Below are 288,358 nucleotides of genomic sequence, written 5' to 3' on the forward strand. Positions count from 1 at the left end.
ATACAAGCAGGGAGTTGGACAGGCTGCAAACACAGTCGGGGAAACCAGGGCTGAACACAGACTAAAGGCAGAAGGGCTAGCAGCCCACGCAGAAGGGCAACCAGCCCACAGGTACTGGGGACAGAAGAGCACCAGCCCACACAGAAGGACAAGCAGCCCACAGGTACTAAACAGAAGAGCAAGCCCACACAGAAGGGCAAGCAGCCCACAGGTACTAAACAGAAGGGCAAGCCCACACAGAAGAGCAAGCAGCCCACAGGTCCTAAACAGAAGAGCAAGAAGACCACACAGAAGGGCAAGCAGCCCACAGGTCCTAAACAGAAGAGCAAGCAGCCCATAGGTACAAAACAGAAGAACAAGAAGCCCACACAGAAGACAGGCTTAGAAGCATGTCTGGGCATGACAACAGACAATGACACCATGCGAAGGCCCTGACTGCAAGCACAGGCCCTCCTTATAAAGGAACTCACTGATGAGTCACCACCAGCAGGACAGAAGCAGGAAGTTCCTTGCCTCCAAACAGAGGCTTGACACACAGAGGAAGTGAGCCCACAGGAAGGACAAGCAGGAGCCGTCTTGGATACTGGCATAGAGGAGGTGGCAGCCATCTTGGAAGAGGCATAGCCCACACAGGTGAGGTCCAGTAAGGCAATCAGCACACAGAGCCAAAGAGAAACTAAGACAGAGACAGACACAGAGACAAGCAGAAGCCAGCACAGCCACTGACTCCCAGAAACAGGGTAAGTATGAGGGTGGTCACGGCCACAGATGTGACAGGGCTAATCTTGAATTACTTCAGGAGGGAGGAAGGATTGCAATTGGGGGTTGTGAAGGGGGTTCAGAGGTGGTCAACAAACCTGCTTTAACTTATGCAGGTTGCCCGGTTATCTAAGAGGGTTCTAGCATTGAATATTTCTGGCACCAGCATAACCAGCACCAACTCTGTACTGCCTTTGACCAGCCCACTTTGAAAATGGCAGGGCAGATTTAATATTCAGTGGCATTGCTGGTTAATTGCTGCTGAATATCATAGGCTGGGTGGCAGCAAGCAACTTAACTGGGAAGGAGCCTCATTTTGAATATCGGGCAGTATGTTCATATCTTGCTACTGTGGCAATATTATTCTATGTTTTCACAGAGTACCTAAAGTTTACACAGGACTATACAATGCTGAACTATGCTGAACAATGCTGAACAATGCTGAACTATATATAGTAAGGCAACTTACCAAGGAGACTTCATCTCTAGAGAGCTAGACTTAAACATATTGCTTCAATTCAGTGCTTGAGAGCAATCGTATTTCTGTAGTGTTGGAAACAGATGCAAAATCTAAAATATAGAAATGTAACAATCTTGGATTGGAAAGAAAGAAAAACAGATTATGCTACATTGCATCCTACATTAAAGAGAACTGATACTGCTGCCTGGAATCAAGTGGTCACCAGACACCATCTGCTAAAGTTGGTCCATTCAGTGTCAGGATGGTGCAAGAGTAACGGCTGATCTACCAAACACTAACCATCATTAACACACACTCAATTGACATTTTCATGCCACATTTAAAAAAATAATATCTTTATTTTAATCTTATAATGTCATAGACTCACCATTCAAACAGCAACTGAGCCACACTGAAACTGCAATGTATAGATCAGTACCTGTGTTTTACACTGATTCACATATGTAACATCTCTGATACTGTCACATTTGGAATTGAATAGAGTATTTACTATGGAGCTCTTGTGGTTAATGTCCCTCTCTAGGTTGTCACTGTTCCTTTGTTCATTATGTTCAATTATGAACAATTTATGTTGCTATTTTACAACATGAATATTCATTTGATGGTATATAAATTTATATTGTGCAGTGGAAATTGGTTCTTAGGCCACTGCACTAACCATTAGGCTATTCCTCTACTCCTGGTGCCTGGACATGGCCTGACATTGAATATCAGAGTTGAATTCTGCCTGTGGTAGTCAGCATTTAAAAATATACTAACCCCATCTGACTGAATATTTAGCGCATCCTCGTGCGGGTTTTTCCCACATGCTAAGGCCATTTTTACTGCAGCAGTAAAATGGCCAATTTTCAATTTTTTTTGTATTAATGGTCATGTGTGAATGTCACCATTAGCACGTGGCCATTAAAAACAATTGATAAGGGCTAATGTGCTAATCCTGCTCGAATCAATTAGTGTGTGATATTGTAGATGCGCTAATGGGCCCTTTTACTAAGGCATTCCAAAATGTGGCCTGTGCTGGTGTAGGCACATGTTTTGGACACATGCAGGTCACTTTTTCAGTGCACCTGGAAAAAAAGTCATTTTTTTTGGTGGGCCGAAAATGGAAGTAAAGCAAAATTAAAACCAATGTGCATCTATTTTTGGCCCGAGACCTTACCGCCACCCATTGACTTAGCTGTAAAGTTTCACACACTAACCAGGCGGTAAGCGGCCAGTGCATGTAGACTGCCAATTACTGCCGAGTAAGTGCCATGCGGTAGAAAATACAAAATATTTTCTACCGTGTGTTTTGGGTGCGCATCAAAAATGGAATTACCGCCAGGGGCACACAATAGCTAGGCTGTAGTTCCAATTTGGCACACATTGGGTGTGCATAGCTTAGTAAATGAGCCCCTGATTAGCACAGACACCCCCCTCTCTGCCCCCATATACGCCTCCTTAACCAAATGTTAACAAATATTTTTTAGAGTGCCGATAGTGTGTACAGATTGGGAACTTACTGCAGGACACCTGAGCATATCCCATGGTAACCCCTTTAAGCTACAGTAAGCATGCATTAGTGCTTAATACATCTTAGCAAAAGGACCCCTAAGCCAAAACTTAAACCACTTTAGCAAAAGGGTCCCCAAGAGTGATAAGTTTGTGACCTGTGATGACTTTTTAGTTTTGCTCATTGTACGTATGTTCATATTAGTTGAAAGATTTATTTCTGGTCTTTTTCTCTGTGAAGTAATAGTGGTTTTTCTTTCAGCCTAACCATCTGTGAGTTCTATAAAAATGAATTCTGTCTTAAATTAAATGGAGAGTCAATGGAGCAGTCACCACTTGTATGTACATTGAGGGGCCCTTTTACTAAAGGCAGTGGCGTAGCTACTATGGGGCCACGGGGGCCTAGGTCCCCGTAGATTTGGCCCTGGACCCCCCTGCCAATGACCCTCTCAACCCCCCCTCCCGCCGCCAACCCGTCGTCAACCCGCCGTCTGCTACCTTTGCTGGCGGAGGACCCCAACCCCCACCAGCCGAAGCCTTCTTCCTTCGTTTTGTTTCTGAGTTCTGTCATCCTGCACGTTGTACGTGCAGGACGTCAGACTCACAGAAACAGAATGAAGCCCTGCAGATCGCAAGGCTCAGAAACAAAACGAAGGAAGGAGACTTCGGCTGGCGGGGGTTGGGGTCCCCTGCCAGCAAAGGTATCAGACGGCGACAGCGGGTTGACGGCAGGTTGGCGACGGGAGGGGGGATTGAGATGGTCTTCAGCGGGGGGGGGGGGCAAAGTTGTTGGTGGCGGTGCTGGCGGCGGGGGGGGGGGGGGGGGGCGGTGGCACCGGGAAGGGCTAAAATGTGCCCCTCACCTCGGGCTCTGGACCTCCCTCCTGCCGAAGTCTGGCTACGCCCCTGACTAAAGGGTTGGCGCGTGGCAATATGCTTGCCATGTGCCAATCCGGAACTACCACCGGGCTACTGCAGGAGCCCAATGGTAGTTCCCACCCCCAGCAAATGCCATTTCCTGCACTGCAAACATATTTTCTAGTTTTGTAGCATCGGTGCTTACCTGGCGGTAATCAAGCAGCGCCATGCACTGCCCAGTTACCGCCAGGTTAGCATGGGAGTGCTTACTGCCACCTCAATGGGTTGTGGTAAGTGATCCCCCCCCCCCCCCGAAATGGCCACATGGCAAATGGTTCACTTACCGCGTGGTCATTTCTTTTTGAGAAAAAAGACAGCCTTTTACCCACTGCGGGAAAAGGGGATCTCAGTGTATGTCAAAAACATGCACTGACGCTAGTCAGGCCTCCTTTTACCACATCTTAGTAAAAGAACCCCTCAATGATGTTTCTTAAACAATTAGAGCTAGATTTAGTAAATGGCACTCAAATATGGGTGCTGAATAAAATCCGAGCCCTGTACTAGACTACAGAGGGTGCTCTGGGATGAGCGTTCTTTATAAGATAGTGTTGAGTGCTGAATTCTGTGCCAAACTTTGGCTATGAGGACTTATGTGAAATGAAACCAGGCGTAAATCCTGGCACACAAGTTGGGTGCGCATCTGTGGTATTCTATAATACTGCGTGCGATTTTCTGCAATGTGCATGACTCGCTCAAGCCCCTGCCATAGGAACACTCCTTTTGCAATTGTACGCAGATATACTTAGATGCTATCCTATAACTGGGTGCTTAAGTGTATTTCCACACCATTCTGCTGCTTTGGCCCTATTTCAGACCTTGCAGCCATTGAAGCTTGCTTCCTTGCCAAAATGTGGGCACAGAATTAGCACCTAATTTAGGCATCATTTCTAGAATCCCCCAGATAATACCACTGAGTATACTCAGATAGGGATCCTTTTACTAAGCTGTGGTAAAAGGAGGCCTGTGTTAGCATTTCGGATTTCGTGAGGGGGGGCACTTACCACCACCCATTGAGGTGATGAAAAGGGCTCCCACGCTAACCTGGCAGTAACTAGGCAGTGTACAGTGCTGCCTGATTACCGCTGGGTAAGCACCAGTGCTACAAATTGAAAATATTTTTGTAGTGCCGGAAATGACACGTGATGGGGGATGGGAACTAGTGCCAGGCTCCTGCAGTAGTCCGGCAGTACTTCTGGATTGGCGAGCAACAACCCTATTGCTGTGCGCCAACCCTTTAGTTAAAGGACCCCATAGTTAAGTGCCAGGACCAGTGCTTAACTTGAAACATTTGTCATGCCAACTGAAAACCAGGCCCATCCTTCATAACAGTGGCTAAGAAATACTTAGTAATGCTTTGATGATATACTTGTAAATATGTTTGCTTGTATTTTCTTGATCAACTATTTTGTTTCTTTGAAATTTACTAAGTAATATACAAAAAGACAAAATGAAAACCAAGCCCTTAGAGAATAGTAATAGAAATCCAAACCGTTAGCAAATGTATTTGTCTGCTTTGTAGCCAGAAAGATTTCATCCTCAGTCCTTGTTCACTCTCTCATGTAATTATTCAAAGAACATAGTTAAAATAAGTCTAATTTATTCCTTTATCTTTTCTTTGAGGTAACTACAGATGGAAATGGAAAGTAATATAATTGTGTTATTTCAGACAGTAAAACAAATCATCTTCCATAGAAGAGTAATCAAGCGATTTGAATTTTTCATGGTGGCCTGAACACCTGCTTTTTCATTTTCTCTAGGACATTATGGGATTCCCTTGATGATTTAGGCTAGAAGACAAAATGCAGAAACAAAAGGTTTAAAACGCAGTGTCAAATTCACGAATGTGTAATGTTGCTGCTCAGAGTATGCACAGAGAAATAATTCATAAATCACTGGCAGCCGTCTGCTTTACTGCCCTTCTGGCATCGTCTCCATTGCTGTCTTCTAACAGCGGTCTGCTGTGGTCTAGCTACACTGAGGTGTCAACAAATCTACAGCTACATTACACTAAGCATTATTTCTATTAAATGGGACAAATCTATTCTTATTTCCATAGAAAGCTATAGAACTCGGCAACTATGCATGGAAATCCACTACCTAGGCTTGTTTAAACAGTTAGGAAGCCAGACAGATTGATTGAAAGTACTAAAAACAGCAGGGATTGAAGATCTTGATAAGAATGAGTACAATTCACAGTGAGGGAGTGACTGCCTGACTTCAAGATGTTCTTAGGTCACCACCGATGAGGTTATTACAGAGGACCATTCTTTTGCTGGGCACCTTCTTCTAGATGTCCTGAGCTGAGCGGTAGAAACATATCTATAGAGCAATCTAGGAGATGAACATGTGGCTGCACAGATGGTGTCATCAAGAGCATGTTGGCTTCCTGTTCCATGGCATGCTTTTCCATGGGCAGCTGAGCAGAGATGGTTGCCATCTATCAAAGAAGGAAGAAGTGTCTTCAGCAGCAAACTGGCTAACCTACTGAAGAGGACTTTAAACTGGAATCTTTAGGTCAGGGTGATCAAAGCCCCCAGGTAAGTGCAAGCACTCAGACAAGTGAAACATTAAATACTATACAAATAGGGAAAAGGGGCAATGTCTGGAAAGCAGTATTTACTAATGCCCAACATATGGGAAATAAGGTTTTAGACCTTGAGGCTGTAATGGAAGAGGCTGATTTGGATTTAGTGGCGATCACAGAGACATGATTCAAAGAGAACCATGGCTGGGATATAGGTATACACAGCTATAATTTGTTCAGGAACAACAGGGTAGGGAGGGGGAGGGGCATTATATATTAAAGATAATATTAATGCAGCACAATTGCAGGACCTGCAGGGTAAGGAAGAGGCACTGTGGGTCAATCTAGAAAAAGGGCATGGCAAATGTATTTATATTGGTGTGATATACAGGCCTCCTTCACAGACAGAAGAAATGAACAGAGATTTAATTGAAGACATTCAAAATATAGTTGTGAAAGGGGAAGTACTACTAATAGGTGATTTTAATATGCCAGATGTTGATTATGGCCTCCCAATTGTGGGGTCTTTTAGAAGCAGGGAGATCCTGGTCTCTTTACAGGGGGAACTATTCCAGCAGTTAGTAATGGAACCCATACGGGATGAGGCCATACTGGACTTAGTGCTTACTAATGGGGAGAATGTTTCTGATGTAGGTGATCATCTGGCATCCAGTGATCACCAGATAGTGTGGTTTAATATTAAGATAGGTGTGGAGAGGTTCATTCAAAAACAAAAGTTCTAGACTTCAAAAAAAATTAACTTTGTTCAGATGGGGGATTACCTCAAGAAATTGTCTGGATGGGAACATCTGGAAGAAGTTGGAAAGCAGTGGGCAAAACTGAAAGAAGCTATTGTAAGGGCAACAAACCTTTTTTATTTTTTTTTTATGGAAAGTAAATAACAGTAACAGTAGCTGAAAAGATAACAAAAAAAAAAATCCTACAAGAGACCACAGAAAGAGGAAGGCAGTCAACAATATCTGGAAAAGCTATGAGAAACTGGATGAGTAGTCAGGAAAGCAAAAATTCACATGGAAGAAAAAATAGCCAATAGGGTAAAATGGGGGGGACAAGACATTTTTTTAGATATGTTAGTGATAGGAGGAAGTGCAAGAGTGGCATTCTAAGACTCAAAGGTGAAGGGGAGGAATATGTAGAAGCTGATAAAGATAAGGCAGAATTGCTTAACAAAAATGTCTCTTCTCTGTTCACAGCTGGAGGGCTGGGAGCAGGACTGCAGAAGACAAACACAAATAAGAATGAAGGGGTAGTAGCCCCTGAACAATTTTCAGAGGACTATGTTCATGAGGAGCTGACAAACCTAAAGGTGGACAAAGCAATGAGGCTGGATGGTATACATCCGGAGGTACTGAAGAAACTTAGGGAAGTTCTAGCAGCTTCCCTAGAGTCGGGAGTGGTCCTGGAGGACTGGATAAGAGCAGATGTGTTCCCACTCCACAAAAGTGGAAGTAAGGAAGAGGTTGGGAACTACAGGCTGGTAAGTCTGACTTCTATGGTAAGTAAATTAATGAAAACACTTTTGGAACAAAGAATAGTAAAGTTTTTGGACTCTAATGAATTACAGAACCTGAGGCAATATGGTTTCACTAGAGGCAGGTCTTGTCAGACAAATCTGATGAATTCCTTTGACTGAGTGGCCAGAGAGTTAGATTGAGGGACTGTGCTAGATGTAGTGTATTTAGATTTCAGCAAAGCCTTTGACACGGTTTCACTAATAAATAAATTGAGAGCCCTCTGTATGGGCCTTAAAGTGACTGGCTGAGTAAGGAACTGATTGAGTGGAAGAAGACAGAGGGTAGTGGTAAATGGAGCTCATTTTGAGGAAAAAGATGTTAGAAGTGGTGTGCCACAAGGTTCGAATCTTAGGTTCTTTCTTTTTAACATTTTTGAAGCGATATTGCCTCTATGGATGATACCAAAATCTACAATAGGGTAGACACCCCTGATGGTGTGGATAACATGAAGAAGGAGTTAGCGAAGCTACAGGAATGGTCTGAAATTTGACAGCTAATATTTAACATTAGAAAATGCAGGGTCATGCCTTTGGGCTGCAAAAACCAAAGGGAACAGTATAGTTTAGGGGGTGAAGAACGTTTGTGCACAAAAAAGAGGAGCAGGACTTGGGTGTGATCATATGTGATGATCTTAAGGTACCCAAACTGGTAGAAAAGATGACGGTGAAAGCTAGAAGGATGCTTGGGTGGATAGGGAGAGGAATAGCCAGTGGGAAAAAGGAGGTGATGATGTGCCTGTATAAGACTCTGGTGAGACCTCATTTAGAATATTGTGTACAATTCTGAAGATTGCACATTCAAAAAGATATGAACAGGATGGAGTTAGTCCAGAGGGCAGCTACTAAAATGGTCAGTGTTCTTTATCCTAAAGTATATGGGGACAGACTGAAAGATCTTAATATATGGAAGAAAGGCAGGAGAGGGGAAATATGATAGAGACATTTAAGTACTCATGCAGGATAAATGCAAAGGAGGTGAATCTCTTGCAATTGAAAGGAAGATCTGGAAAAAGAGGGTATAGAATGATGGTGAAATAGGATAGACTCAGAGTAACCTAAGGAAATACAGTGGGGGAAATAAGTATTTGATCCCTTGCTGATTTTGTAAGTTTGCCCACTGACAAAGACATGAGCAGCCCATAATTGAAGGGTAGGTTATTGGTAACAGTGAGAGATAGCACATCACAAATTAAATCCGGAAAATCACATTGTGGAAAGTATATGAATTTATTTGCATTCTGCAGAGGGAAATAAGTATTTAATCCCTCTGGCAAACAAGACCTAATACTTGGTGGCAAAACCCTTGTTGGCAAGCACAGCGGTCAGACGTCTTCTGTAGTTGATGATGAGGTTTGCACACATGTCAGGAGGAATTTTGGTCCACTCCTCTTTGCAGATCATCTCTAAATCATTAAGAGTTCTGGGCTGTCGCTTGGCAACTCGCAGCTTCAGCTCCCTCCATAAGTTTTCAATGGGATTAAGGTCTGGTGACTGGCTGGGCCACTCCATGACCCTAATGTGCTTCTTCCTGAGCCACTCCTTTGTTGCCTTGGCTGTATGTTTTGGGTCATTGTCGTGCTGGAAGACCCAGCCACGACCCATTTTTAAGGCCCTGGCGGAGGGAAGGAGGTTGTCACTCAGAATTGTACGGTACATGGCCCCATCCATTCTCCCATTGATGCGGTGAAGTAGTCCTGTGCCCTTAGCAGAGAAACACCCCCAAAACATAACATTTCCACCTCCATGCTTGACAGTGGGGACGGTGTTCTTTGGGTCATAGGCAGCATTTCTCTTCCTCCAAACACGGCGAGTTGAGTTCATGCCAAAGAGCTCAATTTTTGTCTCATCTGACCACAGCACCTTCTCCCAATCACTCTCGGCATCATCCAGGTGTTCACTGGCAAACTTCAGACGGGCCGTCACATGTGCCTTCCGGAGCAGGGGGACCTTGCGGGCACTGCAGGATTGCAATCCGTTATGTCGTAATGTGTTACCAATGGTTTTCGTGGTGACAGTGGTCCCAGCTGCCTTGAGATCATTGACAAGTTCCCCCCTTGTAGTTGTAGGCTGATTTCTAACCTTCCTCATGATCAAGGATACCCCATGAGGTGAGATTTTGCGTGGAGCCCCAGATCTTTGTCGATTGACAGTCATTTTGTACTTCTTCCATTTTCTTACTATGGCACCAACAGTTGTCTCCTTCTCGCCCAGCGTCTTACTGATGGTTTTGTAGCCCATTCCAGCCTTGTGCAGGTGTATGATCTTGTCCCTGACATCCTTAGACAGCTCCTTGCTCTTGGCCATTTTGTAGAGGTTAGAGTCTGACTGATTCACTGAGTCTGTGGACAGGTGTCTTTCATACAGGTGACCATTGCCGACAGCTGTCTGTCATGCAGGTAACAAGTTGATTTGGAGCATCTACCTGGTCTGTAGGGGCCAGATCTCTTACTGGTTGGTGGGGGATCAAATACTTATTTCCCTCTGCAGAATGCAAATAAATTCATATACTTTCCACAATGTGATTTTCCGGATTTAATTTGTGATGTGCTATCTCTCACTGTTACCAATAACCTACCCTTCAATTATGGGCTGCTCACGTCTTTGTCAGTGGGCAAACTTACAAAATCAGCAAGGGATCAAATACTTATTTCCCCCACTGTACATCTTCATGGAAAAGGTGTGAATTCATAGAAAGTCTAATGAATGAACTCCCAAGCTGATCTGGATCAAGTTCCTATAGTAGCATGAACCAGTGGCGTAGCTACGTGGGGCCAGGGCCCCCGTAGATTTGGCCCTGAACCCCCCCCTGCCGATGACCCGCCTGAGCCCCCCCTCCCGCCGCCAACCCGCCGTCGTCGTCACCTGCCTTTGCTGGCGGGGGACCCCAACCCCTGCCGGCCAAGGTCCTCTTCTGCTTGCAAAAGGCTTCCTTCTGTTTCTGACATCCTTCACGTACAACAGAAGGAAGCCTTTTATGAGCAGAAGAGGACCTCGGCCGGCGGGGGTTGGGGTCCCCCGCTAGCAAAGGTAGGCGACGGCGGGTTGGCAGCGGGAGGGGGGGTTGAGAGGGTAGGCGGCAGGGGGGGCAAAGTCAGCAGGGGCGGGGTGGGTGGGTGTCGGCAATGGCGGGGGGGTGTCGGTGGTGCCAGGGGGGGCTAAAATGTGCCCCCTCACCTCGGGCTCTGGACTCCCTCCTGCCGAAGTCTGGCTACGCCCCTGGCATGAACAATGGTGTGGGTGCAGATCCGCAATAGACACAGCTATTCAGAGAGGTGAAAGTAAAGCAAAATGGTTTATTTATATTTAAAAGAATGTTCTGTTCACCGGCGTGAATAAAATTAAGAATAAAAGTCTCTTGGACTGCAATTATAATCTTCCTGCAGCTCTGTGTCTGACAGGGCCCCACAGTCTTAGTGTGTACTGATTTTTGTTTTCAAGATTATCCAAAACCAGACCTGGTTCTGATCTCGCCTTCAGGATTAGGATTTTACAAACTTTCAAGGTAAAACTTGGCCTACCTGAATTAAGCTTCTGCTGTTTACACAGATGAGGTGAAGGCATATGCCGGAAGTCTGTTCTTGTCTTCCCTGAGTCTCCTCTCTGGCCTCACTGTGCTCAACTTTTATCTGCCTAACTGAACCACGCCCTCCATGCTCTACCTCAACTGAACCACACCCCTTTCTGCAGGATTTTATGTGGCTCTGTGAGGGAGCATTGTTAAATGGAATCAGTAACTTCTTGAACATTCCACCACAGACCCCATTAGCATCTTGCCCTGTAAGGGAGAGGAAGGGATAGTAGATGGCATGGATGGGCAGACTAGATAGGCCAAATAGTCTTTATCTGCCTTCATTCTCTATGTTTCTATGTAATAGAACTCATAAATATTGAAACCCTTCTGTACAAAATAGTATTATTCACATAACTCCCAAATTTAATACAGAATTACGGAGCACAATAACCATATGTTTTTACTTGGTTAAACATGTGTTTAACCAAGATACACACAATTTAATGTTGCCTTATGTTAGCTAGTGAAAAGGGGACAGGGTCAGAGGCGTAGCTAGGTGGGTCACCAGAGGAGCAGACGCTCCTCCAAAAAGGACTTCCAATGGTGCCAATGCCTATTTTGGATGGAATCTGTTGCATTTAAAATACATGCCGGTGCCATCAACAGTCCGCTTTCCGCTTCCCCCACACCCTCAACCTGGCTGTGCTTCTGGACAGGGTTATAATAGATTGTGGTGCAAGTGAGAAGTATATGGCTAAAAAAGAACCCACAATTTCCTTGCCATTCCTTATTTTCAAAGGGAAATTCCACAGGGATTTTCTTGTGAAAATCAACTTGCCCTGCTGATAACAAGGTTTTCAGTAAAATCACTTCCCTGCTCTTCATATCACAGAAAAGATTATATTCACTCTAAAAACTGATTTTTTTTTTAATTGTATCTCGCAAGACATTGTAGTAATAGCAAATAATTAAAGGTAGTTTTACGTGAAAAAGAAAGGAGAAAGCTGTATGCAAAACTTAATTTACTGCTTCATTGCTGGGGAACTGGGCCCATGGAAACCTTTTTTCATATCTTTTATTCTTTTTTATTTCTACATCAATTTCTTCTTGCCGTACAACCAAGCTGCAGCCAATTGAAGCAGAATGATTACATCTGCATTAGAAGTACCTTGCATTACTTTAGTAATTGAAAGAGAAAATTAAGAAAGTGCAGTTTACCCTAACTGCTGTACTGGCGAATGCATATGAAGAATTAATGATCAAATAATTGCTACTGAGAGCAATTTGCTGATACAAATTTGCTTTGCTTTCACCTAATTAACTAAATACCTTTTTAAGAAAAAAAAAACAATTTGCCATTTTTTGGCAAAGTAGGGAAAGAGGTGTGCTGTTACTTTCATGAGTAACCAGGCATGATTTCCCCCACACCTTTTCTGTTAGCCTCTGAAGATCTATATGGTTTTTTTTTAATATGGGAAATGGAAATGGGACTTGATATACTGCCTTTCTGTGGTATTTTGCAACTACATTCAAAGTGGTTTTCATATATAAGGTACTTATTTTGTACCGGGGAAAATGGATGGTTAAGTGACTTGCCCAGAGTCACAAGGAGCTGCAGTGGGAATTGAACTCAGCTCTCCAGGATCAAAGTCTGCTGCACTAACCACTAGGTTACACCTCCACTCAAATATAAAGATTACCATGTAATCAGAAATAACACAGAGAGAACATGAGCAACGGATTCATCCTGGGGGTGAGCTGAATATTCTAGGAATGAATCTTTAAATGGCTTTCACTGGACTCTACTTTTTGCAAAATAGAAACAAGAACTACAGAAACATAGAAACATGAAGGCAGATAAAGGCCAAATGGTCTATCCAGTCTTCCTATCCACACCATCCACTATATCTTTCTCTCGCTAAGAGATCCCACTTGCATGTCCCATGCTTGCTTGAATTTAGATACATCTTTGTCTCTACCGCCAGAAGGCCGTTCCACGTATCCACCACACTTTATATAAAATAATATTTCCTTAGATTACTCCTGAGCCTACAACCTTATAATTTCATCCTATAACTTCTCATTCTGGAGGGTTTTTTTTTTCAATTGAAATAGACGTCTCCTGTGCATTAATGCCACAGAGATATATGAGCACAAAGAGCAAAGACTTATGAGCAGCAGTGAATAATTATATTTAAGGATGTGCTTATAGATAAGGGTCATGGAGAATTCTAGAACTGGGGCCTGTCCTGAGAATGCATGATAGGAGTCTATTCTATAATGGCACCTAGGCTATCAGGTTCCGTTATAGAACACGAATGTAACCTAGTATCGGTACGCCTAACATTTACACACCCATAGTTACACCAGCCATGTTGTCAGTTGGGTTTAATGGAAGAGGGTAAAAGTTGGTGGGGGATGCTGGGCTTGATGGACCTTTGGTTTGTCCCAGAATGCAATACTTATGTACATAATGTACGAGTTGTTGCATCGAAACGTGAACAAATTATTTGATTACTTTGTATCAAAACATGTCATTTTGGCACTTTTGTAATGCAGTTAAGGAAGTAATGAAGGGGCCTTTTTACTTAGCTGTGTCAAGGTCTAGCATGCACATAGGGGTCCTTTTACTAAGTTGTGGTAAAAGGGGACCTACACTATCATTAGCGCATGTTTTTGATGCATGCTGAGGCCCCCTTTTACAGCAGCGGGTAGAAGGCCTTCTGTTTGCTGGAAAAGAAATTGCCATCCAGTAAATGAACCACTTGCTGTGCGGCCATTTCGGAGGGGGGGGGGGAAAGCACTTACTTCCACCCACTGAGGTGGCAATAAAGGCTCCTGTGCTAACCCAGTGGTGACCGTGCAGCGCGTAGTGCTGCCTGATTACCACCAGGTAAGAATTCGCGCTATGAAAATAGAAAATAGTGCGTGCTGGGGGTGGCAACTACCACCAGGCTCCTGCAGTAGTTCCAGATTAGCATGCAGCAAGCCTGTTGCTGCGCGTCAACCCTTTAGTGAAAGGACCCCTCGTTGTGGCTTAAAATGGCTTACTGTGGGATGCGCTCAGTCAGCCTATGGTAAGTTGCAAATCAGCACATGCTAACCACATGCAAAAAAAATATTTTTCAATTTTTGTTGGAGGGGCGTCTGTGGAGGACAGAAAGTGGGCTTTTCTGCATTAATCAGCACGGCTATATTATCATGTACGAACTGGTTAGCGCTGGATTTCTGCATGAGCAGTTACCACCTACAAAATAGGTGTCAGTAAGGACTCACAGGGTAATTTTATTTAATCGCTGTGCACTAATGTGAACATTAGCATATGGCCATTTTTTTTTTTGCTGAGCTAGAAATGGCCCTAGTACACAGGAAAAACCCATGCAAGGGTGCTCTAAAGCCACTTTTTACTGCAGCATAGTAAAAGGACCACTAAATGTTGTAGACAGAATGAGAAACAAATGGGGGTAGACTCTTAAAATTCTACAGATGCAAAGATAACCTCCAACTACCATGACAAAGGCAAGGAGGAACAAAAGTCCCAGATATCCTTTGGTACCAATTGTCTTATGGTATCTCACAGACCCTATGTAAAAGTCGTTCTTTCAAGCAATGGGAGAAAGGAGGGTTAATATTCTTTGATGGAGAGTATGGATATAGAATTTATATGTGTATATATATTTTTTTTTTCCCCAGAAGTAGTCTAGTGGTTAGAGCAGCAGGCTAAGAATCAGGGAAGCCAGGTTCAAATCCTACTGCTGCTCCTTGTGATCCTGGGCAAGTCACTTATCCTTTCATTTCCTCAGGTGCAAACTTAGGGGTCTTTTTACAAAAGGGTTGTAGGGGTAGTGTTGATTTGGCACACAGTGATTTGGCCCTACCACCGGGCTCCCAGGGAAGGCTGGCAGTAGTTCTGACTCCCACTATGCGCCAATTCCAGTGCTAGTAAATTTTTTAAAATTTCTAGCACCGGGGGTGTGCCCGGCAGTAATCAGGCAGTGCCATGTGTTGCCTGGTTACCGCCATTGCCCCTACCACCTCCTAAATGGGAGGTGGCAAGAGCTCCCCCAGGAAATTGCTGCAAGGAGGGGCAATGGTGTTTAACTTACCACTTGGCCATTTCTTCCCTTAAAAGAAAAAAATATTTTAACGGCAGCGTTAAAAGGGGCCCTTGGCACACAGCAAACCCACACATTAACTCCACCGCAGAGCCCCTTTTACCACGGTTTGGTCAAAGGACCCCTTAGATTGTAAACCCTCTGGGGACAAAGAAATACCTATTGTACTTGAATGTAACTGAATTTCTGAGAAAGGTGTGACCTAAATCTAAAGTCTGATGACACTATCATGAATGAAAATGAATGTGTTCTCAGAGCACAAGCTCACAAATAAAAATAAAAATCCTTACCTTCTGCTTTCAGATTTTGAAGGTATTTTGGCACTTTTCCAATGCTCTTTATGAAAAAGAAAATGCCATTATTATAGTGTGTGAGAGAGAGAATTGGGCATTCCTCTTAATTTCGAGGTGCCTCACATGTCCATAATGCTTTTGGGGTGATGAATATCACATAGCAAAGTGCTGGAAGAAATATATATTTGCAAATATCAGGAACAGCATATTTGAGTCTGATGCACTTAAGTGTGGACACTTACTGCAATCATAACTTTATAAGTTAAAACATGCAGAAACCAGAGCATTCTGGGCAGAATTTTGTGTACTAACGCTCATAAAGTCACATTTGCAAATATTTCCACAAACATTTTCCTTTGTATATAGTCTGCTAGTAGCAGACGTTTATTTCAATTCAGAATTAAAGGGCTGCTTTGATGAAGGATCGTAGAAAACAGCTTGTTCATGTTCAGTTCAGCAAAACCTGGTACTCAAAACCATCTTGGCAGGCTGGTTTTCACAAACAAAAAAAATCTCTCTAGATAGATAGATAGATAGATAGATAGATAGATAGATAGATAGATATAACTAAGGGGATGGAACTTCTCCTGTATAAGGAAAGGCTAAAAAGGTTAAGGCTCTTCAGCTTGGAAAAGAGATGGCTGAGGGGGGATATGATTGAGGACTACAAAATTCTGAATGGTATGGAGCAGGTGGAGGTGAATCAATTTTTCACTCATTCAAAAAGTACAACGACCAGGGGACACTCATTGCATGGGAAATACTTTTAAAACAAACAGAAAGAAATATTTTCTTTTTCATTCAATGAATTGCAAAGTGCTGGAACTGGTTGCCAGAGGATGTAGTAACGGTGGTTAGCATATCTGGGTTTAAAACAGGTTTGGGCAAGTTCCTGGAGGAAAATTTCATAGTCTGTTATTGAGATAGACATGGGGAAAACACTGCTTGCCCCGGGACTGGTAGCATGGAATGTTGCTATTTGGGTTTCTGCCAGGTACTTGTGATCTGGATTGGCCACTGCTAGAAGCAGGATACTGGGCTAGATGGACCATTATGGTTATTTTTATGTTCTTGTGTAGGTACTAAAATGTACTACCACATTAGCACAGAGAGAAGCTGGTGTAGTTATCTTTTCTCCTGGTTCCCATTGCAAAAATGTGTGTGAAATATTAATGTTTAACTCATTTGCATATATAAAGCTAGGACAACACTAGGAAGTTAACATCATCCTGAACAATTAGAATTGTATGTCAAGCTCCATCTCTGGCCATTCTCAAATCTAGGCTAAAAGCCTATTCATTGTGGATATCCTGAAAATCTGACTGGCTTGGTGCCTCCTGGACCAGGTTTGCGAACAACTGATATATAATAGATGTGTTTTTAGCACCTTATGAAACTTCTAATGGCATGAATTCCAGTATTGCATGAATTGATTCATTCTTCTCATTTTTTAGAGTGGGGAAATTGCAGTAAACTGTGGACTCTTAACCTGGGTGCTACTATGCTGTCGTGGTTGCTTTAAACATTCATTCCTTAATGCAGAGTCCTCTAAGGATTATACAGCAGTAAATATAAATAAATGTAAAGAAAGCAAATATTAGCATCTAACAAAGAAAGGAAAAATATTTCATATGATCCTCTTCATCATGAGGTGGAAATGAATCTTCCAGCTGTTGACATCAAATCTGTCCCCATCATCGCACAGCTAGTTGGGTTTCCAGCATATCTACAATGAAAATGCGTAAGGTACATTTGCGTACACTGGATAGTCCATTTTTGACATTTCTTTGCTTGTCCTCCACAGCTGGCTGCCCCCCAAAAATAATTATGCACTAAAATTTGCTGAAGATGTCATGTTTAACTTGAACTATTTAAAGGTTGTGTCTGCTTCTGTTTGCCTACAGTTTCATGGGATTGTACAGTTTGAACAGGGATGCCTACATTTTTACACAACTGTAGCTTTCCGTTCTTGTTTCTGAATTTTCTTGGCAAATCTTTGAGCCTTAATTTGAGCCAAACAATAACACATTAGTTAGAGACACAAGCCAAGCCCCCAAAAGACTCATTAAGAAAGAAAAAAAATCAAACAAGAAACAGAGCTTCTAGCTTTAAATGCCTACTAAATTCATTTGCAAAACAAAAATCTTTCATTCCAGCTTACATAGAAATGTGGAACTCAGTTAATAACATTATGGACAGCTACATCAAACATTTATATAATATGTAATCTTTGCACTTAATATTTTAGATGTCATTAGAGTCCCTGGATAGCCATGGTTTCCTCATTTTCCAAGATTTCACAATGATTTTTGCTGTATATACCAGGCCATCTTTTACCCTAATTTTTTTCTTTCTTTTTGTTGACTGGGAAAGCCAGTAAGATAAATGCCTCATTATTAATTATACCCCAAGTCACAGGGAAGTGAACAGATTTGCCCAAAGTTATACAGAGAGCAACAGATGATTGTCTTGAACTCATGTCTTGGGATTTCACAAGAAAAATGTACTGTTCACTAGATCACTCTTTCTTCTTGACATCTCTATAGAAAAGAAAAATGCCTTCAATTCTTTTTCTTGTTTCTCTCACTGTAATATGTGCTCGGCAGTAGTTGCTGCGTCTGAGTATGTTTTTTGTTTTCATTTTTCGGCCTTTCTCCTCATGATCCACTTTGACCTCTTTCATTTGCAAGGCATCCTGCTGTGGAGGACACGCAAAAGAAATGTCAAAAATTTGTAAAAGGACATGTTGTTTTGTTCTGCATCAAGGAACACAAGTGGCATTCAGAAGGATCTTGATTCTCTCTACTTAAGTGGGGATTTCAAATAGACTGCATAGGTGTACAGTTTGGAGTAATTTTGGACTGAGAATGCAAAAAGCACCTATTTGCAGTGTATTTTATAGACACATACGTGCCTATGTACCTTTATAAAATACGAGTACAAATCCTGCCAAAACCATGTGTAGCTTTACCAGCTTATATTTTGTACTGGTTTGAGACCAATTTATAAAATATGTGCATCCTGCTGACACTCTACCCCAGAACATGCTTACACTGGAAGCACATTCTTTTACATGTGGAAAACATTTATCAGAGGCATAATGAGGTAACTTATATCACTGGGCGCCTCTATTTAGGCATCCCTCAGGACACCTGGTAGGAGTCTATTCTATAAGGGTACTAAGAGGCCCTTTTACTAAGTTGTGGTAAAAGGGGCTCTGCGCTAGCAGTGACAGCCATTTTTGCCATGTGCCAGGGCCCCTTTTACCACAGAGGGTAAAAAGCCCCAAAACAGAAATAGGTGTGCGGTAGGTTCACAATTGTCAGACTAGGACCACCTCGAGAGACAAAGCTGGACCCGAGGAAACAATCTTCAGGGCCCCACCGCTTCTCCACCACTACTGCCCACCACTGCCACTGCTCCTCCCCTGCTGTTCCCTCCCACAGCAGTGAAAGAGAGTGAGTACTCTGTTGGCTATAGGTCTTTGTTCCTGCCATGTCACGCCTCCTGTGAAGTAACTTCCTGTTTCCTCATAGGCAGGACGCCACTACTGTATTTGTAAGCCACATTGAGCCTGCAAAGAGTGGGAAAATGTGGGATATAAATGCAGAAAATAAATAAATAGGCAGGACACGGAATGAAGATGGGCCTGTGGCCGGCAGAGCACCGGCACCGGGCCTCCTTGTCCCCTGCTTCCCTTCTTGGTGGCCCTGGCCACATGCCTATTTTGGAGGAAGCTCTTACTGCCACACATTGAGGTGGCAGTAAGGGCTCATGCACTAACCTGGCAGTACCCCTCTGCAGAAATATTTTTCCAATATTTCCGCTAGTCCAAAAATGCTGCGCACTGGGGGTGGAACTACCGCCGGTGCCCACATTGGGCTAGTGATAGTTCCAGATTGCCACATGGCTAGCACATTGACACACAGCAACCCTTTAGTAAAAGGGCCCCTAAGGTTCTGATGTTCCATTATGGAATGCTAGCATAACCCAGTATTGGCATACCTAAAATGTAGGCACTTACACTTATACTGTCGTAGAGCTGGCATAAGTATGGGTGCATACATGAGGTAAAGATGTTCTTAACTTACTCTATTCTGTAAGTTAAGCACTTTAACGGGAACCCTACCCATGCCCAGCCCATGCATACCCCTTCCCCATGCAAATTCTCTAATACTGCGTGCATCCTTAGTGAATGTGCTGAAACTGCCATGGTCATGCCTACTTTTCACTTGTACGCTAAAAAATGTACACAAGCATCTTTATAGAACTGCACCTAGCAAGATGGACGCATAAATCCAAATTGTTGCCTGTATCACCAATAATTTGATTGTTAGCACACAATTATTGGCGCTAATAGGCTTGTTACTCAATTAAATTACTCGCACAACTTGGGCACACACCCAAACTTGCATGTGCAATTTTCAGCATGCAAGAAAGTTGTGTATTTAGTGTAGTCTGTTTTAAATATTTACGTGTGTAATGGCTGCCTAAATGTTGATGCCCAGTTCATAGTATTGCCCTTCACATATGCATATATTGACATATAAATGTAAAAATGACATCATATAATTACCATTTTATAAACATTTTCAAAAAGAAAAAAAAAACAGATGTATTTTGTCTTTTACAATTAGGAAGCTTATTAGAATCATGAACGTATCTTGAGTCTGCTATTTGTGTAGGTAATGAGAATGCATCCATTTTATAAAAGTAATTTAGTCACCTCTATAATATAACCTTTCTGACCTCCCCCCCCCCCCCCCACACCCAATATTCTGCTGCTCACAGGCAGGAGTAACTCTGTGAATGCAAGTGCTGCTAAGAATCAATGTGTATTTTCTAAGTGATGATCCTCTTCCTACTTCCCCTATACCACCTTTCTTGGATTATAATCAAAGCAGTTTTACATATTATATACAGGTACTTATTATGTACCTGGGGTAATGGAGGGTTAAGTGACTTGCTACTCCTTCCCTTCTGTAAAAGAATACAGGCATCTACTTTCCTTTATTGAAAAGTAATCTTAACGGGTTTATTTGAGCTTCATATTTAGGCGTTAGAGCTAGTATAAGTGTTAGCAGCAAAGTCATTGGTTCTCAACCTTTCTTCTGTTGTGACACACCTGACAGACATTCATATATGTGACACACTGAACACTAAAATTCACAGCTGAACAAAGCACGCCTAAATATTTCATTGTTTAACTGTAAGTTTAGAATGAATTTACCTATCCCACATCGAAAAGCTGTATGCATCAGTCCCAGATTTTCCTTGACAAACAACAAAACATATTCAAACTCTAGTATCACCTCAGTAACAGCAACACAAAATTCCTCCACTGCCAGATACTGTGAAGCAACACAAAAACCTGAAAATATGCTTCTCAGAAACTAGGTAGCAAACAGAAAATGTGAACAGCAGATCTGCAACATTTTCAGTTCGACTATTGGGCACCTTCAAACATGCCGTAGTCACACCACTTCTCAAAAAAACATCACTAGACCCTACCTGTCCTTCCAACTACCACCCCATCTCCCTCCTACCCTTCCTCTCCAAGATACTTGAACGCACCGTTCACAGCCGCTGCCTTCATTTTCTCTCCTCTCATGCCATCCTTGATCCGCTTCAATCCGGTTTTCGCCCTCTACACTCGCCAGAAACAGCACTCACTAAAGTCTGTAATGACCTGTTCCTTGCCAAATCCAAAGGTCACTACTTCATCCTCATCCTCCTCGACCTATCTGCCGCTTTTGACACTGTCAATCATAATTTACTTCTTGCTACACTATCCTCATTTGAGTTCCAGGGCTCTGTCCTCTCCTGGTTCTTCTCTTATCTCTCCCACCGTACTTTTAGAGTACATTCTCATGGATCTTCCTCCACCCCCATCCCGCTCTCTGTTGGAGTTCCTCAGGGATCTATCCTTGGACCCCTTCTTTTTTCAATCTACACCTCTTCCCTGGGCTCGCTGATCTCATCTCATGGTTTCCAATATCATCTTTATGCCGACGACACCCAGCTTTACCTCTCCACACCAGACATCACTGCGGAAACTCAGGCCAAAGTATCGGCCTGCTTATCCGACATCACCGCCTGGATGTCCAACCGCCACCTGAAACTGAACATGGCCAAAACCGAGCTCATTGTCTTTCCACCTAAACCCACTTCTCCTCTCCCTCCACTCTCTATGTCAGTCGGCAACACCCTCATCCTCCCTGTCTGATCTGCCCGCAACCTTGGAGTCATCTTTGACTCCTCCCTCTCCTTCTCTGCCCATATCCAGCAGACAGCCAAAACCTGTTGCTTCTTTCTCTATAACATCAGCAAAATTCGCCCCTTCCTCTCCGAGCACACCACCCGAACTCTCATCCACTCTCTCATCACTTTTCGCCTTTACTACTGCAACCTACTCCTCACTGGCCTCCCTCTTAACCATCTATCCCCCCTTCAATCCATTCAGAACTCTGCTGCCCGTCTTATCTTCCGCCTAGACCGATATGCTCATATCACCCCTCTCCTCAAGTTACTTCACTGGCTTCCGATCAGGTACCGCATACAATTCAAGCTTCTCCTACTAACCTACAAATGCACTCAATCTGCAGCCCTCCATTACCTCTCTACCCTCATCTCCCCTACGCTCCTACCCATAACCTCCGCTCACAGGACAAATTCCTCCTCTCCTTCTCCACCACTGCCAACTCCAGGCTCCGCCCTTTCTGCCTCGCCTCACCCTATGCTTGGAATAAACTCCCTGAGCCCATACGCCAAGCCCCCTCCCTGCCCATCTTCAAATCCTTGCTTAAAGCCCACCTCTTCAATGTTGCTTTTGGCACCTAACCATGGACCTCTATCCAGGAAATCCAGATTGCCCCAATTTGATTGACTGCATTTTTGTCCTTTTAGATTGTAAGTTCCTTTGAACAGGGACTGTCCTTCTTTGTTAAATTGTACAGCGCTGCGTAACCCTGGCAGTGCTTTAGAAATGTTAAATAGTAGTAGTAGTGGGGAAGCAGAAATAGGGATTAGAGGGATTTCAAGAACCTGAGGATCAAGATTGCTGGTCTTCCCAGCTTGCAGGCACCGATGGTTGTAAAGGAAACACTGACTTGCTGTCGACACCAAATCACACCAGTGTGTCCCGACACACTGGTTGAGAACCACTGAGCTAAGTGCTATAGATATGTGCATAGCATATAGCAATTCTACAAAGTCGTGTGCATAAGTTTGAGCTCCCCTCATATGCACCCTTGGAAATATGTGCCATTATTCAAAGCATTAATGCATATAATCAAGTTTGGAAATGTTAGCATCTATAGAATCCCTCTCATACCATTTAAAATATGTGCTACGTTGTATGTGTTCCTACCAGAGCAATTTTATACATACCTACCTGAGCACAGAAAGTTCAAGTTATTTGTTGTTTCACGTGGATGGGCATTTTCGATATGGAGTCCAACTTTGCAAAAAATGTCTAAAATCCGAATAGGAATGAAGGTCATTTTTGAAAAAGAACAATGTCTTTCTTTTGTTTTCAAAAATACGGTTTCTAACAAGGTTTTGTGCTTTGGACATTTTGTTTTTTGGTCCACTTTCGAAAAAAAAGAACGTCAAAGTGAAAAATGTAGAAAATCAAGCCATTGGGATATAGGAGGGGCCAGCATTTTTAGCAAACATCCCAAAAGACAAATGGGGCACCTTAAGGGGCACCGCAGTGGACTTCAAAAATATGCTTCCAGGTACACATCTCACTGTTGCTCCTTTGTCTTGTCTGCTGAGCCCCCCAAAACCCACTGCCCATAACTGTACACCACTACGATAGCCCTTATGGATAAAGGGGGCACCTATATGTGGGTGAAGTGGTTTTCTGGTGAGTTTTGGAGGGCTCATAATTTCCACCACATATGTGACAGGTAGAGGGAGATAGGGACCTAAGTCCCCCATGCAATGATGCACTGCACTGACAACTGCACTACTTCAGGGACCTACATGCTGCTCTAATAAACCTGCGTCTAACATCTGAGGCTGTCATAGAGACTGGAAAGTCATATTTTTATTCACATTTTTTGGGGGTGGGAGGGAGTCAGTGACCTCTGGGGGTACTGGGGAGTCACCCTTGATTCCAGTGGTCATCTGATCATTTAGGGCACACTTTTTTGCCTTATTCATTATAAATACAGGTCTAGCTCAAAACATGTTAGTTTTAGTCCTGAATGGTTTTGTTTTGTTCCATTATGGCTGAAAAACGTCCAAGTCTTAGGAATGCCCAGATCCCACCCTTAACATGCCCCCAACATACCCCCTTGTGTTTTGATTGCACTTCTGACAGACTTCTTAGAAAAACGTCTAAAAATTGGGTTTGAAAAAATCAATTTGGACACTTTTGTGAGAAAAACATCCAAATGCTGCTTTATGACACTTTTTAGACATGTTTCTCTTTTAAAAATGAACCTAATAGTAAAGTACAATGTAACATCAATAATAAACTTATAAATGTAACCAATATACCTAGGGGGGGAAGGGAGTAAAATATCACACATACGATTGGAAACCAAGTGCACATATGCTGCTTTTCTTCCTGGCCTATTCTAAAAACACACCAACATAACTGGTTCTTTTTTTCTGCAGCCTAAAGTAGATGTCTTATGTAAGACGCCCATATTTTGTAATTCATTTGAGGGCAGTTTTCTGTCAGCGCAATTTAACCTGTAAAATGCCTGTGTAAAAGTGTCCATTATTGCTGGCCTGGTGGATCATTGGCCATGCTGAGCGCTGCCATATACAGTAGCATTAGAGGGTTTGATTCCAGAGCATAGGTTCTGCACCTTGGGCTGGCCAGGACTGCAGAGAAGCATGGTTATTGTGCAATGATGACCAGGCTCAGGATGCAAGTATGCCAGATTCCAAAAAGAATTGGTTCAATTAGACTCAGGTGGAACAAAAAAGGGGTGAAAATATTAGGAAAAAAAACCCTGGGTAGATGCAGATGAATGGTCATGATCCCATTTTCTTAATAAAAGGCAGCTGATATTTGGGTAGAATGAATGGAGGTAAAGCAGGTGCACAAAAAATGATCTGTTTTCCTCCACTCTAGACTACATCAAAGACCTTTCCCTATAACAGTGGCAAATAAATTCAGCAGTAGGCAGGAGTAAATAGTCAGAGGACAGATCCATCAGTTGCCCAGTATCTTCAGTTTCCTGCTGGATCAAAATTCATCTAATATATAAAGCTCAGAAATAAATCAATATTGTACCAAAACTGTCTGAAAGCAATACCATATATTTAATTTATCAAAAAGCATGAATGTCTGGATTACAAATACAATGTTGGTTTAATTCATCTGGTTAAAATAATTACTTCAGCGTCTGTACATTAAAAATATATCTTCTTTGTTTCTCAACCTATGGGATGGTATTGGACTGAGGAACTTGGGAAATACAGATTAAGATTGTGGGGGATTCTCTTTTTGTTCATGTGCATCTTTTTGATTCTGTATCCACTGCAACTATGGACAGAGAAAGGCACTACAGTATACTTTCCTCTGAGCAGACTTTACAAGAAGATTTTTTTTCTTTAATATATAAAACTATATTTTGAAAACTTTTCACTTTAGACTGAACATTGAAGACATTTACCATACATTCACCCCTGCAAATTCTATGCTTTTCCTATCCATAGGTCACCTACTATCCTCTTTGGACTATATGAAGAAACATTGATCATAATGAGTATTGATAAGAAGATAGGGCTGCTGGAACATCCATGAAATTATAAAGTTATGAATAACAGATAGGCATGTTCACACTCCTTCTCCACCATGCTGTGTGACTTTAAGCCACTTAACTTCTCTCTATGTCAAAGTTTAAATTATGAGATCTCTGTGGAAAGGAACATTGTTATTATGAAATGTATTTTTTTACCTACTGGTAAGTTATCAACGTATCTGAGCATCGGTTATTTTCTAATGAGCAGAATTTTTTTGCATAATCCATTTTACTATGCACATGTATTGTATCTGCATTATCATAGGAAAATCTAAAAATATTAAATTGTGACCTACTGATAGAAGTATAGGAAACCAAAGCCATCATAGAATATGGAAATGCTTGGACTAGATACAGAGTATGGTTGTTAAGAGTTTGTGAGAGATAACAGGTAAAAGAAAAAAAACAGCAAAGGAAGATGCTTGGAGGAATTGTGGAGAATGGTGATGGGAACAGGATGGGGTGATCATGCAGGACCAATAGAATGGAAGCTTATTTTGGTTCAAGCAATGGTAACTTGTGTGTTCATCCGCCAGAGAGAGAGAGAGAGACTCTCGAATATCTGAGCAATATGGATGGGCCAAATGGTCGTATTTAATGTCATTTAGGGGGCCTTTTACTAAAGTGTGACAAGCCCACTGCTGGGCTACCTCTGGAGCCCACGGTAGTGCCTGCCTCCACCGTGCACCATTTCTATTGCATTGCAACATTTGGGGAGGGGGGGGTCTAATGCTGGGGACTTACCAGGCAGTAATCGGGCAGTGCCACACGCTGCCCGGTTGCTGCTGGGTTAGAACGGGAGCCCTTACTGCCTCCTAAATAGGTGACAGTAAGGGCTCCCCTGGGAAATAGATTTGTGGCAAGTGGTTAACGTACTGTGCAGCCATTTTTTTAAAGGCCGTTTATCCACTGCTGAGAAGGGGGGCCTCAGTGTGCGGCAAACCTGTACGCTGATGCCTCCGCAGGGGTTCTTTTACTGAAGCTTGGTAAAAGGACCCCTTAGGTATGAAGTTACTAAACTGTGGTAAAGTAAGGCATTTTACTACAGCTTAGTTTACCCAGTGCATTTTTTCTAGCAAAAAAGGTGACGGTACTCAAACACTAGGATACCCTTCAGGGGTGGGGTGATCACTGAGGGACTCATCCCACAATAGCCAGACCCCCTGCAACCACACAGAATCTATGGGAAGGCAGAACTGGTGTGTAGAGCCCTGAGCTCTTTCATTAAAACTTGGGGTCCATGGGTCAATTTTAGCAGACAATGGAAAAAGTGCCTGTACTCAGTACCCCCTCAAAAAAAGCCCTGAGTTTACCACAGGAGTCATTAGCCTGTGGTAACTCAATACTATAGGTTAGTGGCTCCTGTGGTAAATAAATAACACAACTTGTGATCCTCTTTCACAGCTGCTTTATTCTGCTCCCCAGGAGAATGGGCAATGGCAGCTTGATCCCTAGTGGTAGTATCATGAGACAAATGCTAGCTGCTACTGGTGACATTTTGAACCTAGTGCCGGCAGGGGAAGGAGCAACTCGGAATCATTCTTGCCCTGGACCAGCTACACTACCCAAGATTGAGGTAGGCCCAGGGCGTATATGGGATGGGAGGAGGTCTTTGGGAAATCCAGAGAGACCTGGGGGTGGAATACAGGTATGTAACATGAGAATGATCTTGGTAGTACAATTATTACCACTAGAGACAGCTGCATTGTAAGAGGGCTTTTTCTCATTTGAGAAATTATTATCACAAAATTCCACTGCACTGGTGGATTAGGAGGGCTACTCCATATTTTTACCGTCTGTAGTATCTACTCATGGTAGTGTGGGAACTTTGAATTAAAAATGTAGATCTCATACTAATTTTTGAGTAGTCTACAGCTAGACTTACATATATTAGAGGCATGCACAGAATTCTTTCCTTTTCATCTGCCATTTCTTCTTCTTTTCTTCTTTTTGTTTCATTTCTTTAATGTCTTTTTTAAATCCAGAGGACATTTTTGAAAAAAAAAAACTTAAATCATGTTGTCCGGGCCCTCCGTCTTCTCCCCATCATAACAAGAACAAAACAAAAACCTCCCAGGTCCTCTTCCCATCCCTTTCAGTCCTCCAATCCTCAGCTTCTTATCCCATCTCTGGAGATCACTCAAACCCTAACACAATAGAATATGGCGCCAGCCAACCCAGGGACAGCACCATTTTGAACTTCACCATACAACAAAATGGTGCTCATGATCAATGAGACTAGAGTCGGTTTATTAGATGGCAAAAATTCGAAATGATGCTGAATGAACAAGCCTGAAATGTTTGGGGATTGCTTGTTCTCCATGAAGAGTATTCACAAGGCCCCACTGTAAGAAGTTCGAAGTGGCTGGGGATAGGATGCATGATTTTTTAAATGATTGTTATTTTGACATGGAAGAATGCAATCCCTTCAAAAAGAAAAATGAAAGATATTTTGTTAGTTCTACATTTGCTTCGTTTTATAAACAACAGTGAATAAAACAGAAATTTTGTTGAAGTGTCCTGTTCTATTTCAGACAAAGGTATATCACTGCTATAATATATACAGGCAAAAGAGCTGCCGAAGCAATTAATGTAGAGAACCATAGCAATCAATTTGAAGCAACTATAGCCTGTCTAGCTTCTTTAATTTCCTTAAGTGCTCAGCAAGCATGGACGCCCATGCAGTTTTTGGGGATGTGCACAGTACAGGGTTCCAAGTGATACCACAAATCTTTAACCCTTTCAAATATTTCTGAGGGAAAAAACCCCCTTTGGACTAGTTTGAAGAGGCTGCACATCATACGTAGCATTGCAGATGTTATTCAAGAATACTTAGGGGCCTTTTTTACTAAACTGCGGTACAAGGGGCCCTGCATTAGCGGCAGTGGGAATTTTTGCCATGCGCCAGGGCCCCTATTACAGCAGTGTGTGAAAAGCCAAAACAGAAATGGCCGTGTGGTAAATTTGCAACTGCTGCACGGTCATTTCAGGGGGAGCACTTACCACCACCCATTGAGGTGGCGGTAAAGGTTTCTACGCAACCCGGCAGTAACCGGGCAGCATGCGGCACTGCCTGATTACTATCAGATAACGCCTGTGCTAGAGCATCAGACCTAATTTTCTGTAGCGCTGAAAATGGTGTGCACTGGGGGCAGAACTACCGTCGGTGCCTGTGCTAGGACTGCAGTAGTTCCGGCTTAGCAGGCAACAAGCCTGTTGCCACGCGTCAACCCTTTAGTAAAAGGGCCCCTTAAGGGGAAAGGTATCAATGTGAGCTACCTTTAAGATGGGTTATAAGTCACGCTACTTTAGTTCAGGTCCCATTTTATGCAATGAGACCATGTGCTAATTTAGTATGACTTCTGGTAAAATAACCCGTCTTAACAGTTGCCTGCGCTGATATCTTCTCCCCTTAGACTCAATAAAATTGAAATATTCTCTAAGCATCTGTGATGACAGTAGTCAGTGACTCAATTAACTTTCCCCTTGCATGCCTCTCCCTCCCCCTCCCCCCACACTCTGAATCAATGAATGTTTCTGTCACATGAGGGTGGGAACATCACTTTACCTTTTTTGCTGAGAACATTTGATGCAGTATAGATTGTGTTAATGATGCTACTCATTGGATTGGTATCATTTTTGTGGAATTAAAAATTTCTAGTGCATACTGTACCAACCTGACATATTTCTCACTCCTTTTCTTTCATTATAACTCAGCAGGGGCCTGTACCTTCAGTGTACTCTGTTTGGAGATTTTAATTGTCTTTTTGCTTAATATCCCAATGAAAGGAGCTTAAAAGGAATAAAAACAAAAACAGTGTTCTAGGCAAACTTTAGGGTCAGTCTCTAAAATCTAATTTCCTACAGTGAAACTGGTCTTCTAAAATCCTGTCTGGTATGTTTCTTTTCCTCACCTTGGGCTCTTCTCCAATAGTTTCAAACACATTTTTGCCACAATTAGTAACTAGTGATCCCATCTTGTATTTTTCATTTGCTCCCAACACTCATGACATATAGAATCACTTTTTTTGTACCTTACTTGATCATAGCGCAACAGGACAATTCAGTTGATTGATAATCTCAGTGAGATCACAGTACACGGTGATGTCAGAAAGATGTGCAGCACTTGGTTACTGACTGTAGACCTTAGATCACACAATTTGAAATGTGAGAACATGCAACGCAAATCACCTTTCTTTTAAGAACAAAAAGAATAATTGAAAACTCAGATTAAATCATGATATCATTGAGCAGTCATACCCATATGCAAATTCCTGTTCCAAAGGTAGAAACTGGGCACCATGAAATGCTCATACAATGCCTCGACACTGCATGTTCTCCGTATATGTGTAACACAGAGGTACACTATCAGACTCATTTTCGAAAGAGATGGACGTCCAAAAAGTGACAAAAATCGGCACTTGGACTTCCATCTCTCAGAGACATCCAAATCGGTATAATCGAAACCCGATTTTGGACGTCTCTATCGGACGTCCGTCATGAGGATTTCTAAATCTCGAGGGGGTAAATCGGAGGTGTGGTGGAGGTGGGACTTGGGCATTCCTAAGACTTGGACGTCTTTGAGCCATAATGGAAAAAAGCAAAGATGACCAGGACTAAAACTTGGGATGTTTTCACCCAGACCTGTTTTTATTACGAATAAGGCACAAAAAGGTGTCCAAAATGACCAGATGACCACTGGAGGGAATCAGGGATGAATTCCCGTTACTCCTCTAGTGATCACTAACCCCCTACCATCTTCAAAAAACATCATTAAAAATATTACTTGCCAGCCTCAGATGTCATACTCTGGTCCATGACAGTGTATGCAGGTCCCTGGAGTAGTTTTGTAGTAGGTGCAGTGCACTTCAGACAGGTGGACCCAGGCCCATACACCCCCTACCTGTTACATTTGTGGAGGAAACAGCGAGCCCTCCAAAACCCACCAGAAACCCTCTGTATCCACATATATTAGTGCCCTCCTTCATCCGTAAGCGCTATGGTAGTGGTGTGCAGTTGGGGGTAGTGGGTTTTGGGGGGAAGGGTTGGGGGGCTCAGCACACAAGGTAAGGGAGCAGTGTACCTGGGAGCATTTTATGAAGTCCACTGCAGTGCCCCCTAGGGTGTCCAACTGATGTCCTGGCATGCCAGGGGGACCAGAGAACTACAAATGCTGGCTCCTCCCATGTCCAAATGGCTTGCATTTGGACGTTTTAGACTTGGATATCTTTGGTTTCGAAAATTGCCGAAAATCAAAGACATCCAAATCCAAGGACGTCTATGGTATTTTCGAAACCAAAGATGGATGTCCATCTTTTTTTGAAAATGACCTTCTCCCCACCTCTGAATTTGGACGTTTTACAAAGACGTCCAAATTCCAACTTAGACGTTTCTTTCGAAAATGCCCCTCCACATATATCGCCTACATTCATGCACCTGCACATTTCTGTAGCAATGCAATGATGTCTAGTGTCATCTACATAGAACAAAGCAACAGCATTGCCCACATCCTCAAAAATGTTTAGTCCTGTTGCATTCCACAAACATTTGTGCTGATTCTTGTAAGCACCAGGATTGAGTGTTGCTGGTTTACTGATCCACAAGTAAGAGATTAAAGTACAATATGAAAATCTTCTACATTCTCCTGACACCACTGGAACTTTCCTTTAGCATGAACTGGGAAAAATAACAATGGTGGAAATTCTATGAATGGCACTTAAAAATGGGCACTGGGAAAGTTCAGCTCTATTTTATAGAATAGTGCTTAATGCTGGTTTCCACATTCTAGGTGCTAGACTTATGCCTGCTGAAACTTGCCATAATTCTTGGTGCCCAAATTGGGCATGGAGACCCATTATTCTATAACACTGCATGCAACTTTTTGGAATGCCCATGACCCCCCAGTCCCCTTCTATGGCCACACCCCTTGTGGGTTGACCAGCATTATAGAATAGCATACAGCTAGATATGTATGCAAATCTTAATTGGTGTCAATTAACATCAATGATGGTTTGCTACCATCCAGTTACTGATGGATAACAGCACGTTAACCAATTAAGTTGTGCGCACATCTCGGCAGTGCATCCAGATTTGAGTGCCACATGTTGAATCTGTGGGAATATGTATATTTATTTGCTTTCTGTTGTCACCCAGACTATTGGAATACACTGTTGCACCATGCCTAAAATAGGTTTCTTACATTAATTATGTATGCATGACATGCTGTATGTATGAGCTAGGTTGTCACAGCAAGTTTGTTTTCTCAATTATACAAACACACTCAGAGGAAGGAGCATAAAAGTAGTTTGTTTGGCTTTTGCTTCAAAGTTTTAAAAGTGCTTCACAGTTGTTTTCAGTTCTAACTATGTGAGATGAACTTTCTTTTTACACTTCAGTGCTTTTAACCTTGTTATCTGTTGAACCAGATGTGATGATGTTTGCAATTTTCCACCAGCTGGGTAAGCCTTTGACCCTTTTCATTTTAAGCTGTTTTTTTTAACTGTTACCTTGCTTTTATTTATGTATAGTTTTTAGTTATCCTATTTTTTCATATGGTCATTTATACAGTTAAGGGGTCATCTCCAAATGAGATATGGTTTTAATATCTTATGTACCGTAAGTCTCTCAGTTTTTTTATTTGATTTTACATTTATTTATATAAGTGTTTTAGTTTGATTTTTTTTAGTAACTTAGCCCCTGATGCAGCCATTTCAAGACGAAACATGGCCATGTCGGGCACAGATATGTAAATCTCTGGGAGCCATTGGATTTTAAATAAAGACTGTTTATCTTCTTATTATGTCTGCCTCTTGCTTTTATTCTCCAAGTTGGATTTGGTGGAACATTTTCCTTGTTGTTTTCTCACCACTGCAGTTTTTAGACATCATGAACTCCTCATTAAACAGGAAAGAAAGGAACGCCTCATAGCTGGGATGGCAGGCTGAGAACCAGTTCACCTTCCATTGCTTCAGGTAAACTTAAAATATAGGACAATTTGAAATTGTCTATTTACCCCAAATATAACTTGCTTTGAGCTCAGATTTAGAAAAAGATGAGTAATCTAATTTAAAAAAATCCACTCCAAGATAAGCATTACTCATCACTAACCTTATACTGCAGAACAGAAAATATTAGCGTTAAAGATAATTTGCATTTTCACAGGTGCAGGCAGTATTAGCATAATGATAAATCAGTTTGACAGGGAAACTATTAGCAGTTGAAGAAAGATGAAGCAATATAAGCTGTCCAACTAACATCATGCTCACTAATTCTGGGAGAGGAGGCAACTCAACCATTATGAAAAAGCAACATCTACTAGCCTGGATATACTGGGTTCTAGAGAGACCCGTTGTCCAACAGTCCATGGTTTTGCTGTAAAGAGTTGACTATAAGTAGATGAGAAAAGAGAGTTACAAATTGGGCAGAGGGGGAGGTATAGCTGCTACTGAAGTCTCATCTCCAAATCTCCAGTGATGATCTGTTCTGAATGACCTGGAATTCTACAGAGCAAGTGGAAGCTGACAGGCAGAAAAATAAAATTATTCATGCAAAATATGATTCCATATACAAAATATACATTTTATGATAAGCAATGTGTTTAGAACTCAGTGTTGTTTTCAAAATATTCTATTGCTTATAGGACAGGTTGGACATCTCTAAAAATGTCCAATTCAGTACTCAGGAAGTTATTACATATTGATGTAAATATTCAGAATGATTTATACAGCAAACTTCAAAGTAAACTGCAAAAATCACTGCAATAGAAATTTGAGAGCTGGCAGAAGGTACTTTGTAATTGGACAACTTCTTATCCACTTAAGTTTGAGAGGACCAAGAGGGGATGCAAATAATACAAATATTCAATGCTAGCTGGTTAACATAATCTAGATAAGAAAGACGACATACATTGATGTCAACGTATCTAACAACACATCTGGTTAGGATTGGGCCTGCATATTCAGAGGCCCAACTTAATCAGCTACATTGGCTGAAAAACAATTAGAATGAGCAGCTAGCTATAAATAGATTTCTCATCCCTGGATATTGGCCTCATTGTTTTTCATACAGACATTCTTACATATTATATTTATGTATGAGGCTAAAGATATTTTAGATAGGAGCATGACGAAGGATGGAAGATATACTGAATATTCAATGTAGATTTTTATTTTAAATTATTTGCAAATCTACTGCAATTACAGAATATATTTCTGCCTCTAATTAGAAATTAATAGGGATTTTACTCTCCATAGCCTTTAAACTTGTCCTTAAGGATCACTTCTTCCTAGAGACACGTGGTGACATATAATATGTTTGGTTTAAAAATATGAAGCTCTTGAAATCATGCAACATAACTGACTTAGAAAATTTCAGGAAATCTGGAAACTTGCTGGGTCATTATAAATCCTAGGTGCTGAAATTTCACCCTTTTGGTTGTACCACTGTGTAAACTCAGTCATAAAATATAGCTGTAATATCCTTCCTCATGAATTAGAGGGATATTTATTAAACCTTCCATCCTGGTTAACACACTTCTCCCACAATTTCCTCTGATCAAACAAGACATCCCTTCAATTTTCATCCTGATCAACCACCTTTTAGTTACCACCAATTAGCAAGTCCCCCTTCAAGTACTCCCCAGACCAACAGACCATCATCCCTCTCATCCCTGATCCTTTCTTGCACCTCCCAATGCTATCCCTGATTGTCTAATGTACATTGAAATGGTGTTCCCTCTGCTCTACCTCATTACTGCTTGGTTGCAAAATGACAGCTTTGACGCCTAGCGTCAAATTAATGTGTACAGGACTCCTTCCTGTACACATTAATTGATTTGATTTGCTTACTTTTTGTCTATTAGATTGTAAGCTCTTTGAGCAGGGACTGTCTTTCTTCTATGTTTGTGCAGCATTGCGTACGCCTTGTAGCGCTACAGAAATGCTAAATAGTAGTAGTAGTAGTAGCAGTAGTACTTCAAGACTACCACTAGAGGTCGAATCTACCATTTTGCACCCTAGCACAGATGGGGAATGAGTGCAGGAGAATCACTCATGCCCCATACACTAAACTATCAGAGATAGCTTTGTAAGTGCAAGGAGGGATCAAGGGATGAAGGGGAGAGCGGTGTATTCTCTGCTCACATTCAGCAGATTGCCAAAACCTGTCGTTGCTTTCTGTATAAGTCAGCAAATCTGTCCCTTCAACTTTGAGCACTCTACCAGAACCTTTATCCACACTCTTACCACCTCTCGTCTTGATTATTGGTAACCTGCTTCTCACCGGCCTCCCTCTTAGCCATCTCTCTCCTCTTCGATCAGTCCAAAAACTCTGCTGTGCGACTCATTTTCCGCCAAAGTCGCTATGCTCACATTAGCCCTCTCCTTAAATCACTTCACTGCTCATTATCCGTTTCCACATTCAATTCAAACTTCTCTTACTGACCTATAAGTGCATTCACTCTGCCGCTCCCTAGTACCTCTCCACTCTTGTCTCTCCCTACGCCCCCCCCCCCCTCTGGTACTCCGTTCTGTAGATAAATCTCTCTTATCTGTCCCCTTCTACTCTACTCCTAATTCCAGACTCCGTTTCTTTTGTCTTGCTGCACCACACGCCTGGAATAGACTTCCCAAGCCTGTACGTCTAGCCCTGTCTTTGGCCGTCTTCAAGTCCAAACTTAAAGCCCATCGCTTTACCACTGCTTTTGACTCCTAACCACTACTCACTTGCCTTGTCCTTTATTCTCACCTCTTTATTCCCTTACCCTTAATTCTGTCTGTTTAACTGTCTTATCTAGATTGTAAGCTCTTTGACCAGGGACTGTCTTTTTGTATATGGTGTACAGCGCTGCGTATGCCTTGTAGCGCTATAGAAATGATAAGTAGTAGTAGTAGTATTGATAGCTTTGAAGAGGATGTTGGTATGTTGGTCTTGGGGGAACTTGAAGGGGGAGTTGATGATTGCATGAATTGACAGGGAATTGAAGGGAGGCTTGCTGATTGGAGGAGAAGTGAAGGATGGTTTGCAGATCAGAGGGATTTACTGACATTTGCTGGGCATCACACATTATCTGCAGGTACCATGAGTGCACCCACACTATCTGCTGATGCATATAATGGAACCAGTTTGGTAAGCATCTTCCTGTGTGGTAAATACAAGGCAGATTCTTGCCAAATCCCTTACATTTACTGTACACAGCCTTCGCACTTACCACACCTTAAGTAAAGATTCCCCTTCATGTTATGTTCACTCACTTTAAACTTTGGATAAAAGTTCTTGTGACTTTAATAAAAATACCGAACAATATACATTTTCCTCAGGCTCTGCCTTTAAAGTTAATGCAGGAATCTCAGTAAGACCAGTATTGGTATGATTGCTGTGTAAATATGATAATCATGGCTTTTCCCTTTGGATCAGATATAAAAGCATTTCTACCATAACAAGGTTTTAAGGTAGATTTTTTTCAACGACAACAACAACAAATAGGCCCACCTTTCAGACAACCATAAGTTCTTTCAGAGTATAATACAGTTCTTGCACACTAGGGATGTGCATGGGCAAAAATATTTTGTACATTTTCAGACATTTTTGAATTAATCTTAATTTTTTTCAGTTTATTTCACATATTTGTCTTAATAAAAAGATTTTTAAGGCATGTTAGAGCATTTTAACACGTGCTTTAATTTATGGATCCCTATGCATATAATTGATTTGGATATTAGGCACACACTAATATATTAAAGGTACCCAATAAACCAACTGCATGGTAAGAAATGCGCATCCCTATTGAGCACCATTCCTATTTACCATTTCTTTATATTTAAAAATGCATAGTTTTTATCCCTGTACTGGCAAGTTAGATACAAAGCTTTAATAAGGAAGGCTAAAAGAAAATTGAAAAGAAGCATGTCACAGAAGCAAAATCTTTTTCCGGTACATTAGAAAGCCTGTGAGAGAGTCAGTTGGACTGTTAGAACATTAAGGAGTAAAAGGGTCACTTAGAGAAAACATGGCCAGGGCAGAGAGACAAGGGGCTCCTTTTACCAAGCTGTGGTAAAAGGGAACCTATGGTGGCATTGGCATATGGATTTGCCATGCGCCGAGGCCACTTTTACCACAGTAGGTAAGAGGCAGAAAAAAGGAAATGGCTGCATGGTAGATGCACACTTTGCTATACAGCCATTTCCTGGGGTGCCCATGCCCTTATCACCTCCTAATTAGGATGCGGTAAGGGCTCCCACGCTATCCCGGTGGTAATTGGGCTACGCATGGCGAAGCCTGATTATCACCAGGTAAGCCCCCAGTGCTAAAAATAAAAACGTTCCCATTGCACCGGAAATGGTGTGCAGTAGCCAACTCCCACGGTAGTCTGGAGGTAGTGCCAGATTGGCATATGCCAATGCCATGGTAGCTCTACAGTGGCATTTTAAAAGGGCCCCTACATGAATTCTTTACTTCAGTCTTTACTGAGAAGGATGGAAAGGAGCTGTCTGTGACAGAAATACTAGTTAAAGGTAATGATACAGAGGAACTGAAAAAAAAATCTTGGTGAACCTGGAGGATGTAAGATAAACTGTCAAGTTAAAGAGCAGTAATTGCACATCCACTGTTGCTATGGTAGTTTCCACTGAGCACAAGCTATGAATGACTTTTGGTGGTTGCCAGGAGTATGCTTGTTTCATGACTGGCCTTAGGTGGGGTTCCCAGTGCCACCTGCAGCCAACCCAGGGAAATAGAGGGTTAAGTGACATGCTCAAGGCCACAAGGAGCTGCTGTGGGATTTGAACCTTTGCCTGATGGTTCCCAAATATGGCTACTCCTTTACTTCATCTCTACTATTAATAATATGTAAACTGTCATTTTAAAATTGTCCATAGTATTTAAAGATTGAAAAGTAGCCAATGTATTACCAATTCTTAAAAAGGGTTCCAGGAGTGATCAAGAAAACTAAAGACTGGTAAGCCTGACATCAGTGCCGGGCAAAATTGTAGAAAATGTTATAAAGAAGAAAATAACTGAACATACAGACAAATATGGTTTAATGGGACAGAGCTGGTATGGATTTAACCAAAGGAAGTCTTGCCACACTAGTTTGCTACATGTTTTCATGGTGCAAATAAACATGTAGATAAAGGTGAGACAGTTGATTTATTATATCTAGATTTTTAGAAAGCTTTTGACCAAGTTCCTCATGAGAGACTCCTTGGAAAAAATTTTAAAAAGCCATGGGGTAAGAAGCAATATTCTGCTGTAGATTGAGAACTGGCTAAAAAAATAGAAAACAGAGAGTAGGTTTAAATGGCCAATTCTCTAAAAGAATATGGTATATAGTAGAGTGCCACAGGGGATCTGCACTGGGATTGTTAGCTGAAAGTTGGAATGATGAACGAGGTGATCAAATTTGCAGATGTTTCATTGTAGGCAACACACTGAAATCTTCTGCTCCATGTGTGGCAGCAGCCAAAAAAGCAAATGGAAAGCTAGGAATTATTAGGGAAGGGATGGAAAATAAAGCAGATAATATCATAATGCCTCTGTCTTGCTCCATAGTGCGACCATACCTTGAGCACTATGTGAAATTCTGGTTGCTGCATCTAAAAAAAAAAGATATAGCAGAATGAGAAAAGATGCAAGAAGGGTAACCAAAATGATTGGGGGATGGATGATTGTCATGAAAAAAAAAGGTTGCGGCTGTTCAGCTTGAGTAACAGCTGGCTGATGGGGGATATGATAGAGGTCTACAGAATCATGAGTTGTAAACGTGAACTGATTGTTTACTCTTTCAAAAAGTAAGTCTTAAGGACACGCCAATAAGTTATATAATACATTTTTAACACAAATAGGTGAAAATACTTTTTTTCTCTCATTGCAAAACTGAGCTCTAGAACTTATTGCCAGAGGATGTGGTAAAATCATTTAGCACAGTTGGGTTTAGAAACGTTTGGTTAAATGCCTGGAGGTAAAGTCCATAACCGTCATTAAGGTAGACCCTATGGAAAGCCACTGCTTCTCCCTGTGAGCTGGTAGCATGGAATCTTGCTACTCTTTGGGGTTCTATATGGAATCTTGCTACTCTTGGGGTTCTACATGGAATCTTGCCACTTTTTGGGATCCTGCCAGGTACTTATGACCTAGTCTGGTCACTGTTGGAAGCAGGATGCTGAACTAGGTGAAGCTTTGGTCTGATCCAGAGGGGCAATTCTTATGCTCTTAAGGGAAACTTAACTTATATGATAGAGTTGTTCTTTTTTTGTTGACTTTTTTTTTATCCTTGACATTTTCAATGAAGAAGTAAAAAATCAGAATCTGTTTTGCAATTCACAGGGGTCCTTTTACAAAGCTGTGGTAAAAAGTGGCCTGCGGTAGTATGGGCGCATCTTTTAGGTGCGCGCTGGGTCATTTTGTACCGTGGCTGGTAAAAATGATATTTTTTAATGGGCTGGGAAATGGGCCTACGCTAATATTAAAACTAGCATGCCCCTATTTATGGCCTGAGCCCTTACAGTCACCCATTGACCTAGCAGTAAGGGCTCACACCCTACCATGTGCTAACCATGCAGCACACACCAATGTGGGCATGCTGCCGGTTAGGAATGCCCCCCATGGAGGAAATTAGAACATTATTTTCTACCATGGAATTTGGTGTGCACCAAAATTGAAATTATCGCTGGGTGCACACACTAACCCGGCGGTACTGCCAATTGGGCGAGTGGCACCTGTGCATTAACCCTCCCGTGCCTTTGTAAAATCACCCCATAATGAGCCAACTAATCAATGAGAAATGTAAAACAAGAACATTTCTCCATATTGACTATGGAGACAAAAGTACTTACTAAGGAAACTTTTTCATTTTGTTTAATTTTTAATATCATTTCTTTTTTAAAATTTTGTTTTCTTTTAACAAGCCTCTTTTATTATCAGTGTGTGTATTCTGCTTAGTGTATGCTATTCCATGTGGAGGGGCATTTTCGATATGACATCTAAGTCGGACTTTGGATGTTTTCGGCTAAAAATCTAAAATCTGAATATCAAGTGTAACCATTTTGAAAAAAGGAAAATGTCTATTTTTTTCTTTTGAAAATACCATTTGTAACATTTTTTTGTTACATTGTACCCTGTGCTTTCCCACTCATGGCAGGTTCAATGCAGCTTACATGGGGCAATGGAGGGTTAAGTGACTTGCCCAGAGTCACAAGGAGCTGCTTGTGCTGGGAATCAAACTCAGTTCCTCAATTCCCCAGGACCAAAGTCCACCACCCTAACCACTAGGCCACTCCTCCACTCAATGTTTTGTGCTCTGTGTGTTTATCTTTTCAGGCTATTAAAAAAACTGCATACATGAAAAACATGGAAAATCAAGCCATTGGGTTGTAGAAGGGTCCAGAATTCTTACCAGGAGAGCAATGGGGCTCCCTAGGAGGCACTGCTGTGGACTTCATATAAATACTCCCAGATACACATCTCACCATTGCTCCCTTGTCAGCTGAGCCCTCCAAAACCCACTACCCTCAATTGTACACCATTACAATACTCCTTATAGGTGAAGGGGGCACCTATATGTGGGTACAGGGGGTTTCAGGTGACTTTTGGAGGGTTCACAGTTTCCACCACAAGTATAACATGTAGGGTGAGATAGGAGTCACCAGTCTACAGTGCACTGCACCCACCATTACATTATTCTGGGGACCTGCTTGCTGTTTTAAAGGTCTGGCTATAACACCTGTGGCTGTCAGAAGTTGGTGAACACTATTTTTATTCACATTTTTTGGTGGTGGGAGGGGGGTCAGTGATCACTGGGGGGGCTAAGGGGGGCCATCCCTGATTCCCTCCAGTGGTCATCTGGTCATTTAGGGTACCTTTTTGTGCCTTATTCATTCTGAAAACAGGTGTAGATCAAACTGTTGAAGTTTTCATCCTAGACGTTTTCGTTTTGTTCCATTATGACTGTAAAACTACCAAGTGTTAGGCACGTCCTAAGCCTGCCCTAATACCACCTTCAAAATAGCCCCTACACACCCTCTTGTGATTTGGGTGCACTGCAGACAAAATGCATAGATAGATGTCTGCAAAACAGGTTTTGAAAATACCAATTTGGATGTCTTGAGAAGAAATCCGTCCGAATGACGCATCATGACACTTTTTGGACGTTTTTCTCTTTTGAATATGAGCCCCTTAGTGCATTTTTGATAAAATGTCCAAGTCCTATTTTGGATGTTTTGCTAGAAGAGTCTAAAAACTGAGTGGTGAACATAGCCATTTTGGACCTGAAAAAGGTCTAACTCTTTGGCTCAAAAATTAGCTTTTACCTAGATGTTTTCTGACGGATTCTATATATCGCACCTAGCATTCTGTACTGAAATCTAAGTGTATTCCATAACAATGCATGGATTAACAAGCCAATCAGTGTTTTTAACAGCACTTAACAAGCAAGCAAATATTGAGCACTGATTGGCAATAATTAGAATTTATGCGCATAACTTGCTAAGTGTATTCTGTAATGACGTGCACCTATATTCTAAAGCACACAGTTCAAAAGGGGCATGGCCATGGGCGGAGAAATGGGTGTTTCATAAGCATTCCCAAATTTACGCATGTTGTTACAGAATATGGCCCTGTCTGCGTAAATCTATGTGTGGGAATTTACACCACATTTTCCATGGTGTAAATGGAGGCACATAGTTTTAGGTGCTAGAATATCAACTAAGCATATTCTATATACCATCTAGGCAGAAATGTTTTCTGCGTAGATTTTTAATAAAATCTGGCCATTTGTGCTCACTGTGTTTTCTTTTGGGACCATCTTGGAAAATAAAGGGGCTCATTTTCAAAAGAGAAAAACATCCAAAAGCGGCACAAAGAGGCAGATTGATGTGGGGTTTTTTTTTTTTTTTGCAAAAACGTCCAAATCACTATTTTTGAAACCCATTTTAAAACAATTCTCTATGCAGTTGTTTTCAGTCCATCCAACTCACAAGGGGGCAAGTTGGGGGACAGTTGGGGGTGGGATTTGAGTGTTCTGAAAACGTGAGCGTTTTTTCTGTCATAATGGAACAAAGTAAAAATGTCCAGGGCTAAAAATTAGTCTCTTTGGTCTAGACCTTTTTCAATCACGACTAAGTCACAAAAAGGTGCTCTAAATGGCCAAATGCCAAATGAATGTTCATTCTGTTTCTGTGAGTCTGACGTCCTGCACGTACAACGTGCAGCGACGTCAGACTCAGAAGAAACTTTCGGCGCCAGCTTTGCAGACTGCAGTGGAAGAAATGAAAGAACCCCGGCTTGGCTGGCGAGGGTTAGGGGTCCCCCGCCAGCTGAAGGAATTCTTTTAAAGGCAGCCGGCAGCGGCAGGAGGAAGCGGACCTCGGCTGGCGGGGGTTGGGGTCCCCCGCCAGCAAAGGTAGGCGATGGCAACGGCGGGGGGGGGGGGGGGGGGGGGGGGGGGGGTTGGCAATGGCAGCGGCGGGGGGAGGGGGGAGGCAATGGTAGTGGCGACGGTGGGGGGGCTATAATGTGCCCCCTCACTCTGGCCCTGGCCCCCCCCTACCGCCGCAGTTCAGATACACCCCTGTTTTCTAGTGTGAAAAATGGCCATGTTTGTTACTGGATTTTTGGATGTTTTCCACAAAATGTCCAACATTGGATTTAGAAGTCATATCAAAAATGCCCCTCAAAATATCCAAGAGAAAAATGCTCAAAAATCAGCCTTTGGAATGTGTGGGTGACATCATTCTTAGTAGACTGGCCACACAGACATTCCAGCAGAGTAGTGGGGCAACGTAAGGGGCATTTCAGTGGACTTCAGATAAATGGTCCCAGGTATACATCTCACCATAACCCTTTTATATTGTATGGTGACCACTCCAGGAGCAGAAAAATGCCTACTTTACCTCACTGAACACAACTAAAATAGCTCTCAAGCTTGCAGACATCACGTATATGTAGGTACAGTAGATAATTAATGTATTTTGGAAGGCTCACATGTTCCACCACAAGTGTACCAGTTGGAATGGGATATGGGTTGGGGTCCCCTTCTCTACAGTCCACTTCACTGACCACTAGGCTATTCCTGAGATCTGCTTGCTGCTCTAATAGGAATGGTCATCATATGTGAAGCTGTCATAGAGCCTGGTATGTACTGTCACTGTCACATTTTAGGGAGTTGGTCAGAGACCAGTGGTCATTTGGGGCACCTTTTGTTTACTTAGTCATGACTGAAACAGGTCTAGCCAAAAAACATCTTAATTTTGGCCCCAGACATTTTCATTTTGTTCCATTATTGCAGAAAAATGTCTATCTTTTGGAGCAGTCCGGGTCCTGCCCATATCCTGCCCAAAACACAACCCTATCATGACCCCTTGAAAGTTGGATGAACTGTGGAGCAAAACGTCTAAAATTAAGGTGTTGAAAATTGCAACTTGGACATTTTTGAGAGAAAAACATTCTTCAGATTTTGTTTGTTTTTAAAACGAGTCCTATAGTGTGTGCTATTGACAACAACAAAAAATTCTGTCCGAACAATACTCGGCGCTATTTAAGCAGTCAGGAACGGCCCATGGCCAGCTACATAGCATTTAGCTGGTTAAGTGATATATTGAGCACAAGATATTCGATTATCTCCATTGAATTTGGCATTTAGTGCATAGTGGCTAACCAGCTATATCGCGTGATATAACCAACTTGCTGTGAATATTCAGCGCATCACCAACTAAGTTTGGTGGCCAAATTGGCCACCCAAATAGCAGGCCTATCTTTGGATAACAGGCCTATCTTTGGCCGCTATAACCCTAACCAGCCAGCTCTGAATATTGACTGGCCAAAAAAAAAAAAGGATATTCAGTGTCAGTCACTGGAAACGGCCCGATATTGAATATCTGCGCTGATGGGATTTAGCTGGCCTGCCTCCCGCAGGCTGAATATTGGTCGTGGATTTTTTTTCTAGTATTCTCTTTTGAAAATAACATCAACTGACATAGGACATATTGTTGACATTTTTATGTAACTTAATTGCACATCCCTAGTATTTGCAATCCTACCTATGAAATTCATATAGCTAAGTTAAAATCAACAAAAACCTATATTTTGCCTTTGGCTAGTTATCTCCTCAATATCCAAATAATGACTTGTAATTTTTAATCTGTGAGCCCTGTTTACTAAGGCGTGCTAGCGTTTTAGTGTACATTAAACACTAAAGACACCCATAGGAATATGTGGGTGTCTTTAGCGTTTAGCGTGCACTAAAAATGCTAGAATGCCCTTAGCACAGCTTAGTAAATAGGGCCCTAAATATTTACCTTTAAAGTTCTCAACTCAGTAAAGACTGAATAAAGATTTTCTGTTATGGCTGCTTTTTGAAAATATGTTTGACAAATCTGCAAAGAATGGTTTGCATGAAAATGGCCTTTGCCTTATTATAGCAGCAAGCGTGTTTTTTTAAAATTCTCAAACCTTTTAAAAGCCCCCTCCCTCATACTAAAAACAAGTTATACCCATGTACAGAAAAGCCAACAATATTTTATTTATAGTGTTTTTAACTACAAATTCTGTTTCTAGAATTCTTTAAAAGATCATGGGTTTATAGATGCGTACATGTAAATTTATTTCTTATTTTTCCCATATAATGGTCTTCCTGGTAAATACAGAGTAGGTCGGTACATGAAAATAAAATATCTGTATTTTTTATTTTATTCCTCTTATAAATCTACTGCTAGAACTGCATTTCTTGGTGGACCATTGTTTTAAATGTATGAGAAGGGGGGATGGGAGAGAGGGAGGGAAAGGAAGGAAGGAAAGCAAAAGAAGACAAAAATGACTAGATTGCACCACTAGAATTCACCATAAAAATCCCAAAGTGGAACAGATTCTTACAAAATTTCATAGACCAGTTCTTTATAGGGATTCAAAACTTTTTATGAAAAATATGTCAAAATGGGGTTGGATCAGTGAAGGAAGAGAAGGAAGTGCAGCAAAAACAGGAGCTGAGGAATACATATAATTTTCATTCTTTTAGATCACAATAGAATTTTTAATAAATAAATTTCTTTCTTTTCTTTTGATTTTTTTATGTAAAGACACTTTTTTGAAACAGTAGATTTAGCCCAGTCACTTCTGTCATTTTATAAACTGCTTTTTTTATTATGTAATTTTGTAATTTTATTTTTTTAGATTTGAGTCTCTTGTACGTTATCTTTAGAGTTCGCACGAATAAGTAACGGTTCATGCACTGAACTGTGTATTGAATTTATTGTGTTAACTGTTGTTGTGTGGTTGAAAGGAGACTTATAAGAGTTATAGTGATTTAAATGTTCATGCTCTATAGCAGGCATGGGCAAATGACTCTCTATTGGTGTATCTCCTGTAAGTTCATCATCCACATTAATGATCTCAACAGTCCTTGTGGGCGCGTGATGGTTTTTCCGATGATGCTGTTTTCTCATCTTGTAGAAAATGACTAGCATCACAGCTGCCATGAGAGTAATGGCCACAAAACAACCAATGATTATTTTAGTGGTCTTCATAACCTCGTCTATTCCAGGGATCCTATTGCTTGGGTCTGTAATTGGAATGGTGAAAGGTTTTTCTGTTGACTTTGTGCTCTGTGGCGTGAGAAAGGTTGTGGCATTGGTTGTTACCCAGTCTGTGACCGGTGTAGGTCCCACATTGTTTTCTGTGGTCCGTGCCTCATCCTGAGAAGGTTCTGTTGTCTCCACAGTTACCGTAGAAAAGTATGTATAACCGTTATCTGTTGCGGTCACATTTAGAGTGGCTGATGCTGTAGTATTACCTGCAGAGTTACTCACCATGCATGTGTACAAACCTGTGTCTCGCACAGTTACATTTGTAAAATTTAATGTGCCATCATTGAGCACAGAAATTCGAACTTTATTTGCCCCATGCGTCATAATTGTTCCATTAGGGGTAATCCAACTTACAGAGGTCAATGATGTTGATGCTCGACATTTTAGTTCTGCTGCCATGCCCTCTGTGACATTGAGGTCTGCTGGGGGCTCCAAAATCACTGGGGCATAGCAGGTAAAATAATTCTGATCTAGCTCTGCAATATGCCTTCCTTTTAAATTTTGAGGTGTACTACAACGGGCACAGCATGTACTGCCTGTCGTTACTATTTCCTTCAGCCACCAACTGAGCCAAAGAATGTCACAATTGCAGTTCCAAGGGTTGTGATGTAACTGAATCCTTTGTAAATTATGAAGAGGTGTAAAAAGGTCATGAGGCAGTAATGTTAGATTGTTATGTGCCAAGTTAAGCTCTACCAATGATTGAAGGTCATCAAAAGCATTCCTTTCAATGATTTGAATTTGGGAATGCATCATCCACAATTTTTGAAGGTGAGTTAATCCTTGGAAAGAGCCTGGCCTGAGTACAGACAAATGATTTCCAGAAAGGTCCAACTCATCAAGTTTGACAAGTGGTGTGAGGTTTGGGATTTCCCGGAGATTACATGTTCCAAGGTTCAAATATCGTAAATTTGATAGGCCTTCAAAAGCACCTTCTGAGATGTATGATAGTCTTTTCATTTCTCCCAAATCCAATCTCCGCAAAGAAGGGATACGATTAAAAGCATAAGAAGGAATGCTCTCAATAGGGTTATTTCTCAACCAAAGTTCTTTTAATTTTGACAGATATTCAAAAGCCCCATTTGGGATGGTGGTTAGACGATTGTCAAAGAGTTCTAGGGTATTGAGGTTGGCCAGACCATTGAAGGCCCCAATTTCAATTGTCCTTATATGGTTTCTGCTTAGTTGTAAAATCTCCAAGTGCCTTAAGTGTTTAAAACTGTCCACTTTAATTATTTGGATCTGGTTCTCATGGAGATTCAAGAGCCGGGTGTTGGTGGAGATGCCGTCTGGGACTTCTCGCAGATTCCTCCGGGTACAAACCACTTTGCTGAACTGATTGCTACAAGAGCAGACGGAAGGGCAAGTCTGAGCCCTGACTAGACCAGCCACTACTAGAAGCTGAAGAGCCAACAATACGACAAGTAATGGGTCAAATAGGGCCCTGTTAAACCTAGGACCTATCATCATCTGCTGTGGATGTAATGTCATCTTGTTCAACATTCATAATTTATCTGGTGGTGGTCCTTCAGGAGTTCCAGTAGTCTGAAAAAGATTTTAAAAAGAATGCTTTTAGCTTGTGTCCATAATTGTTTTTATTGTGCAATGTATATGTTAAGTGCAGTACTTAGATTCTACCAAACATAATACATAAACCAAAGCCAACAATCTTCAAATCTATTTCAACTAAATCTTTAACTATTATATACAAGATAAATATATAGGATAAATAAAAACATTCACTCTGTAAGGGCAGTTGATCAATAAAATGGTACCTACAGCAAAGGTTGCATTCAGTATTCTCTTCCCTTTGGACTTGAATACTCAGAAATTCAAAGCGTGACTTAAAGAGTGGCCTGACTTCTCCCTCCCCCCTCCTCCCCCAAATATTGACATCTATAGTGGTCACCTTTCTGGTACACATCTGACATCTATGACTATGGAATTGTTTTACTAAGCTACGTTAGGCAGCTAACGCAGGGTTTTCTGCATGGTAGACAGTAGAGCATGCCTATGCCATGTCTCTCGCACTAAAAACAGCAGCGGATGGTAAAACTCCTGAGTTAGCCCCTAATAAGGGAATGGGTAGGAGGTGGGCATGACATGAGCGGGCAGAAGTATGACTGAATGTGACAATCAGTGTATGGGTTGACATTGTATTCTGGCTATCATGACTGTTGATAGCGTGGCTGAACTTACGGCCACCTAAAAGATGGTAGTAAGTTCAGCCTATTTGCAGTCCAGTAGCTCAGCTATCAAATATCAAGCACCTGACTGGAACATCCCATGGCTTCCTGATTTTCCTCTCCCCTAAGGTCAGATTCCCTTAGATGTTAGATTCCCCCCCCCCGACTCCAAACCCCAAACACAACACCCCCTACCCTCTCATTCCAAACCCATGATCCCCCAGAGACAAACCTTGTCCCTGATGCATAAACCCCATATGAAACAATGACACTTTAAGAGTAGCACTGTGAGACTACCACTAGGGGTCACTGGAATCATTTTGATTCCTGGACGAATCCACGTAGCAGTAGAGGGGACTACTGCTGCATGGCACCAACTTGAACACCAGTGTTGCCCTCCACCCAGTAGATCCAATGGTGGTTGGGGAGGTGGGGAAAGGGTAGGGCTCAGGGGGGGTGGGGTTCATGGGTTGGGTGGCAAGGTATATATGCTGAGGAGGTGTTTGGAGTCAGAGGTCAGGGTGTTGTGTCTAGTGGGAGTTAGGGTCTGGATTCAGGGGGATCATGCTTTAGAATCAGGTGGATCTAACATCAGGGGGATCTGACCTTGGAGTGGGAGGGGTTGAATTTGGGGGACATGGTGAGTGGGAGGAAGTGTTGATTGAGGACACTTGAATGGCAGTAAAAGGTGGCACAGATAGCTGTACTGCATTTTAACGCGCTTCTACCATGTAACATGGTGGCCATGTGTTAACTGTATGCCCTGTCTGCACATGCCCCCTGCATTTACCATACAGGCTTTGCACTTACCATATGTTAATTTTTGCATTACACATGTGGTAAGGGCAAAAACTACTACAATTTAGTATAAAGGACCCATATGTGTGTTTTTTGTAGGCCAACATCTGAAACCTTGTAGTTATAAACACTATGTGATCTGAGTCTTTCCACACACCATCTTATTCATTGCCAAAGATAGCAGCATAAGCATGCACATTTCTGCATCTATGCAACATATCCGGGAAATTCCTTGTTACACCCTAAAATCTCTCTCACAGCTTCCAGCCTTTCACTGCTGATTCATTTCTACTACTTTATAACCCTCAACCCTGGGTTCCTTTCCAATATGTTACTCACTGCAAGGTCTTTCTGCTGTAGAGATTAATGAAATTTTCTATAAATCAGCCATAAGTGAAGCATTATAAATTTCAGCAAGCTCAAAACACATTTATAACCCAGAGCGTCCAGATGCATAATACATGGATTCGGCTGAACAAAGTATCAGCACAGGTTTTTCACTTCAAGCACCAAACTGTTTCATTTTATAGCAAAGCGAAAACTTACAAATATATACGTATAATGTTTATATGCCACTATCTAGGCCAGTGGTGGAAAATCCTGACCCTAAGAGGGAGAATAGTGACTGATGAAAGGTTTAGCTTTCTGAATTGTAGCAGAACTCTCTCTTTGCTTTATGAGTCCGTTTTACAAAACAGAAAAATGAAGTTCATGTCATCACATTGATCATTGTTTCTGTATGTGAACTGGGCAATCTTTCATTGCTCAATGACTATATAGTAGTACATTCTATTTTTCTTGTTCAGTTATATGATGTTTGTACTACCAACCTGGAGCTGACATAAAAGGGGCATTTGTCTCTTTGCTATATTTGGCATACCAGAGAAGACCATTAACCTGAAAATTCTATATAGTACAAATAGAGTTGTGTGCACAAATCCGGGCATATTCTGATTTGTGTGTGCAACTCAATTGGTTAATAAGCCAATCAGCACCGGCAATTCAATTTTAACAAGCAATTATTGGCACTAATTAACATTTACATGCACTACTCGCTAAGCATATTCTAAAAAATAGTCTGCAAAAATTCTACCGTGTGGATCTCAAAAGTGGGTGTGGCCATGGGACAAACATGGGTGGGTTGTGGGCATTCCTAAAATTTACATGCAGTGTTATAGAATAACCTGTTCCCTGCCTAAAGTTAGGTGTGGGCAGTTACACCAGCTTTTCACTGGTGTAAATGGCTGTGCCTAAATTTTAGTCACATGGATAGTGGAGGAGTGGCCTAGTGGTTAGAGCACCGGTCTTACAATCCAGAGGTGGGCAGTTCAAATCCCACTGCTGCTCCTTGTGATCTTGGGCAAGTCACTTAACCCTCCATTTCCTCAGGTACAAACTTATATTGTGAGCCCTCCTGGGACAGAGAAATATCCAGTGTACCCGAATGTAACTCACCTTGAGCTACTACTGAAAAAGGTGTGAGCAAAATCTAAATAAATAAATATATCCTATAAGCTGTACCTAACTTTAGGCACAGTTTATAGAACATGCGTAGGCACGTTTTCCATCTGCGCCAATTTTTTCAGCATCAAATATAGAATCTGGCCCTAAGAGGAGAACTGTGTAAGTGGGCATCTCCTTTTATGCACCCCAATGCTACACAGTGATCTGGGCAGTTGGATTCCATTACGGAATACAAGCATAACCTAGCATCTGCACACATAGGGCCTGGCATACAGCCGGTGATGATCAGTGTTTTGCTGATCGCTGCCAGCATTATACCTGGAAATTCAATGCTGAACTGTGCAATGGAGGGACATGCTTTCGGGGCCCCCTTTAGAAAGTGGCGGTAAGCCCAATGAGGGCTTACTACTTGCAAAAATGGAAGTACCGCTGGGCTACCACAGCAGTCCGGCAGTACTTCCCACCCTCAGCGCGCTGTCATATCCGGCACTACAAAAGTATATTTATTTTTGTAGGACTGGTGTGTACCTGACAGCAATTGTGCAGTGCTGCACGCTGCCCTGTTACCACTGAAATAGCATGGGAGCCTTTACCGCCACATCAATGGGTGGCTGTAAGGGCCCCCCCCCCAAATGGCCATGCAGCAAGTGCTTTACTTGCCGCAAGGCCATTTCCTGTAGAAAAGTAAGACCTACCTTTTACCTGCTGTGGTAAAAGGGGGCCTTGGTGCGCGTCAAAAACAAGCACAAACACCAGCACAGGCTCCTTTTTGCCACAGCTTGGTAAAAGGGGCCCCCATTTCTGTAGGGAGAGAGTTCTTCTAAATCATGACAAAACCCTGATTCTATAAGCATTCCATTCTTGCCCCTCTTTCTCACCTGTGCACATGCACCAAGCTGTGAGTAGCTTACGGGGCTGCCACAAACAAATTCTCAATATTACATGACTCCCAGTCAGGATTTCGATCTAACCACAGTACTGAAACACCCAAATATAGACTGGGTAAATGTAACATCGGGACACGCTACAGAGATACAATTCCTTGATGAAATCAAAGACAGTTTTGTGGAGCATCTGGTGTAGGAGCCGACGAGAGAAGGAAAAATTCTAGACTTGGTCCTTAGAGGAGCGCATGATCTGGTGAGGGATGTTATGGTACTGGGGCCGCTTGATAACAGTGACCATAATATGATCAGTTTTGATATTGACCTTGAAGTAACTGTACACAGAAAGTCAAATACATTAGCGTTTAACTTTAAAAAAGGAGACTATGATAAAATGAGAAGAACGGTAAAAAAAAAAACTTAGGGGGGCAACTGAGAGAGTAAAAACTGTACAACAGGTGTGGACGCTGTTCAAAAATACCATCCTGGAGGCCCAGGCCATACATATTCCGCGAATTAGAAAAGAAAGACGGAACTCCAAAAGACAGCCGGCCTGGTTGAAAAGTGAGGTGAAGGAAGCTATTAGGGCTAAAAGAAATGCCTTCAGAAAATGGAAGAAGGAACCGTCTGGAAATAACAAGAAGCAGCATAAGGAGTGTCAAAGCAAATGCAAGGCGCAGATAAAGAAGGCCAAGAGGGATTACGAAAAAAAGATAGCATTAGAGGCAAAAAAACATAGTAAAAACATTTTTCGGTACATTAAAAGCAGGAGGCCGGCAAAAGAATCGGTTGGGCCGCTGAATGACCGAGGGGTAAAAGGGGCGATCAAGGAAGACAAAGATGTAGCGGAGAGACTGAATTAATTCTTTGCTTCGGTCTTCACCGAGGAAGATTTGGGTGGGATACCGGTGTCGGAAATGGTATTTCAAGCGGACGAGTCGGAGAAACTTACTGACTTCACGGTAAACCTGGAGGTCGTAATGGGGCAGTTCGGCAAACTGAAGAGTAGCAAATCTCCTGGACCGGATGGTATTCATCCTAGAGTACTGATAGAACTGAAAAATGAGCTTCCGGAGCTACTGCTAGTGATATGCAACTTATCCTTAAAATCGAGCGTGGTACCGGAAGATTGGAGGGTGGCCAATGTAACGCCCATTTTAAAAAAAGGCTCCAGGGGAGATCCGGGAAATTATAGATCGGTGAGTCTGACATCGGTGCCGGGGAAAATGGTAGAGGCTATTATTAAAAACAAAATTACAGAGCACATCCGAGGACATGGATTACTGAGACCGAGTCAGCACGGCTTTTGTGTGGGGAAATCTTGCCTGACCAATTTACTTCAATTCTTTGAAGGAGTAAACAAACATGTGGACAAAGGGGAGCCGGTTGATATTGTGTATCTGGATTTTCAAAAGGCGTTTGACAAGGTACCTCATGAAAAGCTACAGAGGAAATTGGAGGGTCATGGGATAGGAGGAAATGTCCTATTGTGGATTAAAAACTGGTTGAAGGATAGGAAACAGAGAGTGGGGTTAAATGGGCAGTATTCACAATGGAGAAGGGTAGTTAGTGGGGTTCCTCAGGGGTCTGTGCTAGGACCGCTGCTTTTTAATATATTTATAAATGATTTAGAGATGGGAGTAACTAGCGAGGTAATTAAATTTGCTGATGACACAAAGTTATTCAAAGTCGTTAACTCGTGACAGGATTGTGAAAAATTACAAGAGGACCTTACGAGACTGGGAGACTGGGCAGCTAAATGGCAGATGACGTTTAATGTGAGCAAGTGCAAGGTGATGCATGTGGGAAAAAAGAACCCGAATTATAGCTACGTCATGCAAGGTTCCACGTTAGGAGTTACGGACCAAGAAAGGGATCTGGGTGTCGTCGTCGATAACACACTGAAACCTTCTGCTCAGTGTGCTGCTGCGGCTAGGAAAGCGAATAGAATGTTGGGTATTATTAGGAAAGGTATGGAAAACAGATGTGAGGATGTTATAATGCCGTTGTATCGCTCCATGGTGTGACCACACCTTGAGTATTGTGTTCAATTCTGGTCGCCGCATCTCAAGAAAGATATAGTAGAATTGGAAAAGGTGCAGCGAAGGGCGACTAAAATGATAGCGGGGATGGGACGACTTCCCTATGAAGAAAGACTAAGGAGGCTAGGGCTATTCAGCTTGGAGAAGAGACGGCTGAGGGGAGACATGATAGAGGTATATAAAATAATGAGTGGAGTGGAACAGGTGGATGTGAAGCGTCTGTTCACGCTTTCCAAAAATACTAGGACTAGGGGGCATGCGATTAAACTACAGTGTAGTAAATTTAAAACAAATCGGAGAAACTTTTTCTTCACCCAACGTGTAATTAAACTCTGGAATTCATTGCCGGAAAATGTGGTGAGGCGGTTAGCTTAGCAGAGTTTAAAAAGGGGTTGGACGGTTTCCTAAAGGACAAGTCCATAAACCGCTACTAAACGGACTTGGAAAAATCCAAAATCCCAGGAATAACATGTGTCACGTGACACATGTATAGAATGTTTGTACATTTGGGAAGCTTGCCAGGTGCCCTTGGCCTGGATTGGCCGCTGTCGTGGAAAAGATGCTGGGCTCGATGGACCCTTGGTCTTTTCCCAGTATGGCATTACTTATGTACTTATGTACTAGTTACTCTAATGACTAAATTCAAACAAATGATTGCAACTGGCAAGAACATACTACTTCTACAATTTGACATGTCTAGCGCCTTCGACATAGTTGATCATGGAATACTACTACATATCCTCGAGTACTTCGGAATTGGAGGCAGTGTTCTCAATTGGTTTAAGGGGTTCCTAACCACACGATCATACCAAGTGACATCTAATTCGACTACATCAGCCACATGGATACCTGAATGTGGAGTTCCACCGGGATCCCCCCTCTCACCGACTCTATTCAACTTAATGAAGATACCCTTGGCCAAACTACTATCAAAACAAAACCTCAACCCATACATATATGCAGATGACGTAACGGTCTACATTCCATTTAAACAAGATCTAACGGAAATTTCCAATGACATCAACCAAAGTCTACATATCATGTATACATGGGTGGATGCATTTAAGCTGAAACTCAATGCAGAAAAAACCCAATGCCTAGTACTCACCTCTCAACATAACACGAACAAATTCACCATCATTAACACACCAAAATTGAATCTCCCAATCTCGGACACCCTAAAAATCCTTGGAGTTACCATTGATCGACATCTAACACTTGAGAATCATGCGAAAAACACAACCAAGAAGATGTTCCACTCAATGTGGAAACTAAAAGGAGTAAGGCCTTTCTTCCCAAGGACCGTCTTCTGTAACCTGGTACAATCAATGGTACTCAGTCATCTAGACTACTGCAACGCACTCTACGCTGGCTGCAAAGAGCAAATAATCAAGAAACTTCAGACAGCCCAGAACACTGCAGCTAGACTCATATTCGGTAAAACAAAATATGAAAGTGCTAAGCCGTTACGAGAAAAGCTACACTGGCTCCCACTTAAAGAACACATCACGTTCAAAATATGCTCCCTAGTTCACAAAATCATTCACAGAGATGCCCCAGCCCACATGTCAGACCTAATAGACTTACCACCCAGGAATTCTAAAAAATCATCCCGCACATTCCTTAATCTTCACTTCCCCAACTGTAAAGGTCTAAAATACAAACTAATGCATGTGTCAACCTTTTCATACCTGAGCACACAATTCTGGAACGCGCTGCCGCGCAACTTAAAAACAATTCATGAAGTGGAGGAGTGACCTAGTGATTAAGGTGGTGGACTTTGGTCCTAGGGAACTGAGGAACTGAGTTAAATTCCCACTTCAGGCACAGGCAGCTCCTTGTGACTCTGGGCAAGTCACTTAACCCTCCATTGCCCCATGTAAGCCGCATTGAGCCTGCCATGAGTGGGAAAGCGCGGGGTATACATGTAACAAAAAAAAATTAACTAACTACCGCAAACTACTGAAGACCCATCTCTTTAACAAGGTTTACCACAAAGATCAACAAATGTGAATTCCTCCATATACATCCAGAATTGCCTTATAAGATCTGCTTGTTATACTACTATCATGTTTTATCATTATAATGTTAACCAAGATCCTTCTGTAATACTAAATGTCTATTTTCTTATATATTTCCACTATTCATGATGTATTGTAAGCCACATTGAGCCTGCAAAGAGGTGGGAAAATGTGGGATACAAATGCAATAAATATATAAATGATGGTTTCCATGGCAGGCCCCAAGCAGGGGAAGGTTGCCAGAGCCACCCAAGGCAACGGAGGGTTCAGTACCTTGCCCACTTTAACGTAGGGTTAAGCAGCTTGCCTACTTTGGGGCTCTATTACCAAGCTGTGGTGAAAAGGGTCCTACGGTCGCAGCAGCATCCGTTTTTGCCACACGCTGTATTCCTTTTTACTACAGTGGGTAAAAGGGCTACAAAAACATGGCCATGTGGTAAAATTTCTCTTACTGTGTGGCCATGTGGGAGAAGCACTTACCGTCACCCACTGAGGTGACGATAAGGGCTTCCGCACTAACCAGGCAGCGTGTGGCACTGCCCAATTACTGTCGGGCAACCCCTGCACTAGAAAATCAGGTCTGATTTTCTGTAGCGCAGGAGATGGCTCGAGCTGGAACTGGAAATACTGCCGGCACCCATGTTGGGCCAGCGGTAGCTCCAGATTAGCATGTGGTAAACCCGGGTTGGGCTTACCGTCGCTTTGTAAAAGGACCCCACTTTGAGACCTGAATCTGGGCTCTCAAGTTCCCAAACCACCTCTCTAACCAAGAGGTTACTCCGCTGCCCTCCCTTCTTTTTCATAAGGGGATTTTAGCTTTTTGAAATGGTTTTCATCACTTGCTTTCCAACATGAGGTAGGAGTGGAGAGCTATCCATCTTCTTTACTCTGCAAAAAGGATGCCATCATCTCTCTGCTATTTCTTTCTGAAACACAAAACAAGGCGTTTGCTCATCGGCAATCTTTGTGTGGGGCCTATACACATGTGACTTACTGAAGTGTAGCCAAGTACAGTGAAGCTGTTTTCTCAACGAAAGGCAATAATTTTATTGTTTTACTGTAGGTCTATAATAAGCAAAAATGTATTTCTAGCAAAGTTACCATTAATTAAAGTGCAATTGAAGACTGAAAGTAGCAATTAATTTACAGAATTTCTTAACAGAAAACTAATAAAAAATGATCAAAATACCTTGCAATTAGAGGGGTTTTTGTATTAAATGAAATATATTAAGTCTGCTGTGTTAGTTCAATTGTATTTTTTCTTAACCAAATTGCTTTGTAATATGTTATTTGAAAAAAAAAAAAATCTCTAAATAGCAGGATACTAGCAAAAAGGTGGCACTCTTGGGAACAGCATCTCCCCTTTCCTTCCTCAACTCCGTTCCCCAAGTTTACCTTCCTTCATCATGTTTCAAAACCTAGCGGCAGCAGGTGCCATTCTCATACACTGCCCTACCACTGGCACCCGCCTCTTCTTTTTACTGTAGCCGCCTCTCTGAAGTAACTTCCTGTTTCCTCAGAGGCGGCCGCAGTAGAGAAGAGGCCAGCGCCAGTGACAGGGCAGAGTACTGGAATCGCTGCCGCTGCCGGCTTTTGGAGCATGAAGAAAGAAGGTAAACTCTGGTAATGGGATGGAGGAAGGAAAGGGAGATACCAGAACTTGGCCCGGGGGGGGGGGGGGGGGTGGCCACATCTCAGCCTGGGGGAGTTGCATCTTACCCCTGCCTCAGGTGGCATCTTTCCTTGGGCTGCCCCTGGCTGTGGGACACCTTTCCCCAATATCTACGTCTTGAGCAATCCTTTCAGAATTTTAAGTCCCAGTTAAAAGCGTATTATTTCACCCTGGCTTTTCCTTCTGTAGACTCCTGACTTGGGGCCTTCATCCTGTGCCCCTGACCCTGCCATGCAAATAGACAATACCAAGCTTCTTGTTCTTTCCTTCTCTTGTTTTTCCCTCTCTTTCTGAACAATATAATCTTTCCTTTCCTTGCTTCCCTTTTCCGTTCTATTTTGTGCAGTGCATTTTTTCTGGCAAAAAAGGTGCCGGTACTCAAATGCTAGGCCACCCTTTAGGGGTGGGGTGATCACTGAGGGACCCACCCCACAATAGCCAGACCCCCTGCAACCAGTCCCAGAATCTATGACAAGACAGAATTGGTGTGTAGAGCCTGAGCTCTTTCATTAAAACTTGGGGTCCACGGGTCAATTTTAGCAGACAACGGAAAAGGTGCTGGTACTCAGTACCCCCAAGTACCCCCTCAAAAAAAGCCCTGATTTTGTGTCGCCCCCTTTTTCCTTCCTTAATTATTTTCTATATTGTAAACCGTTAGATTTCTCTTTTGAAAATTTTGCATTATATCAAATAAATTGATCTTGAACTTCCTGCAGCTTAGTAATATGAATGTTTTTCCACCTGCAGTTTTTACGCCAATTTTCATAGAGAACAAATATGCACCTAGAATTTATTCAGATATTTTCCAGGTAAAATTGCATCCATATTTTTAGAAATATAAAAATACTCATTTACGCATGATTCCTGACTCAACCTCACTTGCAATTATAATTGTGATACTGCCAGAATATTTTTACCCATAGAGTAGGACAATTTCAAAAACTCATTTCCACTCTTATATCCCAGCTTTGTGCACAGAGATGTCTTTGAAAATTACCCTCTGATTTACCTGATTTCAGCCACTTGCGCTTAAACTTCAGTTTTTTTTGGAGAGACCTTTCTAACCATGTGGCTTATATTGTCATCATGCACAGTGCTTTACACATTTTCTACTTGTAAACCTTGTACCAAAAGGTCTCAGGCAGCTTATCTCGTCATACAATGAAGAATTGCTATATCCATTTTACAATGGACCAAACATTGTTTTGCTTGAAATCAACCTGTTCCTTGCAGGTTGAAACTAAATACAAAATAAAAGGCAATTGCTCAAATCTGAGGTAAATAGTGGAATACAAGTCATGTTGTTGATGTTAATATTAATCTAATAAACTTTAAACCTGAATGTTCCTAATGAGCTGAAATACGTTTTAATAGATTAAAGTCCATAGGGATATCAGAGTAAAAAATGTTTCATGTTCATTTTGAATGATTTTTCCCCTCATTTATTTTTTGTTTCACACATTCATGGTTTCTGTGTCCTAGAAATGTTATACATGCAAATCAGTTGTATGCATGTTAATTCACAGTTATTCATGTATACAGATTTGTAGGTACCTATCACAGCTGGATCAACAACCATGAAGAACATCAGGGACCCTGGCCTGGAGGTTCAATTTCTACTATAATAACCCCCTTTCCTCTCAGGTTGAGTCCTCAAGTACTCAGAGGCTGCCAAAACTTGGAGCACATGCCCAAGGTGTTCCTCATATAGGTAGAGCAACCCCCAGTCTTGCAGAACTAGCTGAGCACTTGTGTTGGGGACCTGTTTTTTGAATGGAATACTTTTTCTCCATTAGGAGTTTTTTACTTCCAGTTCGTTTTTTCCCGGTCTAATTGGCTGATAATGTTATTGGAGACTCCTGTAAAGGGCTGAAAGAGTTTTTCTAGTTATTATTCCCAAAGCTTTGAGGCCAGATGTTTTGTAGATAAGTATATTATGTCTACAAAACCACAAAACTTACCTAGAGCCTTGAATAAACTGATTACTTGTCTAACATCAATTCAAGAATGGTCTAAACACAGCTAACTTGCCTGAACCCAAGTAAAACTGAGCTTCTCTGGGTCCCTAATATAAGTGGATACATACCTGACATCAAAATCTCTTTTGAGAAGTACGAACTCCCCTTCAAATCACTTTGAAATACAGTTAGATTCAACACTTAATCTGAGTTCCCCAAAACTTCATTGGCTACCAGTACAATGCAGGGCTAAATTTAAAACCCTGTGTCTGATCTTCAAGGTCCTTAAAGGAAATGGCCCCGAGTACCTGAAGAATAAGATGATCGTGTACACACCTCCAAGGACACTAAGGTTCTCTCAAGGACTGTCACTAACCACATGCTCTCCAAAAGGCATTACATGATGTGATACCCGTAAGCAAGCCTTCTCCAGAGTGGCCCCCACACTCTGGAATGCACAAGACTATCTCTACTTCAGGAAGCAGGTGAAAGCTTGGCTCTTCAACCAGGCCTTTAATGGAAGAAGTAACTAAATTCTTAGTCTCACGCACACAAGGAGTGACACGGGTTGCACATACTGCAGAAGGCCATGTTTATCCACTCCTACTCTAGCTGAGATAATATTTAACCATCTCTCTGACCTCATGTGCAACTTTCTTTAAATTAGTCACCTTACTTTCTAACTCCTCTTACCTATCTATATGTTCCATCTTTGCTTATACCCTAAGCTGTCAATTAAAATGTTCTATTATATATTGTGTTGACATTGTAAGTAGTATACTATGCCATACTTTGTACTGTTATTTGAATATTTTTACTGATGTAATTGTCTATTGCTCATGTTTGATTTATTCTTACTGTACACCACCTTGAATGAATTCCTTCAAAAAGGTGGTAAATAAATCCCAATAAATAAATAATAATGCATAGAATTTACAGACTTTCTTTTGACAACAGGCAAGAATGTGGTCAGGAAACAGGCAAAGGCCAGGGCTGACTGAACAATTTCATATGAAGAATGAAGGTAAGAGTTGGACACCAAAGATCAGCAGAAGACATACACACTCAGGAGCTGACAAGTGACACCTATCTGAGGGTGAGGTAGAATAGGAGCTCCAGGATTTAAACATGTAAAGGGAGCCAATCAGAGAAGAGGCATTCTTAATAACCAATCAACCCCTAATGCATTCTCACAGGCCAATCAGGCTATGACTAAGGTCACCGATCACTTACTATGCGAGGGCAGCTTCCTCAGTGCTAAGCATGTGACACTCCCCAAACAAACTAAATGCATGCTTATGATTGAATATCCCTAGAACTCACAAGTGCAATCAGAATTCCTGTCAAACCACATATATTTTATGGGAATTCCTTGCACCTAATAAATGAGCCTTTGAGAAATGAAACCATTATCTCAATATCTGTCACTGAAGTTTATATAAAGGAGTACAGTAAAATCCTGATGTAGCTGGCTAGCTCAGTAAAAGGGGACTACTGCATTGGCTATGTTCTATCTTTAAAATACAGTCAGTGGTTAAGGTTATAACTAATATTGTAGAATTACTGAATAAAGATCATCAGCCATTGCCTTTCGTTTCATAGCTTCAGTCATTTGCATTCTGATCCATGAAACCAGGGTTCTTTCACAAGCAGATTCCCTATAGAACTGGAGTCATAAGACAAAGGTAGTTCACATGGAGGGGCATTTTCGATATAGCGTCTAAATCCGACTTTGGACATTTTGCAGAAAACATCCAAAAATCCACTCATGAACATGGTCATTATCAAATCAGAAAAACATCTATCCTTTTGTTTCAAAAATGGCCATTTGCTAGACGTTGTTTTGCTCAGTATGTCTTTATTTTATGACCATGTTTGAAAAATAAAAATCCAAGTAATAAACACACAAAATCAAGCCAGCCTTCCTAGTAGACTGGCCACAAGGACATCCTAGCAGAGCAGTGAGCCACCCTAGGAAGCACTGCTGTGGACTTCAAGTAAAGGTCTGAAGTACACATCTCACTGTAACCCTCTTACATTGTATGGTGAGCCCTCCAAAGCAGGGGGGACAAAATTCCCCGTGGGGGGGGGGGGGGGGCGGAGCCACCGCTGCAGTCCGGCCCGCCCACCCTCCATCGCTCCCTGGCATTGAATTTAAGCACATCACCTTTGAAGGTGCAGCAAGCAGCGGCAGACCACTCCTTCCTTCCATGCCCCGCCCTTGTCTGATGTAATTTCCGCAAGGGCAGGACACAGAAGGAAGGAGTGGTCTGCCGCTGCTTGCTGCGCTTTCGAAGGTGAGCCGCTTAAGGTCAGTGCAGAGGGCCCGGGGGGGGGGGGGGGAGAGAGGGCCCGGTGGCGGGTGGAGGGGGGGCCCAGCGACGGCCTTGTCCCGGGCCTGGCCCAGTCTCTCTGTGGCCCTGCTCCAAAGCCCACCAAAAACCCACTGTACCCAAATATACACCACTACAGTAGCCCTTATGTCTGCAGGTGCTACCTATGTGGATGCAGTGGGTTTTTGGAAGATTTTGGAGAGCTCATACTTTCCATCACAAGTGTACCAGTTAGAGTGGGATATGGGCCTGGGTCCCCCTCTCTACAGTGTACTGCACTGACCACTAGGCTACTCCAGGGACCTGCTTGCTGATCTAATAGGACTGGCCATAACATCTGAAGCTCTCATACAGCCTAGTATGTACTGTTTCTTTGACATCTTTGGAGGGTGGAATGGGGTCAGTGACCACTGTGGGGTTATGCCTTTATTCCTCCAGTGGTCAATCTGGTCAGTTAGGGTACCTTTTTCTGACTAAGTCATGATAGAAACAGGTCTAGACCAAAACGTCTAAATTGTAGCCCTGGATGCTTTTCTTTTTGTTCCATTATGGCAGAAAAAATGTTCATGTTTTGGGAACACCCAAATCCTGCCCCCACCTCACCCCAGACATGCCCCCTTTTGATTTGGACACTCTGCAGATGAACTGCAAAGAAAAATGTTTTAAATTAACCCTTTAGTGTCCAATGTTCTCATAATAAGCCATATGGGAACAGATTAATGGGAACATAGGACACTAACCTGCTTATTTTCGAAGGAGATCGCCGGCCATCTTCCGACACAAATCGGGAGATGGCCGGCCATCTCCTAAACCCGGCCAAATCGGTATAATCAAAAGCAGATTTTGGCCGGCTCCAACTGCTTTCCGTCACAGAGCTGGCGAACGTTCAAGGGGGCATGTCGGCACTGAATGGAAGGTGGGACGGGGGCGTGGTTAAGACTTGGCCGGCTTCGGCCGATAATGGAAAAAAGAAGGCCGGCTCTGACGAGCATTTGGCCGGCTTCACTTAGTCCATTTATTTTTAGGACCAAGCCTCACAAAAGTGCCCCAATTGACCAGATGACCACCGGAGGGAATCGGGGATGACCTCCCCTTACTCCCCCAGTGGTCACCAAACCCCTCCCACCCAAACAAAACAAAACAAAACATTTTTTTGCCAGCTTCTATGCCAGCCTGAAATGTCATACCCAGCTCCCTGACAACAGTATGCAGGTCCATGGAGCAGTATTTAGTGGGTGCAGTGCACTTCAGGCAGGTGGACCCAGGCCCATCCCCCCCTACCTGTTACACTTGTGGTGGTAAATGTTGAGCCCTCCAAACCCCCCCCCCAAAACCCACTGTACCCACATGTAGGTGCCCCCCTTCATCTCTAAGGCTATGGTAGTGGTGTACAGTTGTGGGGAGTGGGTTTTGGGGGGATTTGGGGGCTCAACACACAAGGTAAGGTAGGTATGCACCTGGGAGCAATTTTTGAAGTCCACTGCAGTGCCCCCTAGGGTGCCCGGTTGGTGTCCTGGCATGTCAGGGGGACCAGTGCACTACAAATGCTGGCTCCTCCCACGACCAAAGGTCTTGCATTTGGCCGGGTTTGAGATGGCCGGGCCCGGTTTCCATTAAGGCCGAAAACCGAAGCCTGCCATCTCTAAATCCGGCAATATCTAAATCCGGCGATCTCAACATTTGACCTAAATGTTGAGATTTGGTCGGCCCCGACTGTATTATCGAAAGAAAAGATGGCCGGCCATCTTTTTCGATAATATGATTGGCTCCGCCCCTTTAAGGAGCCGGCCCCGGAGATGGCCGGCCCCATTCGATTATGCACCTCTAAAGGGTTTTAACATGTGTTTTGAAAATAGTGCCTTGGACATATTTATTTATAACATTTATATCCCACATTATCTCAAATAGGATTCAAGTACAATGTGGCTCACAATATAATAAAAGTAGAAGTGACAAGGCACTCTGATTAGATAGGAGAAAGTAGATATATATTGTTGCAAATAAAACACCCAAGTGTCATTTTATGTTGCTTTTTGGATGTTTTTCTGTTTCAAAAATGAGTCCCTAAGTATCTTTACCATGTAGAAAAGAAATATTAGTCAAACGCTGTAGTTATAACTAATTTTTAAAAAGCCATACAAATTCATAATGATCTTACTGACAAAGAAGTCAGCAGAAATTTATTTAGAAAATGTCCTGGGATTAGTTTAACAAACCTTGGCGGTGTTGCTGCTATTCAGCTATTGCACAATATGCTAGTACACATAGTTCTATTCAAGGACGCAGAAAGCACAGCACCTGATTAACATCATTAATGGGTGACACTGTAGAAAGTGGTGTGAGGTAGTTTTCCTGCCTGAATATGTGAATTTTTAAGTGACTTCATATTATGCATGTCAGTCCATTCTGTTCTGAGATGTTGGCATCCTCTCTCTCTCTCTCTCTTTTTGCTATTGGTTCACAAAGAAAATAATACATTTTATCTATTCATAAAGACCTTCTCCTTTCAGGGAAGCCTGAAAACTATTGTCAATGCTGTTTCATATCCCAGATTATCAGAACTTTAAAGGAGTGAATTTCTTTTTGGCTCGTTCATTTGCCAGCTTGATATAATTATCCTGTTTTAAACACAAGCTCATTAGAACACACATATTGTTAACATGCCTGAGGAGGACAGTACTTAACAAATCCATTAATGGGGGAATTTACTAAGGCGCAGTAAATATTTGCTTTTTACGACATCTTGATGCCCCATGGGATTCAGCAACCTGCGGGATCCCAGTACTGCAGATTGCTGAATCCAGGGTCAAGAGAATAAAGCTGCTTGTGAGCCATCTTACAAGCAGCATTATTCCTATGGTCTGGGAGCATTGGGCCATGTAAAGCCGCAGCCTGATGCTCCCATCCTGCATGTCTGGGCCCCCTTGAGTTAACCACCTGGACATGAGGTCCCCCAAAGGCACCACATAATGCCTATCTTACTGGTCACTGGTGGTCGAGGAGCCTGGGGAGACTTGAGGGGGTTGTCCAGGGGCTCTTCAGGCAGGAGGAATGCCTAATAGTTCCTGCTCACTCCGAGTGCCATCCTCCAAATGGCGCAACTACCGCTAGGGGTCATATTTCTTGCCTGAAGAGCTCCGAGACCCCCAGACCACCCCCCTCTGGACTCCCCAGACCTCCCCCTGAACCACCAATAACGAGTAAGGTAGACACTATGGGGGGTATGGGTGCCTTGGGGGGGGGATACCTCACTTCGTGGGGGGGGGGGGGGGTAATTCAAGGGTGGACCCAGAGCTGCAGACTGGGAGCATCAGGTTGCAGCTTTGAATCTAGGCCTCAAGTGGAATTTGAATCTGGGTCCCCTGGTTTACAGTCCACTGCACTGAACACTGGTCTACCCTTCAGACCTGTTTGCTGCTGTTTTCCAAATGCCCAAAATACCTGATGTTGTCAGGGAGCCAGTTTTCCTTTCTGCTGTTACTTTCAGAGGTGAGGGAGGGGGCAGTAACCACTGGGGGATTAAGGAGGGGTCAAGCATTAATCCCTCAAGTGGTCAACTACTCAATTAGAGCACCTTTTTTTACCCTGGACATGATTGAAACAGGTCTAACTTAGGACGCCCTTCTTTCTTCCCATTTGATTATCGCTGTTGGGCCTTACCTAGTCTCGTCCTAAGCATGCCCACAACATGCCTCCTTGCTATTTGGATGAACTGCAGTGTAGGGTGTCCAAATTCTGCCTTTTGAAAATCACAATTTGGACAATTTTAGCAGATGGACCTTTTTAGTCATTTTGAGACATTACATTACATTACATTGAATTTCTAGACTGCCTAACCCATAAATTCTAGGCTGTTTATAATGAAGTAAAAGAGTAATGAACCAAGACACACCTCAGGAATTACAATTATATCATCTAATTAGAAAAGCTAACAATTTTTTTAAAAAGAATAGTCTTCACATATTTCCAAAAATTATCAACGCTATTAAGAAGTCTGAGAGATCATCAACAGCTTAAATAAGCCAAATATTTTTATCCCCTTAGGAAAGGGAATTGCAGAGGGAGAAGACCAATATGATCTTCTATTTCTTCTAAAATCTTTAAACTTCACACTACTAAACAGCTTGAAATGTCTCCAATTAAAATTTTAAACAATATGCATACATATTTAAATACAATCCTGTCTTCACCAGTGCAATTGTAAATAGAACTGACTAATAAGATCATACTTACGCAGAGAACAAATTAATGTAAGAACTGAATTTTGTACAGGTTGCAATCTTTGCAGATGACACCTGGGAACACCCAGCAACAGAAGATTACAATAATTTTTTTATTATATTTGTACCCCATGTTTTCCCACTCATGGCAGGCTCAATGTGGTTTACATGGGGCAATGGAGGATTAAGTGATTTGTCCATGGTCACAAGGAGCTGCCTGAGCCTGACGTGGGATTTGAACTCAATTCCTCAGGACCAAAATCCACCACCCTAACCACTAGGCCACTCCTCCACTATCCTAAATTGGGAGATCTCAAAGAATTTTTGAATTCATCTCAGTTTCCTTAGTATACAAAAGGAACTGTTTAACAAAGATGAAATGTGAGTATCCAGTATTGAAGTCTGATCAATATGGACACCTAATAATTTAATATCCTTTTGCAGAGGTTCAAAGAACTACCCACCACCATATGGGTCTCCGGGGGGATCAGATTTATAATCCAATAGTAAGAATTTGGTTTTCTCATCATCCAAGATCTAATAATCTCTAAACAATTATTAACCAGTAGTGAAACGTGTTGTAAAGAAAAATAAACTGGTATTAAAACAGCATCCATCTGCTTCAAAACTGGGCAACACAGTAAGCATTAGCCCATAATCCTTTTGAATATTGATCCCATAAGGGACACAATTTAGTTGGCCTTCAACAAATGAAATTAGCTGCACAAATTTATCTAGCTAAATTTCTGGATTATTCAGTTCAAAAAGGTTTGCGCTAAATATCCAATCTAAAGATAGCCAAAGATGAGCACATTGACATTAGGGCTGCTATTGGGCAGAGTAGAATTTGGCATCCATTTTATTCTTATTGTACACCCCCCCCATTTTTGATCCAATAGGCTTCTTCTGGGGTCAGGGACCTCTTCCCACTACCTCTATGCAAAGGTTCTAGGGGCAGAATCAGGGTTGTGTTGCAACCATGGCTCAACCTGCACAGCAGCAGTCTCCAGACCACAGAGTCCCAGGTTTGAACACTGGTATTCCTGACAGAGGTAGAGACGTGAAGTAAAATGGATGATTTAGGGTTTCATTTGAGTGTTGCATTTTCTTCCTTTTTGTATCCTCTTGGTCTCTCAGGGCTCCCTAAACCTGTCTTGATGGTCCTGCATATAGTCAGGTTTTCATTATATCCATGATAAATAAGCATGAGAAAAGACTGAATGCGTTGGAGACCCATAACATCGGCATTTGCACTGATACTTGAAACCGATCACCCAACTTATTTTTTACATATAGCAAACTGTGAATAACCATACTAACAATAATTTAATGCAGCAAAACAACAGGATGCAGCTTTATTATGTTCTTAACCAGTGTGCAAAACTATGCAACTTTAAATTCTCAGTTACCAACATACCCCTTAACCCATACAGCTTAACCCTCCCCTCCCCCTCCCAAGACCTGTGGTGACACAGGGTCACGTCTCCACCCATGGCAGAGCCTCACATGAGTAGGTATTTAATAATTCTCCCCAGCTCCCCAATTACCCCCTTTCCCACACTAGTATCTAAACATACTTAAATTCACAATATCACCTCCTCAAGCTGAGCCTTCCCTGCCCACCTCCCACTTGTCATCCCAAATATCACCCACTAAAAGCACCATAGAATAGCCCACTCAAAATAAACCCAGCACAACAGACTCAATGAAAAAGGGAAGGGAGGGTGGGAGAGGATCTCACAACTACTCCTCCTACCCTAGAATGCTCAATGCCCCCCAAAACTTTCCTGCCCCTAGCTCCTTCTCCAGCCAATCTGCTTCTCACTAAAACTGCACACCGATCACCATATTCCTTCCAACTAATTCATCATTACCTCACTGTTACCAGACTTATAAAATAACTAGCTTGATACCTTCCCTTATCCCCCCACTTAAACCAAAATGCAAACCTAATAATTTCTTATGCAGGATCAGCTCAGCCGCTGTTATATGACCCCAACCTAATGCTGCACATACCCATACATGTAAATTTATTACCAAGCCTTTCGATGATAGATATCTTGAAAAATTATAACCTCATTAGCTATGGAGTCTACTGGACAGCTTTGGAAAGCTCTACGCTGTCTTATGAACTGCAAGCACACTTTCAATTGAACAGTAAAATGCAGGTATTCAGTCGCTTTGGAAAGTTCTGAACAGCTTTGCTGATTGGTCCCTGTGTCAGGCTGTCCCAGATCATCTGCAGCGTTTCCTTGAGTTCGACGATTGTTAGCGGCTTGAGGTGGAGTTTGCGATATGACTCCTACATTGCTCCCCAAACAAACGTCTATGTCACTGTGACATCATTAACGTATGCTGGTACCCCGTTTTTTCCAAATAACGGTAGTTTTACAGTGAAAACATTTTTGAATATGTGAAAATTGCTGGGAGGTTTGAGAGGTTGGTGGTTGGGAGGCGAGGATAGTGGAGGGCAGACTTATACGGTCTGTGCCAGAGCTGGTGATGGGAGGCGGGACTGGTGGTTGGGAGGCAGGAAATACTGCTGGGCAGACTTGTACGGTCTGTGCCCTGAAAAAGGCAGGTACAAATCAAGGTAAGGTATACACATATGAGTTTATCTTGTTGGGCAGACTGGATGGACCATGCAGGTCTTTTTCTGCCGTTAGCTACTATGTTACTAAAAATGTCTGTAACTTCATCGTGTTTAAAGATAATCTCATTCCACTCAGCACATAAATGTAGATAGTAACAACAAATAAAGCTGTAAAATTTCATGCTTAAATTCTAAGCAATTGCTGACAGAACAACAACAAACTCTAGGGGTTACTTTTCTTTTTTTCTTTACTTTTTTTGCCTCACCCTGTAGATAAAAATTATACTTGTTGAGAATTCCACCACAAGTTGTGTACAATACTGCTACTACTGCATGCTTTTCACAAGCTGTAATTTCATTATTTTGCCATAAAATATCTCAGCACAAAAAATGTTCTTTTCACAGCAACTTTTCTGCATCTGAAAAATTAGAGTTCTACTACTGTATTCACTAATTGCGTATTCAAGTACTCTTACGGAAGCAAAGTGCACAATGTGTGCTCTATTAAGCATTTTTCTAAACAGACACAATACCTGAAAACCTCTTAGGACAACGGGCTCCTAGTGAGCAATTATACTGTTTATAAATGTTCCATAAAAGAGAATTAAAAAAATAGTTCTCCAGATAGAAGCCTGTCCTATTTATCAAACTAGTAGTCCATAGGGAAACCTAATTTACTTTACAGAGAAACATTAACATTCTGCCTTCGTTTTATTAACGTTACTTCTAGACTATGAATAATGCAACATTTTCGAACACATAGCAAGAAAAAGAAGTCTTGACTTTGCAGCCCACTCTGTTTTCTAGACACATCACTATCAGACTATTTTTAGTTTCTGCTTTTTCAAAGTGAACAGAGTGGGTTAGAAACCACAAAAGGATATCAGCTAGAAGCAAACTAGATTGAAAAGTAAGAGGGAAATTGGGGCCCAGCCACAGAGTGTAACAACAGTGAAGGCACACAGCATCATGCAGGAAGAGAAAGTCTTGAGGTTGCTGATACAAATGCAGTTTCCTTTGGTAAAGATGAAAGATCATCTGAAAGCCATTCATTGACCTCACTGATGATTTCAATTCAGCACTGTGGAGGTCATTTATAAAGGAGTTTGCTCACGTAAAGGCTAGGGCTCTTCAGCTTGGAGAAGAGATGGCTGAGGGGAGATATGATATAGGTTTATAAAATACTGAGTGGACTGGAATGGATAGATGTGAATCGCTTGTTTACTCTTTCCAAAAATACTAGGACTAGGGGGCACGCAATGAGGCTACAAAGTAGTACATTTAAAACAAATCAGAGCAATATTTCTTCACTCAATAAGTAATTAAACTCTGAAATTCATTGCCAGAGAATGTGGTAAAAGCAGTTAGCTTAGCCGGGTTTAAAAAAGGTTTGGATAATTTCCTCAAAGTCCATAAACCATTATTAAAATGGAATTGGGAAAATCCACTGCATATTGTAGGATAAGCAGCATAACATCTGTTTTGCTGTTCTGGGTTCCTGCCAGGTACTTGTGACCTGGATTGGCCACTGTTGGAAACAGGATACTGGGCTTGATGGACCTAAAGTCTGTCCCAGTATGAGCAATGCTTATGTTCTTATTTTATGTGTGTAAAACAGCTTTACTAAACTGACCCCAGAGCTTTGGCACCTAAAAGTACATGAGTTGCCCAGAAGACAATTATTTTTAGGTAACCGGCTTGCAGGTTTGTTCAGGGGCAGCTTTACAATTTATGCATGTTGTTTATTGAAGGCTAGATTGTATACATGATGTCTAAAGAATTGGCGCTGAAAAGAATTACGATCAGCACTATTCTATAAACCACATTTAGAGTTAGGCACGGTTTATAGAATAGCCAGGTATAAAGCCTAACTTTAGAAATGGCCATTTGCACCAACTGAAACATGGTGCAAATCCTCAAGCCTAATTTAGGCGCAAACCCCCCTTATTCTATAACTACATATGTAAATTCTAGGAACGCCCTTTATCCACCCTTGACTCTTTCATTTCTTCATCCCTTTTTAGGAATCACACGTAAAATTTTGATGTGGATCCAGAAACCTAAATGTACGCACACAACTGATAATTAAATCCAATTAGCGCTAATAATTGCTTGTTAGGATGCCAATTATCAGTACTAATTGGCTCATTATTCAATTAAGTTGGCCATATGACCAAATTTGCATGCACAACTAAAACTGCCATATATAAAATCCAGGGGTTAATATCCCCCAGTTTCTGTATAGTTCAACCAAAGTTATGCACACAATTTTGGGCATGAATCACAGATTTAAATGTGTAAAGTAATTGGATAAATTGATGATAATCTATAATTGGCATTAAAAAGCACTAATTGCCACTAATTACTGATTATGCAAGTATCTGCTCTGTGCTCCTATTCTATAACCTGTGTGCATAATTCATTATGGGGTCCTTTTACCAAACTGTGGTAAAAAGAGCCCTGCAGTAGCGGCGGGGGCCATTTTTGCTGCTTGCTAGGGCCCTTTTTACCGCAGCAGGTAAAACGCATCTAAAAAAGACATGGTCATGCGGTAATATTATTCTTACTGCATGGCCATGCAGGGCGCTGATTACCACCGGCTTACCACCATGCTAGAAATTACGGAATTATTTTCCATAGCGCTGGAAATGGTGCAAGTTTGAGGCAGAACTAATGCCGGCCACCACGTTGGGCTAGCAGTAGTTCCGGGTTGCCACGTGGCAACTCTTTAGTAAAAGGGCCCCTGTGTGTGCAAATCCAAAGGAGGTAAGGCCAAGGGAGTGGCAAGGGATGGGCATGGCTGTTCCCTGAATTTAGGGGTGGAGTTACAGAATACTTCCGTTTCCACACCTAACTGACAGTAGTTAGGCATGAGTAGTTACACCAGCTTATGGCAGGCGTAAGTACTCGCTCCTAAAGTTAGGCTTAAAAATTACTTAAGCTACTATTCTATAAAGACAGTTCCAAGAAGCACTGCCTTTATGGAACTCACACTAAGAGTGCCTCATCCCAGCAAGTAACCTTGGGCACCCTATGTAGAATTCTTCGCTATCCCCCGGGTTCTATATAGTGTGACTTAAATTGTGCGTTCAAATCAGCCGTATTTTGGATTTACATGTGAACTCAATTAGTTAACAAGCCAATCAGCACTGATAAATGTCAATTAACAATCAATTATTGACACTAATTGGCATTAATTAGAATTTAAGTGCAGAATTGTCTAAGCATATTCCATAACACAATGTGCGTAAATTCTAAGTCACATAGTTGAAAAGAGGGTGTGGCCATGAACGTGAAAAGAGGCAGGTCGTGGACGTTTCTGAAATCTAAGTGCGTGGTTATAGAATAAACCTGGTCCGTGCCTAATTTAAGTGTCGGGATTTAGTTTTACTTGGCGTAACTGCCCGTGGCTAAATTTAGTCACATGGATGGATGGTCAGCATATTCTATAATCCGTGTGGATATTTAGGCATATTCTATAAAGTACACCTAAATTTAGGCATACTTTATAGAATACACCTAAGTGTATTTTTTTTTCAGTGACAATTTTTGAGGTGCCATATAGAGAATCCAGCTCTATGTGTCTACGTAAGTTATTTATGAGTGAACATTAATGCTTGCTCCTTAGCAGTGAGGACAGAACAAAATTTTCTCTCCCCCCCCCCCCCCCCCCCCCCCCCACAAACACACACACTCTTTGGCCTTAGGCCCCCCTCAAAATTGATGGTCTAGCTATGCAACTGAGCTGCAGGCCCAAAAGTTATGTAACTGCCAGCCAGTATCCGGTACTGACATCCTCATATCTTCATGGGCAAAGACAGGATCACCTTTTATGCAACCCATACTGTCTGCTTACCTATATGATCAGAACCTGCATGACTGCTGCCTCCTCCCCCACTCTGCTCCAGATCACTGTAACAGTGTAGATAAACAATGGTACTGTCTGGTTAAATGCCACTGAATTTCCCTTCCAGCCAGCTGATCATGGTTCAAACAGGCAAGGGCCTCTCTTGCCCACTTAAACCTCTTTGAATATCTATCTGTTGGTATGGTGCAGAGGGACAGCTTTTTTACAAAAAAGTTTAATGTGATGGTTTCACTGATGTATGGGCAGCTGGTGTTCAGTTTTTAATGCATGTTGTCAATAGCATACATTAAAACTTTGACAAGCAGATGATCAAAAGCCCCATGCTGTTCCAAACAGCGCTCTAAAATAGCGCTGGAACAGCGCAGGGCTTTACCGCACCAATGATCAGAGATAATTGCATGCAAATTTAAGCACGCAATTATCTCTGATCATGGGGTAGAAGTGCGGGAGAATTGTGCCTCAGCATGCACTCAGCACAATTCTCCCGCACTTGTTTGACAGGTCTGGGCTGTCAAAAGCCCAAACCTGTCAAACACAGGGGCTGGAGGTCCATGGGACCACCAGGCCCCAACTACCCCTGCCCCGAGCAACGGGGGCTGGAGGTCCGGTGGACCTCCGGTCCCCCCGACGATTCCCCCCCCAGGTGGGCGACCAACCAAACCCCTCCAGTGACGGGGGGCTGGAGGTCCACTGGACCTCCATTCCCCCCGACAATCCAGCCCCCCTAGTGAGTGACCAACCAACCAACCCCACCCCAACCCCCCCAGTGACAGGGGGGCTGGAGGTCCGCTGGACCTCTGGTCCCCCCGATGATTCTCCCCCCCCCCCAGGCTCAGGGAGGGCTGGAGATCTGGTGGGTCTCCATCCCCCCAGCAAGGGGTCCCTGGTGGTCCACTCCCCCCTACCTTGTGTGTTGGAGGAGGGAGCGTAGCCTGCCTTCCTCCTCTTCCTGCGTCGCTTCAAAATGGTGGCACCCAGCCCTGCCCAGTGTATCCTGGGATGCGCTGGCCGGGGCTATACACCATATAAGGGATCGTGGGGCGTTAGGAAACGCCAGTGCTAGTATGGCACTAACAGCCTCTAGCGCCGGCGTTTGCTTCTGATCATCCCCCTGTGAGTGAGTACTGCTGCACATTAATATGCAGTTTAAAACTGAAACAAACAAACAAAAACTACCAATGAAATAAAAACAATATGAGAGAAGAATTCCAGTACTCTTTTAAAATACACTTTTGCATTGAGGTTGACCTAGATCTCTATGCATTATTTTTCAAATACTGACACCTTACAGTTCTTACTTGAAACAGACCTTCTGCCTGATATTTAAAGCAATTTAAGCGGCCCGGAGAGGTTCCTGGCTGTTTAAATCGCTTGACCGGGACTAACCACAAATATTCTTAGTGCTGCTAAATGCGCCAGATTCTATATATGGCGCATAAAAAATCCACACGGTAAACACTTCTACTTAAGCATATTCTATAAGCAGACCCTAGATTTAGGCGCAGTATATAGAATATGCTTAGTTGATATCCCAACATCTAAAACTACGCAGGCCCATTTATACCAACAGACACGTTGCATAAATCCCTGTGTGTAGATTTACACTCAATGAGCCATATTCTACAACTACACATGTAAATTTTGGAACGTCCATGAAACACCCATTTTCCTGCCTATAGCCATGCCCCTTTTGAACTACATGAATTAGAATTTAGGTGCAGTTCATTACAGAATACGCTTAGCGAGTTGTGCATATAAATTCTAATTATTGCCAATTAGTGCTCATTATTGCTTGTTAAGTGCTGTTATCAATGCTGATCAGCTTGTTAAGCCAATTAAGTTACACACGTTGTTATAGAATCCACCTGGATTTCGGCATGGATCTCTAGCCAGCTTATTTTTGAAGGAGATCGCCGGCCATCTTCCGACACAAATCAGGAGATGGCCGGCTATCTCCAGAACCCGGCCAAATCGGTATAATCGAAGCCGATTTTGGCCGGCTTCAACTGCGTTCCGTTGCGGGGCCGGCAAAAGTTCAAGGGGGCGTTTCGGTAGAGTAGCGAAGGCGGGATGGGGGCGTGGTTTGAGATGGCTGGCTTTGCCCGATAATGGAAAAAAGAAAACCGGCCTTGAAGAGCATTTGGCCGACTTTACTTGGTCCCTTTTTTTTCATGACCAAGCTTCAAAAAGGTGCCCCAAATCACCACCGGAGGGAATCGTGAATCACCTCCCCTGACTCCCCCAGTGGTCACTAACCCCCTCCCACCCTAAAAAAAAAACAACTTTAAAAACCTTTTTTGCCAGCCTCTATGCCAGCCTCAAATGTCATACTCAGGTCCATCGCAGCAGTATACAGGTCCCTGGAGCAGTTTTAGTGGGTGCAGTGGACTTCAGGCAGGCGGACCCAGGCCCACCCCCCCCCCCCCACCTGTTACACTTGTGGTGGAAAATGGGAGTCCTTCAAAACCCACCGTACCCACATGTAGGTTCCCCCTTTCATCCATAAGGGCTATGGTAGTGGTGTATAGTTGTGGGTAGTGGGTTTTGGGGTAGGTGGGTTGGGGGGCTCAGCACCCAAGGTAAGGGAGCTATGCACCTGGGAGCTATTTAAATTTTTTTTTTTAATTTTTAGAAGTGCCCCCTAGGGTGCCCGGTTGGTGTCCTGGCATGCCAGGGGGACCAGTGCACTACAAATGCTAGCCCCTCCCACGACCAAATGCCTTGGATTTGGCTGGGTTTGAGATGGCCGGCCTCGGTTTCCATTATCGGCAAAAACCGAGGCCGGCCATCTCGAACCCGGCCATCTCTGACATTTGGCCGGCTCCAACCGTGTTATCAAAACGAAAGATGGACACCCATCTCGTTCGAAAATACGGTTGGCCCCGCCCCTTCACGGCACCATCCTCGGAGATGGGCAGCCTTAGAGATGGCCAGCCCCATTCGAAAATGCCCCTCCACGTGTGCTATATAGAATCTGGCAGTTAGCGCCTAAGCCAAAACCTGCTAGCTTGTGGGCATTCGAGGGGTGTTGTTGGCACTTAAGTGGTTAAGTGCCAATATTCAGCCCTTCACCACATAAAATAACTGTATAATTTAGGCCGCATAAAAAGCAATTCTATCTTTATGCAGTTCATCTTGTGCGGTTAAGGGCTGACTATTGCACATAATCACATACGATCTAATGGCCAACATGCAACTAAATATTTAATGCTGGTGCCCTGACATGGTCTGGCATTGAATATCCGGAAACATAGTCTAGCTGGTGGCAGACAGAAAACGTTGACTGCCACCAGCTGAATATTGGTTGGTTTATATTTTGGGTCCTATGAGATAAAGTATAACTTGCATTCTAAGCAGTGGTGTGCTGAAGCAGGCTCTCACAGGCTCTCAAGAGCCGTTTGTTAAGTTTTTAAGAATTTTGGGAGCCGGTTCTCCATGGCTACTTTAACAAATGGATCCCAAAATGTGGGCTTGGGCCCCTCCTGAATTCTCTTTTACTTTGCTGGCGAGAGAGAGCCCCCCTGTTAACAATTTACCAGCACACCCCTGATTCTAAGGCATTTCTCATACACTTAAAATAACATGGCATAGACCTCAACCCTCATATTAAAACCGTCCAATAAAATACTGATGTGTAAGCGTTAAAATTAGTACTTACTGACATGGACAAGTGAGAGCTTCACACAGACAGCATGATATGCAACTCTCTACCTGCTATCTACAATGGGGCCAGTTAAGGCAAAACCTTCAGTAAGTTAAATGTTACATTTATACTGTCTAAGGCTTAAGCTATGAGTCAAACTACTTTCTTTTAACCAAACCTTTCACTTTGGGCTGAGAAGCACAGTGTAGTTCTTCATCATAAAAAAGCATTTCCCTCCCCAATCCCAGAGAGCACCAATTGACCCTTCACCTTCCCCTCACCCAAACTGCATCATAATTAACTAGAGATGGGCAGCCAGAACATTTTCATTTCATGTACTTTCCCATGTCATTTACTAGAATTTCTATTTTGTTTACTTATTTATTTATTGGCAATTTTGGGGCCTATATTCATAGCAATTTAACTGGCCTGAAACAGATCCTGGCCGATTAAATTTTCAGTGGCACTTAGCCGGTTAGTGCCTCTGAAAATCAACGGGGCACAGTCAACACTTGGTCAGTTAAGTGCCGATATTCATTTAACTTAATAAAAACTCACTCCAATTTTTATCTGGTAACCCATAGTTAAATATTGTACTGCTATACATTAGCCAGCTCTGGAAACCCAGAAATTCAATGCTGGTGCCTGGCCATGAACATGCTTTGAATTTCTGGGTTTAACGGGGTCAGCAAAACTCTGATTGCCAATGGCTGATTATGGGGCCTTACATAAGTTTCTATTCAAAGATATGCAACAAATTGTGCATGGGAGTTAGTCTGTAGGACATTTTGCCTAGTCAACTTGAATAGATTACTCTTCACAAGAAATAATAAGAACAACTTCTCAATTCAGTGCTATGGTTACCAGGTCAATGGGCAACCTTTGATTGTCAGGACTTAACTGTAAGGAAAACAATAATATCGACTCTGTTGCTCTATTTATTTGTTTTTATGGCAAACTAAGGGCCTCTTTTATCGAGCCGCACTAGCAGCTCCTGGTGTGGTAATTCCGACAAAGCCCATTTGCTTTGAATAGGCTCTACCAGTATTGCTGTGAGGGACCCGCTAGTGTAGCTTGACAAAAAAGGCCCTAAAAGAATAAAAGTAGAAAAACACATACTCCCTCATTCTCTAACAGGTCAGTTAGGGGTCCTTTTACCAAGCTGTGGCAAAAGGGGGCCTGCACTGCCATCAGCATGTGTTTTTACACGTGCTGAGGTCCCCTTTTACCACAGTGGGTAAAAGGCTGTCTTTTTTCTTTTAAAGAAACAGCCATGTGGCTAGTGAATCACAGCCATCTCTGGTGGTGGTGGTGGGGGGGGGGGGGGGAGAACACTTACCGCCACCCACTGGCACTACAAAAATAAAATAAAAATTTTTCGTAGTGCCGGAAGTGGTGCGCACTGGGGGTGGGAACTACTGCCGGGCTGCCTATGGTAGCTCGGCAGTAGTTCCAGATTAGAGAATGGTAAGCCCGCATTGGGCTTACCGCCACTTCGTAAAATACCCCCTTAATGTTAGGTGCCCATTTGCACGTGCCCAGAAGCAGTTATAAATATAGTGCTTAGCATGATGCATCAGCGCCTAACTTTTTACAGCCTTCATAGAGTTGCCCCTTCAAAGAGTAGAAGTAGAAGCTGGAAAAATTAAAATGGCTAATTATTACTTCTCTAAATTGTCAACAATTGTGAAATAATAAACATTGGGAACAGATGTTAATGATCAATGGAGTGCAATACGACAATATGACAGAGCAATTCATATCTTACTCTAGTGCAAAACAAAACAAAACAGAATATAAATGAGAGTCCAGAGAGATTGGTTTTGGGCAGAAGGGCTGGTCATGTTCTTTTAAGCAAATCATTTCTCAGCTGCTCGCACGTAGAAATCGTACTCCAGATGTGATGCCTTTCCCTCTGTGCATTCCACATGGTCAGAATTCTAATCGGTTCCACTAGGATACAGATTTTTTTTTTTTTATCATTTAGAAAGCTCACATAAATCACAGAAGTCCAGTAGGCATACAATGGCAACCCACTAACTACTATTAGCTATGCTGTTTTATACCATATGGAATTAATTAACCTTCTGCGAGAGGGCACAAGGCCTGCAGACTTGCTGCTTTGGCAAGTTATCAGTCTAGCTGACTAAGAAAAGCTACCCTGTGAAAGGAAATAAGCTTTTTCATGAACCAAAGGCAATAACATAAGATGGATGTGTGTGTTATCTAGTCCAGGGGTGGGCAACCTTTATACACAGAAGGCCACATGAATATCAGTACTATCCCTGGCAGGCCACAATATTATGTAACGTCAGAACCGGAAATGCATAGAGATCCATAGACCTTCTGTGATAAACAAACAATTAAAATTTAGCTAAAAACAATGGAAACAAACTGTTAGATCAGCTGTTCTGAACATATTCGGCCCATGGGCCGCAGGTTGCCCACCCCTGTTCTAGTCTAACAGAATCCTATATTCAGTCAGTCTTACCCTGAGAAACCTAACCAGACAATATTATTTAGTTAACTTTGCCGGGTATTCAGCCTGAATTTCAGTGGGCTTAATATCTGTGCTAAAGTTTTATCCAATCTAGAACTGAGGATAGTTGTGAGTTATAAGTATTTTAAATAAAACAAAATAAATAAACTAAAAAATTGTGACCTGCTGAGCTGGGGTAGAGGGATATCAGCTGCATAATCCTGCAAACTTTCAGCCTCAGGTATGGACTAAATGTGTCTTTAAAAAACAAGAAATGTTTGTCAATAAAATAGTAATTAACCCCAGAAATCACACACCCCACTTTAGGTACCTGTAGTCTTTAGGCTGTAGAACATGAAAAATATAAAAGTTATGGGAAACAAGTTGCATAGTCCCATTCTACTAACCCTATAGTACAAAAACTTTCAAAAATGAAAGCTGCAGCTCCAAACTTTTATATTTTTTTTATCTGTAACTCCACTTTTGGTAGCTTTTCACTCAGCAGGACACATTTATTGGACACAGTTGCCCAGTTAGCATTAGACCTATTGTCTGGACCTGAATTGCCCAGGTACATTTTGCTGATGCTTCAAGTTACTAGAATAACACTGCTTCTGAGGTGGCTTGCAAGCAGCATTATTCACCTGCAGGACTGTTGATGACTCCAGAGGTAAACTGAGGTGCAGTAAAAGCTCGCCTTTTACCACCACCTTGATAATGCCCCCTGTAAGTTTCCATTTCTCTCCCCTGAGCTTCAGCACATCTCGCCAACTTCTCTCAACCCCTAGCTCTTCCTTATCACTTCGTCTCTCCACGTCATCCAAAGGCACCCAAAGAAGGAAAAGGTAATCAACAATAGCGACAGGAACCTCTTCTTTTTTAAACATTTTTAATTAATAAATCTTAATACAGGCAATAAGAAACCAAAATGTAGTCCACGCGGAGGGGCATAATCGAAAGGGACGCCCAAGTTTTGCTGAGGACGTCCTCGCAAAATGTCCCAATGGAGGGGCGGAGAAACCCATATTATCGAAACAAGATGGACGTCCATCTTTCGTTTCAATAATACGGTCGGGGACGCCCAAATCTCCACATTTAGGTCGACCTTAGAGATGGTCGTCCAGATTTTTGGTGATAATGGAACCCAAGAAATCCCATCTCAGAAATGACCAAATCCAAGCCCTTTGGTCTTGGGAGGAGCCAGCATTCGTAGTCCACTGGTCCCCCTGACATGCCAGGACACCAACCGGGCACCCTAGGGGGTACTGCAGTGGACTTCAAAAATTGCTCCCAGGTACATATCTTCCTTACCTTGTGTGCTTTGCCCCCCAAACCCCACTACTGTACACCACTATCATAGCCCTTACGGGTGAAGGGGGGCACCTGCATGTGGGTACAGTGGGTTTCAGGTGGGTTTTGGAGGGCTCACATTTATCACCACAAGTGTAGCAGGTAGGGGGGGATGGGCCTGGGTCCGCCTGCCTGACATGCACTGCACCCACTAAAACTGCTCCAGGGACCTGCATACTGCTGTGATGGACCTGAGTATGACATTTGAGGCTGGCATAGAGGCTGGCACAAAATAGTTTTAAAGATATTTTTTGAGGGTGGGAGGGGGTTAGTGACCACTGGGGGAGTAAGGGGAGGTCACCCCCGATTCTCTCTGGTGGTCATCTGGTCAGTTTGGGCACCTTTTTGTGCCTTGGTCGTAAGAAAAACAGGACCAGGTAAAGTCGTCCAAGTGCTCGTCAGGGACGACCTTTTTTTTCCATTAAGGGTCGAGGACGTCCATGTGTTATGCACGCCCAAGTCCCACCTTCGCTACACCTCTGACACGCCCCAGGAACTTTGGCCGTCCTTGCGATGGAAAGCAGTTGGGGACGTCCAAATTCGGCTTTCGATTATACCGATTTGGGAACCCTGTGAGAATGACGCCTATCTTCCGATTTTTGTCAAAAGATGGGCGTCCTTCTCTTTCGAAATGAGCCTGAATGTAAAAAAATTAAAAAATAATAATTAAAAAAAAAGGATCCAAGAAACAGAAATAAAAAAAGAAAACAAAAGAAAATATTAAAAGTAAGAGAACCACACCCCTCTCTTACGGAACAAACAAACTAATTAGGGACATTTTTCAGCCAACTCCTACAGTATACACCAGCATTTTAAAAAGGTACATGAAGGGGAATGGTCAAGAGAGACAAGGGGAGATGCCTGGTCGCTGGCTGGAGAGGGGGCGGGAAGGAGAGATGCTAGACTATTTTTGAGGGTGGGAGGGGAGAGAAGATAAATGCTAGATTATTTGTGAGCGTGATGGGAAAAGAAGGTAAATGCTGGATTATTTGTGAGGGAGGGAAGAGAAGGTAAATGTTGGATTATTTATATGGGTGGGGGGAAGAGAAGGTAAATATTGGACTATTTCTGAGGGTGGGGGGAGAGAAGGTAAATGCTGGACTATTTGTGGAGGAGGAGGGATAAGGTAAAATTCTGGATGGTGTGGGGGTGTGGAAGAAAGTAAAATGCTGGACCATGTGTAGGGGTGTGCTTTGACAATTTTAGCACGCATAAGAATGTTGTGAGAAGAAAAAGGTTAAAAATCTCTGGTATACCCTATTCAATGAAGCTTCATACCACTACCCTCCTCCCCTCTTTAGATACCACAAAATCTAACAAATGCTTAGGTTCATTAAAGACTTAAGGTTTAACCTCATAGGAAATACAATACATACAAGGAAAATGTAACGAAAAAGACATCCCCAGAGCCTGCATTCTAGGGCAAAGCGCCAGAAATTCCTGGCAACGTTTCTGGGTACCCCTCGAAGGAACCTTTTCTATTTGGCTCATAAATGTCAAACTGAACTGCAACTTGGTTCTTCGAGATCCGTTTACCTTTTGAACTGATCTGAATGCACATGCCCAAGCAGCAGTCCAGGCTCACAGGGCTGTGATCAGCTGGACGCTCTCTTTGGACCTGTGTATGCAGAACAGGTGCAGCTACAAAAACAGCCATGGCAGTACACTCAGCATCTGGTCCTTTTCATTATCATCACTAAATGTGCTCCGCAGTTCAGTTGATGAATGACTAAAACAATTCTGGCTCAGTAACCTGGCATAAATTGGCACAAAATCAACTATACATCCTCTATTTTCCTTCCTGGGTCTCAGCTGTGGCAGTTTCATCTTTTCACTGATTGCTGCAAAATGCATGTCATTAGGATGGGCAATTAGTATGAAAGCTAACCACATACTGTTGAAAATGATCTGGGGATAGACCCCAAATTGACTGTGAATCAGTAGCTTATTACCTCAATCTATGTATGTACAGAAAAATATGCTATCTTTAAAATAAATGAGATACCATTAAACAAACAAAAAACAAAATATTCCTGTGGAATGTATTAATAGAATTTTTTGTTTTTAAGGAAGTAGCTCTCTCTGCTTAAAATTGGAAATGTTCTTGATGGAATACAGTTGACATAACAGAAGTATAAAGAAGCAGCAAACTGCAAACAGTAGGCAGCCACAAATGGAGCAGACCAGTAGATATAGAAGTTGGTTAATCACAAGCACCGGACATGGCCACATTTCACCTTAAAAAGGCTGTGTCAGGAGTAAGATTGCCAATTCAGACATACAACACAAAGTAAAAGAAAGAACAATAGATAACTCAAATCAAACCAAAGTAATCACATCATGCTAAAATCATAGAACAATAATGTATACGCACAAAGTCAAGAAGCTTATAATTAAATAAAACAGAAAACAAGAAACTGTATACAAGTGCAGCTATTGTGTTGTGTGGTTTATTTAGACATTGACTGAGCTAATCTTTGTTCTCATTGTACAGTGGAACATGTACAAATGTAGGCTTCTGGGTGGCATCTCATATCCCACTAAAAACTCATTGTTCTTCCTAAAATGTTGTACTATCTATTCCATCCTTCTGCCATGTTCATCTTGACACTATCCAAATTCTTGACTTAGTATCTTGTCAACTTATTTCTGGAATTTCCTCCATCTTCATCTATGTTTACGGAGCTACTTAACCAAATTTAATGCTTTGCTTAAAATGCACTATTTTTCTGCGGCGTACCAGACTACCTTGCATAACTGATTACTTCCTTTACTGATTTTTCCCCCCTCCCAGAATGGACTGCATTTCCCAACTGAATGAGATATGTCTTATCTCCCCCTTGTTCTAGCTGTTCCCTATCACCACTTCTTGCAATATGCTGTAATTGTTTCCTCCACTATTCTACCATTGTATTACCATTTTGTTTACTTTTTGGGCCCAATATTCAGTCGGTGGTTGGTAGCGCGTTTGCTGTCCACTGCTAGCATTAAACCCGGATATTCAATGCCGGGATGTTTCTGGAAACAGGCATTGAATATTCTGGTTTATTTTGGCCGCTAAAAAGTTAGCCAGCTATGCTGATATTCAGCATTAGCCAGTTAACTTTTTAGAAGTCAAAGATAGGCCTGATATTTAAGTGGCCTATTTTGACCACTCAACATAGCCAGTGTGGTGCTGAATATTCGCGCCTTACTGGCTTATGTTATGCAATATAGCCGGTTAGCGGCTAGCCGCTAATTGATACCAAACACTGTAACAGCATGGACACCCCAGAAGGTGTGGATGACATAAGGAAGGACCCAGTGAAGCTTGAGGAATGGTCTGATATTTGGCAACTAAGATTTAATACTAAAAAAATGCAGGGTCATGCACTTGGGTCACAAGAATCCAAGGGACCGGTACAATATAGGGGATGAAGTGCTGTGTACAAAGGAAGAGCGGGACTTGGGGGTTATTGTGTCTGATGACTTTAAAGTTTCCAAACAGGTAGAAAAAGCGATAGTCATAGCCAGAAAGATGCTTGGGTGCATAAGGAGAAGGATGACCAAAAGGAACAAAGAGGTGATAGTACTCTTGTACAAGTCTCTGGTGAGACCCCATTTAGAGTACTGTGTGCAATTCTGGAGACCGCACCTATGGAAGGATATAAAGAGGATGGAGTCAGTCCAGAGGGCGGCTACAAAACTGGTAAGTGGTCTTGGACATAAAAACATATAGGGACAGACTTATGAACCTCAACATGTATATACTGGAAGAGAGGAGGGACAGAGGAGATATGATACAGACATTTAAATATCTCAGGGGCATTAGTATACAAGAAGTGAGCCTTTTTCAAATGAAGGAAAACTCTGGAATGAGGGGGCATATGATGAAGCTAAGAGGAAATAGGCTTAGGAGGAATCTAAGAAAGTATTCGTTCAAGGAAAGGGTGGTGGTAGCATGGAATGGCCTCCTGGTGGAGATCGTGGAGATGAGGACTGTGTCAGAACTTTAGAAAGTGTGGGACGGGCACGTGGGATCCCTTAGGAAAAGGAAGAGTTAGTGGTTACGGCGGAGTTATGGAGAATGGACAGACTGGATGGGCCATTTGGCCTTTATCTACCGTCATGTTTCTATGCTTCTATAAACAGTTAACGTAGCCATTCCTAACTGGTTAAATTATTTTGAATATTGAGGGGTTTGAGTTTTGTATTGCCCTGCTGATTCCCTTATTATTTTATCATGATATTGTAAACTGTATGGACTTTTATTATATACTGTAGGTAGTATATTGGATAAAATGAACCTTTTGAATCTTTATTCTGTTTTAGGGGGGTTTATGAATTGTGGGTAAGTTGTTCTCTGTTCTGCTCCTCTTCTTACTGATCCTTTCACCGAAACTGTAACAAAATGATTATGGTCCTGTTTTAAATCCTACTGCATGTTGTTCCTCTCTGTGTTGGAATATGCTCCCTCTGTTACAAATACTGAATTCAGTTTTAGATCCCAAACTCCAAGAAGGATGACAAGACAGTATAAATGATACAGGGGTGGGCAACAGATTTAAAGACTAGCTTATACAAGGAGGAATGACTAAAGATGTTGGTTTATTTGACTATTAGCTGGAAACTAAATATGTCAAAGAGCTGTTGGGGAGGTGGTAATTCAGGGGTCCTTTTACTAAACTGCGGTAAAAGGGAGCCTTCACTAGTATCAGCGAATGTAAAAGGCTGTACTTTTTTTTCTCAAAAAGAAATGGCCATGCAGTAAGTGAACCACTTGCGGTGTAGCCATTTCAGGGGGAGCACTTACCGTCATCCATTGAGGAAATGGGGAACTACCGCCAGGCTCCACGGTAAGCCTGTTGTCACGCGTCAACCCTTTAGTAAAAGGATCCCTCATTGCACTGTTCCAAGTGGGATTCTAAGAATACATTTCCTCCTAAATTGAGGTATGCACTATACCCCCAGATTCTATAAAAGATGACTAAGGTTCTGTGTGCAGATTAGCATGTTTAGCTGATTTGTGTGTGGAAATTAACTGGGTAACAAGCCAATCAGCGCTGATAATTAGATGTTAAAATAAATTATCAGCACTAATTGGCACTAATTAAGATTTATGCACATAGCTTGCTTCTATAAAGTGATGTGCATAAATTGGACCGCATGGATCTCAAAAGGGGGTGTGGCCATGGGAGGAGAATGAGCATTCCTAAAATTTATGTGCAGTGTTACAGAATATGTCCGATCTGTACCTACATTTGTTGTGTGCTTTTACACCAGATTTTAGTTGGTGTAAATGACTGTGACTATATTTAGTCACAGGAACGGCCATTATGCATATTCTATAAACCAAGCCTAACTTTAGGTATTTTTGGCATCGATTTTTTAGGTGCCATATAAATCTGGTCCTATGCATGTTATAAACTATGATAACAAGGCAGTATTTCAAAGGCAGATTTCAGATGGAAACAGGGGCGGACTGACCATTCAGACAACTGGACAGTGCCCGAGGGCCCAGAGGCTCTGCCTGGTTGCCCACCACCACATACTACAGCCCCCACTGGACCCGGTGGTCTAGTGGCCACTGCTCATATTCTCCTTGGTTTCACCACTGTGTTTATAAAATGGCTGCTGAGACTGGGAAGTCTCAGCAGCCATTTGGTAAACATGGCGCCGTGCTGGGCAGCATAGAAGCAGTGGGTGGGCAGGAAAGAGGGGATTTATTTCCTGCCCCCGAAGAAACCACAGCCACTAGACAAACCAGGGCGTTTCAAGGTAGGGGGGGCAGTGGCAACACGGTGGGAGGGAGGCAGTAAAGGTGGGGTGGGGGCATTGGTGGCAGGAGCATGGCAGAATAGGGTGGCAGCAGCATGGTGGGGGAGGCGGTGCGGCAGCAGCACGGTGGGGGGGGGGGGCAGAGTAGTCTCAGTGCCCATGAGCTTTGAGTACTCTCAGTCCGCCCCTGGAGGAAACATGTTTTTACACCCAGAAAATATGTGTCCCCACTTGGCATTGAATGATTCCCATAATGGGCCAAATTCTATATATGGCGCCTACAAAATCCATGAGGTAAACATTTCCAACTAAGTGTACACTATAGGCAGAGCCTAGAATTAGGCATGGTATACAGAATATGCTTAGTTGACATCCTAGTGCCTAAAACTATGCAGCTCTATTTACACCAGTGGAAATGTGGCATAAGTCCCTGCACATAGATTTATGTGCACTGGACCATATTCTATAACTAAGAGTGTAAATTGTGGAATACCCATGAAACGCCCATTTCTCCACCCATAGCAACACCCCTTTTGAACTGCACACATTAGAATTTAGGCACAGTTCATTACAGAATAAGCTTAGCGAGTTGTGCATGTAAATTCTAATTATTGCCAATTCGTGCTCATTATTGCTTAACTGCTGTTATCAATGCTGATTACCTTGTTAAGCCAATTAAGTTACGTGCATTGTTATAGAATACGCTTGGATTTCAGTGCAGAATGCTAGGCGTGAGATGTAGAATCCAGGGGAATATGTCCATTAAAACATAACAATATATCATAGCTTTGGAATACTATGGAAAATTCAAATTGCATAAGTAGAATAGGCTGTTTGTATTTGTGACACTTGAACAAGAGAATTATGCAACATGTTACCAATTTCTTATCAAGGGTCTCTCATCAGTTCTGTTTCACTCAGTGAATCACTCTTTGTAATCAAAAAATAATTAAACACAGAGCTCCTGGGAGCCCTTGGACTCTGCTGTGTGATTTTAAAGCTCACATAAAGCAAAGGACGAAAACATCAAGGTGGAGGAGCAGGAGAAAGAGTTGCAGATTTGACCAAGAAAGACCGAGCATCCTTCAGGGATGAAAAAGAGTTTCCTGCTGACAGAATATTATTTATAACCGTGATATAATATAGTTATTTGATCCCTGTCAACTTGTAGACATTGCAATAGCTTCCCCATAGAGTTCCAGCGAGCATCAGTTTAAAAATATTTTTTTAAAAAAGCAGTGTTAGGAGAAAGTGTGCCCAGCGGGTTGAGAAGCGTTTTCAGAGGGCATCTGGCTGACATAAGCTCTGCTTTCTCAGCACACTAATCAAATAGTGAGGGTGAAGGAAGGAAAAGGGCAGTCTGACCTCTACCCTCTGATATTTAATGACACTGAAACAGCCTCATTAAATTCAACCTACTAACCCAACTCATTTGAACATGTCTGGAATTAATGATTCTAAAAGTGAAATGAATTCTTCAAACATAAGTACTGCATGTCTTTAGGTGTCTTTTAAAGGAACGTTCTGGATTTAACAAAAGTGACTTATGGACAAGGTCTATACCATAGTTTCCCAAACGTTTCCTGATGACCTCAAGACAGTTGGCTTTTCAAAATATCCATACTAAGAGGCGAAGTTATCAATTTGGGCTACTGTTAAGTCCGGTTATTTTATCACAAGTGGGGTTTCATTGTGTAAAATGGGACCCTGAGCTAAAGTAACCTGACTTGTGGTAAAATAACTTGACTTAACTGTAGCCCACATTGACAAGTTCTCCCTTTAGGGGTGAATTCTATAAATTATGCCAAATAAATCGGCATAGAAAAGAAAAACACTTAAGTGCTATTCTATGAGCTGTGCTTAAAGGGGGGTCTTTTACTAAACCACGGTAGCATTTTCAGCTAGCAGTAGAAATGAGCTGTCGGTAAACACTGAGGTGCCCAATATATTCCTATGGGCATCTCAAAGTTTACCGCCAGCTGATTACTGCAGTAGCTTATAAAAGACCCCCAAAGTTAGGCATAGCTACAGAATAGCATTTAGTGCTTAAGCGCAGAGGTCATGTGTAAATTTAGGAATGTCCATTTCCACCAATGAAAATGTGGTGCAAATGCCCCTGCTTAAATTTATGCACGGAACCCCCTTAATCTATAATTGTGTGTGTAATTGGAATCCACACCCATGCTCCGCACTGAAACACCCATGACCCTCCCATTTCTGTGCCTCCTTTTCTGGGACGCATGTAAAATTTATGCATGGATCATGCACCTAAATGTATGCATGTACATGTTCATTGATTTCAATTAGCACCAGCAATTGATTGGCTTGTTATTCAATTAAACTGCATGCTCAAATTGGGTGCAATTTTTGGCAAACCTTTTTAGAATTAGAAGGTTAATGTGTATAAGATAAATTTGCACACACAAGAAAGCCATCATATGCAAATTTACTTCATGCATATTTATCATGGCTATCTTCAAAAGCTGACTGTCTTGAGTTCACCAGAGCAGGTTTGAGAAACCTTTGTCTATTCTGGCAAGTGAGAGGTCTCAGTTTTACTCTGGGAATTCAAAATCCTTGGCTACAAGTCAACATAATAAAATCAATCTTCATGAGATTCAGATGTATTTGTATTTACTAAATTGCTCCTTTAGGTGCCACTTATTGAATCGGCCTTTTTGTGTTCTTGGCCCTATTCAATGTTCTCTCTAATTTTTACTGGCCCATGTGCTCAGGAGAAACATTTTGTGTGCAAGTTTCATCCTCAACTGAATGTATGTGGTATAGTCTACGTTTGTAATAAAGAAAGCCAGCAAAAAATGTGTGTGCACAGTTGCAAGGTATGGGAGCTCCTTTTATGACCCGTATGCACACACACAGCTTAGAAGGACACTAGCCCTATTCTTTCTCAACCCAGAGAAATCACCCTGATGGCATTCCCCTGGAATTGGCTTTATCATGTCCAATGTGTTCTTGTCTCCTTTAGACATAATGATCCAGTCTTTAGGACAGTGGTTCCCAAACCTGGTCCTGGAAGCACCTCAGCCAGTCAGGCTTTCAGGATATCCACAATGAATATCCACTGCTTCCACTGCATGCAGATCTGTCACATGACCATTCATTGTGGATATCCCCAAAACCTGATTGCCACCAGGATCAGTTTTGGGAACCAATACTTCAGGATTTATAATTTTCATGTATGTGGATGGCATTCAAGTACTAATTTCCTTACATTCATGCACCCATGAATTGGTTCCTGACATTTTACTTAAACTGGAGAAAACTGGAGAATGATTGACCATAAAGGAGTTAAAACTCAATCTGGGAAAAACAGAAACCCACTACAGCTACTATGGCTAGGGCCAGTTTTAGGGGGTGGCAAGCTGGGCACCTGCCCTGGACCCCCATGCTACAGAAAGGCTCATTATTGCCTAAAACTGAAGAAGGCATAGTCTGCTGGTAGGCTTTGGCGTCCCGTACCCAGTTTCTGCCTTGGGTCCCTGTGTTTCTAACACCGGCCCTGATTATGGCAACACACAGCTCATAGCCCAGTTGCTCCTACACTATCTGGCACTGTATACAATGCTGTGCCTGTGGTATGTGTTCGCCCTTGTCATGTGTTAGTTTTTCTAACTAATGCCTGGTAAGTATATAAATTTACTGTACTTTAGAAGAAGAAGCTCTAAGGATTTGAATCATTAAGGCAGTGCTTCTCAGACCTCTTCCGGAAGTACACCTTGCCTGCTGGTTTATCAGGATCATCACAGTGAATATACATGAGACAGATTTGTACATAATAGGTTACTCCTATATGCAAGTTTATTACATGTATATTCATTATGTTAATCTTGAAAATCTGACTAGGTGTGCCACCAGAAGATGGTTGAAAAGCATCGCATTAAGCTTTATCCTGGTGACATAAAGAGGGGGGGGGGGGGGGAATTCTCTATAGATCGCACAAAGTTAGGCACCAGGATGATGCATGCCCAGGGGCGAATCATATAATGACAATTGTGCATACAACTGCCATTATAGAATACTAGTATAAATCTGCCTAACTTCAGGCGTGAGTAGTTACAGTAGCGCAATGACTACAACAGTGGCGTAGCCAGACCTGACATTTTGGGTGGGCCCAGAGCTAATATGGGTGGGCACTATATATATAGATATATAGATAGATAGATATAGATATATTTTCGGAAAGCACTAAAGACAGACCTGTTCAGAAGAGCATACCCCACTGACCCAACATAAAAATACCTAACACTTGCAACACAATGTAACCAAAGACCGTAACAGACATTAGCTGACTCTTCTTCTCCCCTTCCCTCTCTAAGTTCCCCCCATTGTACCTACCATACATGTACCTCATTCTACAACAGTATCACTTTGTATTCATTCATTTGCTCAGACTGGAATCGGTTAACGCCATTAACAGTTACATGTAAGCCACATTGAGCCTGCAAAAAGGTGGGAAAATGTGGAATACAAATGTAACAAATAATAATACATCCAACAACAGCATGATGATGTTAAAAAACCTAAAAAGCATTTACAATTTTATTACCTGCTGCTGGGCTGGCTGCTTGGCAGTAAAGTTACCTGTCCTGGGGCCCAGACAGGAACTTGAGTCGATTCTAGACCTTTCTGTTTCTTTCAATTTCCCACATTTCCAGGGAGGGCAGGGCCAGGCTGATGCTGGCACAACCCAGCGGTGCGTGCATGTGGCCATGTGCAGCAGCTATTTTTTTTAGCCTGCCCTGTGCCCTCCTCCTCACGCCACGAGCGAGCGGACGACGGAACGGAACAAGATGAGAGCGAGGCTGAGGCACGATCCAAGTCATACCGCTACTGCCCGCTAGGATGGATGCGAAGTTGCGAACAAACAACAACCACGACGCACTGCAAGTGCATTCAGTGCTGAGCCGACTGCCACTTTGCCTCTCTCTAGTCTAAGGTGGGCTGATGTCTGAGGCTGAGCGCGGGTACCCACGACGATGACGTACGCTAGGGCAGCTAGGCTGCTGCATGCAGTGTGTGTGTGTGCGCTTGGGTGGTGGGCGGGCCTGAGCCAAAATCGGCGCTTGGAGACTACAGATCAGCTGCCAGAGCACCGCGGGTGCCATCTCTGCCCGTCTGCTGTCACGCTAGGCTGCTGCAGTTGTGTGTGTGTGCTTGGGTGGGTGGGCCAGGGCCAAAATTGGGTGGGCCTGGGCCCACCCAGGCCCACCCGTAGCTACGCCCCTGGACTACAATTAATACTGGTGCCTAACTGTAGGCAGTTAGGCATATTACCCCCCCCCCCCCCCCCCCATATTCAGCTGGCAGTGGGCAGCGCTTTGACTGCTCGCTGCTGATGTTCAACTCATATATTCAATGCCAGGCTGTTTCTGGCAATCGGTATTGAATATCTGGGTTTTTCAAACTCAGCTAGCGCATCACCGGTTAAGTCAATATTCAGACATAACTGGCCATGCCTTAGCAGGCAAAAATACGCCTGCTTTTATGCAGCCTTATTTGGCCACTAAGCCTCACTGGTTAAGTTCCGAATATTGGGACTTAACTGGACATGACCCCAGAATGCCCCCAACATCGCCGACTTAGTGCTAACCAGGCATTTTCAGCAGCGATAACCAGTTAAATGCCGCTGAAAATAACTGGTTATCTGCTGAGACGCGAGTGAACCGGTCGGTGGCCATTCCTAGCCATATAACTCATACTGAATATCAGGGCCATAGATGCTAGTATTCTATAATCTGTGTACATAACTGCCTGACATGCCCCTGATCCGTTCATGCCTCTCACAGGTCTACACTCCTCTTGGAACTGTGCACCCTGGAATCTGAGTTACCGACTAAAAACAAGTACTACATAACTGCCTAGTGCCCATTAACACCAAATATAGCCATAACTGATTGTTACGGCCAGTTAGCAGCTAATTAATTCATCAAGGGGGTCTTTTATAAAGGTGCACTAGCATTTTTAGTACACGCTAAACAATAAGCATGCACTAAATGCTAGGGATGCCCACATATTCCTATGGGTATCTCTACCATATTTAGAACACAGTAAAAATACTAGCGTGCCTTTGTAAAAGGACAGCTACGTTACATGCACAACTAACCTTATTCTATAAGTTGTGTGTGCAAATTTGAGCCTTAATTGGAAATGTGGGCATACAACTATCTAGAATTAAGGGGAAGAGGCTAATTGTATCACAAGGCACCTAAATATAGGCATCTAGAGGGCACCTGATTGGGACATATTCTATAATGAAAAGTAGATGCCTATTTTCCTTTATCGAATAATAGTATATCAGATTAGGTATGCATATATCATTTAGGTGCAAGCCATAGAGTTAGTGTAACTGTTCATGATGAAATGCCAGAGATATATATGTAAATTATAGTATTCTATAATTTATACAAATACTAGTAGGAAAAAGCCCGTTTCTCATTGAAATGAAACGGGCGCTAGCAAGGTAATCACCTTCTGCCATTAATGTTTTTAAGGGAAGTTCCAGCGTCCCCTTCCCTCCCTCCCAATTCCAGGGTCCCCCCCTCTCCCTCCCAGTTCCATGGTCCTCCCTCCCTCCTAGTTCCAGGGCCCCCCCTTTCTTCTTCCCAGTTCCACAGTCCCCCCTCCCTTCTGCCCAGTTCCAGGGTTGTCGTCCCTCCCTCCAAGTTCCAGGGTCGTCGTCCCTCCCTCCCTCCCTTCCAGTTCCAGGCCCCTCCCTCCGAATTTTAAAAGTCATCCTGACTTACCTCGTCGGGGTTACGGCGGCCGGCAGCAGCGGTTAAAAAGCATGCAGGCTCGGCACTTACTTCAGTTTTCCCTTCTCTGTCTCTCAGCTCTGGTCCCGCCCTCATTTCCTGTTTCCTCAAGGGCGGGACCAGAGCTGAGAGACAGAGAAGGGAAAACTGAAGTAAGTGCCAAGCCTGCACGTTTTTTACTGTGCGAGGTAAGTCAAAATGACTTTTAAAATTCGGAGGGAGGGGGCCTGGAACTGGAAGGGAGGGACAACGACCCTGGAACTGGGAGGGAGGGGGACACTGGAACTGGGAGGGAGGGGTGGACGGACGACGACCCTGCAACTCGGAGGAAGGGAACGAACGTCCGGTGGGTGAATATTATATGCAGCCTTCCCTTCCCTCCGAGGGCGGGGCACTGAGAGCGAGTGCGAGGCTTGTGGTTGGTCCCTTCTCCTTCTGACGTAGCATTTCTTTCCCTGGCAACTATACAGAGTTCCCTCGAGGGTGGGGCGATTACGAACCCTACGAAACTACACGGCTTCACTGCCATGCTGCCATGGAGTCAGCTTCAGAACGTTGGAGGTGCGAATTATTATATTAGATAAGAGCAGTTCATGTTTCTCTCAGACTCCATCTAAGTGCACTGTTCCCTCTAAGCTGAGTGGGAGTCTTCCATGGGGTGCTTCAATATTGAGTTTTCAACTGAGAGGTAAGGCAGGTTCCCTGGAATTCTGCAGAGCTTGCCTCTCTCTTGGTACTGAAAATGTGATAGTGAGACAGCACCCCCCACTGGCAGGACTGTAGATGGAGGACTCCCATTCAGCTCAGAGGGAATAGTGTCTATTTTCACAACTACCTTTAAAATATATACGATGGGGTCCTTTTACAAAGGTGCACTGAAAAATGGTTTGCGGTAGTGTAGGCACGGGTTTTGGGCATGCGCGATCCATTTTTTAGCGCGCCTATAAAAAATGGCCTTTTTTTGCAGAAAATTGCCGCACGTCCATTTTGGGCCTGAGACCTTACCACCAGCCATTTACTTAGTGGTAAAGACTCACAGGGTAACCAGGCGGTAATGACCTACGTGCACCAAATGCCACTTGGCACGCATCTGTTACACGCACCCGAAAATAAAAAATATTTTCCAGATGCACGTATCGGACGCACGCCAAAAATGAAATTACCACAAGAGCCACGCGGTAGTCGGGCGGTAACTCCATTTTGACGCACATTGGGCACGCGTAGACGCTTACGCAGCTTTGTAAAAGGGCCCCTATGTAAGATATGTGTGCATTTACCAAATAGGGTTTAGGTAGATTTTGAACATTTATGCACATATGTGTATGCATAATCAGCATACCAATGCTAAAATCCATTTTAAATTACCCCATGGCAGAAATGCCTTTGTGAATCAGGTCCTCTGTATTTTTTGCTCTGCTGTTCCTCTAGCTTGTGCCCAGGCATGCCGCTCTTCCTGCACAGTTAAGAAGATACAGGCAGTTCTTTGGCCTGATATTTTTATACCTTGGCACCCACACTCCGTGAAACATGTGTTGCTCTTCAACTAATTCAAGAATTTCTCAGTCATTGAGACCTATTAATAAAGAGAGCAGGCTTGCTGCTACAGAACAATTTTACAGTCAGCCTTTCATCAGGAGCCAAGCTGCCATATCTTAGCAAAGAAATAAAATCACAGGGAAATTTGGTGGACAGACAAGGTAGTGGACTTCTTGAAAATGTAGCATTTATAGCACCTTTGTAAGGTTGAAATACTGCTTTAAATATTAAGTTGAATATACCAGATCTTAAAACAGTATTTTCCCTAGTTACATCTTCTCTGGGAAAGTGACAAGCTGATCTGAAAAACGCCAACTCAAGGAGGTTTCATTTACATATTTATACATGCAGATGAGATCTTCCAGATGACATGTATTAGTACTTATTTTTTGTTAATCATTTAAGGATGACAGTTGCACTGGAGAGGGATGAACACCAAGAAAGAACACCACAACCGAAGAATGAAGAGTTGGCCATCAATTCTCTGTGGTTCATCATCATTCGTGGCCAACTCCATGTCTTTCAGTTGTGATTTATTTAAGGACCCCAACCTGCAACATAAGGCATTAATTAGGGATAATTTTCTAAAGTATTAACATTTACAGGCCAGTTACTTATATAAATGTTCAGAATATTAGCATTACACGTCTGTATGTGTCCCTATATGGGTGTAATTGCCTTATATGTTCCTATGCATTATTCTGGAAATACACACAGTGACATATCATGCACATCTATAGCTGAAAGCATGTAAAAGATAAGCAACAAGACTACTGGGAAAGAGAAAAAAAGCCAGATTCACACGTTCTAAATGTTATGGAGCAGAGGAGTAGCCCAATGGTTAGTGCAGTGACCTGAAAACTAGGGGAACTGGGTTCAATTCTCACTGCTGCTCCTTGTGACTCTGGGCAAGTCACTTAACACTCCATTGCCCCAGGTATAAAATAAGTACCTGTATATAATTTGTAACCCACTTTGATTGTCCCATCCCCTTTCCCTTATTACTAGAAGAAGTTTTAGTGTTTACATTTTTAAATCTGGACCCTGATGCAGCTTCTAGAGTGAAATGAAACACTAGCCAACAGTTTGCTTGGCACTGCGGCTTTCAAGAATTTCCTTGTTGTTGCTGAAGTGACTTTTAAGATCCTGCAACATATTGTCACTGTAATCTGAGTTTACTGCATTGATTTGGCGTGTATTTTAAAACTTAGGGACCTTTTACAAAGCTGCGCTAAAAAAGTGGCCTGTGCTATTATTAGTGCATGGGTTTCCTGCTCGCTGAGGGCACTTTTAGCATGGCAATAAAATTGCCACATTTTCTATTCCCCCCTCCCCATTAATGGCCATGCACTAATTTCTCAATGAGTGTATGACCATTATCTCATGAACCCTTATTGCCACCTATTTACTAGGTGGTAAGGGCTCCCGCACTACCCACACAGTAATTGGTTAGCACTGGGCACGCCTATTCTCCGCCCCCAAACACGCCCCCACTATTTTTTAGTGCATGAATAGCACGCCAAACACAAAAGTATCACAGGATGCTTGAGCATGCCCCATGGTAGTAGATTTTAATCCTCGGAAAGCATGCGTTAGTGCTTACCGCAGCTTAGTAAAAAGACCCCTTAGATTGTAAGCCTTCCAGAGACGAAAATACCTACTATACCTGAATGTAACTCAGTGAACTACAACAATAAGAACCCTGGCCTCAGGACTAGGTGTGCTTAGTTTAAGAAAGGGTGAAGATGTAGAGGTTCTGTCTCTAACAGTGGGGTGCCACTGATGGGTGCATAGGACCTCCAGTTTAATAATAATATATAAATAAAGACTGAAAGAAACAAATCCCTCAAAATTACTTTCTTCTGTTTATAAATGCTGATGCATATTTATTTTGAATTAAAAACATGATTTGATAAATCAAATTCTGACTTTTACATTTAAACAAATTCAGTCCCTCTGTAGAACTAACATTAAATATAAGAATAATGTGTTTTTAAAAGTTTGAATGTTGCTATAATCACCCTCTGACCCAGTTACAGGAACAGATGGTGTGTGAGACACATTTAAGAGGTCATGTAGATGTTGAAATGGACCTTGACAGGGCAGGAAAAACAGTGTTGCTTTGGACAAATCATAAACATGGCTTCTGTTTATTATGAAGTGGAGTAGTTGCAGGTACTTGCAAATAAAACAAAAAAAATTAAATAAAAAACACAGTCTATACCTTGTCTCTTCTCTCTTTCTCAGAAGTAAGAGGCAGGCTGCTTTTCTGACAGCTCTGAATTGAATCTTTGACACAGGGGAGATTCTTTTGTTTAGGAAATAAGAGGTCCTATCTATGAACAGCCCAAAAGGAACAGGACATAAGGCATTAAGGGCCCTAAGGTGGGCTAAGGGCATGCTAGCGTTTTTAGTACACGCTAAACGCTAAAGTCACTCATAGGAATATATAGGCAACACTAGCATTTAGAGCATGCTAATTTTATTGTGCGCTAAAAATGCTAGTGCACCTTAGTAAACAGGGCCCCTAGATTCAGTAAATGGTGCCCACAGTTGGGGGGTTGGGAAAATTGAAACAATGCTATTCAGTTTAGATGGAAACCACCCAAATGGTGAGTGACCTCAATATGTACACTTTGGAAGAAAGGCAAGACAGGGGAGATATGATACAGACATTAATATCTGCATAGTATAAATGCACAGGAGGTGGGCCTCTTTTAATTGAAACGAATCTTGGGAACAAGAGGTCATAGGATGAAGGTAAAAGGGGAAAGACAGAATAGTAATCTAAAGAACAAATTTAAGGCAAAGATGATGGATATGTGGAATGGATGGAAATGGTGGATATGAGGACTGTATCTGAATTCAAGAAAGCATAGGACAGACACAGAGGATCTCTAAAGGAGAGGAAGTGATTATACAGCTTAGTAGTTAGTATGGATGGTATATACCATTTTCTGCTGTTATTTTCTATGTTCCTATGGCAGGGGTGTATTCTTGAGTACACATTCAGGCCCTCATGATCAAAAGCAAACTCTGGCGCTAGAGGCTGTTAACGCCATACTAGCGCCGGAGTTTGCTGCCGACCCATGATCAGAGCCCTCGAGCGCGTGAAACAACACACTCGAGGGCTCGTAGCGCAAGTAGCATGCAAATGCATGCTAATCAGTGCTTAACGCATTCATCCCCGATGATCAGCGTCCAGCGTACCAAAGATTGGGTCGCGGGCTGCGGCAAACTCAACACCAGCTCCAAGCTGGTGTTAGGGTTTGCCGATCATTGGGGAGGAATGGTGAGCCCTGTCCAGCATGCAGTTGCATGCAGGCAGGCACCCGTTCCCCCCCAAAGCAAATGTGAACAGGGGGCTGGAGGTCAGGAGGACCTCCGGTCCCCCCGATGATCCCCCCCCCCATGTTCAGGGAGGGCTGGAGAACCGGTGGGTCTCCAGCCCCCCCAAACCTCCAGAAAATGTCAAGTGGCCACTGCCGGCCAAACCCTCTCCCACCCTCCCACCCAGTGATGGGGGGGGGGGGCTGGAGGTCTGGTGGCGCCCAGCCCCGCCCATTACATCCTGGGATGCGCTGGGCAGGGCTACAGACCATGTAAGGGAGCGATTCCCTTACATGGTCTGTAGCCCCGCCCAGTGCATCCCAGGATGCAATGGACAGGGCAAGGCTGGGCACCGCCATTTTGCACCAGCGTCGACTGGAAGAGGAGGGAGTCAGGCTGCGTCCCTCCTCCAACTAAAGGTAGGGGGGCCGGGAGGGGGGTTGTCACTACTACTATTAGTACTACTTCTACTTATCCTCACGGATCTCCAGGGATTGGAAGGACAACGCTAAGGGGGAGAGTTGGGGTGGGCTGGAGGTCCACCGGACCTCCAGCCCCCCCCCCCCCCCCCGTTGCTGGGTGGGAGGGTGGGAGAGGGTTTGGCCGGCGGCGGCCACTTGACATTTTCTGGGGGTTCGGGGGGCTGGAGACCCTCCGGACCTCCAGCCCCCGTTGTTCGGGCCTCGGGGCAGGGTGTTTGACAGGTTTGGGCTTTTGACAGCCCAGACCTGTCAAACAAGTGCGGGAGGATTATGCTGAGCGCATGCTCGGCACAATTCGCCCGCACTTTTACATGATAATCAAAGATAATTGTGCTGCTTAAATTTGCATGCATTATCTTTGATCATCCGTGCAGTAAAGCCCCGCGCTGTTCCAGCGCTATTTTTAGAACGCTGTTTGGAACATCGCGGGGCTTTTGATCATGAGGGCCTCAGTTCATACGGGCTTCTAAAAAAGGTGCATACATTGCTTATATACACAAACACCTATAAATGCATGCACTAAATAGCTCTTGTGCACAGACAATAGACACAAAAACCACAAACAAAGAAAAAGCAGGGAAAAATACACTTAAAAAGGTGACACGTGGAGCAAAGGAGTAGCCTAGTGGTTAGTGCAGTGAACTTTGAGCCTAGGAAGCTGGGTTCAATTCCCACTACAGCTGCTTGTGACTCTGGGCAACTCATTTAACTCTCCATTGCCCCAGGTACAAATAAGTGCCTGTATATAATATATAAACCACTTTGGATGTAGTTGCAAAAAAAAAACAACACAGAAAGGTGGTATATCAAGTCCCGTTTCCCTTTCCCTAAAAAAAAGAATAACCCAACTTCTTTTAGGCTGTGCAGATCCCTACTGTCTTTGAACAAAATCATTGTATCAGATTCTCTTGGAAGGGATGTTCAATTGGGAATTACAGCTGAAAGAACAGCAGAAGCTTTACTTTGCTTTCTCAGCAGAACAGTATGTAAGAACAAAATAGATAAGAACAATAAAAGCTTAAATAAATAAAAATGCTAAGGGCTTGGGAACCACAAATAAGACTCCATAAACAAATACCTACCTGTGGGGTCCCTTAATAAGATGCGGGGGAAAAGGGCCCTGTGGTAGCGGCTGTTTTTCCTGTGTGACAGGGCCCTTTTCATCACAGCGGCTAAAAAGCCCCCCCCCCCAAAAAAAAGCCATGCGGTAAAATAACCCTTACCATATGGCCATGCGGCAGGGAGCACTTACCGCCATCCATTGACTTAGTGGTGGTAAGGGCTCCCGTGGTAACCCAGTGGTAACCGGGCAGCGTGCAGCGATGCCCAGTTACTGCAAGGTTAGTGCCGTGCTAGAGAAAAATATTTTCCGGAGCGCCAAAAATGGTGTGCGCTCCAGCTGGAACTACCGCTGGTAGGCACATTGGGCCAGTGGTAGTTCTATTTTAGTGTGCAGTAAGCCCAACGTGGGCTTGTAAAAAAAACCCTTAAGGTCGCCCTAGATCGCTTCTTCTATCTATAGGATTATTTTTGGCTGCATTTTCAGTTTGCTTTGTTGTTTTGTTGGTTGGCAGGGGTGAGGAATGTTAATTCCTTTTGCTTTTCTCTTTAAAAAAAATTATTGTTACTGCACAGTTCCAGCAACAAGCACTAAAACATTCTGGTGCATGGTACTGGCAGTATGCCCTGTAACTTGGCTACTAGTCACAGCCATATCAAGTAAGCCTGTTGCCAAAAGTTTAAAACAAACCCCTTTCTTCAGGCTTGCTATCATCTCTTGCTGCATCCTGTTCCATAGCTATGAGGCACAAAAAGGGCAGGAACAATCCCAAGTCACTCTTGCCCCGTCCGTGCCATATTAAAAAATGTTAGAAGGGCACAGTTCTAAAAGGTCTTCATATAACTTGCAGTAACAAAAAACATTTTTTCTAAATATTTTTGGAAAGAAATATTTAAATGGCTTTTGGGAAAGAACTTCAGCTTGGGGGTGACAACAGCTGCTGTTCAATAAGTAAGAGATGCTTTTTACGCTAACATTTCCATTCCGCAAATATTTTGAAGTCACATATTCTGATCCAGCTAGTGAACCTTTCCTGACAATAGTATGACATAGGATCGCAACATTTTTGATTGTAGAAAGGTTTTTTTTTAAAGTTTAGAACCAGGCTATCCAGGGAGATGTACAGATCTAGAATTAACACAGATATTCAATCAAGTTACCCCAAAATGCATAGCAAATCCATTTAGCTATCTTGAACTGATGTCTTAAATTCAAAGAATGAGATACACTGGGAGTTCTCAAGCTATCAGGCAAAGACTAAGGTCTGAGAAGCAGTGAGGAAAGAATTAGTGTATGCAACAATAGATTTTTTGCAAAAATTATTCACACCAAAGTAACTAAATGATCAGATCTATCCTACTGTGTAAACCAAGGAACTGTGCTATACTTTCCTGCAGTTTACTCCCAGAGCACATAACTTCATCCCTGCAAATGCCGTACCCAGAGATAGTTGCCATAGAAACGAGCAACATGGCACTTAACCTTCTTCAAACATACATAAATAGAAGCCTTGTTTTCATTTTCTGAAACAATGGCCATCATTACATAGATCAGGATATTGCATTTCCAGAAGTTTCAGCAGGTAGGAGATATAATTGGTAGGTTTCAATTAATTAGTTTTTTTTTAACTATTCCAGATGTGCTATTAGAACATGTAGACAAGGGGTGCTTACCATTCTGAGTATTTGGATTCTGAATCATATTGTCTCACCACAGGATTGACACGCTAAACTGCCTTATCACCCACCATTATGACACCTAAATACTGTGTTTTATGAACATCTCAATGGCCAGTGTTGATGAGATATGTACGTTTACGCAGATGGTGAAGTGTGTGCATAAAGTTATGCATGTTAATGTGATCACTAATGCAAAAACATAGCTCCTTAAGCTGTAGCTATGTCTCTGGCATTAATGCTTCCACTTGACATTTTATGCATTTTCATTTGCATACGTTTTGAGGCACTAATGGCAAATGAGCAATTTGAAATATTTCTGCAGTGCATTACCTTGTTAGAAGAGATTTTGTGTTGATAGCAGACCAAACCGGTTTAAGGATCTCAAAATTTAACAGATCAAAATCTGCTGCCCAGAAAGAATGTGAGATCAATGGGAAGCAGAGGGTGACACAAGACTCTCAAGCCAGGAGAAATCCAATGCAAACTCTTTATTAGGCACCACCAAGTAAAGGACCCGACACCAGCCTGTGTTTCGGAAGAAGGCCACCTGCTTCAGGGGTCACAAGACATGATCAAATGCACTTGTCTGTGAATGGTACCTAAGAGTGATATAAGCTGTACAAAGCTGTCAAAGCAGTGTTAAAATCCTGCCAAAATGGAATGTTCAAAGAAGTGCTGTCATCACAATGAATACAAGAGGACAGCAGCAAATTGATACCACATCAAAGGAGACATGTCAGAATGCATCAATCGAAAAACTGCACCCTCCACTCCACATTTTTTAAAAACAATAGCTGCAAGAACTGGGGAACCAATCAACACTGGAATACCCTGCAATACTATCCAAAACCCCTTCCCCAACTGGTCTGTTTTAGATTGATGAATCAGAAGCATAACTTTCCTTACGTAAAGCCAAACATCACCTGCCAAAAGAACTCTCTTACCCAAAGCCATTTTGCCATGAGCTGAGACCTCTTTTTTTACCTCAGCAGGTAAAAAGGATGAAGAAATACATTTATTTATTTATTTATTTATTTGTTGCATTTGTATCCCACATTTTCCCACCTATTTGCAGGCTCAATGTGGTTTACATCATGCCGTTGTGGCGATCGCCATTTCCGGGATGAGAAATACAGAGTGGTGTTGTATTAAAGTTCATATCTAATAGAGTAAAGTATTGAGTAAGTTAGACAGTCAAATATAAAAGTTCATTTCGGCAAGAGAAATGAAGTGGTAGTGCGTTAGCGTTCATTTGTAACAGAGTATATGAAACAGTCAAGTGTAAAGAGTTTGGTTTTGTCTAGTTTTGGTAAAGGTTTCGTTGTCTAATATTTAGGATGGATCATTGTGGTATGCCTTTTTGAACAGGTTGGTTTTCAGTAATTTCCGGAAAATTGTTAGGTCGTGCATTATTTTTATGGCATTTGGTAGTGCGTTCCATAGTTGCGTGCTTATGTAGAAAAAGATGGATGCATATGTTGATTTATATTTAATATCTAAATGTGGTTGAATTAAATTGGGATCATGTGGTTAGATTGCACTTACCGTGTGGCCATGTGAGGGGAAGCACTTACCACCACCCATTCAGGTGGCGGTAGGGGTTCTCATGCTAAATTGGCGGTAACTGGTCAGTGTGTGGTGCTGCCTGATTACCGCCGGGTAACCCCCTGCAGAAATATTTTTCAAATATATCTGCTAGCACCGGAAATGCCGCACGCTGGCGGTGGAACTTCCACCTGTGTCCACACTGAGCTAATACCACGGCCAAATTAGCTGATCTAACCCCCACCTGCCTGTCCCTCAATCTTTTACCCAATAGCATAAAAGCAACCCAAATAAGAAAGAACTCAATGAACATCAGATTCCATGTCTAGCCCTTCTCATGCCACCACATTGGCCAAGACACAACACACCAAGAACCTGCAAAATAAATTCCAAAACCCATACTACCAGAAGCGTCGGAAAATAATTACAAATCCACATTAGCAGTTGGGTGTGATTACCAACTGCAACATCATTAAATTGCTACAAAAATATTTTCCACAACTTCAAATTCCTTTTACATGCAAAGGAGTCCTACTGCAATGATACTCACACAAAACCAGTGGCGTACCTAGGGTAGTTGACACCCGGGGCCGGTCATTTTTTACACCCCCCCCCCCCCCCCCAAATCCAGTACTAGGCATGCCGAGAATACAAAACACTCAGGACCTATAGAGCAATTCTACCATACCATAAAGCAGTCATTTCTACGAGTCACACAAGGAAAAGGAAAGCATCTTAAACACTACAGTGAGCACTAGAACATCAATTCACCTATTGTAAAATAAAACCAGACAGAATAGTACAGATCGTAGATCCTGCACAGTCAATGCCAACTGAAAGCCATGTCTTTTTCACAAACACAGATACACCCTAATCCACTATAGAATAAGTAATCATAAACTTTCTATTTAGACAAAAATTAAACTGAACCCCCAATGCCAGACTCTGCATACAATGCAACACCACAGAAACAGAAACTGTCCCCTAGTACTGTGCAAAATATAAAGACAGCAGATGTAAATTTGAAAAAAACTAACAAGTACCAATCACCACTTTACAAATTAACAAATAGAATTAAAACAAATATAGAAAGTAAAATAATACCATTTTATCGGACTAATACATTTAGCTGTCAGAGGCCAAAACCTCCGTCCTCGGGTCAGTACAGTATAGTGCTGTTACAGTATCCTATCCTGACCTGAGGAAGGGGGGTTTGTTCTCCGAAAGTTAGTCAAAATGTATTAAAATTAGTCCAATAAAAAGATTACCTTATTTACATGTTCTATTATAAACATTTAACATATCTACAATACTTTATCCTAAAGCAAAAAAAATAAAAAAATATATTTTATTTACAGTTTGTTGTCTCTGGTTTCTGCTTTCCTCATCTTCTTTTCACCGTCTTCCTTCCATCCAGCATCTGTCTTCACTCTCTCTCTCTCTCTGCCATCCAGTGTCAGCCCTCTCTGCCATCCCTTCCATCCACTGCCTGCCCTTTCTCTCTGCCCCTTCAATCCACCATTTGCCCTCCCTCTCCCATCCATCCAGGGTCTGCCCTCCCTCTCGCTCCCCCTTCCATCTAGGATCTGTCCCCTCTCTCTCTCTGCCCCTTTTTTCAGCCCCCAGTTCCAGCCCCCTTCTCCCCTCTGAACACCCTCACCCCAGTCCCCTTCTCCCCTCCCCTTCTCCTGTCTGAGACCCCCACCCCAGTCCCCTTCTCTCCTCTGAACACCCCCACTCCAGTCCCCTTCTCCCCTCCCCTGTCTCAGATCCCCACCCCAGTCCCCTTCTCCCCTCCCCTTTTCCCCTCTGAACACCCCCACCCCAGTCCCCTTCTCCTCTCCCCCTCCCCTGTCTGAGATCCCCACCCCAGTCCCCTTCTCCCCTCTGAACACCCCCACCCCAGTCCCCTTCTCCCCTCTGAGAGCCCCACCCCAGTCCCCTTCTCCCCTCCCCTTTTCCCCTCTGAACACCCCCACCCCAGTCCCCTTCTCCCCTCCCCTTCCCCCATCTGAGACCCCCACCCGAGTCCCCTTCTCCCCTCCCCTTTTCCCCTCTGAACACCCCCACCCCAGTCCCCTTCTCCCCTCCCCTGTGAGACCCCCACCCCAGTCCCCTTCTCTCCTCTGAACACCCCCATCCCAGCCCCCTTCTCCCCTCCCCTTCCCTTCTCCCCTCTGAGATCCCCACCCCAGTCCCCTTCTCCCCTCCCCTTCCCCCCGTCTGAGACCCCCACCCCAGTCCCCTTCTCCCCTCCCCTTTTCCCCTCTGAACACCCCCACCCCAGTCCCCTTCTCCCCTCCCGTCTGAGTCCCCACCCCAGTCCCCTTCTCTCCTCTGAACATCCCCATCCCAGCCCCCTTCTCCCCTCCCCTTCCCTTCTCCCCTCTGAGATCCCCCCCCCAGTCCCCTTCTCCCCTCCCCTGTCTGAGATCCCCACCCCAGTCCCCTTCTCCCCTCCCCTTTTCCCCTCTGAGACCCCCACCCTAGTCCCCTTCTCCCCTCCCCTTCTCCCCTCTGAGATCCCCACCCCAGTCCCCTTCTCCCCTCCCCTGTCTGAGACCCCCACCCCAGTCCCCTTCTCCCCTCTGAACACCCCCACCCCAGTCCTCTTCTCCCCTCCCCTTCTCTCCTCTGAGATCCCCACCCCAGTCCCCTTCTCCCCTCCCCTGTCTGAGACCCCCACCCCAGTCCCCTTCTCCCCTCTGAACACCCCCACCCGAGTCCCTTTCGCCCCTCTCCTTCCCCACCGGCGAAGCAGCGTCGCAGGCAGCGCCTCGTGCCCTGCTTGTAAAAAAAAAAAATCAAATCTCCTTCCTTCTCCTCGTCTTGACGTCGACTCGGGCCTTCCAATCAAATTGATTGGAAGGCCCGAGTCGACGTCAAGACGAGGAGGAGAAGGAAGGAGGAGATTTGATTTTTTTTTTTTACAAGCAGGGCACGAGGTGCTGCCTGCGACGCTGCTTCGCCGGTTTTTTTTTAATGTGCGGCGCCGCGGGAACGGCCACGGGAGGCGGCGGGAGCGGAGCACCCCCACCCACTGGCACCCGGGGCGGACCGCCCCCACCGCCCCCCCCCTTAGTACGCCACTGCACAAAACGCCTTTAGTAAGAAATATTAACTGTCTAATAAAAACCCTCTTCGTTGGGATGACCCTACAAGTAAAATTCAAAAGACTATTTCCAAATGTACAACAGAAAAATCTTTATAAAATTGTCCACGTTAAAACATGATTCAAACTCATAATTAATAATATACACTACAAAATAGCATCATAAACTTGATCAAATTTATAATCCACTAAAGCATATTCAGTTCATGCTACTTCAACTCTAGCCCACCAGTTAGATAGATGATAATTTACTCCAGTTTAAACTGAGGAAATAACCCTTATGGGCTACCTCTCTTTCCCACCCTTTTTATAACTTTTCCTACATTCAAATAATGATGATAAACCTACTGCAATGGGAATCCACTGGTCGAAGGTAATGAGCACATTTATATAATATATCCAATAAAGCAGCAGCATAAATGTGTGTCTGTGGGGTGGGGGGGAATGAACAAAGTGAAAATCTTCTTCCTAGAGCCTCCCCCCCCCCCCCCCCCCCCCACCACTATACCTTAAAGGCAGCATTGACAATATTTATGCCACATTTGAAGAGGATCTAAAAACAGAGGATAAGAGCTATTTCGGGATTTTTTAAAACTATTCTCTGTCTATGTCTGATGTTTATTCCACACTTCATATACTGCCTTTCAATAGATAAAGTCGAATCGGTTTACTAAGCAGCTAACACAAGACTTACAATGTGGTAGACAGCAGCACAGTCCCAGACTATTATCTCCTATGCTAACAAGGCAGCCAGGGGGTCTTTTTCAAAGATGCAATAGCGTGATTAGCACAAGCTAAATGCTAGAGATGCCCGTCCTGCTTATTTGTGAAGGAGAAGTGCGGCCATCTTCCGACATAAATCGGGAGATGGCTGGCCTTCTCCTAAAGCCGGCCAAATCGGTATAATCAAAAGCCGATTTTGGCCGGCCTCAACAGCTTTCCGTCGCAGGGATGGCCAAAGTTCAAGGGGGCGTGTCGGCAGTGTACTGAAGGCGGGATGGGGGCATGGTTAAGAGATGGCCGGCCTCGGCCGATAATGGAAAAAAGAAGGCCGGCTCTGACGAGCATTTGGCCTGCTTCACTTGGTCCCTTTTTGTTCACGACCAAGCCTCGAAAAGGTGCCCAAACTGACCAGATGACCACTGGAGGGAATCGAGGATGACCTCCCCTTACTCCCATAGTGGTCACCAACCCCCTCCCACCCAAAGAAAAATTAAAAAATATTTTTTTTGCCAGCCTCTATGCCATCCTCAAATGTCATACCCAGCTCCATCACAGCACTATGCAGGTCCCTGGAACAGTTTTTAGTGGGTACTGCAGTGCACTTCAGGCAGGCGGACCCAGGCCCATCCCTCCCCTACCTGTTACACTTGTGTTGGTAAATGGGAGCCCTCCAAAACCCACCCGAACCCACTGTACCCACATCTAGGTGCCCCCCTTCATCCCTAAGGGCTATGGTAGTGGTGTACAGTTGTATGTGTGTGTGAGGGAGTGGGGGGTTGGGGGCTCAGCACCCAAGGTAAGGGAGCTATGCACCTGGGATCATTTTGTGAAGTCTACTGCAGTGCCCCCTATGGTGCCCGGTTGGTGTCCTGGCATGTGAGGGGGACCAGTGCACTACAAATGCTGGCTCCTCCCATGACCAAAGGACTTGGATTTGGCTGGGTTTGAGATGGCTGCCATTAGTTTCCATTATCGGTGAAAACCAATGGTGGACATCTCTAACACCGGCGATCTGTAAGGGCGGCCCAAATGTTGAGATTTGGCCGGCCCCGACCATATTATCGAAACAAAAGATGGCCGGCCATCTTGTTTCGATAATACAGTCGGGTATGCCGCTTAACGGGGCCATCATTAGAGATGGCCGCCCTTATAGATGGCCGGCCCAGTCGATTATGCCCCTCCATAGGAACTAGGAATATATGGGTCTCTCTAGCATTTAGTGTATGCTTATTTTTAGTGTGTGCTAAAAACGCTAGTGCACCTTTGTCAAAGGACTCCTCAGTGCAGTAAAAATCTCATGTTAGCTGCCTAATCCAGGAGTGGGTAGTATCTGGGCAGGTGGAAATGTGGCTGGCTGTTAGTGCACAGGTTGCTGTGCAAATAGAAGCAGTATATTAAACTAATAAACAATAAATGATACCACATACTAGCTGATACAACAGCCAATATCATGGATGAACTTATTTCCTCCTCAAGAGGAGGTGGAAAGAACAGCAGTGTTATCAGCAGTTTGGTAACATGGCTGCCAGCAGATCATGTGCCACAGTGGTGCACCCCCTTGGCCTACCAACCCTGCTCCTAATGTTAACTACTATTCAACTACCCCTACTGATCCTACTTCCAATGTCAGATCTTCTTTCCAATCCTGCCCCTTCTGTCATCTACTTTTCCTGATCCCCTTTCCTGGCACATCAGCTTGTGGGTGGGTTTGTTCTGTTGGGGGTGATCTTTGACTGGCAGGGGAAGGGGGTGATGTGGCTGGGGGGTCGGGTTCAGATGGAGAGGGGACTGGATCGGGAGGGGGGAATATGAAGGTGTATGAACTGCCAGGAGGGGGATTCAAGAACAAGAATTGACATCTGGGACAGGATCTGAGGCAGGCGTGTGTTCAGGGGAGATGGGGTGCACTTTTTATTTTCAACGTTTTGGATTGGGTCACCACCACATTACCCGCAATAGCAAATAGCTCACATGTTTCCATGCTATCTGGCATGAATGTCACATGGTACCTGTGCTTCATTAACTGATTGTCTTGTACAGTAAATGCAGGGCAGATCCAGGGCACATCCCCTGCATTTAGCACACAGGTTTTGCATTAAGCACATATTAACTTTCACCCTAAACATGAAGTAAATGCAAACACTTGTGCAAATGAGTAAAAGCACTCTTATATCTGTAGATTAAAAAAAACAGGGGGCAAAAGACTAAAAAAAAAGAAAGTAGCAGAGGGAAAAATATATCAATCAGAGGTTCATGAAGGAAAGGTTTGCTGGTATCTGTTAACTGTTGTGGACTAGAGCAGCAAATAGTTCCATCAAATAACTCGCACCACTTTGCAAAAGGGATTACTAAACATAAAAACAGAACTTTTCTGAGTGCACCCATTTTTTACACTACGAAACTCATTTCACTTCTGACCCCTAATCTTCAAGGGTGAGATCCCAGGACATTAATCCACAGTAATGCTCACTTCAGCAGAAGTTACCCCTCTTTCTCCCTGTACACTGAACAATTTCTGAATGAATACAATGCATCTTCTGTTAAGTACAAATAGCACAAGCGATTCCGGTAACCTGTTCTCATACTGTTTTTTCTCAAGCTGCTCTGAGAAAGAAATTTGTTCAGATACTGAAGGAACCACCTGCTAATATATTAGACAGGCTTTACCCCAGAAACCACACATGCCGCCTCTGGTCTGCAGCCAGCTAGCTAAGATCCAGGTGTCATCACATTACTATACAGAACCCTGCATCTGAAAGGATGCAGATGCATTTCAAAGATGTCTGGGCCAAGAAAGACCCAAGAGTCCTTGTAAAAGAATGATGAGAAAGGACTATTTCTGGAATGTTCATTACTGATTTGGCTTTCCAGCTATTAGAATTTTTTTTATTTATTTAGGGCCCCTTTTACGATGCTACGGCAAAAGGGAGCCTGCCCTGTCATCGGCGTGTGTTTTTGACATGCGCTGAGGCCCCTTTTTACCGCAGCTGGTAAAAGTTAGGTCTTTCTTTTTTTTCAGGAAATGGCCATGCGGCAAGTGAAGCACTTGCCATACAGCCATTTCGTGGGGAAGCCCTTACCGCCACCGTTAGGCTCCTGCGCTAATCCGGTGGTAACCAGGCAGCATGTGGCACTGCCCAATTACAACAGGGTACACACCAGCGCTACAAAAATAAAAAATATTTTTATAGCGCCGGATATGATGCGCGCTGGGGGTGGGAACTACCGTCGGGCTGCTGCGGTAGCCCAGTGGTACTTCCTTTTTAGTGAGCGGTAAGCCACTTTGTAAAAGGGGCACAAACTGCTTTTGTTCAAGGCAGGAACATACAGAATAAATGCAATCAAAACATACAACAGTATAACGTTCCTTAAACATATGTCCATAACTAATACTGCTGTTGCTTCTCACGCTGCAGACGATGGTAGCCCAAGTGCATAACAATGAGAATGCAACAGAAAAGTCACATTGTCATGCCCATTTGCTACAGATATTAGAACATTAACCAGTAGGTTTGATGCACACTGCTTGGTCAGGATCCAAACAATTTCCTATTCAAAGGGCTGAGTGGGAGAGCATCAATCGCTCATGTTATACAGGTTCCTCGACTCAGCCAGAGAACTATGGAAGGCACATCATCAGCTCATGACTCAGATCTTATGTTTGACGTTGGCTGCCCTCTGCAATATTTGCTGCTAACAATAATAGCATCATATCTATGCTGCATGAATGATCTTCTATGGTGACTAATGTGCTATCGTGTGTATTGAACTGATATTTTTCATATTTCTGTTATGTAATAGTTTTGCAGTGCTGTTAAATGTTTATATTTCTAATACTGTATCACTCTTTTACTAGGATTCAATTTGCCATCCTATTGATTGCAGTTATGCTTATATTAAATGCGGTCATTTTACTATTATTATGCTGTTAACAAAATGGTAGGTTTTGTATCAAGCTGTACCCCGCCTTGGGAGAATCTTTTCTTAAAGGTGGTTAATAAAGCCCAATAAATAAATGAAGGGCCTTTTTTATGAAGCGGTGGTACCACTCAGTAAAAGGGAAGTACCGCCGGGCTACTGCAGCAGCCCGCGGTAGTTCCCTACCCCAGTGCATGCCATTTTTTTTTAATTATTTATTTATGTTTAATTTTTACATTCACATTACATAAATGCATTGAAATATAGAAAACAAGATTAGAGAAACTTTCTCTTTTAAACTAAAAAAATTAAAAACTAACAACTTTCTCCACAATATTATAGACAAGATACTAGGAAATAATAATATCAAAGGTAATTAAACATATTTCAAACTAAGAGAGGGAATGCAAAACGTCTGCAAACGATTTTCAGCATTGAAACTGTTGGTGCGTCCAGGCTACGAGCAACTCCTCCCTCTTTAGATATTATAAATGCCATTTCTGGTGCTGCAAAAATATTTCAATTTTTGTGGTGCTGGTGTGTACCCGGTGGTAATGGACAGTGCCGTATGCTGCCCAGTTACCGACAGGTGAGCACAGGAGCCCGTACCGTCACCTCAATGGGTGGCAGTAAGAGTTCCCCTGCGAAATAGTGCTTCACTTGCCGCTCAGCCATTTCTTGAAAAAAAACCAAACGCCTGTCTTTTACCCGCTATGGTAAAAGGGGGCGTCAACACACATCAAAACCACGTGCTGACACCAGCGCATGCCCCCTTTTGCTGCAGCTTCGTAAAAGGACCCCTGAGTAAACTTAGGGGCCCTTTTATCAAACTATAGTATAAAATGGCCTTACATGGGTCATTCCCATGCACTAAGGCCATTTTTTGGCATGCATAAAATGGCCACATTTTAGCTTTTTTTCTATTAATGGCAATGTGCTAATTTTGCCATTAGTGCATCAGTCCCTACCATCATCTATTATGTAGGCATTAAGGGCTCATCCCCAGACCCACCCCTAGTGCTAAAAAATAGAAGCTATTTTTCATAAATGGGAAATGCATGCCAATGCCAAAATTACCGGGGGGGGGGGGGGTCTCTGAGCGAACCCCCACAGCAAGGCATTTTAAGCTGCAGTGAGCACACATTAGTGCTTACCGCAGCTTCATAAAAGGACCCTCTAATGAGGTGTTTCACAGATTCCAGTGCATTATTTCTTCTTTTTCTTTTTCTTCTTCTTCTTCTTTTTTTTTAAACCAGGGATATGCTGTTGTTGTTTTCTTATAATCATTTTTATTGATGACCATATCAATACAAATTACAAACCAGAAAACAAGTTGTTGAACAAGTTGTCAAACAGATGATTTACAAACACACTAGGTTACAACGAGGTCTGTCATCATAAATTTTCATTTTTCTCCCCCCCTTCCTGTAATGTATCCTCTTTCACAACAAGCCTGTCGGCTGTCCACAGTAGAACAGTAACAGCATATATACATGGTACCACTATGTTCCTTTTTACGCTCACCATTCCATCTGTGCACCAGCCCACCCAGTACTCTCCCCCCTCCTCCCCCTCAATCTCCACCCTCTCCCTCCCTTATCTTCTACCCCCCTTTCCCTGCCTCCCTGCGGGTTAACCATTGAAAATCCTACTGCGGGCTGTTGGGGTCAACGTGTCCCAAAACGGGGACCAGCACTCCTTTCTGCGAGGCCAGATCTTCTACCCCCCTGCGCTCCAGGGATCCATTAGGGATCGCCACCATTGAAGATCAGGTGGGTCTGGAGACATCCAACCCAGCAAAATTGTTTTCTTTCCCATAGCAGTTGCGGATATGCTGTTGTTTTAAACTGACAGGGAAGTAACCATGGCATTTTTGTTTTCACTGTTTATCGCATCCTAACCAAAGTGACACAAAACCCTATAAAATGTCATTTTGATTCAATTCTCTTTTTTAAGGCGCCCTTTTACTAAGTTGTGGTAAAAAGGGTCCTGTCCTAGCAGCAGGGGCCATTTTTGCCGCAGCACTGAAGCCATTTTTACTGCAATGGGTAAAAAAGGTTGATACAAGAAATGGCCATGTGGTAAGATTTCACTTACTGTATGGCAATGCAAGAAAGGGGCAGAGCACTTACTTTCACCCATTGAGGTGGCAGTAGAGGCTCCCGCACTAACCCAGCGGTAACCAGGTAGCACAGGATACTACCCGATTACCGCCATGTCAGCGCCTGTGGAAATATTTTTGAATATTTCCACTAGAACTGGAAATGTCGCATGCCGGGGGTGGAATTACTACCAGCGCCCTCATTGGGTCAGTGGTAGCTCCAGATTGGCACATGGTAAGCCCGCGGTGGGCTTACTGACGCTTAGTAAAAGGGTCCCTTAGTGCATAATAAACTTATTCAGAACACATTACAATCACTTTAGTAAGTCAGCATGACAGAAATGAAAATAAAACAAAATATTTGGTGACACTATTTGATAAGGGGGGGGGGGGTGAGGATGGAAACAAACATAAAATCTCTGGAGTACATATTCAGCTTGCAGTGGTCAGCGTTTTTTTTGGACATTGCCAGTATTATCCACAGATAGCCACGTCCAGAAACCGGTACTGAATATCCAAGCCCACAAAGCTGGCTAACACTTATTCAGTTAAATTCAGTATTCAGCACTTAGCCACATAAGGGGACCCTTGACTAAATTGCGGTAAAAAAAAAGGCCCTGTGCTAGCAGCAGGGGCCATTTTTGCCATGTGCTGAAGCCCTATTTACCACAGCATGCAAAAACACCAAAAAAAAAGATGTAGCGGAATTAGAAAAGGTTCAAAGAAGAGCAACCAAATTGATAAAGGGGATGGAACTCCTCTCGTATGAGGAAAGGCTAAAGAGCTTAGGGCTCTTCAGCTTGAAAAAGAGACAGATGAGGGGAGATATGATTGAGGTCTACAAAATCCTGATTGGTGGAGAACAAGTAGAAGTAAATCCATTTTTTACTTGTTCCAAAAGTACAAAGACTAGGAGACACTCAAGGAAGTTACATGGAAATACTTTTAAAACAAATAGGAGGAAATATTTTTTCATTCAACAAATAGTTAAGCTCTGGAACTCTTTGCTGGAGGATGTGGTAACAGCAGTTAGCGTATCTGGGTTTAAAAAAAGGTTTGGGCAATTTCCTGGAGGAAAAGTCCATTGTCTGCTATTGAGACAGACATAGGAAGCAACTGCTAGCCTTGGGATTGGTAGTATGGAGTGTTGCTACGATTTGGGTTTCTGACAGGTACTTGTGACCTGATTTGGCCACTGTTTGGAAAACAGGATACTAGGCTTGATGGACCATTGATCTGACCCAGTATGGCTACTCGTATATTCTTACCTAATGAGAGTTTTGTGAATTTTTAGAAAGAGATTAGCACTAATAATATAATATCACATTCATTGTTGATTTAATCATTAATTGATAATGAGTGTGACTGTTGGGCAGACTGGATGGACCGTTCAGGTCTTTATCTGCCGTCACTTACTATGTTACTTCCTGAGGCTTTTCCTTCTGGTAAATTATAGTATCATAGTACATTGAATAATATTCTGTTCTGCCCCATTATGTATAGTGGAGTTTAGCTTTATTAATGTTTCTCGGTATGATAGACTCCACTCTTCAGTATCTGTGGCTTATACTTTCATGTTGAACATTCATTAAGTCTTGCACAGGGTAAATTTGCTTGCAGTGTTTTTGCAAGTGTGCAGTTGTGAAATTAGCTCTGTATTTGCAGCCATTTGTGTGGATTGATAATTGCTAACAAAAAAGCAAATGAGCTTTTCATAAATGAATGCATGTTCACTCTTCCACTCTCCCAACCTAAAAATATACTTTTAGCCAAGCAGAGGAAGGCAATTTTCAGAAAAGCTACTTTATCCAGATAAATGGCTTTAAAGATCCCTTTCTTCATGGATAACGAAGCGTTTGACTCCTTAGTTACCTTTTTCAAAAAACCAGTCTTTTCTCACCCTGATCATATCACGATCAATTCCTCCCCTTTAGCAAACTATTACTATAAATCCATTACCTTATTTCAGCAACTAGTTACTGATCACATTGAACACAAAAACTGAAAAAAACAAAAACAAATTTCAGCTCTGATAACTGAAGTAGGAATATCAAGCACATGGAATGGAGGAGAGGTTAAGAAGGCTAGGACTCTTTAGCCTGGAGAAAAGGCGGCTGAGGGGTGATATGATAGAGATGTACAAAATAATGAGTGGGGTAGAGTGGACAGATGTGAAGCATTTGTTTACGCTTTCTAACAATAATAGAACCAGGGGACATAAGAAGAAATTAGAATGTGGTAGGTTTAAAACAAATTGGAGAAAGTTTTTCTTTACTCAGCACGTGGTTAGACTCTGGAACTCATTACCGGAGAAGGTAGTGACGGCAGCTGGCCTTGCTGAGTTTAAGGGGGGTCTGGACAGATTCCTGAAGGAAAAGTCCATTGATCGTTATTAAATTTTGGGGTTTTGCCAGGTTCTTGGAGCCTGGGTTGGCTGCTGTCGGAGACGGAGTGCTGGGCTTGATGGACCTTTGGTCTTTTCCCAGCGTGGCAGTGCTTATGTACTTAAGTACTTATGTACTTAAAAGCACACAGAATGCAGGAGTGGCCTAGTGGTTAGAACATTGCTCTTGAGGTGGCCAGTTCAAATCCCTGCTACTGTTGCTTATGATCTTGGGCAAATCACTTAACCCTCCATTGTCTCAGTCACAGAGAAATATTAAATGTAGATCACCTTAAGCTACTACTGAAAAAAGGTGGGAGCAAAATCCAAATAAATAACATTTTTCATCTCTTAATTGTTGCTAAATTTTCAGACATAATGAACTCTTTATTCCTAGTGTGAAATGTCAACAGAAATGTGGCATGGTGCTATTTTGACCATCAAATCAATACAGCCATACTTTATCTGTGAATTAGTTCTGTGTATGTGTGCAGAATTAATATGCTTTGCATCCTTTTTTCATATAACACTGAAAAGTTTTACTTTCTCCCACTAGTCCCCATACATGGTAAAGTATGTAAAGGTGACTAAATTTCGGTTTCAGTTTCAGCACCAAAACCAGCCGGAAATCCACATTTGGCCTCATTTCAGTTTTCGCCGAAAATGCTGGCATATTTTCAGCTAAAACCAAAACGTTGGGCTGTGTTCCTCCCTGGAGGAGCTGTTTCCATCCCTCTGTCTCTTCCTCCTTCACTGAACAGGAAGATCAATCCCTTTCTCCTCCCCCAAAACAGGAGGAGACCCCTCCTGGACTCACCTGTGAGCTCCTTACCCCTAGGCCTATCTTCAGCTGTGAATAACTCCTACCTATGCTGGATCTAATCTCAAAATAGCTGCTGTGCTGTTCAGCAGCAGTCTCACATGACTGCCGCTGAAGGTCTCAGCCTCCATTTTGATGGTGAAAACAGTAGGGACAGAAGTAACCAGGGATCACTCTTGCCCTGATTAGGCTACTAGACTACCAGAGTTTAAGGCAGGCCGGTGGGACTCAAGGGAGGGTCCAGGAAGGAGGGTCTGTCTTGTCATGCAGGAGAGGGGAAGAGGAGCCCTATCTGGGCACAGGAAGAGGGGTATGGTGGATGTCTGGTCATGGAGAGAATGAGAACTGTTCAGGGGGCATGGCAGGGCCAGTTTCAGTTTGGGCCAAAGATTCGGTTTCAGATTAAACCAAAAAAAACTATGTTCTATCCTCAAAACGTATATAGTACTGTTCACATGTATGTTCAGTATCAATGAACTGTACCTATAACATCCTGCTTTATAAAATCTGATTCCGAGCTGACTGTATTAGTTAAGCTCAGTATAAGTGCAATGTCTCCTCAATGACCTGAGGAAAGCATCACGGCTCTCAAAAGATTATGACAGATAGATGGAAACAGCAGAGCAAGAGCAACAGTCCAGTCTGCCCATCAGGGCCGCCAAGAGGGGGAGGCAACATTCCCCAGGGCCTGGCATCCAAAGGGGGCCCTGCCTGGCACTAGCATTGCTCTCCTGTTCCTGTGTGCAGCAGCACCCCAAAGCAGAATACTTCCTTCCTGCCACGTCCAAACAGGAAGGAAGGAAGGATTCTGTTCTGTGGCACTGCTGCGGACAGGAACAGGACAGCCATGCTAATGCTGGGCCCTGGGGAATTTTGCCACGCACAGTGACAGGAGCAGGATAAGTAAGCAGGGTGGGCCCCGGGGGGAAGGGGAGGCCTAGGAGTTGTCTGCCCCGGACCTGACTTTCTCTCTTGGTGGCCCTGCTGCCCATCAAACCAACTGCTCAATCTCTACAGTCCCTTCCTCTCCTTCAAAGATCCTTTGTGCTTCTCCCTTGATTTCTAGAATTCACCATGGCCTTGTTTGTATCTCAGATCTCAGTCAGGACAGAAACTCTGTTGATTACATTAGTAGACTATGTGAGAAATTTAATGTGTAAGGGATATGGCGTCCTTATTATGCAATTGGATCTTTCCAGTGATTTTGATTTGTGTACAGATACAGCATTCATCGCTGCATTTGTGTCCGAGGTTTTTTCATAAACCTTTTTTTTTTTTTTTTTTTGAATGACTGATTAGTGGAAGGTTAATCCCTTGATGACTAAATCTAGGAATACGTATTGAATGACAGATTCCTAGACCCCTGATGCAGGCCGGTTAGGCTGAAACACGAGTCGTGTTGGGTCATCCTCACTGTTTTAGAAGAACTTTTTAATAAACAGATTTTTGAACACTATCTGCGAGAGGTTTCTTTGCTCTACTTGTTTCTGCTTGGTGTTTTTGATTTGGTGGATCATAATATATTGCTGGAGATCTAAAATATGGTTTAGAGAATTTTTGACATTACAAACATTGTGTCAAATTTAAGGATCAGATCTCTGAATGTTTGTCCTCTTCCTCTGGTAAACCCCAGGGATCTCCACTTTCTCCAGTCTTGTTTAATGTTCTTATGTCCTCTTTGAGTCATCATTTGGAAAAGCAGGGTTTAAAAGTTTTATTTATGCAGATGATATCACAAGCATATTCCCGGTTACTATCCGTTTATAGGCTTTACATAATGATGTTCCCTATTGTTTTTCTATAATTACAAACTGGATGAACTCCCATTATTTGAAACTGAACAGAGATTAAATTTAATTTAATTTTATGGGAACTAAACATAATCAGGATTTGACATCAAATCTAATAATAGATGGGAAATGTTTCATTTTAGACCAATCTATTAAAATTTTAGGTATCACCCTAGATAATAAACTTTCCATGAAACCATATAAAAAGTCACTAATTAAAAATTCTTTCTATACTATGAGAAGGTTACGGGATATTCGTAAATCTGCCGCTAGAATTAGTTTGACTGGTGGTACAGTCTCCGATTCTTAGCAAACTGGACTATTGCAACATTGCCAAACAACTTACTGAAGAAAATTCAGGCTTACAAGAATGTTGTTGTTTGTTTAATTTTCACACTTAAGAAATCAGATAAAATTACAGATTATTTTATTAAGCATCATTGGCTTAATGTTGAGGTGAGGATCATTTTCAAATTAGGATGTCTTTTGTGGAAGATAACCCAGGGTATAGTATCACAATATATGATCTCTCTAGTGCATTATTCTCTAACAGGGCAATGTTATGATACTCACAAGCAGCTCTTACTTACTTTTCCAAGTCCCTGGGATATCACTTCTAAGATACTTGTATCATGTTTATTTGCATATCAGCTAAATTCTGGGAATTTGTACCACCAAGTTTGAGATTTTTACCCAGTTATGGCCTGCTTAAAAACAATCTTAAAACTATACTGTTTAATTGATATATGATCAACAAATAATTACACATAGTTGAAAATTTTAAGAATGAGTTGATCTTTTTTTTTTTTTTGCCAAATTGTAACATCGTAGGCGAATTGTGTCCTATTGTCTTGCTGTAACCCGCTGTGAACTATTTGATATGGCATTAGCGGGTTATAAGTGGCTTAACTGTAACTGTATCTCTACTGAGAGGCTGTTCCATGCATCTTGTGAGAACCCTCCAGTGGTGCTTGAGGTGGGAGTTGGGGGAAGCAGTAGAAGGGCCCTACACCCTCTGGTCCCAGAAATCTCAGTACCCTGGGGGTGGAGTTCCTGGAAGGCAGGGATGGACTGACGGTGAAAGAGGGAAGGGGGACTCCAACTCCCATTGATCCTGGCAGGTAGAAAGACTTGCTGGGAAGGTGAGAAAAGGGGACTACAACTCCCAGAGATCTCGGAGGGGCAGGGCTTTCGGAGAGCAAGGGAAAAGAGGACTGGAAGGCCCCAGGTGCAGAGGAGGTGGATGATTGGTTAATAGATACTAATCAGGAAGAGGGGAGTCAGCTGGTAGAATCTGGAGGGGAGGAGTTTATGGAGTGGGCGCCTGACAGTAGGGGAGGAGAGAGCGGTGGAGAATTTATGGACACTTCAACTCTAGCCCGAACGCCAAGAGGAGGTAAACTGCAAGCTGTGGCAGCTGCCATAAGGGAAGGTGGGGACTGATGTCATGTTTGAACTGTGAAGGACTGAAGGTTTTGAATTTTGAACACACCTAAAGATAAACCTCCTCAGGAGGGACTGGTACAAAGTATTGTTTCTTTTTGGTTTTTCTTTATATTGAAGCTATTGAACCTGTGCATGTGTGAACTTTTGTGTTGTGGGACACCAATAAATCTCCTTATACCCTGGAAAGTACAAGAATGAAGATACTATCTTGTCCTGTTGGACAGTGCTCCTGGCCAAGGCTGGAGGAATCTCTCTCTCTCTCTCTCTTTCTCTCAATGGAGGCATATGTGAGCTGGAGTGTGGTGGATGTGTGTATCCTGGAGGACATGAGCTACAAGCTAAGCAGGAGCAGCCTGGGCCTACCCCTGGAAAGGGGACCTGGTGAAAATCTACTACCCTTTCTGTAAGAATTATTTTCTTAGATTACTCCAGTCTATCCTCTTTCACCTTCATCCTATTAATCCTTAATCCTTTTCATTGAAAGATGTCTGACTGATGTGCATTTATACTTGGAGGTATTCAAAAGTCTGTCATATGTTCCCTGATCTATTCCTCCATGATATATTTTAGATAATTAAGACCATGGCATGTTTAGATAGTTTTGAAGGTGTGGTCTCCAAATGCTGTCTCTAATATATACAGAGATACTATCACCTTCTTTTTCATCCTGGCCATTCCTTATCTACCTGTCTGAGCACTGTAATATCATCAGAAGAACAGAGGGATCCTTTTACCAAGCTGTGGGAAAAAGGGCCCTGCGCTAGTGCCGGGGGCCATTTTCCCATGCATCAGGGTCCTTTTTACTGCAGTGGGTAAAAAGCCCCCAGACAAATATGGCCATGCAGAGGTGAACCCTTACTGCCACCCACTGAGGTGATGATAAGGGCTCCCGTAGTAACCGGGCAATAGTTAGGAATATTCTATATAGAGATGTGTGTAAATTCTACTACACATACCCAAAAAGGGGGCATGGCCATGGGAGGAGAATGGGCTGGTCGGGGATGTTTCTGCAATTTATGCATGTTGTTATAGAATTAGGGGATCCATGCCTAGCTTACGTGCAGGGATTTACTCCAGGTTTACATTGTATAAATGGTCACACCTAGATGTTGTCATGGTTACCAGTGTTAAGCGCTGATTTTGTAGGCACCATTTATAGAATCTACTCCAAAATACATAATATTTATCATACGCTTTGGGAAATGGAAGAAAATGTGTAGAGTTTTACATAGCACTTGAGGATTTCAGAATGTTCTCTTCCACCCTTCTCTCAAGAGGCAAGAGCCTAGGTATTATAAATTTAGGGTTGATATTCAAAGTGTGTATGAGAAGACGTTGCTGGCACTTTCCTGAGATCTTTTCTATGAAGTTGTAGCTTTCTTCCAGATCTGTGATATGAAGTTATGTTCCTTTCCACATACAATGTAGAGAAAAGTGGATACCCCAACAATATTTTATATGCTTGTTAACAGTAGCTGAGTGAGAGGAACAGAAATCTTGAAAAATATTTACTTTAGATCTTTTATACTCTTGATGTTGAAATTAGCTTTCAAGTGCAAATTTCAGTAGTTTCTGGACCCTGCGTCATAATAGATTAATTGGAACTCTTTAATTACTTGTCCTGTTCAACACTTCTCTATGCACTTGTCACATCTCATCTTGATTACTGTAACTCCTTTGACATCAGCCTGCCCAATTACCTTTGGAAATGAAAGTGAACTCATGCACAACGTACTGATCATGTTACCCAATTGATTTCCATCATCATTGGCTGCCTGTTTATTAAAGGATCTGACATAAGATCCTGATCCAAGCCCTTTCCACAGGATCTCCATATTATCTGGCCGCCATAATTGTTTCTTACATCCCTGTCCTTCTCTGCTTGACTTCAGAAAAGCATCTTCTATCCCATCTGTTTATTATGCCCAGCTTGAATCTACACAACATTCAGCTTTTGTCTTCATAGCACCTTCACTTTGACCATTATACTATGCACAGAACAATCATATTTATAGTTTAGGGCTTTGCTGAAAACCCATTTGTTTTCTCAAGCTTTTGGGGTGCCCTGGATTTCTGAGTGCAGGAAGCATTGCTTTGGCCATCTCTTTCTTTTGTTCTTTTCCTGCCAGTATTTATACCTCCTTTTATCTTTTGTTTTAATTTTAATGTTGTAAAGTGCTCTGTTTCACAATGTCAGAAGGGCGATATATGAAGTTTGTATGAAACATTAAACATTAGCATCATCTTTGTTTCTTGGCACTTCTAACATGTTTATTTTCAAAAAGATGGAAGCAGGTCACTGCTGGCCTGGGACCCCGGGATCTTTTCTTGTCTGCAGATTGAATTGTGGGAGTTCAGTCAAATTTTATTTTGTGAGAAACATCAGATGGAATACAAATAGAATAGATTTCGTTCAGAAAAGCAGGCACAACCTCTGTTGACTCTGATTCCAGAACTCCAAACACAGTGATGTTTATTCCTTTTCTATTTACAAGGTCATTCAGTAACTCTTTCTTAATTTTTTCACATCACTCCAACTGCCTAATATTAGATTTAAAATGAGCTGTTGAGTCCATTTGTTCCCAAATAAGTAAATAAGCATTGCCATACTGGGACAGACCAAAGGTCCATCAAGCCCAGCATCCTGTTTCCAACAGTGGCCAATCCAGGTCACAAATACCTAGTAAGATCCCAAAAAAGTAGAAAAACATTTCTTACCGCTTATCCCAGAAATAGTGGATTTTCCCCCAAGTCCAATTTAATAACGGTCTATGGACTTTTCCTTTAGGAAGCCATCCAAACCTTTGCCACATTCTCTGGCAATGAATTGCAGAGTTGAATTACACGTTGAGTGAAGAAAACTTTTCTCTGATTCGTTTTAAATTTACTACATTGTAGCTTCATCACATTCCCCCTAGTTCTAGTAGTTTTGGAAAGCATAAACAGTCACTTCACGTCTACATGTTCAACTCCACTCATTATTTTATAGACCTCTATCATATCTCCCCTCAGCCGCCTTTTCTCCAAGCTGAAGAGCCCTAGCCACTTTAGCCTTTCCTGATAGGGAAGTCGCCCCATCCCCTTTATCATTTTCATCGCCCTTCTCTGCACCTTTTCTAATTCCACTATATCTTTTTTGAGATGCAGCAACCAGAATTAAACACAATATTTGAGGTGCGGTCGCACCATGGAACGATACAAAGGCATTATATTGATTATGTCTAACTCATTCTTTAAGGTGTTCTTTTACTATGCTGTGGTAAAAGAGGGCCTGCGTTAGCGTCAGTGCGTGGTTTTGACGTGTGCTGAGGCCGGCTTTTACCACAGCGGGTAAAAGGCTGTCTTTTCTTGTCAAAAAGAAATGACCATGCCGCAAGTGAACAACTTGCTACATGGCCATTTCGGGGGAACACTTACCACTAGCCATTGAGGTGGTGGTAAGGGCTCCTGTGCTAACCTGGCAGTAACTGGGCAGCATGCAGCACTGCCCAATTACCACTGGGTAAGCACTGGCGCTACAAAAATAGAAAATATTTTTGTAGCACCAGAAATGGCACACGCTGGGAGTGGGGACCACCACCAGGCTCCTGTGGTAGCCCGGCGGTTGTTTCGGATTGGCACGTGGCAAGCCTGTTCCCGCACACCATCCCTTTAGTAAAAGGGCCCCTATGAGATTTAACTTAATCTTTGAGGTCAGAGATTGCCTGGCCAACATCTGCATGTAGTGATTTTATTTGTTCACTAGATCTGCCAGTATAAAGTCAGCCACCACTGTGCCTGCAGCTGGCTGAGATTCTATTGCAGGTGCTGCTGTCAGCTGGGAATCTTGCTTAGTGGGACCAACTTGTTTATATTTCAGCTGTCAAGCAAATTGCTGTAATACCACGGAGTAACTAGCTTTGGCGTCCTTAGTCATAGAATAAACATAATTCCAAGAGAACAAAAAAAAAACCTAGCTCAAACAAAGAGACACCTTTATCAAAAGTATACAAATGAGACTGCCCTAAAGTATATAACATATGGGCAGGCTGCAGCTTTCAGAAAAAATGTAATAAACTAGTGATCACCTAGTAAAATGGACTTGCCAAAAGATTTTCCTAATTGTTTTATTTCTGGTCCCGCCGCTTCCTTGAGTTTTCCACTCTGATTCTTAGAACTTTTCTTCTATCTTACCCCATTTTTTAAACGTTTCACCCTAGAGCTTTACACAGTCCTATATCTTAAATTTTTTGCTCATTTCCTAGCCATTCCCTGGCTCCAGTTTTGATTCCCTCCTACCATATAGTTCTGCCACCATGCTTATAGCCTAAAATCTCAGTTCCCTTTGTTACAACAATATCATGGGTATATCATTTGTGTCCAATATCTAGGTCACTCTCCATCCCACGAGCTGTGACTTGCAGCAACCTGTTAACCAGAGGCACCAGGACCATAAGTTAAATATGGGTTTCCTGCCTCTCATCAGTATTAGGATCAATTGTTGTAAAATGTGGCCTTAGTGCAACCTTGCACAGATTTTTCCTGTGTGCTAAGTACATTTAAATTGACCGTTTGGGGCTAACAGGGAACTTTCAGTGGCACTTATCCGGTTAGTGTTGCTGAAAATGCCTGTTTAGCACCTAAGCCAAAATTAGACATTTTGTGGGCGTTCAGGGGGCAGATATAGCACTTAGCTGGTTAAGTACTGATTTTCAGCACTTAAATGGCTACGATAACTACATAAATAGGACCACATACAGTGGGGGAAATAAGTATTTGATCCCTTGCTGATTTTGTAAGTTTGCCCACTGACAAAGACATGAGCAGCCCATAATTGAAGGGTAGGTTATTGGTAACAGTGAGAGATAGCACATCAAAAATTAAATCCGGAAAATCACATTGCGGAAAGTATATGAATTTATTTGCATTCTGCAGAGGGAAATAAGTATTTGATCCCCCACCAACCAGTAAGAGATCTGGCCCCTACAGACCAGGTAGATGCTCCAAATCAACTCGTTACCTGCATGACAGACAGCTGTCGGCAATGGTCACCTGTATGAAAGACACCTGTCCACAGACTCAGTGAATCAGTCAGACTCTAACCTCTACAAAATGGCCAAGAGCAAGGAGCTGTCTAAGGATGTCAGGGACAAGATCATACACCTGCACAAGGCTGGAATGGGCTACAAAACCATCAGTAAGACGCTGGGCGAGAAGGAGACAACTGTTGGTGCCATAGTAAGAAAATGGAAGAAGTACAAAATGACTGTCAATCGACAAAGATCTGGGGCTCCACGCAAAATCTCACCTCGTGGGGTATCCTTGATCATGAGGAAGGTTAGAAATCAGCCTACAAATACAAGGGGGGAACTTGTCAATGATCTCAAGGCAGCTGGGACCACTGTCACCACGAAAACCATTGGTAACACATTACGACATAACGGATTGCAATCCTGCAGTGCCCGCAAGGTCCCCCTGCTCCGGAAGGCACATGTGACGGCCCGTCTGAAGTTTGCCAGTGAACACCTGGATGATGCCGAGAGTGATTGGGAGAAGGTGCTGTGGTCAGATGAGACAAAAATTGAGCTCTTTGGCATGAACTCAACTCGCCGTGTTTGGAGGAAGAGAAATGCTGCCTATGACCCAAAGAACACCGTCCCCACTGTCAAGCATGGAGGTGGAAATGTTATGTTTTGGGGGTGTTTCTCTGCTAAGGGCACAGGACTACTTCACCGCATCAATGGGAGAATGGATGGGGCCATGTACCGTACAATTCTGAGTGACAACCTCCTTCCCTCCGCCAGGGCCTTAAAAATGGGTCGTGGCTGGGTCTTCCAGCACGACAATGACCCAAAACATACAGCCAAGGCAACAAAGGAGTGGCTCAGGAAGAAGCACATTAGGGTCATGGAGTGGCCTAGCCAGTCACCAGACCTTAATCCCATTGAAAACTTATGGAGGGAGCTGAAGCTGCGAGTTGCCAAGCGACAGCCCAGAACTCTTAATGATTTAGAGATGATCTGCAAAGAGGAGTGGACCAAAATTCCTCCTGACATGTGTGCAAACCTCATCATCAACTACAGAAGACGTCTGACCGCTGTGCTTGCCAACAAGGGTTTTGCCACCAAGTATTAGGTCTTGTTTGCCAGAGGGATTAAATACTTATTTCCCTCTGCAGAATGCAAATAAATTCATATACTTTCCACAATGTGATTTTCCGGATTTAATTTGTGATGTGCTATCTCTCACTGTTACCAATAACCTACCCTTCAATTATGGGCTGCTCATGTCTTTGTCAGTGGGCAAACTTACAAAATCAGCAAGGGATCAAATACTTATTTCCCCCACTGTAAATGTCAGTCCTATCTTTATATGGTTCACCATAGCTGGTTTAGGGGCCCTTTTACAAAGCGGTGGTAAGCCTGTATGCCAGCCTCAAATATCATACCCAGGTCCATGACAGCAGTATGCAGGTCCTTGAAGCAGTTTTAGTGGGTGCAGTGCACTTCAGGCAGGTGGACCCAGGCCCATCCCCCCCCCTACCTGTTACACTTGTGGTGGTAAATGTGAGCCCTTCAAAACCCACCAGAAACCCACTGTACCCACATGTAGCAGCCCCCCTTCACCCCTAAGGGCTATGGTAGTGGTGTACAGCACACAAGGTAAGGGAGCTATGCACCTGGGAGCAATTTCTGAAGTCCACTGCAGTGCCCCCTAGGGTGCCCGGTTGGTGCCTTGGCATATAAGGGGGACCAGTGCATTATGAATGTTGGCTCCTCCCATGACCAAATGGCTTGGATTTGGTCGTTTCTGAGATGGGCATCCTCAGTTTCCATTATCGGCGAAAATCGGGGACGACCATCTCTAAGGTTGACCTAAATTTCGCGATTTGGGCGTCCCTGACCGTATTATCGAAACGAAAGATGGACGCCCATCTTGTTTCAATAATACAGGTTTCCCCGCCCCTTCGTCGGGACATCCTGCGAGGACATCCTCAGGAAAACTTGGGCGCCCCTTTCGATTATGCCCCTCTATGTTTTCACTGCCTTCACATACCCAGAAATTCAATGCTGAAGCCTGTATGTGGATGGCATTAATTTTCCAAGTATAATGCCAGTGATGGCCAAAAAACCACTGACCACTGCCAGATGAATATTGTGCCCTTTTTATTTAGCTCCACAAACAACACAATGGGGTCCTTTTACTAAGCTGTGGGAAAAAGGGCCCAGCGGTAGCCCCCCCAAAAAGCCCCCCCCCCCAAATGGCCACATGGTAAGATAACTCTTATGTGTGGCCATGCGGCGGGGAGCTCTTACCTCCACCCATCCAGGGGGCAGTAAGGGCTCCCGCGGTAACCCAGTGGTAACCAGGCAGCGAGTGGTGATGCCCGATTATCGCCGGGTTAGCGCCATGCTGCAAAAAATAATTCACAGAGCGCTGGAAATGACGCATAGTTGAGCTGTAACTATCACTGGCAGTCGTGTTCGGCTAGCGGGAGTTCCGACTTAACGTGCGGTAAGCCTGCATTGGGCTTACTTACGCTTTGTAAAAGGGCCCCAACATAACTATACATGTAAACATTCTGGGGGGGTAATTTCATAGCTGAAATGACATTTCATTAAGAAATGTCAAAAAGAACCTATTTATACTTATTTTATAAAGCCAGTATAGGTTGTTATAGGCTCCAGAATTGTCCAGAATAGAATACAAATGTTCTTGCAGAACTTTACACCAATTCAGGGACAGATATGTGTACTAAATGCACATGCACATGCACATGCGTGCTTTATAAAGATGAAGAACAAGATCCACTTGTGTAACCAAAGGAACTTCACTGCCAGCATCAACTGCAATTATACAGCAACCCGACATGGCCGTGTTTCAGCACAAACGTTGCCTGCATAAGGGGTCTACACACTATATAATAAATAAAACAAGACAAAAATAAATCACATATAAACAATTAAAATGAACAAATATAAAATCAGAGATATATTTTAAATAATCCAACAATAATAACATATCCATAAGAGTAATGATAATATAGAACATAAAAAAACTTAAAATAGGAGAACCATACTTAATATTAACCCCATATATTGCTCAAAAAATAATAATAAAGGATGATATTGCTGTAAACACATTTCAAAAAGAAATTGCTACTAAAACTAATCAGTATCGAAAGACACTTTAAGCAGTGAACTCTATTAAGGAATATAATAATGAATGACAATAAAAAAAAGCATTCATCTGACCATTGCACACCTCAGATGAATGTATGACCTAGACGTAACACTGGCAAAAGATGCTTCTAACCTAGAATCTGTCCAAAATTATGTTAAAACATGCAGGCAAGGTTTTTTTCATCTAATATTTGCATCAGGCATCCATCATTTTCAATATAGTTTCCCATTGAAGGTGTAAGATATTGCAAGAACTTTTATATATATATATATATATATATATATATATATATATATATATATATATATATACTGTATATATATATATATATAGTTTTTCATACATCATTTGGATACAGTTGATGTGGGATGTTAACAACCATTAGTTAACAGTTGATAATGGCCCATGTTATCACAGCTTAGTGCTTTAGCTTCTAGGACTAAATCAGCCTCTTCAATTTAAGTAACAAGCAGTGGCAACCCGAGACATCCTGCAGCCACCAGAAATGGCTGCAGTGAAGCGCAGTCAGGTTCATTGTTTCCCATAATATTATTGCATCTGGCACAATGATTGTCCTTGTTCAATGCCCTTGTTTTCTATTCTTGACAACAAACATACACAATTATCTTACTGCAGAATTCATTATTCTTAGCACTATTACTTAATTACATCCAAAATAAGACAGTGAAACAAACACTTCCAGCAAAGAAAAATAATTTTATTGGCTGCAAACCTTTAAAATGTGTTTCACTCTGAATATAGGCGTCCTTTTACTAAGCTGCATTAAGTGATAGTGCGTGTTTACCACGGATGCGCTTGGGTGTCCTGATGTAATTTTTAAATCTGCACGTGAAAACCATGCACTAAAAAATATTTATTTTTAATGTGGAGGGGGTGTGTCTGGGGATGGACAGTAGGTGTTTCTGTGCTAATGAGTGCATTTACATTACCGGGCACTAAGGGGCTGTTTTACTAAAGCGTTGGTGATGGTAATGGGTTTGCCGTGTGCCAATCTGGAACACCATGTCTGTGTTCGTTAACGAATGCCACCAAAAAACTAATGAACAAAGACACAGTGTTCCAAGATGTGTTTTTAAGCTCTGTTTGAATGGACCTTTGCTTTCTTATCTGAAGATTTTTCATTTGTGATTTATTTGAGCAAATTTACTCCAATTGACCCCTGATGCAGGCTTTTGAATGCCGAAACATGGCCCATGTCAGGTCTTTCTATTAAAGATCTCTTGATTGTTCCAGTCCTGAAGGCCTTTTTGTGCTTATCATAAGATAGAAAACCCAGATCTTTGTTAGGTCCTATTTGGTGGGTGTCAAAATATTTCATTATGGTCTTATGTTCATGGATTGTTTTAAAATTTGCTTTTGGTATCCTCACCATAAAGTCATTGATGCAATGTTCTAGTATTGTAAAGTGCTGTCCCACAGTGGTAACATCCTGGTTCGCATTGTGATGTTTAATATGATGTCTATATAAATTGATTCTCATTTTAGCATCTGGCTCGTCTCTCCAATATAGCACCCTTCTTCACTTTTTGCACTGAATGATATATGCTGCATGTGAAGGACTGGGTTAGGCTTCTTGAGTGCTGCCCTTCTCGTAAAAGACATACTTGTCTTCAAAGTATGCAAATTTATTAGCAATAAAACACACCAGGAAATGCTTCTTTCTAGGTGATACCTTTTACCCGTGTTTAAGTCCCATTAAAGTGTGGGATAACTATTGAATCTATAGTATAAGCAAATACTCTTGAGTACCTCTTTGGATGTTGTTTTCCCAAGGGCAATTTCTCCTAAGACGGGGCATATGGAGTATGATCTCAGTCTCTCAAATTTACTGCTAATGTTCACTGTCAAACTTGCATTGTGCAAAGAGAACTCCTGTCTGGAGTTCATAAGATGTAACGTGTCTAGGTAGCCTACTCAAGTGGGCTTGGAGATTCTTTTTAATTAAGCCTGTGGCACCCAAAACAGTTGGATATTTGTGTATCTTTCTGCCATATTTTCTTGGTCTTAGACTGCATTTATTGGTACTCGAGGATCTTTTCTCTGTCCACACGATTCACAGAGTAATCAATCGGGACTAATGCCTCTATGATCAATGCTGTTCTAGTCTCTTCCTCATATACCACTATGTCTAGTTTCCTTGCATCCAGCTTTTTATCAGTTTGTATGGGAAAGTTCCAGGTGATCATAACTTCTTTGTTTTTTACAGTCCTCCTAGAGTCATGATCCTATTGATTTTCTGGTACACTGATGTTGTAATGTTCACATTGTTTCAGTGGATGAATGTCAGCATTGTAAATATCAAAACACAAAATACATACTAAAGAGTGGTAGTGCTGAAGAAAGTCAAGAGCAGTGACCAAGATCAACCAGGTCTTTTCTGGAATTCTCTAATATCACCTAGTTATTGGCTGTACCCAGAGACAAAAGAGACTATTTCATCGGCTGAAGAGAAGCTGAACAAGTATAAATTATGGTGCAGAGAATCAGAAGCTTACATCTTCCATACACACTTTATTTGCAAGCTCTCGGTGAATTATAAATAGAATTTAATACAATATTATTTCACATGGTCGTCCAAATCGGTATAATCGAAGGCCGATTTTGGACGTCCCCAACTGCTTTCCGTCGCAGGGACGGCCAAAGTTCAAGGGAGCATATCAGAGGAGTAGTGAAGGCGGGACTTGGGCATGCCTAGCACATGGATGTCCTTGACCCATACTTGAAAAATAAGGGCATCCCTGACGAGCACTTGGATGACTTTACCTGGTCCTCTTTTTCTCACGACCAAGGCACAAAAAGGTGGCCAAAATGACCAGATGACCACCAGAGAGAATTGGGTATGACCTCCCCTTACTCCCCCAGTGGTCACTAACCCCCTCCCACCCTCAAAAAACATCTTTAAAAATATTTTTTGCCAGCCTCTATGCCAGTCTCAGATGTCATACTCAACTCCATCACAACAGTATGCAGGTCCCTGGAGCAGTTTTAGTGGGTGCAGTGCACTTCAGGCAGGCGGACGCAGAGCTATACCCCTCCCTGTTATGTTTGTGGAGGAAAGAGCGAGCCCTCCAAAACCCACCAGAAACCCACTATACCCACATACCCACATCTAGGTGCCCCCCTTCACCCGTAAGGGTTATGGTAGTGGTGTACAGTTGTGGGTAGTGGGTTTTATGGGGGGGTTGGGAGGGCTCAGCACACAAGGTAAGGGAGCTATGTTCCTGGGAGCACTTTATGAAGTCCACTGCAGTGCCCCCTAGGGTGCCTGGTTGGTGTCCTGGCATGTGAGGGGGACCAGTGCACTACAAATGCTGGCTCCTCCCATGACCAAAGGGCTTGCATTTGGTCGTTTCTGAGATGGGTGTCCTTGGTTTCCATTATCGCCGAAAATCAGAAACAACCAAGTCTAGGGATGACCATCTCTAAGGACGGCCTAAATTTCAAGATTTGGGCGTCCCCGACCGTATTATTGAAACAAAAGATGATCATCCATCTTGTTTTCATAATACAAGTTTCCCCGCCCCTCCATCGGGATGTTTTGCGAGGACGTCCTCAACAATACTTGGGCGTCCCTTTCGATTATGCCCCTCTTTTGTATTTCAGAGGGGTCAAAGTAATGGCAAGCACAGGGTTAATTCAAATCTAGTAAAGAGGGAGTTCAGCCTATTCAAAATATTTAAATGAGCACTGGAAACATAAAGGCAGGACACTGGTTCTGACTAAATATTGGTTGTCACCATATTGTTTGCAGTCATCGATGCCTGCTTTTATATAAAGCCAGGCATTTGCTGGACTTTGCTGTGGAGCGTATCTCCATCAGCCAGATTTAGGGCAGTGCTGACACCAGAGAGTGGTTGTTTGTGCATCAGATCTGAAATCTGCTGGAAGGTTTCTGCAGGGGATGTGAACGCTTGGCAGCATGGCACTGCTGACTCACCTGCAAAATTCATTTTCTCACAGCTGCCAGCTCCAGTCCACTGGAGCGAAGATGCAATTTGCAAAGTGTAGGTGAGCTATATCTGCCTGATGCTAGTACAAAAAAAGCAATGTGACTGCAATGCAACAAATAATTCACAGCGGAATTCTTTGGATGTCCAGCTTTAAGGTCCGGTTCTTTCCTTGGGTAGCTTAGAAATCTTGTTCTCAGGACAGAGGCTCTTCTTCTGAAACCAAAGTTCTAGCTTTCTTCGATTCTCTGGATTCAGTACCTGCTTAAGGTGCATAGAGGCCCTTTTACTAAGCTGCATTAGGTGCTAATACGAGCCTAATGCAGCTTAAAATGGGCTACTGTGGGATGTGCTCAGGCATCTTGCTGTAACTGCCAGATAAGTGTACACTAACTGCATGCTAAAAATAAATTAGGGAGCATGTCGGGGGAGTGGTGGAGAGTGGGCATCATGTGCTAATCAGTTAGCATGGTTGCATTGTTGCATGCTAACTGGTTAATGCCGGACAACCGTGTGTGCCCTTACCAACTACAACATGGGTGGCGATAAGGGCTCACACTGTAACTTTTTTAAATGGCTACGTGCTAATTGCAAAATTAGCACATGGTCATTAATACAAAAAAAACTAGAAAATCAGCCAGTTTACGGCTGCAGTAAAAATGGCCTTAAAGTACAGAAAAAAACCCACGCAAAGACTCACTCAGTTTTTGCCTCAATGTAGTAAAAAGACCTCATAGTTATCAATGTGAGCTGCCATTACGATGTGTTATTTTACTACAAACTCATGCTGTTTTCGCATAGGTCCCATTTTATGCAATGAGACCTAGTACTAATAACTGGGGTTAACAGTACATAACACATCTTAACGGCATCCCACATTGATAACTTCCCTCTTAATTAAAGAAAAAAAGAATGATTTCTAGAAACAAAATCACTGCTACATGTAATAAAAGTAAGCCAGGCATAGGACAATCAAGCCATTGCGACATCACTGATGAGGTCGGTTCTTAAGCATTGGTGGAATGAGGCATTATGACATCACAGTATCAGCTCTGGTTGCCAGAGATTGAAACTCTTCACACTAGGGGGGGTGGGGGGGGGGGGGGAAGTTGTCAATATGATCTACCATTAAAATTTGTTATTTTATCACTAACTCATGGTATTCTTAGCACAGATCCCATTTTATGCTATGGGACCTAGGCACTAGTAACTGGGATTAACAGTAAAATAACATGTCTTAACAATAACCCACATTAATAACTCCCCTCCCCCAAGCTATTTCATTTCAGATTAGAACAGATTCTAATAATAAAGTATGCATGTAACTGTAACACACCTGTTTTCCAGTTAGTAATTTTCAAAGTGAAATAATGGATTTTGTTTCCCTTTGAATTCTGACCACAATGTGTGCATGTTAGAACTCCATACATACCTTAATACCGGTGACCTGGACTATTCAGAACAGCCCATAGTTTTGCATTTTTTCTATTTTACTTATCTACCAGCTAGTTTCTGTATAGGTTCTATACGGGAAAGACATTATTCAAGTCTAGATATCCATTGCACACCTGTGAACCAATTCTTTGATCACCTCATCAAAGAGCTCAGCTGAGTCTGACAGGCTTCCTGCTCTCTTCACCAGCAAAAATCATGTTCTAACTGCACTGTCACCTTCCGCTTTTGTCTGTTATCAAAATAAAACTAACATGTCTGCAGTTTCCTGCCTTCTCTGTAGTCCCACATTTGTTCTCCTCCTTGGAATCATCCTTGTTTTAAAAGACTAGTTGAGCTCAGTTGCATTAGATGCAGGCAGGAATTCCATGAATTTCCTCAGTTTTGGGGGGTGTGCTTTCCATTTCTGATGGTCTTAGTGCTGTAAGGATTCCCTTGTGTGACCACCTCCTTTCATTCTACAATCTCCAGTGATTTAATGATGTCTATTTGTCCACTATAAACGTTAACAACGTACAACAGAAATAGCAGCTACATGATAACAATCACTCTGCTGTGCTAATCTCTAATGAAGAAACTCTGTTTTGGATCACCATCATGAGAAATAGAAAAGTAAATGAAAATTAAGGTACCACCTAGACCAGGGGTAGGCAATTCCAGTCCTCGAGAGCCCCACGCAGGTCAGGTTTTCAGGACATCCAAAATGAATATGTATGAGATAGATTTGCATACCAAGGAGACAGTACATGCAAATCTATCTCCTGCATATTCATTGTGGATGTCCTGAAAACCTGACCCGCCTGAGGCTCTCGAGGAGTGGAATTGCCTACCCCTAACCTAGACCATGAAACTAACACAAAAGTATGCGTGAGCTGTATGTTGGGGGGCTAGTCTGACACTCTGTCTGGTGAGACTTCCCTCCCAACTTCGGTAACAATATAGGGGTCAATATTTAAAATGATTTAACCAGTCAGAAATGGCTCCTGGCTGGTTAAATTGCTTGTGCTAGGCTACCCACTGATAATCACTGGCACTTAACTGATTATCAACACAGACCACAAAAGTGAAAGCCAGCTATTTTGTGAGTGGTCCTGGGATGAAGTTGGCAGTTATGCGGTTAAGGGCTAGATTCTATTTATCATGTTTAAAAGAAATTAGAGTCAAAATGAAAAAAGCCTAAGCATATTCTATAAAGTACGCCTTAATTTAGGTGTACTTCATAGAATAAGCCTAAATTTCCGCTCAGTTTATAGAAAAAACTGAGGGGCCCTTTTACAGAGTGGCGGTAAGCCAATGCAGGCTTACCACTTGCTCTTCTGGGACTACCGCTGGCCCAACGAGTCTGCCGGCGGCAGTCCCACCCTGAGCACACGCCATTTCCAGAGGAAAAAGAAACCCCCCATAAATGTCTTGCTACATCATAATAAATACAAGCTGATGCATGCCACCACCTTCTCTTACATGAGCACGCAGTTATAGAATGCATTACCCACAGACCTGAAAACAATTCGACGAAACAACTATCTTTCACAAATCTCTGAAGACATATTTCTTCAACAAGGCCTACAATGAGAACTTACAGCCCCACTAATCCACTTCAACAACCCATTCAGTTATGAAAGCCCACCTTCTATAAATACCCTAATAAATCCCTTCCTTCTTCTTTCTTCCCTTAATTAATCTCTACATAATACTAACCACCTTATAATTGAAAGAGAAAAACGCCTAGATTTCGACCCAAATCGGGAGATAGACGTTTATCTCACAAAAACGAATAAATCGGTATAATGGAAACCCGATTTTGGACGTTTTCAACTGCACTCCATCGCGGAAGCGTACAAAGTTGATGGGGGCGTGTCAGAGGCGTGGCGAAGGTGGAACTGGGGCGTGGTTATCAGCCGAGGAGAGATGGGCGCCTTTCGCCGATAATGGAAAAAAAGTATGCGTTTGTAGCTAGAATTTAGGGCACTTTTCCTGGACCCTGTTTTTTCACGAATAAGGCCCCAAAAAGTGCCCTAAATGACCAGATTACCACCAGAGGGAATCGGGGATGACCTCCCCTGACTCCCCCAGTGGTCACTAACCCCCTCCCACCACAAAACATGATGTTTCACAACTTTTTATTTTCACCCTCAAATGTCATACCCACCTCCCTGGCAGCAGTATGCAGGTCCCTGGAGCAGTTGTTAGGGGGTGCAGTGGACTTCAGGCAGGTGGACCCAGGCCCACCCCCCTACCTGTTACAATTGTGCTGCTTAATGCTTAGTCGTCCAACCCCCCCAAACCCACTGTACCCACATGTAGGTGCCCCCCTTCACCCCTTAGGGCTATAGTAATGGTGTAGACTTGTGGGCAGTGGGTTTTGAGGGGGATTTGGGGGGCTCAACACACAAGGGAAGGGTGCTATGCACCTGGGAGCTCTTTTACCTTTTTTTTTGTTTTTGTAAAAGTGCCCCCTAGGGTGCCCGGTTGGTGTCCTGGCATGTGAGGGGGACCAGTGCACTACGAATCCTGGCCCCTCCCACGAACAAATGCCTTGGATTTATTCGTTTTTGAGCTGGGCGCTTTCATTTTCCATTATCACTGAAAAACAAAAACGCCCAGCTCACAATTGTCGAATAAAACATGGACGTCTATTTTTTTTCGAAAATACGGTTCGGTCCGCCCCTTCACGGACCCGTTCTCGGAGATAAACGCCCATGGAGATAGACGTTTTCGTTCAATTATGCCCCTCTAACTGTACTTGATATACTGGAATAATTATGTTAACAATACTATGTAAGCCACATTGAGCCTGCAAATAGATGGGAAAATGTGGGATACAAATGCAATAAATAAATAAATAAATAAATAACCCGGCGGTAATCGGGCATCATCCTAAGTATATTCAATTGGAGAAATTTAGTGGGTGGATCCTTAAAACAGCCAGTACGCAATTTCGTGTTTCATGTCAGACCAGAAGAAGCCCTGGAGCCGACATCATTAAGATAAATTTTCTGACTTCCGTCAAAAACAATTAAAAGTTTGTTTATGTATATTGGAAGACTTGACAATATTTGAAAGACAAAAGTAATTATAATAAAAAAACAAGATAGGTGACAATTTGGGAGCATTATCTTAATAGACAAAAGATATACTGTTCCATCTAATAACCCCGCTGAGGTTTTTAAAAAAAACATTTTCTTGCACATCTAAGTTAATATACATAGGTTTGTTCTTTGGAAATAATTGTGGTTATTTGATTCTGAACCTATGAGAATTTTAACATAGTAGCTTAGATAGTAGTTTAACGTACCACTATAAATTCATCATACCTCATCACTACTCTCAAAGAGATAGATCTAAAACTGAGGTGGTAGTTCAGTCTCCATCCCTTCTCTATCCTGACGAAATAGATGAAAATACGACCAAATAATGTGAAATAAACTGTTACTGATGTGAACATCTGTCTACTGGGAATGGGATTAAGATCCCTTCCCCCCCCCCCCCCCCCCCACACACACACACATGTGCAAGCCTTGGAAAAACAACACAAACATCAATTGGCCCTTGAGATTATACCTCTATCAGATTTAGGTTGAAAAGGTAAAAAGATGCATTTTTCATGAGTATTTTGCCAGGGGCATGAACTCTGTTTTTTTCCCCATGATTTGTCACTTCACTTCTCTAAGAGACAAGACAGCTGTGCAGACTGTAATTATAATCAGTGGGATTGCTGGAGGCTGCTATGGCCTGTACAACCCTGGCCAAGGCTACTGCCGCCTGTAAAGAGATTGAGCATCAAAATGCTTTACATGATGAGATGCATACTGCACATGGTTTGCCGAAATAGAAATCAATAGCTATTGAGGGACTGAGGAAAGATTTTTTTTTTTAAATCTGGCAAAATCATTCAGTATCTAGGTCCCCAGCCATATTACTAATCATATAGTTGTGATGTTTAAAGAGCACACCTAATGCAAACCTGCAGACACAATCTGCACTAACAGAGGTCTTTTAGTAAGCCGTGATAGTGTTTTTAGCAAGCATTAATAATTAGCACGCGCTAAATGCTAGAGACACCCATATTTTTAAAGGGAAAGTGTTTTTATGCTTTCCCCCCTTCCAAAGTTTGTTAGAAGCTACAAAGGACCAGTGGACGTTCCACCTGCCCTTTCTACAGGCAGATGTTTGGTGAAAAACAATGTGGTTATTTATTTGGATTCAGCTCACAGGTAACATTCGGGGTACAAAAGAAAAGAGCCAAGTTCTTGCATACACTGCCAAAAATTTAAGAAGCCCGTATATTAATCTGTGTCAAGAAATGGGTTTGTGCATCCTTGTTCAGACCTTTCCCAAGTGCTAAGCCCATTTCTAGCATAGCCATCTAAAAGGACTTTTTTTTTCTATTTTCTGCATTACTGACTGTTAACATTAGCGTGAGGTCTTATTTAGGAGGCGCTAAGGGCTCTCATGTTATGGATGCACTAACTAGTTAGCGTAGCGGTAATGTCAGTGTGCTAGCTGATTAGTGCATTGACACCCCTCTAAAATAAATAAATATTGCACACTTAGCGCACACAGATGGCAGAACTAACATAGAATGCTTTAGCCTATCCTGCATTAGTACCTAGCACAGCTTAGTAAAAGGGTCCTATGAGGGGGTATATAGAACACTGCCCCTCACCCTTAAGAATAATTCTTCAGGTACTATGAGCCACCTTAAAGCCCTTAGTCCCGCCCAGAGAGGAATTGAGATGGGAGGAGTGGAGCTGAAAAAGACAGGAACCAGGAACTATAAAAGGCAGAGCTAGAGTGGGATTAAGGAGGCCCAGGGATGGAAGGAGCGATCTCCAGTCTATGCCTTTACTATGACCTGCCTGAGATAAGCCAACCTTTTCAATTGGATACTTGTGAATCAGGTTCTGAGGATTGGCTGGCCCAGAGAGAGAAAGAACTTTATAGACTGTGTTTGTGGTGTGATAGTCACAAGCCATGGACTGTGTTTGGGCCTTGTCAGCCACAAGCACTTATCAAGATTTTTCCCCTCTGAATTAAAGAGACTACCTTTTTTGTTCCTGACCCTGTGAAGTAACAGGTCTCAGGCTTAATGAATAATGCATTTACCTTATTTCCCCAACATTGGCTGGCTGTATTATTTGAAGCCTACCCTCAGCCCTCGCTCACTGTATCACAGGCCCCTAAGCAAGAACCACAACCTAAATCCAAAGAAACAGTCATTTTTAATCAAACAAATCATAAAAAAACAAAAATTGATAAAACATGCATTTTATAAAAAACACAAACATTGAAATAAACCTCCAGCATAGCCACTACATCCTGCATCCGAGGGCACAAAATGAGTAACACAAATTACATGGTGAATTCCTGCCATGTCCCAGTTGTATTAAGAAAGGTATAATCATGCCAACAGTGTTCATCTCCAATCAACGGTGTGTTGCCTGTGCAACCTGACAGTGTAAAGATGTAAAAAATGGCACCACAACATAATTTAATAAAAGCTGATGTCACAGGAGCTCCTGTCTCCTGCAGATCAGGGGACAATGGGGCCTTCTTGCTAAAGCTTAGAGTGTGCTAATGGACACAAATAAGTACCTGCATATGTAAGCCACATTGAGCCTGCCAGGAGTGGGAAAGCGCGGGGTACAAATGTAACAAAAAAAAAAATTAGCGCACGCTAAATACTAAGAATCCTATTATTTATTATAATTTAATATACCACTCATACTAACTAGCAGATCTAAGCAGTGTACAAAAAAAATGATACCAAATCAAAACAAAAGTAAGAAAGGAACTCCATTTTTAGACAAGAAAGATATACCTCATTTATACTATGCACATAAGGATCGGCACATACAAACTATAAAAATCAGGAGGGGGAAGGGCACAATTGGGAAGAAGGGAGAAAAGGGAGTAAGGGAACAGGAAGACAAAGGGTAGATAGGTAAAAGGTCAGTGATAACCGCATAAGCCACCACCCTCTTATCTTATTCAGAAATTTGTGTTATAGGCTTGTTGGTATAACTAGGTTTTGAATGCAATTTTATCGTTTTTAAAAGATGGTTCAGCCTTAACTGACAGAGGGAGAAAGTTACAAAAGAAAGGGACAGAAAAAAAAAGAAAGTGAAGTGACGAGTAAATTCAAGTTGGGCAGATTTAGGGCTTGGGAATACTAGGCGAAAATCATTCATGGACCGAAGTAAGCATACTGGAGAATAGGGAATGGTCAAGGAGTTCCAGCTCTAAAGGCCCTAAAAGTGAGTGTGAGAAGTTTGAATATAACTCGATGTTAATTGGAGTTAATATGAACATGTATGTTAGCTATTGAATTTTTGAAATGGTAGACTAAAAATGTTCTAAATAAAAACAAATATTATTTATAGTTTGACAATTAATTCATTCTGAATTGATTCCACAGCACACTCAATGTCTCCATTCTGCATTTTGCTATAATTTCCAGTATTTACAGCACCCAGATTTTTATATTGCTGGCGTGCCCAGCTTGTTAACTGCTTATATTATGTAACTTATTTCAACAATTTCAGCTCCTGAAACCTGCTTTATGTTGGAATCTTTTGCAAATCCAAATGCCGAGAGCTCTTCTTATATTTAAGTCAATTCCCATCATGAGACTATTTGCTATAAAACTGACGAAAATCTCCAGCAGAGCTCTGAAATCTCTTGGAGAGTATAGAAGAGCTAACGAAGGTGAACTGGAGCTGGTGATTGGACAGGGAAAACTGATCCAGGAAAAAAGAGAGAATTTCTGGGATATTCACAGGGATAGTCCCTGTCAGGTTGAGACTCTGTCAATTAGATGCAGCTGGTGCTGGGAGATCCAGAAGGCTGCATTACTGTGATATGCCAAAGGTTAAATGAATCGGATAGAAAAACTAATGCTGCCAAAGCACTATAGACTGCAAGAACATTACTGAAAGGAAAGTGATCAAAGGATAGTTGTATCACAAACTCAGCACACCTAGACTGGCACTGCTGTCAGGATACATCAACTTATGCAAAACTTTTTCTGATCTCTTACCAGGTCGGCACAACTTCTAAGCATCCACCTAGGGCATCAGTATTTAGAGAATAGCAGCGCAGCTCTGCAATGCACTGGGGCCTTCCCTCACTTCCTTTCTCACTGCTGAGCCTGGCCCCGCAGCCTCCCCCCATCTCCTCCCATGCCAGTTTGAAGATTGCATCAGCACTGCACAGGCCCATGTTTATTTATTTATTTATTGCATTTGTATCCCACATTTTCCCACCTCTTTGCAGGCTCAATGTGGCTTACAATACATCATGAATAGTGGAAATATATAAGAAAATAGACATTTAGTATTACATAAGAATCTCGGGTAACTTGATAATTATAAAGCATGATAGTGGTTTAACAAGCAAATATTGTAAGGCAATTCTGGATATATGTGTAGAAGTTCACATTTGTTGATCTTTATGGTATGCCTTGTTAAAGAGATGGGTCTTCAATAGTTTGTTGAAGCACTGCTTTATCTTGCTCTTCCTTCATTTGGAAGTCTTCCTCTGAAGGGGGTGGCACAAAACGGTGCTTCAGCACAGGCCTCTGCCAACAGGTCCTGCAAGGCGTCAATGATTGTTTAACCTTCAGACTGGCCTGGAGGAGGTAAGAGGATGGTAGCACAGCAACACAGTAAATGACGGTAGATAAAGACCCACATGTTCATCCAGTGTGCCCGATAAAGGCGAAACTGCACTCGCCACTCTGTGCAGGTTATAGTCATAGGGACAGGCATAGCAGTAAGAAAGGAAAGGGAGAGATGGACCTGGGGTGGGGTAGGGAAAAAGAAAATGAGAAGCTAGCAAACTGAATGGAGGTTCGAAGGGGAGATGCTGGCCCCCTGTGGGGTGGGGGGGCAGGGTAGGGGGGGAAAGAAAGAGGAAATGAAGATGCTTGACTATGGGAAGTTGGCATGGGAAGGATCATCTAGGGTGTCCGATACCTTTGGACCATCCCTTCTTATCCGATATTACTGCATGTTTTGTAACTAGACATGGAAAGAGGAAGGTGCTGGTTAGGAACAAAACAGAGGATCCCACATGCTTCTCTACCAAGAGGATGAAAACCAAACAAGAAAGACAGCATTGGTCTTAGACACAATGCAATATCCTAAAAGTGGTCATTCCCCATGTCTGGCAGCTGGGATGTATACTTGGCAGTATAGATAGGAAGAACTGAGCAGACAAGATGTGTACCTGGTCCTTTTTTTTCTGTCATCTGCTCTGTTGCTATATTTGAAAACCTGTGTTTAATTTATGATTATTTAATTTCCTTTGACAACAATCATGAAAAATACCATTCCTTTCACTTTTTTATAGAAATGCCACATACTGGCAGTACTGCATGCACCAGAGAATTACATAATTCCTTTGTGATGCTATTCAGTCAAACAGCCAGCTGTTAGAATGCACAATGCTTCACTTGAAATTAATTTTTTTAAGTAATATAAATCACAGGTTGCTATTTTCTACCTATACTGTATTTCTTTAATGTCCTGAAAACAAGTTTCTTGTCATGACTTCCTCCACCAGTTCATCATTTCATCAGGCTCAATGACATTGTCATATTCTCAACCCTTGACAGCAGAGAGCAAATGAAGAGAGACATTTGTCAAGAAAATTGTATTTGACTTAACTTTGAATGCATATTAATTACAATAACTTACTTGCTCTAGCTATAAAAACGTGTTGTACTTTGCAAATAGCTCTTAACTGACTCCATGATTTTTTTGGAAGGTTGGAAGTTGGATTATCGGATGATCATATGCAAGGTCAGACTGACACAATTCAGTCTTTGCCCTATTTCATGCTAAGGATGTGCAATCATTACATCAACAATGAAAACACTAACATTTGTTATTTGGGTTTGTGAAATTTCCCATCTGACATGACTCAAAAATACAGCATTTTGGGGCCCTTTTACTAAGGCGTCGTAGGCCTAATATAGGTCTACCACGCACTAGAAAGGCATTACTTGGGAGGCATCCTACAGTAGTTTATGTGCTCAGTGCACACTAATCCTGCACTGGAAAAATATTTTATTTTCCAGCATGGGAGGCATGTTCATGGGTGGAGACTAGACATGCCTGCGTTAATTAAGATTTTTAGAAGTTGACTGCTTGAACTATTATGGGAGACAACCTTGAAACAGCAATATAGCGAAACATGGATCTGTGTCGCAGGGGCGTAGCCAGACTTCGGTGGGAGGGGGGTCCAGAGCCCGAGGTGAGGGGGCACATTTTAGTCCCCCACGGTGCCGCCGACCCGCCACCACCTTTCACGACCTCCCGCCCTCTCGACCCCCCTCCGGCCGCGAACCCTCCCCCGTCGCCGCTTACCTTCACTTTTGCTGGCGGGGGACCCCAATCCCTGCCAGCCGACGTCCTCTTTGTCCTGCAGTCAGTGTAAAAAAGTCTTCGTTCTGTTGCTGGTTGACGTCCTGCACGTTGTACGTTCAGGACGTCAGCATGCAACAGAATGAAGACTTTTTTGCACTGACTGCATAGTAACATAGTAAATGACGGTAGAAAAAGACCTGCATGGTCCATCCAGTCTACCCAACAAGACAAACTCATATGTGCTACTTTTTGTGTATACCCTACTTTGATTTGTACCTGTCCTCTTCAGGGCACAGACTGTATAAGTCTGTCCAGCACTATCCCCGCCTCCCACCACTGGCTCTGGCACAGACCAAATAAGTCTGCCCAGCACTATCCTCGCCTCCCACCACCGGCTGGCTCTGCCACCCAATCTTGGCTAAGCTCCTTAGGATCCATTCCTTCTGAATAGGATTCCTTTATGTTTATCCCACGCGTGTTTGAATTCTGTTACCGTTTTCATTTCCACCACCTCCCGCCGGAGGGCATTCCAAGCATCCACTACTCTCTCTGTGAAAAAATACTTCCTGACATTTTTCTTGAGTCTGCCCCCCTTCAATCTCATTTCATGTCCTCTCGTTCTACTGCCTTCGCACCTCTGGAAAAGGTTCGTTTGCGGATTAATACTTTTCAAATATTTGAACGTCTGTATCATATCACTGCAGGACGAAGAGGATGTCGGCTGGCGGGGATTGGGGTCCCCCACCAGCAAAAGCGAAGGTAGGCGGTGGGGGAGGGTTCGTGGGGGGGGTCAGGAGGGTCATCGGGAGGGGGGTCCAGGACGAAATCTACGGGGGCCCAGGCCCCCTCAGGCCCCACATAGCTACGCCACTGCTGTGTCGGTGATCCTTCAGTCTCCACCACACATTATGGAATACAGCAGAAATAATTGAGGAAGCTGATAAGCTAACCTGCTCATAATCAAAAGAGAAAAACACCTATATTGCGACCCAAATCGGGAGATGGGTGTCTTTCTCCCGTGCGCGCCCAGTTCGGTATAATCGAAAGAGGATTTTGGGCGTTTCCAACTGCAATCCGTCGTGGAAACGGATAAAGTTGACAGTGGCGTGTCAGAGGCGTGGTGAAGGCGGAACTGGGGCGTGCTTATCAGCCGAGGAGAGATGGGCGTCTTTAGTTGATAATCGAAAAAAAGGCGTTTTTACCACGATTTTGGGTCACTTTTTGTGGACCCTTTTTTTTCACGAACAAGTCCCAAAAAAGTGCCCCAACTGACCAGATGACCACTGGAGGGAATCAGAGATGACCTCCCCGGACTCCCCCAGTGGTCACTAACCCCCTCCCACCAAAAAAACCCAATTTTAAAAACTGTTTTTCCAGCCTGTGTGCCAGCCTCAAATGCCGTACCCACCTCCATGACAGCAGAATGTGTTCCATCCTGTGACAGCCTTTCCCTGGTTCTGATGTGGCTCTCGGGTGAGTTTGACACCTTTTCTGTAATGCGTACTGCAGAGTCACATCAGCAATACATTGTCGTGGGTGTAGGGTATTGGGCTCCGTGATTCCACTAGCTTGTGTTAAATGCTCACGATGTTGGTAGTTGGTAGGCTCTACTCCCATGGTGTTTTTCCCCCTGCTTACTGGGTCAGAGTGTGCCCTGTTTTGTTTCTGGTAGTCCATGAGGTAGTGGCCATTTTTGTAAGCCAGTTTTAGATCCCTTTCACGTGTTAGCCACGTTACAGAACTTAGTTCTTACCTTGAATATGGCTGAAAAAGGGCATTGTACACCATTCTGCCAGCTCTGACCTACTGCTAATCTCAGTACCAGGGAGACTCGTTGCCAGTGGGGCACAACCTCTGATCTGCAGTTAACTGTGAGTAAGCGTGCTTATTCCAATAAAGGACGTTTTCGGAGAGATTAGTCTTCAGGTGTCAACTGGTGTGCCAATGTTATATAGCAGCAACAAGTCCTAGAGGCCTGTGTGTATGCAGGTCCCTGGAGCACTTTTAGTGGGTACCGCAGTGCACTTCAGCCAGGTGGACCCAGGCCCATCCCCCCTACCTGTAACACTTGTGCTGGTAAATGGGAGGCCTCCAAAACCCACTGTACCCACATGTAGGTGCCCCCTTCACCCCTATGGTAGTGTTGTACATTTGTGGGTAGTGGGTTTTGGGGGAGGGGATTAGGTGCTCAGCACCCATGGTAAGGGAGCTATGCATGTGGGAGCGTTGTCTGAAGTCCACCGCACTGACCTCTAGGGTGCCCAGTTGGTGTCCTGGCATGTCAGGGGGGCGAGTGTACTACGAACCCTGGCCCCTCCCATGACCAAATGGCTCGGATTAGGACGTTTTAGAGCTGGGCATTTTTAGTTTCCAGCTGAAAAACGTCCATTTTTTCGAAAATACGGTCTATCCCGCCTCTTCACGTCCCCGTTTTCGGACATAGACGCCCATGGAGATAGGCGTTCGCGTTCGATTATGCCCCTCCACGTATTACTTCCTGAACAAGTTTGATATATACGGAATGGAATGAACTGTGATTAAGAATAAGTATGGAAACGTTTATGAAGGCAGTTAATAGATTAAAATTACACAAATAAGTTTAAAAATATAAAACATATGAACGGGATTAACGAGGATTACGTTTTCCCCTCTATAAAAATGCTTGGCTCATGAAGAAATGTACTAGCCATTTAAGAGGTGGATAGGTTGATCTGATGATCCTATGATGACTGTCTGATTATATAGATCTGAATATATTAGAGATAAATTATCAGAGAAGTTGAGCGTATATATAAAGAGTGCGTTAATTAGGTAGCATGTGCACATTACCACGCACTACCCGATTAGTGTGGGAGCCCTTACTGCCTCCTAAACAGGTGGTGGTAAGGGCTCCCATGGTAATGGCCACACGCTAATAGGGAAATTAGCACGTAGCCATTACTAAAAAATATGGCGAGGCAGCCATTTTACCGCTGCACTAGAAGTGGCCACAGCACATACAAAACCCATGCGCTGACACCACCACCAGCCACTTTTTAGTGAGGCTTGCTAAAAGGCACCTAATAGTTTTAGTACATACCAAAACCAAGCAAAGGAACTAAAGGACCTTTTTACTAAACTGTGCTAGGCTTTTATTATGGGGTTTAGCACATGGTAACAGCCAATGCATAAACACGGTAACTGCTTTTGCATTATTTTTGCTACTAATGCACGCTAAACTGTGAGTTAATAGCATTTTTTGCAAAGGGGCATATGGAGGCGTGAAATGAATGGAGCATAGGTATCGAGAGGTTTCAGCACTTACCCCCGGATTCTATATATGACGCCTGAAAATCTGCGCAGAAACCGAAGCATATTCTATAGCAATGCACATAACTTAATTGAATAACTAGCTAATCAGCGCTGTTAATTGGATGTTAACAAGTATCAGCACAAATTGGCATTGAGATCTACGCGCACAATTTGCTAAGTGTATTCTATAAAGTGGTGCACTTAAATTCTAAGTCGCATAGTTGAAAAGGGGATCTGGCCATGGACGGGGCATGGGCGTCTCTAAAATCTTTGCACATTATTATAGAGTACACACGCTCTGCGCATAATTTAAGCATCAGGATTTACACAAAGTAAAATGTGGCCTAAATGGATGTGACCAAATTTAGTCGCGTGGCAAGCTACTCAGAGTATTCTATATACCACACAGAAATTTAACTCATAAGTACATAAGTATTGCCATATTGGGAAAGACCAAAGGTCCATCAAGCCCAGCATCCTGTTTCCAACAGTGGCCAATCCAGGTCACAATATACTGGGCAACATCCCAAAAAAGTACAAAACATTTTATACTGCTTATCCCAGAAATAGTGGATTTACTCCAAGTCCATTCAATAACGGTCTATGGACTTTTCCTTTAGGAAGCCATCCAAGCCTTTTTTAAACTCCACTAAGCTAACCACCTTTACCACAATCTCTGGCAACGAATTGCAGAGTTTAATTACACGTTGAGTGAAGAAAACTTTTCTCCAATTCGTTTTAAATTTACTACATTGTAGCTTCATCGCATGCCCCCTAGTCCTAGTATTTTTGGAAAGCGTAAACAGACGCTTCACATCTATCCATTCAACTCCACTCATTATTTTATAGACCTCTATCATATCTCCCCTCAGCTGCCTTTTCTCCAAGCTGAAGAGCTCTAGCCGCTTTAGCCTTTCCTCATAGGGAAGTCATCCCATCCCCTTGATCATTTTTGTCGCCCTTCTCTGCACCTTATCTAATTCCACTATATCTTTTTTGAGATGCGGCGACCAGAATTGAACACAATATTCGAGGTGCGGTCGCACCATGGAGCGATACAAAGGCATTATAACATCCTCATTTTTGTTTTCCATTCCTTTCCTAATAATACCTAACATTCTATTTGCTTTCTTAGCTGCAGTAGGACACTGAGCAGAAGGTTTCAACGTATCATCAACAACGACACCTAGATCTCTTTCTTAGTCCGTGACTCCTAATGTGGAACCTTGCATGACATAGCTATAATTCGGGTTCCTCTTTCCTACATGCATCACTTTGCACTTGCTCTCATTAAACGTCATCTGCCATTTAGATGCCCAGTCTCCTAGTCTCGTAAGGTCGTCATGTAAATTTTTCACAATCCTCCCGTGATTTAACAGCTTTGAATAACTTTGTGTCATCAGCAAATTTAATTACCTCACTAGTTACTCTCATCTCTAAGCCTTGTAACAGAGATTCCAACCGTTGAGTGGGAGCCAACAAATTTAGTTTGAACAAATTTTTCAAGGAGGCTTATGGATAGCCTTTTTCGGTTGGTAGCAAGTCTACCCACATAGCCAAGTACCTCATGTTTTCTCCCTCTCCCCCTTTCCTATTTGCATTTGTGTTTAAGTCTATCCTTTTTGTGTTCTGTCTAGTCTGTCTATAGTCCTACTCCCCATTTTCCTTTTAGATTGTAAGCCGCCCACATGATTCGTCTGATGGGCGGGAAAGTTAGCATCCAATAAACTTGAAACTTGTTTTTGGATTAACCAAGCTAATTTGGCTCTTGGATCAAATGAATGCACACATATCTTTCCCATACTCGTGAAATTAAGAAAACCTTACCTATGTGTGGTACTACCCTTGCCTTTACAACATTTATACTTATTTATTTGTATCCAGAGACTAAGGGATGAAACAGAGGTTGCAGGCCAGGATATATTGCAAATCTGGGTTAACAATAGGTCGGAACACTGGGGAACCAATGATCATTTTGCAGAACATGCTGATGGGTAGATAGAATAAAGGTTATTAATCAACAGGGACCAGAGAATGAAGGTGAAACTTGGCGGCTGTGGTATTTATATCTGAAAACACTTGCTCGATGTGTAGGATGAATTGAGCACGAATATAGCTAAGCTGCAGCTTGGGTAATTAAGGGGAAGAATCTACAGAATCCAGTTATCATTTTACAGCTCAACTGTGCCTGTCAAATAAGGAGGTAATACCAAAGCCTTCTCAGGACTTTCTGTATGGCACCCAACTGGGGGATTGGGGGGCATGGTCATCTGAGAACTGCTGTAATTGTTCATGTTATTGATCACCTAAACAAGAGCTACAATCAGATCTGACCTCTTGGCATAGTACTACACAGCCATTTAGGGGTGTGTTTAGGGAATCACTGCTCACAGAGGAGTTCTCAGGCATCTGAATCAGAGTGGTAATAGAGTACACCATGTCATTTCTTGAGGGGACTGAAACTTAAATAAGCTGTGTTTGCTTGGTGTTATTTATGACCCTCTGCATTGACGGAGCTGTATATATACTGGCACACTGGCAGTTCTAGCACAGTATCAAACACGAGGAGTGAAATAAAATAAGCTCAAATATAAAAAAATAACTTCACTGGATCTGTGTGTTTAGTTCAATTAATATCACCTGATGAATATATGCAAATACCACATTTCTATACAATTGGAGGAAAAAGCCTCAGAAGTGAACCAGGTGTTATATTATGCACACCAACATTTTTCAATCTGTGGCTTAAAAAACTCCAAAACAACTTTAATTTCACTTGTTTTCAAGAAATTGACATTTGTAAAATGTCTCAACTTCTATTGGTGTGAATAATGGCAGCACCCATTCACTTCTGACGCTTTTTCCCCCTGCTGATGGCCCTCTTGACCCCCCCCCCCCCCCCCCCCCCACTGCCAACCCTGCTGGCTTATCTGCAAGGCTTTATTCTGTTTCTGTGAGTCTGACGTACTGCACGTACACCTTGCGCCGGAAGAAGAGGACCTCGGCTGGCGAGGGTTGGGGTCCCCGACCAGCAAAGGTAGGTGACAGCGAGTTGGTGGCGGGAGGGGGGTCGAGAGGGTCGTCGGCAGGAGGGTCCAGTGCCAAATCTACAGAGGCCCAGGCCCCCATGGCCCCACGTAGCTACACCACCGTTTTTTAGCATAAGCTAATGCTAGAGACACCCATAGGAATATATGGATCTCTTGAGTGTTAGCGCGCGCTAAAAATGCTAGCATGTCTACAACAAGGCTTAGTAAACAGGGCCCTTAGTTACAAAACATTACACTTAGACAGTGGTGTGTTGGTAATTTTTTAACAGCCTGTCTCCCCGGGTATAGCCAGCCCTGCAATGTTTTTTTTGGGGGGGGACACAAAGATGGACTGGGGCCCCCAGTCCACATCTGCACCCCTCCACCCCACAAATTGCAGAGCTACCTATACCCAGGGAGAGAGCCTGGAGGGAGCAATGCATTACTCTCTCCAGAAAAAAAAACAATTTTTAAATGCTCCCAGGTTCCAATCTAATTCATGTTTAATGTGGGATAAAATGCAATAAATAAGTAAATAAATAGACAGAAACATTGAATGCTGAGCACCTGATTCTCATAACCTGATGTCTGTTTTAGAAGTCCTTTACCCGGAGAAAAAAAAAAATTTTGCACCAATATAACAGGGTTAGGGTGTCCCTATAACCAGCCCCTCCAAATGACACACCGATTACAATTTATAACAAATTACTACACTACCTATGAAAAGTTATTCCATTATTATACTTCCTCTGTGTACATCCGTATGCACAAGCCGGCATGTTTGAAAATACAACTTTTTTTTTAACAGTATCCACTCCACCTATTCCAGACCTCCTCCCCCATCCCCCGTGCTGCAGGGTCCCAGCACATACCTGAAGGCAGCCACCCTGGTGGTCTAGTGGATTCTTTGGAGCAGGAAAGATCCCCAGTCTTTCCTGCCCGCTGCTGGTGCTGAGCCTCCCGCTGCCTTTAAAATGGCTGCTGAGACTTACAAGGGCGGCCTCGCAAGACTCCAGTGGAAGTCTCGCGAGGCCGCCGCTGGAACTCGGCAGCCATTTTTAAAGAGGAATGTGGCAGCGGGAGGATCTTTTCTGCTCCCAAGAATCCACTAGACCACCAGGGCGGCTGCCTTCAGGTATGTGCTGGGATCCTGTGGCTCGGGAGGAGGAGAGTCAAACTAGCTCGCCCGCTTGCAAAATGCTACAAAAATTAACAACCGGCACTTGCGAGACGGAGTGAGCCAGCTCCAGCACACCACTGCACTTAGGGGCTCATTTTCAAACACTTAGACTTACAAAGTTCCACAAGTTATCTTAGATTGTGAGCCCATTAGATACAGAAAAGTACCTTCAAAAATAGTATATGTAAACCGCTTTTGCTGTATCTACATCAAGGCCGCATATCAAGTGTAGAATAAACAAACTATGTAAGTTTGTAAGTCTAAGAGCTTGGAAAATATGCCTCCTGGTACGTTCAAATTGGTGCCACACAAAGCAATACAACATTGTATTTATGTTATAGTGTTGGGATTTCATAAGGTATGGCTTCTAACTCTACTAGTGTGTAACTCAAAAGGGGGCATAGCCATTGCATGTTAGGGGCATTCTGAAACACTGAATACGGAATTATAGAATACAGCCTCACTGCACTCAACTTGGGCCTCAGCATTTACACTGGGTTCCAGAAGGTGTAAGTATAAGGGGCGTAGCCAGACTTCGGCGGGAGGGGGGTCCAGAGCCCGAGGTGAGGGGGCACATTTTAGCCCCGTCCGGCGCCGCCGACCCCCTCCGCCATTGCCAACCCCCCCCCCCCCCCGCCGCCACCGCCACCTTCGACGACCCCTCCGATGACCCTCTCGCACCCCTCCCACCGACGACCCTCTCGACCCCCCTCCCACCGCCACCGTGGGCTACTGTTGCTGGCGGGGGACCCCAATCCCCGCCAACTGAGGTCCTCTTCTTCCCACGAAGGCTTCATTCTTTTTCTGACATCCTGGCCCCACATAGCTACGCCACTGGTAAGTATGGCACCTAAGGTTAGGCAGGGGAATTGGTACTAAGTGCAATTCTATAAAGGGTACATGCCCTTTATAGATAAGCACTTAGCGCTGCTTTTTTTTGACAATGAATTTTGAAGGCCATTTACTGCATCCAGCCCTTAGCGTGCATTAGTGCTTAATGCAGTTTAGTAAAAGGGCCTCAACAGTTTTTATGTGTTAGAACTTTTTAACATGCAGAGAATAGTTTTATGTGCAAGAATTTGTAGATTATGGGGCTCATTTTCAAAACAGAAAAATGTAAAAAAAGCAGCATAAAGCAACAAATGTACTTTTTTGTCAAAACGTTCAAATAGCTATTTTTGAACACCATTTTTAGGACAGTTTTCTATGCAGGTATATGCAGTGCATCCAAATCACAACAGGGCATGTTGGGGGTGGGATTTGGGCATTCCCAGAACTTGGATGTTTTGCTGCTATAATGGAATAATGCAAAAATATCCAGGGTACAAAGTACATAAGTAATGCCACATTGGGAAAAGACAAAGGGTCCAGCATCCTGTCCACGACAGTTAGATGTTTTGGTCTAGACCTCTTTCAATCATGACTAAGTCACAAAAAGATACTCTAAATTACCAGATGACGACTGGAGGGATTAAGGCATAATCCCCCCAGGTAGTCACTGATCCCCTTCCCTGCCCCCCAACATAAATAAAGATGTGAAAGAAACATTACATATCAGCCTCTATGACAGATTCAGATGTTATGGCCAGTCCTATTAGAGCAGCAAGCAGGTCCCTGGAGTAGCGTAGTGGTCGGTGCAATGCTCTGTAGAGCAGGGGACCCAGGCCCACATACCACATTTTGACTGTTAAACTTGTGGTGGAAAGTGTGAACCCTCCAAAACCCACCAAAACCCCACTGTACCCACATATAAGTGACACCTGCAGACATAAAGGCTATTGTAGTGGTGTACAGTTGGGTACAGTAGGTTTTTGGTGAGTTTTGGAGACTTGCCATGCAATATAAGGGGGTAACAATGAGATATGTACTTGGGACCTTTTATGTAAAATCCACTACAATGTCTTCAAGGGTGCCCCACTGGTCTGCTGGGAAGTCTGTTTGGCTAGTATACTAAGAATGATGCCCCCCCCCCCAAAAGATAGATACACTGAGTACAAAAATGTCCAGCCAATGTCCATTTTTGAAATTAAAAGTTGGACACTTTTCTGGTTTGAAAATGGCCATGTTTTCTACTGAATTTTTGGATGCTTTCCACAAAACATTCAAAATTGAATTTAGATGTCATATTGAAAATGTCCCTCCATATCAATTCTGTGTACATTTTTAAGGTGTTTCTAGAACCCAAACGCACATTCTAAGCCACATAGTTTATCTAAACTTACAGTTTTCTGCTTCTGGATCTGTCACCCTCTCTATTTGCCCACAATGCTCAGCATCTCCTGCATAGTCCCGTGAGGTTATTGAGGGTCAATGTCTTGACTGCATCCTATTGAAAAAGAGATGTGAAAAAATATTGATGTGGCATTTGCTCGTCAAGATTTTGCCCCAGACCTTACATTCTGTAAACAAGTTTTCCATTTTTTTGTAAGTCTTTTGACATTAAAACCTATGGTTTCTTTTTAAGTTTTACAACCATATGTTGGGCCATTTTAAGAAATTCTAAGTTGATGCTCTCGAACTATTGATGCCCTTTTCTTCAGAAGCCATGTCATAGATTGTTTTTTAAATAAACATCTACACTTTTCAAGCCTTGTGAGATTGTGTAACGTCTTCTATACAGGATCTATAACATGGAAAGGTTGCTTACTGATGTTCACTCTTGATCTGTATGAGAGTTTCCTTTCAAAAGAGGGAAGGGTGTATAAGGAGAGCAATGGCCAGCAGGAAAAAAAAGGTGATAGTGCCCGTGTATAAGTCTCTGGTGAGGCCCCACTTAGAATACTATGTGCAATTCTAGAGACGGTACCTACAAAAAGATATAAACAGGATAGAGTCGGTCCAGAGGGCGGCTACAAAATTGGTCTTTGTTCTCTTTCATAAAGCGTATGGGAACAGACTTAAGACTCTCAATATGCATACTTTGGATGAAAAGCAGGAGAGAGAGGATATGATAAAGAAATTTAAATATCTCTGTGACATTAATGGTAAAAAGAAAAGTCTTCAGCAGTTTTCGAAAATAAGTGTAAGATTTCTCCAATCTAATCTCTTTTGGAAGTCCATTCCAAAGAGTAGGATACAGAAAGAAGAACGCCGATGCACGCGTTGATTCCCATTGAGCCTTTGTAGGCAAAGGAATGATTAGCCTATTGTCTGTTAGTGATCTGAGAGTCCGTGCAGGAGAATAGGGAATTGTCAAGTTGGATAAATAGCTAGGATTAAGTAGATGAAATGCTTTATGTGTTAAGACAAGCACTTTAAATTTGACTCTTGTTTCAATCGGAAGCCAATGCAGTTGATATAAAGGTGTTATTCTGTCATCTCTCCATGCCCTACAGATCATACGTGCTGTTGTATTTTGAATTCATTGTATTCTTTTTAAATTCACTTTGATAATCCCTGCATAGATAACATTACAATAATGAATGGATGAAGTTGAGAGGACATAGGCTCAGGAGTAATCTAAGGAAATACTTTTTCAAGGAAACGGTAGGCATGGAATTGCATCCCGGTGGAGGTGTTGGAGATAAAGACTGTGTTTGAATTTAAGAAAGCCTGGGACAGGCATGTTGGATCTCTTATGGAAAGGAGGAGATAGTGGTTGCAGTAGATGGCAGGGGCGTAGCTACGGGTGGGCCTGGGTGGGCCCAGGCCCACCCAATTTCAGCTCAGGCCCACCCAGCTGATCTCTGCAGACTTGCAGCAGCGGCGAACTGGCGAGCGGCGGCACTAAAAGCATAAAGCAGCGAAGCTCTTCGAGTCCGTCCTTCGCTTTCCGTTTCCTGCCCTCTCAGCGTCCCGCCCGCCCGAAAGGAAATGACATCAAAGGAAGGCGGGACGCTGAGAGGGCAGGAAACGGAAAGCGAAGGACGGACTCGAAGAGCTTCGCTGCTTTATGCTTTTAGTGCCGCCGCCCGCCAGTTCGCCGCTGCAACTCCAGAAGGAAGCCATTTTTTAAAAATCTGTTTCTACTCCCCTGCGCAGCCGTCGCCATTCACTTACAGCACAGCAAGCAAACCAGTGAGCTGCTGTGCTGTCTGCATCCACGTTGTCTTCTTTATTCAGCAGAGGGTGGTGAGCAGAGGGAAGGATGGGACTGGGAGGGGTGGTAAGTACAGAGTATGGGGAATGGGGGACTAATGAAGTGGGTGAAAGATGGGGGAGGAATTTAGGAGACTGGATAAGGGAGAGACAGAGGGGGGAATGGGAGTGCTGGAGAGGGAATGAGAGGGAGGTGGTCAAAGGGGAGAAAGGAGCATCGATGGACATGGATGGGAGGACAAGGACCAGGGAGAGGGGAGAAATTGCTGGACATGGAGGGGAGGGCAGGGGAGAGAGGAGAATTTCTGGATATGGATGGATGGAGGGGGCAGGGGAGAGAGGAGAATTGCTGGATATGGATGGATAGATGAATGGAGGGCAGGGGAGTTGCTGGACATGGGTGGATAGAGCGGAGGGCAGGGGAGAGGAGAGTTGTTGGACATAGGTGGATGGAGGGGAGGGTAGAAGAGAGTTGCTGGACATGGATGGAAGGAAGGGCAGTGGAGAGAGGATGGTTGCTGGACATGGGTGGATGGAGGGCAGGGAGAGAATTGTTGGACATGGATGAGGAAGGGAAGACAGGAAGGAGATGCACATGGATGGAGGGGAGAAAGAAGAAGAAATTCTGGACATGGATGGAGGGGAGGGAAGACAGAGGAAGGAGATGCACATAGATGGAGGGAAAGGGAGAGAGAAGAAATGCTGACATGGATGGAGGGGAGGGAAGAGAGAGAGAGAGGTTATATGAGGGAAAAGGAAGAGAGGAGAAAAACAGCACATGGATGGAGAAAATAGGCAGAAGCTGGATCCACTGGACAGTCAAGTCTGCAGAGGACCCAGCTTTTACTTACGGATGTAGAGCAAGAAATGAAGAAGAAAGGAGGAAAGTAAAGAAATAAATGGAAAGGAAGCCCTGGAAACGGAGTTAAGAGGACAGATAGCAGCAGAATCAGATACTGGGCCAGCATGATCAGAAAAACAAAGTCACCAGACAACAAAGGTAGAAAAAAATCATTTTATTTTCATTATAGTGTTTGGAATATGTCCACTTTGAGAATCAGGTGCTCAACATTAAAAGTTTATATTTATTTATGGCATATTATCCCACATTAAACATGAATTAGATTGGAACCTGGGATCATTTAATTTTTTTTTTTTCCTGGAGAGAGTAATGCATTGCCCCCCCCCCCCTCCCAGGCTCTCTCCCCGGCTATAGCCAGCTCTGCAATTTTGAGTGGGGGGGGCGCAGAGGTGGACCGGGGAGAGAGCCTGTTGTTAAACATTTACCAGCAAACCACTGTCTAGTGCCCACCCATCCAACCTGTTGGCCCACCCAAAAATTGACTTCTGGCTACGCCACTGGTAGATGGGCAGACAAAATGGGCCATTTGGCTCTTATCTGCTGTCATGTTTCTATGTTTAAGTTCAAACTGTGACATTTTGCCAAAAGTGTCTCAATTCAACGTCTAGCACACAGCTATAATCAAACCAGAGTAATGTCTACATTACTGGTTCAATTATGGCTTTGAGCTAGACAATTTTCTGGCTGAATACATCCATCTGTAAGTACTATTTTCAAAACCAAAATTGATCAGGGAAGAATGTAGAAAAACAAGCCAAAGGGAGGTCTGTCTGGCAGCATTCCATACAGACATACCAGCAGTGCAGAGGGGCAGTCTAGCAGTCAGTGCAGTGGACTTCACATAAAGGGACCCAGGTACAAATCCCAACTAAACCCCTTCACATTATATGATGAGCTCTGCAGAACAGAGAAACCTACTGTACCTAATAGTCCACCACTACAATAGCCCCCCAGGACTGCAGGTTATGTATATATTTAGGTAAAGCAGGTATTTCTATGTTCCAGGAGGACTCACATATTGTACTGAAATGAAAGAATTAAAATGAGAATTGAACCTGGGTCCCATTGTTCACTGTCCACTGCTCTGACCACTTGGCTACTCCATCTACTTGCTTATTGCATTCCTAGAAATAGTCATAATATCTGGAGCTGTCATAGAACCTGGTATCTAATGTCACTCTCACATCTTTGGGGGGTGGGAGTGGATCAGTGACCACTGTCGGAGTAAGAGGGGGTCATGCTTTAATCCCTACAGTGGTCAGCTGGTCAGCTGGAGAACCTTTTCTAAAACAGGTCTAGAAAAAAATGCACTTCTTTTTTGCTCTGGATCTTTTTTTCTGTTCCATTATTACTGAAAAATGTCCAGATTGTAAGCATGCCCAAGTCCCACCCAAAACATGCATCTAACAGGTCCCCTTGCTATCCGGACAAACTCAGTGAAAATCATCCCAAGTCTGCCTTTTTGAAAATTGTGATTTAGACATTTTGGCAAGAAAAATGTCCATCTGTCACTTTGTGCTGCTTTTGTGACGTTTTCTATTTTGAAAATGAGCACCACAGTCTTCAGAACTATAAACTATGCATGTAATTAGAATATTAAAGCAAAGAGGAGAATTTGGGTTATGGTGTGAATTCTCTATAGACTCATAACATAATATGCAGCTTCTGAAAATGGAAGATGTAATGGAAAAAATGTGTTATTCCTGCAAGTTTTCTTTCTGTAATTCTGACCTTTATTGGGTAAAGTGATGTGGTAGCTCTGTTAGTACACTTTTAAAGGTAATACATAGAAATAAAACAAAACATAGAAAATAAAATAATATCTTTTTATTGGACTAGCAATACATTTTTTGATTAGCTTTCAAAGGTAACACCTTAGAAGGGTTACCTTCAAAAGCTAATCAAAAAATGTATTAAGTTAGTCCAATAAAAAGGCATCATATTTTCTTTTCTATGTTTTGTTTTATTTCTGTTTATGACCTTTACTGGAAATTACATTCAGCAACCTGATAAGAAAACATAATATTTGAAAATCTATGGAGGCCATGACATCTTGGACAAGGAGGGACCTGTTTTCCTAAGCAATGCTTAAAAAAGTTTAAAACAACACTGCCTGGTCAGAAAGATCTTCTCTTCTGATACCTCTGTTTCAACAAAAGGTAATCAGATAATAAGAAAAACAAACTTCCTCACCTTCTCTGTGAAGCTGCTGTGGAACCAGATGCAAACTGTTAGATTTCTCAACTGCATGGGACTTTTCTTTCTGAGGGGTCCTTTTACTAAGGTGCACTGAAAAATGGCTTGCAGTAGTTTGGGCATGGGTTTTGGGTGCACGCCAATCCATTTTTCAGCGTGCCTGTAAAGAAGGCCTTTAAAAAAATGTTGCCGAAAATGGACATGCGGCAAAATCAAAATTGCCATGCGTCCATTTTGGGTCTGAGACCTTACCACCAGACATTGACCTAGCGGTAAAGTCTCATGTGGTAACTGGGCGGTAATGACCTACGTGCACCAAATGCCACTTGGCGCATGTACTTGATGCACACCAGAAAATAAAAAATATTTTTTGGGCATGCGTAACGGATGCACGCCAACATTGAAATATTAGGAATACATATATAAATTGTGGCTCAACAGGAGTCTCGACCACACCATGCCTCTTTGCAGTGTACATGTAGTGCAGATTTACATGTCTAAATACTGGCTTCCTAAAATCAGGCATTATGCATGTAGGTAATATATAACATGCCAATCTAAGCATTGGCATGTGAAAATCATGATTATGGCTGATGCCGCAGTACCAGGTAGCTCTGGGGTTATCCTTTATAGAACATTATAGGTATCATCTACCCAGCAGCTGGACTGAGTGTGCATTACTATTACCATATCAGAAAGCACTAAGCCACATTAGCCCTTGACACACCCTGATATTTTAGAGACTCAGGTGCCCTTTTACTAAGCCGTGTAAGCATCTTAGCATGCCCAATGTGCGCCAAAATGGAGTTATTGCATGGCTACTACGTGGCCCTTGCGTTAATTTCATTTTTGGCGCGCATCTACTACGCACGCCCAAAAAATATGTTTTATTTTCTGGCATGCGTCTGCTACATGCGCCAAGTGGCATTTGGTGCACATAGATCATTAGCGCCCAGTTACCATGTGAGACTTTACCACTAGGTCAATGGTCGTGGTAAGGTCTCAGACCCAAAATGGACGCAAGGCAATTTTGATTTTGCCGCACATCCATTTTTGTCAAAAATTTTAAAAAGGCATTTTTTTTACAGGCATGCTGAAAAATGGATTGGCGCGCACCCAAAACCTGCACCTACACTACCGCAAGCCCTCCCAAACCTTTTTTAAACTCAGGGCCCCTTTTGCCAAGCTGAGGTAAAAGGGAGCCTGCGCTGGAGTCGGCACGTGTTTTTGATGCTCACTGAGGCCCCTTTTAACGCAGTGGGTGAAAAGTAGGTCTTTCTTTTCTTCAGGAAATGGCTGTGCAGCAAGTGAAGTACTTGCCGCATGGCCATTTTGGAGAGGAGCCCTTATCGCTACCCATTGAGGTGGCAGTAAAGGTTCCGACGTTAACCGGGCAGTAACCAGGCAGCACATTGTACACACCGGCGCTATTTTTGTAGTGCTGGATATGATGGTGCGTTGGGGGTGGGAACTACTGCCGGCCTGCTGGGGTAGCCCGGTGTTGCTTCCTCTTTAGCGAGTGGTAAGACCGAGATAGGCTTACCGCCGCTTTGTAAAAGGGCCCCTTAATGAATAGTTAAGCTCTTGAAGTTGTTGGCAGAGGATGTGGTATCAGCAGTACTGTATCTGAGTTCAAAAAAAGATTTGGACAAGTTCCTGGATGAAAGTCCTTAGTCTGCAGATATGGGAAAAGCCACTGCTTGTCCCTGGGATCATTAGCATGAATCTTGCAACTATTTGGGATTCTGTCAGGGACTTGTGAACTGAACTGGCCACTGTTTAAAGCAGGATACTGGGCTAGATGGACCATTGGTCTGACCCTCTATGTTTATCCTTATGTAATTCTGATTTCTAAATTCTATCTAAATGAGTCTTCACATCTAATCTATCAGAATATGAATGTATCTATCCATATGTCTATATTCAAATTCAAAGTGCATATGACTCTCACACTATAATAAGCTACACGTGCTGAGTGAACCCATTCTTGCTGCATGCACAAATTAAATCCTCCAACTCCTTCAGCAGCCTAAAAGCTTTTCACGGTGATAGACTGCATGACTATGTGGGAGAACCAAAAGATAAATCAAACAACTGCATGTATAGGAAAAGCATTTCCGCTCACTTTCTTCAATTAATTGTGCATTAATCAGGTGTGAGCACAGGGTGTCACTTTACCAAACTGCAGCCTTTTCATCTTCATTCTCAGCGGTGCCTACGCTTTAATCTAATGGGATACAGTTTCACTGCAGCTTGGAGTCTCTTCCCATCACCGTCACACTGCAGTGTGACATACAGTGTGGGTGACTGTGTATATCTGTATGCCACAATACGCAAGTGAGCAGATGTGGAGAGCATTTTTCTCTTTCTTCCTAGGGTTATTTATGATTTTTCTCTTTACTACTGATTTTGCTATTGCCTGTGCAAACATGGAGCACAGCAATCACCTTTCCACGTTTTAAAATCACGTAGTTGAAACAGAGGCTGTTTGAACTTCATACAGGCACCCCACAGTTCAGTTTTTAATTGTGCATCCCTGCTGGTGTAGAACAGAAGGCGCTGCTTTGCAGTTTAGGTAAGAGAAAGGGGGTGGGCAGAAGCTGGAGGGAACAGGGGAGGGAAGGGGAGCAGAAGCTACATGGGACTTGAGGGGAGAGGAAGAGACAGAAGCGTAGTCAGGCTTTGGCATTAGGGGAGTGGACAGTGTAAAAAAAATAGGTGTCAGTGCGAGTAGGTTTATAAAACCGCATGGGCACCATTTTCATTGGAAGTCCTTTGGGGGAGTGGCTGTTTCCCTTGCGCTCTACCTAGATATGCATCTAGGAAGATCAGAGGCTGGATGATACTCAAGGGAAACAAAAACTGGATGATATTCGGGGAAGGGAAGAAGAGCAGAACAAAAATTGGACTTGGAAGAGCTGGAACTTGTGATTAAGTGCACAGTAGGAAACTGTGAGTGGGAGAGACTGAGTGGGAATTTAGAGAGGATAGTGAAGGAGAATGTGGTGAAGACGGTTAGCTTAGCAGAGTTTAAAAAGAGGTTAGACGGTTTCCTAAAGAACAAGTCCATAAACCACTACTAAATGGACTTGGGAAAAATCCACAATTCCAGGAATAACATGTATAGAATGTTTGTACGTTTGGGAAGCTCGCCAGGTGCCCTTGGCCTGGATTGGCCGCTGTCGTGGACAAGATGCTGGGCTAGTTGGACCCTTGGTCTTTTCCCAGAGTGGCATTACTTATGTACTTATGAGATGTGTTAAAGGTGTTAAGGAATGGCGAGCATGATGGGGAATTTGAAGGGGATAGGTATGAATGGGAGTGGATGTATGGGAATATAAGGGAGGGAATGAAATGGTGGGGAGGGGGAAGAAAGAGAATAAAGTATGGAGAGAGGATGAGAAGTTGTATGAATAGCTTGGAGAACAGTAGAGCAGATGAGAGGCATTGGAAAAGGGTGGGGGGATGCTGTGGAGGAGTATGAGAGAGAAAGTAGATGGGTCTCTGAAGAGGCTGAGAGAGGGTGGAAATAGGGGTTAAAAATATGGCGAAAGAAAGGCAATAGGAGATGGGGTCGAGAGTAAGAGAATGGCCTACAGATAAAGAAAGGAGCTGGGGTTGGTGAGGGGATAAGAAACAGTGGAGAAGATGGAAATAGGGGACTAGGCAGTGGGTGAAAGATAGAGGGAGACAGGAGACAGATAAGAAAAGACAGAGAGGCAATGGAAACGTAGGAGAGGGGATGAGAAGAAAATGGAAAAAGCCAGTAAGTAGATGAGAAGAGGAAAGGAGGAGATTAAGGACTAAAGGGTGAGAGGAAGAGAAAATGAGAGACAAAATCATATATGTGGATACTGATGTCAGAAAGAAGATAAGATAAAAGGAGAAAGAAGAAATGGAATGGTCAACTTGGAAAAGAATTTAGGAGAAAACTGACACATGGATGTCATGGAAAGTAGAAAGGAGACTGGGATCAGCCCAATCAGAAAAAGAAAATGCCCAGAAAACAACAGTAGAAAAGAAAACAAATATTTTTATTGGATTGGAATGTATCTATTTTGAGAAATGTTCATCTTCTCTATTCTGTACCTGGTGAGGGTCTGTCCATGTTCTACATGTGTGACTGAGGTGAAGGATTCTGTTAGGATGTAGTCAGTGGCGTAGGAAGGGGGGGGCGATGGGGTGGTCCGCCCCGGGTGCACGCAGCTGGGGGGTGTCGGCGCCTTGCTGGTTCCTTGCTCTCTCTGCCCCGGAACAGGGGCAGAGAGAGCAAGGAACCAGCGAGGTGCCGACACTCCCCAGCGGCGTGCACTCAGCGGATTGGCCCTCCTGCCCGCCCCTCACCACCTTCCAGGTATGTTCTCACGGGGGGGTTGCGCTGCGGAGGGGGGAGGGTACATAGTGCTGCACCCGGGGTGGGGGGTGCGCAGCGACGACCCGCCCTGGGTGTAAACTGCCCTCACGACGCCACTGGATGTAGTATTTGAGTAAGAATATTTAACAGACCAGTTTGCTCCAGCAGAAGGAGTATGTGCTTTTGATTGATCTTTGTAGTTGTAAGGCGAACAGATCCATTGTTGGGGAATATTGAGTTTATGAGACAGAACTGGAAGTGCCAGGTTATCTATCTATCTATCTATCTATCTATCTATCTATCTATCTATCTATCTATCTATCTATCTATCTATCTATCTATCTATCTATCTAATATACTGCCTCTTGTTTTTCTTCCTTTTTTTTAATTAGAGATTGATAGAAACAATGATATTTTTTTTCTTTACATTGATTTTTATTTTGTCTGTTGTGTGATGGGCATTGTCTCTCTTCTGTTTTCAGTGGTTGTTTTGAAGATTTATATTAAACTAGTAAAACAGGCCCATTTCTGACACAAATGAAACGGGCGCTAGCAAGGTTTTTCTCGGAGTGTGAGAGAGAGAGAGTGAATGTGCAAGTGTGTGTGTGTGACAGAGAGAGAATGAGACCGCTGGGTGTGAGTGTGTCTCCTCTATCCCCTGCCCCCCCTCCATCCACCCAGTGATTCTCCTCCCTCCCCTATTCCCCCAGCAATTCTCCTCTGTCCCTGCCCCCCTCCAGCCACCCAGCGAGTCTCCTCTGTCACCTGCTCCCCCTCCAGCCACCCAGCGATTCTCCTTTTTCCCTTGCCCCCCCAGCCACCCACCGATGTTCTTCTCTCCCTTGCCCCTCCTCCAGCCACCCAGCAATTCTCCACTCTCCCCTGCCCCCTCCAGCCACCCAGCGATTCTCCTATCTCCCCTGCCCCCCCCTCCAGCCACCTTGCGATTCTCCACTCTCCCCTGCCCCCCCCCCCCCCCCCCCGTTGAAGCGGCTGCGTCTTTGAAATCCCTGCCCGTCTGTAGCCTTCCCTTCGACTTCCTTCCCTCTGAGTCCCGCCTGCTGATGCCATTTCCTCTTTCCGGGAGGGCAGGACTGAGGGAACGGACTCGAAGGGAAAGCTATACACGTTGAGGTTGTGCCTCGTGCTGCTATCCTGTGGTTGGTCAGTGCTGTTTGTGACAAACCCGGAAGTACGTGACATCAATTCAGGAAATGGATACAGCGTTACAGGCAGCACGAACCCTTCAAACTTTCACTGCCACGGAGTCAGCTTCAGAACGTTGGAGGTGCTTTTTATTATATAGGATATGCAATAAAATGATTTTAAAAATACAGTGGGGGAAATAAGTATTTGATCCCTTGCTGATTTTGTAAGTTTGCCCACTGACAAAGACATGAGCAGCCCATAATTGAAGGGTAGGTTATTGGTAACAGTGAGAGATAGCACATCACAAATTAAATCCGGAAAATCACATTGTGGAAAGTATATGAATTTATTTGCATTCTGCAGAGGGAAATAAGTATTTGATCCCTCTGGCAAACAAGACCTAATACTTGGTGGCAAAACCCTTGTTGGCAAGCACAGCGGTCATACGTCTTCTGTAGTTGATGATGAGGTTTGCACACATGTCAGGAGGAATTTTGGTCCACTCCTCTTTGCAGATCATCTCTAAATCATTAAGAGTTCTGGGCTGTCGCTTGGCAACTCGCAGCTTCAGCTCCCTCCATAAGTTTTCAATGGGATTAAGGTCTGGTGACTGGCTAGGCCACTCCATGACCCTAATGTGCTTCTTCCTGAGCCACTCCTTTGTTGCCTTGGCTGTATGTTTTGGGTCATTGTCGTGCTGGAAGACCCAGCCACGACCCATTTTTAAGGCCCTGGCGGAGGGAAGGAGGTTGTCACTCAGAATTGTACGGTACATGGCCCCATCCATTCTCCCATTGATGCGGTGAAGTAGTCCTGTGCCCTTAGCAGAGAAACACCCCCAAAACATAACATTTCCGCCTCCATGCTTGACAGTGGGGACGGTGTTCTTTGGGTCATAGGCAGCATTTCTCTTCCTCCAAACACGGCGAGTTGAGTTCATGCCAAAGAGCTCAATTTTTGTCTCATCTGACCACAGCACCTTCTCCCAATCACTCTCGGCATCATCCAGGTGTTCACTGGCAAACTTCAGACGGGCCGTCACATGTGCCTTCCGGAGCAGGGGGACCTTGCGGGCACTGCAGGATTGCAATCCGTTATGTCGTAATGTGTTACCAATGGTTTTCGTGGTGACAGTGGTCCCAGCTGCCTTGAGATCATTGACAAGTTCCCCCCTTGTAGTTGTAGGCTGATTTCTAACCTTCCTCATGATCAAGGATACCCCACGAGGTGAGATTTTGCGTGGAGCCCCAGATCTTTGTCGATTGACAGTCATTTTGTACTTCTTCCATTTTCTTACTATGGCACCAACAGTTGTCTCCTTCTTGCCCAGCGTCTTACTGATGGTTTTGTAGCCCATTCCAGCCTTGTGCAGGTGTATGATCTTGTCCCTGACATCCTTAGACAGCTCCTTGCTCTTGGCCATTTTGTAGAGGTTAGAGTCTGACTGATTCACTGAGTCTGTGGACAGGTGTCTTTCATACAGGTGACCATTGCCGACAGCTGTCTGTCATGCAGGTAACGAGTTGATTTGGAGCATCTACCTGGTCTGTAGGGGCCAGATCTCTTACTGGTTGGTGGGGGATCAAATACTTATTTCCCTCTGCAGAATGCAAATAAATTCATATACTTTCCACAATGTGATTTTCCGGATTTAATTTGTGATGTGCTATCTTTCACTGTTACCAATAACCTACCCTTCAATTATGGGCTGCTCATGTCTTTGTCAGTGGGCAAACTTACAAAATCAGCAAGGGATCAAATACTTATTTCCCCCACTGTACATAGAACAGGAAAGTTATTACGAGGGCAAGTTTATAACAGGTCATCTAGGTTGAAAGGCAAAGTAGGTAGCTGATCTGTATAGGGTAGAGGGAAAGAGAACGTTGCCACTGCTATTACAGCTAGATAAACTATGAAACTTGGCATTGCAAATCTTTGGAACTCTACTGTAGCCTATGCATTTCTATAAATAGAACATAAGGGCCTATCAGTCTCTTACAAAAATGATCTGAAAATGCAACAGAAAAGTTGACTAAAATAAACCTGTTTGAAAGCAGGTATAAATATATGTTCATGAAGTGCACTTGTTGGCATATATTTCACAAACAACCCATATACCTTAGGACTGCCTGTGCGACACTTATTCTACCTGAACTGTGTAAGAGTATGGACCTTCTTTACATCACATTTGAGGTCATTTTGTAAGGGGCTTTTAACACATATGTATACCAGCTTATACATGTGAAAAAGCCTTCATGCTTTATTATGGGGCCCTTTTCCTAGAGGGCATTAAAAACATATAGGGGAATTCTATAGATGGCATTGAACGTCAGGTGCTACTTCCGCATTGAGCTTTCAGTGCAGAAAAGTGTTCTAACAGATGCAAGGCCTCGAAACGGGGGAGAAACAGGAGAGATCCACATGAAAACACAAGTGCCTATTTAAAGATTAGCACCTAAGTGTTTCCACGTGGATCTGAAAAGGGGTGTGGCCATGGGATGGACATGAGTGGGTCAAGGGCATTCCCTTGAAATACATGAAGTGTGATAGAATAGTGCGAATCCACTCCCATCTTGTACGCTGGAATTTACACCTGGTTTCAGTTGGTGTAACTCCTCGTGTCCCTAGTTGAGCGCGTATCCCAGTGCTACGCACTATTTTATAAAGGGTGCTGATCATGGAACATGTTAAAGAATACCACTCAGCGCTGATTTTTTGACACTGAATTTTGAGTGACATTTACTGAATCCAGTCCATAATGCACAGTTAGTACCGCACAAATGTGTTAAGAGGTTGCGTGATAGCATGCCTGTTACCACACGTTAAACCGTGCGTTATTGCATTTTTCTGAATTTTTCTCTGAGGAGGCATGGCATGGGTGGGCGAGTAAGTGTTAGCCAGCTAGTGCATTCTATTTAGCACATGCTAACTGGCTAACACAGAGTTAACGAGGAGCTCATAGGGCCCGATAATCATCGCTATTTAACCAGCCAGGAATGGCTCCTGATTGGTTAAATCGCACTTAGCTGGCTAAGGTTTACTAAGGCGCATAGACACCTAACACGCATGCAACATGCGTCAATTTGGAGCTACCACCCGGCTACTGCGTGCCCCAGGCGGTAATTCCATTTTTTACACATGTCCGGTGGTGCTAACTGGGCGGACAAAACTGAAACCGGATATTTAATAGTGGTCGCCGCATATGGACCGGCATTGAGCGCTGGAACTGCACTGCCTTCTGCTGGCTCGATATCAGTGGGATGGGGTGTTAATCTTAAATAGGAAGAGGTATGTGGCCCTTTGTTAACATCCGCAGTTACCACAAGCAAATGGTTAGATTAACGTACAACCTGCAATAAAAAAACTAGAAAAAATGCCAACAAAAGGTGCCATTTTAAATCTGGGCTTAGTGCATGGTGAAATCCTGCATTAAAAGAAGTTTATTAAAACAATCACCAGATGTGGCAACATTTCACCCTCACGCTGAGTCAGGGGTAAAAACTAGTACCAAATAAACAAAAAGAATTGAAATCATATAAATAATGAAATAAAATCAATATAAATAAAAACATACATAATAAAATATAAGTTCTAATATATAAAATTGGATGTAAATATCAACTTGTACCACATGCAAATTAAAAAACACAAAAATCAGTGGACAAGAACATGATGTAAATCATAGAGAACACCATTTCATTTCAGTATAGGCAAACATCAAGGGAATAAAATCAATAACAATAAAAACATAAATTCATAAAACACACATGATGATATGTGTAATGGGACTTATGCATGAGAATTCCTCAACTTTCTGAGTCACCAATCCACCTACCCCAGGACAAATTTGACTTTCTGAGGAAGACTTCCTTTCTCATGGCTATTTGATTTTGATCTAAATTAAATTGCTCATTTGTTTCCTCACCTACATAACATATTCAAAATGATACATTATGGTTTTATGTTTTTACTAGTAAAAAAAGGCCCGTTTCGAAACGCAATGAAACGGGCGCTAGCAAGGTAAACTCCCACCCATCCTCCCTCCCTCCCTCCAGATCCCCCTCCATCCCTTCGTGTCTCCCTCCCGAGTTGCAGACCCCCTCCCTCCCAAGTTGCAGACGCCCCTCCCTCCGTCCCTCCCTCCCAGTTCAAGGCCCCCTTCACGCCCTCCCACCGAGTTGCAGACTCCCCCCTCCCTCTGATGGTAACCCCCCCCCTTTGCGTTACTGCCTGGCCCCCCCGTGGCGCGACCCTCTGGACACCACCCTGCTCGGTCCCTTGCCCCCCCTTCAGTCCCTCCAGAGTTACAGACCCCCCTCCCTCCCAGTTCATACAGGCCCCCTTCATTCCCCTCCCACCGGGTTGCAGAGTCCCCCCTCCCTCAGATTTAAACACCCCCCTCCGCATTATTGACCCCTGGACCCCCCTGCCGCGACCCTCTGGACACCTCCCTTTCCTCCGAAATACCTCCCCTGAAGCCGTCGCGTACCTCTGCTGACAGATCCGAAGTGCTGTTCTGGGCTGCGTGGCGTTCCTTGTTGAATGATGTCAGACGCATGCACAGAGACTTCAACAGATGCTCATTCATCAAGCCATGCCCCACAGCCCAGGACAGAACTTCGGATCCGTCAGCAGAGGGGAGGTATTTCGGAGGAAAGGGTGGTGTCCAGAGTGCCGCGGTAGGGGGGTGCAGGTGTCATTAATGCAGAGGGGGGGTGTTTAAATCTGAGGGAGGGGGAGTCTGCAACTGGGTGGGAGGGGCGTGATGGGTCTTGAACTGGGAGGGAGGGAGGGAGTGACGTGTGTGTGTGTGTGGGCGGGTGTGTGGATGTGCTTCGGGTGGTGGGAGGGGGTGTTTGATGTTGGCGGGGGTTGTTGATGCGCTGAGCAGGGTCATTTACGCAGGGGGGGTGTTTAAATCTGAGGGAGGGGGGAGTCTGCAACTCGGTGGGAGGTGTGTGATGGGCCTTGAACTGGGAGGGATGTTGGAGGTGTGTGTGGGGGGGCAGGTGTGTGGATGTGCTTCGGGTGGTGGGAGGGGGGTGTTTGATGTTGGGGGGTGGGTGGGTGATGTGACTCGTTGAGTGTCATTGCTCCGCCCTTGACGTCATCACGTTTGACGCATGGGTGTGGCAGACACTCATGGACGAAAACTTATCTCAGCCACTTCACTTTAGAACGTTGGGAAAGTGAGGCTTCATTAGAACGTTGGAGGCACGTTTTAGAGAGATGGTTTCATTAATTTCTGGATTCTAAATCAGAGGCATCATTGTTTTTTTAACTCTTTTCATCCCAATAGAGATCACTTCTTTAGCTCATGACATAGCAGTGGCTAGAGCTGAAGGGGTGGTACGATCAGCGATGGATTTATAGATCCGGCTGTCCTTAGCTATGTGGACAGTAGGGATGGGCTGTCATTTGTAATTACATAAGAAATGCCATTGCATGTCATTAACAAATGAAAACCATAATTTTCATTTGCTGATAATAATGTGCACTATTTGCAAAGAGATCACACTTGTAAAGAGTGACCACTCTATTCTGATAGTATGTGAATGTATGAACCATTGCACTTGCATGCAATATCAGGAAAGAGGGCACTTGCTTTCCGAAAGAGTGCATTCTTTTGCAAATAGTGCACACTGTCTGCATACAGCATACTCCAGAGGTCCTCAAATCCAGTCCTTGAGGTCCACAACCCAGCCTGGTTTTCAAAATGTCCACAATTACCCCCAATTTACTATCCCCTGTTTACTTAGCCATGCGGCTGAGTAAACAGGGGACTCAAAATGTAATATTAGAAGGTTAGGTGCCATTTATATGTGTAAGAATTTGATTTATATCCTATATAATAAAACGCACCTCCGACATTCTGAAGCTGACTGCATGGCTGAGGCATTCCTGCTCTCTGTATCCATCTCCTGAATTGACATCACGTACTTCCGGGTTCGTCACAAGCAGAAGTGACCAACCAAACGAGGTTTCTCGGCTTCAGAATGTTGGAGGTGCATTCTATTAAATAGGATTGGTCAGTTCCTTGAAGCACAGCCAGAGCTCAGCGTCCTGCACAGTAGCCCTCAGAAACCAGAGAGAGAGGGGGGGCTGACACCAGAGAGGGGGGAGGTATCTCTGTCACACACACACTCTCTCTCTCACACACACTCTCTCTCACAGTCAATGTCTTTCTCTCTCTCACTCTCACACACTGTCTCTCACACAGTCTATGTCTCACACTGTATCACATTCACTCTCTATGTGTCACACAGTCACTCACACACTCTCTTGGTCTCATACACTCAGTCTCACAGAGAGTCTGTGTCTCACAAACACTCTCTCTCTCGCACACACTGTATCTATGTGAAACACACTCTCTCTCACACTGTGTCTCACATACACACTTGCACACACTCTCATTCTCACACACACACTCTCTCTCACAGACACACTCGCACCCAGAATCTCTCTCTCTCTCTCTCACACACACACACACACTCACACATTCACTCTCTCTCTCACACACAGTCACTCTCACATACACTCTCTCAAACATACACACTCCGAGGAAAACCTTGCTAGCGCCCGTTTCATTTGTGTCAGAAACGGGCCTTTTTACTAGTGTATAAATAAGCATTCACATATAAGCAAGTTTAGAGAAGGTGGTACTTAAATGTGGAAGCAGGAGCACATAGAAAATTTAGATGGTCCTTTGAAGTATGTGTGTATTCTATATTTTAACAGTGACCATACAGGTATATTATGAGATATTTTCACTTTGGCATTTATACATGCCTCAAGTCACATATTGCTTCTCATAAGTCTAAAACCAGCTGAAAATATGAAAAGTATTAGTTTCAGAGCTCTGCTTCAGTTATACCACAAAAAAAGTTTTGAATATTACAAAAATAAGCACAGAGGTGTTTTGTCAGCTTTTCCAAGGAAGAAGAAATCTGCTTTTCCTCCCAATTATTGCTATTTCAGGGCAAATACTCAAAAACTGTTCCATGAGAAATCCTGAGCAATTTCAACCCTCTGAAGCGTAGTGTTTCATTAAAGGCATGTTTGATCTCCTGCCAAGAGCGGCAAAGCAAGCCCTTTGCATTGTAACTCATCCAGAAGATCACCCTCCGGTGTATGTTGTAGGCTCCTTAGAAAGATGATGATGATAAAATAAACTAGTCCTCTTCCCTCTTCTAAGGGTGCATTACTGTATGCATCATGTTGAGAGGCTATTTTTAGCTAATTCTGTAGCAGTGCTACCCACAATTCTTAGTTACAAAATGATGATCAGTATCAAGTCACAGGCTGAACCCAGTCCTGGTTTTGTCCCATGATATGAAAGGACCCTGAGCCTGCCCTATGCCCTTACATATCATAGGACAAACCCAGGACTGGGTTCAGCCTTGATCTGTCTCATTCGCCTTATCCCCTCCTGCTGACATCATCTAGTCTTGCCTTCAAAACTGAGGCCTGCCATCACACAGATCACTTCAGTCGTCACTTTTGAAGAGGTGAACCAAAAAGGACTGCCCTTTAGGAGCTCCTGCAGGGGGGACTAGGAGGCACTAGGTATAATAGGGTACATAAGAACCCAAGAATAACCATACTGGGTCAGACCAATGGTCTATCTAGCCCAGTATCCTGCTTCCAACAGTAGCCAAACCAGGTCACAAGTACCTGGCAGAAACCCAAATAGTAGCAACATTCCATGCTACCAATCCCAGGGCAAGCAGTAGCTTCCCTATATCTGTCTCAATAGCAGACTATGGACGTTTCCTCCAGGAACTTGTCCAAACCTTTTTTAAACCCAGATACGCTAACCATTGTTACTACATTCTCCAGCAAAGAGTTGCAGAGCTTAACTATTCATTGAGTAAAAAAATATTTCCTCCTATTTGTTGTAAAAAGTATTTCCACGTAACTTACGCGAGCGTCCCCTAGTCTTTATACTTTTGGAATGAGTAAAAAATTGATTCACTTCTACTCATTCTACACCACTCAACATTTTGTAGATCTCAAACACATCCTCCCTCATCTATCTCTTTTCCAAGCTGAAGAGCCCTAACTCCATTAGCCTATCCTCATATGAGAGGAGTTCCATCCCCTTTTAGAACAGCCAGAATATGGAAAAGATGTATGCTGGGGATTTTACTAGAATCAATATTACTTGTTCTTTTGGGAATGGATGATGCTTTATGATGTTATGCATTATATTTATTCTGTTCTATTAATATTGTATATTTTGTTTTCATATTATGCTCTATACTTTGTAAACTGTTAGCTAGGGTTATAAATATTCTAATTAAAGTGGTGCAATTGTATTCCAGTAGGAATGTTTTTCCAGCCATGTGATATGGCCGGCCTCTCCCAGAGTAGAAATAGATTGGTTCTGTAAACACCGCTTATACACCGCTAATACCACAAAGTTCATAGGGGTTTACAATAAGATAAAGCCAAAACACTATTTGGGGATTACATTATAAAATAATCAGAAATCACATCGACAAAAAAATGTAACTAAACACATTTTTAAAACAGTATAGTCTTTAAATTCTTTCTAAAAATTATGCCATTATGTAAAATTTTAAAATAGTGTGTATAATCTGACCACATTTTTAGTGCTAAAAAGGGCGTACAGTTTTTCATATAACTCATATCTTTTGATGCCTTTATGATGTTCTGCATTATATTTATTCTGTTCTATTATTATTGTATATTTTGTTTTGAGTGAAAGGAGAGGTATTGAACAATTTTCTATCTCTTTCAACCAAAACAAATACAAAATGGGAGCTCAGATATTCAGGGCAATTACCACTGAGAATTTTAAAGAGCATGCAAGAGAATTTAAACAAAATTCTGGCTTCCATAGGAAGTCAATGTAGATCAACAGACTATGAGCAGTACCTGCAAGGTAAAAGATAAAAGATTGTGAGGCACCGAGAATTATTTATACCCCAGATTGGGTTTTGCACTACAGGCTCCTGAAGCAGCTGATAATAGTGAAATGGACGGTTCCATTAAGCTCAGAGAGCCCAAATAAAGATAAGTGTATCCTCACTTTGGTTTTTAATGAAGTATAAATTGAGATAAAAATAATTTAGGGCCATGTTTATGTCACACTATAGGCGCATGCTAAATATTAGTGCATGCTAACACCATAGACACCCACAGGAATATATGGGTGTCTCTAGCATTTAACTCACGCTAATTTTAGCATGTACTAAAAAAGCTAGCGCAGTTTAATAAACAGGGCCCTGAATGAGCACAAATATATAGACAGTTGTGAAAGTAGATAAGCAATTATAGCACTTTAAAATAAGAGGGTATTTTAGACTTATGATGGTGGTCTCTTTGTAAGGTCTTTTAATGTGCCTAAATATAGGACCATTAAAGCCACTGAGGTCTTTTCCTCTTAATAAAATTATAATAATAAAAGAGTAACAAAATTATTAGTGGGAAAGTTGGGGTTTAGTTAGAACAGTGATTGAGCACAAAGGTTTCAAATTTGAAGGTCTATTGTTAATAAGAGTAGCTTTTTTTTTTTTTTATTAGAACGTAATTTCACTTAATTATATGTTTGGAGCAGAGGAATAGCAACAGGCCGGGAACAGGAAGGGCCAATGGCCTCGGGAGAAGACAATAGTAAGTCATTCCTGTATCATACCAAGAAAACCATGAAGGGGGATGCAACCTTAAACAAAAGCACAGAGGGGGAAACTTGCAAGGAAGAACAGGCCCAACCCTAAACAAGGCGTAGATGGATGTAACCTGCATGGAGCGATTGTTATACACTGCCTGTGTCTATCCGGGCACTGCCACGTTCCTCCCCCTTCTGATGCAACTTCCTCTGTCAGTCTGGAAGGAATGTATCACGGCAGAGAAACAGCACTGGGACAGATACAGGCAGTGTATAGGATTTGCTGCCATGCTACCATTCCCCTCTCCCCCCATCAATAAAATGTGATGATAGGAAGACAGGGAAGATGAGGGGAAGAGAGGGAGACCTTTGATCTGGGTGGTGAGAACTGGAGGAGGTGGCAGACTGCGGGAGCCCCCTGGATCTGTATTAAAGTAGACCAGGGACATGCCTGCCATAGTGGGAGTTGGGAGAAGATATGGAAGAAGAAATGAAGGGCCTGGGAACAGAGTGGAGGAAGACAGAGAGATGGCAGACAATGGGGTGAAGGGAAGAAGAGAGAGGGAAAGATGTTGGACCTAGGAGTGGGGGGGAGGGGGGAATAGCGGAGAATTGCTAGATGGGATGGCATTTGGAAAGAAGGAGAAAGATGTTGGACCCAGATAAGCAAGAAAGACAGGTGCCGAGCAAAGGAAGAGTGGGAGGGACAGATGCTGGCTCATGTGATGTGATGTGGGGTGGGGAAACAAGAGAAGGAAAGAGGGGGAGGTAGCAGATGGGAAGAGAGATGGGATAGGAATATGGTGAGGACATGGAAGAAAAGGGACAAGGAGAGGGGATACAAGAATGGAGGGAGGGAGAGGGACCTTAATAGTCTGTGGTTTTTACAACTACATTCAAAGTGGTTTACATATTATATACAGGTACTTATTTGTACCTGGGGCAATGGAGGTTTAAGTGCCTACTTTTCTTTACACAACTCCATGGATTCTATAAACAGCACCTAAATTGCACACACAAATCAAAGCATGTGGCCAATTTGCATGCACAACGTAATTGCTTAACAAGCCAATCAGCACCAATAACTGGCTGCTAACAACCAGTTATTGGCATTAATTGTCCTTAATTAGGAATTCCACAAAGATAAGAACATATGAATAGCCAAGAATAACTGGGTCAGACCAATGGTCCAGCTAGACCAGTATCCTGTTTCCAACAGTGGCCAAGCCAGGTCACAAGTACCTGGCAGAATCTCAAAGAATAGCAACATTCCATGCTACCGATCCCAGTGCAAGTAGTAGCTTCCCCATGTCTGTCTCAATAGCAGACTATATACGTTTCCTCTAGGAACTTGTCCAAACCATTTTTAAACCCAGATACGCTAACTGCTGTTACTACAACCTCCAGCAAAGAATTCCAGAGCTTAACTGTTCGTTGAGTGAAAAAAAATATTTCCTCCTATCTGTTTTAAAAGTATTTCCATGTAACTTCCTTGAGTGTTCCCTAGTCTTTGTACTTCTACTCATTCTACACCATTCAGAATTCTGTAGAACTGAATCATATCTCCCCTCATCTGTCTTTTTCCAAGCTGAAGGGCCCTAGTCTCTTTAGCCTTTCTTCACCTGAGAGGAATTCCATCCCCTTTATCATTTTGATTACTCTTGTTTGAACCCCCACTACATATTTTCTCAGATATGGCAACCAGAACTGAACACAATACTCAAGGTGAGGTTGCACCATGGAGCAATACAGAGGCATTATAGTATTTTTGGTCTTATTTACCAACCCATTCCTAATAATTCCTGTTTGCGTTTTTGGCTGCCGCTGCACACACAGCAAAAGATTTCAGCATATTATTTACAATGACACCTATATCTTTTTCTTGATTACTGACCCCCAAGATGGACCCTAGCATCAGGTAACTATGATTTGGATTATTCTTCCCAATGTGCATCACTTTGCATTTGTCCACATTAAAGTTCATCTGCTATTTGGATGTCCAGCCTCCCAATTTCCTAAGGTGCTGACCCCCAAGGTGGAGCCTAGAATCAGGTAACTAAGATTTGGGTTATTCTTCCCAATGTGCATCACTTTGCATTTGTCTGCCTTAAAGTTCATCTGCCATTTCAATGCCCAGCCTCCCAATTTCCTAAGGTCTTCTTCCTACAATTTTTCAAAGTCCGCATGTGTTTTAACAACCTTGAAAAATTTTGTGTCATCTGCAAATTTAATCACCTCATTCATCGTTCCAATTTCCATATCATTTATAAATACGTTAAATAGCACCGGTCCCTGTACTGATCCCTACGGCACTCCACTGTTCACCCTCTTCCTTTAAGAGAAATGACCATTTAACCCTACCCTCCTTTTTCTGTCCAATAACCAATTCCTAATCCACACCATAACATTGTCTCCTATCCTATGACTCTTTAATTTTCTCAGGAGTCTCTCATGAGAACCTTTGTCAAAAGCTTTCTGAAAACCTAGATACACTTTGGCTCAACATCGCCGATCCATGTGTAAATCCTAACATGTGTAAATTTTGGGGTGTGTGGCTAGGAGTGTTCCGAGGGCATTACAAACCTTTTTGTGTGTAAACACAGCACTTAGCCGAACAGTGCCTATTTTAGGTGCTGGCATTTACATCTGCTTTTAGCAAGCATGGTTTATACCCCAAGTGCTATTCTATAAAGGACACATACCCTTTACAGAATATCGTTCAGTGCATAACATTTTTGGTGCTGAATTTTAGACTCCATTTATAGAATGTACCCCAATGCTATCATGGCAGGTCAGATATGCACGTAGAATTTAGGTATGCCACTTATACTAGTCATAGAGCCGGGTTAAGTGCTTCTGCCTACATTCCAGAATAAGGGGCCTGATATTCAAAAAGATTTAAACAGTCAGCAGAGGTTCCTGGCCATTTAAAACTCCTGTCTGGGGTTAACGGGGCATTTTCAGTGGCACTTAACTGACTAGTGCTGCTGAAAATACCCGGTGTGATGGAGATTCTATATATGATGCCTAAAATACTGGCGTAGAAATCAATGCCATCTAAGTGTATTCTATAAGAGGCTCCTAAATTTAGGCGCAATATATAGAATACACTTAGTTGATAGCTCAGCGCCTAAAACTATGCGCCTCAGTTTATACCAACAAAAAGTAGCGTAAATCCTGGTGCGTAGATTTAAGCATACTGGGCCATGTTCTATAACTATGTGTGTAAATTTCAGAATGCCCATGAAACACACATTTTCCCACCTATGATCACACCCCTTTTTGCCTGCATGAGTTAGAAGTTAGGTGCACTGCACTACAGAATATGCTTAGCGAGTTGTGCGCGTAAATTCTAATTATTGCCAATTAGTACTCATTATTGCTTGTTAAGTGCTGTTAACAATGCTGATTAGCTTCTTAAGCCACTTAAGGTACATGTGTTGTTATAGAATACGCTTGGATTTTGGCGCGGATCTCTAGGCACAAAACATTGAATCCGGGGGTTGGCGCCCAATATGAAACTGGCTAATTTGGGGGTGTTCTGGGGGATGGAGTTGTGACTTTGCAGGTTAAGTGTGGAAGTTCAGCACTTAACCACCTAAGATACCTGTATAAATAGGACCGCATAAGATGCAGGCCTTTCAGTTAAGTGTCGAATATCGAACTTAACTGGCTATGTTTTTACCTGCTCCGTATTTTCTGACACACATGGAAGCTACACGCATAGACCATTACTGCCCGGTTACTACTTGAGACCATACCGCTAGGGCAATGGCTTGCGTTAAGGTCTCAGACCCAAAATGGATGTACGGCAATTTTTTATTTTGCTGCACATCCATTTTCAGCAAAATCTTTTAAAAAGGCATTTTTTTGTAGGTGCGCTGAAAAAGAATTCTGCGTGCGCCCAAAACACGCGTCTACACTACCGCAGGCCATTTTTTAGCGCACCTTAGTAAAAGGACCTGAGAGTTTTTATAGAAACAATAATAATAATAATAATCATTTCTATACAGGCTACTGGACGTACGCAGTGCTGCACATTAAACACATATGAGACAGTCCCTGCAGTCAGTCTGAGATTTTTTTTTCTTTTGCTAAGTGGGTAGATCAGTGGTTCCCAAACCTGCCCTGGGGGAACCCCAGTCAGTCAGGGTTTCTGGCTAGGCACACTAAATATGAATGAGAGAAATGTGAATGCATTGGAAGCTGTGCATGCAAATCAATCTCTGAATATTCATAGCAGATATCCTGAAAACATTTTTATTAGATTCAAGGAGGTTTATATTGTTGGACCAAAACTAAGGAATGCATTACCATTACAGCTGAGAGCAGTGAAGAGTATTGAAACATTTAAAATCTTTGAAGACCTTTCTTTTTCAATAGGCTTTTAGAGATTTTTTTTGAAATGACTACCTTCTCATTACAGCCTATTGAATGCAGTTTACGGATGATGAGGCTCAGTAATTTCTGTGAAAGTACTGTTTTTATGTGTATCTATTGATTTGTTTTGTGGGGTTTTTTATTATGTATGTATAGATTTCTATCATGTCTCCCCTCAGCCATGTCTTCTTCAAACTGAAGAATCTTAACATTTTTAGCCTTTCTTCTTAAGCGAGCCATTCTAACCTCTTTATCATTTTGGTTATTCTTCTCTGTACCTTTTCTAATTCTACTAGACATTTTTTTGTGATGCAGCAAACAAATTGTAAACAGTACATAAGCTGCAGTAGTAATTTGCTTATGGGGTTTTTCCAAAATACTGCTGCCAATATATTGATGGGAGCCAAAGCTCCTGACCATATAGGACCAATTTTGAAATATAAATATTGGTTGCCTGTTCCCAGTACACTCAAAATTTAACATCCTCTCAATGGTCTTCAAATGGCCACAGTGGTCTTCATCAGAAAGGTCATGCATGTTTCACTGACCTCCTGGTACAGTATACACCAACATGGATTTTGTTTTTACGTTTCCAAGTTCATTCATTTTGGGCATAGCACCAATGGCAATGCCCTTCATTGCGGTTTACACCAATAAATTTTACAATGAAATCTTAGAAAAGAAGTTACATCAAAATAAAATAAAAGTTAAAAGAGTAACACTGCTTGAGTCCTTCAGCTCTTGTCCGAGTTGCCTCAACATCATCCGTCAAATCAACATATCTATCCATCTAATGCATCTGTAAATAGATATGCTTTAAGTTGACAAATATGAAGATTCTAATCATATATATTGAGGTAATGAATTCCAAAGGGTTGGCCCTGTAACACTAAATATAGATGCATGAATAGTATCTAGAAATATAACATGGAATGAAAGTACAGTTAAATGATGTTGTTGTGATGAGTGTAAAGTTTTTTTTGTTACATTTATACCCCGCGCTTTCCCACTCATGGCAGGCTCAATGCGGTAGACAATGGAGGGTTAAGTGATTTGCCCAGAGTCACAAGGAGCTGCCTGTGCCGGGAATCGAACTCAGTTCCTCAGTCCACCACCCTAACCATTAGGCCACTCCTCCGAGGTAGAATATGAAATCAGAAACCGAGATAGAAAAGCTGGTAGACCAGAATGGTGAATTGGATATAGTTATGTAAGTAGCTTAAAAGCCAATGTTCTTTCTGTAAAAGTAGAGTAACATGGTCAAATTTTCTTGCTCCATGAATAAACTTAATGCTGTATTTGTACCAGCTTTAAACATCGAATATCTGTAAGGTGAGTTCCTTTGAATAAGGAATTACAATACTCTAAATGTAAAAACAAGTGAATTAATTAATGTTGTTAAAGCGTTCTCTGTTAGCAGTATTTTTATAGAATGAATGGTTTTGCATTTGTAGAAGCATTTCCTAATAATGAAAGAAATATGTTCTTGAAAAGACAAATCAGAATCAATAGCAATCACAAAGTGCATGATGTTATCATGAACCTTCTCTTGGAAATTTTCAGCCACTTAATATCTACAACTGAGTCTTGTTTTTGTTTTTTTTTGTAAGAATCACTCAAAACATGGTTTTCCACTCAAACTATGTACTAACTTGCCATACCTGACAAGAAATGAGCAATCTAGGAGAATAGTTTTGGGCAGCACATAGATTTGACAGGCTTTTGGAAATGGCTATCCCCTGGATTAGTTGCATCATAATAGCTTCTAGGTTTGGAGATGGGGAAGATGGCTATATGTCTTTATTAAATATTAGCACAAGTCCTGCAGAAATTGTGTCTAGATTGCAGGCATGGGAATTATGCTTGCTGAAGAGCAGATGTAAATGTAAGCATATAATTTACATGAGTACATGGATATTTTATAAAATATGAGCATAAATTAAACCCCACCCTAACTCTTCCTCTGAGCATGCTTGCTCTACAAGTATGTACCATCTGAACCTTCCACGCCTTTTCTGTGCATGGTAATCCCCAATGAATGTTCAAAAGGTATGATCTTTGAGGCAGTAGTTAATTACGGATATTACTACTTTGTACAGGTTGGGTGGGATAGTAGAATGAAGTTAGTTCAAAGGGTGATGAACGGGTTCAGGGGGAATGTTATGAGTCTTGTTTTGTACTATATTGTCGTACAATTGTATTGAACATTTTTATATTGTAAAAACATAAGAACTGCCATATTGGGTCTGACCAAAACTCTTTCAAGCCCAGTATCTTGTTTAAAATAGTAGTCAATCTAAGTCACAAGTACCTGGTAGGATCCCAAACAGTAGATAACAGTGATAACAGTAGATAACAGTGAACCGATACTCTCATATCACCCCTCTCCTCAAGTCGCTTCACTGGCTCCCGATCCATTACCATATACAGTTCAAGCTTCTCCTATTGACCTTCAAGTGCACTCAATCTGCAGCCCCCCATTACCTCTCTACCCTCCTCTCCCCGTATGTTCCCACCCGTAACCTCCGCTCTCAGGACAAATCACTCCTATCTGTACCCTTCTCTACCACCGCTAACTCCAGACTCCGTCTCTTCTGCCTCGCATCACCTTATGCCTGGAACAGACTTCCCGAGCCCATACGCCATGCGCCCTCCCTGCCTATCTTCAAGTCCTTACTCAAAGCCCATCTCTTCTCCCTTGCTTTTGGCGCCTAACCACCTTCCCCATTCACGTTACCTACACTGACTACAGAGTTTGTAACCTCTAGATTGTAAGCTACCTCCACTGACTACATAAATTGTAAGTTACCTACACTGACTACATAGCTTGTAACCTTTAGATTGTAAGCTCTCTTGAGTAGGGACTATCCTTCCCCATGTTAAACTTGTACAGCGCTGCGTAACCCTGGCAGCGCTATAGAAATGCTAAGTAGTAGTAGTAGATAACTTCCATGATATTTACACCCCAACATAAGAAGTGACTTTCCCACGTCTAACTGTTTTTTCTTCCAGGAATCTGTTCAATTCTTGTCTAAAACCAGGCATGCTAACTTTTTTTACATATCCCCTGACAATGAATTCCAGAATTTAATTGTGCATTGAGGGAAAATATTTTTTCAAATTTGTTTTAAATGGGCTACTTGGTAATTTCATGGAGTTTCCCCTAGTCTTTGTACTATTTGAGAGCATACACAAGTATTTGGGTTTACCTGTGGCACCACACTCAGGATTTTATAGATCCCTATCATATCTCCTCTCAGTTATGTCTTCTTCAAGTCATTCCATCTCCTCTATCATGTTGGCCACTCTTCTCTGTACCTTTTCTAATGCTACTAGACATTTTTTGTGATGAGTCTTCCAAAAACCTGCCGTACCTACATATAGGTGACACCTGCAGGCATAAGGGCTATTATAGAGGTGTACAGTTGGGTACAGTAGGTTTTTGCTGGGTTTTAGAGGGCTCACCATATAAGAAGGTAATGGTGAGATGTGGTACCTGAGACCTTTTTTTTTAATTTTTACTTTTAATATATTACACCAAGAAAATCCTTGAAACACATCAAACATGGTGATACAGACATACAATTAAACATAATATCATATATAACAATCTAATTTAAACATAATCAGTTAACTAGACCACCCTTGGCAGAGAAAAACCAATCCAAATACCAGAGGAAGCTGATCAAAAAAGGTAAAAAAATAAAATAAATGGAAACCTACTGTGTGTCAGGTCATATTAACTATACTATCATTTCTTAGCAGGTGACATAAAGGTCTAAGAGTTTGACAGTGAAACCACTCTACCTTCCAGGAAAAATTGTGATTGAGAAGGTTCATAAAATACATGCTAGTAATTATTAGGAAAAACATGGTGACGAAGACCAAAAATACTATAATGCCTCTGTATCGCTCCATGGTGCGATCACACCTTGAGTACTGCATTCAGTTCTGGTTGCCGTATCTCATAAAAGATATAGCGAAAGTAGAAAAGGTTCCAATAAAAGTGACCAAAATGATAAAGGGAATGGAACTCCTCTTGTATGAGGAAAGGCTAATGATGTCAGGGCACTTCAGCTTGGAAACAGACGGATGAGGGGAGATATAACTGAGGTCTACAAAATCCTGAGTGGTGTAGAATGAGTAGAAGTAAATCCATTTTTTACTCATTCCAAAATTACAAAGACTAGGGGGGATACTCAAGGGAGATACATGTAAATATTTTTAAAACAAATAGGAGGAAATATTGTTTCACTCAACGAATAGTTAAGCTCTGGAACTCTTTGCTGGAGGATGTAGTAACAGCAGTTAGCATATCTGAGTTTAAAAAAGGTTTGGTCAAGTTCCTGGAGGAAAAGTTCATAGTCTGCTATTGAGACAGATATGGTGAAGCAACTGCTTGCCCTGAGATTTGTAGCATGGTGTGTTGCCACAATTTTGGTTTCTGCCAGGTACTTGTGACCTGGCTTGGTCACTGTTCAAAAAAGGATACTGGTCTAGATGGACCATTGGTCTGACCCAGTATGTCTAGTCTTATGTTCGTAATTACGTTGATCTAGGGAAAGTAAATACTTACTAGGAAATTTTAATTGAAACCTAGCTCCCAAGGAAATTACATGTAGCTTAAGTGCTAGAAATGTTTTCCTGTGTATTTGAGTCCGTTTAGATAAATCAGGAAATATATAGAAATTTTACCTTCGAGAAACATGGGATCTGAAATCCTAAAAAAGAGGCACAAAATAGACTCTTTATCCTGTAGAAAAACAAGTGTCGCCAAAAGTGTAGATCCAGAAATGACTTCTTTCATGGCGGTTTCAAGAATTTGAGCAATATTTAAACTGTCAGAGGATACATCCACAACAGAATTAACATCTGGGGAGATCGAACGTTGTCTAGGAACTGGAAGGTAATATATCCTATGAAGAGGTGGACACATAGACTATTAAACTTCTCCTTCAAAAATCTATAAAATAGATCCTTTGCGGATGCAGCCATAAGTCTAGGAAAGTTAAGTAAATGTAAATTTAAATGTCTCACAGTTATCCAAATTCTCCAATCTTTGATGAACTTCCTCACGTTTGTCAGTTCTCTGTAAGGGGGTAACGCTGAGATGTGTACCTGGGACCTTTTGTGTGAAGTCCACTGCAGTGCCCCATAAGGTGCCCCACTTCTCTACTAGGATGTCTGTGTGGCCAGTCTACTAAGAATGCTGACTCTCCCTACATCCCAATGGCTTGATTTTGTGCATTTTTCCCTTGGGTTTTTTTTTAATGGTCTTAAAGATAAATGCACTGAGCACAAAAACATCTAGCAAATGGCCGTTTTTGAAACAAAAATTTTGATGTTTTTCTGGTTTGAAAATGGGCATGTTCGCTACTAGATTTTTGGACATGTTTTGTTAAAAATCCATAATAGGATTTAGATGTCATATCAAAAATGCACCTCTAAATGCACCAGACGTCTCGAGAAGTCCTTGTTAAAATAGCTTTCCCAGTGTCAGCCTCTGCTTGCAAGTCCTGGGACTGGAGGGTCATAATTTCCTGGGGGGTTATATTTAAATTTGCTTATTGATTTTTAATTACATCAACTTGCAAAAGGAAAAAAACAGAAAGCAACACTCTCATGTAATATTATAATACATATATCTATCCAAATTGATAGAAATACATTCTTCCTTAGACCTCTATACTGAGAGACGTTAAGAAATATGAGGAGACATTTAAATCAAAAAGTTTTGAATAAATCAGCTTGCCTTTAAACCCACATATACTATTAGTTGATAACTGATGTTATTACAAAACGGGTGCCTGGATTTTTTTCAATTCTAGGAAAGATCGTAGCTGTGAGGGATCAGAAAAAACATATTTATTCCCCTGAAAGTTAATCCTACACTTACAGGGGTAAGCTAGCAAAAACGATGCACCCAAAGCTCTAGTATCATTTCTTAAGTCCAAAAATTGTCTCTTTCTATCCTGAGTTGCCTTCGCAACATCTGGGTAGATCCATATTTTCTGCCCATAAAACATTTTAGCGGAATTTTTGAAGTATAATTTAAATACATGATTTAAATCTTGCTCAAACACAAATTGAACTAGTAAAGTTCCTCTATCAGTTATCTCCATATTCGAATCCTCCAGGAATGCAGTCAATTTCCTGGGGGTTTAGCAGAGGTCTGCCAACTGCAAGCTCTGGTAATCCCCTGTTGGCCTAATTGGTTCACATTCACACAACCAAACTTTAGCTTTTGGTTTTGATTTAGGCTGAAAGTGTTTAGACAGTTTCGGTAGCAGTTTTGATGTCAGTAGAAACTGAAAAAAAAAAATTGGCCAGCCTCTAGCCTTTACAACATTTGGTGTTTATTATCCATCATTGGACTACTGTTATGAGGAACAGAAATGAAACTGCTACAAAGGTAAGAGGGTTTGAAATGATTTGATATACTGTTATTATGTTAATGGAATCAGTAATTATATGAACAAAATAAAGTCCCTGATTTGATATGGCAGGCTTTCTATGGTGAGGTCTTGATTTACTATGGGGGTTAGAGAACAGCCAGTTCTAGTAATGGCTCCTCAGTGCATTATTTTAAGGTAGGGAGCCAGGATTCTGGAAAGATTTTGACATTTATAATCTTCATTATTGACTGCCTAAAGAGCCAGGAGAGGGCATCACTCAAAACTGGTTCAAGATGATTGAAATGTTTTGATGCTTTGGCAATAAGTATTCTCACTAGAGTATTCAAAGTATCTGAACATTCATTTATCATGTGGGTTTTGATTATATAGAGTTTCACTTTTCTATGGGCCCCTTTTACCAAGCTGTGGGAAAAGGGGGCCTACGCTGGTGTCTGTGCGTGTTTTTCATACGCTCCAAGGCCCCCTTTTACTGCAGTGGGTAAAAGGGAAGTATCTTTTTCCTGCAGGAATTGGCTGTGCAGCAAGTAAAATACTTGCCACACAGCCTGATTACCACTGGGTACACTCCGGCGCTAGAAAAATAAATATATTTTTGTAGCAACAGATATGATGGTGCGCTAGGGGTGGGAAGCACTGCCAGGCTGCTTCAGTAGCCTGATGGTACTTCCTGTTGAGCAAGCATTAGTAAAAAGATTCCTTAATTCCCTTTAAGGGTTTTGACTCAGCTTTATTGCAAAGCATTGTCTTGGATCCTATTGAATGATAATTGAATTGTGATTAGCTGATGAGGCCACCAAGTGGTGTCAAATGTGCGTTACACTGCCAGGTGAAATGACTGGTGTGACACTGAAGTTTAAACCAAATCAAAATGAATAGAGGAGTAGCCTTGTGACAATAGCCTTGGAATCAGTGAAGACAAGGTTCAAACCCCTTTTTTTTCCTGTGGATGCCTCTTGTAACCCTGGGAATCTACCCTCTCCCCCCCCCCCCCCGTTACCTCTAATACGTTTTGATCGTAAGGCTTCAGAAGCAGGAGAAAACCTACTACTCCTGATATATAACTCATTTTCAGCTCATGGTTTGGAAGATGAGCAATTAAATCCAAAATCTAATGCCAGTACAAAATCTCTCTGGGCTTGCACTTGCCTACCTACCATGGCAGAAGTTTTCAGTGCTTAAAACCCTAAACTCATACAGAGCCTAAATAATGTTATGAATAGGGGATGTGCTACCCTTTTTAAAATAACATGAAGGCATTAATGATATTTGCTACATTATTCTGTCATTCCCCATCCAACATGCACAGAAACCTAACAAAATACGTGATGCAAGGTTTCACATTAGGCGTCACAGATCAGGAAAGGGATCTAGGTATCATTGTTGATGATACGTTGAAACCCTCTGCTCAGTGTGCGGTGGCAGCAGTAACTAAGAAAGCAAACCGAATGTTAGGTATTATTAGGAAAGGAATGGAAAACAAAAATGAGGATGTTATAATGCAGTTGTATCACTCTATGGTGCGACTGCACCTCAAATATTGTGTACAATTCTGGTCACCACATCTCAAAAAAGATATAGTGGAATTAGAAAGGTACAGAGAAGAGTGATGAAAATGATAAAGAGGATGGGACGACTTCCCTATAAGGAAAGGCTAAAGTGGCTGGGACTTTTCAGCTTGGAGAAAAGACGGCTGAGGGGAGATATGACAGAGGTCTATAAAACAATGAGTGGAGTGGAACGGGTAGATGTAAATCGTTTGTTTGCTCTTTCCAAAAATACTAGAACTAGGAGGCATGTGATGAAGATACAAAGTAGTAAATTTAAAACTAATCTGAGAAAATGTTTCTTTGCTCAACATTTAATTAAACTCTGGAATTCATTGTCAGAGAATGTAGTAAAAGCAGTTAGCTTAGCAGGGTTTAAAAAAGGTTTGGCTAGCTTCCTAAAAGAAAAGTCCATAAACCATTATTAAAATGGGCATGGGGAAAAGAACACTGCTTATTTATACGATAAGCAGCATAAAATGTATTGTAATGTTTTGGGATCTTGCCAGTTACTTTATTTTATTTATTTATTAGGATTTATTAACTGCCTTTATGAAGAGATTTTCCCAAGGCGGTGTACAATAGGTACAGTTTAACATAAAACTTACAATTTTGTTAACGGCATAACAATAGTAAAATGACTAACAATAAACATAAATACAATAAATGAGATAAACTTGAAAACAATAAACTGAAACCTAATAACAGAACTACTGTGAAACAGTATCAAAAATATTCCCAATGGTCCAGTTTCTAGATGTTCAAAAAATAAGTGTGTGCTCTTTTATTGCTGATGGGATGCACACTACAGCTATATTTGAATGTTTCCTTGTAACCTGGATTGGTCAATGTTGGAAGCAGAATGCTGGGCTGTCCCAATATGGCAATACTTATGTTCTTAGTTTGGATGTTCCATCATTTAATTTTGTTAAACTCAATGCCGGACCAAAATAAAGGAGTGTATTCCCATTACAAATGAGAGTAGTGAAGATTACTGAAACATTAAAAAAAGTATTTGAAGACTATTCTTTTTCAACAGGCTTTTGGAGATTTTTTTTTTTTAAATGACTACTTTCTCATTACAGCCTACTGAACAGATGATGAGGCTCAACAATTCTGAGAAATAACTGTTTTTATGTTTATCTATTGATTTGTTTTTGCACTTTTGTATTGTGTATGTTTAGTTGTTCCCTGCTAAAAAAAAAAAAAAGGTAGATTCTGTGGGTTGTTTTTTTTTAATACATAAATAAATAAGTTAATTTATGTTGTTTCAGTGTGCACTAAAATATTTTCCATGCATAATCTATATAAAACTGAGTATCTTACATTGTGCGCAAAAAGATAACACATTCTACAATGAAACAAAAAAAATATATAAAAAACTTTAAAAAAAAATGAGGAATGATATGGGACAGCATACTTTTCCATTCACATCCCTAGTTATGATGAGCAAATCTTTCTTCCTCTTTAGATTTAGCTTACATCTTTTTTTCAGTGGTAGCTCAAGGTGAGTTACATTCAAGTACAGTAGGAATTTTACTGTCTTTGGAGAGCTTATGGTCTAAACTTGCACCTGAGGCAATGGAAGGTTAAGTGACTTTCCCAAGATCACAAGGAGCAGCAGCAGGATAAACACTCTCTTGGGATTTCTGTTCAAGTGGCAGGAAAACAAATGCTTAGATAACCAGCCCCTATCATAACACTTTTCAGACCTGTGTTCCACCAAGTGAGCATTCTTTTAGTGTGTGTTTTCTGGTTGGAATGATGTGAATGCATGTGCAGAAAATTATAATGCAAAGAGGAAGTGCAGAACCCCTCCAGGATGTTTAAATATTATATTGTAGTTAGTATAGAATGTTGCTTCATTCATTTGGGGGGGGGGGGGGGGAGGGAGTTATCAATATGGGCCATTATTAAGCTGGGTTATTTTTACCACTAATTCATGCTATTTTAGCACAGGGTCTCAGTACATAAAATGGGACCCTGTGCTAAAATAGCAGTACTTGTAATATAAACCATCTTAACGGTAGTCCACGTTGATAACATCCTCCCTTAAATGCTGGATTTAATTTGGGGTCCTTTTAAAAAGCCACTGTAAAAAGTGGCCTGCGGTAGCGCGATCACATCTTTTGGGCACGCACTGGGCCATTTATTACTGCATCTAGGAAAAAGGGCCTTTTTCTAGGGGCCAGAAAATGGATGTGCACTAAAATTGAAACCAGCGCATGTCCATTTTCGGCCTGAGACCTTATCGCCACCCATTGACCTAGTGGTAAGGTCTCATGCGCTACCTGCGCGGTAAGCATGTAATGCACACCAACTGCTGTTTACTGCCAGGTAAGCAGCCCACAGTAGAAAACAGAAACTTAATGTCTACTGTGGAATTTGTCACACGCCAAATTTGGAATTACCACCAAGATCACGTGCTTTAATGGCAGTAGTGCCAATTCGGCGCTTGCTGTATGTACATAAGCCCTTACACAGCTTAGTAAAAGTGCCCCTAAATGTGCTATGTCTCATCATTCCCCATGCTCCTTACTGCAGAACAATGCTTTACTGACATAGCTCTTCAACAGACACTTTTCTTATTTATTAACTAAAATTATAGAACACGTCATAGAAATCTATATAAACTGTTTATAATGCTTCATTTCTTCTTTGGTATTGAACTATATATAGTATAGGCCAGTGTTTTCCAAGTCTGGTCCTGAAATACCCCTTGCCACTCAGGCTTTCAGGATATGCACAATGAATATGCATGAAAGAGATTTGCATATAATGGAGGCAGTGTATCTAAATCAATATTCATTGTGGATATCCTGAAAACCTGGCTGGCAAGGGGTACGCCAGGACTGGACTTGGGAAACACTTCTACAGGCTTTTTATTCACTGTTTGATTTCACAATAGACAGCTTTAGGAACACTGATTGACCACTGAACTAGTTGGACGCTCTTATCTTCCCATGCATTATGTATCTACATGCAATGAGAGAGTTTTATAGCAACAAGGCTATTGCTTTCAAACTGCCAGTAGAGAGCTTGTCTGCTCATCTTTAATTAAAAAATTACCCACATACCCAGGGGAGATTTATAAAGCATTTACAAGGTTAAAGGATTTGTGTGTGGGTTTTGTTAACCATTTGGATTCCATTCCCCAAAATGCTTCACAAGTCACTCTAGAGTTGAATTACAAGAAACCTCAAAAGCTTAGTAAGAACATTTTTAAACAAAAGCACTAAATGATCACTGTAGTGTTTATACTGCTATGCTATAAACCATTTGCAAGCATTTACTTCACAGTAATTATTATTTACCCTTGGTTAAGCGTTGGTTAGGTGTCTCTACATTTGAATGTCATAAAAGATGCGACAAATACCTACAATAACATGGATTTTTAAAATTAAAATGGACATTCTTTGGAATGCACTCAAAGGAGATTGGGGGAAATTTGAACTAAGATATATATGTCTGTTTCAAAGTCAGCTCAAGGTATGACAACTGCTACACTGTCCCTCAGTTACTCCTGGATTCTATAAATGGCGCCCAAAGTTGCATTCAGTTTGTATGCGTAATTTGAGTAACAAGCCAATTACCCCCAGATTCTTTATAGCATGCCTAAAGATCCGCGCCAAAAACCAAGCGTATTCTGTAACAGTGCGCTTAACTTAATTGGCTTAACAAGCCAATCAGTGTTGATAACAGCACTTAACAAGCAATAATGAGCACTAATTGGCAATAATTAGAATTTACATGCACTTTCTAAGTGTATTCTGTAATGCAGTGCACCTAACTTCTAATGCATGCAGCCAACAAGGGGTGGGGAAATGGATTTTTCATGGGCTTTCCAAAATTTACATGCATAGTTACAGAATATGGCCCAGTGCTCCTAAATCTATGCGTCAAGATTTAAACCATATTTTCATTGGTGTAAATAGATGCGTGTAGTTTTAGGCGCTGGGATGTCAACTAAGCATATTCTATATATCAGGCCTAAATCTAGGTACCGATTAAAGAATATGCTTAGGCACAAATGTTTTCCATGTGGGGTTTTAGGTGCCATATAAGAATACCCCCCCCCCTTAGTTCCAATAATTAGGTGCTAACAATCAATTATTGGTGTTAATTGGCAATTTGGATTTGCGCACACATCTCGCTAAGCGCTATTCTAGATGTATACACAAATCTTTTAGCGTGTAACTGAAAAGGGGGCATGGCCATGGGAGGGGCACGGGTGGGTCAGCAGCAATCACTAAGATGTGTGCTGTATTACAGAATTTGGGGATTTGTACCTAATTTTCACGTGAGGATTTACACCAGGTTTTAGTAGGTGTAAATCCTCATGCCCAATGCTGGGCACAGATCCTAGTGCTACGCACTATTCTATAAATGACGCCCAACTTGGAGCACCGTTTACAGAGCTGCGCTCAGCACACATACCTTTTCAGTACCATTTCCTGAATTGTATCCTTAGAGTGCAAAATTGCACATGCAGTGTATAGAATTCTGCCAGTTGCCCACTTAATTGTTAAATTAGTCTCTAATTGGCACTGCTAATTGGCTATAATTGTACTTAACTGGTGCTAATTGGCACTAATTTTAAGTTGCGTGAGTAGCTGAACTTAGGAGCCCTTTTACTAAGCTGTGGTAAAAGGGGGCATGTGCTAGTGTCGGCGCATGTTTTTGATGCACGTTGAGGCCCCCTTTTACTGCAGCAGGTAAAAGCCCAGGGGGTTTATAAAAAAAGAAATGGCTGTGCAATAAGTGAACCGCTTGCTGAGCCGCCATTTCCAGGGGAACCCCTTACCGCCACTCACTGAGGTGGCGGTATGGGCTTCTGCGCTAACCCAGTGATAACCGATACTGTCAATTAAGTTCCAGTGCTACAAAAATAGAAAATATTTCTGTAGCACCGGAAATGGTGTGCTGGGCGTGGGAATTACCGCCAGGCTCCTGCGGTAGTTCTGGATTGGTGCTCAGCAAGCCTGTTGCCGCGTGCCAACCCTTTAGTTGGTATTCTGTAGGATACTGTCTGTTACTTGGCTACCTGAATGAGCATTTACACCAGCTGTTAAGCTAGTGTTGGTGCTTATGCCTAAAAGGAACGGAGTCTGGAGTTAGCAGTGGAGGAGAAGGGTGCAGATAACAGAGATTTATATATATATTTAAACACATCAACGCTAACTCTAGGGAGATAATTTTAAATGTGCCAATATTTAAAGTGTACAAAGAGAAATGCAACTGTGCAAAAGAAACTTTAATGTCTAATAATTAATACTACAGTTAGTCCAGAACACTGTCATCCATCTCCTCTCTCATGCTTACTGGTTTGACCTCATCACTCCTCTCATTGCGTCACCATCAGCTTCCTATTTCCTTTCATATTCAACATAAAATTCTCACAATGACCCATGAGGTTCTCCATTCTGGTACCCCAGCCTACTTTTCCTCATGTTTTACCCCTTACAGACCCTCACACGTCCTGCGTTAAGCTTTTGAACAACTTCTCTCTCTCTCTCTGCCTTCAGTCTATTGTTTCTGCCTTCAATCCACCTGTCATTCTACATTCTTCTTCATTGTCACTTCCCTCTGGAACTCTCTCTACTCCGAATGCTCTTATCCAAAGTTCAAAGTCACCTTAAAAACCCATTTATTTACTCTAGCGTTCCCAGGATATTGGTGAAACCGGTAGCTCAGTATTTCTTCTTCCTCTCTTATCTCTTCAGTCTTTTCCTGCTTTTCTTTCTATCCTTTGCATGATGTAGTTCCTTTCTGGTTTTTGTACTGTATACCATTTTTGATTATTAAGTGAAAGGCAGCATATCAAATACCAACTAAGCTAAGCCAAACTTAAGGAGTCCTTCAATTAAACCACGTTAAACACTTAGGGATCCTTTTTCAAAGGCACGCTAGCATTTTCAGCATGCACTAAAAATAATGATGTGCTGTACGCTAGAGACACCCATAGGAATATATGGGTGTATCTAGTGTTTAGAACGTGCTACAATTTAGCATGCACTAAAAGCCCTAACGTGCCTTTATATAAGACCCCCTTAGGACCTTATTCTATAAAGGAAATGCTCCTAAATTTACAGTCCTAAAATGTATGCTCCTAATTTATGAGCATAATCTATTTTGGAACATAGAGTATGCTCGTAATTTAGGGGCATAAATTTAGGAGCATAACCTTTATAGAATAAGGCCCTTAATGCACGTTATGCCATGTTAATTGCTAGTGCAGAGTCATGTTAAGGGGCTTTGCAATATTTTCACAGTTCCTGCATAGTAAACCAGCCATTAAGGACTAGGTTCTATATATCACGCCTAAAAAAATCAGCTCTGAAATGAAATACAACATGCAGTTTTCTCTAAAGTAATAATTGCTTAAGTAGAAATTATCAGTGTTGATTGGCTTGTTAACTAATTAAGTTGCATGCACAAATCCAGAATGCGACTGGATTTGTGTGCTCAACTTAAGTCACGCTATATAGAATCTGAGGATAAGTGCTTTTGGTATCAGGAGGCATAGCATAGGCAGAGAGTGGGTACGGAAGGCATCTGGCTAACTACCTAACACAGAAATAACATGTGTCCACTTACCATCTTCTAAATAGGAGATGCTCAGTGCTTCTGCATTAGCTGCGAGCAGGTACTGCGTTTCTCATTTTAATGTTAACACGTTAGAAAATAGTTGGAGCACCTTCAATAGATGCAGAATTAAATTTGCAGCTACCATACAGTCAAACGATATACTAAAATGTGATCACTGCAAATTTTACCACATTGTAGAAGAAGGGCCCCTCAAATTAGTCAATTCAGGTCCTTTTATTAAACTGAGCTAAAATTACCATGGTGTGAGGGGGTATATAGAACACTGCTCCCACCCTTAAGGATAAGTCCCCAGGTAGTCTGAGCCATGTTAAAACCACTAGTCCCACCCAGGGGGGATGAGATGGGAAGAGTGGAGCCAAAAGGACAGGAACCAGGAAGTATAACAGGCAGGGCCAGAGTGAGGATAAGGTGGCCCAGGGAAGGAAGAAATGAAGCCTCAACATATGTATTTACTGGAGCCAGACCTTGAAATCCAAAGAGAGAAAAAGAGAGATAAAAAAATTGTGTTTGGGTATGGCAGTCACAGGCCATAGACCGTGTTTTGGGCCCTGTTAGCCATAGGCCCATGCTAGGACTTTTCCACATCTGAAGATAAGAGACTTTACCTTAGTTCCTAGGCCTGTGAAGTAACAGGCCTCAGATTATAGGGGCCCTTTTACTAAAGGGTTGCCACGCAGCAACTCAGAATTACCGCTGGTCCAACATAGGTGCTGGCAGTAGTTCCGCCCCCAGCGTGTGCTATTTCCGGCGCTAGCAGAAATATTGAAAAAATATTTCCTCAGGGGTTACCCGGTGGTAATTGCTGCCCGGTTACCACCGGCTTAGCACAGGAGCCCTTACCGCAAAAGTCCTGCTGCCTAATTTTCACTGTGGGAATTGGTACTACATACTGTTCTATAAAGGGCGTTTATCCCAGGGTACCCTTTATAGAATAGCGCTGAGCAAAAATTTTTCCCAGTGCCCAAATATGGGCATCATTTACCGAATCTAGCCCTGTGCTTAATGTGGTTTAGTAAAAGGGTCCCTTAATTATTAAACAAGCATTTACTTTATATCTAATTGTAAAATTTAATTTAAAAAAGAATGCTGAAGCTGTAGAAAAAACTTTTTAATACCTATTTATTTAAATAATTTAACATTTCTAATCAGTTTTATATGCTTATAAAGATGCATTTGTAACGTAAATTGATGCTTCCTTATTTTCTGGAAATTAAGCTCCATAGTTCCCACAGTTGTTTCCTACCCTATCCTCCAAGGAAACCATTTATATAGTTAATAATCACTGTGTCGAGACAAATTGTGACAGGACAGCTTTTTGTGCATCCTTGCTGTAACTAAAACGCTGTCTCAGGATAAAGCTGTGTTCTGACCTCCTGTAAATAAAAAGTAGATTGCAAGGGAAATGTACCTGAAGAGCCTTTCGGATCAGAGCCTACAAAGGTGACAACGCCAATGTCTAGAGCACATTATCTTCTACTTAAGAATGAACTCATTCTTGTTTCTGTCAGGTTAGTAGGTTTGGTTCATGCATACCAACAACAGCATTGAACCTTATTCTTAAGCCAAGGTATGTTGGGTTCCATCCCAAACTCTCAGACTTGCTGTTAGTGTTTCTCATAATCCTTACATTCATCCAAAGAGCACATCCTTTTGCAGCCTACATGGTGTGATATAATCAAGGTGTGCTTGGGAGTTAGTTTTTAAATCAAGGTACCTATGATAATTTCTTCTATTTCTGCATCCATCTGATACATTTCCCTGGTTTTATGCATAGTACAGATCAGGTGTTCTGGAGGGGCATTTTCGATATAATATCCAAATCCAATTTGGGAAGTTTTGCCAAAAAAGTACAAAAATCCAGTGCCAAACATAGTCATGTTCAAATCAGAAAAATGTCTTATCTTTTTGGCTCAGAAATCACACAATTTTAGATGTTTTTGTCCTCAGCAAATTTAATGCTAAAAAATGCAGGATAATACACTTTGGGGTACTTTTACAAAGCTGCGACAAATGGGTTTTTGATGCAAGTTGAGGCCCCCTTTTACCACAGCAGGCAAAAAGCAGGTCTTTCCTTTTTTTAAAGAAATGGCTGTGAAGCAAGTGAAGCACTTGCTGCGTGCCCATTTCTGGGGGGGGGGGGCACTTATCGGGTACACTCCATTTTTGTAGCACCAGAACTGGCGTGCGCTGAGGGTGGGAACTACTGCCGGGCTGTTGCGGTAGCCCAGTGGTACTTCCATTTTAGCGAGCAGTAAGCTTTTGTTGGGTTTACCACCGCTTTGTAAAAGACTCCCTTAGGTTGCAAAAATCCAAGGGAAAGTTATAATATAGGCGGTGAACTATTTCTGTGTACAAAAGAGTGAGACTTGGGGGTGATTGTGTCTGATGATCTCAAGGTGGCTAAACAGGTAGCAAAGACGATGGTCAAAGACAAAAGGATGCTTGGGTGCTTAAGGAGAGGGATGGCCAGCAGGACAAAAAGAGGTGACACTCCATTTGGAATACTGTGTGCAATTCTGGAGATCACACTTACAAAAAGATATAAGCAGAATGGAGTCGGTCCAGAGGGCAGCTACAAAACTGGTCAGTGGTCTCTTTCATAAAGAAGCATTAATATAGAGGAAGTGAGCCTCCTTCAAATGAAGGAAAACAACTCTGGAACGAGAGGGCATAGGATGAAGTTAAGTGTTTATAGGCTCAGGAGTAATCTAAGGAAATACTTTTTCACAGAAAGGGGGGTGAACGCGTGGAATTGCTTCCAGGTGAAGGTGGTGGAAACGAGGACTGTGTCTGAATTTAAGAAAGTGTGGGACAGGCACGTGGGATCTCTTAGGGAAAGTGGTTGCTGTGGATGGGCAAACTGGCTGGGCCATTTGGCTCTTATCTGCCATCGTGTTTCTATATTTCTATCTAGTACAACTTTCTTTAAGGGCAATTTTCAAATAAAAAACGTCCAAGAGAAAAACAAACAAAAACAAGCCATTGGGATGTCTGAGGGCCAGCACTAGATTGGCCACACAAGCATTGCAGAGCAGTAGGGCAACCTAGAGGGCACTGCAATGAACATCACATAAAATGTCCTTGATACATATCATCATATCCCACATATACTATATGGTGAGCCCTCTAGAAACAGCAAAAAAACTGTACATTACCCAACTACACACCACTTTGATAGTCTTTATGCCTGCAGGTATCACCAATATGTGGGTTCAGTAGATATTTTGTGGTTTTTGGAACACACTGACACTTTCCACCACAAGTGTACCATTTGGAGTGGGATATGGGCCTGGGTCCCCTTCTCTACAGTCCACTGTACCAACCACTATGCTACTTCAGGGACTTGCTTGCTGCTCTAAGAGAAATGGCCATTATATCTGCAGCTGTCATACAGTCTTTCACCTCTTAGGGGGTAGGAGGGGATCAATGACTACTGGAGGATTAAGGGGGGGGTGATCAAGGGGGGAGGGTGATCATGCCTTTATCCCTCCAGTGGTCATCTGGTTAGTTTGGGCAACTTTTTGGCATTTAGGCATTATTGAAACAGGTCTAGCCAAAAACATCTTATTTTTTGCCCTGGACATTTTTACAAAGTTCTATAACTGCAGAAAAATGTCCAAATCATAAGCCCACCCCAATCCCGCCCAAAACACACCTCCAACACTCCCTCTTGAGATTTAGACAAACTGCATAGAAAAGTACCTTAAAAATAAGTTTTTAAAAATTATTTTTTGGACACACATAACGGATGCGCACCAAAAATGAAATTACCACAAGGGCCACGTAGTAGCCAGGTGCTAACTCCAAATTGGCGCACGTTGGGCACGCGTAGGCAGCTACGCAGCTTAGTAAAAGGGTCCCTAAGCTTGTTTGTGTACTAAGCTTCCAACAGTAGTGCCTAACCAAAAGAGGGCAGGCTGTCTTCAACTCTATGCAAATGAATCTGCTCTGGGTTCCTTTCTCATGTGTCTTTATCTTACGTCCTTTCAGTATTTGTTTTGTGTATTAGTTTTACATGTTTGTGTGTCATATTTTATGTTGCTGTTATGTTTGTTTTACTGTTATCTGCTTAGTTGTAGGTGGAATAGAAATACATAAATACAAGAGTAATATCAGGCTCATTTTCGAAAGAGAATGACGCCCATCTTTTGACACAAACCGGAAGATGGGCGTCCTTCTCACAGGGTCGTCCAAATCGGTATAATCGAAAGCCGATTTTGGATGCCCAATCTGCTTTCCATCGCAGGAACGGCCAAAGTTCAAAGGGGTGTGTCGGAGGCATAGCGAAGGCGGGACATGGGCATGCCTAATACTTGGACGTCCTCGACCCAAAAACTCTGGAACGATCTGCTAGCCCCCAATCAGAACCAAGGCTTATATCCCCAAATTTAAGCAACTCTTGAAAACTAATTTCTTCAATCTAGCCTTTGGGCACCCATGGGCTCATTTTCAAAAGAGGACGCCCATCTTTTGACATAAATCGGAAGATGGGCGTCCTTCTCACAGGGTCGTCCAAATCGGCATAATCGAAAGCCGATTTTGGACGTCTCCAACTGCTTTCCATCGCAGGTATGGCCAAAGTTCAAAGAGGTGTGTCGGAGGCGTAGCGAAGGCGGGACTTGGGCGTGCCTAACACTTGGACGTCCTCAACCCATAATGGAAAACAAAAGGGCGTCCCTGATGAGCACTTGGATGACTTTACCTGGTCCTGTTTTTCTTACAACCAAGGCACAAAAAGGTGCCCGAACTGACCAGATGACCACCGGAGGTAATCAGGGATGACCTCCCCTCATTCCCCCTTTTGTCACTAACCCCCTTCCCACCCTCAAAAAACAATTGTAAAAATATTGTTTGCCAGCCTCTATGCCAGCCTCAAATGTCATACTCGGGTCCATCACAGCAGTATGCAGGTCCCTGGAGCAGTTTTAGTGGGTGCACTGCACTTCAGACAGGTGGACCCAGGCCCATCCTCCCCTACCTGTTACATTTGTGGTGGTAAATGTGAGCCCTCCAAAACCCACCAGAAACCCACTGTACCCACATCTAGGTGCCCCCTTCACCTATAAGGGCTATGGTAATAGTGTACAGTTGGGGATAGTGGGTTTGGGGGGGGGGGATTGGGGGAGCTACAGTGGTGGAAATAAGTATTTGATCCCTTGCTGATTTTGTAAGTTTGCCCACTGACAAAGACATGAGCAGCCCATAATTGAAGGGTAGGTTATTGGTAACAGTGAGAGATAGCACATCACAAATTAAATCCGGAAAATCACATTGTGGAAAGTATATGAATTTATTTGCATTCTGCAGAGGGAAATAAGTATTTGATCCCCCACCAACCAGTAAGAGATCTGGCCCCTACAGACCAGGTAGATGCTCCAAATCAACTCGTTACCTGCATGACAGACAGCTGTCGGCAATGGTCACCTGTATGAAAGACACCTGTCCACAGACTCAGTGAATCAGTCAGACTCTAACCTCTACAAAATGGCCAAGAGCAAGGAGCTGTCTAAGGATGTCAGGGACAAGATCATACACCTGCACAAGGCTGGAATGGGCTACAAAACCATCAGTAAGACGCTGGGCGAGAAGGAGACAACTGTTGGTGCCATAGTAAGAAAATGGAAGAAGTACAAAATGACTGTCAATCGACAAAGATCTGGGGCTCCACGCAAAATCTCACCTCGTGGGGTATCCTTGATCATGAGGAAGGTTAGAAATCAGCCTACAACTACAAGGGGGGAACTTGTCAATGATCTCAAGGCAGCTGGGACCACTGTCACCACGAAAACCATTGGTAACACATTACGACATAACGGATTGCAATCCTGCAGTGCCCGCAAGGTCCCCCTGCTCCGGAAGGCACATGTGACGGCCCATCTGAAGTTTGCCAGTGAACACCTGGATGATGCCGAGAGTGATTGGGAGAAGGTGCTGTGGTCAGATGAGACAAAAATTGAGCTCTTTGGCATGAACTCAACTCGCCGTGTTTGGAGGAAGAGAAATGCTGCCTATGACCCAAAGAACACCGTCCCCACTGTCAAGCATGGAGGTGGAAATGTTATGTTTTGGGGGTGTTTCTCTGCTAAGGGCACAGGACTACTTCACCGCATCAATGGGAGAATGGATGGGGCCATGTACCGTACAATTCTGAGTGACAACCTCCTTCCCTCCGCCAGGGCCTTAAAAATGGGTCGTGGCTGGGTCTTCCAGCACGACAATGACCCAAAACATACAGCCAAGGCAACAAAGGAGTGGCTCAGGAAGAAGCACATTAGGGTCATGGAGTGGCCTAGCCAGTCACCAGACCTTAATCCCATTGAAAACTTATGGAGGGAGCTGAAGCTGCGAGTTGCCAAGCGACAGCCCAGAACTCTTAATGATTTAGAGATGATCTGCAAAGAGGAGTGGACCAAAATTCCTCCTGACATGTGTGCAAACCTCATCATCAACTACAGAAGACGTCTGACCGCTGTGCTTGCCAACAAGGGTTTTGCCACCAAGTATTAGGTCTTGTTTGCCAGAGGGATTAAATACTTATTTCCCTCTGCAGAATGCAAATAAATTCATATACTTTCCACAATGTGATTTTCCGGATTTAATTTGTGATGTGCTATCTCTCACTGTTACCAATAACCTACCCTTCAATTATGGGCTGCTCATGTCTTTGTCAGTGGGCAAACTTACAAAATCAGCAAGGGATCAAATACTTATTTCCACCACTGTATGTACCTGGGAACAATTTATGAAGAGGGTGCCAGGTTGGTGTCCTGGCATGTCAGGGGGACCAATACTTCCCTGCCCCTCCATCAGGATGTTTTGCGAGGACATCCTCAACAAAACTTGGGCGTCCCTTTCTATTATGCCCCTCTATGTGTACCCCCTCATTCTATAACTTGGTACCTATGTTATAAAATACTGGCACGTCAGAGGAACTGATAATTGGCCCTTATGCATGTAAGTGCTAGGTGCTATTTTGTAATATATACACCAAAGTCACTTAGGGGTCCTTTTACTAAGCCAATGTAGGCACTAGCATGTGCCTACAGTGTGACAAAATGCATTGCTGCCCGACATGCTGAGGCATCCCGCAGTAGTGTGCCCATCTGTGTGCACTAATCCCAAGCTAAAAAATAAATTTTATTTTTTCTGCGTGGGTGGTGTGACTATGGGTGGAGAGTAGGCGTGTCCTGTGCTAATAGGGTAGCATATGCACATTGCTGCACGCTGCCCGATTACAAGTTTAGCATGGGAACCCTTAGCACCTACAAAATAGGTGTGTTGGTAAGGGCTCCTGTGGTAATGGCCATGCGCTAATTGGGTAATTAGTGCTTGGCTATAAAAGAAAAGTATGGAAATGTGGCTATTTTACCACTGTACTAAGAGTGGCCGCAGCGAACGGGAATCCCATGTGCTGACAACAGCGCCAACCACTTTTAAGCATGGCTTACTAAAAGGGCCACTTAGCATGTAACTGTAAGGGGACATACACATGGATGGAGCGGGGACATATCATGGACGTGACGCCAAATAACACATGCAACTTGCAGAATACTATCAGTGGCATGTCTTGTATGGGTATCGAAGTTCAAACAAAAGTTGAATAAAGAGAAAACCAAGTTACTATTATTTAGTAGTTCCAACACTGTGGCAAGTATCAAGGATTTATATATTGATGGTATAAACTGCCCATTAGAACATACTTTACAGATTCTTGGAGTAATACTTGATACATGCCATACTTTAGAACCTCAGATACAGGCAGTGGCAAAAATTGTTTTTAGATTATATGGAAATTAAGACGCATTAGACATAATTTTACTTTTGATCTTTTTAGATTGATTGTGCAAACAATGGTATTGGCCGATATGGGTTAATGGAAATTCATTTATTTGGGCTTTAAAGAGGCTAATTTTAAGAAATTGCAGACATTGTTAAATACCACGGCCCGAATGATTTTTAAGAGTTTGAAATTTGAGAGGTCCACACCTTTATTGCTACAATTGTACTGGTTGCCTTGAGTTATATATCTTCACTTAGTTATCTTTTTTGCAAGAAACTTTAGGTTCAATTCAAGGGAAATTTTGGTATTACATTATCTTGCTCCTAAAAAGGTTGTTTATAAGATGTCTTTCTCTACAACATTTGCTCACCAGGCAGCCAATCATTGGAATAAACTTCCATGGGAAACTAGACACCAGACCAATTATGAATGCAAACCAGAGAGGCACTTCGGATCACACAGATGCAACACAAAAGTGAGTCCAAAAATGGTCACAATACAAATATCATTATTAGAAAATCACCCAATGTGATCCACATTTTGCCCACTCAAAGGCTGCCTCAGGGGTACAATATTACAAAACAATCATAAAATTGCATTAACATAAAATTCAAATATAAAATTTTAAGTTATGCTTCAAAAACAAAACACACAACATACAGAATATGAGGGAACCACATCAAACAGTGGGCAAAACGTGGACTATGTCAGGTGATTTTCCAATAAAAATATTTGTATTGCGACCATTTTTGGACCCGCCTTTGTGTTGCACCAGACAGATGATGGTAATGTCTGTAAAATGTTTAAAACGTATTTATATAGGAGGTATCTGATGTCTAGTTGATTTTTATAAAACCTATATTGTAATGGTCCTGGGAATGCCCATCTTCTTACTGTGTAAGTCACACTGAACTTTAATAAAATGTAATGTAATGGAGCTCTTAGGCACATCAACCTACACCAGCTATTGACCTGTCTTATATGGGTAAGACAATAGCTTTGTGCCAGCATTTTATAATGACTTAGGCATGCTCTGAAACCATTATAGAATTGGTGCTAAGCATACCCCAATGTGGCACCTACATCTTTCATGCTATCTACAAGCTGAGACGTCATCAGCTTCAGACAGACACTAAGGGCCCCTGTTTTTAGTGCACACTAAAAATAAGTATGTGCTAAACACTAGAGATGCTCATATATTCCTAAGGGTGTCTCTAGCATTTAGTGCATGGTAATAATTAGCACGCGCTAAAAACGGTAGCGCGCCTTTATAAAAGACCCCCTCTCCTCTTTAGATGTAAGCTGATTTTTAGAACTGCTGGCTTTTAGCATTTTTATGTCAATTTCACCTCAGTATTTTGCTGCATAAGTTCATCTGCTGGTTGAAAGGATCCCTGACAAAAGGCCTGCATGCCAAAACATGGCCTGTGTTGGGCATTTCTTGTCAACACTCTTTACATGTTGAAATTGAAGGATATTCAATCTTTGGAATTCATTGCCTTGAATCTCGTTCATGGTGCCTTCCACTCTAGTGCTGCTCTTTTGACTTTTTGTGGAAGTTTTTGGTTTCCTGTTTTGTTTTGACCTACATCTTGGCGCCAAGTTATAAAATTGCCCCTGTAGTCTACTATCCAATGCAGCTATTATCGATCTCTAACCTTATGAGTTTGCTTTGCTTATATACCATGAGAAGAAGAACCCCCATTCTTAAAATAGGGTAATTTGGGTTGAATCACAGTCTCAGATCTACTCCTAAAGCTCTTCAAAATCATAGTACTGTGCCAAAGAGAGTTTCCTTCATAAGCATGTGACTTCTGGTGTAAAGCAGAGAGCCTCAGACTTTTTCTCAGTTCAAATATATGAAGAATTCCAGTTTCCATAGCTATGAGTTTAATTTGGATGACCTGTAACTACTTGCTATGCACAAGTTTGACAGCCTATGGTTTCCACCAATTTGCATATCCTTAACTAAACCCTCAGAATCAACCCGGTTACTTGTTCACAAGCAAAAGTCTTAAACCACCTGTTGTAAGAACCACTGGGATGCCGGGGGAGTGAATGACGGGTACTGTAGTGCTAAAGGAACAGTCACTATGGCATAAGAGCAACAGCTACTGCAAACAGATTGAACTCTCTAAGGCAACTGCAGAGGAAGTTCATAATATCAACACCATTATATCAAACTTTTTAGATGCAATAAAAATAAAATAATGAATAAACCTACTATAATTGGATTTCACAATGTCTTGGACAGAGAAACATCTCACATATTCCCATATTAGAATGTCACTCAACTTAAACTACTGCTGAAAAGGCCTGAGCTGAAAAAAAAAAAAGAAAATCTGACAGTTCCAATTTACAATGGCAAGTAAGGACTTGCACACGTCCAGCGTATGCCAAATCAGCATCACTGCCCGACTACCTAGTGCCCCGGGCAGTAATTCCGAATTTGGTGCGTGCCAAAAACATGCGGTAAAAATATTTTCTATTTTCTACCTCAGGGTGCCAACCTGGCAGTAAATGGTAATTGGCACACACTGCATGCTTACCACATGGGTAGCATAAGAGGCCTTACCACTAGGTCAATGGGTCGCAGCAAGATCTCAAATCGAAAATGGACGTGGGCTGGTTTCATTTTATTTCTCACCATTTAAGCAGCACTTTCTCCCACCCCACCCCGGTTCCTCTTCTTTCTCTCTCCTGCTGAAAATGGCATTAAATCAGAACATACTGTGCCGTCAGATGTAGATGAGGTCTCAACATATCTACCCAGAAGCGCTTCCTTACCAGTCACTCAAGCTGTGTGCATGCTTGCCCTGCATTTTAATCCTCCCAGTGGTTTTGGGAATGGAGTCACTCACAGTAACTTCATTGTTCTAATTGTCAGAGACTGCAACAGTTTGCTTGCCTGAAGCCATCCAATTAACATATCACCGCTACACAAAATATTGTAATAGTCTATATGCCCTGTCAACAAAAGTAAGCATTACACTCCACTTCTATCAACAGCTCTGTTTAATTAGGTGCCCATTTCATTAACAAATGGAGAGAATATAAGCTGGCAGATAGCACAAATCTACACAGTATTGTTAATATTTTTGCTGGTACCTTTTCAGGTAGATGCTATAAAAAATGTATTTGTGTCATTCAGACCAGGGGAAGCTCTGCTTGAGGACTGATGAAAAAGAACTGTCTTAGGCCTTGAACAATTGCCATGGCAACCTGGAAACACAACTACAAAAGCAGACATCTAGCCTCAGTTCTGCACTTCTCTCACATAAAGCAGAGAATCACACTTGGCCTAAACGTTGCCTGTCTTCCATGAAAATAAAGGACAAACATTAATGGCCTTATCAACATAGTTTTTTGGAATAATGCCAACTTTGCAAATGCTTGCAGCTGAAGGCACACTGAAAATGTGTCACCAATGGGGTGCAGGGATGCTCTATTTTTGCTGGAGAAATAACATTTCTCTTTAATGCCATCAGGTTTTCACAGCTACCGGCATCACTAATTGTGAGCAATCTGTAACTAGAAAAGTTAAATTAGTACATTATTGAGAAATCTCTGAGCTGAATAATTATAACTTTTAGAAACGGTGCCAAGGGAAAGCAGTTTCATCGTATATACCAGCACAAAACACATGAATAAAAGGAGATGCAGCCTATGCAAAATGCAGAGCTGTCAGGCATTCCAAAGTATTGAATATATTTTAGTTACAGGAAATGTGATTTACATATATTTATATCTTATTTACAATTAGGCTGCAAAAGACAAAAGGCTTAGCCAAAGGAACCTGTTAAGCTTTTCAGTAAATTTTCACTTTTAATGGGCTTCTCCTTATTTAAGAAAAAAAAAAACCATTAAAAAAATCAATAAAACAATACAAAAAAATCTCTACTCGGTAGATGGAAACAGGGTTTTAAGATAACTTCTAAATGTTCCCTGTCATGGAGATGGTACTAAATTATGCTGCATGTGTTTGAGTGTTCATAACAAATACATTTTCCTTGTCAAAAGCCTATGGGGGTCTTGTACTAGGATGTGGAATTAGAAAAGGTACAGAGAAGGGTGACAAAAATGATAAAGGGGATGGGACGACTTCCCTATGAGGAAAGGCTAGGAATTTTCAGCTTGGAGAAAAGAAGGCTGAGGGGAGATATGATAGAAGTCTATAAAATAATGAATGGAATAGAACGGGTAGACGTGAATCAACTGTTTACTCTTTCCAAAAATATTAGGACTAGAAGGCAAGCAATGAGACTACAAAGTAGTAAATTTAAAACGAATTGAAAAAATATTTCTTCAATGAACATGTCATTAAACTTTGGCATTCATTGCCAGAGAATGTAGTAAAAGCAGTTAGCTTAGCGGGGTTTAAAAAAAAAGAAAAGTCCATAAGTAATTATTAAAATGACTTGGGGAAAATCCACTGTTTTTTTCTAGGATAAGCAGAATAAAATATATTGTACTGTTTTGGGATCTTGCCAGGTAGTTGTGATCTGGATTGGCCACTGTTGGAAACAGGATGCTGGGCTTGATGGATCTTCGGTCTGTACCAGTATGGCAATACTTATGTACTTTTAGCCTGTGGTAAAAATCAGTTGGCTTTAAACGCCGAGATGCCCATAGGAATATAATGGGCATCTCAATGTTTACCGTCAGCTGATTTCTACCATGAGCTAAAAACGCTACCGTGGCTTAGTAAAAGATCCCTTATGATAAGTACATATATATTCATTCCATATACATTTCTTGTGGCTAGCCTGAAAACCCAACAGGTGGTGGGGTCCTTGGGACAGCTTTGGGAAGCCTGCATTAGAATATGTTACTCTGGAGCTCAAAAAAAAAAGCCTCTCAGCAATCCCCAAGGCCGTTGTAAAGGCTGCGACACTGAGCTTTCAAGACACAACAGTCTATTCAGTGAAGGGGCTTCTTATATTATCTGCTTGTGTTGAAAATCCATAATGAGTCGAGCCCTTGAGAGATGAGAAAAGGTTAATACTGCAGCAGCCCAGAACCTGAATCTGTACTCACTGGATGCCAGTCATACAGTCAAGTCTACAGATGACTCAGAAGGAGACAATTCAGACGCAGCAATCAAATACTGCAACACTACTCATGATTCTCAAAGATAATTAGCAAAGAAGTTGTATCGTTTGGTTTCAAAACAAAGTACTTTTTTTGTCTATGTTAATGTAGTGTATTCTTACTGAAATGTACTAAGATTTCCAAACTATACACCCACAGTTATTTAACATCAGCTCATTCTGTTTCTACCCATATATCTCAAATACTGTGGAATATAGTAATGTGTTAGTGGCCCTTGCTAATGCTGCCACTGAAAAAATGAAAATGGTCAACAGGAAGGAAACTAGGATGAAAGTGGCGCAGCCCACAGTAAGAAGCCCTTTTACCAAAAGGTTTCCGTGTGGCAATCTGAAACTATTGCTGGCCCACTGTGGCCGCAGGTGGTAGTTCCGCCCCCAACCCACACGGCATTTCCAGTGCTGACAGAAGTTTTCAAAAATGATCACCGCAGGGGGTTACCTGGCGGTAATCGGGCAGCACTGCGTGGGAGACCTTGCTGTCACTTCAATAGGTGGCAGTAAGTGCTCCCCCTGAAATGGCTTTGCGACAAGTGCAAACTTACTGCATGGCCATTTTTCCCACATTTTTAGCCGCTGTGGTAAGAGGGGACACTACGCACGGCAAAAACTCATGCTGCCGCTAGCACATGGCCATTTTACTACAGCATAGTAAAATGTGCCCTAAGCCCTTTTATGTTTAAATATATTTATTGGTGCAATGAGAAACAAACACAATACTGCCCTTGGAGGGATACTCCATACACCACTAAAGTCTTCTCATGATGATCGAATACAATACAGTGCAAATACTTTTTAATTTCCCCCCCCCCCACCTTACCCCCATCCCCTTCCCCTTGAACAGCTCAACTCCCCCCGCCCCCCCCCCCCAGACTCCTCCACTCTATGTCACACTTAAGAATTCAAAATTCTACTACGCGCTACTGCAGTCAATGAGTCCCAGAAAGGGGACCAAACTTGGCAAAGTCTATCTCCTTGTGGCGAGGATAGGTCTTCTATTCCCCTACGCTCCAAAAGCTGTGGTAAGCACGCGCTAGTGCTTACCGTAGCTTGGTAAAAGGACTCCTATGTGACAAGGTTGCCAAGGGGCCATTTTACAAAGGCGTGTAAGGGCCTATGCACGTCCAGCATGCGCCAAATCAGAATTACCACCCAGCTACTGCATGCCCCAGGCGGTAATTCTGAATTTGGCACATGCCAAAAACACATGATAGAAAATATTTTTTATCACAGGGAGCCTACTTGACGGTAAATGGCAGTTGTCACGTGCTGCATGCTTATCTCGTGGGTAGCGTGTGAGACCTTACCGCTAAGTCAATGGGTGGCGGTAAGGTCTCAGGACGAAAATGGACACGTACTGGTTTCAATTTTAGCACACATTCATTTTCTGGCCCCTTAGAAAAGAAGCCCATTTTCCTAGACATGGCCTGTCACACACCCAAAAGACGTGATTGCACCTTTTACCGCAGCATAGTAAAAGAGCCCCCAAATGATTTCATCATTCATTCCCTTCAATATCAGACTTCAGAGGGGTTTTTATTATCTTCATGGCCTATTTTACAGCACAAGTAATGTGCTGCTGTATTTTTGTGAAGCAGCTAAGGATCCATTTTGAAAACAGAGGGTTCTTCCCCTACTTGAACTCTAGACTAGTGGAATCAGAGGTACAACTACTGTTCTATTGAATGGGTATCCAGCAAGGTGAGGGAGCATATTTTTGGGAGTATGTAACAACCTACAAGCTCCTAATTTTCATTCTACTCTTTTATTCAGCAACACACTTAATAGTCCATCAGTCTGTGCAGGATTTTCAGTGGAATGTTTCTCTTTTAAGTAGAAAGATTATGTAGAATATGTGTGCACTGAGTTAAGAGCTCACATAACAAAAGGCATACTATAATGGCTAATAGGGAGTCATGGCAACCATTCATGTGTTACTGGTAAGAATACATTTAAGAACATAAGATCCGCCATGTTGGATCAGACTAAGGGACTCATTTTCGAAACTGAAAAAACATACAAATGGTACAAAGTGGCAGATGGACTTTTTTTTTTTTTGCAAAACATCCAGGTCAATATCTTTGAAACTCATTTTTAAGATGTTTTTCTACGCAGTTTGTCTAAATCTCAATGGGGGCATGTTGGAGGTGTGTTTTGGGTGGGACTAGTGCGGGCCTATGCTTTGGATGTTTTTCTGTGATAATGGAACATTGTAAAAGTGTTCAGGGCGAAAAATAGCAACATTTTTGGCTAGACCTGTCTCAATAACGACTAAGAGGTCCTTTTACTAAGGCGCGTAGGTGCCTACGTGCATCCAACATGCGTCAATTTGGAACTACCGCCCAGCTGCCTTGGGCGATAATTCCATTTTTTATGTGCAGCCGATACGTGCGGCAGAAAATATGTTTTATTTTTTACCGTGTGGTGCTAACAGGGCGGTAATCGATAGTGTACGCAAGCTGACGATTACCGACCACGCATGAGACCTTACCGCTAAGTCAATGGGTGGCAGTAAGGTCTCAGGCCCAAAATGGGCACGCGCCAATTTTTATTTTGCTGCACATCCATCTTTGGCCAAAAAAGGCCTTTTTTGCAGGTGCACTGAAAAATGGACCTATATGTGCCCAATACACAAGCCTACAACAGCACAGGCCATTTTTCGGTGCACCTTAGTAAAATGACCCTTTAGTGCCAAAATGTTGCCCAAACTGGCTAGATGACCACTGGAGACCCTTCCCCTTAATCCCCAAGTGGTCACCTACCCCTCCCACTCCCCTAAGTGGTAAAAGTGATAGTACATACCAGACTGTAAGACAGCTGCAGATATAATGGTCATTTCTCTTAGAGCACGAAGCAGGTCCCTAGAGTAGCCTAGTGGTTGGTGCAGTGGACTATAAAGAAGCGGACCCAGAAACCACAAAATACCCACTGAACCCACACACAGGTGACACCTGCAGGCATAAGGACTATTGTAGTGTTGTACAGTTGGGTACAGTACATTTTTTGCTATTTCTGGAGGGCTCCCCATACAAAATAAGGGGGTTATGATGTGAATGTGTACCTGGGATTTTATGTGAAGTTCACTTCAGTGTCCCCTTGGCTGCCCCACTGCTCTGCTGGGATGTCTGTGTAGCCAATCGAGTAAGACTGCTGGCCCCCAGACATCCTAATGGTTTGTTTTGTATTTTTTCCCTTCAATCCTTTTTTGTTTCAAAACGGCCCTTAAAAAAGACAACTGCACACAAAAATGTATAAAATGGGTGATTTTCAAACCAAAAAGATAGACATTTTTCTGGTTCAAAAAGGACCATGTTCAGCACTGGATCTTTGGACTTATTTTTGACCAAAATCAGATTTGGACATCATATTGAAAATGCTTCTCAACAGGTCCATTGATCGCAACATCCTGACTCTTGACTGTAGCCAATCCAAGTCACTAGGAAGTACCTGGCATTTCCCAAAAAGTAGATATATTTCTTGCAGCTCACACACCAGGATAAGTAGTGGATTTGCTAAAGCTACTTGACTAATAATTGGTTATGGACATTTCCCCTAAGAACTTGTCCAAACCCCCTTTTAAACTATACTATGAGAGATGGCATAACATCACTCTCCAGCAACCCATTCTAAGCTTGATTGCTCATTGAATGAAAAAATACTTCCTTTAATTAGTTTAACATATGAAGCTTTTCAGTTTCAAGAAGTGTCCCTTAGTACAATACAAAGGTGTCACCTGTTAAACTGTTTCTTCCCACACCACTCATGATCCTGTAAAACTCTATAATCTCTCAGTTCAATCTCTGAGCTAATATGTTTAACCTTCCTCATAAGGAAGATATTTCATCCCCTCTATCATGTTCATTTTACTTTTCTTTATCTTTTCTAGTTCCCCTACATATTTATTGAGATGGTGTAACCAGAACTGCACATAATACTCAAGGTGTAATAACAGTATAGATCTACACATTCTCTGTTTTGTTCTCCATTCCTTCCCAAATAATCGCTAATATTCATTGTGCTTTTTTGTATTGCAGCTGAACACAGAGATGAGGATTTCAATGTATGGTCTACAATGACTCCAAGATTCTTCTCCAGGAAGGTGACTCCTGGTAAGGAACCAGAACTGTATAGCTATAGCTAGAACTGTTTGTCCCTACACATATCATTTTGACGCTGTCTACGTTAAATTTCACCTGCAATTTAAATGTCCTGTTCCCTAGTCTGGTAAGGTCTTTTTGGCGTTCCCCACTGTTTTAATTAGTTTGACTATTGTTGTGTCATCTACAGGTTTGATCACTTCATTCATTGTTCTTTTTTCCAGCTCATTAATGAATACATTAAACACCTCTGGACCTATTGGGGATCTCTGAGCCACACCACTGTTCACCTCTTTGCATTGGGAAACTGACTGTTTGGCACTCTGCTTCTTAACTGTTAACCACTTATGAATCCACAGCAAGGCATCACTTCCTAACCCAAAATTGTTTAAATTTCCCTCATGAAGGGACCTTATCATACAGTATACCAAATGGACAGGCATTATTTATGCATTTTGACACTAACATATCTTGCTCTTTTAGTGTGTGATGTCACCAATTAATGTAAAAGCTGTTCTCATGACCCCCTGACATTGTGATATTGATCACAATTGATTGGTTGTGCCTAAAGTTTTATATATATATATATATATATATATATATACACATACACACACTCTCTCCCTTAAAAATATTATATTGTATATTGATATTTTTACATATATATATATATGTTTATATACACGCTCCCTTAAAAATATTATATTGATCTATTTACATTATATGTATTACACACGTTTATATGCATAGATAGGTATAAACGTTTGTTCTCATGCTGAATGACTGATCTGCCAGCATAACTTTGGTCCGTTACAGAAACTGCTGACATAAATACGACACAAAGACCAGCAGAGAACATGATAAAATATGCAGAAACCCACAGGCAGTCTAGCAGCCAGCGTGATTATTTTCTACAGGTTGACAAAATTATTGCCCATTCAGTATCCCAATGGGAAGCATGTGCCCAGAAAATAAATTTGAGGGAAAGAGAATCACACTCACATTCCATTCTATTACCAAGAAATACGGCATGGCAAAATGTGGCCAAGACATCAGTTTTGAAAGGAAAATTTCCCAGTCCCTTAAGCATCTGCCCGTCTGGCTCACTAAATCAAGCACTAACAGCACAGGATCCAACAGAAGACCCCTTGGTGCCTTAAGGCAGCATGTGTACTCTATAGGTTTGACGTCAGAGCAATGAGGCAGTGTTCATTTGTGATACTGATGACCTAAGTTTCATGACAGCAATGAGCGTAACCAGACTTGGTTTCAAGGTTTTTAGCACATGCAGATAAAATATGGACCTCTCCCATTAAACAGTACTCAAAATAAATTACATTTCTATATCTATCTATATGCCTATAGATATAAGAAATATCCCAGGGAGTTCCTAAGCAAAGATTAATTCATCCGCACAAAAAAGGCAGTGAGAGAATGTCTCTGTGTTGTGCTCTTACTGGGGATTCTTTTCATGCCTCCCTTTCCTAGTGCCAACCTCAGACTGTAGCTGAATCTAAATCAGAAGCATTTCTGTTTCTTCAAGCATCTAATTGCTACATTGTAGAAAACTGAGCTCCAGTCTCAAGTCACCATTTCTCTTATGCTGCTGCTTTCTTTAGCCTTCTTTACAGCAGCTCCATGGATAAGAAAAGAACTCCAGTTTAAACCTGTAGTATAAATGCCAACTATATGCCTGTAAAAAGATCTAGTGAAAATCGGTGTCTTTCCTGCAGCATTGCTCAAACTGGTATATATACTATATATATATACTGCAGGAAAGACACTGATCTCACTAGATTCCCCCCTCCCCCATTGGATATACTCTGCCGTATGGTGAAGAGTCAATACATTACCTGCTGGATCAAAATCCATCAGAGTTGAAGCTGGTTTGGGTAAAATCTTAATGCCTTAGAATCCTGCCTGTTTATTAACTATAAATCTCATACAAGTCCTGTGGTGTCCCACAGGAACAGGGAGGATTTACAGCAAAACCACAGCAAATTGCCTAAGAGGTCTGGAATGCATCTGTGTCTTTGGTTGTAGCCTCAGATAGATGTACACACGCACACTCATTCACAATATTTTAACATGTTTCTCCTGTAACATAGAGAATTATAGAGAAAATGTGAAAGAGCAGAAGAGAATGTGGTACAGCACACACAAATGCAGGAGCGCATGCACGTACATACAGACAGAGAGAGAGAGAAAGAGAGAGGGAGAGGGAGAGAGAGAAAAAGAGAGAGGGAGAGAGAGAGAGAGGGAGAGAGAGAGAGAGGGAGAGAGAGAGAGAGAGAGAGAGAGAGAGAGGAGAGAGAGAGAGAGAGAGAGAGAGTGTGTCTTTGAGCCCATAGAAACACAAATAGAATCCAGCAAACTGCAATGAATGGTTCATCCGGCTTCTGCTTTTTATCATTCATCATGTCCTTAATATACTGTCGGATCAAAGGATGAAACCTACACGGAATCCCTTGGGCTTGTAATGGCTAAACATAAAGGTGCTCCTTAGCTCTTATCACCATCTATGTCCTTTTAGTGCCCTAAAGTCTAGGCATTGCCTTATCGCTTTTGCTGGGCCACTCTAGGAATAATTCAAAGGTCCTGTACTTAAGAGGACATGAGTATTCCAGACCACCAAGGTGTCTTCTACCCTAGGACCAGTACAGCTACTCAAATTCTAAATTTAGTGGCCGAATGAAAATATTGTGCAGAATCTTAATTTTATTTTCGTAAGGACCGTTACAACACGGGGATTACAAGAGTCGCGCTATGAAAATGCAAGGACATATCAGACTCATTTTTATCCGTGCAACAGAGACATGTAATTCTAAGGGCAAATAACATGATTTGGAGGGTGAACTAAAAAAGAAAAATCACAGAGTTAAGCAACTCTTATAAAATGAAATAACAAAAAAGGCACTCACTGTATTTCAGGCAGAATATCCAGAAGGGAAATCCAGATGCTTAAAGAACAGCGGGTGAAAATACAGGATGTTACCAGTAACCACTATCACTAATGCCACCAATATATATGTATATAAAATCCAGCTGCAATTCTCCATCAATTTCAATCAGCGCCAGCACAGATCCAACCCAACCGTTTTGACTTCATTCATTACCATCAAATTCATTTTCCTTGTGTCTCCATTTCGCTATTCTCTCTCTCAACTTTACTGGATTTGGGGCAGATCTAGACAGATTCCCCCGGTCTCTTTCACAGCAACCACAAAATAAGAGAGACCCAGTTTAAGATGCCTCCTTTTTTTTCTGAGGGGATGGATGGTGGAAAAAGAAACCACAAAGGAAAAAAAAAAAGAAGAAAAGAAACTTTTCCTTGCCACACTGGCACCAATTTCCCCCCCGTTTTAGTTTCTCTCACAGCTGCCGAGGACTTGTCAGATCCTCAGTGGTCTCCATTTTCACGCCTCCTCTTTGCACAGATCCCGATCCATTTTCATGTCTCTTTTGCAGGTCTGTCTGTGTGTGTCTGCACCTTAAGTCCTCAGGATCAACATCCATTTGTCCTTTTCCCGCTTCCTTCCACACACTGTCAATCCCATCCATTCTTGGTCCACATTATTTCACTGTCCACAGGGGTCATTTTTCAAAAGTGTCCTCCAGCTTTTACATACTTAATTGAAGGCAATCACAAAAGAGCCAAAAAAAAAAAAAAAGCAATGAACTTCTTTTCCTGCCCACCCCCCTCGTCTCTCTCATCTCCCCTCCGCCCCCTCTCCAAAGATCTGATTAGATTTCTGATCACAACTCAGTGCGGAATGGCTTTTTTTTATTCAGCAATCAAGACATTCAGCTCTCCAAACTCCATGGAATCATTTTCCTTTCCCTCGACCTCCTCTGCAGTTTCATGATATCACATTAAATCGAACGATAGCAGTAGTGCAGGGAAAAGCCAAATTTCCCACCGGTTGCCAACAGTGAATTGCCATTTCTTTCTCCCTCTCACTTTGCTGGTGCTCGCCCACTTTTAAAAATCAGTTTTGATGAATCCAACTCTGACGAACCGCCAAGGAAAAAAAAAAAAAGCCAGGGACAGCGGTGGTCTCCGTCCCCTCCTGGGTGAATGTTTAATTTTCTCTCGTCATCAAGACCTTACCCACTTCCTCCGCCGCTATAATCATCTTCAACCTGCATCATCGAGAAACCAGGATGCAGAAACTTTGCTACTGCATGCAATCTTTTGCCCTGGCTGTTTTCTTTTGATCTCTCGGCCCTTCCGATTGCAGCTTGCTTCCCCTGCTCCTTTCCAGCTGTGCCCCCTGTGTTGGCATCCACTGGATCTACCAGATTTTTCCTCTCTGCATAGGAGAATTTAAGTTGTCATTTGCCACATGCCATTTATCTTTCTCCTCCTCCTCTTGAAATGATTCATTCCCACGGGCACTTCTTTAAGAAAAAGAATCCACCATCAACGCCTCCAGCCCTCCGATGCATCTCAGAAACGTACAATCCTTGCAAAAGTGAAAGAATTTCAGGTTTACTGCGAGCTGCCATGCAAATCCACCTCCAGAGTTACAGTTTGCAGATGTCAAGTTGCCTTTGCTGCCTTCACCCCTCCTTTTTCTTCCTTGCCTTTTCTTTCTCTCTCGCTCTCTCTTTTCCACCCTTTCTCCGCTTGTGATGAATAAAATACAATTACCCAATTACCTCCCCTCATCTTAGCACTGATTGGTCAACTGCGTTATCACTTGATGTCGGTGAAACAGGGATTGGAGCTCTGAGATATGGCACTGCTGCCACCTGCCTGACAGAGTGCGACAGTGAACCGGCTTCAGTTTACCTCAAGGAACCTCAAAGTGAGCAGGAAGGAAGTCATTTTCAAAGACACTTTTGTAGGGAGAGAAAGAAAAAGAAAAACAGCTTTTTAAAAGGCTGTGATCTATTTACAGACACTCCCTCCCCAGACCTGAGGGTTCTCCGAAAGACACAAAGAAGATGCATTCATTCTTTCCTCCAGCAGTTTCTTAATGTGTTTCTTTGCAATTAAATAAATTGTTCATTCCTTTTTCTAAGAATCAAATTAAGGAATCCTTTTTACTAGAGTGTGTTAAGCCCTAATGTGTTCTTAGGGTCCCTTTTACCAAGCTGCAGCAAAAGGGGGTATGCGCTGTGTTTTTACGTGCGCCGAGGTCCCCTTTTACCACAACGGGTAAAAGGTAGGTCTTTCTTTGGAGTTACCGCATGGCTCTTGCGGTAATTTCATGTTTGGCGCACGTCCGATACACGTGGCTGAAAAATAATTTTTATATTCAGACACATGTATCGGACGTGTGCCAAGTGGCATTTGACATGCATAGCTCGTTACAGCCCAGTTATCGCGTGAGTCTTTACCACTAGGTCAATGGCTGGCAGTAAGATCGCAGACCCAAAATGGACACGCAGCAATTTTGATTTTGCCACACGTCCATTTTTGGCAAAAAAATTTTTAAAGGCTTTTTTTTTACAGGCTTGCTGAAAAATGGATCGGCACACGCTCAAAACCCACACCTACATTACCGCAAGCCATTTTCAGCACACCTTAGTAAAAGGACCCCAGAAACTGGTACAGAGAAAACTACCATAAAGTAAATCATGAATGCAATAGCTCTAACTGTAACCAGTAAAAAGATAATCATAGGTCTAAAAAACCTCCAAAAAATAGTCTGTCTCTTTAATTTATATCAAAAAGTCATTATATAAAAATGTATACAAAAAATCAATAGCACACGTGGTGATTCTTTCCACGGCATTAGGACTTCAAAGCATTTAAGCAATAATGCTCCTCACTCAGCATCACAGTGAATCCAATTTTCTAGCGTAGAGGCAATAACATAGTTCCCAATGCGATATGTCATATCCAAAGAAGTAGACTTAGGTCCCAACAAGGACACATTTCGCAACAGCTTCTTCTGGAGACCTAGCCAAAATGACACTGTTGCCTTATGAACATATGGTTCTCATTTTCAAGGTATTGCTTGCTATCACTGTGGTGAACAAGATCTGACTTGTGTTATTTTGTTTTGTCACAAGCAGTGTGGCCCGAACACCCAAGGCTGGGTTTACATATAATCTGACAAAATTACAAGCGTACACGTTTTACTAAAATAAAATAAATACATTTCTACATAACAAAAAAAATACAATATAAAATAATAATTATTGTTTCTATTAGCAATGGTTGCTAGCTGTTTTATAATTTCTTTAATCCACTTACTATAAATGCCTAGCCTACTTAATTGAGAGGGACCTCTTAATTGTTACAGCTTAGGGGTCACAATTCCCATAAATCCATCCCTGCTAACATCACACAGTATCTCAAGGTCAATATTTATTTCTTTATTTAGATTTTGCTCACACCTTTTTCAGTGGTAGCTCAAGATGAGTTACATTCAGGTACACTGGATATTTCTCTGTCCCAGGAGGGCTCACAATCTAAGTATGTACCTGAGGCAATGGATGGTTAAGTGACTTGCCCAAGATCACAAGGAGCAGCAGTGGGATTTGAACTGGCCACCTCTGGATTGCAAGATTGGTGCTCTAACCACTAGGCCACTCCTCCACTCCCATGTTATATCATGGGTCACAGTTTTTCTAAGTCTATAAACTCCAGAACCTATTAACAGCTAGGCTAGGGCATTCATTTAGGGACCATTTTACTAAGCAACAGTGGGGCTGATGTGTGGGTAGCGCACACCAAAATGGCAGTACCGCAGGGGTAGCAGGGGTTCCCTGCAGTAGTTTTGAAGTTGGTGTGTGCTGTTTCCCATGGTAACAAATAATTTTCTATTTTCTACCACCAGGGGGCAGGGTGTTTCTGGTGGTAATCAGCAGTATGGCCACATTGGCGCATGCTGCCTGATTACCACACGAGTAGCACGTGAGCCCTTACCACTAAGTCAATGGGTGGCGGTAAGGGCTCAGGCAGTAAATAGCCGTGCACTACTTTTTTTTACCGCATGGCCATTTATTGCCTCTGTTAATAAAGTCCTTTTTGCCAGCCACGGTAAAAAATGGCCCAGTGTGCACCAATTTCACACATCTACCTTACTGCAGGCCACTTTTTACCACAGCTTAGTAAAAGGACCCCTTAGATAGAACTCTAGTGAATGCCTAGCAAAATTTCTACTTAGATTGAACAATTCAGACACAGAAATTTGAGTTATGGGTTAATGGGATTTAGGATGATGTCTTTTGTTTTGTGCCATTTTTTTTAGGAGGGGTGCTTTTACTTTAAATAAGCTCACTTTTCAGTTTTAGAATACACTAAAGCCATTTAGAAGACTTTAAATGGTAGACTGCACACTAAATGGCTTTGTTATGCTACAATCCAAAAATGAAATGAAAAATGTTTTGTACTTTTGAAAAAACATGAAATGACATATTCAAAAAATGTCCTTATATGGAAAGATGCTTCCTAGTGACAATACTGTGAGACTACCACTAGCGGTCATGGTGGCCATTTTGTTTCTTGCAGCTGGGTGGGGCAAGAATGGAGGGGTGTTGATCCTGTCATCACTCACTAATCTACCAGGGACCACCTCTTGGTAAGTCCTGGGGGTGATAGAGGGGTCGGGAGAGGGTTTCTTGGACAATATGTGGGTGGGAGGGGCTTATCAGAGAGTTGGGACTGGGAGTTTTGAAGGAGACACTGATGATGACATCAAAAGGATTAGAAGGTTTGAAAAATACTTCGGGGGCATTGGGGATTAGGAAATAAGATCGGGGGAGGCGTGGATATCCACAATTTGCTCAGTGGCTGTGCTACTGGACTGCTAGTAGTGTGGCTGGACCTAGCACCTCCTCTTGAGGTGGCAGTAAGTGTAGCTACATTATCAGCAATCAGCCAAACCTTTTTCAAACTCAGATATGCTACCACGAAGCTCTGGAAGGAGGAACATAGCATGAAGATACAAAAGGATAAGCTCAGAATTAATGTAAGGAAATATGTCTTTACAAAAAGGGTAGTGGATGTATGGAACAGTCTTTCAGTGAAGGTGATGGAGAGGAGAAATGTATCTGAGTTCAAGAAAGCATGGGACAGGCACAGAGGATCTCAAAGACAGGAAGGATTTGTACAGCTTAGTAGTGTGGATGGCTAGACTGGAAAGGCCGTATGGACTTTATCTACTGACATTTTCTGTGGGACCAATATTTATTACAATTTAACTTACATCAGACTGACTGTTGCAAACTCTGATATTCACTGGCACTTAACCGGATAGTGCTGATGTCATGGAAGTGGGTGGGAAAGTGTAGTGATATATTCCACCATACCTGTTGTGTGCCTAAGGCCTGCATTAGCCTAACTGAGGTCAATGAACCAAAGACTAACTGTATCATAACCATCCTGTCATGGATTCCTAATGCACTACATAATGGACTTTGCCAAGGATGCACTGTTGTGCTTGAGACACTGAACTGGCCTTTGTTAATTACCTTACCCGAATGTGCCTATGTAGAGAGCACAATCGGAGCACACAGGGCACTTTTGCTGCTTGCATCACTCCTGCATTGAGGATATCAAGCCTTAGAATGGGTCAGCTCTTTTCTTAGAGACAGGCGCTCCAAGTACATTCTCTGCTGGTTACCATGTGATATTTTGATTATAGGGTCTCACAGGGATCCCCATGATCACTCCTGTTATTTAACACTATTAAAACACCTCCTGGGTCAATTGATCCATTCATTCATTCATTAGCATGCCTTGAAAAATTAATGCATGCTAAATCGATATACTGCACATTAACCCACAAATTATTGTTAGTCAATTAATGTACATAAAATATATATATTAAAAATGAATGTTAGAAATGAACCCCCCAAAAATACAATGTCCAAGAGCTGGGGATAAGTCTGAAAATGACTGAGAAACAAAGCAACATTTTTTTTTTTTTAACAAGCACATCCTTAGTCTTTTCCCATTTACAGTATTTATACTAATAGCACACAGTGTTTTGTCTCATTGGGTCGGAACTATAATGAAACCATTGAACAGCTCAATGGTTGCTTTTTGGCTGTAGTCACAATGCATTAATGCTAGTTGGTTGGTTATTAATGCAAAGAAGTCAAAAGCAATATGAATAAAAGATTCAGGGCTGTGCATTAAGAGGAATAGCCTAGTGGTTAGTGCAGTGGACTTTGATCCTGGGGAACTGAGGTCAATTCCCATTGCAGCTCCTTGTGACTCTGGGCAAGTCACTTAACCCTCCATTGCCCCTGGTACAAAATAAGTACCTGAATATATGTAAACCGATTTGAATGTAGTTGCAATAACCTCAGAAAGGTGGTATATCAAGTCCCATTTCCCTTTCCCTATTTGAGATTCTACATGGAATGTTGTTACTATTGGAGATTCTAGATGGAATGTTGCTACTATTGAGATTCTGTTGCTACTATTTAAGATTCTACATGGAATGCTGTTATTCCACTAGCAACATTCCATGTAGAAGCCTGCCCTTGCAGATCAGCAACGCAGCCGTGTAGGCTTCTGTTTCTGTGAGTCTGATGTCCTGCACATACGTGCACATTGACTTTGATCCTGGGGAACTGAGTTTGATTCCCACTGCAGCTTCTTGTGACTCTGGGCAAGTCACTTAACCCTCCATTGCCCCTGGTACAAAATAAGTACCTGAATATATGTAAACCGCTTTGAATGAGGTTGCAAAAACCTCAGAAAGGCGGTATATCAAGTTCCCTTTCCCTTTTACTAAGGTGCGATAGCATTTTTAGCTCGCACTAAAAATCAGCTGGTGCTAAACACTGAAATGCTTCATAATGGGTGTCCCAGCATTTAGCGCCAGCCGATTTTTAGCATGAGCTAAAAATGCTAGTGCTCCTTAGTAAAAGACCCCCTAAAGTTTGCAGTTACTGCAGCTTAATGCAAAGAATTAGCATGTGGTAGCTGCAAATTTAGGGGTCTTTTTACAAAGCTGTGGTAAAAAGTGGCCTGTAGTAGTATGGACATGATTTAATCATTCCCACCACAAGTAATTCCATAATCCTTTATTTGTCTTGTTTGTCTTAATTAGATTGTCTTACATGTTTAGTGTGCAGCGCTGCATACGTCTAGTAGCGTTATAGAAATGATAAGAAGTAGTAGTAGTAATAGTGTGGACCTATAGTATGCACATATTTCATAAAGATCAAGCATAAATCACAATTTTGCCCATGTGTTCTATCCAAAATCCACCCCCAGACATGCGTACACCAAAGTTGCTTAAAAGTTCACATATGCTTGTCACCACATGTCCTTTGACATAAGGGTACCCTTATAAACAGCCTTTTACACATATATAAAACACCGCTCCTTTTCAACCTAATGATGACTCCACTAGCCAAGTCCTTATCCAATCAAGGCCTTAACCCTTTCATTTACGCAGACGACGTCACTATATACATCCCTTACAAACACGATCTAGTAGAAATCACCAATGAAATCAAACTCAGCCTAAACATCATGAACTCATGGGCGAATGCATTTCAACTAAAACGTAATACAGAAAAAACACACTGAGGGGCATAATCGACCAGAAACGCCTATCTCCATGGGCGTTAATCTCCGAGAACGGGTCCGTGAAGGGGCGGAGTGAACCGTATTTTTTAAAAAAAATAGACGCCCATGCTTTATTCGCCAAGGTGTGAGCTGGGCGTTTTTGCTTTTCACCGATAATGGAAAATGAAATCGCCCAGCTCAAAAACGAATAAATGCAAGGCATTTGTTCGTGGGAGGGGCCAGGATTCATAGTGCACTGGTCCCCCTCACATGCCAGGACACCAACCGGGCACCCTAGGGGGCACTTTTACAAAAACAAAAAAAAAGGTAAAAGAGCTCCCAGGTGCATAGCACCCTTCCCTTGGGTGTTGAGCCCCCCAAATCCCCCTCAAAACCCACTGCCCACAAGTCTACACCAGTACTATAGCCCTAAGCGGTGAAGGGGGGCACCTACATGTGGGTACAGGGGGTTTGGGGGGGGGTTGGACGACTAGTAGCATTAAGCAGCACAATTGTAACAGGTAGGGGGGGGATGGGCCTGGGTCCACCTGCCTGACGTCCACTGCACCCCCTAACAACTGTTCCAGGGACCTGCATACTGCTGCTTGGGAGGAGGGTATGACATTTGAGGGTGAAAGTAAAAAGTTGTGAAACATCATTTGTTGTGGTGGGAGGGGGTTAGTGACCACTGGGGGAGTCAGGGGAGGTCATCCCCGACTCCCTCTGGGGGTCATCTGGTCATTTAGGGCACTTTTTGGGGCCTTATTCGTCAAAAAACAGGGTCCAGGAAAAGTGCCCTAAATTCTAGCTACAAACGCATCCATTATCGGCGAAGGGCGCCCATCTCTGTTCGGGTGATAACCACGCCCCAGTTCCGCCTTCACCACGCCTCCGACACTCCCCCGTCAACTTTGTCCGCATCCGCGACGGAGTGCAGTTGAAAGCGTCCAAAGTTCGGCTTTCGATTATGCCGCTTTATTTGTTTTTGTGAGAAGAACGCCCATCTCCCGATTTAGGTCGGAACTTGGGCGTTATTCTCGTTCGATTATAAGCAGGACTGTCTCATCCTCTCCTCCCAATACAACAAACCCACCAATATAATCACCCCAGATCACAACCTCCCTATCTCAGACAGCCTGAAAATTCTCGGAGTTACAATTGACTGAAATCTCACACTGGAGAGCCAAGTGAAAGCTACAACAAATAAAATGTTCCACTCAATGTGGAAACTCAAACGAGTAAAACCTTTTTTCCCAAGGGAAATATTTCGCAACTTGGTACAATCCATGGTACTAAGTCATCTAGATTAATGTAATGGAATCTACGCGGGATGCAAAGAACAAATCCTAAAGAAACTCCAAACTGCTCAAAACACAGCAGCCAGGCTTATATTTGGAAAAACAAGATTGAAAGCGCCAAACTCCTACGAGAAAAACTGCACTGGCTGCCAATCAAAGAACGCATTGCATTCAAAATCTGCACCATGGTTCATAAAATCATCTACGGAGATGCCCCGGGATACATGACAGACCTCATAGACCTACCAACCAGAAACACATCAAGATCAACACGAACATACCTAAATCTCCACCACCCAAGCTGCAAAGGACTGAAATACAAATCAACCTACTCATCCAGCTTTTCCTATATAAGCACACAACTATGGAACGCATTACCAAGCACCATGAAAACAACAAACAACCACCTAAAATTCTGGAAATAACTAAAAACTAACTTGTTCAAAAAGGCATACCCTAACAATCCAACTTAAATGCCTTAACCCTGCAACAGAAGAAAACCAAATCTCGTACTGGACATAACTCTTCGCCCTTACGATTCCCTAATGTGTCTGTAACACATGAACTGTATTTTACTACAACATCACTCTGTATCAGTTCATACCGATATTGGCGATCGCCTGTACGGTACTATGTAAGCCACATTGAGTCTGCAAATAGGTGGGAAAATGTGGGATACAAATGTAACAAATAAATATATTGACATGTACAAGCCCATAAAACCTTTATTAATTTACCCTATAGCATGGAGTTCTGTTCACCATATGGTCTTAATAGAATATAATAATCTTTATTGGATCTTTCAAGAATAATCCAAACATACTGAAGTCTCTACTTTCAAGCCCACATGGACTGCTAGGGGTCAGGCTGACACATACAGTGGAAATAAAGAGCATATCTAACTTTAGACTGTTGTACGGTAGAAATTTCTATATTAGCGGTCTTTGGGAAGTGTCAGATGGAGATTGTATTATCAGCAATTAGTATCAGTTAGCAAAGCTTAGTGGTTTGAGGTGCTAGAATAAACTGTGAACAGTGTTAAAATAGCATCTCATCATAGCTGTGAGTACAAACAGAATTTAATAGTTGATTAAGATCTCAAGGTCCATCTAGTCTGTCCATCATGTTTTCCTATTATAATACTGCTTCAAAAGCATTCTCATAAGGAGTCACAAATAAGTATCTTAACAAGTTAATTTTTTTTTGGAACCTATTAATTGTATATATTTAGCTCTGTTGGAATGCAGAGTGTTTAAATTTTTCATATCTGGATTTCATTATATGCTTAAAGGGAAGTTACTAAGCTGTAGTAAAATATGGCATTTTTCTACAGTATGGCTTATGATTCCAGCGTTAAAGAAAAAAAAAAACAAATTATGATCAACCTCACGTGGAGGGGCATAATCGAAAGGGGTGCCCAAGTTTTCCTGAGGACGTCCTCGCAGGACATCCCAGCGAAGGGGCGGAGAAACCCGTATTATCAAAACAAGATGGGCGTCCATCTTTCGTTTCGATAATACGGTCGGGGACGCCCACATCACAAAATTTAGGTCAACCTTAGAGATGGTCGTCCCCGATTTTCGGCGATAATGGAAACCAAGGACGCCCATCTCAGAAATGACCAAATCCAAGCCATTTGGTCATGGGAGGAGCCAGCATTCGTAGTGCACTGGTCCCCCTGACATGCCAAGACACCAACCGAGCACCCTAGGGGGCACTGCACTAGACTTCAGAAATTGTTCCCAGGTGCATAGCTCCATTACCTTGTGTGCTGAGCCCCACAACCCCCCCCCCCCACAACCCACTCCCCACAACTGTACACCACTACCATAGCCCTAAGGGGTGAAGGGGGACACCTACATGTGGGTACAGTGGGTTTCTGGTGGGTTTTGAAGGGCTCACATTTACCACCACAAGTGTAACAGGTAGGGGGGATGGGCCTGGGTCCACCTGCCTGAAGTGTACTGCACCCACTAAAACTGTTTCAGGGACCTGCATACTGCTGTCATGGAACTCGGTATGATATTTGAGGCTGGCATAGAGGCTGGAAAAATATTTTAAAAAGTTTTTTGAGGGTGGGAGGGGGTTAGTCACCACTGGGGGAGTAAGGGGAGGTCATCCCAAATTCCCTCCAGTGGTCATCTGGTCATTGAGGGCACATTTTTGTGGCTTGGTCGTAAGAAAAAAAGGACCAGGTAAAGTCATCCAAGTGTTCGTCAGGGACACCTTTTTTTTTCCATTATCGGTCGAGGACGCCCATGTGTTAGACATGCCCCAGTCCCACGTTCGCTAAGCCTCCGATACACCCCCATGAACTTTGGTCATCCCCGCAACAGAAAGCAGTTGAGGACGCCCAAAATCGGCTTTCGATTATGCCGATTTGGGCGAACCTGTGAGAAGGATGTCCATCTTGCGATTTGTGTCGAAAGATGGGCATCCTTCTCTTTTGAAAATAAGCCTGATAGTAACATAGTAGATGATGGCAGATAGAGACGAACAGTCCATTCACACTCATTATCAATTCATGATTAAAAAACAAAAATGAATGCGATATAAAATACTTGATCCTGGTCTTTCTATTGCCATTTCTTGGATATAGACCATAGAAGTCCACCTGGCACTGTTTTCATGTTCCAACTAATGGAGTAGCCATCGAAGCCCTCTCCAGCCCGTCCTAATCTGTCGACATTTATAGGATACAGATCATAGAATTCTGGTTGGCACTGGCCTTAGTTCTTCACTGCCAGAGTCGCCATCTAAGCACTACTCGACATCAATACACATACAGGCATTTAAGTTTCGTTTTCTATATCATCCATTTTCTAATTAGGGATCTTCTGTGTTCATCCCACACCTTTTTGAATTCCATCACCATTTTTGCTTCCGCTATCTTCCTGGAGAGGGAATTCCAGGCATCGACTACCCTCTCCATGAAAAAGACTTTCCTGACATTTCTTCTAAGTCTTCCACCCTACAACTTCAATTCATGTTCTCACAACCTACACGATTCTGTTTTCCAAGAGTATTGAGCTGCTAACATATAGCCCAATGCACCCAGGAAGCCTATCTTAAATGGGTCAGCACTGTCAATAAGATGTGTGGCCTAAGGTCCCCGCTCCCAGTAAAAACCCTGCGTCTGAAGATACCCCCAAACCCACCAAGACCCCTGCCCCTCAAGACAGAATTAAGCAGTCTCCACTGGTCTGGGATGACCGCCCTTTAAAGAACAGCTTTTAGAGTTGATTCTCACAATTAAAGATGAGCGCTGATACTTATGCCAGCTGAAACCTGTTGCAAATGCTGGAATCCAACTCATGCGAAAAAAGGTAGGGGAGGACCTATAAAAAATAAATACAGAAAGAAAAAGGAACCTAGGAGTCTAAGAATGCATTGAGCAAGAGCCCAAACTAGAAGTTGAGGACCATACCCTGACACAGCCAAAGGCGCAACATGACTCTTGTTGGCAGCGGGTCCATCAGAAAACTAAGATAAGTGGCATTGAGCTTATACATAACATTTAAAAGAAAGAAATATATATTTTTAAATGAGTTATATTAATAAATAGCGATCGATGAAGAGGCAAGCAAACCGCGAATTGAGTGGTCCATGTGAAAAAGTTGCCACTGAGGTTCAGAAGACTGTTACATGAAATGGTGTTGTGACAATTAACCCCCAGATATTCAAAATCATTTAACCGGCCAGGAATATTCCCAGTTAGTGCCTAGGAGATAACTAGCTATATTGGCCGATATAGCCGGCTATCCCCGAGTATTCAATTCAGATCTGGCTATTAAAAGCGATCAAATCGGGCCGCTTAAATAGCTGGTATATCTTTAGCTGGTTTAACATTAACCATCTATCTTCAAATATCGACGTAGCCAGTTAACTTGAAACTGGCTAAAAATAAACCGGACATTCAATGCCGATCACTGAAAATGGCCCGGCATTGAATATCCAGGCTAACTACAGACTGGGAGTTAGCTGGGCTCCCTCCCGTGGTCTGAATATTGGCTCCTGAGATTTTAGTGTTGAGTGATATATGGCATATTTTTGAACAACTTCCACTATTGAAACGATTAAGTTGGACTGTGTATTGATTTATTGAATGTTTCAAATAATGGCATATATGAATGTATGAATGCAAATACGTGCACAATGCAATAAGTCTACCTAAGCATTCTTCTGCAAATAGTCGCTTAACTTACATAATGCATATTTGCACGGGGGCAAATGCAGGGGTGTGGGTGGGATACCGGTGCGGCTCCACCTTACCCATGTAACTTACGGTATACCTGCTACATTTAGGCGTTAACACATGCACCAGCTCTATGCGGGTGCCTAAATGCTTCTGGAGAACTCAGACTTTTAAAAAAAATAATGCATTCACAGGATTTGAAACACAGTCCACAGCCATTAGGCTAACTTTCTACATGGACAGCTATGCGGCCACTTTATAATATGGATATTCTTCTGCCACTACAATAACATTCATATCACTTGTTTTGCCCCATTTATAGTCTGCAAAATAGTCTTCATGCTGGATGTCCAATTCTCATGCATTTTAGAACAGGATGTATGCCATAAGATCATGATCCAAAATACATGAGAAGTAGATATCCATATATGATGCACTGACTTGAACATCCTTACTCTGAGAAGGATGCCCTTCCTTAGTTCTGCTTCATAGTAACATAGTAGTCAATAGCAGATATAGACCATCATGGTCCATCTAGTTGACTCAGCCTCAGATGCTCTAAGATTCTCGTTAAGAATCCATCTGTATTTTCAAATTGGTAAAAATTACTGATTTGGAAATACAGATGGATTCCCAAAGAGAATCATATGCAAATAAGCTGCTTGTTGCTTTTGCGACCCATCTCATTTGCATGCAATATGGGGGAAGCCAGTCAGCCAGCTGAGCATGCGCAGAGCAGCCCATCGCTAAGCGTGGTTCCTCTGCGCATGCTACAGACAGATCTCATACATGCAGATAAGCTGCGTGTATGAAAGCCAGTATAGCTTTTATTTTTCCTTTTCAAAAACCATGATGCCGGGAGCCCGCACTTGCTGATTGTGGTGTTCTGACGATTTTGGGAATGTAGCAGTGGAGGCAGAAGAAGAGTGGTGGCATGGAGGATTGTGGAGGTACAGCTACTTTGAGTTCTGCACGGTACTTTATAACAGATAATCACACACAAAAGCAATTATTCTGAACTTGTTTGCTCAGGGGAATGACAGTACCTAATTGACCCTTAGGCTAGCTAGCTGTACCAATGAAAGGAACAATGCCACAGATGGACTAAATTATTTTATTAGGTATAAAAATAATGTATGTGGCAAATCCAAAGTGAATTTACAAAAATAAGATTGTTCTACCAAAAACAGATTTTCACCAAGATTTATATATATATATACAAAGATATAAGATTAGCCAAACTATATGGATAAGTAATAATACAACTGATCACACCACTAATATCCTAAGGATTATAATGAGAACTTACATATGTCTTGTGCCAAATACATACTTAGCAGCTAATAATTCACTGACCACCAATCCTGAAATAAAACCAATCTATCACAGATAAAACCATGGACTAACTATCCCTGACCATAGGTAGTATATCCTGTTATCTCACCTTGCCGTCTGTATGGCAGACTTCCAAAGGTACAGAATCAGATTCCTCCTCTGAGACTCAAGCTGAAGCCCCAGTGAGTCTCTCATTCCAGGAATAATGTCCAAGGTCTGTATTCTGGATACAGATAGCGTGGAGGGGCATAATCGAACGTCGCCGGCCAAATAGATCGCCGGCGATCTATGTTGGCGGCGGCGCTACAGCTGGCCGGAACCGTATTATCGAAAAAGATGGCCGGCCATCTTTTTTTTCGATAATACGGTTTAGCCCGGCCAAATGCCGTGGAGTTCGCCGGGTTTGAGATGGTCGGGTTTGTTTTTCAGCGATAATGGAAAGTTATGTTGGCCATCTCAAACCCCGGCCAAATTCAAGGCATTTGGCCTTGGGAGGAGCCAGCATTCTTAGTGCACTGGCCCCCCTGACATGCCAGGACACCAACCAGCCACCCTAGGGGTCACTGCGGTGGATTTCAGAAAAGTTCTCACGTGCATAGCTCCCTTACTTTGGGAGCTGAGCCCCCCAACCCCCCCCCCCCAACCCCACTACCCACAAATGTACTGCACCCACTAAAATTGCTCCAGGGACCTGCATACAGCCTCTAGGACTTATTGCTGCTGTATAACTTTGGCACACCAGTTCACACCTGAAGACTAATCTCTCTGAAAAAGTCCTTTCTTGAAATAACCACGTTTATTCACAGTTAACTGCAGATCAGCGGTTGTGCCCTACTGGCAAAGAGTCCCCTGGTACTAAGATTAGCAATAGGTCAGAGCTGGCACAATGGTGTACAATGCCCTCTTTCAGCACCATTCAAGGTAAGAACTACGTTCTCTAACGTGGGTAACACAGGAAAGGGAACTAAAACTGGCTTACAAAAATGGCCACTACCGCATGGACTACAACAGGAAACAAAACAGGGCACACTCTGACCCAGTTAGCAGGGGGGAAAAGCACCATGGGAGTAGAGCCCAGTACCCTACACCCTCCATAATGCATTGCTAATGTGACTCTGCAGGGCACCTAACAGAAAAGGTGTCACACTCACCCAAGAGCCACATCGCAACCAGGGAAAGGCTGTCAGAAGATACAACACATTCTGCTGTCATGGAGGTAGGTATACAACACATTCTGCTGTCATGGAGGTAGGTACGGCATTTGAGGCTGGCATACAGGCTGGCAAAAAAGGTTTTTAGTTTTATTTTTTTAGTTTGGAAGGGGATTGGTAACCACTGGGGGAGTATGGGGAGGTCATACCCCATTCCCTCCAGTGGTCATCTGGTCAGTTGGGGCACCTTTTTGAGGCTTGGTCGTGAAAATAAAAGGACCAAGTAAAGCCGGCAAAAAACTGCTTAACGCCGCTTTTTTTTTCCATTATCGGCGAAAGCCGGCCATCTGGTAGCCACGCCCATGCCCGCCCATGTCCCGCCTTCGCTAATCTACCAACACACCCCCTTGAACTTTCGCCGGCGAAGCGACGGGAAAGCGGCGATGCTGTCAAAAATGCCGCTTTTGATTATACCGATTTCGCAGCTTTTAAGAAATCACCGGCCATCTCCTGATTTGTGTCAGAAGATGGCCGGTGATCACTTTCGATTATAAGCTGGATAGTCTTTCGGGTGAGGCCGTGTATTGTAGCTGAGCTAGCCTTGTCAGTTTGTTACAAGGTATGCAGTTCCCTGGTGTTTAGGAAATAAGTTTCTTGCTCTCTCTCTCAGAGCCATCTATTCTCCAACAAATCGTCTGGTTTTCTCCCTTTTCTTCCTCGTCAGTCCAACATTGGCATCTTTCTGGGTCAGATGATACCTATGGACCAATCACAAATAGTGTAATAATATCCAGCCAAATTCATGGTCATGAAGAGAGGCTTTGTAATTTGCAAAGAAACTCTTATCAGACGGTAGCAAAAGGTAGCAAACCTCCCTCCTGATTCTTATTAAAAACTTGAAGCCATGGTCTCTGTGAGGTGCACTCCTCCACTCCTCCCAGGAGATAACTGGAGGCCAGTTTGCAGTAAACAATATGTCCTTGGATGAAGTCATCTTGGTATGCCCAGCAGTAATTTTCCTTTTGTGAAAAGTTGGTTTCTGATGGTTACAGATGTACTCAGGCCACATGCTGTGGAATCCATATTGTTATAAAAACATGGTTCAGGCTTGTATAGGCCCCAGACCAGCAAAGGTGAGATAGCAGGTAAATTCTCCTACAGCTCATGGGCAGACCAGAACCTGGCATCAGACAAAACAAAGCAATAATATGCGCTGCAGTCTCCTGAGGGGGGGGGAGTGGCGGCGGCAGAACCTGAAACTTTCAGCTGCTTCCCATCCCCAGGTTCTTGTCCATGCTAGAGCAGCTGTTTCAAAAGAAAAGTAAAGTAGGCAATTGATTTAAAAAGTGATGACTAAAATGTACCGTGTGCACTCTAATGTTTGTTTTAGTGGCTTTTTACCAGGAGAAAAAAAAATCTGCATGAATATAACACATGTTAACTGTGGATTTACAAAAAAAACCCCACCCCTTCCCTCTAATGTTTTGGCTGTCAAATGCAGTACCTACCAACAACTCCTGACCGCCCGTTATGTTTTCCTCGGTAAAGCTAGGGACTGCTTCTGTGCATCGAGTCGGAAATGGTTGTGCATCGCCTTGTATGCACATCCTATATAATAATTTGCATCTCCAACGTTCCATGTCTGGCTGCCTGGGTTCGTAACATCTCCTGGCTGCCTGGGTTCGTAACATCTCCTGATGTCAGCCAGCCTCCAGTGTTACATTCCCCCTCACTGTCCCACCCTCGCGTCAAGACGTAATGATGTCAGAGGGCAGAACCGTGAGAGGGACGGGAACGCTGGAGGCGAGCTGACATCAGGATGGATGTTACGAACAGAACAGAAGCCAGCGCCAGCCAGCCAGAGAACATTCAGGTACAAATCGAGGGAGGAGAGAATCGCGGGACATCGAGGGGAGGGAGGGAGGGAGGAAGGGAAGGGCAGGGCAGAGGAGAATTGATGGATATGGATGGAATGGGAGGACAGTAGAGGAGAGAATCGCGGGACATGGATAGGAGGGCAGGGAAGAGGAGAATCGCTGGACATGGAGGGGGGGGCAGGGGACAGAGAAAAAAAAGCTTACCTGACAGCTTTCCTAGGTCCCGTTTCATTGTTGAGGAAACAGGCATGGCTCCACTAGTTTATATAATAACTAGCTCATTATAATAGCTTTGCATTTTGTTTTTGTTAGCTGCTACCATGATAGGAAAAGAGCTCGGAGAACCCTTTTGTGCATGTCTCGTTTTACTCCTTGCTCACTAAACTGACTAGATCTCTTTAAAAAATAGGTTTCTGGCTCATTAGGCTTTGTGCATCTGGGCCTGAGTAAGGTGGCTAGGATCCTACCTGCTGCTCAGTGTAGAACGTGCAGGTTACCTCCTCTATAATACCTGGAATGCCCTCCCATGGGAGGTGGTGGAGATCAAAACACAAACAGAATTCAAAAATGCATGGGATAAACTCAAAGGAATCCTGTATGGAGGGAATGGAATCAAACAAATTTAGCGGTGACTAGATGGCAACTCCAGTAATTGGGAAACAAAGTCAGTGCCGGGCAGACTTCTACAGTCCATTCCCTGGTCAAATCTGGACAGATTTGGATGGGCTGAATGAAGCTTCGATGACAGCTTCAGTAGTTGGAGAATAAGGTCACTGCTGAGTGGACTTTTATGGTCTGTTCCCTGAAAATGGCAAGGACAAATCAAGATCAAGCATGCATATATAATATTGCATCATACCTCATGCTATGAATTTATCTTGTTGGACAGTACAGGTCTGTATCTGTCGTCATCTACTAAATTACTACTACTGTTTAGGATTATACCTGCTTCTCTGTGCAGATTACACCCCTCTATGTCATTTGTTTTCCTTTCATCCCATCCTCTTGTTAGGCAGGATTCCTCTGTGTTTATCCCCACACATTTTTGAATTCTGTCACTGTTTGTATTCCAACCGCCTCCTCCTCTAGGAGAGCGTTTTCAGGGATCTACCACTCTGTCAGTGAAAAAGTATTTCTGATGTTGCTTTTTAAGCTTATTATCTTGCAATTTCATTTAATGTCTGCTAGTTCTACAGTTACCCCATCTTTGGAAAAGATTCAGAGTTACCTCCTGGCTACTACATGACCCGTGTGGTAATTTCATTTTTTCTAGTGTGCAGCAAAAATCAGGCAGCAACTTCGCCTTTGCGTGCGTAGGCAATTACCACACGGTTAACGCGAGAGACTTTACCACTAAGTCAATGGCTATAAGTAAGGTCTGAGACCCATAATAGAAACACGGTATTTTTTATTTTGCTGCACATCCATTTTTGGCAAAAATTTGTAAAAAGGCATTTTTTGCACGAACGCTGAAAAATGGATCTGCACGCACCCAAAACCCGCACCTACACTACCACAGGTCATTTTTCAGCGCACCTTAGTAAAAGGAACCCCAAGTGTCTGCAGTGTAGATCTCTAGGATACTAGATTTGACAGCACCATCTACAGGCAAGTTAGAGAAACAGCCTTTGTCCTCTATAGACTCTGGTCTGAGCAGAATTGAAATTATAATCTTATAGTCACTTATTCTGGCCCCATTTTTCTAGCAGACAGACTGGAAAACTTTGTCATAAATAATGCACAAAATTTATTTTGCATATAAACTTCAATTTATGCAATAAGAAACCACTATATTTCAACAAAGAGCTTAATTAGAAGAAGTGAGCACAAGACTGTACATTTTGGATCAAGAACAATTACCAAAGGGAGGGAAGGGAAATTGGACTTGATATACAGCCTTTCTGAGGTTTTTGTAACTACATTCAAAGTGGTTTACATATATTCAGGTACTTATTTTGTACCAGGGGCAATGGAGGATTAAGTGACTTGCCCAGAGTCACAAGGAGCTGCAGTGGGAATTGAACTCAGTTCCCCCAAGATCAAAGTCCACTGTACTAACCACAAGGCTACTCCTCCACTCCTCCACCAAAGGCAGTCTGTGACCTGATTCTAGAGTATGAGAGGTTGTATGATGCATTATTCCTGTCTTATAGTCACTCTGTTAACTGGAGACTTCATTTAGGAGTCTTGCATTTTCACTAAACAGATATTACTACATCAAAAAGAGAACACTGGGAATAATAAGGAAGAATACTTTGACTGAAAATTTCTGCACTGAAACTGAACTGGGCATACATCTGAAGTGCATGAGAGTGGAGCTGATAGCTATCAACAGCATTTTTATAACGTGTTATGGCAGTACTATAGAGTTATTTGCTGCTAAGAGCATGCATAGGAAAAATCTTTTGTTTCATGTGTTTTATCTTTGCTATTTTTATTTTATTTTGCATTTTACCTTGTACTGCATCGGTAGCTCTCAAACATTTTCTACGAAACCTCTCAATCAATTGAGTTTTATGATATCTGCATGAGAAAGATTTTCATGTACTGCCTACATTACATGCAAATCTATCTCATGCATATTCATTCGGATATCCTGAAACCCTGTCTGGCATGGAAGTGTTAACCAATTAGCTGTTTTCTTTAGTGCCCATTAACTGGCCAATGTTGAGTTTAAATTGGAGCACTTAACTAGGAGGTGGTAAGTAGTTCCGCATTAACTTTTTACAGATTATCCCATGGATTCTATATAAGGTGCAACGAGTAGCACATGTTAAATTGGGTATGTGCCCAATTTACGCACACTACTTAATTGAGTAACGAGCCAATCAGTGATAATTGGATGATAACCAATTAGCATCATTAATTGATAATTGGAATTTAAGCGCTCTTCTTTTTAGGCCTTGCTAAAAGCCTTGCTAAAAGCCCACCTCTTCAATGTCGCCTTCGGCACCTAACCACCATACCTCTATTCAGGAAATCTGGTCTGCCCCTACTTGACATTTCACCCATTAGATTGTAAGCTCCTTGGAGCAGGGACTGCCCTTTTTTCTTAATCTGTACAGTGCTGCGTAACCCTAGTAGCACTCTAGAAATGTTAAGTAGTAGTAGTAGTAGTTTAGGCATAGTCTAAAAAGATGCATGCGTAAATTCTAATACATGTAGCTGAAGAGGGGTGTTGCTATGGGTGGAGTGTGAGCATGTCAGAGGCATTACTCAAATTTACGCACATTGATATAGAATTTGGGGGAATGTGCCTACATTTAGGTGGGGGTATTTAAACCAGGTTTTTAGTGGCATAAATGGCCATGTCTAAAAGTAGGAACATTACCCAGCCCTATGCCCTATTCTATATACCACGCCCAACTTTAGGTGTGTTATATAGAATAATGCTAAGAGCCTTTTTTTTCAGACACATATAGATTTTAGATGCCATTTACAGAATCTGGCCCTATGTGAACTAAAGTGAATGTTAGTGTATGACCTGAAAAAAAAATATTCAGAAATGTCTCAAATTGTGCTGCATTGAATCTGGCCTAACGCTCTATTTTGGTTAAATTTTCCTTGCAAATGTGTTCTAAAGTTAAACTCTGTTAAATATATATATTTTTTGATCCTAAACAATTGAACTCTTTTTCTGAATCCAAGACCACTGACTTATCTATGCTACAGCTAAGGAATATAAAAACTTATATTCCTTGGCTGTAGCATAGATAAGTCAGTGGTATTGGAACTTCAACGCCGTAATAATTTAAAGATCACTTAAACTTCTTTTCTGCCGCTTTTTTTTCAAATTTACTTAGTAAATTATAATTTTTTCCTGTGTATTGAGGACTTGCCTCCTTATAGTGGACTAAAGATGAGCAAAGCCAATGATTTAGTAAAGATGTATTAATTAGTTTCCTTAGTTCTGTAAAGTCTTATAATCATCTATTCTGTATCAAGCTTGTACTTGAAAAAAATATTGTAAATTTAATAAAAAAAAAAAGAATCTGGCTTAGAACATGGGAAAGTCCTGCATTAAGACATGCTAAGCCCAGATTCTATTACCCTTTTGTAAAACGGTCCCAAAGCTAGGACAGTTTTTTTGCTCTTCTAACTTTTTCCAGATGGTTACCTGGTTAGTAGATTGAAGAGTGTGTCATTTTATTGTTAACCCCAATTCTAGGTTTTGTGGCATAAAATGAGACGCGCCTTAGTAAAAGACCCCTATCTCACTATTGTTGAAAATATAGTAACATAGTAACTGTCACCAGATAAAGACCTGCACATCTTATCTTCCGCCTTGACCGATATACTCATATCACCCCTCTCCTCAAGTCACTTCACTGGCTTCTGATCAGATACCGCATACAGTTCAAGCTTCTCCTACTAACCTATAAATGCACTCGATCTGCAGCCCCTCCTTACCTCTCTACCCTCATCTCCCCTTACGTCCCTACCCGTAACCTCCGCTCTCAAGACAAATCCCTCCTTTCAGTACCCTTCTCCACCACCGCCAATTCTAGGCTCCGCCCTTTCTGCCTCGCCTCACCCCATGCTTGGAACAAACTCCCTGAGCACATACGCCAGGCCCCCTCCCTACCCATCTTCAAATCATTGCTCAAAGCCCACCTCTTCAATGTCGCTTTCGGCACCTAACCACTACACCTCTACTCAGGAAATCTAGACTACCCCAACTTGACATTTCGTCCTTTAGATTGTAAGCTTTTCTGAGCAGGGACCGCCCTTAGTTATTAATTTGTACAGCGCTGCCTAACCCTAGTAGCGCTCTAAAAATGTTAAGTAGTAGTAGTAGTTCATCCAGTCTGCCCAACAAGAATCTGGCACTCTGCACAGGTTCCACTTCTTCATTATTAAACACTAACACTGGCATACCGTATTTTTCGGACTATAAGACGCACTTTTTTCCCCCCAAATTTGGGAGGAAAATGGGGGGTGCGTCTTATAGTCCGAAGGTAGCGAGTTCCGAGTTCGGGATCGCCCTCCCCTCGAGTTCGGGATCGCCCTCCCCTACTCACGTCACGCGATGTTCCCTGGTGGTCTAGTGACGTTGGGGCAGGAAAGAGCCCCCTCTTTCCTGCCCAGCATGCTGCTCTCCGTCCTCCTGTATGCTGCCTGACGGTCTCGGCGAGATTCAAATGGCCGCCGAGAATTGAAGTCTCGGCGGCCATTTTGAATCTCGCCGAGACCGTCAGGCAGCATATAGGAGGACGGAGAGCAGCGCGCTGGGCAGGAAAGAAGGGGCTCTTTCCTGTCCCGACGTCACTAGACCACCAGGGAACATCGTGTGACGTGAGTAGGGGAGAAGTGGTGACAGGGCCGGGGGGAGGGCGATCCCGAACTCGGACAAGACGCACCAGAGCACCTAGGTTTTAGAGGAGGGAAAAAGGAATTTTTTTTTTTCCTATTTCCCTCCTCTAAAACCTAGGTGCGTCTTATGGTCCGGTGCGTCTTATAGTCCGAAAAATACGGTAATTAATTTCTGTCTCTCCCTGCCAATTTTGGTGCACAGACCGTAGAAGTGTGCCCAGCACCGGTCCTACTTTCCAACCACTGAAGTTGCTGTCGAAGGACATTGCAACCTTGATCCTGATCTGTCTTTACCTTTTATAGGACCCAGACTGTAGAAGTCTGCCCAGCATTGGTCTTACTTCCCAGCCTCTGAAGTTTCTGACAAAGCTCACTCCAGTTATGAAGTCATTTAAGTTTTGCTTTAATTGGATTCCAATCTTTTTTTTAATATAGTGTTCCTCTGTGTTTATCCCAGGCATTCTTGAATTTCATCACCATTTTTGTCTTCACAACCTCATGCGAGAGGACACTGCAGGCATCCACTGCCCTTTCAATGGAAAAGTATTTCCTGACATTGCTCCTAAACCTCTCACACTGCAACCTCAACTCATGATCTCTACAATGTAGTTCTACTGTTCCCCTATCTCTGAAAAAGATTAGTTTACATAGTAATACCTTTTATTTTCTCTTTGAATCATCAACTAGAAGAATTTATTAAAATGTACTCCACTTCACTGTTCACACAATGTTTTATGTTGATGTATTCATTGAACACATTTTAAACACATAAACTGGAAAGAATCGTGCTATACATTCAGGCACAATATCAATAATGATGGATGAGGGAGTACTGTAAAACCATGATATATATTAATGAGTGACACAGCAATAGGTGATGCAAATGGTAAAGTAACAAGACAAGAAACAAACAAACACATATTTGCCAGTCACTGAGTGGAAGTAAAATGTTTAATCTCCAGGGGAGACGGGTTTGTTTTCTGATAAGGAAAGGAACTAGTAACCTATAGAAGGGAAAACCCATCTTGTCTCCAATCTATATATCTGTACTTGGCACCAGCTATATGGTAAGCAGTGTCTAAGGTTTGGCAATTAAAATTCAATGCGAAGAAATGCAAAGTGATGCACTTAGGGAGTTTAAATCCACGTGAGACGTATGTGTTAGGCAGTGAGAGTCTGATATGTACAGACGGGGAGAGGGATCTTGGGGTGATAGTATCTGAGGATCTGAGGGCGACAAAACAGTGTGACAAGGCGGTGGCCATAGCTAGAAGGTTGCTAGTAGTGGTACTAACAATACCACTACTACATCTTATCATTTCTGAAATGCTACCAGATTATTCACCTAGGTATGAAGCAAAAAAATAATCAAATTCTATTTTTCTATCTTGGTTGTTTCCTGTTGTTGTTGTTTCATTTATTTATTTTATTTATTTGTCACTGAGGAAATATTAGCACTGAAAGGTTTTGAAAGCACCTTCTGCTTAGCCTCACGTTTACTGCTCCTTTCAAAAAATGGAGGTTTGAAGATATGAAAGACTGACATATATTTTTTACTGCTTGGGTGTGGAAAAAGACATAGGTGTCATTATAGACAATACACTGAAATATTTTGCCCAGTGTGTGGCGGCGGCCAGAAAAGCAAACAGGATGCTAGGAATCATTAGGAGAGGGATGCAAAATAAGGCCAAAGATATAATAATGCCTCTGTATTGCTCCATTGTTGTCACAACTGTGGTCGTGACTCCACTTTCAGTCTCACCTTGTCTTCCGGTGGACAGCTTCAGAGGTGGCTCCAGTCTGTTCTTTTCCTTTGCATTGTTGCCCCTGCTGCCACTTCCTGTGTGCTCTAAGGCTCATTCTGGGTACAGTGTGTTTCAAGCCTCTTTCCCGTAGTGCTTCCACTTCCTGTATGTTCCAAGCCTCACTCTGGTGTTCAGTGTGTTTCCTGCCTCTGTCCTGTAGTTGTGACATCATCAGTGAGGGCCTTTATAAGGAAACTGAGGACTTTCATTCAGGGCCTTTGCAAAGCCAAAGGTCTCCAGGTTTGTTGGTGTGCATGTTAGCACTTCTGTCCTGTTTCCCAGTTGGTGTGCTTGTATAGCACTTCTGTCCTGTTTCCTAGTTAGTGTGCCTGTGTAGCACTTCAGCTTTAGTTCTTCTGATTGTCTCTGTGCTAGGGTTAGCCCTTCTGCTTAGTTCTTCTGTCTGTCTGTGTGCTATGGTTAGCACTTCTGCTTTAGTTCTTCTGTTTGTCTGTGTGCTATGGTTAGCACTTCTGTCTTGGTTTGCATATTTATTCTCTTGTGTGTTTGTGTGGCCTTGTGGCCCAGCCTTGAGCTCTGCCTAGTCTGTCTCACCTTGAACTCTGCCTTGTCTACCTTGCCTAGAGCTCAGCCTAGTCTGCCTTGCCTAGCGCTCGTTCCAGTCCTGCCTGCCTACAGCTTCAGTTTCAGTCCTATTGTTCGAGTCCTGCTTGTTCCAGCCCTGCCTGCCTACAACTTCAGTCCTGTTTGTTCCAGTCCTACCTGCCTACAGCTTCAGCTTCAGCCCCAGTCCTGCTTGTTCCAGTCCTGCCTGCCTACAGCTTCAGCTCCAGTCCTGCTTGTTCCAGTCTTGCTTATTTCAGCTCCAGTCCTGCTGTTCCAGTCTTGCTTGTTTAGTCCAGTCCTGGTTGGAGGGTTTTGCCTGCTGCTGCCGCTCGTCGACAGCAGCCCAAGAGCTCACGTTGCTCCTGAGTCCTGAGTTTGCTTAGAGCCTGGGACTGTGACAATGGTATAACCTCACCTTGGGTATTGTGTTCAATTCTGGTCGCCGTATCTCAAAAAAGATACAGCGGAGTTAGGAAAGGTTCAAAGAAGTGTGATAGAGGGGATGGAACTGCTCCCATATGAGGACAGGCTAAAGAGGTTAGTGTTCTTCAGCTTGGAAAAGAGCTAAGGGGGGATATGACTGAGATCTACAAAATCCTAAGTGGTGTGGAGTGGGTGGATGTGAATCGATTTTTCACTCATTCAAAAAGTACAAAGAACAGGTGAAACTCAATGAAATTTCATGGAAATACATTTAAAACAAATAGGAGGAAATATTTTTTTCACTCAAAGAATAGTTAAGCTCTGAAACTCATTGCCGGAGGATGTGGTAACCGCGGTTAGCGTATCTGGGTTTAAAAAAGGTTAGCACAAGTTCCCAGAAGAGAAGTCCATAGTCTGCTATTCAGATTGACATGGGGGAAGCCACTGCTTGCCCTGGGATTGGTATCATGGAATGGTGCTACTAATTGGGTTTCTGCCAGGTACTTGTGACCTGGATTGGCCACTGCTGAAAGCAGGATACTGGGCTAGATAGACCATTGGTCTGACCCAGTATGGCTATTCTTATGTTCTAAGATGCTTGGTACTTCGGTTCCCTGAAACAGCTGATTGTGAAACATGGCCCATGTTGGAAGGAACCCTACATCATGGACTTTCTATTGATGAACATTGCCGAACTTGAAACATTTTTGAAGATAGGTGCACGTTTGATTTTTCGTACGAATTTTTTCACATGTTTTTGATTCCTCACAGTTAACAAGTATGCTATGCTTTTACAAAAGTTGATCACCAGACTTGTAAGATACTATGATCCACGGCGGTCTCTTAACTGATACGAGCACACTTAAAAAACATATATTTGAGTGGAGGAGTGGCCTAGTGGTTAGGGTGGTGGACTCTGGTCTTGGGGAACTGAGTTCAATTCCCACTTCAGACACAGGCAGCTCCTTGTGACTCTGGGCAAGTCACTTAACCCTCTGTTGCCCCAGGTACAAATAAGTACCTAAGCCGCATTGAGCCTGCCATGAGTGGGAAAGCACGGGGTACAAATAAAAAAATATATATATATGTTGCAGGGTTTTTTGTAGGTTTGATTTTTCACATTTACTGAAGGCAAAATGAAGGAAGCATCGGTGTACGCAAAGCTAAACTGGGGAGGTAAATCGGACTCCAGAGGACACTATCTATCATGCAGCTGGTAGTAGGAGATCATATTTATTGTGAATAGTGACTGTCTCAGCATTTCCCTATTCCAGTATAATTGGCCAATTTCTGACCATATTATAATATTTGAGCAATGATGTACTACAGGATTTCTGGTTAAAAGGAATTTGTATTCTATCTCAAAGAACAATCAGCTAATAGACTGGAAGGCAAATGTATAACAGAGCCCATTGTTTCCTATAAATTCATTTATGACTTACTAGAACAAAGATAGGGAATAATTAAACTGCTGTTGTCATAAAAAAAGAGTGTAGGTTTAGACATGGATCTTATTGTTTGCTGTTTCTTTGTTTCCCTGGAAAGGCCCAGGAACTTCTCCACTACAGTTGCCAAGTTTCAGTGGTTGGGGGGAAAAAAAAGCAAAGACAATTATCATTTGAATAATTTCCTTTTACTCTGGGGTCCTTTCACTAAGGTACGCCAAAAAACGGGCTTCGCTAGCGTAGGCGTGTGTTTTGGGCACGTGCAGATTCATTTTTCAGTACACCTGTAAAACAGGCCTTTTTAAAATTTTTGCTGGAAATGGATGTGCAGCAAAATAAAAATTGGCGCGCGCCCATTTGGGGTCTGAGACTTTACCACCAGCCATTGACTTAATGGTAAGGTCTCATGCAGTAACTGCGCGGTAATTGTCTACACACGTAGAATGATGATTACTGCCCGGTTTCTGCCGTGCGCAGGAAAATAAAATTTTTTTCTGGCGCACGCTTAATAAATGAAATTACCACAGGGGCCTCACGGTAGCCTGGCGGTAATTCCAAACTGATGCGCACTGGGCCCATGTAGATGCCTACATGGCTTAGTAAAAGGGTCCCTCTGTCTGTTACTGCTTGCCTAAGGAAAATCAAGAATGAAGAACTTATCCTTCTATTTACTAAGCTGCGCTAGCGGCTGCAATGTGCTAATGCCAACACAGCCCATTCACTTTGAATGGGCTGTGTCGGCATTGTCGCGCGGCTTAGTAAACAGGAGGGTTAGTTTGATGGCAATGTTTAATTTTTAGAAAAATGGATTCTATCAGTGCTCCATTCCCTCTACCCACCCCAGCCCCCTCTGCCCCATCCTTTCCTACCTCCTACTTCTCCAACCCTTGCATTATGTCACTAGGCCAGAATATTATAGACATTAAACAACTACTTTTAAGAGACTCTGGGCATTATCCCCAGGATTCTGTATATGGTGCTAAAAATTGTGTGTGCAACTCTGGGTGTGTACCTATGTACTGTGTGCAATTTAATTAAGTAATGAGCCAATTAGCACCAATAATTGACAACTAATAATCAGCACAATTTCACAAGAACACTTTTCCACCTAAGGAAAATACCCCCCCAAGTAGGGAGATCTTTTGGTTGAGAGAGTTTCCAGTGCTTTTGAAATTTTCTATCAGTAGTTTACACTTATTGTAGCTAAAAGACAGGATTATATTATTTGCTATAGTTTTCCAAACATATATTTGAATTTGTCAAGAGTGTTTAATAGCTCTCACACAGCTTCTATTATGAGCATTAAAAAAATATTTAGCACAGTGTGCTTTCTTTATATTTCATAAGATTATTTCTTGATTTAGCTACTAATTGCTTTGTAGTATTTCTAGCTTGATGTGACTTAATTCAAACCTTGCCTGTATGGTTAAGAGAATATATTGAAAATCATTTCCTCCAAAATGATACCTTCTGTGACATGAAGAATACATGTTTACATTCCAAACCAGTCAAAAATGCTAATTTCCTTTTTGTAGGTATAATTCACGTTTTTGTGCATATTGGAAGAAATTTCATATTAGAGAAATGCCTATTTTATGACTTTTATAAGATTCCTTTATAAAATTGGTTCTCAGAAATATCCTCAATAGCACACACTAACCCCAGATTCTATACAGGTCTCTAAAGTTCGGCATCCAAATCTGGGTGTGGATTCCAGATCTGTGTGCAAACTAATTAGTTAAGGATCATTTTACTAAAGCGCACCTAAAAATGGCCTGCGCTGGTATAGGTGTGTGTTTTGGGCGTGCGCAGGTCAATTTTTCAGCATATCTGCAGAAAGGGCCTTTTTTTGGTGGGGGACGAAAATGAACATGCGGCACAATTAAAAACAGTGCGTATCCATATTCAGCCTGCGACCTTCCCACCACCCATTGACTTAGCGGTAATGTCTCATGAATTAACCGGGCGGTAATCATCAGTGCACGTACACTGCCGATTACCGCCGGGTAAGACCATGTGGTAGAAAATTTCTACCGCGTGTTTTGGACGCACATCAAAAATGGAATTACCACCTGGGGCACATGGTAACCGGGTGGTAGCTCAAATTTGATTCGCTTTGGACACGTGTAGGCGCTTATGTGCCTTAGTAAAAGGGCCCCTTAATAAGCCATTAATAATCAATAACTGATGTTGGCAACTATTTGGAGTTACATGAGCATCTGCCCTAGACATTATTCTGTAACATGCACTCTCAACTTTCATAGCGTGCAGCTCAGAAGGGGTGTGGCCATGGGAGGGACATGGGCAGATGAATCATAGAAGAACAGAAGTCCTCGCAGTCTCAAACACAGCAAAGGTGATGCATAGAATAATGAGACATTGTTCCAAAAATCTAAATATTTATTCATAAATACCCCAAGACTTGACACGAGTCGTGTTCCGGCCTATCCAGCCTGCCTCAGAAGTCTTCAAAAGGATGTGGTACAATTAGGCAACTTGCAGCTTAAGGAAGACCTTACTGATACTATAAGCTGTTCATGGCTGAAAATGTGTACTGTCAAGAAACAACAGTAACATTCCAACAAAGAAAAAACTCAAACCACCTTAGGTATGGCTAACGTTGAATCTCTGTGGGAAATCAAAAACCATGGGGCATGGGCCGATCAGGAGGTATTCCTAGAAGTTAGGTGTAATGCTGTGATATGTACACCCAACTCCCAAAAATTAGGTGCCAGCAGTGGCGCCAGACCTTGATGTGGAGAGGGTCCAGAGCCAAAAGTGGAGGGGGGGGGGGCACATTTTGGCCCGCCCCGCTACCACCACTGCCACCTCCTCACATACCTTGGCTGGTGGGGGTTGGGGACCTTCTCCAACTGAAGTGTTTGTCCAGCACTGGTCTCCGCCCCATTGACTGCCCTGCTCTTTCCCTCATGTCGTGTGCATACTTGTTTTAGTGATATTGAATATGCACAAAGTTTTGCACATGCTCAGTTTCATTAAAAAAAGTATGCTCGCGACATAAGTGGAAGAGCAGACAGGCAATGTGGTGGAGACCACTGCTGGACAAACGATTCAGCTGGTGGGGGTCCTCAACTAGGGCCCTAGAGCCAATTTGAGGGGCCCAGGCACCTGTGGCCCCCTGTAGCTACACCACTGGGTGCCAGAATTTACACCATGTTTCAGCAGGCATAAATTCTGGTGCCCAATGTTAGGCACAAAATCTGCGCTATGCTAGTATTCTCTAAATAGCGCTCAGCATGGCGCGCACTTTGTAGAACACTAGTTTAGCATGAATATGTCTGGTGCCTCTCTTTGGTAGCCATTTACTGAATCTTGCCCTATGCATGTATATGCATATTTGATAAAATATGCGGGTGTAAAATAGCTCTAGTTCTCACTAAACTAGCCCCAGAGAATGCCAACACACAGATTATTTGTTGTTATTTATACATATGTATTACCAGTGCACCTAAACCAGGCCTAAATACCTGCACCTAAGTTAGGCACAAATTGTGTGTATTCTGTAATAGTGTGCATAACCCGTCCATTCTACTCCCATGGTCACACGCCCTTTTCACTTGTGCACATTAGAATTTACATACATGGCATTATAGAATACGCCTAGAAAGGTGTGCAAGTAAATTCTAATTAAAGCCAATTAGTGCCACTAATTGGTTGTTAAGTACCAATTAGCATCACTGATTGGCTTATTAATCAATTAAGTTGTACGTGCAATTTGGCCGTGTGGCCAAATTAGTGGGCACAACTTATGGCGCCATATATAGAATTTGGAGGAAAATGTTTACTAAGTTAAAGGACCAATTTTTAAAAGAGTAAGGGGTCCTTTTGCAAAGCTACGGCAAAAGGTGACCTGAGCTGGCATCAGCGTGTTTTTTTGATGAGCGCCGAGGCCCCCTTTTACCGCAGAGGGTAAAAGGCAGGTTTCCCTTTTCTTAAAGAAATGGCCATGCGGCAAATGAACCACATGCTGCGTGGCCATTTTGAGGGGAGTACTTACTGCCACCCATTGAAGTCGCGGTAAGGGCTCCTGCGTTAACCTGGCAGTAATGGCAGTAACTGGGCAGCATGTGGCACTGCCTGATTACTGCTGGGTATACACTGACGCTACAAAAATTGAAATATTTTTGCAATGCCAGAAATGGAGCATGCTGCGAAAGGAACTACCACAGGGCTGCTGCAGTAGCCTGGCGGTACTTCCCTTTCAGTGAGCAGCAAAGCCCATGTTGGGCTTATCGCTGCTTCGTAAAAGGGTCCTTATGTTTACTCAGGTAAAGCTTTTATTAATAAGGGGGGTAGTTATCAAAGCGGGCTACTGTTAAGATGTGTTATTTTATCGCTAACCCCAGTTATTAGTCACTAGGAGATCCTTTTACTAAGCTGCAGTATAAATTAGCCTTAACACACCCTTATGTCTTTCCTACGTACTAAGCCCATTTTTTATCATAGCTATAAAAACCTCAATTTTCTATTTTTTCCACTAATGGCCATGCACTAATGTTGCCATGAGAACACTTACTGTCAACTATTAAGAAGGCAGTAGGGGATGCACGCTACCTGTGTACTAGCCAGTTAGCATTCGTTAATGTTGATGCCCACTCTCTGCCCCCCTCAAAAACTATAAAAACTAATTACCGTGAGGTTAGTGCACAGATATGGCAAACTAACGTGGAACGCTTTAACGAGTCCGCTTTAGGCCATTTTTGCAGTGTTATGTTATCAATGTGGGCTACCATTAAGTTGTGATATTATACCAGTATCTTGTGCTATGTTAGCACAGGTCCCGTTTTATGCATGAAACATAGTTACTAATAACTTGGGTTAACAGTAAAATAACAGGTTTTAATGGTAGCCCATGGTGGGAATTTCCCCTGTTAAGTGCTTCTTTTAAATAGCTAATCCGATTTCAGATGTCCATAAACTGTCATTTAGACATTTATACCGCATAAACATCTAAATCCTGATATTACAAAGTCAGAATATGCATGTCTAAAAGTATAAAACATGCATATGGCAAGGGGGTGTGGTTTGGTGTGTTAGGGAGGGACTAGAGCAGGCCTAAAAAGTAAACATGTATTCCCCATTTCAGATGGGAAATGCATGTGTATGTCCAAAAAGATTGACGTTGGGAGCTACAGTGGCGACTTGAGATGTCTTGGTTTCAGAAAAGTGCTCCTATTGAGCAGTGCTCCAATGGAGGGATGCTGGGAGGTCACCCCCCTTAAACACCCAGTGGTTGATGTACCTTCCCTCCCCCCTCCCAAAAAAGGCAAAACTGACACAGGAGACTGGGTTTTGCAACAGCTTTTGGAAAAATAAGGTGCCCTTTTACAAGCGGCGGTAAGCCCAACGCAGGCTTATTGCTCACTAATCGGGAACTACCACCGGGCTACTGCAGGAGCCCAGCGGTAGTTCCCACCCCCAGAATGTGCCATTTCTGGCACTACAAAATATTGTCTATTTTTGTAGCACCAGTGCTTTCCTGGTGGTATTCAGTGCTGCCCGGTTACCGCCAGGTTAGCGCGGGAGCTCTTACCGCTACCTCAATGGGTGGTGGTAAGTGCTCTCTCCACAAAATGGCCATGTGCTAAGTGGTTCACTTACTGCATAGTCATTTCTTGTTCAGAGAAAAAGACAGCCTTTTACCTGCTGCAGTAAAAGGGGGCCTCAGCATGCATCAAGAACATGCACTCACACTAGCGAAGCCCCCTTTTATTGCAGCTTAGTAAAAGGGGCCCTAAATATTTGTGTTTCTACAGTACCTGACAGAAATGGTTATGTTCCGACATATAAACATTTTACATCATCATTCTATACTGTAAATAGATACATGCCAGCACATACATGTGCCCATGTTGCCGCTTCATAGGTTGTTCGGCAGGATATAAACATCCATTTCACCATGTTATTTAGAACAGGCTCTATGTCAGCACATTGTGTTCTAAAATATTAGTGGAACTTGAGACATTCTGATTTGTAGGTTCTTTCTAACATGCCATTCTATACTTAATTGAAAGCAAATATGGCTGCATTTTTCCAAAGCATATAGTTGAGCATCTTTCCTATAGCTTGTCAATTTTTCAATTAAAAATGGAATGTGTTGCAAGGTATTTCAGTGCAATATTATGAGCCTCAAGTTCAAATTTATTATATGCTTGAAATAGTGCCCTAGGACGTACCATCTGAGCAGTTCACAATACAATAAAGTCAAGTATGGCAAGCATGAAAGGAACTACAAAACATCAACAGGAAGGAATAGATGGGGGAAAAAAATAAGAAAAGAGGGAGAGGGGCAGTAAGAAAAGAGCATTGCGCACAGTAGATGACCAACTAGCAGCAAGTGACATCCCCTAGGAAGTCTGAGGAGAGGGAACCTGACAACCACTGAGGGGCATAATCGAAAGGGATGCTCAAGTTTTCTGAGGACGTCCTCGCAGGACGTCCCCATGAAGGGGCGGGGAAACCCGTATTATCGAAACAAGATGGACATCCATATTTTGTTTCGATAATATGGTCAGGGATGCCCAAATCTGGAAATTTAGGTCGACCTTAGAGATGGTCGTCCTTAGACTTGGTCGTTTCTGATTTTCGGCGCTAATGGAAACTGAGGACGCCCATCTCAGAAACAACCAAATCCAAGCCCTTTGGTCATGGGAGGAGCCAGCATTCGTAGTGCACTGGTCCCCTTCACATGCCAGTACACCAACCGGGCACCCTAGGGGGCACTGCACTAGACTTCAGAAATTGCTCCTAATGCATTTCTATACACCACCTTCTTCCCTTTCCTACTCTTTTCCTTTTCCTTCGACTTGTTTGCCCTCTTTTATAACTCTCTTAGATAGTATGTTTGCTGTACTCCCTTTGCTCATATATAATAAATGCTTGAGTAGTTTTCCTATTTTACATTGGAGTTCTTTTCTACTCTTTTTGATTTTATTGTATTATATTACACACTTAGGTCTGCCAGGGTGGTATATTAAATTTTAATAAACATAAATGAATGTTAATACACTTTCAAACAAGATCTATAAAGTGAAATTTTAGATGATGTCCAACTCAGAATAAGGATATCCAAGTCCGCTTGCCCTGGGATTGGTAACATGGAATGTTGCTACTAATTTGGAGTCTGGAATCTTGCTGTTCTTTGAGATTCTGTATGGAATCTTGTTGATCTTTAGGATTCCGGAATCTTACTACTTTTTGGGTTTCTGCCAGGTACTTGTGACCTGAATTGGTCACTGTTGGAAGTAGGATACTGGGCTAGATGGACCATTGGTCTGACCAGTACATCTATTCTTTTGTTCTTATGTATTTTAGAACAGGATCTTCTGACATACAGCCTATTCTGAAATAACGATGGGATAGGATGGGCTGGAGTGTAAATTTTAAGGGGCTTCGACATTAGCTTCAGAACTTAGTACAAGACCAGTACTGGGCAGACTTCTACAGCCTGAGAAAGGCAAGGACAAATTAAACTCACGTATACATATAAAGTATCACATACCATGTAAAATGAGTTTATCTTGTTGGGCAGACTGGATGGACCGTACAGGTCTTTATCTGCCATCATGTACTATGTTACTAAGTTATATGTTAATGAGAAATGGACCTCCAAATGCTGGCTATGTCCAGCATGAACCTCCATTTTACAAACTGAAATCTCCAAACTAGGGACATGGACATCTGTGTGGCTGCAGAGGAATGTCCACATTCTAAAATGGCAACCTAGCTGTCCATGTAGAAATGTAGCCTAATGGTTAGAACAGCTGGTTACAAACTAGAAAGAAAGCCAGAGACTAAAAGTTCAAATCTCACTGTAGATGTTTTTTTTTTCCTTTTTATTATGAGCCCTCCAGGGACAGAAAAATAAATACTGGACTAGATTCTATATAAAACAATCAGCCTAAAAATTCAGCACCAAAACAAAATTTACCTAAGCGCATGCTATAAAGTACACCTTAATTTAGGCATACTTTATAGAATAAGCCTACATTTCCACACAGTATATAGAATATGGTGAGCGGCCATGACAGCACCTAACTCTAGGCACATTCATTTATCCTGCGTATAGTTTTCTGGAATACCCATGACCCACCCATTCCACACTCATAGCCACGGTTCTTTTTCAGCATCACATATTAGAATTTACTCTTAGCAGGCAGTGCACGTAAATTCTAATTAATACCAATTGGTGCTGATAATTGCTTGTTAACATTAAATTATCAGTGCTGATAAGCTTGTTAACTAATTCAGTTAAGCGCATTTTTATGGAATATGCTTTGATTTCCGAGCAGAAATCTCAACACTATACATAGAATCCAGTTGACTGTGACTTCCCTTTATCCCTTAAGTGGTGAGCAGCTCAATTCAAACACCTTTCTGTAACCTGCACTGTCTAAATATGGAAGTCCATCTTTTTGGACACAGACATCCATTCCCCTTCTGCAATCATAATTCATTGCCCATCTTTTGGCTCCTCCCTAGTCACACACAAAATACCTCCAGACCATGCTCTCTTGCCATATGGATGAACTGCAGTTTTAGACATACATATTCTGGCTTTATAAAATCAGGTGTTGGACATCGAAGCAATATGGACATCTAAATGTTTTCAGACATCCAAAACAGGAAAAGAATTTCTAAAACAACCCACCATAGTATTTTTATACCTCATAGTATCTTGTAATAAAAGGGTAATGTATCTTAGTTGTGTTCAACTGCTTTCCATTGACTGACACTTTTATTCATTTTAGTTACTTTGCAACATTCTGTACTAACCCTTCACTTTATAACATGGCACCTAAATTTACATGTCAGTTCTGTATGTAAATTAATAAAATAGTAGCACTTTCCAGGGGCTGTCACAACAAATGACACTGATATCAGTAGTCAGGTCAGGCAGCAATCCAGCAGAGGTCAGGTCCGGGCAGTGGTCAAGGCAGGTGGCAATCCAGCAGTGGTCGGGTCCAGTCAGTAGTCAGGTCAGGCAGCAATCCAGCAGAGGTTCAGGCAGTAGTCAGATCAGGTAAAGAACAACTGAAAGTGCACCAAACTCCAAGAAGGTTGTAGCTGCTCAGGCAATGAAGTAGTGAGAAGTTCCTGGTTTTAAAGTGAAGGTATCTGATGCCAGAGTAGGCATGCCCAGAGTGTAGGTGCACCCAAACTTAGGCGTACTAAAGTGTAGGTGCACCCATAGTGTAGATGCGCCCAAACTGGAGATAATCAGAGGAAAGGTATTAAGTACGTTGCAGGTGTGTGCATCTGGCTCCACATTTGATATTCCAGGTTCATGACAACAAAAGCTAGGCTGAGCAGTGCGAGGAGTATAAAAAATAAAAGACCCCTCCCCATTCTCCTACCTAAATAATTCCTGTAAAGAATGCTATAGCCACTGCATAATGTGCAGACTTACTAAGGTACACCATAAGAAACTTCTTTGGAATGAACTGAGTTTTCTTAAGATAAAATGATGAACTATTTAAAATCATAAACAATCACCATCTCTCAAGAAAGTGAAAACATAGAATGTTAAAAAAACGAGCAATCTGGTGAAATTAAAATACCAGTACTATGTTCTCAGCTTCCTTTTGTTGCTTTTTCTTTCTGTCTTGTTGAGGGTCTTCTGAAAAACATAATTTCCGCAAAGTATCTTTGCCCTATTGAACTGCTTGTCTTGTACAGTAGACCTGATTTTTCCCCCATTCTGTCCTGCATCTGTCTTGGAATGTAAGTTATATTCTACCAAGAAATAACTCTTTGGAGACTTTATTTATTTATTTACTTATTTATGAATGACATTTATACCCCACATTTTCCTGTACAGTTTCAAGTTCAATGTGGCTAACAAGAAGTAATTTCAAAATATGAAACAAAATACATAAACCCACACATATCAGTAAGGAAAGAATCATCAATATATAAAGAATTCAATAATAAAGCATAATGGGGATAATGGAAGGGGGAGATTAGGCAGCAGGATCAATTGATGGAAATTGTTTGACAAGGAAAGATTTCAAAAACTTACAAAAAACAATCATGTTGGGATCTTATATTTTTCAGCAAGGAATTCCACCATTTAGTACCTTTGAATGAAACGTTACCTGCATATATAGATTTATAAACTATTTTCTTACTACACAGTACTGGGGTTCAAGGGCAGGTCTTTTCTACTGCACACAGAAAATTTATCATGCATGACCTCTGGTATATCTCCTTACATTCTTCTCACAAATAGATTCTGACATCCCAGCAGACTGTGGCCCACAACCTCTCTGACTGCATTTCTTAAAATGATAACAGGGATGGTACGACTTCCCTATGAGGAAAGGCTAAATCAGCTATGGCTCTTCAGCTTTTAGAAAAGACAGCTGAGGGGAGATATTATAGAGGTTTATAAATAATGCGTGGAGTGGAACAGATAGACGTGAAGCAACTGTTTACTCTTTCCAAAACTCTAGGACTAGGGGGCATGCACTGAAGCTACAAAGTAGTAAATTTAAAACAAATTGGAGAAAAGTTTTCTTCACTCAACCTGTAATTAAACTCTGCAATTTATGCCAGAGAATGTGGTAAAGGTGGTTAGCTTAGCAGGGTTTAAAAAAGGTTTGGACGGCTTCCTAAAGGAAAAGTCCATAGACCATTATTAAAATGGACTTGGGGAAAATCCACTGCTTATTTCTGGGATAAGCAGCATAAATGTTTTGTACTTTTTGGGGATCTTGCCAGGTATTTGTGACTTGGATTGGCCACTGTTGGAAACAGGATGCTGGGCTTGATGGACCTTTGGTCTGTCCCAGTATGGCACTACTTATGTACTTACGAATGTCACAGGCTTAAAAGCAAAATGGTATTTCCTTAGCTCAGCATAGGTGTGCTACAAGGCAATACAAATTCAGTTATCTAACTAAATTACAATTTATTTTTCCAGTTTTCACAGCTATTGGTTTTCATTTTTCAAATTTAACAGACAGTGAGAATCATTGGCAGAAAAGTTGTGTCCCTGTTGACTTTCATTCCATCTTTATGCCAGTATCAGCCCGTTTTAATAACAGAAGCTCACTTGTCTTTTCTTCTGCTTCAGTTCTGCTGCACATCTGCAGATTCCAGAGGAATGCAATCAAGGAGTAATTGAAGAAAAATGTTGTTATTTTTAAAGACCCGCTACTAAAATTAAACATAATGGGCTTTATTTTCAAAATGGTTCCTCCCATTCTGTCTCTGGTAAAACAGACACATACAGCAGAATGTGTGTCATCACTGACTAAGACAATGGCTCTTTCATGCATCTTTGTTTAAAAATAAAAGCATTTATAAAGTTTAAAAGGTAGAAGGTCATTTTAATCGGGGTGTAGATCTAGTGCTATTGTCTTCCATTCTACAGCTGAAGACAATTCATAGATATCTTTCCTTTCAGAAGGTGAATCTTGTTGTCTTTAGAAATATGCTATAGGCATTTTATAATCTGCCTCGTGAAGTTGCTGTTAATGGAAGAATATCTAACAGAGAGCAGAATTCACTGAGTATTAGCTGTTAGGTCCGGACTAATACCAATGGTAATCAAAATGTCCATTATACAAGCACACTGTCCCCAAACACATCTGCTTTGGGTGCTGTTGCCTTCCTTTCTGTTAAATTATTGTATTCCAAGACAGGATATATGTTTTCACTGAGATTTACTCCCATCAGTCCACTTCTTATCAGCATAATGCTCATTTGTTAATGGTGTTTTGCATGATGAATAAAGGCAATGCCAGCTGTTTAGAGCAAGTTTTTACATGGTCTCCTGAATTCTGTGCTGGTGGAAGGATTCAGATTGGTGGAATTTAGAAGGTGGGGGAGAGAGAAAGTGGGGGAAGAGGGTGTTGTGTATCCTTCTATCTAGAGATAAGGAATATAAATTACAGTAGTAATGCAAGGTTGTATCAAAGTGAGATGAGGCCTTTGTGGACCTTGGTAATAGTCCACCTCCATTATTAGAAGAAAATAAGCAAATCAATGGATTCTGGTCATTGCAGTCCTTTAATTTCTTTGGGTATATGCTGTGGGCAAATACCTTCTCTACAGGCACAAGAGGGTGTTACATACCTGGAATGCCCTCACATAGGAGGTGATGGAGAGGAAAACGGTAACAGAATTCAAAACTGTGTAGGATAAACATAAAGGAATCCTATATGGAAGAAGAATAGAAACCACCTAACCGTGCTTAGTTGGCAACCCCTGTAATTATGAAATAAAGCCTGTTCCAGGCAGACTTCTATGGTCTGTGCCCTGATCATGGCTGAGCAGATCTGGATGGGCTGTAGTGGGGCTTTGACAATTCCAATAGTTAGGGAATCAGGCCCGAGATGGACAGACTTCTATGGTCTGTACTCTGAAAATGGCATGGCAAGATCAAGATCAGTATGTATATAAAATATTGCATCTTACCATATGCTATTAGTTTACCTTGTTTTGGGCAGAATGGATGGACCACACAGGTCTCTCTCTATCTGTTGTCATGTTCTATGTACCGTATGTTACTACTAGTAAAAAAGGCCCGTTTCTGACAAATAAAACGGGTGCAAGTAAGGTTTTCCTCGGAGAGTGTGTGTGAGATTGTCTGTGTGAGAGACAGGGAATGTGCGAGAGTGTGTGTGTGTGTGACTTGCAAGGAGCTGTGCACCCCAGCTGACCTTGTTAATCACCCAGGGCAACCACTCCAGGTGCCAAAACGGATATCTCTGCCACCTCAAGTTTCCGGCTGCAGGCTTCAATTAGAACGTTGGAGGTGCTTTTTATATATAGAGATGTATGTATACAAGTGCCATAAAGCTATAGCTGTCAATCAAGATGCCCTTTTTGGACCCTCTTTCTCTTTCTCTCTCTCTTCTTTATACAAGTGCAATGAGTAAACTTTAACAGAACCAGAGCATAAAAATAGTCATACTGGGCCAATCTGATAGCCCACTAGCCCAGTATTCTGCTTCCAACAGTGGCCAATCCAGGTCACAAGTACCTGGCAGAATCTCAAAGAGTAGCAAGATTCCTGGAATTCTAAAGAGCAGCAAGATTCCATTCTACCAATCCCAAAGACATCAGTGGCTTCACCATTTCTGACTATGGACTTTTCCTCCAGGAGCTTGTCCAAACCTTTTTGAAATCCAAATATGCTACCTGCTGTTACTACCTCCTCCGGCAACAAGTTCCAGAGCTTAACTATTGATTGAGTGAAAAAATAGTTTCTCCTATTAGTTTTAAAAGAATTATAATGTACCTTCATTGAGCGTACCCTAGTCTTTGTACTTTTTGAAAGCTTAAAGAATTGATTCATATTTACCCAATCTATTTCACTCAAGATTTTATAGACCTCTATCATATCCCTCCGTCAGCCATCTCTTCTTCAAGCTGAAGAGCTCTAATCTCTTTAGTCGTTCAGCAGCAGATGTAGTAACCTTTACTTACTTTGCCTTATTTCCTATAAAGATTACATGGGCCAGAATTTTTTTGTGATGGCAGTTAAAACAATAGAGCTACATTTTTTGAGCTCCTTGTGGAATTAGTACAGAAGGGGAATAATCTTGCAAAGACCAAGTGTTACTACTAGTACATATATTCTAATAGACAGTGTATTTACTATACTACCAATGTGTCTCTGCAGCATTCAGAGAGGACCATAACTAGGAATCAAAATATATTCTAATGGACGGTATATTTACTATACTATCAATGTGTCTCTGCAGCATTCTGAGAGGGCCATACATAAGTAGCAGAGTGAGGTGATCCACTTGGACCATGGCTCAACCAACATTTTGTCCCAGACAGCAACAGAAACTAGGGAAATTGGAGATCAGGGTTGCTTTGTTTGCTGCCCCCCCCCCCCCCAACAACAAAAAATGATGATGTACTGCTTCTGTTACCATATCCAACCTAAGTTTATCTGGATAGTTATCTGGGGTACCAGATTGAATATCACTGGTACTCAAATAAGCACCAGTAGCTGAAATATATCTGTATATTCACTAATACTACTACTACTTGTCATTTCTATAGTGCTACTAGACATACGCTGCACTGTACACTGGACATGAAGAGACAGTCCCTGCTCGACAGAGCTTACATTCTAATTAGAACAGACAAGCAGGACAAATAAGGGATAAGAGAATTACTAAGGTGGGAATGACTGTGTCCAGGTGCAGCCCACTTCTGTATCGAGGTTATACAAAACCATTTTACAAGCCATTCTGTGGACCACTGCCTACATTATTTTGCAGGTATATCCTCCAGAGCTAGCGACAATATTATAGGTGAGGTCTTACCAACCCAACACGAATGCCAATGTGACAGTTTTGCACTTCCTTTGTTCCCCTCTACACATTCCTCCTTTTCTTCTATCAGTCTTATAAACCCACATGGCACTTCTTCTTTTCTTTGATGAACAGCCCCCACACACACGCACATGCTTGTTTCCCCTTTGTGTGTGTACTTGACAACTCTATGAGAAGGCAAAAGTGCAAGAAGTCAAACACTTACATAACAGTTCTTAAAAGATCGCCTCATTGCCATACCAAAGCTTACCCCAAGCACCCCCAGACCACCCTTGGGTACTATAGGACTGGTGAATGCCAGATCAGCTGCAAAGAAATCCTTGGTGATCCATGATGTCATACATGAACAGCATCGACATCCTAGGAATAAGTGAAACCTGGCTAGATGAACATTGGGGTTTACCACTAGCTGAATTATGCCCAACAGGTTTCAACATCCAACATCAACCGAGACCAGGAAGATGAGGTGGAGGGGTAGCAGTCTTGATTTGGGATATAAACAATCTCTTTTAATCCAACTCGACGAGGAGAAATCAATCTGGCTGCTCATGGTATACCAAGCATCTCATAACAACATATTATCTGTGCAAGAACTACTAGACCTGATTACTCAAGTGACCCTGAATTACCCTAGGCTGGTGATCATGGGAGATTTCAATCTACACATCGAAACCTCAGATACCACCACAGCTGCCTTTCTGGACATGATGACAGCACTAGGATTTATACAGGTGATCAATTCTCCAACCCATGAAAAGGGTCACATACTAGACCTGGTATTCTACAAAGGGGTTGACATCCCAGAATTGTGGGGTAACAATATTGAAATAACACCCCTATCATCATAGGCGGTCGGTAGCCCAACTGTTTGGGGAGGCTAAAGGGGTGGGGTTAGGGGTGGGGCCAGGGTGGAACTTAAATCCATAATTGTCTGATAACACACAGAAAAAAAATAAAAGTCACAATTAATACCTTTTATTAAATTTAGATATTAGATATGTATCATATGACAAAGAATAAAGTGGTTGCTCAAAGCATATACTAACCACAATCGCTCAACTGCAAAACACTATGCAAAACTTTGTGCAAAAACACACTCAGAACCTTACTGTACCATAAATATTACACTGGGCAGAACCTAATACACCAATATACCACCCATATGGAAAATGCAGACCGTCAACAATATGAAACAAGGGATCATAATATCACAATTCTCATGTAGAGCCACAAAACACCCTAATTCATGTTTAATGTGGGATAAAATGCCATAAATAAGGAAAATAAATATAAACTTGATTCTCAAAGTGGACATATTCCAAACACTATAATGAAAATAAAATGATCTTTTCTACCTTTGTTGTCTGGTGACTTTGTTTTTCTGATCATGCTGGCCCATTATCCGATTCTGCTGCTATCTGTCCTCTTAACTCCGTATCCAGGGCTTCCTTTTCATTTATTTCTTTACTTTCCGCCTTTCTTCTTCATTTCTTGCCTTACATCCGTAAGTAAAAGCTGGGTCCTCTGCAGACTTGCCTGTCCAGTGGATCCAGCTTTTGCCTATTTTCTCCATCGATATGGAGGTTTTCTCCCTTTTCCCTCATCTCATCTCGTTCTTCTCTCTTCCCTCCCCATCCATCCATGTCCAGCATTTCTTCTCTCTCCCTTCCCCTCCATCCATGTGCATCTCCTTCCTCTGTCTTCCCTCCCCTCCATGCATGTCCAGAATTTCTCCCCTTCATCCATGTGCATCTCCTTCCAGTCTTCCCTTCCCTCCATCCATGTCCAACAATTCTCCTCACTCTCTGCCCTCCCCTCCCCCCATCCATGTCCAGCAACCCTCTTCTCTCCCCTGCCCTCCATCCACCCATGTCCAGCAACCCTCCTTTCCCCTCTAGCCATCCATGTCCAGCAACCCTCCTCTCTCCCCTGCCCTCCCTTCCATCCACACATGTCCAGCAACCCTCCTCTCCCCTCTAGCCACCCACCCATGTCCAGCAACTCTACTCTCCCCTCCATCCATCTATGTCCAGCAAATCTCCTCTCCCCTGCCCTCTATCCACCCATGTTCAGCAACCCTCCTCTCTCCCCTGCCATCCCCTCTATCCACCCATGTCCAGCAAACCTCCTCTCCCCTGCCCTCCATTCTGTCCCCTTTCCCCCTCCATCCATACCCAGCATGATTCTCCTCTCCCCTGCCTCCATCCATCTGGGCCTCTGGGTCTCCCCTTCCCTCCCCTTACTTCCTATCTGCCCCGCGCCGCCCTTTAAATCTTTAATTTACCTCGTCCCAGCGACGGCTGCATCATTTCAGCCCGCCCTGCCCATCTCTAGTCTTCTCTCCCTTCGTGACGTGGTTCGTTCCGTAGAGTCCCGCCTTCTGACATCATTTCCTTGAGGGCGGGACTCTGAGGGAACGAACTCACGTCACGAAGGGAGAGAAGACTAGAGACGGGCAGGGCGGGCTGAAATGATGCGGCCATCGCTGGGACGAGGTAAATTAAAGATTTAAAGGGCGGCGCGGGGCAGATAGGAAGTAAGGGGAGGGAAGGGGAGACTCATGGCACCGCTCGGCCGCCCAGAAATTTGGACAAACGGGCGGGTGGGCGGCCAAACCCCTCGGGGGCAGGCTGGGGAGGCTTAGAGGGGCATAATCGAACAGAAACGCCTATCTCCATGGGCGTTTATCTCCGAGAACGGGTCCGTGAAGGGGCGGAGTGAACCGTATGTTCCAAAAAAAATAGACGCCCATGTTTTATTCGCCAAGGTGTGAGCTGGACGTTTTTGCTTTTCACCGATAATGGAAAATGAAATCGCCCAGCTCAAAAACGAATAACTCCAAGGCATTTGTTCGTGGGAGGGGCCAGGATTCATAGTGCACTGGTCCCCCTCACATGCCAGGACACCAACCGGGCACCCTAGGGGGCACTTTTACAAAAACAAAAAAAAAGGTCAAAGAGCTCCCAGGTGCATAGCACCCTTCCCTTGGGTGTTGAGCCCCCCAAATCCCCCTCAAAACCCACTGCCCACAAGTCTACACCATTACTATAGCCCTAAGAGGTGAAGGGGGGCACCTACATGTGGGTACAGTGGGTTTGGGGGGGTTGGACGACTAAGCATTAAGCAGCACAATTGTAACAGGTAGGGGGGGGGGATGGGCCTGGGTCCACCTGCCTGACGTCCACTGCACCCCCTAACAACTGCTCCAGGGACCTGCATACTGCTGCTTGGGAGGAGGGTATGACATTTGAGGGTGAAAGTAAAAAGTTGTGAAACATCATTTTTTTGTGGTGGGAGGGGGTTAGTGACCACTGGGGGAGTCAGGGGAGGTCATCCCCGACTCCCTCTGGGGGTCATCTGGTCATTTAGGGCACTTTTTGGGGCCTTATTCGTGAAAAAACAGGGTCCAGGAAAAGTGCCCTAAATTCTAGCTACAAACGTATCCATTATCGGCGAAAGGCGCCCATCTCTGTTCGGGTGATAACCACGCCCCAGTTCCGCCTTCACCACGCCTCCGACACGCCCCCGTCAACTTTGTCCGCATCCGCGACGGAGTGCAGTTGAAAGCGTCCAAAGTTCGGCTTTCGATTATACCGCTTTATTTGTTTTTGTGAGAAAAACGCCCATCTCCCAATTTAGGTCGGAACTTGGGCGTTTTTCTCGTTCGATTATAAGCAGGTTAGCCTCCCCAAGCCTCTTATACCGGGTGCCTATGCCTATCACGGTGAGACCGTTTTCTAATTAAATTTTCCCTAAGGGACCACCTGAAACAAATGGCACCTCCCAGAGTTTGGAAGGAGATCAGAGACAAAAAAAAGATGATGAGAATTTCCTAGACGTCTTGGCCTACCACAGGTGGACATTTGGAATACACACTTAGGCAAGACCTTAGAGAAAACAGCACCACTAAAAATGGTCTTATGCCCCACTCACAAATGCTCACCTTGGTTTTCTCCAGAACTCCAGATCATTAAACGTGAAGGACGGAAACTGGAAAGGAGATGGCATAAATCTTGCCAGCATGAAGACAGGCTAAACTGTAGGAAGCACATGACAAAATACCACCAAGCCTTAACAGCAACAAAAAACAATATTTCTGTCAGTGCATTGCACAGGCTGCCAATTCAACCAAACACTTGTTCAGTAGAGTACAGCCTACTGCAACCCCCACAACAGAACCAGCCTGCCTAATCTAAACTGAACTTCAATGATTTTGCTGCTTACTTTGCCAACAAAATTAAAAGCCTCCACCAGGATTCATAGGCAATCCTACTCAGTCTTCAATCAGCTAAGCAGGAGTACACAAACTCGCCCCCTTCTGACAGAGACAGATGGGATACTTCTAATCCAATGACAGAGGAGAGTCTTGACAAAATCCTAAGAGATCTTCAACCAACTACCTGCTCCCTCGACCCCTGCCCAACAAAGGAAGTGCAGCAGGCAAGCATGGGCCTCATAGAAGGCGCCACAAAAATTGTGAATGCCTCTCTTTCTAATGAGCAACTACCAACAGAATTAAAAAGGGCAGTAGTTCACCCTTTGCTAATGAAAAATAACCTTGACCAGGACAAACTTGAAAGTTACCTGCCAGTATCTAACATCCCATTTCTAGGGAAACTTATAGAACAAACAGTCTGTGTTCAACTCAGTAATTGGCTAGAAGAGAGAAACTGGCATGCCAATCTGGATTCAGACCACATTATGGAACAGAAACGGTCCTCATATCTTTACTAGATGATCTTCACAGAAACTGAGACAGGGGATTCGCTTTGGTGTTATTACTGCTAGATTTCTCAGCAGCTTTTGACACTGTGGATCATGATATCATGCTAACACGACTGACAGAAATAGGTATCAATGGACCATTACTTGCCTAGTTCATATCCTATCTACCAGACAGGCAACAATCTATAATGTTTGGCAGCAACTCATCATTGCTATGGGCATTGACCTGTGGGGTACCACAAGGATTGATAATGTGACCTCTTCTGTTCAATATCTACCTCACGTCACTAGCTGAGCTGATTTGGTCAATGGACACTCATTTCTACATCTATGTGGATAAAGTGCAGCTACTCATACCCATTGAACCTGACTTTCCTACAGCCTTGAATAAACTGATTACCTGTCTAACATCAATTCAAGAATGGGCTAATCACAAAAAACTTGTGATTAGCCTGAACCCAAGTAAAATTGAGCTCCTCTGGGTCCCTAATACAAGTGGATACATACCTGACATCAAAATCTCTTTTGGGAAGTATGAACTCCCCCTCAAATCACAGGTCAGGAATCTTGGAATACAATTAAAGTCAACACTTACTCTGATTCCCCAAATCCAAGCAACCTTCAAGAGCTGCTTCTACTATTTGTGATAGCTACACTGCCTCTCTCCTTACATCAAGCAGGTAAATCTTATCCCAGTTGTGCATGCCATGATAACATCAAGACTATAATGCACTATACAACGGTCTGACTACAAAGGGCCTGCACCAGCTTCAATTGATTCAGAATGCTGCAGAAAGACTTGTAGAAGGTTGCAAGTGATATGACCACATCATACCATTTTTAAAAAAAATTCCATTGGCTACCAGTACAATACACGGCTAAATCTATGTCTGATCTTCAAGGTCCTTAAAGGAAATGGCCCCGAGTACTTGAATAACAGGATGACCCTCTACACACTACCAAGGACACTAAGGTCCTCTCAAGGACTATCACTAACCACACCCACTCCAGAAGACATTACACAAGCGAGCCTTCTCCAGGGTAGCCCCCATATTCTGGAATGCACTACCTGAAAGGCTCTGCTTAACACAAGACTATCTCTACTTCAGGAAGCAGGTGAAAGCTTGGCTTTTCAACTAGGCCTTTAATAGAAAAAGTAACTAACTTGTTAGTCTCACTCACACACACAAGGAGTGACATGGGCTGCAGATACTGCAGCAGGACATGTTTATCCACTCCTATATAATATTTAACCATTTCTCTGACCTCATGTGCACCTTTCTTTAAATTAGTCACCTTATTTTCTAACTCCTCCTATTCTCTTACCTATCTATATGTTAACCATCTCTCTGACCTCATGTGCAACTTTCTTTAAATTAGTCGCCTTACTTTCTAACTATTCTTACTCACTTACCTATCTATATTTTCCATCTTTGCTTATACCCTTCACTGTCAATTAAAATTTTTATATTATGTATTGTGTTGACATTGTAAGTAGCATACTATGCCATATTTTGTATAGTTATTTGAATATTTTTACTGCTGTAATTGCCTATTGCTCATGTTTGATTTATTCTTACTGTACACCTCCTTGAGTGAATTCTTTCAAAAAGGCGGTAAATAAATCCTAATAAATAAATAAATTCCATTTAACATATTTTCTAATTTGATATCACATTTTATTTTAACCAGCAAACTATAATACAATTTTTAACTGCATTTTTCTTGGATTCAAAATGAATGCCAAACAGAGAAAGAAGTGAAGTGTGAAGCCAGGAGTCAATTTATAAATGCCTTCTCTCATAAACAGAACTAATTCCAGACCCAACAGGTGCTTATTATGCATTCTGCTAATGGGTACAAGAAGGTGAAAATCACAGCTAATCCAATGTTGAGATTCTTACAATGTCAAGGTTTCATTAAGCCTGCTTCAGTCTCAGTGTAATCCAGTCATATTGTGATGTCACAGAACAGATGGAACCAGCTCCAAAGGCATCAAAGCACGGTCTAAGCATTTTATAGAACTTGGTTTATTGACTGTCTTGTTCATTTCCATGTATGAGAGAACTCCATGCATAATATGGTCTGCCAAACTGTAAATGGTGCAATGGTTTAGGATTAATATTGGGATGAGAGTTTAAAGTGTAGTATAGCCAATAACCCCAAGATTCTATATAAGGCGCAGCGAGTAGCACATGTTAAACTGGGCTACTCAATTTAATAACAAGCCTTAATGATGATAATTAGCAGATAACAACCAATTATCATCACTAATTGGCAATAATCTGAATTTATGCGTGCTTCTTTTTAGGCATATTATAAAAAGAGGCACAGTAAATTCCAAAGTGCTTAGTTGGACAGGGGGTGTGGCCATGGGAGGAGTGTGGACATGTCAATCACATTTATGCATGTTGTTATAGAATTGGGGGGAATGCGCGTACATTTAGGTGTGGGCATTTATAACAGGTTTTCAGTGGTGTAAATGGCCATGTCTAAATGTACACACATCCCCCAGCCTATGTTCTATTCTATAAACTGTGTCTTACTGTAGACGCAATTTATAAAATAGCACTAGATGCGTTATTCTAACGCTTCTACATTTTGGACGTCATATATAGAATCTGGCCCTAAATGTGTTATTTTATTCCTTTCTCAGTGTAAGGCAGTGTTCTTCATTGCAAGACCCAGGGAACAGTGGTGGTCCGCATCAGCTCTATGTGTGGACCCTTGACTCTTCCCCTAGTACACAAAGCCACCCACCCACCTACCCTTTCCTCAGACTTGCTGCTGTCATTCCTCCATATCAGTTATTCTGTTTAATACCTGTACCAAGATCTCAGTGATCCTGAACTATGTGTTTCTCAAAATCCCACTCTATTCTGACAAGATTGAGAAAAGACAAAGGGACCCATATTTAAAGGCACTTATCCATGCGGCTGGTGCTGCTAACTAGATAAGTGTCAGGGATATTCAGGGACACTAACTGGATAGTACCGCTGAATATTTCCTCATAACTGCCTCACATCAGCACTTCCTGGACAGTGCCAGGGTGGCCCGTGGGTGGATCTGGAGGTGAGAATTTAGACTACTAACCAAATAACAAACTGGCAAAAAGGCTGTCCTAACTTTATCTGGCTAGCAGTCTGAATATTGCTGCTATATGGATAGCATTGCTGGTCAGTGATGAAACCAGACATTCAGTGCCATCTGGGATGCCGATGCCAGCACTAAATCTCCAATGTTATTTTAATCACAGCAATAAGCGGTTAGCGTATGTGGGTTTAAAAAAGGTTTGGACAAGTTCCTGGGGAAAAGTCCATAGTCTGTTATTGAGACAGACACAGGGAAGATACAGTTTGCCCTGGGATTGATAGTATGGAATGTTGCTACAATTTGGGTTTCTGCCAGGTACTTGTGACCTGGCTTGGCCACAGTTGGAAACAAGCTATTGGGCAAGATGGACCATTGGTCTGACACAGCATGGCTACTCTTATGTTCTTATATTCTTATCAGGATCAATATGTTTGTTATGTTTATGTGTCTGCCATCGATGAGTGTATAAAGAAATTTATAAGGTAGAACATGTACCTTAACTGAAGATGATGGCACCTACCATTCCAACCCTTTCAGCACTAATTCAGGTTTGAGAGAGCTATTCAACCATCCTCATTACCAAACTTCAAACAGTATAATAGTAACCACAGAAAAGAGAAAGAGTTGTAAAAAATGAGAGTGTACAATGAATATAGGCATCAGGGGCCCTTTTACTAAAGTTTAGAGTGTGCTAAATGCTGCATGTCCTATTTTATACCTACGGGCCATGTACTAAACTTTAGTAAAATGGCTCCCATGAGAGAGAGGGAGGATGAAGATTAGGAAAAGCAGAAAGGGAAAGGGGAAAACAGGAGAGGCAAAAGAAAAGACAGTAAAAGGTAGGGAATGAAAAATAGCAACACCTAATACTCATTGTTACATCCTTCTAATCATTTTTGATTAATTTCTAAATGGCCTGAAACATCTTCCACAAAAACACATTTCCTCAGGTTACAATTTTATTAGACTGTGTAACATTAAGCTGTATTTATGAAGAACCTAATTTTGGAAGATTGAGGGCCATGCATTGAACTTGTGTCATAATGATTGCGCTACTATTTGCTAAAAAATGTAATGTCCAACATTAAAATGGCAGCCTATGCACTGTACTTAGTATGTACGTACACACACACACACACACATACACACACACACACACAATAACCTCAATAATGTATGCACATTCACAGTGTGCATGTTATTATATAAAAACACATACACACCCAATAAAAATAGTATAATATGCATGCTAATTCTCTCATATAAAATCCTTGTAATAACTGTCTGAAAGTGAAAGAGTTGGTCAACATAAGGATTTTTGACACATACCCCAGCAAGGGTATCTACCTGAGACAGACTTAGTGTCCTTTAGACACCCCTTCTGAATGTAATGCTGACAGAATAAGATAGCCATAACCTCCTTGGTGCTTTGGGTTCTTCCCAGAAGATCCAGAAATCCATGAGACATCCACTAAACCCTTGCTCCCCCTTCCATCTCTATGGAATAGATACCCTTCTGGAAGATTCTGATTGTTCAATGACAAGAGAGACATGAAACCTCTTCTGTCAGTGCCTCTGCAACCTGAAGAATGATACCATTAGGTAGCATTTTATGTCATGGTGAAACAGTTGTTCTTCCTCTTTTATGGGACAAAGAGACAGCATCTAATTGTTGTTTAAATTTCCTTTCCCCACCAAAGATGAAAGACCCCACAGTCTGCTATAGCCCTTCTTCTCCCTAGGATGGTCTCCCTCTTACACATTACATAACACCAAAAGTCTGATGGGGCTGGAGAGGAAGTCCCCTCCCATCTAGCTCCAATTCTGTAAATATTGTGCAGATTGAGCTTTCATGCCATTTTGCTCTACACATAGCTCATGCTCCTCATTGTCTTTTGATATGTCTTATATTGGTCCAACAAAAAGCTCTAAGAATCTGCAGTCTTGTTCCTCTAGGACTAATATGGCCACTACAGTAGAAATTTGCACTGCCATATTATCTTATACTATTATGGTCATTTAAAGGTACAGATTTCCTTCGACTCATAACTGTTCAGGTTATACCCAGTACATATTGGAAACCTAGCAACAGGAAGAAGGCTGATTTTTTTCAAGGGGCAATTTTCAATTTCCCTAACTATATGCAAATTCCCCAGCACCTTTGCACCTCTGGAGAGCTATTCTGTAAGGTTTCCGCACCTTCTTTTGGAATGAGTGACATTCCAATGGATAATAACATGCTTAGATTGGAAAATGCAATCTCCATGTGTTATTTTGTTCCTCCCTAACTAAGTATGCCTCTTGGAACTCCTCTTCACAATCTTGATAAAAGTACATAGAGAAAAGGAAAGTAACCCTTTTGAAAATTTTAAGAAATGAAGAGAAAAGGCAGGGATAAATTCAACAGTAGCTCCTCATCCCATTGAATTAGAATTGCAGAAGAGGTCAAACTCCAGATACTCTGTATTCCTGCTGGCACCTTTTATTGTCTCGGAGAAAATGGAATTAATTGCTTCATTTAGCCCTCCACTTAATTCAGCATATTACTCTGCACTTCAGTTCCCAACCAAATGAGCAGAGATGGTACTGAGGAAAAAAGCACACATTTAACTAATCTCTCATAAATGTGCTATTCTTTCTCCCACTTTCCAGCTTCATCACAGAAAGCAATTTATCTCCTTTTCGGCAAAGCCCTGCTCACAGTTTTGAGCTTCTGGAGGTTAGTCATATATTCATTATGAGGAAATGAAACTAAGTTATAAAATGGGATTTGGAAATTGAGCATTCTGACTGGCTGATGGTTAGTCACAATCATGCAATTAAGTGGTGCTGCTATCACTGTAGAGTGGTATGAGGCTGGTATGCACAATTAGCTGGTGATAATGTAATTCAAAACTAGAAATGGTGGGAACATTAGTTGTGATTCACAATCAACCTTCTCAGATATGATTCATGATACTTAGATCCAAGCGACATTAGCAGGTGAGTTTCTCTTATTGCAGGGAAAAGAAAGCTAGAGGAATTCTGATTCGTGGCTCTCAATTGTCTCACTCCCCCAAAACATAATCCTTCAAAAATAGACCCTGAAAAATATTAAAATGAGGGCCACCACATATGTCTAGTTGGAAAACTCAATCCAAACTCCAAGGGCAGTCATAGTTTCACAAAGATTTTTAAGCTTTAAATAAGTTGATGACTCTGGTACCACAAGCACCTCTGAAGTTCTACATTGTTGAAATGTTGAAAATCTATTTTAAAAATGTTGTGATCTGGAAGATTTGGAATTTGTGGGGTGTGGCACAACTTAAGATTAATCCAAATAGGGAAGGTTAAAGAAGTAAAGTTATTCTGACCCTTTTGTCTAGAAAAGATAATTCTACCACTTAAAGTGAAAGGACCCATTGGCTTGTTGCTGCTGACTAGAACCATAGGATATCCTTAAATGGTAGGTATAAGTTAATGTCTGAAAGTGAAAGGGGTTGGGTTACAGACAATGCAGTTCACTAAAATGAATTAGACAACCCTGGACATAGAGAGACAGAAATATATCACAGTATATTAACACAGTAACATAGTAAACAATGCTAGATAACCTCATGGCCCATCCAGTCTGCCCATCAAGATAGCCAGTGCCACATCGACCACTCTGTGCAGCCACATTCTTTCACGATTAAACCCTGGTATTACAAACATGGCAGTCAACAACTCAACACAAGGCCAGCCACAGAAAGTCAGTTATACGTGATGCAATCTTGGAAGAGTGAACATAAGAACATAAGAATAGCCATACTGGGTCATCCACCTAGCCCAGTATCCTGTTTCCAACAGTAACCAATCCAGGTCACAAGTACCTGGCAGAAACCCAAACAGTAGCAACATTCCATGCTATCAATCCCAGGGCAAGCAGTGGCTTCCCCATGTTTGTCTCAGTTTTGTCCAAAGTATAGTCAAATTGTCAATTCATGATTAAACCTACAATCCTACAATGTTGCTATCAACATTTTATTTGCTAATTTTAACATTGTGTCATCGCCTCCCCTAATAAGATACATAAAACCTACACTCATAGCATATGATATGAATGGGATATAAAATATGTACACTTGATCCTGATTTGTCTTTGCCAGTTTTGGGATACAGACCATAGAAATGTGCCCGGCACTGGCCTTTATTAATCGAGTTGCTGTTGAAGCCACTTCAGGCAATTTACCTCTTTGAATGCACAGAGTAATATGTTTAATTTGTAAACCTTTTTATACATAAAACACCGTTTTATGTTCATCACAGGCATAGTAAAAAATTATATTGTGCCTAAAAATACAAACAGTGCAGGCCAGCATGTATCTGTAGAGTTAAGGCATGTTCAGTGGAAGTGTTTGCATGGAACATGGGCAGAGTTATAATTACAAGCTAAGTGTAAATAATGAGATATTCATGATACATTCTTCCTTTAGCAGGAGACCTTACACAGCTTCAGACACACTGGACACTCACTACCTGTGCCTAGTATCCTTTTCTCATAACTTGACAAAAATATAACTTCCACAGAGCCAATCGTCCTTCCTCTCTCCAGGAATTTTGTTAATGTTGTCTGCTGAAGCCTCTCATGGACTGCTGGAGGAATACTGCTTGAGAATCCTGGAATTCTGGATCTACCTCAAAGACCTTCAGGTCTTTCTGACCCTCATCACCCAATAGGGTATTTATACATCTGCAACACTCTTTCTCTATTCCCCTGGTGGAAAGATATGCTAGAGGGCTGTGGGTAGGCATCACAAAATATTCACAAGTCTTTGTTTCCCTATCCAGTTGGGATTTTTCCATTCAAAACATAGTTGAATTAAGAACATTCATGGGTTGATGTTGTTTCCAAAATGAAATGAAACAAAGAAACGGCCGATCTTTGCAGGACTTAGATCATTATTGATTGTTCAGTTGTTTTAGTACATGTTAAAAAAAAACAATGTTTTATGCTAAAAAGAATTTAGGGGCCCTTTTACTAAACTAGGTTAAAAAGAGGGGCATAATCGAACAGGCTGGCCAAATAGCTGGCCGACCATCTTCGAGGACGGCGCCGTAAGTAGGCGGAGCCAACCGTATTTTCAAAAAAGATGGCCGGCCATCTTTTTTTTCGCTAATATGGTTGGGCCCGGCCAAATGTCAGAGTTCGCCAGGTCTGAGATGGCCGGCATCGGTTTTCGGCCATGATGGAAAATAATGCCGGCGATCTCAAACCCAGCCAAATCCAAGGCATTTGGTCATGGGCAGAGCCAGCATTTGTAGTGCACTGGTCCCCCTGACATGCCAGGACACCAACCGGGCACCCTAGGGGGCACTTCTAAAAATTAAAAATAAAAATAGCTCCCAGGTGCATAGCTCCCTTACCTTGGGTGCTGAGCCCCCCAAATCCCCCCCGAAACCCACTCCCCACAAATCTACACCATTACCATAGCCCTTATGGGTGAAGGGGAGCACCTACATGTGGGTACAGTGGGTTTTGGGGGGTTTTGGAGGGCTCCCATTTACCACCACAAGTGTAACAGGTAGGGGGGGATGGGCCTGGGTCCACCTGTCTGAAGTGCACTGCACCCACTAAAAACTGCTCCAGGGACCTGCATACTGCTGTCATGGAGCTGGGTATGACATTTCAGGCTGGCAAAAAAATGTTTTTTAATTTTTTTTGGGTGGGAGGGGGTTGGTGACCACTGGGGGAGTAAGGGGAGGTCATCCCCGATTCCCTCCGGTGGTCATTTGGTGAGTTGGGGCTCCTTTTTGAAGCTTGGTCGTGAAAAAAAAGGGACCAAGTACAGCCAGCGAAATGCTCTACAAGCCTGGCTTTTTTTTTTCATTTTTGGGCGGTCGGCCATCTTGTGAGCACGACCCCATCCCGCCCCCGTCCCGCCTTCACTACGCTACCGACACGCCCCTTTGATGTTGCGCCAGCTCCGCAACGGAAAGCAGTTGAACCCGGCCAAAATCGGCTTTTGATTATACTGATTTGGCCGGGTTCAGGAGATTGCCGGCCATCTCCCGATTTGTGTCGGAAGATGACCGGCGATCACTTTCGAAAATGAGCTGGAAAGTGACCTGTGGTAGTGTGGACACATGAAATTCAGACAAACTGGGCCATTTTTTACCACAGCTGAGAAAAAAGGCTTTTTCAAAAAATGGGGACAGTAAATGGCCATGTGCTAAAATTAAAAGTAGTGCTTGACTATTCACTGCCTGAGCCCTTATTGCTACCAGTTGACCTATTGGTAGGTCTCACGTGCTACTCACATGGTAATCATGCAGTGTGCACCAATGTGGCTGTGCTGCCTATTACCACTGGGAATGCCCCCCAGTAGAAAATATAAAATTATTTTATACCACAGGAAACAGCACACGCCAACCTCAGAATTACTGCTGGGTGCCTGCCCCACCCCAGCAGTAGTACCTACATGTTAGCCCTATCACTGCTTAGTAAAAGGACCCCTTAGAGCAGGGGTGGTCAAGTTCAGACGTCAAGAGATGTAAAGTCAGCTTTTCAGGTTATTGGTCATGAATATACCTGAGATAGATTTGCATGCATACTACCTCAATTGTATGCAAATATACCTCATGCGAATTCATAAGGGATATCCTGAAAAGCTGGTCTGTTTGTGGATCCCAAGGACTGAAGTTGCACATCTCTGATTTTAATTAATTTATTTATTTATTGCATTTGTACCCCACATTTTCCCACCTATTTGCAGGCTCAATGTGGCTTACATAGTACCGTCAGAGGCGTTTGCCCAGTCGGTGGATAACAATTACAAAGTTGTATAGTGATTGTATGAGGTATAAGTGGAGGGTCGGAATGGATGAAGATTGCGTGTTGTCCTGTTCGATCATAGTCATGCTGTGTTGGTAGGTGAAGAGGGTTACGTGGGGTCATTGGGGTAGGCCTTTTTGAAGAGGTTGGTTTTTAGTGATTTCCTGAAGTTCAAGTGGTTGTGGATTATTTTCACAGCTTTTGGGAGCCCATTCCATAGTTGTGCTCTTATGTAGGAGAAGTCGGCTGTGTAAGTTGTTTTGTATTTCAGTCCTTCGCAATTTGGGTAGTGTAGATTTAGGTAGGATCTTGATGATCTGGCTTTGTTTCTTATTGGCAAGTCTATGAGGTCTGTCATGTATTCTGGGACTACGCCGTATATGATTTGCTATAAGAATGCTAAATGCCATAAATACAAAATGAAAATAGAAATAAACAACAAACAGAATGAAAAATGAAACAAAAGATTTATCTGTGTTCATCTCTACTAACCAGGATAGTTGTTTTAAGCTGGTAGACTGGACTGATATGAAATGGAAGGGGTAAGAGAGTTACAGGTTTCAACTTCCATGGTAAATTTTCAATAAAGAGGAGTAACACTTTAAGCATTATTCAGAGCAAACAACACAAGAAAAAAAAACACAAGAAACTGCTGCAGCCATTCTAATGCAATGCACTTCCTACATATTGGTAGCATAACAGCTATTCATAACGCAAAGAGCAGAGCTCAGTAAGTAACTTCAGTTCTTGATTGTGATTATAATGCTATTTTTCTCCAAATAATCAGAACAACTGGACTGTGCCGCAGGTAAATCATCTATGAAATTTGATGGTTCAACAAAACAGTTTGAACTAGCAGAGAAGATAAAAAGCCTTATAATATTAAACTCAGAGCTGTTCATAAAGTTTGAGTCAACAGGAACACTCCATCGGAGATGGGTGTTAGTAAATCAGGACTGGATTAAACTAAATTAATCAGCTGCTTCTATGAGTAAATCAGGACTGGATTAATCTAAGTTAATCAACTGCTTCTATGCCATCTGAATACCTTGATCCATTTTTGGATTTTCCCAGTTACATCTAGGGACTTGCATTCTTGCCCCCTGATATTCAACCCACAATGGTCAGCATTTTTAAATGCTGGCTGCAATGGTTTACTTATGCCTAAATATCCAGCGCTGAATATCTAGGTATAAAGGGCTCGATATTCAGCATGAGTTAACCGGCTGGGAACTGTTAACTTGTTTGCTTATCCAACTTTGACAAATAAGAAGAGACTCCAGCTAGTTGATAATTTACTCTCATTTCAGGCAGCTAGATTGGAAAATGATGTTTTAACTTTATTACTTTCTGCCGCAAATTATAGATATTTTAGCAATCGACTCATGACATATTTATTTAGGAAATGTGTTTTGAATTTTAGAGGATAATACTTCTTTGAGGTGTATGTTAATTACACTGTATACGGGTATTTTAGAAATTAATCTAATATCATCTTCTTAGGAATTTTTCCTGGCCTAAGGGGTCCTTTTACTAAGGTGTGCTGAAAAATGGCGGGTTTTGGGCGCACACAGAATCATTTTTCAGCGCACCTGTAAAAAAAGGCCTTTTTAAAATTTTTGCCGAAAATGGACATGCAGCAAAATGAAAATTGCCGCATGTCCATTTTGGGTCTGAGACCTTTTTCAAGCCATTGACCTAGTGGTAAAGTCTCACGTGATAACTGGGCGGTAATGACCTACGTGCGCCAAATGCCACTTGGTGTGCGTAGCTGATGTGCACTAGAAAATAAAAAATAATTTTCGGATGCAGGTAGCAGACGCATGCCAAAAATTGAAATTACAGCAAGGGCCACATGGCAGCTGCGCAGTAACTCGGAATTGGCACGCGTTGGGCACTTACTCATCTTAGTAAAAGGGCCCCTAAAAGGGTAACAGTATACAGGGTAAATTGAATATATTATTTCTTTGTTGATTGTATTGTTTTTGTTACATTTGTACCCCGTGCTTTCCCACTCATGGCAGGCTCAAATTTTCCTTTTAATGTCCAGCCTCTCATTATTGTAATCTACATAGAACAATGAGGCCAATCACTAACTTGCGTTTTGCTGGATCACCAATCATTTTCAGCAGCATTTAGCCAGTTATCACTGCTGAAAACGCCCGGTTAGTGCTAAAAATAAAGCCAGTGATGTTGGGGGCATTCCAGGAGCATGACCAGTTAAAGTCCCGATATTCGGAACTTAACCAGCCAGACTTAATGGCTAAATAAGGCCACACAAAAGGCAGGCCTATCTTTACCCACTGAGTCATGACTGAACTGGTCATGCACTAGCTGGCATTGAAAAACCCAGATACTCAATGTCGGTTGCCAGGCACAGCCTGTCATTGAATATCCAGGTTGAATGCCAGCAGCAGGCAGTCAAAGCATTGCCCACTGCCAGCTGAATATCCGGGGGAAAATGACTACTGGCATTTACTTGTATACCAGTGATATTCAGACTGCTACCTAGATAACTATCTAGATAAAGTTAGCCTTTGTAACTCTTGGCTCCACCGTGGCTCTGTCCGTGGATTATCATGACACTATCCAGATAGGGCTAGGATGATCAGAGGTATTTTTCTGATAATGCAGCTGAAAATCCATGACTGGCGTTGGCGAGTGACACTTACCCCAGTAGGAGCTGCTCCTACCCATATAAAGGGGGAAGTTATCAAAGTGCGGTGAAAAGAGAGCTGTTACCACACTTTGAATAACCATGGGGGTCACAAACCTAAGGAATCTCAGTGTTGCAGGTTGCTGGCTCCCAAGGCAAATGAATAATGCTGCTTGCAAGTCACCTTACAAGCAGTATTATTCCAGTGGCCTGGAAACATTGGAACTCAAAGCCATAGCCTGATGCTTTTGGGCTACTGCTTAGAGGACCGTTCAGTTGTCAGCTCCACCCAGTCCTTGATCCCTCCACCCCAACTCTTCACCCAGCTCCTCAATCCTCAGTCCCACCCTCTGATTTTCACCTGGACCCCTGATCCTCAATCTCACCTCCAATCTTCATCTCACCCCCAAAAGGCCCCACTACCCCCAGAAGCCTACAGTCGGTACCTGATGGTCCAGTGGATCAATGGGCATGAGCAATCTCCAGTTGCTCTTGCTTGGCCAGTGTCATCTCCAAAAATGCCCCCCCCCCCCCCCCCCCCCCCCCCCCCGCAGTGGTCTTGCACTACTCTCACTAGGGATCATGTTTCTATAAAAACTGAAGTTATTTTACAGGCTTTACCATGGCTTGTGGTCTGCACCCAGTGCATAGCATAAGCTATGTTATAATATTTACATAAATATAGAACCATAGAAACATGATGGTAGATAAAGGCCAAATGGTTCATCCAGTCTGCCCATCCTCCGTAACTACTAACTCTTCCTCTTCCTATGGGATCCCACGTGCTTGTCCCACGCTTTCTTAAATTCTGATACAGTTCTCGTCTCCACGACCTCCACTGGGAGACCGTTCCATACTTTCATCACCCTTTCTGTGAACGAATACTTTCTTAGATTCTTCCTAAACCTATTTCCTATAAACTTTATCTTATGCTCCCTCATTCCAGAGTTTTCCTTCATTTGAAAAAGGCTCACTTCCTGTACATTAATGCCCCCGAGAAATTTAAATGTCTCTATCATATCTCCTCTCTCTTCCAGCGTATTGTCTCAGGTGATAACGAATGTCCATACACCGTATGGTGCTTAGGGTAGAATCTTAGTGCTAGCTGCTCCTTTAAGGATCATGGGGAACCTGAGAGTACTGGCAGGTTCTTTAACCCGCTGATACTCTTGGAGAAATTTAATTACACTTTTTGAAATGTAATATCTTTTCCTGGCTTAGTGCAGATTGCAAGGTTTATTTTGATCTATCTTAAACAATTTCAATCTGCTCTAAGCAAATCAGCTCATTAATATTTTCCTTGCATTCTTCCAGATTACATTGGTAATGATAATAACGCTCAGAGATACATTACTGAGAATGGGCATCAACGTGTTTTAGCAAAGGTTCAGGACTAAATTTGGTGCATTCCTAACAAAAAACAGAGCCTCTCAAACTGAGAACAATGCAAGAGAAAGCTGGAATGGTTTACTTTTATTTGCCTGAAAATGTGGGTTATTAAAGGAAACCATGACAACCTTATCTATAGCTCTGCTAGAATGGGATGGTAAATATTCCTGATTGGATCCCATCAAATGGAAAAATAACCATTGCATAATTGGCAGGAACTCCTTTCAGACTGGAAAGTCAGCCCCGTACTTTCAAATCCAATATTATCTTTATTCAGTTCCCTTGGCAACCGTGCAAGTCTCATTTTAATATCTCACCATGATGGCTGATTATGTATTAAATATTTAATTCAGTGGTTAAGAAAAAGAATAAAAATTTGAATCACTAAAGCTTGAGTCAATAGATTAATGTGTATTTTGAAGAACTGCGCCCTGCGCCCCTCGGTGAAGAGTGTTTACTACTTTAATATGCTGGAATGATGCATCTACTTTGAACATGCCTCTAGGAATAACGACTTAGAAACTCAAGATCTATGTGAAGTATGTAATTGATTTTTTTTGCATACAAGAATCAATTCATGAGATGAGCAGACCTGTCCTATTTTTAAATACACACACACACACACACACACACATATATATATATATATATATATATATATAAGGTATTCATTGAAAAATAAATGTTAAACCTTGACATGCTTTAAATGACATGGATCTTTTCTTTTAATACATCACTGACAACCACATTTTTTTCTTTAATGTTCAAGATATTAAGCACTGGTTCATTCCCAGATACCAGTGTTAAATATCTGGATATAAAGTGGGCATTGAAACTTATCTAGGGACCAGTGGCATTCAGAAAGGTTCCTAGATAATTATTGGGTTAAAATTAGGATAGCATTTATGCTGTACTAACTTTGGGCTCTTTTACTAAAGTGCGTTAAGCGTGTGGGGCCAGATTCTATATATAGCGCTTTAAAAATCCGTGTGGAAAACATTTCCGCTTAAGCATATTCTATAAGATTTAGGTGTGGTATATAGAAAATGCTTAGTTGATATCCTAGCACCTATAACTATGCACCTCCATTTGCACCAATGAATATGTGGTGTAAATCATTGCACGTAGGTTTACACGCACTGGGCCATATTTAATAACTATGCACGTAAATTTTTGGAACACCAACAAAATGCCCATTTTCTCGGCTATGGCCATACCCATTTTGAACTGCGCACATTAGAATTTAGGCACAGTCCATTACAGAATACGCTTAGCGAGTTATGCATGTAAACTATTGCCAATTAGTGCTCATTATTGCTTGTAAGGTGCTGCTAACAACGCTGATTAGCTTGATAAACCAATTAAGTTATACGTGTTGTTATGGAATACATTTAGATTTCAGCAGGAATGCTAGGCGTGCTATATAGAATCTGTCCCATAATGTGTGCTTAGCGAGTGGTAACAGGCTACCGCATAAATACACTAAGGGGTGTCATAGTAGTTTGTCTATTACTGAGCGTTAAACTGCACATTTCTGAATATTTCTGAAATTTTCTCTGAGGGAGTGCGGTATGGGCAGAGAGGAGGACTGGAAGCATTACCTAGCTAGCACAATATGCTTAGCGCATGCTTGCCCCTGGATTCTATATAAGGCGTAGCAAGTAGCGCACGTTAAATTATGTGCACACCCAATTTACACGTGCTACTCAATTGAGTAATGAGCCAATCAATGATGAAAATTGGCTGATAACATACTGGTCTAAAATTGTGTCAGCAGCAAGCGCGTAAAATCGAGCGCTAGTGACATAAATTAAGAACTGAGACATTATTGTGGAAATGTAGACAAAGCCAACATTATTATCTGAAACAACTCAGATTATCAATGAAGTCCTATTTTTCAACTCAAATTCGACAGGCCTCTAATTCTTCAAAACGACTCTTTTCTATCTTAAAAACATTAACAAATAACCAGGTGAGAACTCACCTTCAGAATACTTTTAAGATGTCATAGCTACTTTCTTTGTAAATTCAGGTGGTATTTTCCCCTTCATCTGGTGCATTCCCTGCGATTTCTCTTTCTAATTCCTTGAATTTGTCAGCTACTTAGGACTCTTTAATCTTCCACCCTTTGCATCCTTCCAGGAAATATCATCATGTTTCAATATAACCTATTGCTCCTTGTATCCTTTTCCCTTAAGTTGGTTGAAGGTATCTTCTTTGGGACTTATGGTAACAAATACAGTGCATTCCATTTAAGTGCATATCGGATATGCACATGCTCTGTTTAACTGCATGCCGTACTTCGGTCCCGTTTTTGACGCCATCAATTTCTATGGGGACAAACTTCGGTTTAGCACACCATTGATAAGTGCAAGATTCACTTATATGCATGGTTTAAGACCGCTCCTCTGCAGGAAAGAATCCAATAAAGCGCACGCATGGAATATGGAAGCCGATTGGCACGTGACAAAGGGGCGGTAAATTTGAAACTAATTGGCTAACTGCCACAGGCAGAATAAGCGAAAGAATGTTGTTAGAGTGTACACTGGAGTCGCCGTCGTCGTCGCGCAACTCTAAGACTTTAACACTGGCTGAACGAATAGAAGTTCTTAAAAAATTAGAAAACAAACAAAGTCAAGCATCTATTGCTAAAGAAAATGGTTTCAATCCCAGTCAAATTTCGCGTATCTTGAAGCAGAAAGGTCAGCTTCTGGAAGACTGGCAAAACAATACAAATCCACACAGGAAACGAAAACCGGCGGGAAAAGCTGAGGATGTAGAAGATGCTTTTCTTCAGTGGTTTTCTCAAGTCAGGAACAGACAGTTTCCTGTCAGTGGTCCACTGCTTGTGGAGAAAGCTAATCAGCTAGCTGAAAGTCTTGGACTAACTGAATTCAAAGCCACTGTTGGATGGTTGGAAAGATGGAAGGAGAGGAACAACATAAAATTCAAGAAACAGCATGGTGAAAAACAAGACGCTGATGACTTTGGTGCTGAAAATTGGGCTGTTTCAGTTCTTCCTACCATCTTGAATGAGTTTGCACCTCGTGACATTTTCAATGCTAATGAAAACAGTCTCTACTGGCAAGCGATTCCTGATAGAACACTTGCATTCGAAAAAGCCGAAACTACAGGAAGTAAAACGTCGAAGGACCGACTGATGATCCTCCTTTGCTGCAATATGGATGGGAGTGAGAAGTTGGAACCACTCGTCATTGGAAAGAGCAAACAGCCCCGTTGCTTCAAGAATGTTAAGCGACTTCTTGTGTCATACAAGGCTAATGCAAATTCATGAATGACTGGGGAAATTTGGAAGCAGTGGCTAAAGAAGTTAGACACTAGAATGTGGGCACAAAAGCGTCAGATTGTGTTGCTTTGTGATAATTATGCTGCACACAGTGATGATGTCAGGCTGTCTAATGTCAAGGTGGTCTTCCTGCTACCAAACACTACCTCTCTGATCCAACCTATGGATCAGGGCATAATAGCCAATTTCAAACAACATTATTGGGCTCTTGTGCTACGCCGTCTGATGAGCGTTATGGATGACCAGACTGGCAAGGATAAACGTGCTGTTGAACTGGCTCGTAATCTATCACTGTTGGATTCCCTACATATGCAGAAAGAAGCCTGGAATCATGTTACATAGGCAACCATTGTGAACTGCTACAAGCGGGCAAGCTTTGTTAAGGATGTGGAGAGGGACGAAACAGATGCAGCTGTTGCAAACGCATCAGATGAAGAGGCTATTGACATCCCAGCCAGTGTTACTGAAGAGGAGTTTCATCACTATGTAGCTGTTGATTACAATCTACAAACAGCAGACGACAGCACTGATGTCGAGATATGCGCCTACACGCAAGCAATGGATGATGAAACAGATGATGAAATGAGCAGCGAGGCACATGCTGACGAAATTCAACAACTGGTGTAACTGGTCCCCCGGAGATGCCAGGACACCAACCGGGCACCCTAGGTGACACAGTAGTGGACTTCAGAAATTGCTCCCAGGAACATAGCTCCCTTACCTTGTGTGCTGAGCCCCCCAAAACCCACTACCCACCACTGTACACTACTACCATAGCCCTTATGGGTGAATAGGGGCACCTAGATGTGGGTACAGTGGGTTTCTGGTGGGTTTTGGAGGGCTCACATTTACCACCACAAGTGTATCAGGTGTGGGGGGGGGGGGGTGGGCCTGGGTCCGCCTGTCTGGAGTGCACTGTATCCACTAAAACTGTTCCGGGGACCTGCATACTGCTGTAATGGGCCTGAGTATGACATTTGAGGCTGGCATAGAGGCTGGCACAAAATATTTTTAAAGATGTTTTTTGTGGGTGGGAGGGAGTTAGTGACCACTGGGGAGTAAGGGGAGGTGATCCCCGATTATCTCCGGTGGTCATATGGTCAGTTCGGGCACCTTTTTGTGGCTTGGTCATAAGAAAAATAGGACCAGGTAAAATTGTCCAAATACTCATCAGGGACGCCCTTTTTTTTCCACTACGGGTCGAGGACGCCCATGTGTTAGACACGGCCAAGTCCCACCTTCACTACGCCTCCGACGCTCCCGGGAACTTTGGTCATCCCCGCGATGGAAAGCAGTTGGGGATGCCCAAAATCGGCTTTTGATTACGCCCATTTCGGCGACCCTGTGAGAAGGACGCCCATCTTCCGATTTGTGTCGAAAGATGGGCGTTCTTTTCTTTTGAAAATAAGCCTGATAGTAACATAGTCTATGAACTGTACGGTCCATCCAGTCTGCCCAACAAGATAAACTCATTATACAAGGTATGTGATACTATATGTATACCTGAGTTTGATTTCTCCTGCAGTTTTCAGGGCACAGACCGTAGAAGTCTGCCCAGCACTAGTTTGCCTTTCCAATTACCAGTGTTACCACCCAATCTCTGCTAAGATTCTGTGGATCCTTTCCTTCTAAACAGGATTCCTTTGTGTTTATCCCATGCATGTTTGAATTCCGTTACCGTTTTCATCTCCACCATCTCCTGCGGGAGGGCATTCCATGTGTCCACCATCCTTTCCGTGAAAAAATATTTTGTGACATTACTCCTGAGTCTTCTCCCCTTCTACCTCAATTTGTGTCCTCTAGTTCTACTGCCTTCCCGTCTCTGGAAAAGGTTTGTTTGTGGATTAATACCTTTCAAATATTTGAATGTCTGTATCATGTCACCCCTGTTTCTCCTTTCCTCCAGGGTATACATGCCCATTTTTTTTCAATTAGCTTTTGGCTCCTATTGATTTTTTTCTTTTATCTATTTGTCTTGCAGTATTCCTGCAGCGATGAAATATCAGGAACATCAGCCCAGAACACCTATTCTGGGCTATGTTGTTTGATTTTATTTTGAATGAGTAATTGATTGATATTTCTTGTTTGAATGGAGTATTTGTCTACTTTCCTATAATTTTATGTAGTTCTTTTAGATAGTTTTATTTTATATTTTATATTGTATATTGTAAACCGTTCTGGCTTGCTTTGCAAATAGTAATGGTATAGCAAAAATAATAAATGATGAACGATAGATAATTGGAATTTGTGCACGCTTCTTTTTAGGCATGTTCTGAAAAGAGGCATGCATAAATTTTATTGCACGTTACTGAAAAGGGGGCATGGCCATGGAAGGAGTGTGAAAGTATTGGGGGTGTTACTCAAATTTATGCACGTTGTTATAGAATTTGAGGGAACGCGCCTAAAGTTAGGTGTGTGTTTTGCCCCTGGTTTTCAGTGGCATAAAAGGCTGTACCTAAATGTATGCGCATTCCCTGGCCCTATGCACTATTCTATACACCGCACCTATATAGAATACCACTAGGTGCTTTAATCGGACACATCTAGATTTTTGACGCCATTTACAGAATCTGGCCCTAACAGGCTAATGCAAAGTTAATGTGGGAACATTTAACACACAGTAATGGGGAAATTAAGACAAAACCTGCAATAAAAATTAGTTGTATTGCCCCTTCTTGAAGTAGCATAGTTTTGGGCTTACTGCATGATAGAATCCCATATTAAAGTGCCTTAAGCCCAAAACTTAGTTCATTTTAGTGAAATCCTCCCTTTATCTGGATAGTTACTCAGTTAGTGTACTGAATATTGACAAAACTTTGGCATTTGTACTCCCAATTCTGAAGTTACAATTCAATAAACACAACAACTAGGCACGTGGCAATAACCGACTGCAGCTTTATTGAAACTTCTGAACATACAAAAATCATCCCATTCCCCATATTCAACATTTGTCAAAATCATCTATTTATCAATTTCCATGTACAGAACTGTAACAGTTAGATAGCACTGAACTAACCGCATCACAACAGTCTCCAACATTGATCAACCCCAGAACCCTGCCCCAAGGCAGTACCATCAAACCTTGCTGGATTCATGACGGTACTGAACATGAACCCAACACTCCCTTTTATCCACAATGAATCAGCAACTCAAAACCCAAATGACTACATCCCAAGGGGAATAGTTTCTGGGACTCCGCTGAGACTACCCCAATCCCCACGTCCATATAGTACCATGGGGATTGGGGTAGTCTCCGTGGGGAGGATGGGAGGGACAAAATCTAACCTGCCTCCCAAGCTCCACAAAACAAAGCAAAGACCGCCAAAATAACCCATTGCATTCTTCCCCCATAACAATTTTGATTGGGTGCTCTGCATACTCACCCAATTGGCTTCCATCCACCGCACTTTCCTTGTTGCTCTAACCTCCCCTCCTCCCTGCATTGCCCTTAACAAAATTAACTCTAGCCAGCCTAGAATTTGGTAAACTCAGCCAAGCTAAGGCACATTCTCCTGCAAAACAGGGAATAAGTCACCCTAACTGGGTAATTCCCAGTTCTGCCTGAGTTCAATCTCCAGACCACCCCAGCAGCATCCATGTAGCAACAAGGTGGTAGTGGTAAATTTCAGTGGTATTATCTGGATAATTGTTCTGAAAATCCAGGGCTGGCCCCAGTGAGCAGCACTCTTCTGTGTAGGAGCTCTTCCTACCTGGATGAGAGCCTCGGAATATTGACCCTTTCATATTTAAACAATCTAAAATTAGAAAAATCATTACCTTTCTACTATATAGTTTTTGTTTATTTATTTATTAGGATTTATTTACCACCGCATTTTTGAAATGGCTATCAACAGTACATTTTGGCAAGGCTCAGTGGGTTAAGCATTAATGCTGCAGTTTTACTTTCTTCTTCTTTGGCTGTGAGTGAGGTGAGCTTTACAAACAGCCATGCTGTAGATGATGGCAGATATAAACTTGCTCAGTCCATCCAGTCTGCCCAACAAGATAAACTCATAGCATATGGTATGATGCAATATAACATATGCATATTTGATCTAGGATTTGTCCTTGCTATAGTCTTATTCCCTAACTACTGAAGTTGCCTTTGAAGCCTATTCTAGCCCATCCAGATCTGTCTAACCATAATCGGGGCACAGGCAGTAGAAGTCTGTATGGCACTGGCGTTACTTCCCAATTACTGGAGTTGCCTTCGAAGCCCATCCAGATCTGTCTAGCCATAATCAGAACACACATCGTAGAAGTCTGCCCAATTCCTAGAGTTGCTGGCTAAGCACCCTTAAGTTTTCATTCCATTCTCTTTCCATATAAGAATCCTTTCTGTTTGTCCCACACATTTTTGAATTCCAATACCGTTTTCATCACCACCACCTCCAATGGGAAGGCATTCCAGGCATCTACCACCCTCTCTGTCAAAAAGTACTTCCTGATGTTAGGCCCAAATTGACCTGACCCCCCCACCCCCATACACACACTGTCACTTCAATTGTGGCAGTCACTTTTGCTGGCTTTAGGAGCTTTATTCAAATTTCTGGGTCGGCACTTCCTTCTTGTTGATCTCACGAGCTTTGAACTTGACCTGTGAAGTTTTAAAATATTTATGGTCCTGGCATGACAAAGATGCTCCGGCTGCTCCTCTACTGACAATGTAGAAAACACCAACAGCATTGTTGTTTGCTCATGTATTATTTTGAATGGGAAACAATTGAATACAAAATAGAAAATATCAGTATTTTCTAGGGGTGTGCAGGTCAATAATGTTTGTTTTGTTTAGTTTCCCATGTGTCATTTACAAGATTGGTTCATTTTTTTACATGTTTTCATTTGGGGGGCAATGTTATAAATAATATGTAATATATCACCACAGTGTGCACTATATCATAAGAGTGTGCCCTTTTGCTCAGAAAGAACACCCTTTTATTCAAAGAGAGCATTCTATTTGCGCAAAATGACACACTTTTGGAAAAGAGGATAAATAATCAGCCGTCCATGGACATTCTTTGGCTACTGCTGTTAGGACCACTTAGAGACTGAGCTGGGCCTGGGGCAGGGCCACCGCTGCCAGGCCAGCCCCTCCCAGATCGCTGTCGGCACCCCCCAGCCCACAAGGATTGCCGCTGCTGCCATCCCCACACCCGCAAGGATTGTCACTGCCAGCGCTGCCCCTAGCCTACAAGGATTGTCGCTGCCACCACTACTGTAAATACCTTGACTGGCAGAGATTCCAAGGCCCCGCTAGCAGAAGAATCTTCCTCCAGTGCTGCTCTTCTTCACTCTGCCGTGTGGCCTACCCCCGTGGCTACTTTTCCTCTCAGGTCATGCATGCTCAGTTTCAAAACCGAGCATGCGTGGCCTGAGGGGAAAATCAGCCGCTTGGAAGGCAATGCGGCAGACTGTGAAAAGAGCAGCACTGGAGGAAAATCTCTTCTGCTGGCAGCCCCTCCCCCCACCAGTCTGCTGTGTCTACTCCTCCAGGGGGCCTGGCGCTTTCTGTCTCCTGCTCCTTTTGGGACATGATCACCTGGGTCCCCATCAGGAGCAGGAGAGAGAGACCCCGGCACTGGGCCCCCTTTGGAGGCCTGGGCCCGGGGAATTTTGCCCCCATTGCCCCCCCTTCTTGGCGGCCCTGGATGCTGGTATTAATCCCAGATATTTGATGCAAGGCCATATTTGGACAGTGGTATTGAATATTCATACATCCACATCCAGGTAACACTTATGGGGTTAAATGCAATATTCAGCACTTAACCGCATAAGGTGAACCGTGTAAAGACAGGACTGCATTCTATGTGTCCTATTTAAGCAATTACCTTATGCAGTTAACGCTGAATATTGGCACTTAACTGTATAACTACTGATGCACCCCTGGACCACCCACAAATTAGCTGTTTTTGTCTTAGACATTAACAGTAACTGGTTAAGTGCCACTGAATATCCATGGATCACCCCAGATAAGCAATTTAAATGGCTAGAAGCCTCTCCTGCCTAGTTAAATCACTTTGAATATCGACCCCTATATTGTATGCTTTTGTGAAATAGTGCACATTATTTAAAGCATGGGGGAAAAAATCACAATATTTTATAGTTTTTCCCTGCTTTTTTTCAGGTTAAAAACAACATGAAATTATATTCCTAATGTTTTCTGTATTGTTTCAAACAACAAAAAATCCTAAATATTTATGTTCAAGTGACTATGGCCTGAATCATCAAGGTATTTTTACCAATAGACAGAATGGAAGAAAAGTCTACATGAATAAGGCCCTTGACAGATTGGCATCTTAATCTAGGTTATTTCACATCATAATTACCAATTATCATCATCACAGTCCATATTACAACTATGAAATATTAAAAAATATCCACCAGTGTACAACCTGCTATTGCTACTTGCACAGTTAAGATCTGTTCTTATTCTCAGGGCAGTCACAACCTGCTGTAGACAGGATACAGAGACTATAAGAGCATCCATCAAGACAATTAAAAAGTCACATAAAGCTGACACTGACATCTCCAAAGGTAAAACCCTGGAGTGAGGTGACAACACAAAATGGCTGATGCCAATAAAACCATGTACAGAAAAGAGAAATACCTTAGCTGTTCGGAAAATACAGAGACTTGTGAGCTATAGTAAAGTCAAACACTTTAAAAGACTATCCTGGGTGATCATACTTCCCATATATATTATACAAATTTTCCATTGCATTCCATATTTTTTGGCAATAAGAAAAATAAGTTTCTTGGATATGATGTTATTTGTATTTATAAAATTGTACTTCCATATGTTGTAAGCTGCTGTGAATGGACCTATGTGTAGAAAATGACAATTATCCATAATTGTGTCAGTCTTAATTTGGTTGGAAGAATAGCCTTAATGATTAGTGCCGTCAGCTAAAAACCTGAGGAACTGGGTTCAATCCCTACTGCAGCTGCTTGCAACCCTCGGCAAGTCATGTAACCTTCTATCACCCCAGGTACAAAATCAGATGGTAAGCCCAGTAGGGGCAGAGAAAGTACCTGCATATAATAAGTAAACTACTTTTGATGTATACAGAAAGGCAGTGTATCAACTCCATGAGCCTTTACCTTTCCTGCATTGGCAGGAGAAGAATCTCAATTCTCCTGCTCCATGAAGAGTCTTCAAGGTCATGGATAGGGACAGAGCTGGGGGGGGGGGGGGGGGGGAGTAGGCAGGAGTCATGGTGATCAGGCCAGGAAGGATTTTAATTTACACCAAGGGAAGTGTGACATAAATACCGTCATGTACATTTAGGCACAGAGGGTCATATTCTCTAACATAGTCACATATAGTAGATGACGGCAGAAAAAGACCTGCACGGTCCATCCAGTCTGCCCAACAAGATAACTCATATTTGCTGCTTTTTGTGCATACCCTACTTTGATTTGTACCTGTGCTCTTCAGGGCACAGACCGTATAAGTCTGCCCAGCACTATCCCCGCCTCCCAACCACCGGCTCTGGCACAGACCATATAAGTCTGCCCAGCACTATCCTCACCTCCCAACCACCAGCCCTGCCTCCCAAACACCGGCTCTGGCACAGATCGTACAAGTCTGCCCAGCACTATCCCCGCCTCCCAACCACCAGCCCCGCCTCCCGATCTTGACTAAGCTCCTGAGGATCCATTCCTTCGGCACAGGATTCCTTTATGCTTATCCCACGCATGTTTGAATTCCGTTACCGTTTTCATTTCCACCACCTCCCGCGGGAGGGCATTCCAAGCATCCACTACTCTCTCCGTGAAAAAATACTTCCTGACATTTTTCTTGAGTCTGCCCCCCTTCAATCTCATTTCATGTCCTCTCGTTCTACCATCTTCCCATCTCTGGAAAAGGTTCGTTTGCGGATTAATACCTTTCAAATATTTGAACGTCTGTATCATATCACCCCTGTTTCTCCTTTCCTCCAGAGTATACATGTTTAGTTCAGCAAGTCTCTCCTCATACGTCTTGTAACGCAAATCCCATACCATTCTCGTAGCTTTTCTTTGCACCGCTTCAATTCTTTTTACATCCTTAACAAGATATGGCCTCCAAAACTGAACACAATACTCCAGGTGGGGCCTCACCAACGACTTATACAGGGGCATCAACACCCCCTTTCTTCTGCTGGTCACACCTCTCTCTATACAGCCTAGCAACCTTCTGGCTACAGCCACCACCTTGTCACACTGTTTCTTTGCCTTCAGATCCTCAGATACTATCACCCCAAGATCCCTCTCCCCGTCCGTAACTATCAGACTCTCCCCGCCTAACACATACTTCTCCCGTGGATTTCTACTCCCTAAGTGCATCACTTTGCATTTCTTCGCATTGAATTTTAATTGCCAAACCTTAGACCATTCTTCTAGTTTCCGCAGATCCTTTTTCATGTTTTCCACTCCCTCCCGGGTGTCCACTCTTACAGATCTTAGTATCATCCGCAAATAGGCAAACTTTACCTTCTAACCCTTCGGCAATGTCACTCACAAATATATTGAACAGAATCGGCCCCAGCACCGATCCCTGAGGCACTCCACTACTCACCTTTCCCTCCTCTGAGTGAATTCCATTCACCACCACCCTCTGGCGTCTGTCCGTCAACCAATTCCTAATCCAGTTCACCACTTCAGGTCCTATCTTCAGCCCCTCCAATTTATTTAAGAGCCTCCTGTGGGGAACTGTGTCAAAAGCTTTGCTGAAATCTAAGTAGATTACATCCATAGCTTGTCCCTGATTCAATTCTCCTGTCACCCAATCAAAGAACTCAATGAGATTCGTTTGGCACGATTTCCCTTTCGTAAAACCATGTTGTCTCGGATCTTGCAACTTATTGGCTTCCAGGAAATTCTAACAGTGTATGTAAAGTTTGGAATGCCCACAAAATGCCTATTTCCCTGCCCATAAACATGCCCCTTTTTTGGCTCTATGCATTGGAATTTAGGTGCTCTGTGTTACAGAATATGCTTGCCAATCAGTGCTCATTATTGCTTGTTAAGTGCTGTTAAAAACAGAAAATCCAGTGAATATATGATTATAGTTCAACACCTCTATTCGCAAAAAAGACATCTCTTATCTCACTTGGTGTATTTGGAAGAAAGCTGGTTTATGGTCTGTCTCTCAGCTGCTAAATAAAGCAAACTTTGTCCCATATGAAACACTTGCACAACAACATGACCTACCTATCTCTGAACACTATAATTGGATATTTTTGACAACCTGTATTGCATATTCGGTAAATATATCTGACTTTAATCCATCTATACCTGACTACTCCATATGGTGCCATTCATTGTCAGTAGCATCGAAGAGAGCCTCAAAAATTTACAAATCCATTCAGGTATTGGATACAAAATCCTGCAAATCCATGGAGTCAGACTGGGAAAATGAATTAGCATATTCTACAGATGCTATTGACTGGTAAATATTCTGGTCAAAAACACTATGGGCCCCTTTTACTAAGCCGCATAAACGTCTACTCATGCCCAATGCGCACCAAAATGAACTTACTGCCCGACTACAGTGTTGCTCTTGCGGTAATTTCATTTTTGGCACGTGTTTGCTATGCGCATCAGAAAAATAATTTTCATTTTCTGGCACACATAGCGGATATATGCCAAGTGGCATGTGACACGCGTAGGTCATTACTGCCCAAATTCTTTACTGCTAGGTCTGTGGCTGGCAGTAAGGTCAGAGACCCAAATAGACTCTCAGCAATTTTGATTTTGATGCACATCCATTTTTGGGGAAAAAAGAGGCCTTTTTTACAGGCATGCTGAAAAATAATTCTGTGCACATCCAAAACCGTGCGGCTACACTACTACAGGCTACTTTTTACTGCGGCTTAGTAAAAGGACCCCTATGTCTAACTTTATCCACTGTTATTACACAATCTTTTTATTTCTTTATTCACAAAATGTACTGGACCCCTTCAAAACTGACAGAAATATCCTCAGGATCTGCTACATCCAAATGCTGGTCCTGTAATCAAGCCCCAGGAAATTTACCACATATGGTCTTTTACTGTTCTAATGTTCACCTGTTTTAGGAAGGAATCTGGAACAGAATCTTAGAAATCATCCCTATAGAATATCTTAAACCCATCTCCTACAACATAGTTGTCCTCAGATCTTCATGTCCTGATATCATCATACCTGATAAAATGGACAAACATGATAGAGGTATATAAAATAATGAGTGGAGTGGAACAGGTGGATGTGAAGCGTCTGTTCACGCTTTCCAAAAATAGTCGGACTAGGGGGCATGCGATGAAACTACAGTGTAGTACATTTAAAACAAATTGGAGAAAATCTTTCTTCACCCAACGCGTAATTAAACTCTGGAATTCGTTTCCGGAGAACGTGGTGAAGGCGGTTAGCTTGGCAGAGTTTAAAAAGGGTTTGGACGGTTTCCTAAAGGACAAGTCCATAGACCGCTACTAAATGGACTTGGGAAAAATCCACAATTTCGGGAATAAAATGTATAGAATGTTTGTACGTTCGGGAAGCTGCCAGGTGCCCTTGACCTGGATTGGCCGCTGTCGGGGACAGGATGCTGGGCTTGATGGGCCTTTGGTTTTTTCCCAGTATGGCATTACTTATGTACTTATGTAATGTCATGCTAGCATTGGCATCACATTTCATAGTCTTTCACTGGAAGGACAACATTAATTAAATACTTTTGAATGGTGGTCCCACCTATGTGCAATTCATAAATTTGAAACTGTTAATGCTATTCGCATTCACAGAAGTCAATACTAAGTAGCTTAATACTCAATCAGCTTTGTAACAAGTCTACTATTTTGTATGATTTTTATATTGTTTACATTTGGTAAATGCATCTGTTTTTTCAAGTTCTGCATACCTTTTATAACAGAATATCAATAAAAAGATCCTTTAAAGAAACACTGATTGGCTTGACAAGCCAATTAAGTTACATGTGTCATTATAGAATACACTTGGAATTTGGCAAGGAACGCTAGGTGTGATATATAAAATCTGGAGGAATATGGGTATCTTTATGTATATCTATCTATATATACATATATTTAGAAAGAGAGAGATTTTTTTACATAGATTTAAAGTATTTAAAAAGAAATTTAAAAGAATAATTCATAACATGGTGAGGTAATAATGAGTCTTTTCTTCCATTAATATCTCGCAATAGGAGGTTGTGCTTATGTGGAAATATGAACTTTTGGGCATCATAAAACCATCTTTTGAAAGGTTTTCAATACTGTTTGAATACTGATGGATGTTTTTCCCACAATATTTTTTTGTATACAGCCTTTATACATAAGCAACATATTTAAAAATATTGTGTCGTAAAGAGCTACTTCATGGTTTTAATTCTATTTTTTTTTTTTTTTTTTTTTTTAGAAATGTTCTTTTCTCATTTGCTTCATGTGAGCTTAATAGTATGGCAGCAAAATATTAATCAATTAATCAACCATCTGGTAAAGAGAATACTTTCATAGAAGACATTTGCATGAACACACTTAAGCTCACACACAAGGGTATGACTGGATTTCCATCATGAGTATTTTGTAGTGCAAGTTTATGAGTGCAGATGTTCTGTCCTGCTGTTTCATGGTGGCGTCAAAAGCTTCATTTGAAACGTTCTCCAAATGTGAAGGAATCCAAGGGTACAATAAGTCTCTTGAAAATGGGATTGTGTCAAGAAATCTCTTGAAAATGTTATTAAGTACAAACTCAATTGGGAGACCTTTGTTGGTAGGTTTATTGGTTCAATTGTATTTACATTGTCAATTTTTCTTTGTAGTGCTAAATCACAGATTAGAGAAGAACAGATTCGAAAAGAGCAGTGGGTTGGGGGGAAGAGGAGGAGGGAAGAGAAAAGAATAATCAACAGTTATAAAGGTGAAGTACTGTGGATATAATTCCATGTTGCTTTACCCAAGAAAACAATCAACAAATATCAATAACCGAATCAGGAGGTCATTTTAAAAGCAGTGGCATTTACATTTCTAGATTAGTTACATTTGTGTAAAGAGTGATTTCAGAAAGCACTTTTTAGATGACTTGAGGTGCAAAGAGATTTGAAGGGCAGGGCCGGTCTTAGGCAGAGGCGACCGAGGCGGCCGCATAGGGCCCCGCAGTTAAGGGGGCGGCGTGCCTCAACTCTGCCTCTCCGACCGATCCCCGCTCGGACCGCATCATGATTTGATCCCTCTCGGTCGCTCCGCTTCCGCCACCGGTCCGGTGCCCCCCCCCCCCCGCTGAGTCTGCCATCAGTTCCCGCCTCCCCGGACCCCGACAGTTGCAGCGACAGCCCCGACAGACAGTTGCAGCGACGGCCCAGCCCCCAACACACAGTTGCAGCGACGGCTCACCCCAGCTTTTCACTTCCCGCTCAATGTCCCGCCTTCTGATGATGAGGTATTTCCTGTTTCCGCGAGGGCGGGCGGAGTCACTGAGCGGGAAGAGAAAAGCCTGGTCGGAGGTGAGCCATCGCCATCCCATCGCTGGTGCGAGTGCGACGTACATGAGTGCGACTTAAAATAAAGTGAAGTAAGTGGAGGAAATCAGCCTTTTATTTTTTAGCACCTTCTTTGTTGAATAACCTGCCCTCGGAACTTAGATCTGAGCTCTTCCTTCCATGTTTTAAAATCCTGTTGAAGACCAAGACCTATTACTTTCAACTGACTTTCAGTTGGCTTCCGGATTGAGCATGTTGTTGTCCCCCCTGTAATATAGAGCAATTGAAGCTTTGCTACTTATAATTTTAACTTATTGTATGATTGAATCACTTGTTGAATTTGTCTTTCCTATCCTAAAATGGAGTTCTTTTCCTTGCTATATTCTTATTATTGTTATTGTAAACAGCTTTGACCTTCTTAGACAAGTTGGTACATCAAGTACCAATTAAACATTAAACATTGTGGTCCCACAGGGAACTCAGCTAGATTAGTGGGTCCCAGTAGAAAGGTTAAGCTAAGCAGAGCAGATCAGGGTGCATCCTTGTGCTACAGCGCCCCCCTTGGGAGGTAGTTGAAATGATTGCTCCAAATTCTTTAATAACGAGACCCCCTTGTTGACAGTGGCATAAGTTCAAATGAGGGGCCCCACAAATAAAATTTTGTTAAGGCCCTCATGATGGTGGTGGTGTCAACAGGAATGCCACCTATCTCCCAACCCCCACCCCACCCCCCAGCCTGGCCCCCAGTTGTTTATTCTCCTTTGTTATGAGAATTGGAACTACTAATTGTAGTGGACTTGAACTGAATAATTTCGGGGGGGGGGGTCATGATAGCATTGTGCTTATTATTTCAATCAGTTTTTTTGTACAAGTTTAGCTTTATTTGTCTTTATTTGAAATTTCATAAATAAAAAATTTTCTAAAAATGGAATAATCTTTTCAATGGGGTGGAGCTAGGATGGGGCGGAGCTAGGGTAGGGCGGGGCTAGGTTGGGGCCCCACCAAATTGGTCTGCATAGGGCCCCGCAATTGCTAAGGCCGGCCCTGTTGAAGGGGGTGTGTTGACAGTCATAGAAGCCAACTTTTCAAAATAATTTGGGGTGATATATCCAATGGAAAATACCTTGTGTGTATATGTCAGTATAGGAGCATAAAGTGCCCGTTATAAAATGACCCACACATAAAAATACATACAATGGCAAAAAAACATGAATGCCTGTGCATGCATTTGGTAGGTGTGTTCTGGGGAGGATTTTGAGTACCGCATGGGCAAAGGTGTGATTTACATGTATATCTTATAAAACTCATGCAGCTGTGCATTTAGGATGCATATACATTTCAGGTGCAAATATATATGGGTGAATTTTACCTCTAATTTCTGGAGGTGCCTATAAGCTTCAAATTACCCTCTAAAGGGGGGGGGGGGATTCTATATATGGTGCCTAAAAAAAATCCGCACGAAAAGTGTTTTCGCCTAAGCGTATTCTATAAGTGGCACCTAGATTTAAGCACTGTATGTAGAATTATACTTACTTGATATCCCAATGCCTAAAACTATGTGCATCCATTTATACCAATGAAAACATGGTGTAAATCCTGGCACGTAGATTTAAGTGCACAGGGCCATATTCTATAACTGTGTATGTAAATTTCAGAACACCCACAAACTGCCCATTTCCCATCCCATAACCATGCTCCTTTTTGCCTGCACGCATTACAAAATATGAAGTGCATTACAAAATATGCTTAGCGTGTTGTGCACATAAATTCTAATTATTGCAATTAGTGATTATTATTGCTTGTTAAGTGCTATTATAAATGCTGATTGGCTTGTTAAGCCGATTAAGTTACGGATGTTACAGATTATGCTTGGATTTTGGAAGAGGTCTCTAGGCACGATATATAGAATCCAGGGGTAAATGTATAATTGGCAGGATCTGGGTAGGCCACCGTTAAGATGGGATATTTTACCACTTAGGGAGGAAATTATTGATGCATTTTGAAAGGCATGCTTTTACTACATTTTGATTTACCATGAGAATCAGCAACTTGCAGTATCTCAGTATCGCAGATTACTGACTCCTATCGTAAATGAATAATCCTACCTGCAAGCAATCTTGCAAGCATCATTATTTAGTGGTCTGGGAGTATCAGGCTGATGCTCCTGGGCCGGAGCTTAAAGTGGTTGAGCTGCTGTTTCTGGACCTCTCAGTCGCCCAATTCAAATCCCAAATCCATGTCCCCTAAACCCACTTCCATCATCTGTACCATTTTAGAAGGGGCAGGCTCTGTTTGTATATGCAAAAAACTGATTTACATGTTTATATGGCCTAGTGGTCCAAGCGCAGGATTCATCCGCAGTTGCTTCTGTCATTCCGGTGCCATCTCCAAAATGATGCCCCTAGAGGTAATTGTGCACTACCACCACTTGGGGGGGGGGGGGGTCATATTTCCATATAAGGTAATCCACTGTGCCTTTCTCCTCCACCACCTACACAAGATTCTGTTCCTTACACCTTGTGCCAGGAGTTACAGTAAGATGATATGCAACGCAAGAAGAAGGAACCACGTATTTCCCCTTCCACCTGTCCATCTTTCTCTTCCACCTCCCCTTCTCCCCTAACCCCACGCTTAAAACCAGAATGTGAAACAGTTGTGAGCCAAAGCTTTATTTATATAAAAAAATAATACAAGGAAAAACATATTTTTTAAACATCAAAGAGGCCATTTTAGAAGGGGCGGGCTCTATTTGTATATGCAAAAAGCTGATTTACATGTGTATCAGTGGCGTAGCCAAGGGTGGGCCTGGGTGGGCCCAGGCCCACCTACCTTGGGCTCAGGCCCACCCAGTAGCAGCACACCTATGAAGTGGCTGGCAAGGATGCCCAAGCCCCACCAGCCAAAAATTCCTGTCCTTCCTGCATACCAGCCTTCCTTCTGATGTATTCCCGCCTATGCGGAAACAGGAAGTTGTATCAGAGGGAAGGCTTTGAAGCCAACATGAGCAGTGTGTATTATTTGCTGCTTGCTGCCAGTGAAAATCTGCTATTTAAAAGGTATGGGGGAGGGGGATGTTTGAGAGACCATATGGCATGCAGGCGAGAGAGGGAGAGACCAAATCACTTGTGGGACAGGGTGGAGTTCTGCCCACCCATCTTGGGCCCAGGCCCACCCTAAATTGGGTGTCTGGCTACGCCCCTGATGTGTATATGGCCAAACATGATCAAGCAGCAATTTTAGAAAACTCGCTACTTACAGTACATGTTTATACCTATGGATCACATGGTTTTGTAAGGGGTGTATTCCAGAACTGATTTGGGTGGACATGTCGATGCATAATTCTAAAACTTTCCCTGTTGGAATCATGCCTACTATAGGCCACCTGAAGCTGAACATGTCCAAGACCGAGCTCCTCGTCTTTCCTCCTAAACCCACTTCTCCTCTTCCTCCACTCTCTATCTCTGTTGATAACACCCTCGTCCTCCCCGTCCCATCTGCCCGTAACCTCGGAGTCATCTTCGACTCCTCCCTCTCCTTCTCTGCGCATATCCAACAGACTGCCAAGACCTGTCGCTTCTTCCTCTTCAACATCAGCAAAATTTGCCCTTTCCTCTCTGAGCACAACACCAGAACTCTCGTCCACGCTCTCATTACCTCTCGCCTTGATTACTGCAACTTACTCCTCACCGGACTCCCACTCAGCCATCTATCCCCCCTTCAATCAGTTCAGAACGCTGCGGCACGTCTTATATTCCGCCAAAACCGATATACTCATATCACTCCTCTCCTCAAATCACTTCATTGGCTTCCGATCAGATATCGCATACAATTCAAGCTCCTCCTCCTTACCTACAAATGCACTCAGTCTGCGGCTCCTCACTACCTCTCCACCCTCATCTCCCCCTATGTTCCCGCCCATAACCTCCGCTCATAGGACAAAGCCCATCTCTCAGTACCCTTCTCCACCACTGCCAACTCCAGGCTCCACTCATTCTGCCTTGCCTCACCCTATGCCTGGAACAATCTTCCTTTACCCATACGCCATGCCCCCTCCCTACCCATCTTCAAATCTCTGCTTAAAACTCACCTTCATTCAAAGCGGCAGTCGCAGATCGCGTCTCTTCTGGCCTTCCCTCACTGTGTCCCGCCCTCGCCTTTACATTTCTAACCTAACCTC

The 288,358-nt window shown here is 42.5% G+C and overlaps 1 protein-coding gene across 1 annotated transcript; it reads right to left on the reverse strand.

The window, feature by feature from the left end:
• Positions 1-44,469: 44,469 nt before the first annotated feature.
• Positions 44,470-209,158, reverse strand: LRRC4C (leucine rich repeat containing 4C). Its single transcript, XM_030199471.1, has 2 exons — positions 208,473-209,158; positions 44,470-46,509 (listed from the first exon to the last, which is right to left on the reverse strand). The coding sequence occupies exon 2, from the start codon at positions 46,465-46,467 to the stop codon at positions 44,548-44,550; it is 1,920 nt and encodes a 639-aa protein (XP_030055331.1). The 5' UTR covers positions 46,468-46,509; positions 208,473-209,158; the 3' UTR covers positions 44,470-44,547.
• Between the last annotated feature and the right edge of the window lie 79,200 nt (positions 209,159-288,358).

This window comes from Microcaecilia unicolor, chromosome 4 (genome assembly GCF_901765095.1).
Source record: "Microcaecilia unicolor chromosome 4, aMicUni1.1, whole genome shotgun sequence".
NCBI classification, from domain to species: domain Eukaryota; kingdom Metazoa; phylum Chordata; class Amphibia; order Gymnophiona; family Siphonopidae; genus Microcaecilia; species Microcaecilia unicolor.

Bases quoted from the DNA above. Each gene is read 5' to 3' on its own strand.
- LRRC4C (XM_030199471.1), bottom strand. From the start codon at position 46,467: ATGTTGAACAAGATGACATTACATCCACAGCAGATGATGATAGGTCCT.